We start from the raw sequence: 263588 nt of genomic DNA on the forward strand, positions 1-263588 counted from the left end.
GTGAGCCAAATATTATCAGCTTTAAATATTTTAAAATATCTATGTTTTATTATCTAGTAAGGAAAGTTTCTATGTATGCTCTTAATTTTTCTTTTTTCTTAGCTATGCTTTCTTGTTTATTTTATAAGATAAACCCCAGGATCATTTTGTTTGGATACATACTCTCTTTTTGTAGGGATCTTGATTGGAATTTGTGTTGAACCAGTAATTAGTATGGCAAGAACTGGCACTCTAGTATTCATTCTTCCCATCCAGGATGTGGTCAGTATCTCCACTCCCTCCGCTCTCCTTACAGCGCCCAGCCCGCACCTGCCTGTCTGCTGAGTAACGCTGTGCGGACTGAATCAGCAGCAACAGGAGGAAAATAAGAGCAACACGGTGACTTTCCATAAAACAAAATTAATTCTTCTTAAATAACTGTATTTCCCTCTTTCCCTACTCTTCTTTGGGGGTTGAATTGGCCTTTTTATTATAAAAAGGCTGTTACTGGAATTTTTTCTTTTTGTTTTCTAAATGCGTAAGTTCGCAAAATACATTGTAGAAATTTTACTGATGTGTGGAATCTTGAAGTCTGGATTCATTTTCAATAGGTCTTTATTACGCAGGCCATCTCCATTTTGGTAGGGATTTTTGGATGGGGGTTGGTTTTTGAATGGAGTCTTTTTTCCTAGTATATCTAATTATACAGTTCCCAGATATAGAGACTTAAGTGTTATTCAGCAACCATCTATTGAACTCCTTGAACAAGGACTTGTCACTGTATTTGGAGGCCCAGAATCTAGCCAAGGAGGTAGGAACAGCTGATGATCACAACACTGTAATGAGAAGCAGTTATGGGACAAAGAGAAGGGCTCTCAGTGTAGCCCATGGGAGAAAGCATTTCCAAGAGGTGTTGATGCTGGAGTTCACTGAAAACAAGGACTCCAGTAAATGTTTGCTGGATGAATGAATGAATGCTGAAAACTCAAAAAGACTCAGTGTTTTAATGAAAGTAAAATTATTTTGGTCTCCTGTAGAATCCTAGATGTGAGTATAGTAGGTGGCGGTGCTGTTTCGCTTAAGGCATCCGCCACCTAATTCCCTCCTGCCTTCCCCATCTGCAAATCACCAAATTGGTGAGGGAGCATCCCTTGCCATCAACTTCTCATCCTACTTTGACTTTGGGCCAGACTCAGAGAGCTCTCTGGGGTTAAGGCATGTCTTTATGAAGTTTTTAAATGTACAAAATCAGGGTGCATTCCCAAAAGTAGAATAAAAGAAAGGAGGAAACTAAGAACAGGAGCTCGTCTCCTTTCTGGTGCATTTTCTGCCTAGACACTTCTCTGCTACACATGCTCTCTGGGCCAGGTCGTCCCCAGCCTCAGGTACCTCCTATACATTCAAGACTCCACAATCCAATTTTCAACTCCTCAGTGGACGTAACCTCCTGGACAAACTTCTTGGTCATTTTTCAGGACCCAACTCCTCAGTCACTGACCCTGCCAGTCACTGGTCCACACCCGGGGACACTGTGCTCACTGGTTACATGGCTGTTTCCCTAACTAAATTGTGAGCTCACGTAGGGGAGAGGCCAAGCTTTCTTCTTCTTTTTCTTCTTTTGCATCTGCAATTCCTGGCAAAGGGCTTGGCACAATTATAATCAACTGAAAATGCTTCTCTGAACAAATGAATAAATCAGCTGAGGTTAGCTCTGTTGACATTTTCTTTCTTTAAACATATTTAAGTTGGGCAATGCTCTCTGAACTTCTGACCAGGAAAGGGCCCTATTAAGATTCCAGTGACTTCCTCTTTTCATATGGAGGAAGTGGCCCTTATGGGGGAAGTTCTGAACTCTGTAACATCACAGGCTTAATTTTCTTTAGCTTGTCTGTCAAGCATAAACACATAAATTTTCTTTAGCTTGTCTCTAAAAAATATCTGCAGTATGAACTTTTGGGGATAATATAAAAAGGATAAAGGTAATTTGGCCCAATTTAGGTAAAATGTATGAAGCTTCTTTGGAAACTTTAAATATGCATACATACATGTATGTAATGTATGTATATATGTACATACATACATGGTATAAATGGATTTTTAGAAGGTACTTTAAAAAAAAGCCAAATCTATTAAAATTACAATTCCACATTAATATGAAATTTCCACTTATGATAAACTAGTACTTTTAAAAGAACAAAATGTGCGAGATTCAAACCAACAGGGACTGTGTTGCTGTAGTATGGCTTAATATTTATAGAAACATAATCAACATTGCAAAAGGGCTTCTTTTAAATTGGCAGCTAGAAGGGTCTTAAGTGCAAATCACTTCAGTACAAAGACTGAGTCTCTAATGGACAGGCCTGGTGGATTACTCGGGGCAACTGCCCATGAGAGTTTGGATACAGCTGTGCCAGAGGCTATTCTGACATGCGGTATGCAGTGTAAGTTTTACTGCTAGAAACCAAGGGCGAACTAGGGGTGAGGGTAAGCGTCACAGATGCTGGCCACCAACTAGGGCATGGAGGGTGGGGGATGGGCGGCTTTCTGGGAAAAGAGGAACACTGTGATGATGCTACCTCTTTGCTGCAGGTTAAGTTTTTACTATTCTTCTAGTGCCTTTCGGCTCCCCCCAGCCCACCATGGGGATCAACTTTTCTGGCCAGACAGTTCAAAATTGCCAGGCCACCCTGAGACTGTCCCAGAAAAAACTGCAGGCAAGACATGGGTACAGGGGCCCGGAAATGATGTGTGATGATGTCCATGTTCTTGAGCAGCTTACTGTCCAGGGATGGAGCCATGTGATCCATAGAGTCATTACCCCAAAGGCATCCCTACTTTGACTATGATGCTTTAGGCTGGAGGGAAAAGACAGTACAGCTGACTCTTGAACAAGGTGGCATATAATTTACAGTCGGACCTCTCTGCATCCACTGTTCCTTTTCATCCCTGAATTCAACCAACCGTGGACCATGGCAGTTCAAACTCCATTGTTCAAAGGTCAACTGTACTTGAATTTTCAGTTCTCTACTCCAATGGTCTCATTTAAGCCTGGGTGCCCAGGAAACTCGCCTGAACCTTTAAACTTTCTCTCTCTCTCTCTCTCTCTCTCTCTCTCTCTCTCACACACACACACACACACACACACACTCTCCCTCTCCCTCCCTCCCCCCCAGGACCTTCATCCCCAGAGAGTGCACACACTCTACCTTGGAGGTTTGGGAGGGCGCAGGGGCTATCAAGTGCTCCAGATGAGGTTCCTCTGCTTTCTCAGTCTTCGAGTAAACAGACAACCACTTGCCTCAGAGCTGCAGGTGTTGGCTTCATGGTCTTTTTAGCCCTTTGTCTAATACCAGACACTTGCCCTCGTAAGGATCAGCTCTGTTCTGCCCACCAGGTCTAGGCAGCCTTCCTTCTCCATCTCAGGGTAGCCTACAAAATGGGGTAAACAAAATCGTAGAACTCACAGCAGCAGAGCCAGGGAAAGTGTCGGACAGTGTTTACACACGCTGTGTCAGGGAAGGTTCTATAGGGGAGAGCTGAGAGGCTGGAGAGAACTGTGGGATCCTAACACATGCCCTCTGGTCTTGCGGGGTGTGCTGGCATTTCTGACTGCTCATTTTAAAAGAACTCAAGTCAGCCTAACCCAAAGAAGCGAGTCACCTCTCAGCTTCGCAGGCCCTAAAAAAGCATTTATGGGGTTCAGGACACATGATCTTAAAACGTGGTACCTTGAGGGACTTGAGAAAATGGCAGAAGCAGGAAGGTTTCCCCAACTGTCCCCCTGCCCTCTTCTCCTGAAATAGGTCATAAAACCTTTATGTGAGAGGCACCCTCCCTAGCCCCAGAGGACAGGAACACCCTTATCCCTGAAGACAAGACAGAGGGACTCCGAGAACTGGAACAGGCCTTGCTAGGTTTCCCCCACTTTGCTGCTCTCACCTCTCAGTCTCTGACCTAAGGTATTTCTACACGGATACCCACTCTTTATCAAACCTAGGACAGAAATACTCAGGTTTAATTGTTCCTGTGGGTCTTCATCTCTTTATGAAGGCTCCTGTGTCATGTAAAATTTATACTAAATAAATTCGTATGCTTTTCTCCTGTTAATCTATCTTTGTCAGTTTAATTTTCAACTGACCCAGCCAGAGACCCTCAGGGACTCAAAGAAAGCTTTTTTCTCCCCTACATACTTCATCAAAGTTATTTTACTTTTAGTTTTGAGAGGTTCTGGAAATAGAAAGGTCTTTCCCATGGCGGGGGGTGGTTTGAGAACCCAAGACATCCTTAAAAGAAAGGAAATGGCCTTAATGTTTCAAAAGATCAAGGAGGAGTTGAGGAAGTGAGAAAATAGAGCTGTTGCATGTGAAGAAATTAAATAACTCCCCACATCTTAGAGCCGATTGAATTTACAGTTTACTTAAAAAAGGGGGAGGAATACATACACAGGGAGGAAAAAATGGGATGGGAACAACAATGATCTGAAATGGATTTCTACAATTCTCCCCTACAATGGTGGATTTTGTCTGTAGGGCAGTATTCCTCCTGCTGGCATACAACTGCTTACAATATTAACAAGGCTGTAGACAAGGGAACTGCCAAAGTTTGGGCCCAAATGGAAAAGAGAGGAAGTTATCATATACAATGTAAGTTTACAATACACAGCATTTTCTTTAAAGGATGTAACGCAGTCGCAGGAAGTTAACAATACTAACATGAGAATAATCAAATTTTTGTTTGTTATCCATGTACAGCAACTAACTGCTTTACAAAAAAGCAAAATAATACAATATATCATCACATGTATTTACAGTGTAGTAAATATACTTTTCTGTCAAATTTTACACAAACTATTTACAGGTGAATATACTGCATTAAAAAAAATTGTGTGGCTGACACTAATAGTGAATTTTTGTATAAGTCCATTGCATAACATTGAGTAAGACATGCCTCATTATGCCTGGGTTGGGGGTGGGATGTAAAAACAAACCCAAAAAACAAACAAACCCTAAAACCCACTAAGCAGGGAGGGCTGACGGCTTACATTGTCTCCCCCAGGACATCCATTCTTGGGGGTGGAAGCTGACTGTTCTCTGTGGTGTCCTCAGGACCTGCACGGGGCTGCATTCAGTAATGAACAGGTGCTGAGTGGATGAAGGACAGAGCACTCGCCACTTCTCCCAAAGCCAGAGAACTGCATCTCAGTGCTGGCAAACAAGGGCGTACCCCTGGGACAGGGCGGTGATAAAACAGGGAGATCAGGCATGCAAAATAACGTGATGAATTCATGTTTTCCTTTTTAAAAAGTCAGGGGAAATATCCACAAACCTAAAACAAATGACTTTACACAACTTATATCAGATTATGCAAAATGGACAACCTGCTCTGGACTCTAGAGTGTCTTGTGTCGGTTACAGGTATGAGGCCTAAAGAGAGTTTCATTTCTCAGGGAAAGCATGTTGGTGAGAGATTTATCTCATGTTCATTTTAGTTACTGGAAAGCTAGATTTTCCTCAAGAGTTGGAAATTCTTTAAACAAGGTAAATTTTAAACCTTAATAAGTTTTCAAATTCTCAGGATGTACTGATCAAAAGTATTTCCGCCAAAGAAGGCTCAATTTTGACTTGTGCAATGCAGATCATTTCATGAGGTACTTCAAGTGAATTCACGCCATTCATTACACTAAAGGGAAATAATGACTAAATTTAAGAAATAGCATACCTTGGAAGCCTCATTTATGGAAAGATCAGTATTTTCTAATAGTAAATTTTTGAAGTTCCTGTTATGATGGAAAAAGCAAAATAGCATAAAACTACCCACTGTCATTGCACCAAACCAACCAAAGAGGGGAAAACATGGAACCAAAATGATTAAAGGCTCATATCTGTCTTTTACTCCTGGAGCCAGGAAGTTGTGATACCCACTCCAGAAGCACTGGGTTGTGGGGGAACTGGGACCTTACTGGCAGCTTGGCATCCTTGGCACTGGGGCTGTTAATGATCTGTTTCTAAACTAAGCTCTAGTCTTAGCTTCTTTATCGTCTCAGTTGCTCTGATATTATAAACATTCAATTCTAATTCAGCCTCTACAAAAGTTAAAAACAAAAGTTTAGTTATTTGCACCTGTCTTCAATATTTTCCAACAATTTAATGTCAAAATAACTATTAATACTAAGGTTTTTTTCTTTTTATTTTGGCAAATGGTTCTTTTCCCAGGACTGTAAACAAATTAAAAGAATTAAATTCCTGTTATTTCTGAATATCAAAAGCAATTTTATTTACATTAACATATTACATTGTTACTGTGTTGGATAAATGTGAAATATGTTATATTATTAAAATCAGAACACTTAAATGTACCATTATTTATTGATTTAGCTGTGGAACTTAATTTACTGAAATCCACTCATGAGATAGCACTACAGGAAATCCCCCTCCCCTAGGTTTCTTCTCCCCTCCCAAAGCCATTACATCTTAACATAGAAAGGCAACCTGGGGATAGGAGGATAATATCTTCTTGTAATAAATATGGTTTAGTCCTAAATTGGAACATCCAGATACTAATATACTCACTGAAGTCAAATTATTTTGCACACTGCAGGTACCACAAAGAAATTCGATCTGCATTACTATGGAAATTCCAATGCCAAGATAATCCATACCATTCAGTATAGCAGCAACTCTTAAGGTCCCCCTATTGTCACACTAATGCAGGCTGACCAGTCATTTCACAGTGATTAAATGCAATTCTATCATATAGAATTCAAATGTTTTGCTAAAGAAATTCCTGATTTTTTTGGAGGGGAGGGGAAAGATTACAAGACATTTAAAATATATCTTATTGAAAAATTTTGATAATATACACCATACTCTCTGTTTCTGGGAAAATCATTAAACAAAATAAAAGCATCAGCTATTCTAATAGTCACGTACCATTCCATTTTGCTATGGAGCTAATGCAACCATCTACGAAAATTACGTTCGAGGAACAATTTTCAACACTTTGTTCACTGATTACCCTGATCAGAATTATTTAGGAAAGAAGAGGAGGAGGGGGAAAATGTATAATTACTATACTTAGTATAGTTTTGGCTTACAAAAACAAAAAACAAATTTTAGCATATTTAAAGATTATAAGATAATCAACTGGAGAAAAATATAAACTAGTTTGGATGACTGAGTTTGGATAAGGCCTCAGAACTCATCGCTTTTAATTCGGTAATGTTAAGATATATGTGGTTACATTTATTTTCCTGTAATTATTGCTAATACTCAAGTGTTAGTATTTCTTAAGAACCCACTACAAAATACTAAATACCTCCAACCCCCCCGCCCCCCCCCCCGCCCTCAAAGTACCTTGCCTGCGGCTTTATGGTGTGAAGTCACTGAGGCTTGACCTCTATGGTTCCTTCAGTTTTGTTAAGGTAAAAAAAAAAAAAAAAAACGTCCACAGCTAAAAGTCAGATTAAACATACTGGGGTTATAATATTATTTCTCCCATAGACTTCTATCTTGAAAAGTGTGTAAATAAGACTAACACTTTACTTTGTATGATGAAGAAGGGGAAAACATAGAAGGCAGAGCTCTGTGCAAATGGCTTTCATAGCTGGCACTGCAGTAGTAGCAGTATTCAAGAATTCATCCTCTCTCACAATTGGGATGTTCTCAGTTCAAGTGTCCTGACCTCCCAATTTCTCTGCAGTTGTTCTGAACACTTGCTTAAATCAGACACACCAAAAGTAGAAGGAAAAAAAAGTTAAAGAAAAAAAGCAGCATTAAATTTAGGCAATGCTTCCAAGAGTTGAGCATCTGGTGACACGGCAGACTGGACGGGCTGGTTATAAAGCATGGAGTGCGGCATCACAGCACGGTGGTGAGGGGTCACTAGTGAGGAGCCCGTATAAGTTAAGTCTGTTTGAAAAAGGAAAGAAAGAAAGCTTCACACGATCTTCTTAATGCTATTACGTTTGAAACTGCCAGCGCTTCTTTGCTTCTGCACCTGGCTTGCGGATCCATGGCGAGTTCGTCCACTGTTACAGTGGCCAGTGGTGGGGGAGAGTTCAACGTTCTCCTTGTCGATTCCTGGAAAAAAAACAGAGCAGCCAGTCATCCCTCCTCCTCTGGTGTTAAGCTCCAGGATTGAATCTCATGATTTGTATTAGAGAGACAACCTGGTATATTGTTTTTGCATTATTTCATTTCAATAGTCAATTGCTAGAATGTTTACAAACACTGTGTCACGCAGAAAACCTCACACTTTGTTAAGCAAAATTTGCTATCACAGCAGAAAAACAGCATAAGGAGAAAAAACAAAAACAAAAAAAAAACAAACAGAAGTTGCAAGGAAAAGCTAGAGGCAGGCAGGCTTGAGCTGAATGAAAGGCTAGCAGCCACTAAGGAAGACGGCTTCCTTCAAATCATACCAGAAACTTCCAGCAGAGGTCAGCTTCTAGCCACATATCCTTACTGGTGTTTCTACACCGAGTATATTCTGTAGTTGCAGAAGGTACAGAAATTCGTCATTTCAAAGAAAGGTAGATGCTTTTTATTTTTTAAAATAATAGTGCCTATCCCAAAGGAACTCAAGTATTTACTGAGAAAATAATACATCACCAAGGTCATTATAGTATCTTTCCTTTGACCTTCTTTTCAACTCTGGCAAGTCATTTTTTTTGTTGTTCTGCACCTTAAATAGATGCCATTTATTTCTCTCATAGAGGAGACTAAACCTCCCCCAACTGGGCCCTACAATGTATTTTATAAATAATCTAATCAGTATCTTCATTAAAGAAACCAGAAGCAAACACAAGATATTTTTTACTCATCAGATTAGTAAAGATGACAAATTAGACAGGTAACAGAACAGTGGTTACCTCTAGGGAAGCAGTGACTGGAAAAGGGTACAAAGATAGTTTCTTGGGGTGTTGGTAATGTTCTGTTTCTTGACCTGGAGGCTGGATTTTTAAGTATGTTTTCTTCTTAAAAGTTCAATAGGTTGTAAACTTATGATCCGTGTGTTTTTCTGTCTGTTACACTTCAATAAAACTTACTAAAATAATCAGACCGATTATACCCACCTTTGGCATAACTATTGTTAGGAAAGCAAAAAGCATTTTAGAAATTTGTGTCAAAATGTTAAGTACTGGTTGATAGTCACTGATACAGAAAGATGATAATTTTGGAGTAAGGGGGGAAAAAATCCACATACAGGAAAAAAAAAAAAAAGCCTGGGAAAACATTTGCCAAAATATGTTATCTCTGGATGGTGCGATTTCAGGTAATTTTTACTCTGTTCTTATCTGAACCATTTGAATTTTAAAATACACATTACATTGGAGAATGGAAAAATTTCTATTTTTGGACAACAATAATACTTCAAGTCAAAAAGTACTTATGTTATTGAAAATGTACATAGACCCATGCATCTATTTGTTGGTTCATGGAAAGGAAATGGATTTGTGATGACCTCTTCCTAGGGGCCACACATCCTTCATTTGGATTCAGCCTTAAATTCAGTTCAGAGTATGAGACATCCACAGGCACACAGCCTGATGTACACAGGTTCCGTAGAGGTTCCTCTTAATTTATCAAAGGACCATGGGCATATGAAAAAGTGCACTGGGCTGAGGCTGCGAGTGCAGGGCTACAAAGGTCAGCAGTTACCTCCCCAGGGGCCAAGCAGAGGCAACCTGCATCCCGAATCTGTTCTAATCGCATCCTATGGGTAGAAAGATGAACAAAAGAAAACACACGGCCATGTTCACAGAACTTTTCTCTGGGTAACAGATTCCTGGATGATTTTTATTCTGTTCTGCGTATTTATTTGTATCTTCACCAGAGCTCTTTAAAAAAGAAACAAAAAAACTGAAAGACTGCTCATCATCGCTTGAATGCGACTTGAAGCCTGTGATGTGTTTTTATGCAGCTCTTTCAATTGCCTCACGTATCTCCACAAAATGCAACCCATGTTTTTTTCATCTCTATTCCCTTCGTGATGCATTCTTCTGTCTCCTGCCGGAACTACTTTCTCCCTCCCTTCTTTCTCCCTGCTTCGATATGGCATTTCTATTTTGCCTATACTATCAAAACTTGTGTATACATATTTTCTCTACTAGAATAAAAGCACCTAAAAGAGCAAAGATCATTTATTATTCATTTTTGTTTTCCTATAAGATCTAGTTGATGTCTTTTTAAACAAATATTGGTTGAACCGAATGCTTCCTTTTTTAAATGTAATTCGGAACCAAAAAGCATGCACTGCTGATCTGAAGTGGGGTGGCGAAGTATTTTTACCGGAAAAGACAAAAAAAAATTTTATCTTCTTCTGTCTGAAATCATCATGAACTTATCAGTGTATTTAGGACATTCCATTTCCTTAAATTTGCATGTGGCCTACAAGTTCAAGTCCAGTAGTTCCTTATCTGGGGTCATTTCCTTAATAGGAAATAAGACTCAGGCAAAACTAGGACTTTAAAGATAAGGGTTTGAAATAAGCAGGAGATGGGCACCAGGAAGGACACAGAGTGGGTGACACTGGAGGGAGGGACAGCGGCCCTCTGCCAGCAGTCTGCCACCCTGGGGCTCTTTCTTGTGTGCCCACCTTTGGTGCAGCCTTGCTACTGCTAGACTGTGCTCACTGAGGGGGAAGCAGTTAACACACTGCAAGGTGGCAATGCAGCTGAGGACAAGGGTCTGTCCAGCTTAAGTCTTATGAATTTAAATTATATAAATTATAATCACATAGAGTAAGTCACTAGCGTGAAAGTTTCTTCGAAGAAATACTAAGAATATTCCATTTTCTGTTTTGTTAATAAGCAAATCACCTTCAGACCTCTAAATAGACATTTAAAAGCCTTATTTATCACTTATTAAATGTGAAAGGTAAAAGCAAGCAGTAAAGTTTTACACATACTACGACCTCAACTACATAAAGAAACTGGAAAGGAGATACATTAAAATGCTAATAAACAGTGTGAGTCTCCAGAGGGATTATGGGCAAGAATTTTTTCTTTTATTTTTCTGAATTTTCTAATTTTTTCCCTAACAAGCATGCATTCCTTTTAATTAAAAATTAAATTAAGTATCACTGACCTAGGACTGCCACTCATAACCCAAAGCTTCAATGCTATGTGAGAGGCTAATGTCCCAGTTTTACTCTCAAATTCAATCTTCATCTCAATTCATTTCGTGTGTGTGTGTTCTTCCTACGTAGTGACCCAACCTGTAAGTGTTGATTCCTAAGCTCAACTGCACAGCAAAGATGTTTTACCTTAAGGATGTAAGGAGAAGCTGACATTAAAATCTTGAAGGTTTTTTAAAAAATCAGTGTTAAAAAGCATTAAGATCAAAATATAGCACCTTGAAAAAGTCAAATTAGTATCAAACAAAACGATCCCAGTATCCTGGCTTTTAAGCAGAATTCTCACTTTTGAGAATTTTGGCAGCATTCTTCTTTTTAACCCTCTGAAATTAAATCAAAACCTCTCTGGAAGCTGGTGAAGGATTTGGTCTCAACAGTCTATAGGAAAAACTCTCAGATCACCAGCCAGACTGCCCAAATGGAGACAGATCCATCCTGCTTTGGTACATACGACATCTAAATTAGTGAGCAGACCTTGCTATTGCACTCCTGTTCATCAAGGCCCCTCGGAGGCTGTGCATCCTGGTCTCTCCTATGCCCCTAAGCACTGGTTTTCCCCTCTGACTTTCAGTGGGCACAAAAGCAAAAATCCATGTGGTGATAGAAACCCAAAGGGCACCACCCAAATGAAATAAAGGTAAAAACCACTGTGGTCCTGACTTGCTAGTTTAAATTCCCTTAAAATCCTAGTTAAGGATGCGGCCAATTACTAACATGCAGGCCAGAAGAAGCTGGAAATTCTCCATAGCAGTGTATTAACAAGCTCTGTGCTTCAATGAATTGTGGTGGTTCCAGATAAAGATAAAATTCTAAATAAAAAGGTGTTATTGGCCAAAATTCAGTGAATTGACTAAGTGGAAAAAAAGTGATCAGATTACATTATAGTTAGGAAACTTAAAACATGTATCAGTTATATGTCTATCTCCTTTGCTCAAACATGAGTTCCTTGAAGGCAGGTATCAAGGTTTATTTTGACAACTCAGGATATAGTTCCAGCCTGACAAATAATAAAATACTTAAAATACTTAATCTTAAAAAAAAAAAGTCACCTATTTTTTAAACACCAAAATGATTTCCCAAACTGGAACCTAATATTTTCATGAAATAACAAAAGGATCAAATCCCTTTTAGTTCTTGAGAAGCTGAGGAAAAACAGGTTAGGTGATTTGTGAGAAGTTATACAACAAAAATGAAAGACTAATAATAACCCAAGTCTCTCACCACCCGCACAGGGCGCTCGCAGGTTCCCTGCGCTGGTCAGTTTATCATGTATAGAACATGGCAAACCTCTCAGAAAATTCTCATTGCGTCTATAGGAGGCAAAGCTGAAGGCTCATTTGTTACACGTGTAATGAGGCCCGTCAGAAGACCCAGGTTCAAGTCTGGTTGGATCAGAACTCTTATTTGGTTTCAGTTCTTAATCTGGCAATTAAAAATCATGTGCCTATTTTGAAAGACTATTAGAAGAATCAGACAAGCTATGCGAAGACATTTTGCAGATAGATAAGATAATTACTACACAAACGAAGATGCTCCTAATATCTGAAAAAAAAAAGAGCAAGTGAAGCACTGAAAGGAGTTTTAGAACAAACGCACAGGACTTGAATTTTATACTAGAATTTATAAAATCACTGATGTTAATGTAAATAAACACAAAATACAACAAGTTTTCTTAGGAGAAAAAATAACCATAGCTTGCTTGTATGCTAATGTAAATACACTGATGGAGATGTGTTAAATATATACTTAGAAATATTTGTATTTTGAACTAGATATACAAAAGAGTATAAGAATTTTTAAAATATTTGTAACAGATTTTCATCAATTGCTAACACTTCTTTTTCTCTACAGGTTGACAGCCAGCTTTAATTTCTAAGGAAACACCACGGTTGGCTTTGTATTTGGGGAAAATAAATATTTTCTAAGCTAAACACTCTTCCTCAACCACGTACCCTCCTTTCTCAATTAACTCTCCTCGGAGTTTCTTGTTAACCTGCCTGTGTTAGTCCAGGGCCAGGACTGCACATTCAGTTTTCACGGGGAGCAAAAGCAGCTCTTTCACTGCGACAAGACTCAGCCCTGCAGTGCCCGTAAACAACCAGACCTTAGAGTAGTGGCCTTACAAGTTCTTCAGGTGCCTGAGGCAGACTGTGCTTACAGGGGCTGGTGAATGAAGTCTCATGCCATGTGCCCAGGATGAGCGCGGGGTAAGCAGTATTTCGTGCAAAGATGACAAAAGTAAAGAGTACCTTGATGAGGGAACAGCTGCATGAAAACTGCTGATTTAGAGCAAGGTAGAGAAGCTTCACAGACACAGAATGGAAGGAAAAACAAAAGTGAGTGATGTCCATAAGACTTTTTAAGGGTGTAATACGGTTAGATACTGGATAATTATTATTTTCCTTCGTTTTCAGGAGGCTTCCGGCTTTCATTATTAAACTCTGATCATTAATCTCCTAAATATTACAATCTGTAAATAAATGGTAGAACTTACCATTTTACAGATAGATGGATTTTTACCACCTTTATTAGAATTAAGAATTTTAGTTTAAATCAAGAATTAAACTAAAAAATGAGATGGAAAAATAGCAGAAATTACACCAAGCAATTTCTCAGTTTAAAATTATTTTTCTCCCTAAAATATAGGGTAATAACAAAGAAAAAGAAGAAAAAATAAATCAGGAATATACCAAATAAAGGTCTGGGATACCATGAGCAGTCACCTAAAATATTAAAATTGTTTCTGAGATTGCAAGTCGTCTCAAAATAGAGGCCTCTAAGTTTCTTCTAAGAGGGAGACATTCTAAACCTGGTAAACACAGCAGGAGTGTGATTATCCCCTTTGGAGAAATGACTTTGACGAACCAGCCCTTTCTGCACACAGCTGTCAGCACTATTGTTTTAGGAATTCTTATAATTTCTAGCTGATCCTCCCAGCTTCCTGGGAGAGAGGTCTGCAATACAGAAGCAAAGTGACTGAATAACTGACAGGCCTGGACAGAACCACAAAATAAAGCAGAAGAAGTGAATTTAAAGTTCAACTTGACAGGTCTTTGCTTTAAAAAAATTCATGCTCTAAGAGTAAGTAAAATAATTTGATCAAAAAAATTAAAGTGTTTTTTTCTCATGAAAAAACATTTAAAATAGGTCAAAGTCTTGTTTTTGTTAAAAAAATCATAACACACACCTCATGTATTTTTGAGATAAAAAATATATTGTAAAACTTTTGCCATCACTATCACCTGATTTTTCCAAACAGATGTCCCTTTGAACTATCAGAATACTTTATAGTACAAGGTACAACGTAAGTACAAAAGAGGTCCAAAGAGTTGCCTGTGAATACTTTGCCACTGTTACTGTTCTCAAATCTCTCTGAGGGCAGGTCTCATGTCCCACTAGCCCCGTGTTCCTTTGGGTCTACAGAGTCCCTTAGATATAGTAAACAATGAAAATCTGGGATAATTTGGGATAAAATCTGGTATTTTGGTTACCTTCTACAACTGTAGTATTAATCTTGTACTTAAAAATCAAAGAATCTGTGTACACATAGAATTTTTTAAACAACACAACTCAGAAACGACTTTAGTTGAAATGCAATACTGAGATCCATAGACAAAAACTGTCAAGTCTCTGGTGACCAGGGTCTCTCTCATCTTTAAATGCTCCAGAGTGCCTAGTGTACACCTACAAAATAGGTATTTGAATGTTTACTGAATTAAATTACAGTGTAAGACATATGAGAAGGTCTGGGTAGAGTATAAATTAAATTTTAATACATTGGAAATGAACCTGTTTAATTTTTTTTAATGAGTACTAAGTCCATATAATTCCAACCGAATTTTTATTTATAGTATACTTGCTCTTTAATATCTAAAGAGGATGCAGGAAGACTGCATTTGAAATGCATACTTGAAATGGTTATAAAGCATTCACATGGTTTTTTAACAAGGCTTTTTTGCTCACCTTGTAAGAGAACCACTCATGGCTTGGCCTTAAGCAAGAGAAAGTCCCATATATAGCATTTTTAGTAGATGGGTTTTATTTTCTACTTCTAATCCAGGTTCTTCAATTCACGTCCAGCTCAGCTACACTGGGCCTAAGAATGGATTGCAATATCAAATCTGAAATAGTCTTATATATCACAGAATAAATGTTATGGGTTTTCTTCAAGGTTCTCATAGTGGCATTTGGGAAAATCTGAAGAGGTAAAGTTTTATGTCTATTTGGCTAAAAGGGCCACAACACACTTTCATACGCAATGAACTCTTGAGTACAGTCCACTGGTTCCACTGATACCAAGTTCAAGTTCTGTTAGGAGTGGAGACAGAAGACAGTCATTTAGGTATTTTTTAAATGTGGACTTACAAAGCAATCCTCCTTGCACTAAGGGGACAGGTAAGTGGGCTATGGTCATCTGTCAAGAAGGACGCATTTTCAGAAACAATTATTTTATGTAAATGACCACCACTTTCTCAAAAGCTGGTGACTGATGAATTATCACCAAAATTTACTTAAGTAATGTTTAATGCTTGATGGGGACAGGGAGGGAGTTCGTGAATTCCTTATCTAGCTAATCTGACAGCAGAGACTATTGGAGATCAAACAGAAGATCCAGCTTAGTGGCCAATCCCGCTTAGCACCAAAGATCTAGAAAACAAAGACTTACACTGACAGGGAAAGTTTGCAGCAAAGGGTTGAGCTGTGTGCAAGTCAGGAACTTTTGCTCTCTCACATAAAGCAACAGAGCTTTCACCTGCTTAAAATTCAGTAGACTGGCAAAGGTGGATGTTGGGGAATTTGATGGCCACACTTACACTCCATTTCAGGGAGTGACATAGGGCTTCTTTAAATACTTCTGCTTAGGACTTGGCTGATGGGAGTGGAGGCAGGGAAATATTCTGGTTTCTATACAACTAAACAGCCAAGTTGAAATGCTGGAGTGAGTTAGGAATCTGGATAAGATTCATCATTTCTTTTAACCCTTTGATATCAGCAAACTCAGCTCCATAAAGAATTGAGGAGATAAGGATGTAAGATTACAAGGTGCTTAAGATACAAAGGAGCGTATCTAGTCACAAAGTATTAACTCTTATGAGATGTATTCTGTAAGAGCAAATGACAAAAACACAATAATTAGGTAGCTAGATAAATCAGGATCCTTTCATGGAGATGAGCCCGCAATTTAAGGATACAAATGAGCTTCATGGGAGAGTAAAGTTACTATTGAAAAGACAAACCCTTTCTCTAATAACATGTACTAAAATAATCTGGCAAACCAAAGACACAGTTTACAATTTAGAGACAGGAAATGCTGAACATCATTATTCTACTTAATTTTATTACGTTTGAGAATAGTCAGAGGTTTACAGTGTGTTAATAATCTATTCATGTAGCCATCTCTGGAGAACTACTGGAGGTGGCAACATTGGTTTAAAACTGCAACCAAAACCATACATGCTATTCTTTGATTTTTATAAACAATTCTAAATAAGAGGTTGCAGAGCAGGACTGTTTTTCTAAGCAAATGATATGGCTAATTTCCAACCAACACAGTACATAAGCAGTTAATCCACTAGCAGAAGAACTTGTAGTGGTGCATTTAGTCTTAACTGGGTTATTTTATTGTCTCCATCGGTGGGCAAAGATGAGCAGAAATCCCCCTGACAATTAGTCTGGGTAAAAAAGAAAGAGTCAATTTAAGAACAACTAACCATTCTGACAGGTTTAACATCATTTTAGTAACCCAAAAGGCAAAAGGTTGGTCAAAATGAATCAAACATTAAAAACAAGAGGATCAATATAGATAGAGTCCACGAATTTTCTAACTGTGATCAACTTTCATGGCTGACTAACCAAGACAACAGAGAGCTACAGAAGAAAAGGAGTGGTGGACTTAAGGTAAGGGAGATGGAGGCAATGAGACAGAACTAAATAAACAAATCAATGGGAGAAAAAGGGAAAAGCAGGGGAAGGGAAGGAAGAAAGACGATAGATACTGATGGCAATGAAATTGGTAGAGAGAGCATTGGCCTTGGTTCCAGGTAAGAACTGTGTAATAAAGCAATTAACTTAGCTCTTCTAAACCAGAGTCTCCCCGCTTCACACAGAACATTGTGAACCTAGAACTAAATTACCTCTATTGTTCCCTCAAACTCCAAAAAGCTAAGATTTTATGGTGGGGTTGGTGGTGAAGAGGGAAAGAATTCAGTGGTTGCAATATTCAGAAGAAAGTAAACTTAAAGTCTGCCTTGGCTTTAACAGCCGAAATGCCGATAATGAGGTAAGATCACAGGCGCACTTCAGTGCAGCGCTGCTCAACTCCAGTGTGCGTGAGAATCACCTGGGTGTCTATTAAAACACAAATTGCTGGCTGGGCCTCACTCTTGGAGCTTCTTGGGCAGGAGGTCTGTGGTGGGGCACCAACATTTGCACTTCTAACAAGCTCCCAAGTGATGCTGCTGCTGCTAGGCTGGGACTACACTTGGAGAAACACTCTTCTGGGGAATAAGTGACAGAGGGCAAATAAACATGGCTATATGTGGAAAAAAGGTTGGCCAGATATCTCTTATTTCTTAGGGAGAAAAAGAACCTGACTGGGTGCAGTAAGGTGACTGATAAATAAATGCTGGATCAAGAAATTTGTTTCCTCTGCTGATCAAAGCTTTGTTGTTGGCCAACGCTTAACAGACAAATATAGTTACTTAATAGTTTATAATATAAATTGCGTATTACATTTGCCAAGTTCTTCAGAAACTTCAAAATTATGTATGTTTAAATATTCATGCAAAATCAGGATTATAAACTGGGAATTCTATTTATGAATCCTGAACATCACAAAATAGTTATAATACATCATTTAACTTTTTAAAAGAAAATCCATGTTAACACTTAATTACATTTAGTAACTTTTCCATAATAGAATCAGGTGTTTTATAAGTTAACTCTTCAGATAATGGAACTTTAAACACAAACCTTTTAAAATCATTTTAGAAGATATCTTTCTGAATAGAAAACGTGACCACAACTGAAGCTTTCCTTCATTACTAACATCATATAACACACACAATGGCATCAGTTCTGTAATGAACTGAGTACCACCTCCTGGGCTGACGAGAGTTATGTGAAGCCAGCTGCTTTGACACTGAATGAGCCCAGTGTTCTGTAGGTTTGCCATTTCTGCCATCTTGTTTATCTCGGCCACACCTGAGCTATTAGCTATTATTTCTCAGAGTACCCACCTGTTAGCTGCAGGTTGAATTGGTATACCTTCCCCACTTGGACCTAAGAGTGACTCCAGAGTAAGGAATATGCTTATGGGCTTTAAGATGTTATATTCTTGAGGTGGCTTTTTTTGTCTGTTGGTTTATTTACTCTTAGATTTTCAGGCTGTTGCTGGCAGCAGGGAAGTGGGGCACTACTATACTTTGTGCATTTTTTTGGATAAAGTTTGCTGTATCAGAGACACAGAAGAACTAGGGCAAAGTTAGTGCATCTAGTAAGGGAATTATATTCTGTTCACTTACAGGGTAACAATGTACCTTAGGTTACTTTTATCAACCTTGGAACACTATGTGTATATGTTCTAAACATTTCACTATCTTCTGTATAACTATTTGAAAGTAGAAAGCTTTACAGAAACCAAAATTCAAGTCATCTACAAGGTAAAGAAGAAATAAGATGAATCTCATGATAAAAAAGGAGCAAAATCTGGTATAAATTGATAACAAGGGAATTCCTAATGTTGGTATAGTAATATTATTGCTCAAATTCATATAAAGATTACATTTACTGACCTGGGGAATGCTGGGAAGTTGCAAGTGAGGTCATGGAATTAGAAAGGTTAAGGTTAGCAGTAATACTAAGCTGGCTCTGCACTGCAGGAGGATAAGGAGATGTGGGTGTCAGGAGGGACTCCTCACTGGTTTCTTCATCAATTCCAGGCAAATACGTGTCAATCAAGGCATCAAGAAACTTAACAATAAGCTCAGCATAGTCAGGGATTTGTGTTTGCTGTAATGGAAAATAGGAAATTATTTTAGCTCCATTCTTTTTTTTTTTTTTTTTTTTCTTTTTTTAAAATCCCCTTTGAAGCCAACAAAGATTAATTCAATTGTAGCTTTGGGCTTAATTTACTATTTTTCTTCCTTTGTACTAAAGATCATTTAAAAAGGGGTGGAATAATATTTACAGACTACTATGGGACTTACAACTGGGAATTTTATTCAGCTTACACTTACAGCTTCCAGATGAACCTGCAATTACTGAAAGCCATACACAGACAAAGAGAATTAATCCTGAGACAATCCAATCATCAGGAATGATGTCTAGTCAATTTTCCAAAACAGAGAAAACGAGCAGAGCATCATTCCAGGTGCCATTTATAGAGACTCAACTATCTAAACACTGAAGGGCTCAGAGGGCTACCGGCAATCAAACTACAAAAATTCTTACATGATACACTTATTTCTGTGACTTCAGGCCCATTTTTTTTTAAATGACAGCCTTTGCATATCAAGAGACATTCAGTAATAATTAAACAAATCAAAATACTCAATTATTAAAATTAGAACAAAGTTAACACAATTCATATTGATTTAGCACCCGTGTATCTACAACACTGCACTAGGGGGAAGAAATAGAAGTCCTGCCTTCAAGGAACCTCAATCAATTTGGAGAGAGACCATATACAGAGGGAATAATTAAATACACATTTATGTAGCACTACATCAACTAATGCCAATCCAAAAGCAAGCTGAACAGAGCAAATGAGGATATATTCAGGGAAGAATGGATCTAATACAACAGGTTGAAAGGAAAAATGTTTCCATGAGTTAATTTTTTTAATTATGTAATTTTTAAAAATTGACACTTAAAGAGATATACAACATTATATTAATTTCAGGTCATGAGGGAGATTTTAACCATACAAAATGCTCCTTCCTAATCACAAGATACCTAAAAGTGTGTCATTAAGATCATCAATTACATGAGGGACTGAGGGCAGAAAAGTTTACAGAGGTTTATCAAACCTTTCCGAAAAGTCAAGCATAAATTGAGTTGAATTTTTTTTAAACTTTTTTTTTATTGAGTTATAGTTATTTTACAATGTTGCGTCAAATTCCAGTATAGGGCACAATTTGAATTTTTTTTTTTGTAAAAACTAATATATAAACATATTAAAGGTGCTGCCTCTTGGAAAGAATCTTGTGGTAGAAAACTTTTAATAAAAATAACTTATGTGTTTATTGTGAATCATTCTGGTTTCCAGGATATTGTGTGTTCTTACAGCAGGCAAACTAATACAAATAAAAACTTTCATTTTGTCAATAGAGAAAAATATATTTTCTTACCTTTGAAAAGGGTCCTGCAAATCGCCACAGGCCATTAAAACCAAAACCTGCAACAAATCAAATGTTACTCTTAAAACAAGCATGACACTCTTCTAATCTTAACAGAAATTAAATAAGTTATATAGTTGATGATATACAAAACCTACATGTACAGTGAAAACATTTTTGTTAAGAATGAGTGTCAAAGTAGACTAAAACTCACTGAAAACATACTCAGTATAAAAGCATATTTTAGTTAAAAAGTTGTCAATCAGTTATTGTGCTGAACACATATTTAAAAGAGTCAGAAAACGGCATGGATAGAGAGAGGTATGAACAAGCCTATTCCTTGTAAGGAATTCTTCAGCTGTGCATTCTTTAACAGCACACATGTTTCAAGTTCATCAGCCATCCTCCTCCCGGTACACTTATTTACTTTGCAGGTAAGATGTCTGGTATTGTGGTGGGGATTCTTCATGGTACACCACACTCTGCACAATCCCATGGATCGGATTTAACAAATTCGGATCTTGGCACAATGACAACAGGGTGTTGATCTTAGAGTCCAACAAATTGTGCCTAAAAAATAAAAGTCAACAGAGAAACATTTTAAAGGAAAATTAAATGAATATATTTACTGGAAAACACACTATATATTCCATAGAACAATGTGATAAAAATGAAGGGAGATGAGTGCTTTTTCAAATTTTCTCTAATGAATGTGTGTGTGTTTGCTTTTTTGATTTGTCTTTTGTTTTGTGTACAGTCATCAGGGAAAATATGGTAAAAACCACCACCTAGCACTGTCCTATACTCATGTTTAACTATACATGGTGACTGTTTGCTCAAGACCAGGTTGGCTTCTGTCTGCCACTCAGCATGCTTTAGGACCATCTCTTTCTGCTGATTATTGATATGTACCCAGGAGTTAAAACTAAATTTAATATTAATCAGTGTTTAATAAATGCTAAATCAGATTGAATCAGCAAGTTTAGATCAAGAGAAAAACTAGTTTGGAGCGGGTGGAATATATGATCCAATTCAAACATGAGGAAATTAGCTACTTCCAACTCAGCTATACTCTACTAATAAAAATAACTATCAGCCAACTATATAAAATTCTGAAATTTTTAAGTGAGATTAAACAAAAATAAGGAAATAATGATAATACACAGAAGGCCTAGATCAGGAATAGAATTTCCCAAGTTTCTTTAGGTTATTTAGATTTGAACATTCTGAGGCCGGTATTATTTCGGCCCTTAAGAAAGAGTAAAATTCACCTCCCAAAGAAGAGATCAATTTTGTTTTCACTCAGCTGTGGGTAAAAACAAAACCTCTACTGAAAAAGAAACCAGAACAGGTATGCTGATTTAAATATGGCAGTCTTAACAGTTTTCTCCTAAGTGAGGAAATGAAAAATACTACAACGAACAACATAAGAAAATCACAAGATAAAAAATGTTTTTTTTTGTATTCAAGAGGCCAAAACTAGTCTTAGATCCCATTAAACCCACTGTCTCTAAGCTAAAACCAGTATCACACTACCCCACAGTCCCCTCTCCACAACCAGCGAGCACTAGTGGGTGGTATTTTTCCTTAGCTTTCATAAAGCATTTGACTTCAAGACAGACACAAAAGTTAAACACAAGTGGAGACACTTACACAACAGGAAAAACTTTTGGGAAAACAACACTGGCTTCTGCTAAGTATTCATAAAGAATTCGCTGATCAAACTCATCTGTGGTATATTTCACCAGTGTAGCCTGCAAAAAAGTAAACAAAAACCATTTTATTTTGTGACTGAATTGCTATCTGTTTTGGCGAAAAGCAGACGATGGCCTTCCTTTCATATTTTTAATATTTAGGGGCCTTTTAAGAGTAGATTGGACCAAAAAAAAAAAATCCTACAAAAAGTGGAAAGCCTTACCAGAACAGTAAGAAGAAGTGCTTGGATTTTTGGATCAGTAAGTACTTCTTCGTCTAAGAGAACATTTGATTCAGACACTGAAACTTTACGTAAATGTGGGTGTTGTTGTGATGAGGAAATCCTTTGAGTTTCTGCAGTAAGATATGGATTAACACAATCAGCTGTATTAATTGAATTTAACACACTAGATACTACTTCACCTAACATATTTTAATGTCACTTTTAAAAATGCAACAGCTTTTTAAAGCCACTTAAAATAGCAACATAAACATCATACAAATTACTATGCACCTATACAAACGTCCTGGCTAGCTGTCTACAATGGCGTATATCACATGTATGATTTTTCTACACAGGTTTCAGGATACCTGTCATTGTAAGGACTGCATAGCTTATCTTTTGAAAAAGAGCAAATGTTTCTGTATTTCATCCTAATGATTCTAAAAAATGACTGGAAAGCAAATATGGCTTCAATGTACTCCCCAATCTTACTTTCAATGATCTAGATTAATTATTAACTTTGTTTCTCACCCATTTCATAATCAGTTTCTGCTACTCTCCTCATTTTGGGGGGTGTTGTGATCCCTGATTCCATTTCTTGCCTTTTAGGAGCCTTTGTGTCTGATATCAAGTGATCAAAACTTTTCCTTGTTCCTATAAACAAAAGTTACAGAATATGGAAGTTCATTAACCACAGTGTCTGTGAATAGTAATATACTAAAAAGAAAATGTTTGGGCATAAAGTGTTTAAGTTTTCACTTAAGGACCCAAAGAAAGCTCAGACATATCCCTAGGGCAGAGTTCCTGTCCTCTCCCTTTTTCTTCATCTTCTCAAGGCATTTTGGTCACACAGCTGTTCTGCTGGATGGGCTTACAGGTCCAAATTAAATTGAGATTACATTCACTACACTGGAGGTAAACCAAACTCCACCAACAAGTACAATATTTGATAATAAATACAGAGATATGTGCTGTTCAGGAGCAAAGATCAATTAGTCTGAACAGCCTTTTTTCAATTTAAGGCATTCTGCTGGTGCCAAGACTGAGTTATTAACATAAGGAGAATTTCCAAAAGTAGGTAAAATCAGAGTTTCATTTTAATTCTTCAGGCTTTGAAGAAAGGATTTGCATGCCTGAAAGTACTAAATAATAGATATACTGGGAGATGCTTCAAAAATAGCGAGCAGTACCATCTCCCATTTGGCTCTGAGTTTCTCCAATCATGTGTTACACTAATGTTAAATATCTTTCTCTTGTTTAAAGTAAAAGTATTGAAATTGGGTTATTTGGAACTTAGATATTTCTGTTATTTGTATTCCAAGGGCTTCTCTCATTCTTCTTGGTACAGCTCTAGGAACAAATCTGGAGTACTTTTGACAGTACCATTTTTTTTAGAAGCCAGAACTGAAACCAATTACATCTGACAGTTGAACACTTGAGAAATTTAATGTTCTATTAACCTCAAGTTTTAAAACTAATAAATATTCACAATAGTCATACATATCAAGGTCAGATAATTTAACAGCCCAAAAGGATCTAGCCAAAGCTCTTCATTTCATGTACCTGTAAACTGAGGAAGCCATGAGCAGTTACGTGATTAGCCTGAAGTTGCATGGCTGGGGATCCAGATAAAATAGATAAAATAAAAATAAAACCAGACTTAAAATACCAAATTTCCTAATAACCAATTTGTGCTTTCCATCCTGTGTGAGATCAGGATAGCACTCTCTACATTTAGCTTTTCTACCTTTTTCACTCTTCCTTTCTGCTTTACTCTCTGCACTCTTCCTGGGACACCTCCTTCCACTCCCATAGCTTCTATGAGCTCATCAATTCGCAATGTGCCACTTGTCCACTTCTCTCTTCCCGAACTCCAAAATGTATGTTTTCATTTATCTCTTAAATATATACTCCTAGAATCCTGAAGGGAATCTCAAATATAATATCAACCAACCTACATTTATCTTGTGTTACATATATATCACATGCATATTACATAATATATGTATTAGTCCTGAACTCGGGGAATGGAGTCACTACCCATCCAGTGTTTGAAGCTAGAAACTTTTGACATCCTTCACAGTCTTGTCCCTCCCAACCTGGCCCAACAGTCCAGCACTAAGTCCCAAACTTGATTCCTTTTCTCCATTCTCCCATTGCTCTTGCCTTAGTGCAGGCCTACACCACTTTTCACTTGGACTGCTGTATCAATCTCTTAAACAGTTCCCCTGCCAAAAAGCTATTCCTATTTCTACACATAGTAGCGAAAAACCTTTCCTAAAAATAAAATTTTGTAATGTCCCTCTCCTACTTAAAGATCCCTTCTGGATACATGATAAGGCTAAATCTCTTTACATGGAGCAAAGTCTCTCATAATCTAGTTCCAATCCTTCTCTAGCTTCATTTCCTACCCAATTATTTTTCCTGACTTTTCTTTATTCGTGCTATTCCTTCTCTTGAATGCATGCCTTCCTTACTCTATGTCTACCTGGCAAGTATGTATTAAATCTTTAAGACCCAGTTCAAATGTTACCTCCTCTCTGTAGCTTTTCCTAATTTTCCCAGATTCTCAGTTTCCCCTCATCAAGACATATGACTTAAATGGCACCTGGGGATGCTGTTGCAATTGTCTGATTATAAGTCTTAGCCACCAAACTCAGCTCCTTCAGGGCAAAGACTGTAACTTTTTCATCTAGCACATGGGTTGAATGAATCCAACGTTGCATTTTCTCTGAAGTTAGTTTTTCATTTATAACTTCCTTGGCATGAAAATTCAGAATTACAAAACATAAAGTAACCAGGAAACTCCTAGAAGATTATTTACGGCAAAGTATAAAAAGAAAAGAACTCAAACAAAAGGTTAACAGTCCTGTGTGACCAGTAACAGTGATTAACATTTGCGGTTTCAACTTCTCTCATGGTCTACTGCAGGTTATTTTATACTTCATTGTTTGTTCACTGATTTCCTTATGAACACAAAAATTTTCCCAGTATCTAAAGACACTTAAAAATATACTTCCCAGGATAATTGAAACCTACTGAGCCATTCATAGTGTTGGTCACTGATATTTGCATTCCAGTATCAATGCAAACTTTAGCCAGTTGTGTAAGAGCACCTTTGCATTCAGTCTGTGGTGAGGTGGGATCAGTAGGCTCTCTCATTATCTACTTTCAGTTTTTGAAAACAGAAAGCATCTCACAGCATTTTAGGTGTATTTCTCTTTGACAAATGTTGACATAACTGAACAATTTTAACTTCCAAGAATCATATTTTTTATAGTAAAAAAATATAGTAATTTAAAAACCTTACCTTTTTGTCTTTTTAAAGGAAAGATGGCAAATAGTATTATTACAACTTCATAGTATATTGATGTACTGTGCTCTCAGATTTTGGGAAATATACCGTTAAAGGCCCTGCATCTGAATGGTGCAAGACCCTTCCTTTCTTGTATCTAGTATCTCTCTTACTCCCTGCTGCCTGGCCAAGGCAGAATAAAACAAGGAGAGCCACTATATTGAGTCTAAGAATCCCCAAAACACTGTTTCAACTTCCCATGCTCATTCCTCTATCTTAACTGATCTATCAAACTCTCTAATATTTGGCATAAAAAACTTTGCTGTATCAGAAATAAGAAATTTTGATAATCTCGAACAGCTTCAAATAATTTTCCAAGAGTGAAAGCATCTTACCATTTTAAAAAATAATTCTAAAAAATTCTACATAATTTAGATAAACTAACCAAGCAACTTCTTCGTGTTGGCTTGAGAAGGCTGCCCCATGTCCAAGCTCATGGATTTCCGGGCTCGGGGACTGGTCTGGCCTGCCGTTGGATAGGCGGCGGCAAGGTACCCTTCAGAACCTTTGGGAGAGGACCATGGCTGATTCTCCTTTAGTGTCCTGAGAGATTGAAACAATTGAGAAGAATTAATAAACATGATGACAGATACAACCACTGTTTTCCCTTCCAACTGGCTGTAGTATTTCCCAGTAACAGCAATCATTTAATTTTAAAACTGCACTCGAAAGCACTTTAGGGAACAAACTGCTAATTTATCCCCAGGAAGTATCCACTTTTCTTCCATGACATCTTATACGTAGTAGGTACTCAACAGAATTGTACTGCACTGATTTTTTAATCAGGCAAAATCAAGTCTAAATAGGCGATTGTATTCTCAGTTTAAAAACCAAGAGGAACATAGACAAACTCACTTTCTCCTTTCCATAAGAAAAGGGCATATCTCAAAGAAATATAATCAGAGGAATGACTGAAGAATAAGGAAACTAAAAACCAAGTATGCTGGAAAGCTTTTGCACACACTGTTAATATCTCAGTTGGAAACTGTTGAGGGCTTTTTAATCACGAAGTGGGATATTGATAAACTGATACAAGATTATTTTCCTATGTTCAATACTGTACCTAAAACTTAAAGATACCTTTGTTTAATTGAAAAAACAAAAACACTCCAAATGATGCCATTTTCCTGAAATTTCTCCACGTTATATTGAAAAGTATATTACCCAAAGCCATGTACAACAGTGGATATAATTTGATTATCTTGTCTAAATCCGTACTATGGAAACTTTTTAATAACTTAAGTGTGATATGAGTAAATACAATAAATATGTTGGTATGCATATCTTTTTTTTCTTTACAAAGCAAACTGCCTTTATTTATTTATTTATATTTCAATTAATTTTTTTTTATTGAGTTATAGTCAGTTTACAATGTTGTGTCCATTTCTGGTGGATGGTATATATATCTTTTTACAAACCTGTATAGTTTAGTTTTCTGTCATTAAGCCTGTAATGTTTATATTTCATGTTAGGTTTCCCTAGGCCTTTTCCTGCAACCTGATACTTTCACAATCAGCTCTCCATTATTCAACTGATTTGAGCTTAAAAAGAGATAAACTAATGTTAACTAATTAGCACAATTAGATTAGAAGAAGAGCTCTCCTACTACTAACCCATATAAAATACTGTATGTTTATAAAATGAGCTTTGCTCTACAGTCTTCCTAGATTATCCCTAGGTTCCCCTCTACATTACCTCCTGGATTCCTCTGATTCTTGCCTCTATTAGCACAGAAAATTGAAACCTCATTGTAATTATGTAATTGTGGGGGGAGAAGCCCGCTCACCTATAGCTAGGGTCGCCATGGTGAATGGGATATGTATCCATAGGAACATTTTCCATTGAAATATCAGTAAGAAGAAGAGACTTTCTATGTTTTAGGCTACAGCGACTTCGAACCTCCTCAGACACTGTGAGTAAAGCTAAAAAAAGAAAAAGAAGGAAGATCAAAACATTTAATAAATCATAAGTGTGACTTAAAAGAGGATACACTTCTCACAAGCTCCTAAAGAGAATAACAGCTGTTAAACGTGCGTGTAAAGAGCCTCGGAAGAGAATGAAGTTTAAGGATATAAAACACTTAGGACAGACTTGTTTATCGTATTAGGCTCACAGTCTGTTTTGAAAGATTGTATGTAAACATGAAAGGTACAAAGAGATTTAAACAGTATGTTCTATTTGTCAAGTGCTTTAATGTACATTTGAACCCAACAAACACTAAAGGTAGGCAGAGCAGGACTATGAGGCCCATTTCTTGGATAAGGAAAAATACTCTGAAATATTAAATGACTTGCCCAAGGTTAAATGATTCAAACAAAAAAGTTGCCACAAACTAAAGTCTGCTAAACTGGGAGTCAGCACTTTCCATCAACGACTATGTTTACAAACTGTGTTATATGAGTAAGTGCTAAGTGTTGCTGAGTAGAGAAACACAGGTACCGGCAAAAACAAATAGAGACGGTATAATGGAATGATGGGGATAGGCAGACAGTCTAGGTAAAACAAATGACATCAAGAATGAATATTAAAGAGGCAGAAAGGCACTTCTAGGAGATGGCAAATGAATTAGCTTAAAATAGCCCATCCATTTGGAGAGCTAATAAAAAATGAGGCCTATGAAATTTAGAGAAAGAGGACAGAATCAGGAGGGCTGCTTAACAGCCCAGAGTGCTAGGCTGAGACGTTCAGATTTTGACAGACAGTAGGGAACTACATAGTGTCTTGAACCAAAGGTGACTAATATATTTCATATTTAAATGCAAATTCTTTTATAAGGAAAAATGTTTTGGCAGAACTTTCCAAATTTTAACTAATACCATAGGACTGGACTGTGAACTCTCTATCCTACCAAGCAGCCAGCTACAGGACCCAAAGGTGTTTGTACCTTTTTGGTGGTCTTTAGATATAGATGTGGTAAGATTAATTTTGTCTATTTTGTATTTTTACCTGCCAAGTAAGCCACGCTCTGTGTATTCACCTCAAATTTGTCACAATTTCTATGTTTATTAACCAGAGTTAGTAGTGTATGCAAAATTCTGACTGTTCTTGCAACAATGGCAGGTGAAGGATGCCTGTATCCTACAAAAGATGAAAACAAACAAGAAGTTAATTCATTCTTTCAGCAAGTATTTGCTGAATTCTTATTCTGTGACTAGCAACTCTAAGGAAATGAAGTACATAAGGAGTAACTCCTGCCTTCTAAGAATAGCCATTTTGGAAGGTAAAATATATACATGTGAATAGTTAATTAATTACATATGATTAAGCACCAAAAATGTGTAGAATAGAATAATGTTCCCTGTAACTCTAAGAGGGAAATTAGGAGAGATGATGGTGTTTCTGATCTTCTATTCCCTAAGCAGCACAGTGATTTTTTAAAAAGCCTATGTATTGTAGTTCACCTTAAGATATCCTTTGAAAATAGGGTTCTATCACCTAAATTTCTTTTAATTAAAAGAAAAAGCCTAATGATATGGGGAGTATATGCTCTCAGAGCGCAAAGAATCGAGTTGATTAGAGGGTAAGCTTGTTCTTTAGACAGCTTTTAATCACTTATGCTACTCCATTTAAAACAAGGGATTTATACACTGAAAATATCTGGTATTCTTTTAGAAATACAGAATAAGCAAGCACTTTATCAGCCCAGCTGCAATCCCTCCTCTTGGTATCCTGCAGTAAGTGCAGTATCTTTGAGCAATCCCTATTCACTATCGTGATTAAAACTGTCAATATTTTTTTGCAAAAATTTCATAAGGTGGTGAAATCAAATGTATATATTCACAGTAGTGGGCGTATATATACATATCAGGTAAAAACTGGGGGAACCTCCATGATCCCTCAAGCCTAACAATCATTTAAATTGATACAAAACTGTAGATTCAAGTTCTAGCTTGAGTCTCTGACTTTGACCAAATCCAGTGCTGCTTAAAACCACTGATTCATGCCCGCTCCTTATCCCAGGCCTTAGTTTACACTGCTTTTGCTTCTGACTCACCCCTATATGCCGCTCCTGTTAAATGCAGTCTTGTGCCATGACTGCCCCATGTTAATAAACAAAAGCTTACACATAGTGAGGTCAGCAGTAGGGAGTAAAGTTGGTCAGAGTGAACAAGCTGGCTCTGAGCAATAGCTGGAGACGACTGCTCTAAGTAATATAGAAATGTGGATGGGGGAGGATGGGGTACCAGGAAGGGGGGGTCTATGGTATGTAATTAATATGACTGATCAACAATTAAATTAGTATACAAGTTAAGAAAATCTGTCACCAAATCTCTAATATAACATCTTCGACTTGAGTTACTCAAATAACATTTATTGACTTGTAGTATGTCTTATTTTGATAACTAAAAAGATACTTAAGTAGCATTAACTAATAAACCAGCTATTAGAAAGTTCAGTCCTTAAACATTTTTATAAGAATCAACAGCTCTTTTGCTCTTTAAAAGAAATCTGATATTTGATGTGGAAACTAGGCTCTATTAAAATACATACTGAATGAAACATAACTCAGTAAGAGATCAGTTTGCAATTAAAGTAAGATATATGAGCCAAATTATTTCAAGCAAGCAATTGTTTTAGTTACTTCTGGCTTCTTGATACCATTTCATAAAACTATTCTGACACAAGGCCTCTACCTTTTAAGAGGTGTCCAACCAGTGCGAAGTTAAAGTTAGAGTTGAAATTGAGTCCAACAAAATGATCCATTTGCTTGCAGTGCCATTCTAGAGGATTCCGGATTGCCATAAATACTTCCTCTGGACTCTATTAAAAATAATCATGAGATGGTTGACGGGGTTCACACAGGAACTTTCCTTAAAGGATCACTCGTTGGTTTTTGATTGTGTTCAACAGCTATGACAAGTTTAAGTAATCCTTTCAGGTTGAGAGAAATTATTTTCAGATGACTACAGAAAACCATAGAACATTTAAGGTACTACAAATAAACTAGTGCAAGACATTCAAGCATAAAATATGAAGATGATGGAAGATAAAACAGCTTAAATGTCAAATAATGCAAAATAAATGTCAATTGAAATCCCAGTGACTTTTTCAAAAATTACAACTATTCTTGTTTTAAACAAAACCATCCACTGAATTGTAGCTGGCACTTTATGTACTATGGTGACTACAAATTCAAGAGAATGAAGAGAATTCATACTTACCAAGTGCCTGCTATATACAACAACATTAGATGCGTTATTGTATTGAAATCTTAAAGCAATTCTATGCAGCAGGTGATAGCTCCATTCTACAGATTGATTCATTCACTTACTCATCCTTTTACTTTCCAAATACTTATAGTGTTTGATGTGTCAGGCGTGGTTCTAGGCTCTGAAAATATGTCAGTGAACTAAACAGACAAAAAGTACTTGCCCTGATGGATTTTAAATTATAGTGTGGGAAAACAAGGAAATTGAAACTCAAAAATGCTATGTTACTTGCCCACTAAATTAAGATTTTTAACAGTGTTCCCTCAAGTGTGGTTCCAGGAATATCTGCTTTAAAGTCACTGATGATGCTTGTTTAAAGTGGAAAGTACTAGGTTCCATCTCAGAATCATGGGAGGTGTGTAAGGCCCAGGAATTTGCATTTTTTGAAAAAAGAATCCCAGTGATTTCCTTATGAACAGAAAGTTTTTAAAGCAAAAGCTGAAGGTACTAGGGTCATGTTCAGGTCTGTCTAGATTTCTATCTCAAAGAAAGAAAAGCATGAGTATATAAAATAAATGGAGAGAGATGTTTAGATCAGCATTGTTTATAATAGGAAAGATGACAAACAAATCAAATGTTCATTAATGGGCAAATGGTTGAATAAATTGTGGTTCATACATACTTTAAAATACTCTGCAGCCATGAGAAAGAATTATACACACATATATTTATGTGGGTGTGTATGTATGTGTATATACATATATATACACACATACACACACACATACATATATATATGCTTAGAAAGATGTTCACTTTATATTAAATAAAACAAGTTGCTGCATATTATATAAATATTATATAAAATATTAACCTACTATATGTTTAATTTATATATATTTTTCAGCATTACTGAAGTATAATTCACAAATAAAATCGTAAGATATTTAAAGCTTACAATGTGATGATTTGATACACATACACACTGTGAAAGGATTCCCCAATAAGTTAATAAACACATCCATCACCTCACATGTTTACACCCCCTTGCTCTTTCTTGGTGAGAACATTTAAGTTCTACTCTCAGCAAATTTCACTTATACACCACAGCATTATCAACTATAGTCATCAGATTATAACACAGATTCTCAGACCTTATTCATCTTTCATCCTGGTGACTTTTTAACAAGCTTTATTAGCTCTGATTCCTAGTATCCTGGGGCACTGGAGTCAACATTAGCTTCTGCTAATGGGCTACTCTGGCAATGAAAATGCCAAGGCAGATAGCCCTAGATAAACACTTCATTTACAAATATTCTTATAGTCACACAAATGGCCAAAGCCAGCTATCTGACCACCACTGCCCTAAGACAGCCTCAGAAAAGGGCAATGGGGATTAGGAAAGAGAAGGTCTAGTCCCAAACACGAACAAGTTACTTTATTTCTTTGTTCTTTCCTATCTTATAAAATGGAGGTCTGACTGATAAACTTCAAGGTAGCTTCTACCTCTAGAATTTTGTTTCCACAGTTCCCAGAGCCCCAGCTGTTCTGGGTATACGCTGTCTCTGGCAGACTGAACAAACAATGCTTAGACAGGTATCTTCACGCTCAAAACCACACTCTGGTTCTGTTTCTTTCTACTCATAAGCTGTTAATTTCACTTGAAATCTCTTGTTATACACACATGCCTATTTTAAAGTCCTCTCTTTTCTCCTAGACTCTTCCCATTTGTTTCTCCAAAGACAAAAGGAATACAATTTCTTACTGCTACATTCCCTCCACTATACTCTGTGAAACAAAATCCAACCTCAATCAAGGCTGAAAAGTGTTAAGAGGAGTGGTGATAGTATCTTTTAAAGTAGGATTAAGCTTGGGGCAGGGCATAGCTCAGTGATAGAGCACATCCTTAGAATGCACAAGGTCCTGGGTTCCATCCCCAGTACCTTCATTAAAAAATTTTTTTAAATAAATAAATAAACCTAACTACCCACCCAAAATAAAAATAAAAATAAAAATAAAGTGGGATTAAGCAAACAAAAAACTTGTATAATTAAGTATCCAGAAGTTTCCTTTAGACCCTCCAACCTCCTTATCAACTTCTAATTATACCTACTTTTCATTAAGTGCCAAAATCTAAAAATAAGCTGACTTTTATTGAATTATTTCTTCATATATGAAGTGAAATGGAGGGTGGAGAATGTTAACCTTTACCTTTGGGTTATGAATTTACAAATAACAAACATACAGTACATAGTACAGCACAGGGCCTCACATGATAGCTGTTACTACCACTCAGTATTTTTATCCTTATTCTGTTTACTAATACTGGGTAAATACTGTTTTATTGCTATTTTTTAATGGAAAATATGCCAAGTTTAAACAATTTTTATGAGCTGGTAAGGAACTATACTCACAATAAGTTGCATTACAGAAATTCATATTTAAGTTATGGACCTCTTCTGATTTTAAAGGACAACAACAATAAAAGAAGGAGGAGTTCAAATCTGTATAACTTTAGAAATACCAACTGAAAGCTTGTCTACCTTGTCATTGAATATCCGGAGACTGTCCAAGGTGTGCAGGTTTTGTTCCAGAAGTGCGGTGCCTGCTGAATACAAGTTGACCTCATCGAGCTGCAGCACGGCCACAGCTACCCAAAAGAGGGCTTTGTGCAGAGGGGAGTCCTGGCAAGGGAGACACACGCCAGGTTAGAATGATGAACCACAAACAGTCTTGTCAAAACACACTGCAGTATAAAACAAATCATGTTATCCCCCAAATTATGTGTGTTCTCTCTCTCGGAGAAGGTAAATACATAGGTAAGCTCTTCCTCTATTCCATATGTGTAACTAAAGACACTGTTAGCCAGGTTTAGAACCTTGTCATCTCCTTTGATTGCTCCCTATTTTTTGATTCTAAAATCTGGTCACTAAGTTTTATTGATTCTTCCAAAGTAGGTTCTTTTGCATCTGCTTATTGCTAATGACACTATGCTGTGCCAACCTTCTTTATTCTAAATGTGGACACTTCCTACCTCCAGTTTCTCTCTCCTCCAATCCTCCTGTGTACACCACCCCCACAATGATCCTTCTAAGTCCTACTTTTGCCAAGATTACTCATCTGCTTGAAAACATACAGGTACATTTCCAAACTCCCTTTGTGAAGAATGTTGGAATGTTAGATTAGTTCTATCCAGTCTTTACAATCTTCTGAAGAATGTTGAGTGTTAGATTAATTCTATCCAGTCTTTACAATCTTCCCTCTCACTATTCTGAAAAATTTCACTACCAGGAACATACAGGTACTTACTTCTCCATAATCTCTCTCAAGTCTGGCCTGTCTCTGTGCTCAGTTCACACAGTACAACCTTAGAGTAGAAGATAACAGTACACCACCACACAGTCTATTTTACTCCTTTTATCAACGTGATATCCAGGCATGTTAAATGACCTGCTTGAGGTCACAAAGCTGACATGAGCTCAGACCATCCTAAAACAGTGGCTGTATCATTGTATTCCTTTTAGTTTAGCACCCAAACTCTTTTGATTATCAGGGATACTTTACTCAGCTTTTCATTTCTCCACAGTAATAGTCACGAACTGACATACCATGAATTTTCCTCACTTCGTTTATTATCTAGCCACTCCCCAACTCCCACATTCACCCCAGAATGAAAGCTCCATGAGGGCAGTAATACATCTCTAGCACCTAGAACAGTATTTGGCACATAGCAGATACTCAATTAGTACTTACTGGATAAAAGAATTAGGAATATACACCTGTCTTTCCATTAGCACTGATGACAAAACACAAGCATTTGAGAATATACTCTCCATACCCAATCTTCCTCTAAAGTAAATACTTCAAACAACTAACTTTTAAAGCAAGAAGTTCTACTTTAGCTGTAGTTTTTTCTTTATAACTTCTCAATCCATCTTATTTTCTTACTATTTGAAAGAAAATAACATTTAACACTGATACCCAAAACAAATGCACTCATTTTCTAGTAATTACCTTATTAAGAAGTGGTTGTAATTTGGTTAGTGCTATTACTGTAGCTTCTATCAGAACTTGACTGTTGTAAGTATCAGGTCCTTTTAAGCAACTCTCAAGCGCCTTTTAGGGAAAGAGAATTCTTTATTTTACTTTCATTGAAATAAAACATTAACTCCTAAACTGAGTCTCAGAATTAGTCCAGGGACAATTCTGTATTTGATAAGTGTGAGGATTATTTCTAATGCTGTGGTGATTTTGGTAGTTAGCTCAATGCACATTTGGGTTCTTATTTTTAAATATTTCTATACTATATCCTAATATAGTATCAGGCATTATTATTATAGTAACTGCAAGTTATGTAATACTGTGTAAGGCTAGTCTTACCATCTAGTTTTATAATAAAATATTAAGAGTACCTTCTACCAAAAGAAATATTCATTTTCTTTTTAAGGTATCTTCTCTAGAGAGGTTTCCTCACTTCAAAGAATTATAATAAAGAAAACAAAACAAAAAAAGAACTCTAATAAAGAAAATAACCAAAACCTATTTTTTAAAGGTTCAATAAGCAACACACAAAACATTTTATTAAATTTAAATTTAAATGTCCCTTAGAAAATTCAAGATATGCTTTAGGGAACCACAAATATTTGGGAGGAGATGGGGGAGGTACCTTGCTAAGAATTCGGATAATCTGCTTTATCTGCCCATGAGACACTCGTTTGCTAATACAGCCAAAGACAACTAGAGCTCTTGGTTGCAGGGATGGATTATACTGGAATGCAAATCTGCGATTAAAAGATCCAAAGTGCTTATGAAAATCTTTGTTTATATATATGTAGATTAAAAAAATTAAAATATTGATTATGCAGTAATAGCTACCTTTTCAACAATACCATACTTTTACAACTTGATTTTATTTGGGACATACCTTTGAGCTAGTTCTGTCCACTGGTCCAGCCACTTGCATGTTGGAATATCTCTCATACATGCCTAAAAAAAGGATACTCCGAATATATTTATGTATATAAGTGTTTACAGAAACATTTTAAAATGTTTATTACAATGGCATTAAATACATGACATATATAGTACCAATAAACACATTCCATGGGAGTGTCTTTATTTAAGTATTAAATGCAAAACAGCTGAAAAATCAGTATTTCTTCTATACAGTTCCAGGAGATTTTTAAAAATGACCTTAGTGTCTTATCATTTTCCCGTCTGTACCTCCATGATCTCCAGCAAAGCTTCAGTGACTGTTTCCAAGGATGTCAAAGCAAAAGTCTCCCTCTCATAGGAGCCAGGAGAGAATGACCTGTCCCGGTAACTGGAGCGAAAGGCAATGACAGCAGCTGACTTGACTTTGCTAATGCCAAACAGCAGGTAAAATTTGGGTAATGAGAACTCTGTCAGACTGAGTCTCAAAACTTGCTTGGTTTCTTCTGTAACAGAAAAAAGGAACAGGGAAAGACTTTAACGATACTAATTTTAAAATTCCAAAGTGCCATATTTCACTTCGAATTTAGAAAATTTGAATATCATACCAAAATTACATAACAATGCTCCCTAAATCAACCCTCTGGATACATTAGCTTAATGCTCACTGCTTTCGCTCCTTTTATCTACAAATCTGTGCTAGAACGCAACACTGTCAACTGGTGCTGCGTCTTTAGCTTGCGTGGTAGCTACTAGAGTCTACGTGACAAACATGCACGGAACATCTTTTGCTATGGCTCGAGACAGAATGGAAGTAACTCATTCTTTTTCTTTTTGATAATAGTTCATGTCACTACCATAGGCTTGGTGTTATGGCACCATAATAAATAATACGGTAATCTATGTCAATCAGGTGGTGTAAAACGGAGAAAGGAGCTGGTGAACCACAAACTGCTTTCCTGGAACTTACCACTAAAATGAAGCTGTGAACAAGTACACAGAGAGTGAATGATATTAATGACCAATCCATGCGTGGAAGCTCTAAGGGAGAGTGGCCCTGTGGCTACTAAGAAAGTAACAACGTGGAAGAGGTAGGGGAGGTGAGCTGCTACATCGAGGGAGTTGTTGAAGGACAGCATCAGCATGTAGCGTGCTAGAATGGCGATATCGTCCCACATGAGATGCTGTTCTAAAGTTGGCGTTGGAGATAAGCACGTCTTGTCAATTATTTTGCACATCCTTCCAATAACCTGTAAAGAAGCAGAATTTTTTAAAATGTGGGAGCTAAAAAAGAGTTTTACCACACAAAAAAATTCAGTTTAACTTTAAAATGACTTGTTACAAAACTAAAAACCCCGGATAATAAAAACAGATACCTCAAGCCAGTCCAGAAGGCAAAAGAAAAGTGATTACCTTGCTTGAAACCAGTTTCACATTTCCAGAAGCCAAAGCTACAGCAGTATCTGCCATCACCTCAGCTTTTATGGATCCCAAGCCACCTGTTGCACTGGTTTTGATGAAACTGTCCAGTACAACATCAAGGAGGTCCGTAATCTAGTAGAAGAGGGAAAAATAACTTACGTTTTAGCCATTCTACCAACTTAATTTTTAACTTCAAGGAGCAGCCCAATCAACACGAAAATTCTATTTTACCTGCGGCCTCCATAATACTAGGCTTTGTTTAGAGATTTGTCAGTAGATACAATTTATCATAAAACATCCAGAAAAGGGTGAAAATAGTCACTGAATTCCTTCAGAGATTAAGAGACTGGAATTCAAAAATTTTAAATCTCTACATATATTATTTTCACTCACTTTTAAAGCACCCCTGTTCTCTTCTTAGACGGTAATGTATGAGCAATATAAAGCACAATTATTTTAAATTATAGGAAGTGACATCAAGTACTGAGATGTTTTGTAGAGCTATAGAACTGGCTCCAAGGTCATTTAAAATTATTTGGAGGATTTGCAGCACTGTTTGAATAAGGATATTGCTTCCTTAAGTGATTACCTTGAAAAAATAATTCTTGTCAGATAAAAAATAAATTGCTACATTAACTATTTTAATATTGGCGTTCTTGTGCTAGAACAGGTGTCCCAAATAACATCATTAACATTTACTGACACCTATGGTATATAAAGTACTAGAATATACCAACCATAACACACTATTTACTAGAAAAAAAAATCAGATTCTTACAGTTAAATTCTACATGCAGCTGCCCCTTGGTATCCTTGCAGGTTAGTTCCAGGATCCCCATGGATACTAAATTCTGCAGATACTCAAGTCCCTTACATAAAAAATGGCCTAGTACAGTTGGCCGACAGCACCTGTGGGTCTGCACATAAAGAAGTCTGGGACAACCATAATTATGCATGCCATAGAGAAGAGTGATAAAATAATTAGTTTTCCTCTGGTTCTGAGACATGCATCACACATCTACAATTTTGAACCAGATCAAGAATTCGGTGGGTGACTGCATGCTTTCAGAAAGAGGGGACTGTCTTTTCTATAGCTATATCCCTAGCACAGTGCTTTGCACAAACTGGGCATCAGATAAATACCTGCACCAAGGCTGTACTAGATAAAGATCTGAGCAAACTCAATACCTGCCCAAGGCTCCCCCATATTTTTGCTTGAATAGATGGATACATCTGTTTCTCGTTTATGGTCATTGTTATCAGTTTATCAAGAATCGCGGTAACCCTCTGTCGTTTGGCATCATCATTGTGCTTACAAAAGCGTACTAGATTGGACAGCCATGGAGTCATGTATTCCAAACAAAGATGTTTCAATTCAATACCTGAGGGGGGAAATACACTATTAGCATAGATGGTAACAATAATTTCTCTCCTAGTTAAAATTTTTCTTGTTTTATTCTTATTGTAAAAGGAGTATGTAAAATATATATATATATATTTTAGCATGACCCGCATGTTACTGTTGATCCATTTTTCTTACTAATCTGTTAAGAACTCTTCATGATTAAAGATATCATTCTTTTTGCAAGCATATTTCTTAGGTTTTTATTTATCTTTTAGTTTTTTTTTTTTTAAAGTAGAGATGTTTGAAGTTTTATGTGGTCAAATCTGTTTACCATTTCCTCTGTTTGTATCACTTTTCTGCTTCAAAAGCCCTTAGTAACCAAAAAAGCAATTAGGTATTAGTCTTCTTCTTCCTCTTTTTTTTTAAAAATGGTTCCAGTTTTTATATTCAATTCTTAAATACAGTGAGGACTTATTTTGGCATCTCGTGGTTAACAACTTAATTCATTTCCCAGCCTCATTTCTTAAATGATTTAATTTTCCCCCCATTAGTTTGTGATACTTCTTTATCAATCTATTTTTCTTAAAGAGATCTGATTGCTGACTTTTGAACACCTGTTTTAATCATTGTACTGTTGTGTGTTCAGATGTCTGATAAATCTAGTCCCTTAGTTTTTTTTTTCTTTCAATATTTTCTTAGCTATTGTATTTTCAAGTGAAATGGATAATCATTTAAAGTTTTACTTCACTCTTAATCCTCAAATCTCACAGCTTTTTTGAAGGGACTGCATTGAATTTATAATAATCTGAGAAGAACTGCTCATCCAGGGACACGATATGCTTGTTCATTCACTCGAATCTTTTTTTATTAATATTTCTCAATACAACTATACTTTTCTTATTTTGTCAGTCTTACATATTTTCTTTTTAGGGTTTTATTCCTACATTTCTTACTGTGAAAATATACAGTAATCTAATCTCAATAAATTGTCAAAGCTTTCAATTACTTAATACAGAAAAATCAAGAAATGTGTTTGCAGAAAAAGGAAGTCTAATGTATTATGGAAAGAGAGGGAAGGGAAGAAAACGTCAGGAAATAAGTTGGAAGAAGAGCAACTTTATACTATTATAGGGTCTGACTGATGGTGGACAGATGTAAAGAGTGGATATTAAATTTATGAGACTTACTAAAGCCAAGTCAGGAGTTGACTCTGGACCCTGTATCATGTACCACTCATTATCCATGAACTGTACATGAACAATAAAATCACAGTTCAAAGTTAACCTGAGGAAGAGAAAATGACGATTTCCCTAAAATTGAGGAGACAACGTGGATACTTTACTCATTTGGAATAACCTGCTAAGAAGAGATATGTTGAAACTAATTAATATGAAACATAGTATAAAAAAATGCTTTGTAAGTGGTCCACAGACATGGAAGGTATCAAAACCTTGCCACCTTGCTTTTATTGCCAGAATTTTGGTGGATTTCTCAATGTGGTCTACCAGGAAGTTTCTTCAGACAGATGAAAAAAGAAAAGAGGTTAAAAAGTAGAACTATATTAAAAATTTCACTGGCAAATTCTGAAATGAAAGGGTCATCTTTGAATCTTCTTAGCATCATTGTTAGTAAATAAAGAAAATTGCCATTACTTACTGGATTTGCTAAACCCAGAAATACACTCTTCCAAAAATTCTAAGGTGAGGTGTGGCTCATTGGCTGCCAGCGTCTTACTAATAGAGACAATAAAGAGGGTGTTGTTGGCAGGGATACATAAACCTGATGTCTCTAGTAACTGGCCCTCGATTTTTAAATTAAAGGTACAAGTTAAGGCACACAGAAGATTATAGGCAGCTGACCTAGGAGAAAACACAAATAAAGTTGTCTTAAAACATTTTTCTTAAAATTCCAAAACTTCTTCATAACATATAACTTATGATTCTATCACCAAGCATAATCAACTATTTTTAAATTTTATGATCAATTAGAGATAAGATGTTGTGATTCTATGGTAAGCCCAAAATACCCCTTGATCATTTAGGATTTTTTTTTTTAAAGGAAATTCCTGACACAACCAGAAGAGAACTGAGAGGCTCCTAAGACAGGTGAATATAAGGCCTTTCTAAAGACATTTCACTGGGATATAAAATATGAGAAGTTTATGGTCCTAAGATGAATCAATATAAAGGAAGTCAGAATAAGGCATATCATATTTTCAGTGAAGCCACAACTTAAATTGTGGCTCCCCCACCACCACTAGATGCAGTTATAACAGGGGTCACAAGAAATGAGACAGCCCTCATCGAATCAGAATGTTAAAGTCTTTCATCAACATTTAATGAATTTCTTTTTCAGTGTCCTACAAGTTATACTACAAACTAGAGGTCAAACAATTTTTTAAATGTAATTAAGTGCCCCCTCCACCACGTTTTTCCTTCTATGACCTTCTATTGTACATAAGCATTGAGTTAAAAAAAAATCCATAATATATCTAGGTTCCATTAGAACTCCAAACTCCCTTATAAATGTCTAAAAAATATGCTTAACAATTTAGGAGACAGTTAAAAAAACTCAGACTTTAGATTTTGATTTTTTTTTCCTATCCAGCAAAAGAAATGGTTTGCAGTAAATTTCAGGTTTTCAGTACCTCTGAGTTTTCATCATGCTAATGTTTTTATGCAACAATACAAGAGGGAAAAGCTACTGAAATATAAGTCTGCCTCAAGGTTTTTTCTTTGGGATGACATGCTTCAGCAAAAAAGCGGAAGCTATTAGCTGGCTTTATTTCGTAAGAGAAGAATATAGGTTCATTCAAGTTAATAATTACTAGAAGATTGCTAGCATTCTTCTATGAGGAATTTTGCATTAGAAATTAAAGGCAGACGTATAGATCCATTTTCCTAAAATGAAAATGTTAATATTACTGTTTCTAAATTTATATATCTCTCACTAACTCTTAGGAATTCTGAGTGATACTATTTTGACACTGACTTTCACTCTGTATAGTTCAACAGCTATAAAGAACTGGGATCCCACAAACTGGGAGTAGGTATCACAGACTCCTCTGAGATAATGAAAGCTAAGCATACACAAAATTTTGCATCATATAGTTTCTGGGAGTTCATGGACCCCATGAGGCCAATTCAGGTAAAAAATCTTGTTTTTCCCCCCTTTTAAATAAGTAAGAATTTGGAATCCTAAAAAGCCTACTTATAAAACCTGGGCTATAACTTTACCCTGGGGAAGATTTTCTGAAGCCAAAAATTTGTTATCTGTAAAAATCTTGACAGTCCTAAGGTACCTGGGACAAGAAAATTATCTTAACATGAAAAAGAGAGCTGGGGGAAGAGGGAAGTGGTGCAAAGAGACGCTGGCAGAGAGAGGAAACGGTGGGGGGAGCTGGGAGGAAGTAGTATTTGCTAAGCAGAAGCTACCTGCTGGGTGCTATGCTACACTACCACACATATTACTTATTCAACCTCTGTAGGTGTATAAGGAAAGCACTGTTACCTTTATTTTAAAAATGAGGAAACTGGAGCTCAAAGAACTTCAGTACCTTGCCCAAAGTCATACAGAGAAGAGGATCTAGATTTAACCCAAATATACTGACTTCATAGGTCCTGCTCTTTCCTCATTTATGTTCAGATTAATAAGTCTAAACAGAACCAATTATACTCTGTTCAAATGATATCTATATTTGTCTTAAGAATTCTTTCAGTTACACAGGTGGAAACTATGCAACGTTATTGAGTTACTGAACATTAAGCCCTCCTTTTCAATGATAACCTGATTTGACTATGAGGAAACTTAATAGTGATGTAATTTTGAACATGGGAAAAATTATTTAGAGAACTCAGAGGAAGAGAAACTTAATTTAGAAGTAGAGTTTTTTAAAGAAGACTTTCTGGGAAAAATACCAAAAAAACAAAACAAAACAAAACAAAACCCAAAACAAAAACAAAAATCATCCTGAAAAAACAAAAAAACTCCACCAAAACTGCTGTGTTGTATGCTTCAGATGCAAGTTTCCTGGAGAAAGAACATGTATTGGTTTAGTGTGAATCACCATATTCAGAATTCCACAGTTCATGTGAACCTGATGAGGTCATGCTGGTTAACTAACATAGAATACCTTCTAATTTACAGCATTAAGGGAGAGGCTGCTTTAAAAGCTTATTAAGTGGTTTCATGGTAAAACCAACAAATACTGAACAAAATTGAAACAAGCTTTTTAAAAACCTACCGCAAACTAGGGTCTGAACTGCCTAAATTAAGTAATGCAATATTGAGTAGGGTCCCAGGGACATCTTTTGGCCGAATCTTGGTATGCTGGGGGATGGAGTCAGGTTGTGACAGCTCCCAGCGTGTCCGGATGTGAATGATAGACTGAACAATGGCTTCGCACTCCTGGTGCATGAAGGTGAGTGGTGTGCCCTGGTTTGCAATAGTTAAGGTGAACTGGTTCTCATCCACTAGGCAGATCTCTTCAATTTCTGAAGCATAATAGATATCATTTAGAAAGACTGATTGCCCCAGGACTTTTGTTCGCTCAGCTGAGGTTACTTGAACAGCGGTAGAACCAACCTGGAAAATGGTGGTGAGATGAAGAGTGAAGAAGAATTAAATTTCATTATGCAGAATTCTAAGAGACTTCAAAAACTAACCAACCAACCAAACAAAATACTATGTTTGACATTTAAAGAAGAGTTACCACCATTATATATTCAAATGGGTTCAATAATTATTTAGATAAATACTCTCAAAGAGACTGAAAACATCAGAAAAAATTTTTATTTTTTAAAAGGTTGAGAGTCCTATGGAGAATTACTGATTTTATCCTGAAGCTTCACGTTCCCCACTCTGCAAAAAGCATGTAATAATCAGAAGAACTCTCAATAGGTAATTTCCACTCCCCACATATTCCTGCCATTTGACTGGTACATAGTAAATGCCCATTCTACAACACTCTCTTGCCTCCAATCCAACCAGGAATATCATTAAGTGTACACCTCTCCAATCTTCTGCAGGACCTCCATGAAGATAGAAAGCTTGGTTTTCCTCCATCTGAACTTTACATTTGATATACTACTACAGGGACACCTAGGGAGTCTGGTACATAGTCTAGTTAGTCAAGAAAGGCAATAAATCACTTACCAAACAGGGAGTGAAACTTACTTTAATAGAAACTTTGGTGTCTTTGTGAGCTAGCTTGAGAGCATTGTGGAATACCTTCAGATCCTCTTCTAAAGCCAACGTGGCAGCAGGTAGTTTCTGTTGTTCATGCTCAATGTGCTCAGCCAGTTTCCCAGGACAGTCTATGAAAATGAGCCTTTTGCTGCCTTTGAGGCCAGTCAGCAGCCGCTCATGGTACTTGGTATACTCCCTGACCCAGGAGTTACAGTTATAGATGTAAACTGCACAGACATTGTCATAAGCAAAGCCAGGAAAAACAACAAACCACTTGGAGAGAAAGTCTGTTTTAAAGCGATTGCTAGGCCCAGTATGGGTAAGGTCCACTACAATTTCATATGGCTTTGCATAATATGGCTTTAAAGTCAGCAAGACATGGTATATCAGCAAATCGCCATTGATTTGACCAGTTTTGAACCTAAGAAAGACGACAAAAAAGGACATTGTTAACAGAGTTCTGAATGAATTACAGACGCTGCTAATCTATTTTATTCTTCTATTTTCTGGTTAGTTTTCTAGAGAAAGCCAACTACAATATAAAACAATTATACAAAGTCTGCAGCCATTTTTTAAATCACTTGTTCTTAAGACATTGAGAAGTAAGGCTGAAGTAAAGCGGAAGAGACAAATCTCCAGTTCAAAAACTTCTGAGCAACCACAATAAACTTGCCCGCCATAGAGAAGCAAAGAGGAAGGAAATGGACATTGGTTGGTTGCCTCCAGGCCCACCAAAGTTCCCGTGTGAACAGAATGGATGGGAATGACCTACCTGGAGCCCTGGAATAAACTGAATGAACGGCTTTAGTTCATTCATTTAGCCCACCTTGACCAGAGAATGGTTTAGCCATGATCACATGACTCAGATCAGGACAACCAAGGCCAAAGAGGTCAAATGCAGAGACTTCAGCTTAAACTGTTGGGAATTGAGAACTTTTCTTTCCTCATGTTTATAAACATAGGAACACATACCCCTGAGAGTTGTTAACTTGGGTCTTGAGATATGAAGGAAGACCCTCCCTAAAAATTGAAGAAATGAAGCGGAGAAATGATGAGAGAAACAGGGCCCTGACCATTTCATTTGAGTTCTAGATAAAGACTCCCGAGATCAAATTAATTCAGTTGTGTGAGCCAATAAATTCCATTTTTTGATTAAGCTATATTAGGTCATATGTTGCTTACACTCAAAAGAATGCTAACCAATCTGAGTAGTCAAGATAAGGACCATCAGAAAGCCCTGAAGAACACAGTATCAGAATTAAAAATCAAAACAACCTGTATTAACTTTGGCCCAGTGTTCTATACTTGATGACTCCGGTGTACTACATATTAAGCTAAGATAAATATCCTTACCTCAGAGTTTTTAATCTTACTGGGAGAAAATAAGATAAAAATATGACAAGTTAAATGATTTTAAAATAAAAGAAAAACATTTCAAGACCAAAGAAAAGATATGAAGTAGTATGTAATCACCTGTCAAAGAAACCGTAGCAAAAAATACTTTTGTTAAGCTCAGATGAGGGAGAAATCAACAGAAACTGGAAAATCAGTGAAAACTACTGGCTGAAGTGGGCAGGAGGAATTTCAAACTCAACAAGAGGATGGAAAGAGGGCAAGAGGGAAAGAAATAGGTAACTAGAAGTGTTGAGGTGAGAGTCAGCTAGTTTAGCCGGAATGGAGGATTCATGGAGAGAAGCTTTAAGAGCTAAAGCTAGAAAAATAGAGAATAGCTAACTTGTGAAGGGACCAAAATTGTTCAACCAAGGGGCTCAGGCTTTCTCCAAGGAGCTTGGTACTTCTCAGAGTGTGCTCTGTAGAGCACCAGCATCAGAATCAACTGTGGACCTCAATAAAAATGCAGTTTCCCAGTCCTGGTCTCAGCCCAGACCTACTACATATGAATCTGTGTGATGGGGCCTGGAAATTTTCATTGTTTTAAACAACCTTATCATCTGATATTTATGTGCACTAACATTTCTGAATCACTGCTGTAGGTGTTATGGAGTTATTCAATCTTTTTTTTTTTTTAAAGAAAGGGGTGATATGATCACAAAAAGTGATGTATACAAGGTATGTGAAAGAGTTGGGGCTAGTGAAAAAGGTATTATGGTAGTCTAGGTATGGTCTAACAAGGATCTAAAATACTAGGGTAACAGTGAAAGTAAGTGACAGTGAAAGAAGAAACTAATTCAAGAATATGAAGAAAGGACCAACATGACCAAGGTCTGAAAGGACAGACTCTAATTAAAAGGACTTGCCATATGCCAAGGCTCTCTGAGACTACAAAGAATGTTGCTGTCATGAACGAAAACAGAGAGATCATGAGAGGCAGCCAATTTGGGGGAGAAATGAACTCCATTTTAGACAGACTGAATATGAGGTGATGACAGGACATTTGAAGGGAGAGTGTGTGGGTATACACATGAAACCACACGAAAGTATTTTCTGTCCCATAATGTTTACTAGATATTTTCTCAAGCCACTGTTGCAATTCTACACTTTGAGATGTTGGTTATATACAACCCTGTTACTACTATCTGATCAATACCCCAGATCTCCAAACTCATGTTGTCAAGTCAGTCTGCAGTACACATATAAAATTTTTAGAGAAGATTTTAATGTTCAATCTCAGGGAAAATGTCATTTTATCTTCTTTTGAATGATGCTAATATATCATTCAAAAGTACAGCAGGCATACAGAACAGACATAAGGTCAAAAGGCATTAAGCAGAAAACCCTCCCTGCCCTGGAGGCGGGGATTTGTTCTACAAAGCCTCCTGTTATGCCAGTGGCCAACTAGACAAGTTGGAGTTTTTGTTTTTTTTTCCCCTGTGACATGTGCTTTAGTTGCAGTGGAAAGGAAATGTGTCATCTGTGGTTAGTGGAAAGCTAGCTGTACATATCCTTTTTTTTTACTGCAGATTTACTTTTAAGTTCATACTCTCCAAGTCTATCCTGCTTTAAATTACTTGGAAGCTGTGCTTCAAGACAAGAAAAGAAGTGGCTTATTAAAATCAGGTTATAATAAGATTTTGAACAACCATTTTGTAAGGTAGGTCACATATATGTATGGCTTTTCTTCTGCTTTTTCACTTAACTTTGTACAGATTAGTGTTTGAGGAAGTGCTTTCAAACAGTACTTAAGAATCTTACTAACAAAGTAGCACTAGTAATTGAAATTGTATGCTGTTTTTTTCCATCTTAGTAAGTAAAACTCAGGAAGGAAACGGAAAGATTTTAACACTGTTTTAAATTAGGATTAAGAACGATTTGAGTTTAGATTGTACAGTGAATTGTAAAGTTTCATTTGTTATTTTAAAAAGTTTAAAAAATAAATTTCTCATTACCAATGCTTAAGCATTACAATTTTATTGAAAATGACCAGAGATAAAGAAAACTTTTGATAACATAACCTGGCCTCCATGGCATAAATTAGGGATGTAGAGACAGCTCTCTATTTTTAGGCATTTGTAAGGGTAAGAGAAAGTCTCATTTTGTTAACAGTTTGTTTATTTGGGGATGACAGTACATCTGGCTGAAGACAATCAACAGCGGGCCTATTATCTATCCCGTGGTAAGCACTGTTAAAATGTGTACGAACACTGTGATGCGTACCACATTGTTAATGAACTAATGTGACAAGAATAACCCGCTTTAAATTGTTTTAGCATCTAATGCAGAAGTCCAGTCTAGTATAAAAGGATCGAAATTACTTGCTAACCCAATTTAAAGTATTTCTCTTTGTGAAAGAATCATAAAGTATCCAAAGGTTTATGTCATTCAACTTAAAAATTGAAGCTAGACACTATTACGTAGACGTCAGTGTACAGTCTTTTTAACTATCATTAAAGGTCATAATCTAAAAAATAATCTTTAAAAAAGTAATCCTATTTCTCAAACACAAAATAAAGGTCTTTTTCCTCCCTGTTATCAATATGAAATATTACTTCACAGGTTTGTTTCCAGTTAGCATTGTTTATTATATGCTACTTTTATTTGTATAACAACATACCACATTTGTTATTCTCAATTTCAGTATACCAATAGTATACAAATATTATCCAATGACAATATAACAACTATTTCTTAAAAAAAACCTTGAAACTCAAAGAAACATGACTAGCAGTAGCATCTGTGTCACCTGGGAGTGGGTTAGAAATGCAGAATCTCAAATCCCTCCTAGACCTACAGAATCAAACTCTGCATTAAAAAAAAAAAGGCCCCACATTCAACTCTGAGAAGAACTTTCTGTGACATAAATAAAGTTCTTAAATAGGCAGTTTTATTCAGAAACTCTCAGGAGAATAATCTAGCTTCTGTTTCTACTTCCTTATTCAAATAAATGCTAACAATAAAATACTCTTACAAAAGTAGCACAAACTGGAATATTACAAGAGAGAATCCTGTAACGGTGATAAAACTTTCTTGCTGGTCTACCAGTACCTGGAACAGATATACCCATTGTATTTAAACTAAATCTTCAATCATACGGTGGGTAATGAAAATCAGGAACAGGCTTGTTTCCTTTGTGGACTGGCTTCTAGGGACCTCAGAGCCAACACTGAAATTCAATTCCTTCATTTATATACTGAGACTTGAGATCTGCTTTGAAGTCCCATTTTAGCCTAAATCCCCATGATCCTGATGCTGTTTTTCTTTCTATCTGATTGCATAATTTATTTTTAAAAATTATGTCAAAATATTCATAGAAAATAATGATGAAAAAAGTCAATCATTCTTTTTGTTTGGTTCTTTTGGGGGGGGGGGTGTTATTTATTTATTTATTTGATAGATACCACTGAGCCATACCTTCCCCTCGAAAAGTAAATCACTTTTGTTGGACTTTTGAGGTTATTCAAAAGAAATCTGCCTCTTTTTCCTTGTCATGACAGACATTTAGGTTGAGAAAAGTGGCATGCTTTTGCTTGCAGAAAACCACAGTAAGTCAGGGAATAGAGAGGTGAAAAGAGAGACCCACAACCATAAAACAGCTTTCACAATATTGAGAATATATTTCTAAGTACCAGCTTTATTCTAAGCTTCAAGATAAACACCAAAGAAGAAAAAAGAACACCTTGAATTCCTATCTGAAGTCTGTTTTCTTTTGGTGCTACCATACTTCCCCTTTCCTGACTATCCCTCCAAAAATTTTTTTTTTGCATTTTCTTTTCATACATGAAGCAAAATGTCACATTTCTTCGTTACTATAACGATTGGTGACACATTTGTTAGAGGGTGGGGAGTTTCTGCAAAGAGTTTCCTTAAATGGTCAGGAACTAAAAAAGGAGGAATCAAAGTAAAAGCAGAAGCATCTGACTCAAAACTAAAGTCCAGAACGCTCAAGGGGAAGAAAACCATAAAGCCATGGTATTCAGTTTACAATGATTAGTAGTTATTTGTAATGCTATCTTTTAGCATTTAAAAGAATAATATAAGTTAAATTGTTTCTTTATAATGTAGCTTAATAGAAAAAAAAATCGGTTCAGAAGGAACTCAAGCAGGATAGCAAATGTCAGGCATGAGTTTGTAGCTTATTTGTAACATATCAGCTGTCTATCTTTTACTACAATTACCCAAACTAGGAACCATTGTTCTCTCACAAGTTAACAAATTATATTGCTATCCCAACAGATTACCAGTACACTCAAGGACATGGAACACACAGGAAATTACCTGCACCTTGCCTTTCTGATGACAACAGTTTTTTCTTTGTCTCCCGGAACAAAAGCAAACTACACACATCTGTGGACTAATAATACTGTTGTCTGGGATCCAGATATTCAAAATAAGACAGGCAGAAGCCAAAATGAAAACATTAACACAAACCCTACAACTTCTGAAGTAGATAAAAAAGGTAATTCTACAAACATGCCTGAAATAGCAACATCATCTCACATGATGTCTTTAACTCCTAAAACTGAACTGGAGCTTTATATATCTTCTGTTGTCAGGAAGAGTTCTCCAACAGCCCAGAGCATTGAAAACACAAGCAAAAATCACAGTAAAATTTTCAAAAAAGATGCTTGTGAGGAAAACAACAACAAAATGGCCATGCTAGTTTGCTTAATTATAATCGCAGTGCTTTTTCTTATCTGTACCATTTTATTTTTATCAACTGTGGTTCTGGCAAACAAAGTCTCATCTCTCCGACGTTCAAAACAAGTAGGCAAGCGTCAGCCTAGAAGCAATGGCGATTTCCTGGCAAGCAGCGGTCTATGGTCTGCTGAATCAGACACTTGGAAAAGAGCAAAACAGCTCACAGGGCCCAACCTAATGATGCAATCTACTGGCGTGCTCACAGCTACAAGGGCAAGAAAAGATGGAGAAGGAACTGAACAACTCACCAACTAACGGATGCTTTAATGAAGAAAAATGCAAAGTGGCAATGAGAAAGTTTCGGGAGTCAAAATGAAGTCAGTTTGATACTTAAAGCCAGTGTGTTGCTCTGATGGTCTAAAACTTGACATGGCAGGCCTTGCAATTTAGAATCAAGCAGGTGAGAAGGGGAGAAGTATGCCTGATTACTCAGTTACTTAAACTGCACTTTTGTTCTGACACTGACTATTTTAAAAAGCTAAAAAATAAAACAAGCATTTGAGGAAAGTTTTAAAGATGAGGTGAAGGAATTAATAGAGGTAGAAAGGAACAATTAAATAAAGATTTCCTGTCCAGCAACAGTAGTTAGATGATCTTTGTCTAAATGTAATTAAATTTTGAAGAGTTTCAGTGTGCCATGAGAGGCAAATATATGCTTTAACATCTAATAGAAGTCACCTTCCTAATGCGTAGAGTTGAACTGTATAGTTAAATGGTACTTTCTTTGCTGAATGTGACAGAATCCATGCCAGCTCATATATCAGCACAGCTAATTGTTATGCTAGATGTTTTCATCTTTACATACGGTACACATAAGAAAGTGTTGTTCTACTATAAATATTTAATTACAACCTTTGATTTTGTATAATAAATTAAGACTCATTAGAATAAAAATTACTACGTATATTTGCATTCACTTTATTACCTTAGGGCTCACACTACAAAGATCAGAAAGAAATACAGCACAACTGAAACGGATGAGATTTACAGTCACAAGAGAAGGCCAGTGTAAATGTAAAGCATATCTAAGTGTAACATCACTCTGTAAGTATTGCTTATTGGATTATTTATCGCAAATATCCAAAGGTTGATCAACTTCTCGACTTCAAGAATGCCAAGTGGCCTAATAAATGACCAGTTTTATTTTTTTACTATCAATATGACATAAGCAAAGATGTGTGTGTGTTTGTTCTAATTTCAGGTTAATTGTTTAACCCTTAAAGAAACTGGGTTCAAGAAAAACAATGACTTACATTTAAGTCCAGACTTAAATCTTCAATATATTACAAAAATTGGTTTGAGAGACTTTCCAACTGTCCACTGAAACTGACACAGGGCACACTTAAAGATCAGGCCACATTAAACAAAACAAAACAAAACTCATCCCTTATTGGGGCATTTATTTGGGGCAAAATGCTAGCCATTTAAGAAAAGATTTTATATATATTTTCCAAGTATGACCACAACCTTATCCTCTCTTCTAGGTGAGTGACTCTCGTCCTGTGAATCAGATTTACCCGAAGAGTTTAAATCCACCAATGCCTAATTCACACCCCTCCTAATTTAATTAGAATGGGGTGAGCTACAGGCATTGATAATTTTTGCATAATTTCCTAGGTCATACTACTCTTGGATACCAAATTCAATTCTTAAAAGCTCCATGGCTCCAAAGATCTAGGTTACATTTTTTTTTAAGGTTGCATCTTAAAATGATGATAGGGGAGAAAAAAAAAAGCATCAATCTTATTATCAATTTATTACCAATTTATAAAAAATCCATTTTCTAAGCAATAAATCATAAACATACTATTCCAGACAACGGTAAATATCAACAAAGAAAAAAAGAAAGCAAGAGAGTACTCATGCCAGTCGTGGTGACATCTTTTGAGGGATAAAAAGGACCACACTTGAAATTAAACTGGGCAGAGCTCCCATTCTGTGCAAATTAAAAATCTGGGATTGTGTACTAGAATAAATAGTGATAACACATAGGAGTCCTTGAACCAAGTGTCATATATAAATACTGGTCAGAGGAAACAAATTAGTGTCTTTTTTTTTAAATAAGAAATTAACTAGGCAACTACTTCCTATTCAACATACAGGTAAAAGATTTTCTCACAAAACAGAAAGCTCCTACTGCAGGAATACTTAAAATTCATCACTATCTGAGCTATTAAACACACAACCTCAGAATGACAACATCCAATAGTAGCTCATGAATAAACAGAAGTGGTTCCTTTCCAGACTTGACCAGTGTTTAAAGATGACAGGTTAAGATATGTTTTGAATTCAAATTTTAAGTTATTTTTGAACAAAGACACTTTTGTTTTCTACTCTTGGGTGACATGGTTCGCATGATTAATTCAGGGATTTAAAAACAGTGAATCAAAAAATTATACCATATTGATTATATTCTGCTTTAGAGCAGAAGTCACCTAAAAAAGAAAAAAAAAATCTATTCTTTTTGTACCAAATCATAAGTACCTTGAAGTTAAGAACTAGGTCTTAATAATCTGTGTTCCTCTGCAGTGACCGGGGGGAAGCAGAGCATGGTTTAATAATTACTGTAGCCACTATAACAGGTGTCATGTTAGGCACTTTACATTTATTTAATCCCATAATACATTTATAAATTAAGAATTATGATCTCCATTTTTCAGATGAGGAAAGAGGCCAGAAGGTGACTTGCCCAAAGAAGTTTGTATTCAGACTGACCCATACTCTTCTCAAAACATACTTTGCTTAGTTAACTTATTTAAAAGATGATTCCCATTTTGCTTTTGACCTGAGAGTTAACTGTTCTGTGAGTAGTCAAAGAGCTGTGGACTTAAAACTCAAAAATCATTTGGTAAAGTATTTGGTGAAAAATTAATTATACTTATACCTGGGCTTAGCCTAAATTATGTATGAAGAAACAAAATTAACATTTACTGGCTATCTACTGTGTGTAAGGCATTTATACATGTTATTCTACTTAATCCTCACAAAACTTAGTAATAAAAATATTCCTCCAGAATATTTGACTCAGAAGTGCAACGCTTGCCTAAGGTCATACAAGTAAACAAGACACATCATTTACCTCTTATGAAAAGAAATCTCACTATGGGTAATAACAGAACTGGCAGTTTTTCCTTATAACATACAATTTTCTCTCCAAGGTTCTATTTTAAACACTTAAACTATACAATCACATTACTAGAGAGTCTCAAATGTTTACCTATAAGTGCTAATTAAAAGTACTCAAATCATGTAGCTCCAAACTGTGTTTCAAAATAAGTTCTGTTAAAGTAGTACATTTCTTAGTCATTTTGTGGCTTATTGCACTTCCGGAACCAACTACAGATAAACTTCCTCTTTTTCTACAGAAACCATCTCGGTTTGCTAGAGGACCATTTATAATCTGAATTAAACCACTCCTTTTGCTTTCTTAGCCAAATCACCAAAATGTCCAGTTAGAGCAAGAATTTAGCATTCTGCAAAAGAAGTTAAAGCTGAGGTAAGAAACTTTTCACATAGGCAATCTGGTTTAATCTTTGCTTTATGTAAAATTTATTTTTAAAACCAAAATGTCGTTATTATTTGAGACTTGAAGTATGACAGTCTACAGATGTGTATAGCAGGTATTGTGGTTTTATCACATGGAATTTTAAAAATTCAGTGTTGAGTTTGCCTTGGAGAAAAATTTTCACTTAGGTTAATATAATAAGCCCTTTAAAGTTTATTTAATCATTATGTTTGTTAACCTTTGTTCTGTAACCAAAAGAAATAAACTATAGCCATGGCAGATGAAGCTTTATTTCTAAGGCTTGGAAATAAAACTAGAATCCATGGGATATGGCTGCATTTACAACCCCAAAACACTGATTATTAAAAATTCTGATTTGCTTTCTATAAAATTTTCCTGTATATAGCATAATCCATAGATTTACATTATTTTCATTTTTAAATTTTCTTTAGTTTCCATAGTAAGAATGGTCACTTTCACTTAATTAAAATAAGAAAAAAGGAAATCAAAGGTGATTGGATGAGATACTCATTATCATTATATATGCTTTATTTTTTACAAATAGAAATTTAAATTTAAGTAATAATGACATGAAAATATTATCCAACATTCTAAAGCTAAGACAAAACTACTATGATAAAATATGTGTACATATACTTATACCATCCATATATTTGTCACGTATTTGAGCCTTTAGTAAACAGTTTGGGAAAAGAACACCCACAGAATAGAAAGTTGTTAATATGGAGAAAAGATGGTTATTCTGTGAGTAAACTGGGCAACTATAAAGTGAATATCCTCCAAAATAAACGATGACAAAGAATTTACATAGATATGTAATATCACAGAATAATAAATTCATAATGGGTGACAGCCTACTTCAATATTTCATTAAGTACTTATGACTCTCCCTTACAGCAGTCTACTTTGGATTTCTTCTAAGTAACTATTACAGAAGTTAAAAGATAAAGATTCTTATCCTTTTATTGGACAAGATGTATCTATATATTTTTAAAGGGTCAGCCCCAAATGTAGAGTTTAACAGTGCTTGTGTTTTTCAACTAACTCCTATGTAATTCTACTTTGAAGGAAATTATGAATTCTGAATAAGTCTGAATTTGTTAAATATAAATTTGATGCCTCTCAGTGTCCAATCTTTAAATATCACCTCAAATATGACAGCTTATAGACTAACCATTGAAAACTTCCATAACCGTTTTCAGTCACAGGACTAAAATGGTTTTCTGGTAGTTCTTTTCCAAACTTTTATACAAGACTACCTCCAAAAGTTACCTACGTATCTGTGCCCAGAGAGTTCACATCTCCCCTCCTCTTTAAGCATTATTTTTTTTTTCCTCCTTTCTCAGTTTTATTAGATAGAATTATTATAGTTCGACTGCACATACACATTATATTGCATGCAAATACATATATACAGTATACTGCACTTTTCTTTAGTTTACATATATGTACTAATTCTTGTTTCTAAGAACAGATTAGATATTTAGCTTTTTAAACTTACATAGTTATCAAAGGAATAAAGCCAACTACAAAATAAGAATCAACAGAATTCGGTAATCCAATCATAAAGGACAGTCAAATGTGCTTACACATATGCAAGAAATCAAAATAATAATTAGTTCATTTGTATTCTTATTTCATAATTTTACTATGAATGTAATAGAAGGAAAAAGCTCCGATACAAGATTGACTGGTTTCTGTGTCAGTGCACTATTCAGATCTGTGATACTCTGGCAAGTTACCCTATTTCTCTGTGCCTCAGTTTTATTTGTAAGATGATGATAACATCACCCTGCTCATTAAAACGGGTAGTGCCTAGCATTGGTGTGTACTTGGTAAATGGTAGCTATTATTATCAAAAAAAGATGGTCATCAAATAATTCCTATCATAGTTCAAAGTTAATTTCCTTTTCTGCTCTTCCTCAAGATACGGAATTGCTGTTTTCTTCCTTTCCTAGTTTCATAACTTTATTAGCTGGAGATGCAGTACCACTAAATTTTAATCTACCGTATCTGTATTGTAACAGTATATCAAAGTAACTGAAATTCAGATGCTACTTTTGATACTGCTACCTACACTTGCCTTGTCGAGGATATGCTCTCCAAATCTCCTTGATTCCCTTTAAAAGACAATGACATCTTATCATATCCAACTTAACAGCGTTACTAAATGCTAAACTTTTTACGTACTTACGAATTATGTCTATGAGAACATGTCTAATACATGGGCACTCCTGCTTCACTATAACTGCCTTTAAAATGTCTAGTTAAAACAGCTGATATTTTTCTTCTTCTCTTTAAAAATTCTTCAATATTCAGGAAAAACAGAGGACCAAAATCACAGACTTAAATCTCAAAGTCCCAACCTAAAATAAGGAGCAAAATACTGTTGTACAAAGGTAGACAAATTCAGAGTTTGCCTGAGCAGCAGACTAAGGGATTTCTAGAAAAACACTGCATAGATTGTGCATAGATTCTTTAGAGTAATTAACAAGTACGCTGCTGGATAGTGCCAGGAACAGAGAGAGAGAGAGAGAGAATGAGAATGAATATGAATCTTAAAGATACTTATAGCAGATACGAGAGCCTGAAATGAAAGATAAGTGACTTTGACAAGATGGGTGATTTAAGTCCTCCATTTTGGGAAGATCTCTCCTCTTTGCTGGCTCCCCACATCCACAAAGACAGAGAATACCATTTTGTGGCTCCTTCTTTCATCTACTTCTGCCTTCTCCCCCAACTTCTAATTGCGTCCACTTTAATCTTTTACCCTAACTTCTTGCTAAATATAATCACTATTTGTTCTTCAGTTTTTTAACTTTTCTTCTTTTCCTTCTCTAATCAGTTTACATTCCACTTTTCCATGTATTTGCTGCTTACTATAAGTTTTGCTTTATTTTTTCTTCTGTGTTTTTTTTCTCCCTTTGCATTCCCTTTTCATTTCATCTTATCTGACATCTTCTCCTCCTTTTTACTTACTCCACTGCCCCGTATGGTTCTTTCTACCTTCTTTTCCTGCAGAAATAATATTGGCACTTCAGGTACACATGGTTTTTATATACTTAAAGTACATGTTAAATAGCTTTCTGCACTGGTAATAACACTGGCCTCACTGTCTCTGAACTAGAAAAAAATTCAGATTCTTCATTATTATACCCCCTATTTATTCTTTTAAATCTGGTTCCTTTTTTGTGGACTATTCTGAATTGCTGTAGAAGAATTCTAAGACAAAGTCTAGTATTTTGATGTAACAGACACTAAGAGGGTAGACAGCTAACTGAGGAGTTGGAGAAAGGAGTGGGATAGGTAAAAAATAGAATTCGGTTTTAATACTGCTGCAACCCTTAAATGACAAGTGGAAAATCTTACACAGTGAAGGTCCTGTGATGTTCCTATTAACAAAAGAAGCTATGAACCTATCAAAATTGATCTTACAAACTAAACTGGGTTTATAATTATGTTCCTGTTTGGGCTCTTTCCTTCTCTAATGCCTTTTTCAGCTAACTGAAAAAAGGAACCGTGTGGGTTTTTTAAAAAAAATTAAGCAAACTCACAAAAGAAGAAACATTTTTTGCTGAAGACAATTCATGGCCTATATTTTCTGTTGCTATGGATGACATTTTTAAAAACTAAAATGAAACTCTGAAGAATAACACTTTCTAATGAGGCTTTTTTGTGGGGGGGAGTAAGAATAGTAGGGAGGAACTGCATAGATGATAACTATCTAGCGATGATTCAAGTCCCCGTATTTATGTCAAAAGTTTCAAATTTTTCCCCACTAAACCTTTTGGAAAATGGATATAAAGCGTAATTTAGTAACTTAGATTTCATCTTCTCCGTTTACATTCTGGTGAAAGTATTAAAAAGTACTAAAAAGGCGAAATGGTAAAGAACCTAGAAGTCCAATACAGGTTAAATGTTTACTGAGCTCCTAACACATACAGCACTCTGCTGTAAAGGAATCAAAATATAAAAACACGAGGCAGCTGAAAATAAGAAAGAGCGTATGCTTTGGAATCAGATGGCCTTGGGTATAAATTCCCAATCTGTCACTAACAGGGATACAACATTTGGCATATTGCTTAATGTATTTGAATTTGTCTCTTTATCTGTAAATCAAGGATTCCTCCATCTTCTTCATAGAATCATTTAAAGGCTAAATAAAATGAAGTATGTAAAACACCTGAGATGGTATAGTACATAGTATGTTCAAGATAAGGATTTTTCCTTTTTCCTTCACATTTCTTTGTAATCTTATTTGAGGGGGTGGGGATAATAAAAAGAAAGTGTGAAAAGTTAAGTAATAAAAAATAAACACAATTATTTAAGAGAAAAGAAATGTGAGGAACATACATGAAGAATTCTCTAAGAAACCATAAAGACAACAAGAACGAGGCGGATCCAGGGAATGGCCGAGCTCGTTCAGCTGTGATCAGTCACAGAGAATCTGGTTTCAGAAGGGAAATCTGAGCTGAGGTCTGACAGATGAGGACAGGTTAAATTAGGCAGCCAGAAGGTGAAAGAGGCTGGGTTTGGATAAAAGAGAACACACTGTGAGATGGCGAAAAATAGCATAATTAAAAGTGTCTGTTTAGGGGGAAAAAAGTGTGTGTTTAGGAAGTATGTAAGATGGGGAAGAGGCTGAATAAGAAGTTTCAGTCATGAGACATGCGTCTAGACTGGTAAACTCAAGACAGAAGGAAGAAAACTCAGTTTGGAATTTTTATCTTGACAGCAATGGGGAACCCTAGAGGAAAGGGAACAGTAATCTGATCATACATGGTTGTAAGAAGATTAATTCATCAGCAGTGTGCAGGAAAGTTTAAAGCAGAAATATTTTAAAATTTAGGCTTGAAGTATTAGAAAACAAAGAGGAAGAGACTGTACAGGAAAAAAAATCACATGTCTTTTCTCCTACTAAAATAAGGTAATCTGTCATCACTGTGTACCAAATGGTAGAGAAATGAGCAGTGAGAATTACTCAAATATGCTGAAAAGTCTATTTATTTGCAAAACTTGAAGGAATTCCTCTTCTCCATTTATTGTACCTTGCAAAGACCATCAAATCTCTCTCAGATTGGCCTAAAAATCACACAAAAACTATAGTTTTGAATCATATATTCCAGGATGTAACACCTTGAGATTTTCCTTTCCTTAATGTTAACAAATAACTAAATAGTTAACATTGTGTTTAATGATGTACAAAACAAGTAGTATACACAGAGCTGAAAACTGTCTTCACTTAAGAGATAAGGCATTTGACAATAGGAGAAATTAAGTGACTAGTTCTCAGGTTAGCTAGGTAGTTAGGTGGCAGAAATATAACTGGAACTTAAAACCCTTCAAGTTTTAGCATCTGCCCCATCCCACAAAACACTCCACCCACCAAACTTACACCCATACCTTCTTTTCCTATGTCCATTTGTTGTTCCCCTGGCTGAAAAATTTCATTTGCTTAATTCCTACAAACCTTTCAAGATTCAGTTCAAGTTTTACTTCTCTGAGAAAACTTCCCTGAAGCCCTCCCACACTAGGTTAGTTCCTCTGTGCATCTCCTGCATAGCTTTGTGATAAAACTTAGCAAATTATTGTATTTACTTATTTTCTGTTTGCTTCTATCACTAGAAATGAAAAAAAAAATTTTTTTTGGTATCTTCTAAACCAGAACAGGACCTGATACAAAGATGTTGTTTATAATAAATAAATAAACAAAAGCAGCAGCAGGACTACTTACTAACTGGATAGGACTGACTCAACCAGAGTCAAAGACCGCTTCAGGATTCTGAGCCTAGGACTATAAGTTGAACTGAATCCTTTAAAAATATGAGATCCTAATATAAAGACACTGTTCTAGACACTGATGCCGCTGCAAAGATTACTTAATACAATGGACTCTGTGCATGAGAAACTCACAAAGGTAGTATCATTAACAAAAATAGAGGAGTTGGGAAAGGAGTCATTTTGAGATGAAGATAAATTATGTTTTAAGTATGTTGAATTTTGCTAATAGTGGGATATATACATGGAAATATCCACAAAGAAGTCATACAAATGGAACAAGAATTAAGGAAATTAAGGCTGGATACACAAGTTTGGGAGCTGTAGTGTAAAGGTGAGCGCTAAAACCTCACAGATTCAGGATTAAGAAAAGTAGTTAAGAGTGAGGACTGAGTACGTATCAAGTACCATATTTAGAAGGCAAGAGAAAAACAGGAGCTAGTGAGATTAACATGAAGGAAGATGATCAAGAGAGGAAAAAAAAAAAAAAAGAAGAAAAGACCACTTGATTAGGTAACAGATAGTTACTGGTATCCTTCAAGGCAGCAGGATCAAAGTATTTCTAGCAATAGAAGGAGGGTAAAGTAGAGCACATGAGGTACCAGCATACAGAGCCTATGCATTTGAGAAGCACGGCTGTGAGATGAAGACCTGTAATGTAATAAAGCTACAAGGGCAGCAGGGCCAAGTACTGACCTTATGAAAGAATTAAGAGAGATCACTGCCTATGTGGTCCAAATGTTACATAATAAGTTAGAGTATATTTAAAAGTTGCTCACATTAGCCTATAGTAGATCAAGCCTAACTAAAGTAGGAATGATATATACTTATCAAGTAACTACCTCCTTTATGCTAAACACTAAATGATACCTTATTGTCTTTCTTTTTTTTTTATTGTAAAACCACTGGTAAAGAGGAAACATTCTGAAATGGATGCCAAATATTTCATCTTAATTTTGTTTTGTGGACACCTGAACAATGTATTTTTCTCGGAGACAGAGGCGAATACAACAGAGAAGGAACAACAGTCTACTTTATTTAGATCATCAATGCCATATGTCTCCACTAATTCTCAAGGTACAACAGAGAATCCTTTGGGTCAACGAACGCAATTCAACAACCTTTCCTCTGGACAACCAATATCAACTGCTAAAGCTGCTGCTGGACAACCAACGCCAGCTGCCTATGCCTCTTCTGAGAAACCAGCAGCATCCACTTCTGCTGGACAACCGCTTGCCCATAATGTCACCAGAAAACCAATACCAATGGCCAACGCCTCCTTCCCAGGAACAGCCATACCTGTGTTCACCTCTGCCAGACAACTATCATCATCTGACCATACTTCTACCAGACAACCACCACCATTTGACTATACTCCCCCTCAACAACCATCATCTATGCACACTTCTAGAAAATTAACACCAACGACTGCTCATAATCTAGCCACAAAACCAAAACGAGCTATCAGAAGTACACCAGGATTCATCCTAGAAACTATCAGTAACAAAATTACCCCAAAGAGTACCAATTCTAATTCAATAGCTGCCATATTAATTGGTGTAATTATGACTTCTATGTTGGTAGCTATAATCATGATTGTATTATGGAAATGCTTGCGAAAACCAGTGTCAAACGACCAAAATTGGGCAGGTAGGTCTCCATTTGCTGATGGTGAAACCCCTGATATGTGTTTGGATGACATCAGAGAAAATGAAGTATCTACAAAACGTACATCAATTATTTCACTTATGGCCTGGAAACCAAGCAAAAGCACGCTTTTAGCAGATGATTTAGAAATTAAGTTGTTTGAATCAAGTGAGAACATTGACGATTCCAAAAACCCCAAAACAGAGAAAATAAAAGATCAAGCAAATGGTACATCAGAGGATAGTGCTGATGGATCAACAGATGGCACTGCAGTTTCTTCTTCAGATGATGTAGATCTGCCTCCACCGCCTCCTCCCCTTCCTGATTTGGAAGGGCAGGAGAGTAACCAATCTGACAATCTCACAATGACAACTGTATCTCCTCTTCCAAGTGATTCTACCAATTTCCCACCACCTCTGGACTGTCTCCATCAAGTCTGTGAAGATCATAACTCTGAGGTCAAACAGTCATTTCCACCTCCCCCTGACTCACCTAACTTGCCCCTGCCATCAGCAGATTTTGTGAAAAACCAGGAAGATTCCAACGAGATCCAGTGTCAGGAGTTTCCTACTCCTCCTGACTCTGATCAGGATCTCAATGAATCCCTGCCACCTCCATCTGCAGAACTGTTATAAATATTACAACTTTCTTTTCAGCTGATTTTCCATTCTTCTCCAAGGACTTTATCTTTTGTTTTTCTTCACGTGATGAACTATATTAAATGGCACCTGGTAGCCAATTTTGATTTTTATTCAGGAACTACCTGAAATCTGCTCAAAGCCCATATGCGTAAGCAGAATTTTTAAAAATTATGTAACAGTGATCTATTGACTGGCTATAGGACCTAACTTTTAAGTATAGTACATTTACATATGTGGATGGTATGTGTATCAATATGGTATGTATTATCAATAACTAAACCATTTTGGAAATAAGCAATCTACATATACTTATTATTACCCAAAAGATTTTTTTTCCCTGAAAAGCTGTGAATAAATAAAATTTTATTTTTCCACTTCAAAGTTTGAGGGGGGAGGTGAGAATTTAAATACACACTTCAAGTTCTAAACAAAACTCTTAAGTTTTAAATTAATATCTCAGATATTAAATATTCCAAGTTTGTGGGGGTGAGAGGTTAAAATGCCTGTTTGAGAACAGAGAAATTTCCTTTTAGCTCTCACTGGAAACAATTAGGGTAAAACAAACATATTAAAACAACAAATTGAGGGGGTTGGAGATATTTACTCTGAAAAAAATATGACCATGCACCATAAAATGCAGACATTTTCCTATCTTGTTGGAGGAGCACACATTTTAAAACTAGCCTCTTTAAAAAGTTTCTTTTCTATATGTCTCAAGCTCCCAAACAAAATGAAATCTTACGAAAGTTTTAAAAAAAATACACCTGTATGGCTTCATTCCAACTTCTGATGACTTTTTCAGAAAAAAACAATTATATCAACATACAGATGGCTCTCAACTTTCACTAAACTCATGCTTTCTCATATATAAAAACTCTTAAACTACCGTTCTTATGCAGAATTTCATCTTTTATTCATTACCTGACAAATGATAAATCTGAGTAATCAGAGCAGGGGTGGACCCAATCATTGACAAAGTTAACATGGAGAGAGCTCATTGGCTCACACGGGTGGAGATGCCAGCCTGTGCCTACAGAAGGACTTCTTTGCCCTCCTTACCCCTTCCCAAACTCCTGGGGGAAACAGTCCCTTAGAATGAAACGTGGTGGCCTTAGTGGTAACCTATCCTTGAAGAACCTCTCACAGTTTTGGTTTTGTCAGAATAAAATTCAGTATTTATCTGCAGCACTGGTATTCAAGAAACTAACAAAGCTCCATCTTAATAAAAACTAGCAGACTTTTGGACATTAAAATTTTTATATATAATGTTTCTCTTTAAATCTTTAAAGAAATCCCTTACTGACTATTAAAACTTATCTGCAGAAACACTTCCTTGAGCTTATTTTTCCTGAATAAGCATGATGTTTGTCAAACTATGTTGGTTTTCTTCTGTCTTCCACATTAAAATGTTTTTTCATATGTTTTTCAAATTTAGCACTTTTAAGGTTAATTTATCCAACAACAATTAGTAATTTAAGAATTTCCTATTTTTTTTTAATTTTAAGTATTGTAATTAGGGTAAGTAAGATATAAAGTTTTTATATTTGGTCAAGACTTAGACATGCCTTCAATCATAACTTTTCTTTTTTCACATGTAAGATTGTTACCTAGCAGGCTCTTTTCACACTTTCACTCCTCTTTTCCATCACTTTCTTTCTTGACCTCTTGAAGGAGGAATATTAGGAAATACAGGGAAATACCAATCCTCATAGATAAATAAGGAGCTGTGACCTGGTCATAGTCTTGTCTGATTTCTTCGAACACTACACAGGCAGTTTTCTGCCTTCTGTTCTTTGTGCCACAGAAGAACAGGCTACTGTCAACAGCTGGTTTTTGTTTTTAAGAAATTCTCTGCCAGGGGGAAAATAATTCCTATTTACTTCATGTAATTTTTCCTCACTGAGGTCAGTGGGAGTTGAGTAGCCAAACAGTGGCAATCCTTGCCTAATCAGCAGAAAGAAATGCAAGCTAATAAAAGAAACACAGGAGAAAAGAAAATGCTGGAACAAAGAAAAACCTACAGAAAAGATTAAGGAAGCAGGATTCAGAAGACCAAGTATTTTTCAGAATATGGCAAAAGGACAAGGCACAGGGGAATAAAAAGTAGACTGGACTACATACCAGCGGTGCTTTTACCAGATAAGTATTAACCAGATTCAGAAACAACACTCAAGACCATCTAGTTCAACTTCTTTTATTTGTTAATTGCTGAGAAAACAGGCCCAGAGAGAGTAAATGACTTGCTTAGAAGTGGTTCGGAAAGCCGAGTTTGTTCCCTGACTCTTGGTTCAGCATTCTTTACTAACATAGGACCAAAGAGCACCTACTTTATGTACTGCAACAGACATGTATCACATATATATTCCATTTGGTGTTGGTGGTGGGCAACACAAAGAGCCAGATGAGGGTGACTCTAATTGTTGTTATTCTGAACAAAAAGTAAAGCAGCAAAATATATGGGCACCTATATATAAGTAAAACACTGTGATACTAACGCATGGCTAGACAAACAGATCAATGGAACAGAATGAAAAGTCCAGAAATAAACTAAAATCCCAAATCAGCAGAAAAGTACAGGGACAACTGACAGATATTTGGAAAAAGATAAAATTGGATCCATACTTTATAGTACATAAGAATAAACACCAAATAGATCAGAGACCTAAATATAAAATATGAAATTATACAAATAATAGAAGAAAGATAAGTGAATTCTTTTATAATCCAGAAGCAATTTTTTTTTTTAAAAAAAAGGAAAATCCAATTAGGTAAACTTTTTAAATGTTTAAAAAAAAAACACCTTTGTCTAAAGACAAAAGGCAAACTAGGGGAAAAATGTACAACTTAAATTAAGACAAAGGGCTTATATATTTAAAATTAAAAAAACCTAAACGTGGATGGGGGATACCCACAACACAACAAATATGCAGAACATATAAAAGACAGTCACAGAAGAGAAAATTCAAATAGTCCTTAAAAACATATAAAAGTATATAACTTTCCTCATAATAAGAAAGATACATTTTAAATTACACTGGAATACCAATCCCTATCAGATGGGTATAAATCCAAAAGTTTAGCAACAAAGCCTATAGTGAGGCTTCACAGAACTAGACACCCTGATATACTGCTGGTAGGACTGCAAAACAGTGCAACCTATAGAGAGAAATTTGGTAATATCCAGAAAAATTCCAAATGCACTTACCCTTTTACTCAGCAATCCTACTTACAGGGACTTTTTCCAAGATTCATTGGACAAAATATAAAATTACTTAGACACAAGAGTATTCACTGTGGCATCATCTATAACAGCAAAAGTCCGGAAACAACCTAGACGCCTATCAACAGGGCACTGATTAAATAAACCATGGTATACTTCCAAATGGAGTACTATGCATCATGAAATGAATGTGAAAGATCCCTATGTACTGACATGGAGTGACTTTCAAGACATATTATTAAGAATAAAAGAATAAGATGTGTAGCGGTCTATTTAGTATGTAACCTTTTATATAAGAAGGGATGGACAGGAACATATGATTTACACATACATATTTTTGTTTGTTTTCAAAAAGAAAGACTGTTAAGATACAACCAAAAGCTAATAAAAATAGTCACCAATAAGAAGAGGAAAGGAACAGACTGGAGGGGACAGAGAAGCAAGATTTCCCGGAAGATACCTTGTTATACAGTTTGGACTTAAGCTGTCCCTAAAAACTAGTAATTAACTAAAATAAATAAAACTAACTTTATGTAAAGTTGGTGATATTAAAAATGGAGAAAACAATTACTTCCAGTTTCATCAGAATACAGAATTGACTATACATCCTTAGTGAAATATATTCTAAGAACAAATAGAGCTGCAAAGAAATCTTAAATTTTATTCAGTAGTCTGTAATCTGATTATCTGTAGCAATACTGGTATTATTTTGAAACTACTGTAGGATGATACAAATAAGCAATTATGTTAATGCTGTTAGAAACCATTTATAGGAAATATGGCGGATAGAGGAACAAATTAAATCTTCACAAGGAAGCAAACAGATAAATCCAGATGAGAGACATTCTAAGGAACAAATGACTGAGTTTTGGCAAAAATCCAGTGGCATGGGGGTGGAAAAAAAGGTAGTGAAGTGGGAGAAGGGAATGATTCATTTGAATTTTGACCTGATAATTTCTGTCTTGTCAGTTTTTCCATGCTTCTCAAATTCTTTATTCAGTACTCTCTGCTGTTTTCAGCAGTAAATTCAGTCTGAATAGCCAACTATATATTACCAAAAATAGAGAATATAATGCTTTTATTCTCAAATAAGCACAACAAATTTTATACAGTTAAGTAACAAAGATAAACTGATTGGATTTCCAAACTGTTGATTAACATGGGATAGTTGTTCTCTGGTAATTTGTTATACCTTTCACAATGTTGGAGTAATATATCCTAGGACAGTGTGTTTCACCAAAGAATATGTAAATTAATTTACTGCTTAGTCTAGAATATAATAGTTGCCTAAACAGCTGTAATTACTTACTTCACAGACTTACCTAAGATGTAATGTGTCTGAATAACATCTAAAGTAAGTTGTAACAAACACTTAAGCCTATAAAAATTCTTCTTTTGAGTTACAGTAATATACTATTATTTTACTTCACAAGAATTTCTTAAATCATAAGGACAGATGGTTACAATTCAAATATGTTAAAATGTAGTCGCCTTTTTCTCCCATCTAAGTACTAACTAGGCCCGACCCCACTTTCTGAGATTAGACGATAAATCTGGTTCATTTAGGGTGGTATGGCTGTAGACAACACCCTCAACATTTTCTTTTGGAGAATTTTATAATAATCTTTGAATAATAGGAGCAATTTGGTATGTCCCCAAACTTGAAATAGGAAACATTGCCACTACTATTATTTTGAAATTTTCTATTATATGCTGCAAAATCTGATCCTGATGCAGCCAAATTCATAATGAAATAACATGTTCCTTCTTTCAAACAAAAATACCAGTAAGTATAATGGAACTGGGTAACTCTACTTTTGGAAGTAATGAAACTTCCAAAAATTAAAAGGAGAGATCTGTTTGCTAAACTGATCCCCAGTCACATCCCCTGAAGCGTAAAACATACCGAAGCTGAAATAGAAGAAACGTAAATGTCAAAAGAATCATTCCTTATTTCCACAACAATATTGCTGAACGTAGTATTTTGAACACATTATTTTTAAGCACTAAGACTGATGACTGGTTTCTGAAATCCACAGAAAGAGTCTTATTAAAGAGTCCAAGGCCGAACCCTCAAAGTAAAGTGGGAATAAGGTACCTAATCAATAATAAATTTCTAACACTGCAGACTTCTAAAATGTAGGTACTTTTCGAGGAACATTAATCTCATAAAAAAGATGACTCCTAGAGTATAGTTTATTTTCTAAGAAAATAAACTTTCTTATTTCTAAGAAAATAAACTTCAATTTTTTAATACAACAAATTCTACTTAGGGTAAAATTAGGAGTAAAATAATGGCAAATGTAATTAAGAGGAAAAATAAGATTTAGTAACTAGGCATAAACAGATTTTCTTTACATGTAATGTGCTAATAATTGCTGGTTTTTAAATGGTAACAATCTGATAAATAAAATGCCATGACTTTGTTTTCTAAGGTAAATTGGTTATTCTAGAAATTAGATTCGAGTTTTAACAGTATTTACACAATCAGTCCACTAAAAAGTGGAGCAGAAACTATCATAAATCTGGTCGTATTTTATAAAGCTCATAATGAAAGTTTTCCTTTTACATTATTTCATGTAATTTAAAAACTATTAGTTGTTTCCTCAGTAAAATAAAATGTGAAAATTTATGCTGTTTTTTTAACATTAAATCAAATAAATGGTCATATAGTACCAAAGATGTCTCTAGAGAAACAATATTTATATCCACTCACCAAAGTAATTTCATGAAGAAAAAAATCTTTAACCCAAAAGACATAAAACACATGTACATTACCACATGAACTGATAATTAAAAACATAAGATGCTCATTAAAAAAATGTAGCCTTGTTTGTATGTAGCCTGGGTCAAATAATCCTTTGTATCATAAAGATAAAGACAAAAATAATCATATTTAAGTACTTTAGTGCTTCTCCAAAAGATGAACAGTTAAGTGGTTGATAAATTTGAAAAGCTGATTTTACATAATAATCACTATGTTGGGGGGAGGTATATAAAAATCAAACAGACTGTATTATGTTATTTTTAAAAGTGACACGACAATGGTACAATTTTAGGGAAAAAAAAACATGAAAAGGCAGAGTTAAAAATAGTTAAACTAGTATCTTAGAAAACCATCCACAAGGAAGGTCAAACTCATTTTCAACATTTGTCAACATATAAAATGAATGAAGAGCAGAGGCATTAAGAAGAACCAAAAATTCTTCATGAGGCAAATGTTAAAATGTGGAACTTAAGCCCAGGCAAATACAGAGAAATGAGTAAGGGCCAGGTCTAATGTGCAGGAGGTTCTCCATTCTACAGCAAATCTGAGATATATGGGTACACTCAATGCTGTAAATTAAAAAAAAAATGTTTTTTGGTCCATTTTGTTGCGTGTGCACCTCTTGCAATAAATTTGAGTCAGCACCAATGACAGCTCTGCAGTCCTCCTGTGTGGTGCTGATCAGGTGGTTGCAGAGCTTCGGCTCACAGCAACACAATGCAGCTGAGCAGGCAAGCACAGCCCGCAGCCAGAAGCGGTTCCCACTTTCCAGAACGAGGCGACCTTTAAGCTTAAGTTTCCCGGAGAAAATGAGATGCTGATGTTGAAGACGACACTATGGTAAGCTGTTATTTAAATCAGTAAAAAATCGACTTCGGAATTTTTGTCTTTTTCCTTTTTATAAGAGAAAGTCAACATTAGGAATGGATATATATTCAATAGCAAGTGCATGCACCAGAAATTTGCTGCAGTGTCAGTTGAGGGATTTCTTTTTAATATGCATTCACTTTGTAAATATACATATTGTTTTCCTTTAGAATCGGCACTGAAACATACAGAAAAGAAATCACTTTATAAAATGTGAGTTTTAAAGGTACGGTGTTGATCTGATTTTTCAAGTGCCTTGAAATGTTTTGCAAGGATATATTTATCCTAAAAAGACAAAGATGAATTTCAAAGTATTGTTTGACTATCTAAATAAAATCTCATCCTACACACACATTGACTATTTCATTACCGCAGAGATCTTAAAAAAAAAAAAAAACAAACAAAAAACCAAAACAGACACGACAGCCATTTTTCCCCATCTGAGTAAGAAAAAAAATTATAAAAAATAGTAATAGCTTAAGATTCTGACTCTTTATTTGCTGAGAATGTCATTTTATAATATCAAGGCTCTGGGAAGATAAATAAGAAAGACTATGGCAAAAGAAAGGAGAAAAAAAGGAGAAAATGCAGGAGAGAGTAGGGAGAGAGAGTCTCTCTCTACCACATAGCCTCAATTGAAGGATTAGGCATTTGGACTATAAATGAAGGGGAGCTTTGTTAGTTTAATCACTGGAACAATTATAAAAGGACTCAACAACGAGGTTTATTGAAAATTTTGCCTAATGCTAACTGACCCATGCAGATGCCTAATTGTATTTGCATATTAAAAGAAGGGTGTATCTGTTTGTTTCCAGGCTTTGATGGAATATCAGATATTGAAAATGTCTCCCAGCCTGTTCATCCTTCTGTTTCTCACACCTGGTATTTTATGCATTTGTCCTCTCCAATGTATATGCACCGAGAGGCACAGGCATGTGGACTGTTCAGGTAGAAACTTGACTATATTACCATCTGGACTGCAAGAGAATATTATCCACTTAAATCTGTCTTATAACCATTTTACTGATCTGCATAACCAGTTAACCCAGTATACCAATCTGAGGACCCTGGACATTTCAAACAACAGGCTAGAAAGCCTGCCTGCTCAATTACCTCGGTCCCTCTGGAACATGTCTGCTGCTAACAACAACATTAAACTGCTTGAAAAATCTGATACTGCTTATCAGTGGAACCTTAAATATCTGGATGTTTCTAAGAATATGCTGGAAAAGGTTGTCCTCATTAAAAATACACTAAGAAGTCTTGAGGTTCTCAACCTCAGTAGTAACAAACTCTGGACAGTTCCAACCAACATGCCCTCCAAACTACATATCGTGGACTTGTCTAACAATTCCTTGACACAAATCCTTCCAGGAACATTAATAAATCTGACATATCTCACACATCTTTACCTGCACAACAATAAGTTCACATTCATTCCAGATCAAGCTTTTGACCAACTCTTTCAGTTGCAAGAGATAACCCTTTACAATAACAGGTGGTCATGTGACCACAAACAAAATATTACTTACTTACTTAAATGGATGATGGAAACAAAAGCCCATGTGATAGGGACTCCCTGTTCTAGCCAAATATCATCTTTGAAGGAACATAACATATACCCTACACCTTCTGGATTTACCTCAAGCTTGTTCACTCTAAGTGGGATGCAGACAGTGGACACCATTAACTCTCTGAGTATGGTAACTCAATCCAAAGTGACCAAAATACCCAAACAATATCGAACAAAGGAAACAACGCTTGGTGCCACTCTAAGCAAAGATACCACCTTTACTAGCACCGACAAGGCTTTTGTGCCCTATCCAGAAGATACATCCACAGAAATGATACATCCACATGAAGCAGCAGCTGCAACTCTAACTATTCATCTCCAAGATGGAATGGTTACAAACACAAGCCTCACTAGCTCAACAAAATCATCCCCAACACCCATGACCCTAAGTATTACTAGTGGCATGCCAAACAATTTCTCTGAAATGCCTCAACAAAGCACAACCCTTAACTTACGGAGGGAAGAGACAACCACAAATGTAAAGACTCGCTTACCTTCTTCTGTGGCAAGTTCTTGGAAAGTAAATGCTTCATTTCTCTTAATGCTCAATGCTGTGGTCATGCTGGCTGTCTGAGGGTCCGCATTTTCTGAAACTAATGAAAGAACTCCTTCCTGATGTATAGTTGGGAAAATACGCCCCTATCTAACCAGTGACTCAAGCTATATTAAATATTCAAGAAAGCCAGTCTTATATTTCTGACACTGATGTAAATGAAGTAACTTGTCTTAAATAAAAGAAGTGCACAATGTCTTGGTACTTGCTGCTATTCTACTGTCTTAATGAAGTAAAACGAATGAGTTTCTTTTTTTTTAAATGAAATGTTTTCTTTTTAAAGCTTCAACTTACTGCATAAAATATAAAGCATCTAAACTTTAATATGTATTTTATGTATGTTTACACTGTCAAACACCTTGGAAAAAATAAAAGGTCTATGCTCATAACTGTGTCATTTGGCTTTCTAGTCATACAAGAATCTACTTAGTAGAATAAAAATGACTAAACCTTTTTTGTTCCAGGGTACCTTGGTACAGTCTTTATGGCAAATGAAATGTTGGAGGTATCCACGAGTTCTGCCACAAAAGTAAAACTGTGGTTGCCACCCCATGAATGGTTATGCCACATCGTTATTTTACACACAAGCCATAATTGTTTTAAATCTAAATGATGTCCTGCTTCTGAGGAACTCTTGGCTACTTTACAGATTATATAATGGACAAAAAGCTCTTCAAAAAGCTAGAAGACACTAGGCTTTGCATTTTAATAAGGAAAGTTCAATGTCTTCGTTTTTTGCATTTAATAAAAGTATTAAAAATACAATAAAAAGTTTAGGCTTAAAGACATGTAAAGGAACAGGTTTAGTGCATATCTAACAGACTGCTTATTAATGGAAAATTAAAACATTTACAAAATTAAAAGCCTTCTTTGTGCAGGAGAGGGAAATTTATCTTTTGCACATCAGAAGTTAGAATATGACTTACCTAAATTAAAAAAAAAGGTGAGTTTCAGGCTAAAATCATGGGGTCTAACCAACTTGGACAGTACTACGGGAGGGGGAGGACAAGGAAAGGAGAAAGGGATTCATTTGGTGCTACAACCAGGTGAGGAACCCAATAAAACAGACAACAGGACTAGAGCCAGGCATGGATGGGTCAGATCTCAACACTCCAAATCAAATTGCACTTGGACTTCAACTAGAAGAAAATTGAGAATTTTCTACAAATATAAAAGTAAGCCACCTTTTAAATTAGAGATAAACATAAGTAATAGCCAAGAGTCAGAAAAAGAAGCTCTGAAACAAGGATAGATTGAAATGTAAGACAGCATAATTGAAATGGGTGAGCCACAAATGAGGAACTTAATTTGTGAGACATAAGGGAGAATCTATTTCAAGCATTCCTAGAGTTGGGAAAAGAGTACAGAAAAATTTTTGTGCTCCTTCCTAAGAAATTTAAAAATTAAGACAGACTTCTTTCCAGGTTTGGAAACATTTCTATTCAGAGACAGAGAAAAGTAACAACCTTCTAATGTGCTTTTCTTTTCCCCCCTTTTTAAGGGGCAGGCTTATGGAAAAATTACTTTTAAGCTTCAATGAAGCAATTCCTCTCCTATACTAACTTAGTACAGTGTTTCTTAGTACAGTTTTCTGCCCTGGCAAATCTAATTGGCTATTCAGGGAATTTCAGCAAGAAGAAAAAGAGTTATTTGAAATAGTCCCCTAAATGATTGTAAAATGGGCAAGCTATTTCCACTCCTTTCCAATCACTGATCTAGTACCTTCACCATCAGTGACAGAGGCTAACTGCTTGGCTATTTCCTACTATTCTACATACTTGCATCTTGTTTTAAAAAATGCACACAATGAATTTCACAGAAAGTAGGTTTCTTAGAGGTAACTGTCTTTCACCCTGAGGGTACCAAAAATTCAATGTTGTCTTAGAAATCCTATGAGGAAAAGTTGACAAAAAAGTGAAATTATGGAATTATAAATTATGAAATTATAGCATTAGCAGCACCTATGCATTATGCCAATTGTATGATTGATGTGTCTGCAAAATGCAGAGAAAAAAAGCAGTAAATTTACAAGTACAACACATGTCAACTACACAGATTCTAAGTCCTCAGAAAGATTATCCAGACTTACAGTAATCAGATACTTCCTTCTCAGGAAACTGTGCTCTGACCGTTACTAATGGAGAAAGAATCATTATCTGTCACTAAGACAAGAACTACTGCATTACTGGGCACCATAAACATTTCAAAATGCATTAGTCCTCAGCATCTACTTCTCAAGCTCATAAGTTATATATGCATCCATCCATACCTCAGGTGTGACTTTATTTTACAAGTAACTCTGGTTTCTCACCAGTTAAGAGAATCCAAATAAAAGCACACACATAGTTTTTCCTGGGTAGCACATCTAGTCCTAAGAACCATTAAATTCAAAGAATTACGTACAAGGATGATTTAAAGTAGAAACATGAGGGGATAGATAAATATATTTATACTACACCTAAATACCTGAATTTAAGTGAGCTTTTTTAAGGGCTGGTGCATCCTCTCCCAACATGGTTATCACAAATGATGGACATTTGAGTAGTTTCTCAAATACCTGCCAAGGAAACTGAGGATAGATTTTTGGGATTTTATCCTACACTTAGACTTTCAGAGGTTTTTGTCCACCAAGAACTGTTAACTCATTAGAAAATAACTTGTTTTTCTATTTACTAATCGGGTCTACCTATACCTGCCATACAACAGCATAAATGTTTAGTGAGATATTGAATTTTAACCCACTTGAGACAGGTAGATGGTAATGTGTGATCACTTCAAATTTTCTGAAATGTTGAAAATGACCTCCATGCCACCTCTGCCATCATGGAAATCTTGGGAAGTCTTGTTTCTGAGATTCTAACCCAGCTTCTCCCACCCCTTTCCCTCCTGGTTCAGGGGTCTTCTCTGGAATAGCCCAGCCAGAAGGTCATCCAGTTTGAAAACGTCATCAGCTTTGAGTACTGTATTATAGATTTGTCTACACAAAACCTCAAATTTCTTCATGCTAGAAACAACAAGCCTGATAAAAATTTTTAAAGAGAAACCATGAAGGAGTTTGTTAACCAAATGCTCATAAATTTGATAAGTACTGAGATTTCCCAATGCTAAGTGGGCAAAGGATACAAACAGGGTGTTTGAAAGAAAAATAAAAGATAGGAAGCATGGGGATTGGTAAGTATATGAGAATATGGCAAACCACATAATAATCGAGACATAAAAATGTGATACCATGCTCATTACTAAATCAGCAAGCAATTTTTAAAAAAGCAATAAAAATCAATGCTGGGGAAGACATAATGAAACAGCCATCTGCACATATCGGTACAGCTCTTTTGAACAGCAACTGTGATGAGAAAACAGCTACTCTGAGTTGCTGCCTAAGCATTTTACAGTATGACAACCCTGCTCACACACAGTCTGGACATTTGATAAAGACTCGGATTAGAATACCTACCACAAATTCCCACTTTGCTTTTCCTGGGGCACCTTTTCCTGAGGCAACATAGAATTTAGCTTGTGAAAAGTAAGTGACTGCCATCCCAATCACCTTATAAGAGGCACTTGCTACCCTGTGCTCTATCTCCTGCTTGCTCTTGACCTGGGGCAGAGGACTGCTGTTCCCCCAGTTCACTGTGTACCCTCACCATGCCCTACCCTTCAAGTTCTGGGATCTCTATGTAATAAACCTTGTGACTTTACATCCTTTGTGTGAGTGTACTGAAACTGAGCTGTTAATCAAAAGGACCCCAAGAGTTTTCACTTCCTGAGGAAGCTGGGTGAGTTATTGGCTAACCCTGTGTGGGTGGCTTGTGCCTCATCATTCAACAAGCCATAATCTGCATATTTTAACTTAATATATCAATTATGAAGGGGAGCAACACAGCAATGATCAAAAAACGAAAATATTTTAATCTTTAACCTAGTGGATTCCAGGTAAATACTAGCATTCTTTCTAAAAGCAAGAAAAATAAAATGCTAAATATCTACCACTGGGAAACTGGTTAAGTAAATGATGACCCACTGGCCAGAAATTACACATCCAATACAAATGTTTATGTAGAGTATTTTTTAAGTTTGAAATGTGGAGAATGCAAATACTAGAATGATAAGCAAAAATAACAGGATATATAAACATGCATGTTAAAAAACTATGTATAAAAAACAACAGAAAAAGATAAATATACCAAAATGTTAACATGTATACCAAGTATGTTTTAGTACACTCTTTGCTTTTGTCTTTGAAAATGCAAGAGATCTAAGAAAACTGTTCGAACAGCTGTCCAAGGGCTCTAGCTTGAGTAAGAAAATGAGAAGATGCAAAATGAACTATGAAAAGGTAAGGGTAGTCAAGAAACTAGAGGGTATCATGAAGTAAAGATCAGAGACAGAGAAACACTACCAAGACTTCTTGGAAGCATTTACATATTACATTAGCTTATATTAGCTCTACATGGTTAATTGCTGTCAGAATTGTTCCCAACAAATCTAACCAGACAAACTCTTTTCTCTCCTAAAAGCAAAGCAAATGAACCAAACCAAACCAAACTTCAGTAATTTCCCACATCTGAGAATAAAATCTAAATTCCAAATATGGCTTACTATATGATCATGCCCTTGCTTCCCTTTCCAGTATCATCTTAAAAGTTTCTAGCTCCCTCACACTGTACAGTTCAAACAAAACTTCTTTCTGTCTCTGTGATTCACCATGCTCTCTCTTGCCGCCAGGCTCTCAGAGATTCTGCATGTCCTCATCAGTACACTCTTTTCCCTCTTCTTCCCCGGCAAACCCTTATTCATCCTTTTTATTTCAGTTTAGACATTACTTCTTGCTAGGAGGGGTTTTTCTTTTGGCCATCTTGATCTGAATTTATTAAATAAAAGAATGAATTAGTACAGATCAAAGATGGACTGGTAGACTAACCATAATCTACGTAAGATAGACCAAGTCAAACCTCCAAGTCTTATTCTAGAGCCTAAGTTTCTTCCAACAGGTTAAAGTAATAGCTTCATAGTCTACAAAAAGAAAGATTGAAGAAAAGTTATGAATGAAGGAGGATTTGGTTGGGCTGTTACTTGTCATGTAAGAAATTAGTTCTGGGCAGTGGGGAGCTACCTTTGGAACAATTTCAGAGAGATGTTAATTCTGATATCTGTGAACAATTTAGTACAAGTAGATTGCTCAAGAGAAATCAAGGAAACAGAGAAAAAGCCACCTCAGCGTATTAACGTGTTAAACAAATTAGTTTGCTTCACACTTTAAAAACTGTGATACAAGTGAGGTTTTTAAGAAGCTTGTTTTTAAAGAAGCATCATTTTAGTTCAACAACCCCAACTCTGTTAAACACGTTCAGGAATGCTGAGATATACACTCAATACACCCATTTATCTTTTCTATAAACCATGGCCTGATATTCTGGATTTGTTAGAAGTTACTGATGATATCGAAGTTCAGAAATTAAACACACACACACAAAACATACAATAAAAACAGCAAAACTGGATAGTTCTTTTCTGATCAAAAGAATTATAAGAGCATTTAAAGTACATTGTGGTTTAACAGAAAGAGCATAAGGTAAGACTTTGTCACCAACAGCCTGTATTGTTATCTTGGGCAAGTGATAAAGTGTGTTCTCTGGTAAAAATCCAGTTCAGAACATGGTTCCATACAGGTATTTTTAAGAAGAGGTTAAATCACATATATCAAAGCACTTGGTAGATGCTACACAGATATTTTAAACATTACTGCTGTGCCTTGTATAAGAGATTCTTGGTAATCAAAACAATCAGAAACAGAAATGACTGGAACCCATAGTCCATGTATCTGTCTTCTTTAGTTACACTTCAAATAACTAATTTTCAAGATTATTTATTTATTTCATGGTAAATATGATTTATAAATAAAAAATCAGACATCTGAATATTTCAAATGAGTATCTCAAGGCCAAGTATCAAATACATGTGATGAAATACCCAATACCAGGAAATGTAGTGTTGTACTTTGTGCTATTTTGTTGCCCATAGTCACAGTTCAAACAAACAAAGTGAACTCTTCTGGAAGGCTGAGGGAGTTCAAATGTCAGTCAAATGCTTGCCTCAAGAGAAAATAAACTCATATTTAATGGCTTTTCATCGAGAAAGAACAAAACAAAACACCACTAAGGGAAAACAAGGATGCCATACACCACAATAACCACTGGGAAGGCCCTTGCTTGCCATCCAAAGCCTCAGTGACCACTAGGGCATCTGAGACATTGTGTAGTGTAAGAGTCACTGGCACACAGCCACATCCATTTACCAGTTCTATTACTGAGACATCAGATACTCAGCTGTATTTCCTCATACTGATGACAAATAATTAAAGAAAGTCAATAAATATTTTAAAGTAATTCCATCTATTTATAGGCTCTAGTATTTCTTCATGGTATAGCTTTTCTACAGTGATTATATGGAATCTTTCTTGCTTAACAAAGTATGAAGTGTTATGTGTCTCCTGCCCTGACACTACATTTAAAAATAAAAGCTGCGGGATATTAAATATGAACTTAGAGACACACAGTAAAGGCTAAAGTGTCTTTAAAACATAGTAAAATTAAAGGATGAAGGAAAAACCTAAAAGTGGTAAAACATCTTCACTTATTAACTATGAGTTGACTATAAACTGATTTTAACTTTAAACATAAATGTTACGTATCTAAATTTCTTTACATTTTTCATCAAAGCAGTCTTGTTTGAGTCATTAAACTCTTATTCCAATGAGGCTGTCATTAGTGAAAACATCTTTGGGGCCCCTCCTTTCAAATATTACTAAGAGCCAGCTTGTAAGTCATACAAGAAAAAAACTCATTTTAAACAAAAAATAATATTACTAGATGACATTTTGCCTTATTAAGAAGTTTCAAGATTTTCCTACCACATTTAAAAAGAACATGCTTCAGACTTCGACAGCACTTCCAAAAATGTATTTCCCTAAAAATGTGTGCTCAAAGGCACAGGTTTTGAAGTAAGTATAGCACCTCCAACAGTGACTCTTCTGACAGGAGTAAGATTCACTTGGATGTATTTATTCTTAGATGCTTGTTCTAGAATTTTTCCATGTTGTTTTATAAAATCAAACCTCATAAATTTATCTCAGGATTACTTCCTTTCAAGGATTGCATACACTACAAGATGTGAACAACAGCTGATTAAAAAAACAACTGTTTTCATAGCAATAGATGGAATGCAGCCACTGTTTTTTTTTTTAAAGTATATGTTAAGTCATAACCACCAGATTATTCACTATGTATCAATCACTAAGTCATCTTTGATGAGTAAACCAAAGCCTTGTTTCACTAACACCCAAGGCCATTATCCTTCTATAAACCAAGAATCACAGAAAACAAAACCACTCAATCAATCTTTTGGCTCAATTCAGGACTCCAACTCCAATCACTTTATTAAACTAATTCTTCTTTCTTAAACTACAGTCATGTGTGTCCATAATTAAAACTGGTGATTAGTCTTAACACTATCACTTAATGATTATATATATATTATACCTAAAAGCTAAGTTCATCTATTAAGTGTTCTTTGAAAATGCTACATACTCTGCTAGGTTTTCTGTGTATCCAGAAGAAGACATCTAAGACTAAAAGTCCAATAGATGAACAGGAAAATTATATTCTAAGTACCCCTATGTTTATTGCAGTATTATTTAAAATAGTCAAGATCTGGAAGCAACCTAAGTGTCCATCAGTGGACAAATGGATAAAGAAAATGTGAAAAGAAGAATACACATACACACACACACACAAAATGGCTGAGAGGGACTAAAGGGGTTAGGGCAAGGGAGAATGTGGAGTGTCTGCTAATGAATACAGAGTTTATTTCGGGGGTGATTAAATGTTTAAAATTAGATAGTGGTGATGATTGCCCAACTGTGTGAATATACTAAAAACCTCTAAACTGAACAGTTTTACGAGGATAAATTTCATGTGATTATATCTCCATAAAGCTGTTATTATTTTTTAAAAACTTGCCTAGAGGAGTGAGAGTCAGGTTACTGAGATGGGTCTTGAATCAAAAGTAGGAGTTTGTCCTATGTTATAGGCATCCGAAGCCAATGGTAAGCCTATGCAAAATCACACAGGCATGCCAGGATGCCAGGGCATGGCAGAGTAGGGCAATGGTGAGATGGTCAGTGTTGCTGAAGCAGAAGTGAGACATACAAAGTCTAGAGCTTCTTTCTACAGATGTTACTACACACTGTAATGACTGGTCTTTTATTATTAAACTTAAATGACCAATTGAGAAAAATGGCTTTAAGACTTTTTCGACCAATACAGTAGAGGTTATGTGTAGAATGCGCGTTTGGCATCCTGAGTTTTCTAGGCAGACTCTGTGGCTTTCCCAGCTCCTAAAGTCTTCAAGACAAGTACCCTTAAAGATACTCGCAGCTATGTGTCATGAACACACTTTCCTGATAGCAACCCAGAAAGCACACAAGGCTTACCTGGAACCATATCAATGATGATAGCATCATGAGGGTTCCAGAATAAGGCCAGCATCTCTAGTCTCTTACCAAAATGACTTTCAACCTTCTGCTTTAGTTTAGCAATCTTGCAACTACTGTGAACAGTATAAAAGATTATGAAGAGACTTGTACAAGATGCTAAGGAAACAAGCTTTATCTTATAACCAGGGGTTTTCTGAAGAGTGGTACTTATATGATGGGGTGGTATATGAAATAGTCATTTAATAATTCTATATTTCTTTTTTACTATTATCTTTTATTTACTGGTTTTCTAGTTATGGCAATCAATACTGATTTTCTGTTTATGGTATAATATAAAATTCCCTTTAAGAAAAAAGTCAATAAAAATACTGAAGAAATAATAATATAGATCTTATGAAGAAATGACAAAAACCCCAAAGGTGGTATACGGATGCCTGAAGTATAAAAACTTAGTGAACAGGAGCACATAAAGGGTTTTATCTTAAAGTCACATGGTCATATTCTAGAGAGATCATTCTGGAAGTAATGCGGAAGATAAAGGGGATGGGTAAATTACTGGTGGAAAAAAAAATCCAATCAGAAAATTATTGCAACAGCCTAGACCAGAGGTCAGCAAATTATGATCCACTGGCAATATGCCCACATGCTACTTGTGGTCTGTTTTTGTATGACCTACAAGCTAAGAATGGTTCTTATATCTTTAAAGAGTGGTAAAAACCAAAAAACAGGACAAAAACAAGAAAAAAAGAAAAACAATGTGGCTTGTAAAGCCTAAAATATTTACCACCTGTCCTTTGACGAGCAAATTTGCTGATCCCAGTTTAGATAACTGATGAAGCTACAAACTGAGTCTGTAATATAAGGATAAAGCACAAAAATTTTTGTGAAGCAGAATCAACAAGACTTAATGACTAATCAGATGTATGTGGTTAAGAGCAGGTAGAAATGAAGATTGATGTTTAGCCTTTTTTTTTTTTTTTTTTTTTTTTGGTGGGTCAGGAAAGTAATTACGTCTATTTATTTAATGGAGGTACTGGGGATTGAACCCAGGACCTCATGCATGCTAAGCATGCACTCTACCACTTGAGCTATACCCTCCCCCAGCCTCCTATTTAAAACTCAAGATGGATGGAGAGACCATTGTCCAGGAGAAGAAAACAGAAAGAAAGGTTTTTTTGTTTTTTTAATTAAATCACTTTTTTTCCTTGATAATGAAAAATAAGAATAAATGACAACCCAAAATTAGACAACAGGTTTACAGTATTATACCACTAGGAAGACAAACTTGTTCAAAGATGGACATTTCTTCTCAGAACATGTATTCTGCAACTAAGGGGAAAGGTGTTCTCTTTCCTGTATTAGATCCCTACATTGAAGTGGCTGAAATTTTACTGTAGAAGTTCTAATGGGCAATTTTAAAAGGTACTCACACTTAAGTAACAACAACGTAACAGAAACAACAGCCTGTTTTTACACACTTGCATAGCCACTTTCTCAGGAAGCTTCCAAACAGATTTCTGAAAAGTAACTGCACTGAAAAGCCACTTGCTACTACTTGCTATTGAAAAAAGAGAAATGACAAGCCCAAAATGGAGTCACTTATGTTAATACCAAGACTTAATACCTGACCTAACTGCAGTTACAGTCTTCTCCAAGAATGTAATCCTAACCAGTCAGTGTGGAATTTTCTGGTCAGCACCAATGAGGTAATCATTTCCATCCCCAAAAGGCAAATGAGGTAATCTGCCACACAGACAGACCCCTTCCATTCCCAATGGTAGGTTTCTTAAGCCAGACGTAATCTTCCTTGTTTATGACTTCCTTGTCTTGACTTTAAAAACCTTTCCATTTTCATAATCCTTCGGAGCTCCTCTCTACTTGTTACATGGAATGCTGTCTGATTCACGAATTGTTCAATAAAGCCAATTAGATCTTTTTAAAAAATTTACTGTCAAATTTTTGTTATTTAATTGATTGCTATGGCACTCAAATCTGGGTGACAGTTGTGTTTCCCCAGGGGCACCTGATCCACAGCAGGTGATCCTGCATTAACAAAGGAAAGCAATAATGAATACACATACAATCCACATCATACAAATAAAGAAGCCCTCTCAAAACAACAGACAGAACGTAGATATGGGATTTAAATTCAGGCCTGTGAGTTGCACATTTATGCTTATGATGCAGGGAAAACTGCAAATGACCACATGTCTCTTAGTATTCTAGACATTACTAACAGCATCAGCCCTCAGACATGAAGAAACAAAGAGGAGATATCTCAATAAGTTCTGTTTGTTTTACCCTATTCTGTACAAGTACTCACTGTGCTAGCAGGTAGAAGAAATACAAAGAATAAGAGGTAGTACCTGACCACAAGAAAGCCGGAACATGGTGGAAGAAAGATTTAGGACACATCTACAGTAAAAAATAGTTTCTGATAAGCACTGTAGAAGTATGAAGTTCTAAAATGACTGATTCTGAAGTATAGAATTAAGGAAGGCTCACATAAAACATGCTGCCATCAGAGTTAGACCTTGAAGGAAGAATGGAAAATTCTGAATGAGGAAGAAATACTTTGGGCAGATGTGGGAGGCTGAACAAAGATAAAGAAGTGGAAAGTATTTAAAGGCCTGAATAATGGTAAGTGATTTTTTTGTTGTTGTTGTAAGGGGTAGCATTTGAGTGCTGGAGAGTTCAGAATTTTTAATTTTACTTAATTATCGTTGAGAAGCCTGGGCAGCTTAAGATCAGTAAGAAGATAATAAGAAATCCAAGGCTGAAGAACCATTTGGCTAGGCAATGATGCAGTTAACAGAGAAAGAGATTATGAGAAAAATATATCTGGGCATAAGAATAGGAAGGGGAAAATGGTGAATTTAAAATTTTAACTATGTTGAGACTGAGATGTCTGAACCACCAATAAAAAGTTATCTGTGCATTACCTTAGTATGCTGATTTTTAATATCTATCTGGTTGCTAAGAGGCTTTTTACTTCTTAGGTCTGACCACACTAATCTCCAGATAAGTGAGGTTCTATATTATGTGTACCATATAAATGAGATTTAGCAAGAACTGGTTCTAGTCATTCAAGAAGGAGGAAAAAAAAAACCTTCATAGCAAAGTAAAACAAATCAGAAACGTGTACTGATTTGTACTTCTGCCATTTATATAGCAGTTTCCTTGTATGTCAACACCACTGCTCACAGCCCTGCAATTTTGAAAGAGAGCTCACTAATGTGATGAAAACATTAGCACAATACAACCCAACTTCCCTGTATGTCATCTGTCAAGGAAAAGGAGTGACCAAAAGATGAAATTACTTTAAAGAATTTACTTAATGCTCTTCAATGTGGATGGTTTAATGTATTAAAAAAAATCTTTGCAAACTCAATATGAAAAGTATCACTTTCATATACAATCTTTTCTTTTTTTGTATATGTATTTTTAATTGAAGTATAGTTAGTTTACAATGTATCAATTTCTGCTGTATAGCATGTTTCCATTACATATGAACATATATATTTATTTTCATATTCTTTTTCACCATAAGTTACTACAAGATATTGACTATAGTTCCCTGTGCTACACAGTATAAATTGTTGTTATGCAATTCTTTTCTTACTTAGGTTTTTTTTTTTGGTAAACTGAAGTCTAGTTGATTTACAAAGTGTTAATTTCTGGTGGACAGCATGGCTTATTTAGTTTTATATTAATAAAGTTTAATTTCTTTTCTAACAGAATAAATAATTATTTCCTAGAAATTAAATTCCTGGAATGCTAAACTCCTGAATTATTTTTAAAACTTCAAAATAATAATAGCCTCAAACTACCCTATAAAGATAAATATAAGATGCTTTCAGAAAAAAAAAAAAGACCTCTATCTCTAATATACTTATTTGACTTTAAGTCAAGACAATCACAGCAAGCCAACAGTATATTCCTCTAGTTGGAATCAATCCAGGGAAGACGTTCACTAATGTACACATAGATAAGGGGGATAACAAAGTGGTAGTCCACAGGGTTTTTTAAATAAGTGACTAGATTTTAGAAAGACTTGATTTGAATTACTTGATCTCTGCCATAATCCAACTGTTTGCATCAGTTAGGAAAGCACCCAACAGGTTATTTTCAAAGAGCAAATAGCAGGTCAAGTTTATAACACGTGACTTACTAATTATATTTAAATAGCACAGAGTGAGTAAGAAATTAGATTCCCCATAGGACACCGGAGAAAGCCTGAAGTCTTAACAGTCATAGAAAAAACATCAAAAGGTAATATTCATTTGACGTTTTCTCAATTACATATTAGAACCAAATGTCAATTTCAGCATATGTTAGATTTCTAAAATTAAAGTTTTGAGCTCTAAGTTAAAAAAGAAAGTTAACTATGTTCAATATGGGCTAGCTACTTTATCTCAAATGTGGCAAGCTAATTTTAGATTTGAATATAGGATTTAAAAAAATTAGCTTTCTTTTAAAATGGCTTACTACTAAACTTGGTATATGTCTATACTATGCCTTCTTAGTCTCCATCTACTAAATGACACTAGACTAAGATTCACTCCAGTTCTAGGTGTGGTCATTTTTAGATATGTATCCTCAGGCAAGTTAAGCCCTTTGAGCCCATTTATAAAATGGAGTTGATATTAATCACTTCTGCATTTCCTTCTATCTTGCAAACTATGAAATTTATTAAACCAAGGATGGCATTTCCCAAGTGCTGAGATAGGTCTCCTTCATCCTTCTACCCCTACTTTAAAAAATGCTAGTTCTTAGATCTGTTTGTGATTCAAGTGTTAGATTAATTTTCTGTAATTATTTTGAAACAGGAAAATGATGTTGAAGCTATTACTCAGTCTGTTCCTACTGACTGTTAACACTTTGGGACAAACTTCAAAACCAACGACCTCATATTCTATGACAACCTCTAAGCAGATCAGTCCAAATTCAAAGACAATTCCAAATTCCAAGACAACCCTGGATTCCAAGAGAACCCTGGACTCCAAGACAACCTTGAATTCCAAGAGAACCCTGGACTCCAACACAACCCTGAATTCCAAGAGAACCCTGGACTCCAACACAACCCTGAATTCCAAGAGAACCCTGGACTCCAAGACAACCCTGAATTCCAAGAGAACCCTGGACCCCAAGACAACCCTGAATTCCAAGAGAACCCTGGACTCCAACACAACCCTGAATTCCAAGAGAACCCTGGACTCCAAGACAACCCTGGACTCCAAGACAACCCTGGATTCCAAGACAACCCTGGATTCCAAGAGAACCCTGGACTCCAAGACAACCCTGAATTCCAAGAGAACCCTGGACTCCAAGACAACCCTGAATTCCAAGAGAACCCTGGACTCCAACACAACCCTGAATTCCAAGAGAACCCTGGACTCCAACACAACCCTAATTCCAAGAGAACCCTAGATTCTAAGACAATCCTGAATTCCAAGACAACTTGGAATTCCAAAGATCCAAACAACCCCAGATCCTAAGACGACTTCAAATCCCAAGCCAATTATGAAAACAAAAATGACCCCAAAGACAGCCACAACCATGAATACGGTGACTACAAAAAGTCGTGGCACCACACTGAATCCAACAGACAGCATTCACTTTCTTTTCTATGTAATATTTTTGCTGTTTTGTGTGCACGCAGGCTGAAGCAGACTTGGACTGTCTGCACTGCTATCTCAGTTCATTGTTATCTGACAAATGACAACAAGCACACTATGAAAACCAAATTTATTTCAACTTACTTCTGAGGAAATTATCATTATCCTCGCTTAATTTGGTTGTTTGAAATTTTAATTGTGTAAGCTGAATTATTACCTTAATATGATGGTTTCCTTCCTCATAAATGCTAAAAAAAAAAAGGGCAAAATACCACATATGTGCCTTTTAAATGTTTGCAAAATTGAACTGAAACTCGGATTTTTCATTAAAAATATAAGAGAAGAAATTATGTTGGCAACATTTAACCAAAGTATGCCTCTGTGTATGTGTGTGTGTGTGTGTGTGTGAGAGAGAGAGAGAGAGAAGGATTGGGGATGGGGGATGAGGAGTGACGTGTATTGTTCTTGTGGTATTTTATTTTTTATTAAATAGACAAAGGTATCACCATATTCCATGAATGTGTAATAGTAATATGTTGTTACAGTGAAAAAAAGGCTCCAATTCTGCTAACCTTTGGAATGCAGAATACAGCTGCTCCAATGACAAAGTTATCTTACTCTGGGTAAATCTTTGTCTTTCATTTCAAAAGGGCATTTGCAAATCTGATGCCGAGAATTCAGAACTCTTCCCTACAGAAGCATGTCCCGTAACTATTGGTAAGAGTTTCATGCTGGTCTGCAAAGACTGATTTAACCTAAAAACCTAGTATATAATTTTAACAGTGATATTAACTATATTATTAACAGTGCAGTTGTTAAGGTTTGAAACTCAACTCTGATTCTTACTAGTTGTGCTACCATGAGTAATAAATACATGACTCAGTGAGACTCCCAAACAAACCGGTAATAAACTGACTACAAATGAATCACTTGGGGTCTCTTTCAGATATTTAGATTAGGCTCTGCCTTGAGATTTTGATTTGGCAGCCCAGGTAGGGCCTGGGGATGTATGTTTGTTTGTTTTAATTTTCCTGGTCATTCTGTTAGCTAGATTTGCAAATGACTAACAATTTCTCTAAATTTCAGTTTACACACAAGTCAATCACTGGTAGTCATAACACTTCAGCAGATTATTTTACGGGTTAAAAGAAAAAGCATATAATATGTACAGTTTGCCTCATGCAAAGAAAGCACTCAGTAAATGTTCACTATTAACATTATTACTACTGACACCCAAAAAGCAGGTATTACAACATTGCCACGTATCACAACATTCCTAAGAGAAAAACTCTTCATTGTACTTTAAGTTTTATATTTTTAATTATTCTTACAAAAATAACGTGCTCCTGGCAACAAGTCAAACAGTACAAAGATATACATATTACAGAAATACTATAATTGGTCCTCACCTACTCCAATCATACTTCCCCCTGAGATAAGCAATGTGAACTAGTTTACTGTGCATACTTTTACTCACTTCTCAGTCTATACATACTATATACATGTGCACATACACACCCATATTCCTTTGCACACTGCATGTTAAGTGTCAGAGTAAGTCGTCTGGATCTTTTTAAAGCTACATTAGAGGATTTCTGTTACTTTTTCTGCTCAGAATCCATTTTTCCTGATTTTTTTCCCTCTGAAATCATTCTTTTTAATTTTTTTTTTATTGAGTACAGTGAGTTACAATATGTCAATTTCTGGTGTACAGCACAATGTCCCAGTCATGCATATACATACATACATTTGTTTTCATATTCTTTTTCATTAAAGGTTATTACAAGATATTGAATATAGTTCTCTGTGCTATACAGAAGAAACTTGTTTTTTTTAAATCTATTTTTATATATAGTGGCTAACATTTGCAAATCTCAAAGAAGTTGTAGTATATTTATACAATCAAATACTACTCAGCCATAAAAAAAGAATAAAATAATGCCATTTGCAGCAACATGGACCAAGAGATCATTATTCTAAGCGAAGTAAGCCAGAAAGAGAAAGAAAAATACCATATATCACTCCTATGTGGAATCTAAAAAGAAAAGAAAAGAAAAGAAAAGAAAAGAAAAGAAAAGAAAAGAAAAGAAAAGAAAAGAAAAACTCATCTACAAAACAGAAACAGACTCACAGACATAGTAAATAATCTTACAGTTACGAGGGAAAGGGGATGGGAAGGGATAAATTTGGGAGTTTGACATTTTTCCTGATTCTGATATCGGCAATCCAATTTCCCTTTGGGAAACCCTGTCCCCAAGCTCCCCCCAACTTTCAGTTCATGCAACTCAAGTAGGGCTGGCTCACCCCTGAGCTCCAGGGATGGGCACATGATTCAGGCCTAGACAACTAAGAAATTCCATCCTCCTTGCCACAGTGACTGCCTCAGGAACTGGCAGGTGACTCAGGCCAATAAGCCCAGGACTTTCGCTATAACTACTAGGAAAGAGGTGTTTTTCCACTGGGTTGTTAAGCTGGGAGAAACACAAACCATCACCGGCTATTGCTTACGAAGAGCTGCCAGGGAATAAAATCAACACAAAGTAGAGTCAAGAGACGGAGAAGACAGATGTTCTCCAGATGACACTGTTCAAAGATCTGCATATAGTCATGTAAGAAGCCAGTCCATCTCTTGATCTCCTTAGGTACATGTGCCAATTGATATCCCATTTGGTTTACACAAGTTTAAATTTTGTTTCTGCCACTATTATAACAAGCAAAAGAAACTTAACACATTACATATTATTACATAATACAGATGTATCATCATTTATTCAACAATTTCCTTTTGATATATAGTTACTTTTTTTTTTTTTGCCACTATAAACAATGCTGCAACACTGTCCTTGCATTTGTTACTTTACCTGTTACAGCGCAGGAGCAAAAGTATATGGGAGGGAATAGCAGGAAAAGATTAGAAACCAATTTAGGTCAAAATTAGGGAGCACCCAGCACACCCAACTACAGAGCCTAGATTTTATATGGGGACTCAATGGTGCTATTTAACACATAAAGACAAGATTAGGTGTGCACTGGAAACTGCCTCCAGAAGCAATGTTAAGATGACATGGAAGTAGGTATGTAGGGTTTAGGGAGTAGAACAATAATGCTGCATTAGTACAGTTTAAAGCTAGTAAGAGAATCTCAGTAATGGCAGTGGGGGAAATGGAATCAAAAGACACTTCCAAGGTACCTAAAAGAAGTGTTAAACCATTAAGATCCAATTTAAAAAATTAAAACACATACCTAAGGACAGCCCCTGATAAAGGAATAGCACTAGGAAGTCATTCTGAACCACATGACTGCTGGGTAAGAAGCAAGAACTTGACTTAGAAGCAGGCATAAATCTACTGGCTGGCCAACACACAGAGTTAAAGGTTTTGCCAAACTGGTACTTTTTGTCTGAACGTTCTCCTTCTGGAATTTGAAGTGTGCAGTATTAAGGTAATGAAGGATTTATTAGTTGAGGTTAAAGCTGAAAAGATACAGAAAGAGGAAAATCATGAGGTACAACTGAATGTGAAGACAAGAGAGAGTCAGGGAGCACAAGCTGGTTCCAGAACTGACAGCCATCTAAACTCTGTCTACATCTGGGCAGTCTCTGCTCTGATTCACGTTTAGGCCTATCTTCTTCAGAAAGTAAGAATGACTTATTTGCAATAACAAAGGCTTGACTAAAACAACTTAATTGACTTGCCTAGATCACACAACAAAAATCAAGACTTGGTGATTGATCTAAGGAGGATAAAAGAGGGAAGAATATAAAATGATTACGGTTTCTGGAGTGAGAAGGGATGGTGCTGCTATTGAGAAAGAGAATATGGTGTGAAAAAGGAGTTTATTTGAATATACACTGAATTTTGGACACTTGAAGCTTGAAATGTCTGTGGACTATCTGTAAAGGAGATTAGAATCTACAGCTCAAAAGACATAAACTAATACACGGAAGTCTAAGCCACAGAAACACAGGAATGTCAGAAAGTCAAGCCTAGTTGTTCTCTGACAAAGTTGGCTGGATAGAGACAAGGCCTTTACTATCTTCTTCTGCTTTTGTATACAGTGGATGAACTGAGCCTCTCTCTGTTCTGAGCTATTAAGTGCTCATCTATCCTGAACCTGAGGCTTCACACCAGGTGACAATGAAGACCAGGAGGTGCTCTCATAAGTCTAAATAAGAAGCTGAAATGATTGAAAGTCTTGAAATTGGCAGTTATATTCAAAAGCAAAAACAACAACAACAAAAGAAAACCTCAAACATACTCTGTACAGAACTTCATATGTCACAAAATACTTTATGGGAGAGGTAGACAGGATAGTTTTTATATGCATTTCCCCCTCTTTTCTTCAAAATATTATTATTATTCTTTAACATTTCTAAAAACTAACTTGTCTAAGGTTACGCAGAAACAGCAAGCTGGAATCCTTAGCTCTCTCAAGTCACCATGTTATATAGGTTTCCTGGAAATCTCGCTGACTTAGTCCCACAGAGGGTGTTTGCATCAGACCCGTGCTACTTTCCTTTGGCCTTGTATGGTACAGACCACTGTAAAGAAGGAACACAATCTTACAGTCTGATCCTGAAGAAAAAACCCAGCTTTGAGGTTTTCCAGAAATCTCTGCCATTTATAAACTAACAAGAATTTAAACGGGGAGGAGGACACACATCTCTCTCTCTCTCCCATCAATGTGAGAAGTAATAGGGGAAGTCAAAATACACTGGTGGTATTAAAGGTTGGGATTAGAATACAAACATGGTTCATCTCATTGCAAAAGAAAATCAAAGTCATCTTAGGCAATTTAGAAACAGCACCTGAAATCAAAGCTGGAGAGAAGACTTTCAGGTGAAGTTGAAGAGATATTACTCAGAGCTGCTGAAGAGGAGGGCTAAGGATAAGTGAAAGTTCCTATGCCCTCTTGGTTCCCTAACACCCCAGGTCTTCGGACTTATTGGTTTTAATGCTATCTGAATTATCTGATTAAATGAGTTTCCCAACTTCCACCTTCCTTCCTTCACTCCTCTGTCACTATTTCTCAACCTCCATTTGTTTCCAATACACTGCCAACTTTTTGCCACCCATGACCACTAAGTCTACTGAAATAATTCCTCAATTTATATTAAATTCAGTAAATTCAGAAAGATGAACTCCTACAGCCTAGTGAATAGCAGAACTAAAAGTAAACACTGTCTCTGAGATTCCAAAGCCAGTGTTCTATCTATTATATCACACTGTTCCTAAGGTTCAATTACCATGAGTTTATGTCACACTAAATGGGAAGAAGTAAAACTGGCCAAATAACATCATAGACGCGTTCTCGAAAGGAAGGCAGAATGAGGCAAGAAAGAAAAGACAATGGCCGGGAAAACAATGCAAGCATCACACCTATTTTGAAGGAGGAGCTCACAGCATTTGCAGAAAGACTTTCTAGGAATTAGCCTTTACTGAAGACAGCATAAGCAAACAATCAATTTTCCAGGCTGCCACCTGTGCTATCTTTATAGAAATTTCCCACACCATCTCTGAATTATCTGTTAAATCACTCTGAGGTTGTCTTACACACATATTGCTAAAAGTTCTCAGAAACAGACTCTTGAAGTTTTATTTCCATTTTTAAAAAGTTTCTGATTATCATGTTGTGGATGTTATTTAATCAGAATATACCTGAAAACAAAAGATTGTGATTTTTTTTACTCTTTGTAATTCACTGTAGGTGGTATTTTTAAAAAATTATGTAACAAAAAGAAGCCAATATGAAATAGGTAGTCTGAAAAGCAATTTCTAATATACTGAGCATCATTTCGGAATGAGATGGCGGTTTACCCAGCTTCATTCTCCCAGAAAAGCTTGTCTTCAATTCTGATAAAGTCAAATGGCAAAAAGCCAAACTTGTTGTCTGTCTCTCTACATTTGCCATCATTTAAAAAACTCTGGTGAGAGAAACTAAAACATAGTGTTACTCATAGGCAAAACATCCTCTGATATAAATCATAGCAATGTTCTCCTAGGGCAGTCTACCAAGGCAATAGAAATAAAAGCAAAAATAAACAAATGGGGCCTAATTAAACTTATAAGCTTTTGCACAACAAAGGAAACTATAAACAAAATGAAAAGACAACCTGCATAATGGGAGAAAATATTTGCAAACGATGAGACTGACAAGCGCTTAATTTCCAGAATATACAAACATCTCATACAACTCAATAACAAAAAAACAAACAACCCAATCAAAAAATGGGCAGAATACCTAAACAAACTTTTCTTCAATGAAGACATACAAATAGCCAACAGGCACATGAAAAATGCTCAATATCACTAATTATTAAAGAAACGTAAATCAAAATTACAATGAGGTATCACCTCACACCAGTCAGAATGGCCATCATTAAAAAGTCCACAAATGGTAAATGCTGGAGAGGGTGGGGAGAAAAGGGAACACTTCTACACTGTTGGTGGGAATGTAGTTTATAGAAAACAGTATGGAGGTTCCTTAAAAAACTAAAAATAGACTTACCATATGATCCAGCAATCCCACTCCTGGGAATATATCCAGACGAAACTCTAATTCAAAAAGATACATGCACCCCAATATTCACAGCAGCACGGTTTACAATAGCCAAGACATGGAAACAGCCTAAATGTCCATCAACAGATGACTGGATAAAGAAGTTGTGGGGGTGTGTGTGTGTGTGTGTGTGTGTGTGTGTGTGTGTGTACACACATAAATGGAATACTACTCAGCCATAAAAAGGAATAAAATAATGCCATTTGCAGCAACATGGATAGAAAGACCTGGAGATAATCATTCTAAGTGAAGTAAGCCAGAAAGGGAATGAAAAATACCATATATCATTTATAGGTGGAATCTTAAAAAAATGACACAAATGAACTTATTTACAAAACAGAAACATACTCACAGGCATAAAAAATAAACTTATAGTTACCAGGTGGGGAAAGGAGGTGGGGAGGGATAATTGAGAGTTTGGGATTTGCAAATACTAACTACTATATATAAAACAGATAAACAACAAGGTCCTATTGTATAGCACAGGGAACTATACTCAATACCTTATAGTCACCTAAAATGAAAAGGAATGTGTGTATGTGTATGTGTGTGTGTGTGTGTGTGTGTGTGTGTATACACAACTGAATCACTGTGCTATACACTAGAAATTAACACAGCATGACCATACTTCAATTAAAACAAAACAAAACAAAACAAAAAAACATAGTGTTTCTTACCTCCGTGCAACATAATAAAATATAGGATTCCCAGCTTTGGAAGTCCCAGCTTGGTAGAAAATACTTAATGTTTTCAAAGCCTTGAATTCTTCTTTTTCATGTACTTGATGCCTGAAAAAAAAATAAAAGAGCAACTCATAGGCTTTATAATGTCCACTGAGTATCTACAAAAATCCACAATTGGATCAATGATAAAATATACAAAATGACAAAGTATCTAAAAGCAACATGCTTTCTGAAGGGCAATGTGGCCACATGTACCAAAAATTTCAAGGTGTTATTCTTTGAACCACAAAGAATGGTTCATAAGATAATGCTAAGAAAACTCCTGGACAGGGATATTAGCCATAGAATAGTTTTTAATCATTGTTTTTCCTAGACAGAAGTTCTTCCATTTTTATTTATTTGTTCTTTAAGAGTTCAGTTTATCAACCTTTTCTTTTCTGGCTTATTGATTTTGATATGAGTGAGAAAGGCCCAAGTTTTCTTCTTCATGGGAGTTTATCCTCACAAATAATATAAGCATCTTTTTCCAGATGGTTATTTACTGGTACAGTTGTGCCAACACCAACATTAGCATCCATTTTAATCTCCCTGATTCTGAATATCACTTTTATAATTATATTCCTATATATATTTTTAAACATTTCTTTAAAAGTATGGTTTAATTTTCATATATTCTGCTCAACACTCAGTGTGTGTCTTTAATCTGAGGATTTATGTCATTCACCAACTCTGGAAAATTCTCATCTGTTGTCTCTTTAAATATGACCTCTTCACTGTTCTCTGTAAGCTCTCTTTCTGAAACACTTACTAGACACGTTGGATCTTCCCATTCTGTTATATGCATCTCTTAAACTCTTTCATATTTTACATTTCTTTGTCTCTCTGTACTGCCTTTCAGCTAATTTGCTGTGAACTTCTTTTCCAAATACGCATTTAAAAATACTTTTGGGGGGGCAGGGGGGAGGTAATTAAGTTTTATTATTTATTTTTATAGGAGCTGCTGGGGACTGAACTCAGGACCTTGTGCATGTTAAGCATGCACTCTATCACTTGAGCTATACCCTCCCCACTAAAAATACTTTATTTTTAAAACATATTTTATTTTACCTAGTATTTTCATGTGTCCTGGGGGTGGGAGAAGAGGTTGTATTATCTCAGTTCATCCTGTTGCTGGTACCAGGTCAGCATTTGTTTAATATTAATGGAAACAATCTAGACATCCTTTGACAAGGGAAACAGGTTCACATGTGTATAGCTGAATGATTGGGAAGCTATTGGCCAAATGCTAACTGAATTATCTCTAAGAAGTGAAATAACTGAAAAAATTTTTACATTCTCTTAGATTTCTATGTTTTGAATAATTTAACAATTTTTATTTTTAGAGTTAACATTATAAAGCTACTTCCCATTTTTTAAAAGAAAAATGGGTCTCAGACAGCATCAGTGGGAACTTAAAAACATCACCTAAAGTTTATTAAACACTTTATATATACAACAGACACTAGTTCTAAGTATTTTACACAAGTTAGATCATTTAGTCTTCAAAAGCACAGAAGATTGTTTTGTAAGGAAGGCAGGGTCTTAGGTCAAGATAAAAGGACTAATAAAGAGGTTTTCTTAGAAAAATGGAAAAATAGCAAGGATGTCCTTGGTAATGTTGAATAAAAAAGTTTTACATTTTTGTACTACACTTTTCAACTAGGTAACATGAAATTTTTATATAGAAGATACTTCCTTAGTTACACAGGAATAAGCATTTGTTACACAGAAAAATATAACAGAGCTAAAGATATCAAAAATTTGGAGTAATGTGTACAAAACTATGATCTATACATAATATGATTAATAACAGTCACTTAAACAAGGCAAGGCACATGATATACAAATCAGTAATGTGAATTAACTTCAGAATGTCATATTCTGCTTTTTCCTCTCTGCCTCTGGCATACACTATGAACAAAAACACTTAACCCACACTCACTATATGAAGCACTAAGTGACTAAGTGTAAAGGATTATGAAAGGTACTTTAAATACCAAAGAATTCAGCAAACTACCTTCACTGTAACATCACAGAGGTGAACAACATTTAACAATGAGGATCATGTGGCTTGCAAACTAAATTTCTCTAAATGAGATTCAGAACAAATGTCCACATTAAAAAAAAATGTCCACAGAAGTTTTTTTGCAATATTAAAGTATACTATATTTTCTGAGTCTCAATCTAAAAGAAGTTAGTACCATTAACTTTTAGGAGGGTTCTGAAAAATGTTACAGTGTGGTAGAAAGAGTTCATCACTTAGAACCAAAGGACCTATGAAAGAGGTGTGGAATCTTAGGCAAATTAATTATTCACTTTGAGCTTTATTTTCCCTAACTATAATATGAAAATAATGTTATCTACCCTCCCTTTTAAGTATTAAATGCAAAAACACCTCAAAAAAACATACAAAGTACTATTCAATAAGACACTATTTTTATACTAAAATCAACCACAAAACAAAGCATATTTCAACAATACATAGAATAAGAGAGAAGTGGAATCCTAAACATAACAATGCAGTTACTGAGTACATCTTTCTTGATAATCCTCTATCAAATATACAAGCACATCTAACAAGTGGCCTGGTGGCAAACTTTGCACCTCAACCAAAAAGAAGCAATCATCATTTCAACGTGGTACTTTACCTAGTCATAAATTCCTCAAACTTTGAACTGGTAAGGTTAAGGCTGGACCAGTGTGTATCTGCCACAGGTTTGTGCTCTGGAGGACCCAGGTATGCGAGAAGTGTTGCCATCTTATCAAAAGGTCGTCTTCCAACAGCTTTGTGATCCCTAGATATAGCAAACTACTTAGGAAAAAGTTGCAGTTCACATTTAGCAGTACACATTTCTTTAGACTGTCATTGGTTGCTTTTCTTTTTACTGTCACCTGGTGGTTCCTGCTGATTTCTAAACTGCACCAAAAAGACCTCAGGGGTTGTTAAATTTACACTGAGACATCTTAGACATATGACCACTCCTCAAACTACAAAATTTACGTAAAAATTCTTTCTGTTCCAGTATTCTAAATCCATTCCCATTAAACAGACAATCAGTAAGTAAAAATAACATTTTGATCCACTGTCTCTTAGAATGAAAAGAATCCATCCTGAGAAACCACTATTTAGGAAATAGACATACTGTCCCTGATACCAGATTTCTGCTTAATAAGGGTAAACATGAAGTTTCAATAATTATTAAACATTTAAAACCATATAAAAATAAGACACTATTTCATAAACATCAAATTGGCAAAAAATTATGAAGTTTGCTAATGCCACCTTTGGTGAGGATGTGTATAAAGAGGTACACGGTGCTGGTCAAAGTGTATATCAGCACGTACACTGAAAAGCAATGTGGCAATATCTAGTCAGGCTGAGGTTCTGCATACCCCGGAACCCAGCAATTATGCATTTAGGTAATACACAGGGAGACAAATATGAAGAATATTTATTACATCACTATTAAAAATAATGAAAAACAGAAAACCCTAAATACCGATCAATTAGGAAATATGAAACTAGTGTTACAGTCATTCAACGAAATACTAAGTTAAATAAATGATAAATCTCAGAGTATTGTATGAAGAGACTACATTGAGTACATCATTTCTGTAAAAGTTTAAAACATACAAAACTATGTTATACATACCTATCCTATACCTATAATTTTTCTTTTTTGTGAATTACACTCTTCTTTCCCCAAGAAATAAAACGTTTTAAAGATCTGAAGTAATACAGTAAAATAATGTTAAAGCTAGGGAGTAGACATGTGTCTCTCTTATACTATGGTCTATACTTTTTTGTATGTTTGAAATGTGTATTTTTTAAAAAACCAAGTGGAAAAAAATTCTCTAGTATTAAACTACATGAATACATATGTGAATTATTGTAAGATAAATGAATTTTTGCATTTAAAAGTTCCACAGTTTGAGTGCCACACAGATAAAGCATTTTCATATTTCTGTCTTAGACACATTATCAGTCATGCCCATGTCTACTCCAAGCCATTAACAATTCATAAAAGATTAAAATGTTCTATATTTTAAACTCCCATTTCTTAATCAGTTAGCCTTAGCTTCATGGTCTTATATCTTTTCCATGAATGAGCAAACCATTTTCATTGGCATTTAAAAATAATCTGGACTCATTCTACCTTTTTAAGAGAGCTCCTCAGATAGAGGGCCCTTTATAAACATAAATAATTAGAAAGGACAGGAAATGACCCAGGCTACAAGAGACTAGCTAACGTAAAATTCTGAAATTAATTAATTATCTATATAAAACTTTATTTGCATATACATAAGAGTATCACAAATGGGATTACTATAGGCTTACAATAGAATCGCAATGTTTTCATTATAAAATTCCTAAAAATTAAGCTGTTCTTCAGATTCAGATGCCAATACTCATTTGATCTTCAGTAAATTTAAACATCTCTATGTCTTGTTGCACACTAATGTTTGCAAACCAGAAAAAACCTAAAAACCTAATTTCTGATTTCTTAGTTTAACATAAAAAAAAGTCTGTAGCACCTATGTAAGCTTGTTACCACTTAATATGGCAAGTTTTTGCCTATGTATTTTTAAAGAGAGTCTACATTTCTCTTTCCAAATCATAATTCTTATTTTAAGAAGACACAAAATAAAAAGTATTATTCATGACCAATAATTTTATTAATATAAAATTAAACTGAGAGTTTCCAATATCCCCGTGATTGGAAAGTCTTACCTGTTGCTGGAAAGATACTGGCCAATTTTCTCTTGATTGTTCCAGAGTAGACGATGTAAAGCAAGCACATTGCCATCACTGATGAAGGAAAGACTGTGATTTACTGCATCACTTGTAGGGCAATCAGATGCTATATCAAGAAAAAACCTTCAAAAATGCAAAGTTATCAGAATTTCAAAAGTCAGATATACTCATATCTATGTCTGAATTAAATTTATATGAAGTAACTGTGAAATAACTGAGATTACAAATATGGAGGTTTAACCCACACATGTGACTATCATTAAACAAAACAAGAAGAGACAAGGAGAAAGTTGGTTTTCCATTTCTGATGCCTAGCTTCAGTTTCAGGGTAGGCTCTCAAGTCAGACAATAGATTTAGATGGATGAGACTTTGTAGAGAAGCCAGTACTTTACAGGTAAGGAAACGGAGGCCCAGACAAGACAAAAGACCTTCTCCAAAGTTATACAACTTGCCAGGGTGAAGCCAGGATCAAAACCTTTGTTCTTTTAACTTTCTGTGGGTAGTCAATCTACTTAGAATATAAATCCTAGGCTGACATTCACTTTCTTTCCACTATGGTTTGCAACCCAACAATGTATCTTTTAAACTCCAATTAGAAGTTGGTACAAACTATAATGAAAAATTGGAAGAGAGTTGTACAAGTACAGCTTAGACTGTGAGTCAGATCAATTAGACTTACGAATCTACTACTACATGAAAAGTAGAATTCTTGATGTTAACTTACATTTACAAAGAACTTTCTCATAATTTATCTCATTCGTTTCTCTAAAATCAACTCACAGGCAAACACGGTATTACACCTACTTTATAAATAAACCAGCAACTCAAGACAGATAAAGAGAAGCAACTAGTTAGTTTTGGGAACCTATCGAGCAGAACTCAAGTTCTCTAAAATCATAAAACTTGAACAGTTTTCCAGTTACTCTTGAACAAAATCATATGCATTTGTATTACTTGGTTTAAAGAGTAAACTTTTAGTTTACGTACACTTTCAAATTAAAGTATCAAAAATATCCTAGTGTCACAAAACTTGTGATTATACACTATTATGCATTATCTGTACCATTTCAGTTTTAGTTTTTACTGAAAGAAGGCTTTTTCCTTCTTCCTCTCCTCCATATTGTAGCAAACTCAAATCCTTTATTTTAGTAGCTATGTCAAAAATCCCTCCTGGTTTTTAAATATGGAAATCACTACCAAATCACAAAGAATATGGATTTACTTCATTAATGTTTTTTATAGTAAAATAAAGTAAGATTAATTATGTTCTTGTCCTAGAGATTAAAGAGAAAAAACCTAATAAGCAGGAGCTTCATGTAGACCAAGTACATGGACTTGAGTGGAAGTGAAAATATCTGACTCAAACAGAGCAACTGGCTAAGTGGCAGGCTGCTTACCTTCGTGCTGCATCAAAGTTGCTTTTCACAAAATCATTAAAAGGCCGCATATGCTCTTCTTTTGTGAAAAGAACATGATTGGCAATACTCTGAAGTATCTAAACAATAAAACAAGGTTATAAAGGATCAGATTATAAAATCTACACCCACACATATTCTTTTCAAAATATTAATTTTTTCACTGATATAATTTCTACTGGCAATGATTGCTCAGTCTATAAATACTAGGTGTTATTTCTATTCTTTTCCAAATATTAGTATTATTATTATATACACACACATATAGTTATACACATAAAATACACATTATTTAATACATTTTTAATTTAAAAAATCATAAAATATACATTTTGGTTTCCACTTCAGAATTTCCAGAATGATTACACAGAAAACTATCTTCTGAAGACATTTGCTAAAATATTTTCAAGTGATAATAAGGCCCATCAGGTATCAGTCTAATGAATTCCTTTGTAATATAAACAAATAAAAATAAAACAAGGCATGTAAGTGAAAACCAGAGGGCATTCCAAAAATAAATTCAAGAGTAAGTAAGTACAGTGAATATGAAAAACTGAAAATTTATTGAAGAGAAATTTAAAATAGTTATATTATCAAAATAATTCTTCACCTTTGACATTAACTTCAAGCCCCTTTCGATTCTAGGTGGTGGCTTTTTATCTAAAATCCCTGCTTCATATGGTGAGACAATGGCAGGATTGATAAATCTGAGGAACATGGCACTTCCTACTGCACCGATGCTGTTCTGAGGGAAACGCTGGCTAACCACCTAAAAACAAGGAGTTGAGAATTGAGTATACGGTTTGAATTAAAACATGGAAATGGGAAGAAAAGAGCTTGAAGGTCAAACTTTGCACAAAGACCCTGAACAGACCAATCCTTGAGAACAATACATTTTTACTTTTTCCTACTCCCAAAACATCAGCAAATAAAGCTTATCCTCAATTCTTGCCCTCCAACCTTTAAAAGCATGATAAATGTATCTAAGAAAAAAGACGTCTCATAGATGAGTTGTGTAGAAGAGATCTGAAAAAAGGTCTTAATTTTATCATCATTGATTATACCTACATTTCAAAGATATGAGGGAAAAATGAGAAAACAGGACGTATGTGCAGAATTTCACACAGCTCTAGTTTTCTTCACAATGCCTCAATAAAGTAATATTTCCTCTCGTGAATTCACATGGCTCACTGACTCCATACTAACTCTGGAAAGAATAAGAATTATTTCATTCTATTTCCTCTAGTGCTTCATGTGGTATGCATTATAAATGTGTTCTTATTCACTGCCTAAAATCTCAAAATAATTTTCTATCATATCCGACAGGAAGTTAGTAAAAAAACTACTTTAATAGAGGATGATTTTTTAAGCAGAAAAAATCTTTGTAAAAGTGGTAATGGGGGTGAGTTATGACTAATACATTCTCACCTTTGTTTATACTATGCAGCTGAGGAAGCTTGGTGGTACAGTACTTTGAGTGCTACTGCACGAAGAGCAACCTTACAATTCAGTAAGAGGAAACTGGTGAAGGTGGCTACATACAGCAGCCTTAGTAGAATGTGTTAAAATCTAAATACTGTTTTAGAGTTATTTTTAGCCAAAATACAGTTTTAGAAATAGAATTAAGAAAACTCAAGTGCTTTTACTATCTAGTATAGTGTTTAACCTTTTGGGGAGTAGGAACAGAAAAAAGAATGTTTACTGTTGCACAGACAAAATTCTTCATACAATTTTAGAATGTTCACAGACCACCATTGTGACTGTTTCTTTTAGAACTCACAAATTTTAATCTTAAAACATAAGAAACATTATCAACAAACCTATAAAATTTTAAAGCCCTTAAGGAGTGAGTTAGCAAGAAGGAAGGAGGTTAAAAATTGCTTTATATTTAATTGCAAATAGGTTGTTTTAAAGGAATAGCACATATTCAGTTTAATCCATTAATATCTTAAAGTGGTTTTGAAAGAGGTAAAAGTCAGAGTCTGGTTAAAGAACTGGTTAATTTATAAAATACTAACCTGCTGTCAAAGTATCTCAAAAAATGAATTACTCATGTAAACTTGGAGAACTCTTAAAATGCATTTTTGAAGGCAGCTATTTATTGGTTTTCTTTAGGACAAAAAAGTTTTAAAGTGACTCACATTAATACCTGATTTATACTCAGTACTACTCAGTCTCAGAATTTAAGGAACATGAGTGAATTATTTCTCAAAGGGAGAATACTATAAAACTTATGACAAGTACTACACCTTCACTATCTTCCACATTTTCAAAAACAATTCATGTCAAAACAAAATATCCACACTGCAGGAACATACATTGTTCCAAGTATCATATAATCACTGACAACAGTTTCAGTATATTCTTGGAACTAAAACCTGATAAAATTATCAATATCCATAAAAATGCTTTATAACAAGTTTTATGAGTCAATATATAAAAATACTACTTTTTCTTTCACCACTAATTAACATCAGTGTGATTTTACTTCATAATATACATACTCAAGTTGTTTTTTTCCTTTTTAACCTGTAAAAATCTAATTTGGATCCAAAAGACATTCTGCATAAAAGATCAAATTAGGGCCAGTCTGTATGTGGAAACCAGGTATCAGTCAAATGTCTCCTTCACTACCGACACCCCACTAAAAGCTGTATGTTACAAATAAATACATACATTGTGCATCAGCAAGAGGATCACAACCCATATATCCTTAATTACCTAAGTTAGGCTGACAATTAACTTCTCAAAGGAGATCTAATTATACAGTATATATTTGAGTGTAATAAACAGAATTATCGTAATACAACTACATAGCTATATACCAGAAGCCAGAACCTTCTCTATATATTTTACATATTACAACTCATGGTACATACACCCCAAAAGAAAGTTAACTTGCTTTTAAAAGATCATTAGATTCTGTTACCCCAACAGCTCCATAAACCAATATTTTAAATTTATAATGGCTATACTGCCATCATACTTTGGAATGCATTCTAAAATATCTCAAATTACCAATTAGATTCCCTCCGTTTCCATGAGGACCTCATATGACTTGTGCTGAGAAATACATTCCACAACTTCATGTTACCTAGAAACATTTTTTAAATCTGAAAATAACACTAGTAGAAAAAAATTTTTCAAGAAACAATTTTAGACACAATCTTAATAAATAAAGCAATGTTATTAGGAAGGCTAGAAAACATGCTCTAGAGAAACACAGAAAGCCTGAATTTTAATTTATGTGATACACTACACAACAGCATTAGTGAAACACTGAACAAGAATGTTAGAAACAGTAAATTAATTTCAACAGTGATGGTGTATATTATGTTATATCCACATATGCTGAGAATTAGAAGGCTGAAGCATTAGAAAGAAATGTTTTTATTAAGCAAGATGGCCATCCAATCCAATCCATTTGCTGACAGCTGACCAAATTTACTTAACATACCCAAAAAAGAATCTCCTAAATTGATATAAAAGCATATGTCTATAAATTTTAATTTAGTTTTGAATTTACAATCAAAATTTGTTATATGTGAAGCTCAGACAAGGAATGAAAGATGAAACCAGATGAATACTATATTCTAAATTTTACCTTTTAAAGTAAACTACCTACATGACTCCTAAAGGTTTTCTTTACATCCTTCTCTAAATTCATTTGGATTATATGTACAAAGGCTGTACTCAGCCTGATTCAAGATCAGTCATACTGAAAGATAATGGCAAATTTTAAATGAATGCATGTTAATATTTTGGACAAATTTCACTCACAGGAAAAAAATTATTATGACTACCATAATTTTCTTCCTTTTAAATTAGGGCAAGGTCATAAAAGTAAGGGGTATATTCATACCATGTTTACAAATAAGGTATTTCTCTATAAATATAGACTCACTGTTTTCCTTTATTTCAAAAGTACTATGTTCTCAGTCCCAATAGTTTAATGATGATTTTTTCTAAGGTAAAAGTGGTTTTGTTTCACCATTAGAATTTCACAAATATCTAAATTCTGGAGGAAACTGTCTAGATGAAAATATAAGAAGTAAAAAATTAAATTTAGCTACTTTTAAGTAAGATTTAGAACGTGACACTTTCCTTCCATGTACTTCTAACAATTAAGAAAAACTTTCATCTCTAGGAAAAGAAATCACTCACATTACCTGCAAACAAGAAGCAAGAATGAAGAGAGTCAGCATTTCCTAAGGCCTTGAAATTAAGTTTCTTTTGCATTCATTTATAATTTTCAAAATAACAATAATAAAATTAAACCAGGGATATCCAATGCAACAAATGCCCCCAAAATGCCTTTGGGATAAATCAAACCAAAGGAACACAGAGAATGTTTCAATGTAACTTAATTCCAGGGTTAATTGAAATGAAAGCTATTTTGTGCCAGAATTAGTAGAATGATTTTACAGTGAAGGTCAAATAGGCTACAGTGAAGATGTTCTTAACAAACAGCAAAAGATTTTTGTTTTGCTTCGAAAGAAACAGCTAAAAAAAAGTTCTCCAAACTTACTGATTTTTTGTTTTCCTTTTTTTCTTTTACTGTAGCTTTATTCAGTAGGGAGTGGCAAGTTGCCTACAGGAACAGAGATGAGCACAAACAAGTCACAGCACCAACTACATACAGCAACAAAAACAATGTTGGCTTGTACATAAAATTACACGATCAAAATGTAACACAAATGGAATCAACAAAAAATTAGAAATCAACTGAATTTTGAGGGATGAATTTTATCTCTGGATTTTCATTTTTACTACATGTTTAAGCCAAAGCACTAAATAAATAGCAAGAAATGTTGAGACAATCATATCTACTATTTCTGGCTATAAATCACAGAAAAGTTCTCAAGAGTATCTGAGGATATTTAATATTTACATTTTAGTTAATTCCTAGCTTTTGATAAATTTTATATAAAATGTTCATTATAAGTAGATGACACACTAAAAACACTGCTATATGTCTCCACAATTTTTTCTTGATATATAGGTTTATGTACACTTCTCTGTGTATCCTTCAATTGACTTAAAAGTTCTTTTTTTCATAGCTGGAATTTAATTCAGATCCTACTGATTAAAAAATGAACATTAAATGGCTAAATATAATAGAAAAATACACTCTAGAGATTCTGAATTAAAAATTTCACTCTCTCTCTTTAAGAAAGATTACTCTTAAAATTTCACTTATCTTTCTGTTTGCAGGCTATTTCCTGAAAAGGTTCTAATCAGAGGAGGTTAAAAAGCTCTGCAACATTTGGGGAAAGAATGTTATCAGCTCAACTAGAAACAAGCATTAATTAATATTAAAGTGAAGAAACTGCGGAGAAAATTATACAATAAAACTGTAAGCCTGCTTAAAATCTTTCACAGATTTGACCATTTATCCGAATGTCTCAAAAAAAAAAAAAAATCCCCCCCTAAAGCTCACAGAGACGTACTGGTTTCATCTCACAGAGCTCCTCCTAGGCCAAAGAGCTCTGTTAAAATTAAAAGACTTCTGACTGAACTAGACTAGGAACAACAATTATTTTTAAAATATTTTTAGAACAAACTAAAATTCTTAATCCACCATATATGGCATTTCATTCTAGGAGTTCTGTGCATCCAACACCATAGCCCATAACAATTTGGGACAGTTAGTTTGATATCTGTTCATCCATCCGTCCATTCATCCACCTAAGTAGTTAACATGCATCTACATGCTAGATACCATTCTAGGCATTGGAAAACAGCAGTCAAACAGTAAGACACAGTTCCTTTTTCAAGGAGCTTTGATTCAAATTTTAGACTATATACAAAAGCACTCGTAACCCAATTTATCACAAAAATGCCATTTTATACACTTTTTTTCAATTATGGTATAAAACTATTATTTATAGCCTTAACATTTCTGTGTAAACTAATTTTGTTTGGAGGAGAAGATTTGCTGAGAAAAGATGACATTTATTTAGAGTCATAATATTTAGCTCTTTTCATAACTCTCTCACCACAGCTTAGGAGAATATCCATTCTGGGAATTATTTGCTCATTATTCCAAAACTATCGGGAGGAAAAGTGGAAACAAATTCTTGACAAAATGCCTTAGTTATAAATCTAATACATGTTCACTGTAATTGAACTATACAGGAATAGTTGGCTATTCCTATATAACTTTAATCCAGTCCACTAAGTAAGGAGGCATATAAAACAAAAGAGCCGGTTAAAGCACAATCTTAAAAAGGCTTAAGAGTCAAAATATTACTCAAGTAAAAAGAGCCAAAGTTCAGAGAAATCCATTAGCTAGCAACCTACTCACTTAGCTTTCAAATTTTCCCCAGTAGGTCCCAAAGCAGGAGCCATGTTTGCTAGAGGGGAAAAAAACAATCAACTACCCTGCCAGCAGAACTTGAAAGTACAAAGGTCCCATTATGTTTCTGCCAAAGTCAAAAGGGCAAGGAAGAGCCAGAAGACGGAATATGAACAAAAATAAAAGAACAAACTAAGGGGAAAACATTTGGAAGGGGACTTAATGAAAGACTATCTTGAGATCGAAGTTTTTTTTTTCCCTTTCTTTTTAATTTAGTAAATGTAAAATTCCCCATTATCAGTCACCTATTAAAAAACAAACCCTTATTTATAAATAACATTGGATACCTTTGCTCCATAGTATTCTACATTCCAATAATAAGTTTACCCAATACTCCAAAAAATGCACTAACATTTCAATAATATTCTTAAAGAGAATAATTGTATGTGAAATTTTAATATGATAATTCAGGTCTGTTGTAATATGGGATACTGTATTATGGAGTGTTTAAAAAAGCACAACACTTGGTGTTTAATAAGCTCTGTTTTCTGATTTATTTTCACTACTTCCCTCCCTTTCTAACTATGAAAGCGGGTAAGAATCTTGTTTACATGGGTAGGAGGAATAGGGTAATTTATTCCTTCATTAAATATTTCCGAAGTACTTACTAAGTGCCAAGCCCTGTTCCTTTTTCCTTATCAAATGGGACTCCAAGTTTGCTGATACAATTTTTCCTTTTAGGGTGACAACACATGAAGAGTTTCTACTAAAATCTACTAGACTATGCATGTAATCAGGTAGTCAGTACCCATTCACTTTTAACCAGTTAAAGTCAAAGCCACTGCCGCTTTAGAAATCCATTTGCTCTCTGAAAACAGGTACTATCAGGCCACCCAAGAAGTTGACCCAGACTATTTCTAATATGTGTTCACCATTTCTTGTCTACTTAGTTTTATAAACAGAAAGACTGAGTTAGATTTAAAGAGCTACCTGAATAATGCCCAAACTTAAGAGAAGATATTATTTACTGTTTTATATTTTATATTATAACTAAACCACCCTCTAGTCTCAGATTTAACCAGCTGGAAAAATTATGTGGTGCTCTCCTAAGCTCCCTTGAGCTATTTTGAAAAGGCAGGAAAAGTCACGATAAATTAAGAGAGTTTTATTGCTAAGTACACTTTATACGTATGTGAAGAAAAGTTTTTTTATAGATACAGCAGATACATCTTTATAAATAGCAATGGGGGAAAAATTCACACAGAGCGGCCTGAAACAGCATTTTAATGATGATTTCACTGATCTTGCTAACGTCTCTAAGCAACTGAAGCCCTGTGCTAAAAAACAAATGGCTGGGGATGACTCTGCAAAGAAAAAGACACAAAAGGCATTGGTTTTGGTAAATACATAAATTCTCTCCCCTATACCTACCCCTGTCCCAAACTCCAGACCAACTAATGTTTCCTCCAGAATCATAGTTTAAACAGGCTAATGTGGATTTGCTTGGAATGATTCAATCATTTCTGAAACTGCATAAGCAATTTAAATACACAGTGGAAGCCATAAAAGAACACAGACCTAATTTCCTCACCAAGTAGGGGATGACTGTGGACATCTGAACTCAGAAGCATTACTTGCAGTGCTAGTGTTAGAAAGTCTAATAATTTGATGTGAATGATGATGCAATATATTTTATAAATAGCATCCTACATAAAATAAACATCAGTCTGTCCTGGGAAAACCTGACACAAACACATTATAGCTTAAAGAAGAAATCAGAATTATAGACCAAGCATTTCACAATGCAAAAAACAAAGAATAGACCTGCCTCATATGTGAAAGACTCTATGAGTAATTTAGGTAAAAACAACCACAAAAATTCCATAGTATATCTCACTTCAGCCACATCTATTATAACTAGTAGATTTGGTGCATTTTAAACTTGTTCCCAATGCAGGAAAAACTTACTATTTTTAAAGTACCCCTTAAAATACTTCAAACTGTCTTCTAAGCAATATTACTCAGTATTATCAACCACCCACTATCAGCAGCTAAATCCCTCTTCGGTAAAGCATTCTTTTAAATTTAGCTTTGGATTAATAAAGGTAGCCTCTAAACTTAAGCATACCTGGTACAAACAGTGGCAAACGCTTCGTAGCTGAGGGGGGAATTCGGAGGAGGAACTGATGATGGCATGGAAGAACTTTTCGGTCATCTGAAGGAGGTTTCGCTGGTTTTCCTCTAGGCTCTCTGACTGTTCCAACCTACCAAAGGGGGTAAAAGAAAAGTAAAATCAATTAAACAAACAAACAGAGTCTTCAAAAGAGACTCTTTAAGAGATATTCAGCCAAATGCAATGTTTGGACTTTGCAGTGTTGGGATCCTGATTTGAACAAATCAACTGCAAAAAAAGGCAATTCTGGGAACTGTGTATAAAAATTCTTATCCCTCTATATTCTTACAATTTTAGTATACAATTTTTAACTTTTTGTCCATCTAGCAGGTAGGAAAGGGCATCTCACATTTTTAACTTTTATTTCCATGACTCTGGTAAAGTTAGACATGCTTTCAATATTTTGTGGCCATTGAGATTCCCCCTATTTCGAACTGCCTCTCATATCCAGTCCAATTTCTCTAACTGCTATGTGTCCCTCCTGCAAGTACCTAAAACTTGGTTTGTCTAAAATTAACTGAGTTTTCCTCCTACTCTTATGTCTTAGCCTGTGTTCCCCATGTTGTCAATGGCACCATCAGTGCTTTAATCACGTCACTCAGGTGCCTCTGATGTCATCTGTGCCTGCAGTACTCCATTACTCTCCATATCCCGTTAGTGTTGCTAATTCTTCTGTATGACCTCTACAGTCTTGGTGCTGCAATTAAAGGCAGATATTTGGAAGGCAGACTTACCAAGTTTAAGTTTCAGCTCTACCACTATTGACCATTATGACCTTGGTCAAGATACTTAACTTCTCTGGGCATCAATTTGTTTCATCAATAATACAGGAATAATGATAATGCCAACTTTATGGGGTTTAAATTTTACCCATGGCTATCAAAATCCACAAAGCTTTACTAGAGCTTCCCAACTGCCATAATCAACTCTCAAAACACATCCACTATGAAAGTCACCACTTAACTACTTGTTATATGTCTTATCTCCCCTACTAAACTGTAAGCTCCTTGAGGGATGTACTCATCTTTGTCCCCTTAAAAACTAGCACAGTACCTTACCAAAACAGTTACTGAGTAAATACTCTCAATTTTTTAACTAGTCATTTTTTATTTCTATACTAATTTATATATTATGTAAAAGTTTGGGACACTCAAGCCATCACTCCAGATTCCATGCAGCTCATCACGTGGTACCGCATATGGATACAGTAAGAGTTTGGAAATCAATGTAGACTATAGGCAGGAGAGATTTCATGGAATAGGTGAGTTTGAAGAGTGGGATAGAATTTCCATAGGCAAACAGAAGAGTATTTCAGAAGGATGAAGGCAGGATAAGTACTTAACTCAATCAAATAGACATTTAATCATGCATCTACTATTTGCCATCTTAATGCCAGGTGCTGAGGATTCAACAATTGGCCTTTGAACTTCTCAGAGAGGGGAAAAAAACATGTACACACTATGTAATGAGTACAATAATTCAAAGATATAAAAGACAAAATAGCAAACCAGAGAGAGACATGATTAATTCACATGCCTACTGGTTGCCAGGAAGCCAGAGGCAGAAAATGAACTTGGAATAAGTGAAATACTAAAAAGAGATTGGTCTAAATATAGGGACTTTCTGCAGGGATATCACTTAAGAAGCTGTAACGGTAATTCAGATCTGAGATATGGAGGGCATAGAGCTTTGTGGTATGAAAGAAAAGATTAACAATTTATTTAACAGGGCTAGAGGAGATTCCTAGAAACCATGACAGTTCTTTGGGAACTTTTTCTTAATGGGTTAACATAGCAGCAGGTATGTTGCAGTCTATTTCAGGTGTCCCTCTAACATAGCCAGGTCTTAGGTTTTTTGAAATGGTAATAAACAAAATCGAAAAATCTCTGGCCAGGCTCACCAAGAAGAAAAGAGAGAGGACCCAAATAAACAAAGTAAGAAATAAAAGAGGAGAAATAACAACCGATACCACAGAAAAACAAAAAACTGTAAGAGAATACTATGAACAATTATATGCCAACAAATCAACCTAGAAGAAATGGACAGGTTTCTAGAAACATAGAGCCCACCAAAACTGAATCAAGAAGAAATAAATAATTTGAACAGACCAATCACTAGAAGTGAAATAGAATCCATAATAATAATAATAATAAAATCCTCCTTAGAAACAAAAGTCCAGGACCAGAAGGCTTCACAGGGGAACTCTACCAAACACACCCAAGAAGAACTTACACAAATCCTCCAAAACTCTTCAAAAAGATTGAGGAGAAGGGAATACTCCCAAAGTCATTCTATGAAGCCACCATCACCCTGATACCAAAACCAGACAAAGACACTACCAAAAAAGAAAATTACAAGCCAATGTCTTTGATGAAGATAGATGTAAATATTCTCAACAAAATATTAGCAAACCAAATCAAATCCAATAACACATAAAAAAGATCATATACCATGATCAAGTTGGATTCATTCCAGGGTCACAAGGATTGTTCAATATACACAAATCAATCAATGTGATAACACCACATCGACAAAAGAAACAACAAAAACGATATGATCATTTCAATAGATGCAGAAAAAGCATCTGATAAAATTCAATATCCATTCATGATAAAAAAACTCTTACCAAAGTGGGGGTCGAGGGCACATATCTCAACATAATAAAAGCTATTTATGACAAATCCACATCCAACATAGTAGTCAATGGGGAAGAGTCAAAAGCCCTCCTGCTAAAATCTGAAACAAGACAATGATGCCCACTCCCACCACTTCTATTCAACATAGTATTGGAAGTCCTAGCCACAGCAATCAGACAAAAAAAAAAGAAGAAGAAAAAGAAAAACAAATAAAAGGTATCCAAATTGGAAGGGAAGAGGTAAAATTATTATATGCAGATCACATGATACTATATATAGAAATCCCTAAAGACTCCACATAAGAACTACTAGAACTGATCAACGAATTCAGCAAGGTAGCAGGAAACAAGACTAACATACAGAAATCTGTTGAATTTCTTTACACTAACAATGAAATATCAGAAAGGGAAACTAAAAAACAATCCTTTTTAAAATCACATCAAAAAAAAAAAACCAAAACTTAGGAATAAACCTGACCAAGGAGGTAAAAGACCTGTATGCTGAGAACCATAAAACATTGATAAAGGAAACTGAAGATGATTTAAAGAAATGGAAAGATAGCCCATGTTCTTGGATTAGAAGAATTAATATTGTTAAAATGGACATACTACCCAAAGCCATCTACAGATTTAATGTGATCCCTATCCAATTACTCATGACATTTTTCACAAAACTAGAACAATAATCCTGAAATTTACACGGAACCATAAAAGACCCAGAGTGGCCAAAGCAATCCTGAGGAATAAGAGCAAAGCTGGAGGCATAACCTTCCCAGATTTCAGACAATACTATAAAGCTACAGTAATCAAAACATTGTGGGTATTAGCACAAAAGCAAACATATGGATCAAAGCAACACAACAGAGAGCCAGAAATAAACCCACACACCTACGGTCAATTAATCTCTGACAAAGGAGGCAAGGATATACAACAGAGAAAAGACAGTCTCTTCAGGAAGTAGTGTTAGGAAAGCTGGACAGTCACATGTAAATCAATGAAATTAGAATACTCCCTCAAACTCTACACAAAAATAAACTCAAAATAGCTTAGAGAGTTACATATAAGACACGACACCATAAAACTCTTAGAAGAGAACACAGGCAAAACATTTTCTGACATATATTGTAACATTTTCTTAAGTCAGTCCCCCAAGGCAACAGAAATAAAAGCAAAAATAAACAAGTGGGAACTAATTAAACTTATAAGCTTTTGCACAGCAAAGGAAACTATAAACATATATATATATATATATCTCACATATCCATTGTGTGGATACTATTAAGCCATAAAAAAGAATGAAATAATGCCATCTGCAGCAACATGGATGGACCTATAGATTATTGTACTAAATGAAGTAAGTCAGACAGAGAAAGACAAGTATCATATGATATAACTTATTTGCAGAGGTTAAAATATGATATAAATGAACTTATTTCAAAACAGAAACAGACTCACAGACATAGAAAACAATCTTATGGTTACCAAAGGGAAAGGGGGTGAGGGAGGGAAATATTAGAAGTTTGGGATTAGCAGATACAAACTACTACATATAAAATAAGTAACAAGGTCCTAGTGTGTAATACAGGAACTACATTCAATATCTTGTATTAAATCACAATGGAAAATAATATGAAAAAGAATTTTCTGTATACCAGAAACTAACATGACCTTATAAATCAATTATACTTCAATAAAAAAATTAAAATGAAAAAACCATAAAACATCTAACTCTCTAGCTTCCCACATGCCAATGACAACTTGTTGGCCATTCCACTAATGCTGATCTATTATGAAGCTTTGTGTTCAACTATTTAAGTGTCTGTGTATATAAAATGTTTCCCTCTGATTTTCAAAGAATCAGTTTTTGTTTTTTAATCATATTATCCTCTTGTTTTTCACTTCATTGATTTCTAATCTAATTTTTATTTCCTTCCTTCTGCTAGCTTTAGGTTTATACTGAACTTTCCCTAGTTTTCTAAGGTAAAAGCTTAGGCCATTCATTTTAGATCTTTCTTCTTTTCTAACATATGCATTTAATGCTGTAAGCACTGCATTTCACTACATTCCACACATTTTGATAAGATGTATTTTCATTTGCACTTAGTTTTTCTTTTCTTTTTCTTTGTATTTCAGTTTTGGAAATTTCTATCTTCAAGCTTATTAATTCTTTACTCAGTTGTGTCCAGTCTACTGACACAAGCTCATCCGAAGACATTTTTCCTTTCTGTTACAATGTTTTTGATTTCTAGCATTCCCTTCTGATTCTTTGAGTTTCCATGTCTCTGTTTAAACTATCCACCTGTTCTTGCATGTTGTCCACTTTTTTTCCATTAGAACCCTTAATATACTAATGAAAGTTATTTTAAGTTCCTAGTCTGAAATCTCTCATACCTAAGTCTAGTTCTGGTGCTTGCTTTGTCTCTTTAGACTGTGATTTTTCTTGCTCTTCAGCATGCTTTGTAATTTTTTGTTAATAGACCCAAGATATATTGGGTATCAGGAACAGAAATAAACCAATCTTTAGTGTAAGGTTTTATGTTAACCTGGCTAGGACTGAAGTTGTGTTTAATGCTTGCTGTAGTTGTAGGTGTCAATTTCCTCCAGTGTCCTTGTTTTTGTCTACCTAATTGTCTGGGTTTCCCTAGCAATTTCCTCTTAAATAAAGTCACTGTGTTGAAGCTCTCTATTGTAACCCACTGTTAATACACTGGAGTCCTGCTGGTGTGTAAGTAGCAAGGTACTGGGGAAGGGAAGCAGTCTATAATCTTACACTTACATCTCTATTGTTTTATTGGGCCAGAATCCCTGGGCTGTGACCTTCAGAAGAATTTCTTAGCCTTCTTTCTCCCCTTATGTGAGTCAAGAAAGCTAGATAAGGCTGAAGTTGGGTAACTGCCCACCCTCCAGGTCGGATAAGGCTCTGGTAGCTTCCCTTGACAGCAGGCCTTTGTAAGGGAGAAAAGAACACTATGGGCATATTCCAAAATGGTTACTTTTCCCCTTCCCCTGCCCAGAGCACAAGGGGATTTTTTTCTCCCATATTCACCATGAGAACCTGGTAGGGGTTCTAGAATTCAAACTGACAAAAGTGTGGGGGTCCCTCTGACACAAGGTCCTCAAAAGTTTTAATTCTCAAGCTAATCCATACTCAACTTCTAGCAATTCATCAATTACAGTTTAAGTGTTCCTACCAGTTACTGACTCCAACAGCAGCTTCTCCCAGTAAGCTGGGATTCTCTGCATTTGCCTGTGTCTCCAGTTTTCTCTTTTTTGGGGGAGGGAGGGCAGGAGGTAGTGGGGGGGGTTGCCCTTCAATTCTCTGATGAATCTAAGACAAACTGCTGATTTTCTGTTTTAAGCTTTTCTTGTGAATGTGGGAGTGTTAACTTTCAAGCTCTTTACGTATAAGAGAAGACCTGTTTGATTTCAAGTAACCTAAATATAGGATGTTTGTCACCTAGTTCTCCCCTGTGCATCAGAGCCCTTAGTGCAGTAGATTTCTTACAGGCAGTTAATTCACACTCTCACTAAGTAATTTTTTTACCTTTAGAAAATGAAATTGCTTAATGGTGACATAAAACAAGATGGCATTAAAAGAATATTGCTTTTAAGTTTTAAACTGCAACTATTTATTTTAATAGTAATTAGTTAATTTAGTGCCAGAGTTCTGATTAGATGTTACAGTTGATACTTCAGCATAAGCAGAGCCCAAAATATCAACTGATATGAAGCTGCCAAATAAAATTATTTAGGAAGAGCAACCATCAAGAAGTTCTGAACTTGAAAATAAAAAATAAGACAATGTTAAAGTCCTAACTGAAAGACAAGAGACGTGGCTTGGAAAAAACAAGCATAACATAATTGTTTAAAATTTCATTCGACAAATATTTATGAAATGATAACTATATTGCAGATACCATTCTAAATACTCACAGAAGGATATAAAGATGTATAAAATGTAAAAGAGCCAACAGTCTAGAGGGGGAGATAAATTCATAAACTACAGCATCACAATTAAACATTACAGTGATGGTGTAGAGCACAGAATATTTCTTTGCTCATGTGTAGTATGTGTATATGGATGGAATCAGGGCTGGGCAGAAAGTTTCATGGAGATGGTGGTTTTTAAACTGCACCTTGCATCACACCTAGGCCTCTTTCTCTTCCAAGTCACTCCTCATTATAGGAGAAAGAGTGAAATAGATTTTTAAAAAACAGATTCAAGCATGCTCAGTTCAGTGCCATCCTCCTCATTCTAGATACGTCTACCTGTAGAAAAGACACATTCTGATCTGCTCTCCACTTCTGTGAGGAAAGGCTTGGCAGCCCCCGTGACAGAAGCCTGTAGTTATCTAGCCACGCAAGGGGTGGGGTAGATGATTATAATTTAAGGTGAAATATTAGCAAGTCTATATGCCCACAGGATCTAAAGCCCACTGTCTCTAATCATTTTGATCAGAAATAAAGGTGATAGTTGATTCCTGGGTACTTCCTTCCCATCTCTCCTCCCTCTGCCCTTTTGGTTTTGAACTTGGGCAGGGAAAAGGAATTACTTATTAGGCAACTCCAATCCAAACAAATCCCATGTGTCAAGCCACTTTAAAAATGTATAACATGTGCATATTTCACTGGAGCTAAAGTACAGCGATCACATGAAAGAATGACAAGAGGTGATGGTGGATTACAGTCAGATGACACTGTATTTTTTCTTGTAGTCAATGGGGAACAACTGATGGTTTCTAAGAAAGAAAGTAACAAAAAGGCCTAGGTTTCAGAATAATTCCTACTGCAAGTGACCTGCAAATAACAAGATAATGCTGGGACAATAATTAGAAAGTTACTGGAAAAGTCAATGGGATTGATATGGTATTGGCTACATAAATTATGACATTGCCAAACCATGAAATATAATGCAGCAGTTAAAAAGAATGAGATTCATCTTTCTATACTGACAAAGAAAGGTCTAAGACACAGGGTTATGTCAAAAAAATCAAGTTGCAAAACCAAGTATGCAATATGTTACCATTTATATTAAGTGCCCACATTATAATATACACTAGAAATATGTATATGCAAATGCATTGAAAAAGGACAGAACAGCCCAACTAGTAACAGCACCATGTCTCTAGACGTGACAGTCAAAGACATCTTTTATGTTATTTGTAATTTCCTTTACAAAAAATGTATTTGTGTGTAACTTTTATAATTAAAGACTAATTTTAAGAATCAAGGAGAGAAATTATGAGGGCCTTGCCTCATGCACTGATAGTGAAAAAATGGACAGCAGTTGCAGATGACAGGATGACAAACCTGGTAGGATCCACTTCAAAGCTAACATGTTGCCAATCAGAAGATGTGATCACAATTCGTAATAAAGGATCCAGGAGTTTTTGTAGGTAGGTAGCACCATATACCTACAGAAATACACAAGTAGGAATTTATTATGCCTGCCCCAAATATCCTGCACTAAAGAAGATATTTTATTGTACATTCTGTACACAGTCACTGTTTGGCATACCTCCATGCACAAAAAATGATAAATGATACAAACCTTGAAACAGAAGGTCATTATTTTACTGGCTAAGCTGTTGCCTCGGAAAAGAGTCTGCATAGAGTCTGCCAATTCTACTTCCTTAGAAAACATGTTCCAGAGCAGTTGGTAGAGTAAATGCCGAGAGTCAAACAGAGTCACTAGAACTCGAGCTAGTTCATCCTGAGAACAAAACAAGATTGTTAGTGTGAACATCCCCATTTTTCCTTAAGCTGGAAACTGAAAGGCAAATCCAAAGGCAAATCTGCAGAATCAAGGTATGTGGTAACTGATTAAGTTTACCCCTGGGATTTATCTGTATACACTTGTCTACGATAGATGACTATTTCTGTGTATCTATAGTAGCTACTAATTCTGAGGATTAAATGAAAAAAAGTAACAGAGGCCAAGGTGTTACCAGAAGACAGAAAAAAAAATTGAGGATTCAGCTCAAATTATGTGACAAAATGAAAGAAAGAAGAAATAGAAGATGATGGCAAAGAATTTGATACGCACAAATAATTTTCTTAGAAATTCAGTGAGATGGAATAAGACTCTGGTGACCATAACAGCTCTACTCTCTTCTCATAAGGTCAGGGAAACTTGGCAAACACTGAACATGGGCTAGGCAAGAAACAGCAAAAATGGAAAAACTACAGGATTTGCAGGAAGTCAGGAAAAAAGACCCGAGTTGTGCATTTACAACCAAGGGATCAGCAAGATGAACGTACAAAGTGGGGGTGGGTGGCTAATTACCATCTAGTACCTAAATGACAACCCTCATAATTCCCCACAAGAAAGTATTTTTTGGTACACTCAAGAAAAATGAATGTGAGAGTAAATCATTATTTAACCACACATGTTGGGAAGAGGTTTAGTGAGAACGGGGGTAGCCATAAAAAGATGCCCTGAACCTCAATCAGGGACAACAAAGTCAGGGTCAGGCCCACAGCTCCTCTAGTTCTTGCCTGGTTCCAGGATGATTATAATCTGTTACTTAAGTAAAGGAAAAAATTTAACAATCCTAACCACAGATACTCTAGAAACCAAAGATCCAAAATTCTGCTGCATTCCTTATAGTTATATATAATACATAATTGACTAGATATAAAAAGTCTATCCTCTATTTTAAAACCAAGTATAATTACAAGAGATAATTCAGATACAAAATAAAACTATTTTTAGACTGCTGTGCTAAATGTTTTTTTCCACTCTAATCCCTTCCCTGCAAAATTCAGAAAACTTAAAGCACCAGAATTTTAAACTTATAAAATAGAACTAAAATGTTTTAAAGTTATCTTGTATTTTGTTCTCCTTCAGATGTAGCTCTAATGGATGTAGCCTAATGTAAAACTCTTTCTCAAAGAAAGTCATTTAATATGAAACTCATAAGAAATGATTTACTGAAAGAAAAAAATGATGGAAGTTTCTTGAACTAAATTGATTCTTTATTAAAAAATACTGATAATTTTTAGTGCTGACTAATTACAGGCAGGTGCTAAAAGGTAATTCACAATATCCATTTTCAAAACATAGGAAGATTTATGAACCAACGTTAAGCTTTAACAATAATTTCCTTTTTCTAATTCCTTTGCTACAAGCAAGATTCCATCTTCATTAATTAAGCAGTTGTTTCCTGAGTCCTTGTTATATGCCAGGCTCCACTCCAGGACCTGGAACCACAGCAGTAAACAAGACAAACACAGCCTCTGCTCTCACGCAGCTCACAATGTGGTGGAAGGAGAACAGCAATTAAATGAACATGACAATTTCACACAGTAGATAAATGCTACAAAAATACAATAAGGAATGTGACAGAATGACCTGGGGGCACGGTTTTGACTGTGTGGACAGAGAAGATCTCACTAAGAAAGTGACTTCTGACCTGAAACTTGAATAACAAGAGATCAGGGAAGAAGCATTCCAGGCAGCAGCAGCAGCAAAAAGCGTAGAAATAAGCCTAACGTGTTTGATGGCTAGTGTGGTTTAAGTTTGGTGAACAAGAAAGAAAATGGCATAAGATGATGTCAGAGATAAGGCAGGGCCCAGGGTGGGTAAAGCCATGTAGACCAGGATAGAGAGCTTGAGTCTCACTTTAAGTATGAGGAATAAGAGCCACAGCTTTTAAGCAGAAGCATATCTACAGGAAACAACTAGATTACCTTATCAGATACAATTTACTAAACTGAAATCACTTTGGGTACAGTATAAAATCAACAGCTTTTATTTTATTTTAAAACATGGAAAAGGACAGCCCTTGTCAAATGTTCAGCATATGTTGTCAAGAATGATATGGTCTTAGGAAATTTTTTTATTAAGGGATGCCAAAAAGCCATTATTATGTCTTCGGTATTTAAAATAAGCAGTGTTATAATTTCAAGTTCAAATAGGAGTAAGTAAAATTTTTGTAATTGTACAATTCACTACAGGAAAAAAAGAGTTGTGAACTACAGGTAGTGAACAGGCACAAGCCCTGAATTCTAGTTTTATCATTACTAACAACTAATTATGAGATTTAACCCTAATTATCTCACTTAAAATATGAAGACATCAGACCAGATCAGTGGTTTTAATTTTCTTTTGATGAGTGTTCAAGTGGAATTTTTCAGTGGGGCAGGTAAGGAGTTTGACTTTTAAATATGAGAAATAAGATCCTCATACTTAAGAAATCTGGTGAGGGCTAGAAGCGCCAATCACTTTCCATAGCTGAAAACCACTCATATTATCTGAAGTTCCTTCCAGCTATAAAAGTTTTAACAATTAATTCAATAAACATTCAATGAACGAATGAATTTTGAAGCATCTGCTATGTGCCAGGCACTGTTCTTCTCTTACTCAATGAACTTACCCACTGAGAACAAGGGACCACATTGGCTAGAGCCATAGCTATAGGGAGCTCTCCCTGATCACCCATCATCGTGACCAACTCCACCAGTCTCTCAAAACGATCTGCCAACACCGTCTCTGCAAGTGTGTCAAATTCTGTGCCTTGTTGGAGGATTTTTGTCAGAACTTCCATAAACGTAGCTCTTGTCTGCAGATCTTTGTGATAACCTAAACCTGATACGGACAGATAGATGCAAATTTACTAACACAATCTTGAAGTAATTTCACTTGTCTTACATGCCAATTCTCCAGGTTCTAAATTTCTTCTATATGAAGCTTTCATTTTATCTCACCTATGGAGTGCATGAGGCCACTGTCCACGTTAGCATTGAGCAAGTTTGACATTGCCAGGACTGTACAGTGCCTCAGTGATGCCAGCCTCCGAGACATGCCACGTTTCCTGCCACCTGTTTGTGCGTTTTCATCTTCAACTTCACTACAGTCATTCAAAAGGTTCATAAACAATGTGAAATACCTGAAAAATAAAAAGACTAACCCTTATCCAGTAAAAGCTACACCAACCAAAAAGCTAATAAGACATTCTGAAATCATCACATACGCATCACATGAGTGGCCCTGGGTATCTGCTTCTCTCCAGTCTTTGGGTAATCAGCCAGTGTGGCTCATTGTGAGGTGTCCTATGTTGAGTATGATTTTATCCTGACAAAGCCCAGTACATACTTCATAACATAAGAACAAATAGATGCAATGATTTCCTGGTAAATGCATCACTTTTAATGTTTAGAATATAAAATTAGTGGTCCAAATAGTTTAGACAATGCAATTTTAAGTGACCTAATGAGGTGATCTGGGTTAACTGCCAATAAAAATTCACTGATCAAATGATTTTCTTTAAAAACTACAAAACACAGTTGTTTTCCTGTACCAACCTTACCATAGGGAACACTGCTTCATGCATGTGCTATATTTTGTGAGGCAGCAGCTGATGGCCACAGTAGCAACAAAGCAGTGAGGTCCATTTTCTAAATATTATCATTTGCCACTTGAGTTACACTTTGTTTTGTTGTATGTGAGGCTTTGGTTTTTGCTTTCTTTTTGGTGACTGAAACTTACTTAAGAAATAACTGTGATTTGGCTTCCATCAATTCCACACCATCTCCTTCCTCAGGCTGCAGTGGAAGACCAGCCAGGAGTGAAACTACTGCTTCCATGCTTGCCTGGTCCAAATCTCTGAAGAAAATAAAATATAAAGTCCACAAGTCTTTCAAGTTCTTCAATTCCACCTTCCCCTCAAATAAACTTCTTCCTAACAGACACAAAGTTTAAGAACCACCTATTTCATTAAACAAAGTACTATGACAATCTAAATAATTTGTGTTAATATGCAGAGCCCAGAATGCAAAGACATTTCAAGTTGGGGAGAGGGAAATAATAACTTTCTACACAGTAATCTTGGCAAAATGACTACCTTAAATTAAAAGCATGTACTATGGAAGCAAGCCTGGTCAAAGAAATATATGTGAATGGTTATTATGTAATTTATAATGTTTAAATATTTCTGGTATGTGACAATAAGTATTTATCATTAGAGCAAATTTAAGCAATTACTTTTTAGAAAGACTCAAAACAATTAAGTTCCTCAAATAATATCTATCTACCCAATCAAAAAATAAATACAATCTAAGGCTTTATATACCTTATTTTCCAGCAATCTTTCCTAAACAGATGCACAAACTTTCTAAACATAACACTCTTTCATATTTGTTTTTACTGAAAGTCTTTTAGTTAAAAAGAAGATTAGTATCTTTATATAATTCAAATGCAAAAGCTTGAGATCCCCCCAAAATTTCAGTCACATAAAATACATATGTAAAAACTATAATGAAGCAGTACTAATGTCTAGAGTAAATCTGCTAATACCTAAAGGTCTCTTTTTTTTTTTTTTTTTTTTTTTTACCTCGTAAGACATTTCACATCATCATCTGCCGCTTGGTTTGATGTTCCCATAACCCAGTCTGTCAGGTATTCTACCATCTTATTCCTACAGAATGGCAGAGAAAAGGAAAACAGCAAACAATTTTTTTAAAATCACACATTTTAGTCAAATAAGAATTTTTAAAAGTGCAAGTAATTTGCCAAATCACCCAGGCAACATGACAATTTCATAAAAGAGATACTGCTATCACAAAGCTAACAGTGAGAAGGGCACAAACTTGGGCACAAAGAAGGGCAACTTGATATGGATCGACCACATTAGCCCTTAGCGATGGTATCCATTTGGAAACAGAGTCAAATTCTTTGCTCAAGTGTAGTATAACCTGAGGAAAAGGGGTAACACTATCATGGGCACAAAGCTTTGGGAAAGTTGAAAAGACATGAAGACAAAAGCATATAAAATGCTCCTTTTCCACCTTCCCCGCTTCCCATGATAACCATGTGCCTACTATTTTTCTGCCCTTCACTAAATAAGATTTACAAGGCCCTACTTTGCTCTTTTGAGAACTCACCTAAATTTCATCTCTTGACAAAATGAGAGGTCGTCTCTCCTTGCCATCATTACCTCAACTAACTGACACAGTTTTGTTTTTATTTGAATTGCATGGACCATATTCCCAAGCACACGAACATACCTATTTAGACACAGAAACATTAAAAAAAATTACCAGATATAAACAAAAGAGAAGGTTTTCTAAATGCTTTAATCTCTAAGTAAAATGATGAAATGTAACCATAAAAGCTATAAGATTTCCATTTGCTTATATGAGAAATTACATAACTTCTAGTTACCCTACTGTCACACCCTAATTTGGGTGCAACAACAAAAAAAAGGATGGCAAATTATCTCACTAACTACCAATTATCAATGTGTGCCTGCTACACTTCAGTAGAATGCTTACCTGACCAGATTTAACATCATTGTTTCAATGCTAGCTTGCCCCAGATGTTCAGAGCTGCCTTCAGTATGATTATCTAGTAAGTTCTTCATTATAGCTATGGTTTGCTCCACAAATTGAGTATTGGTGTCAGTCAATAAAACCTATACAGACGACAAAACACATCTGGGGAATCAATACACAGCAGACAGACCACAGAGAGATGAAGCTGTCTGATCTAAACGTCATACACTTGCAGAAATGCACCCACAGGCATATATCCAAACAGGTACAAAGAATCACACAGACTCTCATACCCATACTCAAAACACTGATAACCCCAGACACATCTATGCCCTAGAGTCCCTAAAAAGCAAACTGATTCCTACATTAGATGATTCTTCTTTCTGCAATTTTTGTCCTGTTTTTTTTAAATTGTAAGTGAAAGTTCATGCCAGTATCTAAATTAAATAATCTAAAAGAAAAAAAGCTTCATTATTTCAAATGAGTCACTCTATTCATAGGGAAAGGTGAAAAATAAAGCAGAGAACACTTTACCTGTCCTTGGGAGTCAAAAAACTTGCTGATGGTATTCTTCAACTTATTGAAGAGCATTGGATAAAGAGCAGGACTCAGTTCTAGACCCACCAGATCCTTAACATTAGTCCGTATCTGAAGTCCCACTTTCTCATGGTTACAGACCATTAAGGATAGCAGCCGATCCATAAATTTGCTGACAGGTGTATCTGCGTTTCCCTCTGAGGACATCACTGAAATCATGGAACCCTTGCGTTCACTGACTGGGCCCATGGGTGGGCTATAGGTTGCCAGGCCAGAATTGCTTCTCTGCTGCAGGCACACTCCCCCAAGGGCACAAAGGAAGCCAGTCATGTTGATCCATTCTTGCAGGGAGTCTGTGTCAGACAAATCTATGGATCCTCCTCCACTCACATGAGACATTCGCCTCTTAACAATGGTCTTGTGAAGGCTTTCAGCAGCCTAAACACAAAAGTTTTATGGAAAGCATGAATTCAATCTAAATTGGTTGAGAGATCTGACAAATTACATTTTATACAACATTACTACCATGACAAAAAAAACATTTTTTACATTTAAAAAATCCAAGTCTTCACTTTGCCATTTCTAGTCACATCAAGGTTGTCATACTGCTTGAGTATGGTAAGTCTTAACGTACAGAAATGAGGGTAGTGATAAACACAGATCCAGTATCAGATATAGAAGGTGGTGATGGACTGCGGCTCAGAAAGGAACATACTCTCAGAATATTTGCTTATATTGATTCCTGGACACAGAGGTAATATCTATGCTGCTTTAAGGACTATAAGCATTTGGAGATTTTAACCAAGTAGTGTGTGAACTTATTAACTTAGTGCCTGCCCAAGGTCACATGCTCCAGGATCAGTTTTGTAAACATTGTACTACTATTAACATAGATTCCACATGGCAAGATGAGACTAACTAAACAGAAGAACCACTGAATGTAGAAGAGTGGAATGAAGGAGTTCAGACAGACAAAACTCAATAGGAAAAAAAAACTCATACTCCACAAAAATCTGTAATCTGACAGAGGAGGAATCTTCTAGGAGTTCTGATCCTTTTAAGTTTATGGAATAGAGATGAGAAAGAAAAACTCATACTATGTGTGGCAAAAAATTTTTTTAATCCAATTTCTGTTACATACTGCTTATAAGCATAATACTCATCTTACTACAGAGGATGTTAACCTAAGAAAGCAACATATTAGGGACATTCTGTGATATGAATGATGTAGAAGTACCACTGCATTTGCTTCATTATGTATGTTTTGTGGGAAAAATGGCCTGTCATGGATTGCTTTGAATATGGAACTCCTAAAACTCTGCCATTTATAGCACATGGATTTACTGTAGCTTTATCTAATATTAGAATATGGCTATATCTCTGCCATCATGCAGCACATCAGCCCTTTCAGGACTTATATTATCAGATATTTATGCAAGTTCTCTGATTAGAACTTAAGACAGAGTACGGCTGACGACACAGATAATGTGAGCACAGTGAGAGAACCACTGGATACATTACACTTTGATACATAAACCTAGATCTTGCATTTAAGTCCTTCATGTGACCTACTTTGATGAAGAGGTTAGTTGGGGGCTAAGTCAGATAATGAATCAACTTCACACCTTCAACAATGTATGCAATAATGAATCACTGGTATCAAACACAGAAACTTCATTGCAGGATGACTTGCAGACTGGCTTAGAAGCAGCAATATAGTAGAGCATATATATGGACCAAAATTTCTCACTGAGATTATCAAACATTTGTCAAGTGATTCTGAATTTTTTAGCAGTGGAAGGATGACTGAGTACTTAGCACATTACTACATTTGGGCTGCAGCACAGCTGAAACACTGTAGTTGGGTCTATACATTACTTACTTTCTTTATGCATTAAGAATTTGGATCCAGTACCACACAGACATCTCCTTAACCTGGTTTCAGCTCTTGAGCCAAGTGTTCAAACTGAACAGACATTGTACAAGGCATTGATGTTAATTAAAGCATTATGGAATAATGTACTAGTGCAAAGGCTCAGCTATCTAAACAGAGTTCTTCCGCATCTTTATTAAATACTTCCCATTGAAAATAAGAGGAGGAAGAGCTCAGAAGACCCACTTCATCACCTTGGTCACCTGCCGTTAGTCCTCAAAGCAGCGTTAACAGTAAAACCCACCAAACTGGAGGCAGTGGTGTTGAAATGGATGAGCAAATTATACACAGAACCAAACATATGCAACAGCAACTTTCAGACACAAAGAAATTCATGCAAGGAAGTTCTAACAAAACTGCCAACAGTAGTGAAGATGCAAGCAGTCATCCTGGTAGCAAGAGTGGGCATAGTGACAGATCTAGCAATGAGGTGAATTCTAGTAATGTAAGCCCGTCAGCTGGGAGCCCTGGCAGTGAGGTACAGTCAGAAGACATTGCAGATTGGAAGCCCTTAAAGAAGATGAAAGTGATGATGGTCATAATCCTCCTACAACTAGCTGTGGTACAGATATTCAGAATAGAAAGTTAGAAAGTCAAGCAGGCATTTGCTTAGAGGATTCCCAAGGCCTATCAGCAAGCAACGGAACAGGAAAGGACATGGTTTTCAACACGGAGTCAATGCTATCAGTAGATAATCGAATACAAATGTTAGATGCCTGTTCACACTCTGAAGACACAGAACATATGTGAGAGGAAATGAATGCTGCTCATATAAACACAAATACCTCAGAAATCTTGTAGTACTACATGCACTGGGGACTTTCTTGGGACTACTGGAAATGAATTATTTGCTTGTCGGCTATTTAGCATCATTACATTCAGCACCACTAACATCACCATCACAACAGGGATATGACTGACGGTAAGCATAGTGCAGAAGATGTCAGCTGTAGTAGCTCCCAGGTCAGTGCAAAATCAGGAGAAAAAAAAAAGGCTGATTTTGATAGTGAAGAAGCTGGGTGTGATGAGGATCTAGGCCAGATTAATTCATATGGAGAGCTAACATCTCATCTCTAACAACATCTTGCCAATTTAGCATCTGTTTACCATGAACATCTTAGTCAAGGACCTATAATTCATAAACATCAACTCAACAGTAATTCTGTGAAAGACATTTAACTTGGATACTGTTTGGAAGAAAGGAAAAATCTTGTTGTGGGATATAGTCCAAGATGATGATGCAGTTATCTTTTTGAAGGATTAATAAATGAAGCAGAGAAATTTCTCTGTTCCTTAACATGTTGGTTTACAGGGATAGACCTGAATGAGACTCACTGAAAGATGACTTGAAAATTTAGGAAACAACAGGCAAATAGGAATTTAAAAAAATTTTATGCAGTAGTCAAAGTTCATTTTGTATATTCTTATCAACTAGGTATGGTAAATTCATAGCATTTAATATACCATTACCAATCTATTTTTTAATAATTATGATTTTCATATTAGGTTTAAAGACTTTTCCCTAACAGGGTTCATATTTTATCACTGTCTTGCTTTTTTCAGCACTTCCCTTGATTAGATCCCTTCCAACAGAAACAAAGGAATGATAATAATCCTTATTTTCCTCTTGACCCTGGTAACATAGTGGTGATTATTCTGTTTTCAAATTACAATTCAATGTTCTTAAACTGTGTCATATTATATATAAAAGAAGCTAAATAAACGAAGTTAAACTGAACCTGAAATATAAACATCATGATAATGACATTGTTCTTCCACCTAGGGGATCTTTTGTTTCTTGACTTACATAGTGCATGCAGAATTAGGTTAGTGTTTTTTCTTCAGTTTGAATTCTGCTGTATATTTATATACTTCTTACTAGGGCTCAAATGATTACTACAAGTTGCATGATTTTCAGTTCTATTCCACTGGTACAATTTCAGGTTTCCTTTGTCTTATTCTGCTTTGATAATATTGTTCCATTCTCTGACATAGTGAATTCAGTTATTAATTGAATATACTACATTATATTACATTATATTATATGTTTTCAGTTTACCTCTGTCCAGGCCTGATATAAATGTTTAATTTTATTGAATATTTAAGTACTTCAAAATATTTTTCATCTAACTGAATTAGAAAAGTATGTATAATATTTTATTTCTTACTTTTAGTCTTTAAAGGGCTATAATTTGAACAATCACAATAGCAAAATTGCTTGTTCATGCAGGTATAAGAAACCACTAACAGACCCCTGTTAGTGGATTAACTGCCTCATTTGGTATGTATTCTTTAAAAAGAATGCTTTTAATGGTTGGATAATATTTCACCATTTATATGGGTATTATAGCAGTTCATATAAAAATGTTAGTTGTCTTTTAAAAGTCTTTGTGAAACTACTGAACAGTTTTTTTATGTGATTGTATCCACTTATATTCCCCTATATGTGTATCTGCATACCCTGTGACCCAGTAATTCTAATTCAATGCTAACTGCGTGCCTTACAGAAATACATCCAGAAGGTCAGCAAAAGACACAGGCAAGAATACCCATAGCAGCAATAACTAAATAGCCTTTGTATAGCCATCCAATGCGAAAAAAGAAGAGAAAGGAAAATTAAATTGTGGACTGTTAAAGGAAATAATACATTGCAGTAACAGTGGATGAACTATAACTACAAGCAATACTGTGGCTGAACCCCACAAACATTATATTGAGTGAGAGAAGTCAGATATTACAGTGTATTTCTATTACTCCACTTACATAAGTTTATAAACAGGAAAATAACTGTATTTAGTTAGCATAATGGTTACTCTTGGTCATTAGTGACTGGAAGGGGCACAATGACGGGTTCTGGGATGCTGGTAATGATTTCTTTCTTTTCTTTTTTTTTTTTTTTAATCTAAGACCTTTATTAATAAGTGCTTGCAGTTTGTTGACCTTTTTTTTTTTTTAAATCAAGCTGTAAACTTTTATTACAAATTAAAAATGAGGTTTTTAAAAATCTTAAGTTGACCAGATATGAAACAATTTAAAAATCTTTAAAGGTGTATTGAGAAAAAACAGGCTTTTTTTTTTCTTGATGTAGGTGCTGGTTGCAGGTATGTTCACCTCCTAATATTCTGCACTATCACTTCGATTTACACATATTTTTGTATAAATGTTATGCTTCAATTTAAAAAAATGAGAAAAATGCAAAAATCAGTTTAAAGTAATAAATCCAAACATAAGATTATCATATACATTTTTAAAGAGCCACTAACTTATTTTTGTCATAGACTACTATAATCAATCCAGAATATCAAGTTTTTTTAAAAAAGCTTTGTTTCACATAAATGAACTTTGCAAACATTATGCTAAGTGAAAGGAACCAGTCACTAAAGATCATATATTGCATGATTCCATTTATGTGAAATGTCCAGAACAGGCAAGTCTACTGAGACAGAAAGTAGATTAGTGGTTGCCGAGGGCTGGGGGCAGGGGATAGGGGAAAGGGGGAAGGTTAGGGAATGATAGCTAAAGGGTATAGGTTTTTATTAAATTGTGGTGATGGTTGCACAATTCTGTGAATATACTAAAAACCACTGAATCATACATTTTAAACAGATGAATTGTAGAGTATGTGAATATATCTCAATAAAAGTTACCAAAAAGAAGGTTTCATTCTAAAGACACATGTTCCCTCCAAATAGTGATACTGGGTACAAATTTTTGCTTCACAAAAACATAACATTTTTTTCTTGTTCTAATTTAAGCATGACAAGAAAATAACAATGGGGGACTAATGAGTTTTTCTAAAACATCTAATAATAAGAGCAAAATGGCCATTACAAATCAAATGTACACAAAGATCAACTAACTTAAATTTTGAGGGTAACAGATGATAATAGTTGATGAATGAAATGTCCAAACTTAAAAATTTCATTTAACCTATGGGTTCAATCTTCTGGAATTAGAATACCTAGTAAAATAGTAAAATTGTATTGTTTCAATTTTAATTTATTTTTCTCTACCTTTGTTATCCCTTTCCTGAAAATTCTGTGAAATACTCTGATGGAGAAAGAGAAAGAAAAGAGGCGAAAGGAATGGTCTCTACCATAAATCATCTCTAGCTCAGTGCTATCCAGTATTTCCACAACGATGGAAACATTTTATATCAGTGCTGTCCAAGATAGTATTCAATTTCCATGTGTGGCTATTGTATGATAGAGAAACTGAATTTTTAATCATATTTAATTTTAATTTAAGTTAAATTTTAATTTAACTAATGGCTAGTGGCTACCATATTAGACAGTGCAGGTTTAGGTGAACCACACCTAAGTATCAGTCTTAAGACAACTACACACTTACTATACTAAGAGTGACTCACAAAAGACTACTAAAGTGAAGTACATATGTTTAGCAGATCAATTAACAAGACAAAGTCAACTTTACGAACTCACCTGGCCATCTTCCATTTTGGCTTTTGGGTAGTTGAGGATTAGTTTTGTAGCTTGTTCCCACTTTGCATGTGTATCTTCCCAAGCCTAAAATGAAGGAAATTACCACTTGAAAGCAACTTTAAACCCAGAGCTAAAAATCAATCAGTAATAGACAGGTCTCAAATTTGGTATGTATAATATTCCTCTTGTAATACGCACATATCTTAGATTTGCTTCAAAAGATATTCCTGGTCACATATACTTATCATGAGGCTTCTAAAACTGAGGGTCGGGGGCCCAGAAAGGATATTCTGTTGCTAAGGGCATACCTCAGTGTTTCCCGCAGTGGGATGCTCAATTCGCCGTAGTAGTGCCATCACTCTTTTCTGAAGTGCTGCTCTTCCTAAGCAAGGACAACAGAAAATCAACTTACTTCACTTAGAGCCCTGCTTGTCAATGGGGAACCTGGCAAGCCCAACTCCAAAGGCTGAGTAGGAGGAGTGGAATGATTCATTCATTCACTTCAAATGACAAAGCTGAATACTTCCTTTTACCAGCCTCACAGGAAAGGGGTATTTAACTTGGATTCCACAATGTCCACAGCCTAAAATAGCTTTCCCCACCTATAATTACTCAAAACATGTATCAGTGTGTTTGAAACTCCACTATATACAGTTCAGAGTAAATTACATAATCTATAACTGAAAGCAATCTATACTGCCAGCTTTTGAACAAATATATAGCATATTAGAAACTCAGTGAGAAATTAACAACTTATTTCAAATGCTATTCAGTTTCACCTTACCTTGTGCAGAAAAGGATTTCAGGTAGGCTATTTGAATTAGCCCTGTAAACTTACAAAGTAGTGATCTTAAATATATTCCTACATTCCTAAAGCAATCAGATGTCATGTGATTAAAGACAGACTGAGTGAAAAAACATTATCCACATTTACCTGTTGACATCATATTGCTGACAGAGGCAAATTCCATGAATGTGTTATAGTTGGGCAAGAAGTTGTGCACTGATACTTCATCCACTCCACACCGGATATCCGCTTCCTCACAGAGGTGACGAAAACAGGACATGGCAACCAGAACAGCTTCAGTGTCAGGGCTCCACAGAAACATGTACAGGGCCACCTCTAGTTTGGTCTGGGCTTGTCGGCATATTGGTGGGGTTCCACTGCACCCTGCTGCACTATCCTGGAAGTCAGGAGTGGGAGGCAACTTTGCAACTTACATAATTTTATCTACAAAACCCAATAATGAAACAAACTATGTGCCCTATATGTCTGCATACAATAACTCACAAGACCTTTCCCCTTTAACCATGATAGAATTTTCAAACTCCAAAATACCTCATCTGAATGAGAAATCAGATTATTTAGACCAGCCTAATACTACTATCTGTCCAATTTCAAACATAATAGGTGTTATCCTATTCTACATTCCAGAAATGAAGAAGATTAAGTTTCATATGAACACAAATAAAACATGTGTAACATAAATCAGCTCAATGAAAAAAATGTAACACACTTATTAGTCAATTATAAATGACACAGGATGAGGAAGTAACATGAAATTCTATTCACTCAGGGGGAAGAAATAAAATAATTATACAGCAATACTGACTAAAAATAAGGACACAAATAAAAACTAAACATTGCTTAGAAGATATACTTGGTTCTGGATAACATATTCCCAAAACACAAAATACAGAAATCCTCTTTTGCAAAATGAATGCAAATTCCATATGTAAGGTAGACAATAGTAAGTACCACACTGCTTAGTAGTTGTTTTTTTCCTCGAGAAGATTATATTTTAAAATAGGGACAAAAAAAGCTTTGGTCTGGAATAGAAACTCTTCTGTACTGATTTGATATTTTCACCTGCATTATGACATTTTTAAAGAGAATTGAGCACACACAAATCATTAAAACACTTATGTATAACATCAAGCAAAATGCTTTTTCTCCCAGTAAATCTGTACTTTTTTTAATTGATAGAACTTTTAAACTTCTGGGAGTATGAGTGATCTTTCTCATGGGATAGAGATTTATAATAACCATAGCTTCCGTTATAGCTTTTAAGTGTCAAACAGTCAACTGCTGTTTACACATAATCTCATTTAATCCTCACAATCCTGGGGCAGAAATGATTATTATTCCCACTTTAAAGCTGAGGAACTGAATCAAAGATATTAGGAACTTGCCTGAGGTTCCACAAAGAGCAGTGATAGAACTAAAAGCTAAGCAGATCTTTGCTAAGCTGCTATTACTGAAGTTCATTCCGAAAAAAACACAGAGCACAGATGATGATACAAGAAAACTACAAAAGCAGCTCCTTACCATGGATGAGTTTCCTTTCCCTTTCCGGAGAGAGGTTCCAGGAGTACAAGTACGTAGTAACTCTTCATGATCCATGGACATCTGACTGGTATTTCCACTTGAAGGAACATCACATCCTACTCCATAAAGGAAGAGAAAGTGACAGGAACTTCTATCTGCCTGCTAGAAAGAAGAAGTAAGTAAGCCTTTTCAAAGCACTGGTAACCAAGAGAAATAAATTCTTAATATGAGTTGTCTTTCTGTTTGAGACTATCCTGGAAAACCTCTCCTTCCAACTCCTACTACCCTCATTTTGAGGAACACTCACTAGAAATCCAATAGTACAAGTAATACTTGCTCAGTGTCTTTGAAATTCCTCTAAGCTTTCCACTCTTCAAATCATCAGAATCAACAGATTCTAGATATACAAATTAACATGGACACAAATAAAACATCAACAACATAAATCTATCATATGAAAAGTATAATGTAACTCTCAGTCGATTATAAATGACAAAGATTTCCTCCCATAAGATTTATATCCTGTGTTATGTCAGGATAATTGGAAGCTGACTCTACAGGGATTAAGTTCCTCTGGACCAGTAATTGACACTGGTATATATGCCAAGTATGTTATAAGAGTGACTTCACTGACCAGAGGACAACAGATTCATTAATGGATTACTAATGCTTATATTCTGGAGAATTATACCATAGGCAAGGGCATGAAACTCTTAAGTCTAATCTTGTTCCTTACCTTAGGAGTAATGCTAAATTCCACTATATTAACACACTAAGATAAGCCAGAAGTGAATAAATCCAACCAACCATTAGCCCACTTCTACACAAAAAAAATTTAATAAGCCGCATGATACACTGAAAAGCATATGCATTTGATACATTTAAGATTTCTCATAGATTCTACCCATTCTAGAAATAGATAAAAATTCATTGAATCAAATAGTACTAAAACTATGCCATAATAAAAGAATTTTTTAATTAACTAACTATAGAAACTGTATGTTAAAAGAAATTTAAGGCTCTACTCTCTCCCCTAAAATTCTGTCACCATCAGGGAGATATACACAAAATGTTATGGTAGCTCACAGAGAAAAAAATGTGACAATGAGTGTGTATATGTCCATGTATGACTGAAAAATTGTGCTGAACACTGGAATTTGACACATTGTAAAATGATTATAAATCAATAAAAAATGTTAAAATCCTGTCACCATGCTTCAGTAGGTCAGAATCAAAACTTTTTACTCAACCCTAAGGAAAAAGACTCCTGATATTTGCAAGAGGTGAAAGCTCTCAGGCAGGAAAAAACAAAAAAACAAAAAAAAACCCTAGATTGAGGACCCTCAACCTCTTCCCTTCAGCTTCTTTATAAATATAGATAACATTCTCTGGACCACCCTAGCTACAAGATTCAAGTCTATTTTGGGGGGTGGGGAGGTAATTAGATTTATTTATTATTATTTTTTAACTGGAGGCACCAGGGATTGAACCCAGGACCTTGTGCACACAAAGCATGCGCTCTACCACTTGAGCTATGCCCCCCCTGCCAAGATTCAAGTCTTATGTATAAATCTGAGGGGAGAGATAGAATATGTTCCTCAATCTTCCTTTATTATATATAGTAGCCCCCATTCCTCCTAGGACTCTCCCAGAGTCCTGCTTAACTCAACTAGAATTTATCAGGATTGTGGCTTTAAGGTTAGAGCCTTAGAATAATTTTTAATGTGTTGATACATCAGCCGTTGTCTTCTGCACATGTATTTCCCTTGAAGACTTTGTAGGAGGGAGGAGCTGAATCAGGACTTAATTTGTCTAATAAACACTCTCCTAATCTTGTCTCATTATATTATTACAAATATTCTTCCTTTTGAAAGATGTTATACGCTTACCTTATTTTTAAGAAGAAATTTATTCCTGCAGATCAAGATTTCCCGCAACCATTTGAGAATTTCTGTGCTACTAAGCATTTGATGGCTAGTTAATTTCTTGCAGATGTAAAAAAGCATTTGTGAGCTGCAGAAACATAAAGGTCATTGTTACCAGCATTGTCAACAAACAACTTAATGCAGATACAATCAGTACATAAAGAATGGCATTCTCATAATGGACAAAGTTTAGAGAAGGCTATTTTCCTTTCAAGCACTTATTTTAGAGAAATATTATCAAAATGTTAAAGTTATGATAATCATAGGAAGTAAGAATACAGATTATGTTTTTCTAAAAAAGGAAGTATTTCTAGGCCTCCTACTCTCCCAGCTCCCCATTGTTTCATCCATGCATCTCATCCTTGCAGAGGACTCAAGAAGAAATGACAGATTAGGTGCACAACACAGACTGTATGCAAACCTAGTGGCTCTAGAGCAGACGTCTGCAAACTGCCTACAGGCCAAACCCAGTCCATCATTTGCTTTTGCAAATAAAGTTTTACTGGAACATGGCCACACCCCACTCTTTTATTTACATATTGTCCATAGCTACCTTCATATGCCAACAGAATTAAATAGTTATAAAAGAGACAACCTGGCCCTTTAGATAAAAACTATGTGCTTATTTCTACTCTACAGCTGCACTCTCCAACACAGGAGCCACTAGCCAGCCACATGTGGCTACTGAGCATTTGAAATGTGGTTCTCTAGTGTGAAGCATACCAAGTTTTTAAAAATTTATGAAAAAAAGAATGTAAAATACCTTTTAGTTTTCATATTGATAATATGTTGAAATAATATTCTAGATATATATAGAGTTAAAAATATATTAAATTAATTTTACCTATTTCTTTTTGCTTTTTAATGTGACAGCTAGAAAATTTTTATTTACGTATGTAATTCACATTACATCACTATCAAAGAACACAGCTCTAGAATCTAGATTTTAACTCAGCTGCCAAGTGACTTAGTGTACCCACTTCTATGATAATGACAAAACCTGAGGCTTACATACTTACATTTTTCCCAATGTGTTACCTTTGTGCTCACTGAAAGGTAGTAATTTAAATAAATCAAGGAAATAAATTATAAAATTCTGTATTTTTTTTGCCTTCTAAGAAGATATTCACTATAAATTCACCCAACAAAAACACTAGTATTGTGAAAAATGTTTGACAGATCATAGTTTAAAAAATAAACTATTAATGTTGTAAAGTTTTAAAACTCTAAGGTTATAACTGTAAAAATCAATTTAAAACACAGCTGTGACCACATAAAAATCTGAAAGAGAAGAGAATATACCAAATAATAGTACTTATGGTTGGGTAATAAAATTTAGCACAACTTTTAAAAATTTATTTTATAAACTGCTGTGACAATGTTCTTATAGTTAAAGCAAGAAATAATCTAATAATTTCAAGTCAAATAAAATAAAGAATCATAAAACCTCTGGAGGTGTAACTGAATAAAGTCTTACAATAAACCAAGTACTACAGAGTTAATATGTGAAGACAAAAAATACAAAATACAATTTCAAATTGAATTTAAAAAATAAGAGTGCAGATACCTAATTTCCCAAAATGTTTCTACAGGAGCATCAGGATTCCACAAATCAATGCTATCTAACTGATGAAGAACCAGCAGAGCCTGAATTTTAATAAAAAAAGAAACAGGGAGAGAGAAGACTTGCTCAAAAAAACTTTGGTAAATCCAAAACTTGAATATTTGTTTTACAAATGCTAACAAGTCAAGCTATTTAATTGTAGTCTCATCATGCAGTATAAGGCAAAAGAGAAAAACTCTGAAGAACCTACATCTCGAGGGAATTTTATATATACATAAAATATACATATATATACACATATAGAATGAAATCATTTTATTCCTATCGTTCTTACTTTAAATGGCAAATATGCATAAAGTCAAATGACTAATGAATTCAGAATAGCAATATATATGTAAAAACTGCTTTAAGACACAAATGAAATAATTTCCTTTTTTATTGAAGTTTATAGTCAGTTTACAACGCTGTGTTAATTTCTGGTGTACAGCATACACATACATATATTCACTTTCATATGCTTTTTCATTATAGGTTACTACAAGATACTGAATACAGTTCCCTGTGCTATACAGAAGAAACCTTTTGTATATTCATTTTATATATAGTAATTAGTATCTGCAAATCTTGAACTCCCAATTTATCCCTTCCCACCCCCTTTCACCACCTGGTAACCGTAAGTTTATTTTCTATGTCTATGCAGCTGTGTCTGTTTTGTAAATAAGTCCATTTGTGTCTTTTTTTAAGATTCCACATATGAGTGATATTATATGGCATTTTTCTTTCTCTTTCTGGCTTACTTCACTTAGAATGACGATCTCCAGGTCCATCCATGTTGCTGCAAATGGAATTATTTTATTCTTTGTTATGGCTAAGTAGTATTCCACTGTACAAATATACTGCAACTACTTTATCCAGTCACCTGTCAATGGACATTTAGGTTGTTTTCATGTCTTGGCTATTGTAAATAGTGCTGCTATGAATAGTGGGGTGCATGCACCTTTTTGAATTAAGGTTTCCTCTGATATATGTCCAGGAGTGTGATTGCTGGATCATATGGTAAGTCTATTTTTAGTTTTTTAAGGAATCTTGTTTTCCATTGCACCAAACTACATTCCCACCAACAGTGTAGAAGGGTTCCCTTTTCTCCGCACCCTTTCCAGCATTTATCATTTGTGGACTTTTGAATGATGGCCATTCTGACTGGTGTGAGGTGATATCTCATTGTAGTTTTGATTTGCATTTCTCTAATTAGCGATATTGTGCATTTTTTTCATGTGCCTATTGACCAGCCAAATAATTTCAATAAGCATCAAAGAACTCTACAGGAAATAAAATTAACTCCCAAGTAAGGAGAGCTCTCTAAAACTAATACATACAACAATATTTTATGTCTAGGCCACAACATAAAGTAGAAGTTATCTTGTTTGCCACAAATTCCTTTGGAACAGAAAGGATAAATTATTTTTCAAAAATGAGAGAAGGGGATGAAAACAGACTTTGCATTTCATAGAGGATTATTCATCCTAAAACATTTAAATTGACCACAGAATTGAAACTGGAATTTGGCTTATAGAACACAAACAAGAATAAACAACTAACATACAATAACATTACTATTAAATGTAAACTAAAGCAATCAAAAGTATAAAGAATAAAACTAGGCTCTTCCTTCAAACTAGCCCTATCCTAACTTCAGTTCTACAATCCTTCCCCAAGACACACACTGTTGAGCTCTGTATAGTCCTCTATGTCCTTGGTCAGCATATTTGTAGGTTTTTTACTCCTCTTTAAAGTCTTTTATTAAAACTCCAATGAAACACTGTTTGGAACACATAATGAGAACTGATTTCTTCTCTTTTAGTCACATGCTTAAATTGCAAGTATAGCTGCAATGATAACCTGTCTCACATGAGGAAAAGATATGAAAATGTCTAACGTGGACACCCTTATAACTCCAAAAGTTGTAAGTTATACGAAGAGCCTATTTTTATTATCTCATTTCAAGTATTTTCACTGTAATTACTTAGAGATACTTAGTGAAAACTGAAATTCACTGTGAGAATCTCCAAAAAATTACATAGTTTATACCTCTCATATTAAGGAAAAACAACACAAATGAACAATTTTGCCACTACTGTATACAAACTTAGTACAATTTACTGACACTTTAAGTGGGAATCCTCTATTTAATATTTTTGTTTGACAAAACATTTTTTGAAATATGAAAACATGTTAATCTTTTTACTGCCTGAATATGATTGTTTTCCTTTCCATTTCTAAATTTTCCATATATGTTTTAACAAAGTTGTAAACACAGTATACTCACGTAACATATCATAAATATTTTTTCACACTGCTGTGTGATCTGCATGGTTCAAAGGACGTTTAACAGTTCACCAAGTTGAAATATCACTCTCTTGTTACTGAATATTAACCCATTCTCTTACTAGTGAATATTTTAAATTCTCTTAATGTTCTATTACAAATAAGAGTAATAAGTATATATGTGTGCAGCTTTTTCCTTTAGAACTGGATTCACAGGATTAAAAAAAATTATAGGAATGGAATTCTTTGGACAAAAAATAATAGACATTTGCACACCTCCTGCCACATACTGTTAAATAGGCTTCCGAAAAGAATGCAAAGAATCTATTATTTTATAGGATCAAGAGCACAAATACAAGCAATGAGTGTAACAATGAGTGTTGAAACATTTTAGGTAAAATGAAGAATAAACAACAAAGCAGCAAGTCTTAAATACATAAGTCAATGAATTTTCACAAATGTATATGCCTCATATAACCATTACCCAGATCAACATTATCAACACCCAGAAGCTTTTTTCACATTCTCTTCTAGTCATTACCTCTTGACAAAAGTAGCTGCTTTCTGACTTCTATAGCCACAGATACTTCTGCCCATTATGAACTTTATGTAAAGGGAATTATACAGCATGTTTTCTTTTGTGTTTTGCTGTTTTCACTCAATATGTCTGTGAGATTCATCCATGCTTTGCACTCAGCAGTAGCTTGTTCTTTTTACATTGTAATCAATGGAATGCATAAATCCAAAACCACTTACCTATTCTACTGTTGATACATTTGAGTTGTTTGCAGCTTTCTGGATTATCACAAATTATACTACTATTAATATTTCTGTATGTCTCTTTTGGTAAATATACATATGCATTTCTGTTGGATACACACTGAGCAGTGGAGGCTAAGTCATATGCTTAGCTTTTGCAGATACTGCAAAACAATTTTTAATAATGGCTGTACTAATTTACATTCCTACTAGCAGAATATGAATGAAAACAAAGTACAGTTGACCCCTGAACAATGTTAGGGGCACTGACCCCTCATGCAGTAGAAAATCCACATATAACTTTCTACTCTCTAAAAACTTAACTACTAATAGCCTACTGTTACCTGGAAGCCTTACCAATAACTGAAACAGTTGATTAACACATATTTTGTATGTCATATGTATTACATACTATATTCTTACAATAAAGTAAGCTAGTAAAAAGTAAATGTTATTAAGAAATCATAAAGAAAATACATTTACAGTACTGTACTGATCAATACTGTAAGTTTACATCCTATTTACAAGATGAATCATCCATCTGTTAGTATCTACAATATTGTCTTCTATGACATAAAACACTGTAGATGTTATTACTAACACCTGAGGTAAAAGTTAAAAGAGAATATGAAAAATTCATATTTATTTACTAGTATAAAAATTCATGCATTGATAATTAAGCAGCAATAACATGATAGCTTTATGATAGCCTAGTGTAACTGACATGATTACATTTCATTAGCTTAGCCTATACACTGAAGAATCAATAATTATAAAAATTTTATGGCATACAGTATTATAGTCATATTCATAATACAGTATTGGAAGCATTGTTACATTTTTAAAAACCACTTATCTGTGATGATAGGCTGATATAGTTTCTCCAATCATGAGAGAGACAGAGAGGCATACTCATACAGTTCTTGCTGTACAATTAATAGATTTTTACATGAAGACATACACACAACAGATAAGTTTATTAACAGTATGGCGTGATGATTTACTATTCATTAAGTGGAACTAGATTATTATAAAGGTCTTAATCCTCATCTCTTCATGTTGAGTAGGCTGAGGAGGAGGGGGACAGAAGAGGTGTCGATCTTGCTGTCTCAGGGGTGGCAGAGTAGGAAGAGATGGAAGGGGAAGCAGGAGAGGTGGAAAAACTCGGTGTAACTCTATGGAAATACATCACAATTTACGCCAAACTTTGTTTTCATTTCTTTAAAAATGTTTCTCTATGGTACCAGTCCTTCCACCTTCTGAAACTGTTTTAGTTTCAGAGCCCATACATAGAAGGGTCCATGTCATAAAAGAAGACAAAAGCAGTCTTGAATAATTGAAACCATTCTGCCAGATCATCTAATAGCCACTTGTTTTCTTGCACTGCTTCTACTACATCTTCTTCCTCATCCTCTGGCACTGGTTTGAAAGCACTCACATCTACCAAGTCATCCTCTGTTAACTCCTCTGGTGTGATGTCTGTTAGCTTTTGAATTGCTCCAAGATCTGTATCTTCAAAACCCTCCCCCCAACCCCCTTTTTTGCCATACCCACAATCTCTTCCATGATTTCCTTGACTGGCTCTTTCATTGATACTATAAAGTCATGCAGAACACATGGACATAATTTTCTCCAGTAAGAATTTATTGTTTGGGCTTGATGGTTCCACAGCACAATGATGGCATCTTTGACAGTGTAATTCCTTCAGACTTTCATGATGTTCTCTCTATTGGGGTTCTCTTCCATAGCGTGGACAATCCTTGCTACAGAGTACTATGCTTACCGAGCCTTAAAGGTCCTTATAAACCACTGATCTAGAGGCTGAATTCAAAACATGTTTGGGGCAAGCAGACCACCTTCAGTGTTAAACTCATGGGGTCTGGGTGTCCAGGGGAATTACCCAATATCACAAATGTAAAAATGTAACAACTGTAAACATACATGCACCCAACATAGGAGCACCTCAATATATAAGGCAACTGTTAACAGACATAAAAGGAGAAATCAACAGTAACATAATAGTAGTGGGAGAGTTTAATTTCCCACTTACATCAATGGACATATCATCCAGACAGAAAATCAATAAGGAAATACAGGCCTTAAATGACACATTAGGCCTGATGGACTTAACTGGTATTTATAGAGCATTCCATTCAAAAGAAGCAGAATACACATTCTTCTCAAGTGCACATGGAACATTCTCCAGGATAGATTACCTGCTGTCCCACAAAGCAAGTAAATTTAAGAAAACTGGAATCATATCAAGCATCTTTTCTGACCACAATGCTATGAGATTAGAAATCAACTCCAAGAAAAAACCTGCAAAAACCACAATCAGGTGGAAGCTAAACACTATGCTACTAAACAACCAGTGGATCACTGAAGAAATCAAAGAGGAAAGAAAAAAATAATTAGAAACAAATGAAAATGAAAACATGACAATCCAAAACCTCTGGGACGCAGCAAAAGCAGTTCTAAGAGGGAAGTTTATAGCGATCCAAGCTTACCTCAGGAAACAAGAACACCCTCAAATAAACAACCTAACCTCACACCTAAAGCAACTAGAGAAAGAAGAGCAAATAAAGTTAATAGAAGGAAAGAAATCATAAAGATTAGAGCAGAAATAAATGAAATAGAGACTAAAAAAAAAACAGAAAAGATCAATGAAACTAAAACCTCGTTCCCTGAAAAGATAAACAAAACTGATAAACCTTTTGCTGGGAAAAAAAGGGAGAGGGCCTAAAATATAAAATCAGAAAAAGAAAAAGAAAAAGAAAATGTTCCTACTGACACCACAGAAATACAAAGGATCATAGACGTTACTATAAACAATTATATCCAATAAAATAAACAACTCAGAAAAAATTGGACAAATTCCTAGAAATGTATAATCTCCAAGACTGAATCAAGGAGAAATAGGAAATATGAACAGATCATAACCAGTAATGAAATTGAATCAATAGTAAAAAAAATTCTCAACAAACAAAAATCCAGGACCAGATGGCTTCACAGGTGAATTCCACCATTTAGAGAAGATTAATACACCAAATATTTTGAGAAGGGTTAACAATTATCCTTCTCAAACTAGTCTAAAAAACTGGAGAGGAAGGAATGCTTACAAACTCATTCTATGAGGCTACTATCACCCTGATACCAAAACCAGACAAATCAAAAAAGAGATCACATACACGCACAAATTACTGACTAATACCATTGATGAACATAAATGCAAAAATTCCCCCCAAAATACGGGCAAACTGAATTCAACAATACATTAAAAGGATCAAACATACACTATGATCAAGTAGGATTTATCCCAGGGATGCAAGGATTTTTCAATATCCGCATATCAACGTAGTACATCATTTTAACAAACTAAACAATAAAAACCATATGATGATCTCCGTAAATGCAGAAAAAGTTTTTGACAATATCAACATCCATGTATGATAAAAAACTCTCCAGAAAGCAGCCATGGAGGGAAAACACCCCAACATAATAAAGGCCATATATGACAAACCCACAGTTAACATCACACTCAACAATGAGGAGCTGAAAGCATTTTCTCTCAGATTAGGAACAAGACAAGGATGCCCACTCTTGCCACTTCCATTAAGCAGAGTTTAGAAGTTCTCATCACAGCAATCAGAAAAGAAAAAGAAATAAAAGGAATCCAAATTGGAAAGGAGGAAGTAAAACTGTCACTGTCTGCAGATGACATGATACTTTACATAGAAAATCCTAAAGATTCTACCAAAAAAACTACTTTCTAGAGCTCATCAATTAATCTGATAAAGTTGCAGGATACAAAATTAATCTACAGAAATCTGTTGCATTTCCATACACTAACAACAAAGGATCAGAAAAAAGAAATTAAGGAAAAAATTCCATTTACCATTGCTTAAACAAGAATAAAATACCTAGGAGTAAATCTACCTAAGCAGGCAAAATACCTGTAATCCAAAAACTGTAAGACACTGATGAAAGAAATTGAAGATGGCACAAGCAGACGGAAAGACAGACTATGTTATTGAATTGGAAGAATCAATATTATTAAAATGACTATACTACCCAAGGCAATTTACACATTTTATGCAATCCGTATTAAAATACCAATGACATTTTTCACAGAACTAGAACAAAAACTTGTATGGAAACACAAAAGACCCTGAATAGTCGAAACAATCTTGAAAAAGAAGAATGGAGCTCGAGGAATCATACTTCCTCGCTTCAGGCTATATTACAAAGCTATAGTAATCAAAACAGTATGGTATTGGCACTAAAAGAGATACATAGATCAGTGGAACAGGATACAGAGCTCAGAAATAAACACATACACTTATGGTCAATTAAACTATGACAAAGGAGACAAGAATATATAATGGAGAAAAGACAGTCTCTTCAACAACTGGTGCTGGGAAAACTGGACAGCTATACGTAAAAGAATGAAATTAGAACATTCTCCAACACCATATACAAAAATAAACTCAAAATGGATTAAAGACCTAAATGTAAGACCAGAAACCATAAAACTCCTAGGGGAAAACATAAGCAGAACACTCTTTAACATAAATGGTAGCAATATTTTTTTAGCTCTGCCTTCTAAGGCAAATGAAATGAAAGCAAAAATAAACATATGTGACCTAATTAAACTTAAAAAAGCTTTTGCACAGCAAAGGAAACCATCAACAAAATGAAAAGACAACCTACTAAACAAGAGAAAATGTTTGCAAATGGTATGACCAATAAGGGACTAATGTTCAAAATATATAAACAGCTCTACAACTCAACATCAAAAAAACAAACAATTTGATTGAAAAATGGGCAGAACTGAATAGATATTTTTCCAAAGAAGAACTACAAGTGGTCAACAGGCACAAGAAAAGATGCTCACCATCGCTAATCATCAGGGAAATGTAAATCAAAGCCATAATGAGATATCACCTCACACCTGTCAGAATAGCTATCATCAAAAAGAACACAAATAACAAATGCTGGCAAGGATATGGAGAAAAGGGAACCCTTGTACACTGTTGGTGGGAATGTAAATTGGCACAGCCACTATGGAAAACAGTACGGAGGTTTTGCAAAAACTAAAAACAGAACTACCATATGACCCAGCAATTCCATTCCTGGGTATATATCCAAAAAAATGAAAACACTAATCTGAAAAGATACATACACCCCAATGTTCACAGCAGCATTATTTACAATTGCCAAGATCTGAAAAACCTTTAAGTGTCCATCAACAGATGAACAGAAAAAGAAGATGTGATGTGTACATATATATGTATGCATATATATACACATACATACACATGATGGAATACTATACAGCCATAAAAAGAATAAAAATTTTGCCATTTGTAGTAACATGGATGGACCTAGAGGCCATTATGCTAAGTGAAATAAGTTACACAGAAAAAGACAAATATGTATGATATCAATTACATGTGGAATTTAAAAAATATAACAAACTAGTGATGATAACAGAAAGAAACAGACTCATGAAATAGAGAACAAACTAATGGTTACCAATGGGGGCGGGAAGCAACACAGGGGTGGAAGAATGGGAGGCACAAACTACTGGGTGTAAGATAGGCTCTACTATACAACATGGGGAATACAGACAATATTTTATAATAAATGTAAATGGAAAGTAATTCTTAAAAATTAAACTAAAAAAATTTTAATAAAACAAAAATTAAAGAAAAATTTTTAAAGGAATGGATAGAAAAAACAATTTAAAAAGAAAAGAATGTTCACAGTTACAACCTTACCTTCCAGAGCCTAGAATTCATTTTCCCCTTACCTCCATTGCTTCCTGAGCAATCTCTGGCATATGTGACTGAGGGACTAGTTGCACAAGCCCTGTAATTAATTCTGCAGTACTGCCTTGGGTTTCAGGCCCCTGTTTTCTTGGATTCTGCAAAAAAAGAAGCAAATTTCAATCTAAAAAAATCATTGGGCAGGGACTGAAAGGTGGAGGGAATGGAGACTGATTACTAATGGGTTTTAGGTTTATTTTTGAGGTGATGAAAATGTTCTAGAACCAGATAGTGGTGATGACTGCACATCAAAAAATATAACAAAAACCAGTGAACTGTATACTAAAATGGTACATTTTATAGTATGTAAATTACATCTCAATAAAAATAATTGTGGAAATTTTTTTAAAAAAATCAAAACTACTTTTGTTAAGAATTCTCTAAATCTACTTCTATACTTGTTCGTTAATGTGAATAATATCCAAAGAAATTCTAATTAAAAGAAAACAAAAACTAGGTATTAGCTTTCCAATTAAGAAATTACATCAATTTCATCAATCAATAGCAGTATATAATTTTTTTTCAGCAACACTACAGGGCTAAATAAGATACTTCTGATTTGGAACTTACAGTTTTAGATCTTAAAATTATTGTGATAAAAGGCAAAGAACATGCATGCTTGATGAGGACTACCCAATTATCCATGAAGCCCTCTTGTCTAGCACAAAGGATCTACCCAAATACAGGTCTCCGGATACCCACACTTCAGCCTTTTTCATTGTGGAAATACATTGTATCCAAAGCAAAACAGTATCTATAAATGTGAATGCCCACTACTTAAAGAGACTAAAAAGCCTGTGTCTTGGAAGAATCTATTTACACTTCAAGCATATATGGTTCATTTAAGTGAGGCCAATGCAACTAGCGCCTGTATATTATTTTGTTGGCTACAGACTCTTTCCCATTACAATGATTAAGGTAAGCTCTTACCCCAGTATATCTATAATCCAAAACTGTTAGCCTATTTTCTGACATTTACATTCATTCATTAATAACCCAATAACATTTATCAAACACCAAAGACACAGGAAATAAAAACGATGTGTTTCCTACCCTCTTGGAGCTTGTAATCTGGCAGGAAAGACAAACAGCAATAAAATAATCAGATCAACAAGTTTAAATTTCAAATGAGATAAGAACTATAAAGTTATATGCTACTATGAGCAACTGTAGCAGGGAAATGTGTTATAGTCAGGAAGGCTTCTTTAGGGCAGTGATAACAGCTCAGAATTCACAGGGATTACTTTGTGAAGAGGAGAGGGAAGCACACTCCAGGCAGAGGGAACTGCAAGTGCATGGACAGGTATGAATGAATGTGGTAACAGAGAGCGAAAGAGAGTCATCAAGACTAGAGTAAAGAAGACAAACATAATGCTAGATGGTGCAGAAGCAGTAGGTGGGCATCAAATTTTGCATGACCTCAACTATTTGGAGTTTGGTCTTTATCCCAAGAGCAATTTCAACTAAAAGGTTTTAAACTGGGCAGGAAGCATAAGATTCACTTTTTGAAGAGATCATCATAACTTTAGTGCAGAGAAATGATTAAAGTGAGGTAGGAGATGATGTAAGCTAAGCAATCAGAAGTCTTGAAAAATTGAGAGTAATGTGGATTAGGATAAATATGGAAGATAATAAAATCACATTACTTTAAAATACCATGACTTAGATAATTTAATAGTTATCCCTATGTTTCTCCTATTTACTAAGATACAGTTTTTTTTAGCTAAAATACAAAATAATCAAGTGTTTACAATGAATCTTTCACTATTTTAACTCACCTTCAGTTACTCTGAGAAAAGTTGTTTAACCACTAGATGGCAGCAAAGAAAATAATTTTAATTTTAAATGATCTTTTTCTGCTTGCTAAATTTCAAATTCGGAAAATAACATGCCTTTGATTAAATTCTTGGTCCTTGGCAATAAAATATTTAACACAGAAGGCACTGATCTCTTTGATGCATTTGTTCCTGAACCACAGACATGCAAACAGTGGTGCTAATACATGACATGCATGATGAATTAACAGAAGTAACTTGAGCTACATAACCAAAAAAATGAGAAAAAAGGTATTTCATTCCTTTCATGGAGTCCTACTGATAGATTTTAGGAATTTTTCCACACCAAAATTTTAACAATTCACTCTATTAGACTCCCAAAGTTGGATGGGCTTTTCAACGAGTTCAAAACAACACAGGTCTTCTTTTGGGAAGTCACTAACCCTTTAGGGAATTGTCTCTCTTCTCTCTCCCCAGAAAAAAATACACACATATTTACATGTTTTTAAATTCAGGGGGTTCATAAAAGTCTTGAAACTGCAGACATCTAGTTATGAACTCTTACAGTACAGCAATTTGAAAAACATACCATCAAAATTAAAAGTACCCTTAGCACTTAAAAGCCTGTTGCTAAACAACAGGAAATCTCTCTGGATGCTGCTCCCCAAGGACTGGAGAAAATCCACAGATGTTAAATATGTTATCCTATGAATTTCACAATATATATCTCATGTTTGGGGCATTAACTGTATTTCATTAATAGTAATAATAACTAACATTTACTTAGTGCTTTTTATGCATTTATTATGCACTGTTCCTAAAAGCATGACTTGTAACATCTCAGCCTGCTTTACAATCTCTCTCAGGAACTATTTACTATCATCACAATATTTCAGATAAGAAAAATAAAGCTAGAGCGATTAAGTCACCCAAATCACACAGCTAATCTGTCTCCACAGCTCGTGTCTTTAATCATTTCATATAATTATCACCCACATTTGTTAGTTCCTAATTATCTTGTGTACTACAGTGATGCTCTCAGGAATCTAATACCACCTCAGGCTGTAACAGCAGAGTTACCACAATAACTGAGTGCTAACCATACCCATTTTTATCTTCTTCTCCTTCCAACATACAGTGTATGGAGGCAAAGTCAGCGATAAAAGGTTGATGACAGGAGGAAAGAGGGACAGAAAGCTGCTGAAAATAAACTGGTTGAAATAGCAGTTGGAGTTTTGTTTTGTTTTGTTTTTTTAGCAACTGGAGATTTAAAAAACCAGCTGTGTAGATATAGGAAACACTCGATTTATGGTTGCTTCATTATCTCCACCCCCAACCCCGGATTACACCTGAATATATAATCTGGTAGCAGGGAATGGACAGAAGACTTCACCAAAGTATGTTAGTTTAATGATAAGTAAAATTAAGACAAAAGGTTAAGAAAGCTGATCTAATTATATTAGTATTACCCATAAGTTCATTTTTTTAGGGATGCCTTGGGTTCCACATATCATCAGAAAGGATCAGTATGTGTTCTTGAGCTAACAATCACCTCCAAGATCTTTAAATTTCAGTTAAACCGAACTAAGTTAGTGTAGTAATTTCAAGCCATTTCATAAAAAAATACTTACACAAAGCAAGAGCTTCGGATCTGCATGAATTAGTTTCACCATGGACAAGAGAAGATACTTATAGCTTCTTGTCTCTAGGTCTGTAGGTTTTTCTTTAAATTTAAGGCTTGTCACTTTTTCTTTAAATGTAAGACTCTAAAAAACAAAAACAAAAACAAAAATATGACATCTCCTTGTAAGAATCAGAGAATCAGGATAATAGCTATTAAACTTTTAAAAACAAATCTATTATTAAAAAAATTTTGCATCAGCAAAATGGAGTGTATGTTCTTTTCACAGTAATATATGCCTTTTATAACTTCATTACTTTATTGTAAATGAGTAAAAAAAATCTTACTTAAAAAAAAACTGAAAAAATAAAGGGACATATTTTATATCACCAAATGTGTGGTACTAGCAGAAACATTCAATAGGAAGTGTAAGATTAAAATAATTAAGCTCAAAAAGCAAATAAAAATTATTTTTCAACAGTTAAATTATTCTTATATAATCTAATAAAGTTTAACTGAAAATCTACTAAAAGCTTTACTATAAGGCTAACTACTATGTTAAAAACAGCATTCCAAATGTGAAAACATTAAGGATAAAATATTTAGTCTATAGCTCTCACAAATACATACAGTGAGCAACTCATTTAACACAACATCCCACATACATATACACTCAATATTTCATAGAATCAGTGACATTATCAATTGTAAGATGCATCATTACTTTATGTACCACAAGGAATGTAAACTCACTGTCAACTATAAGACAACATACAAATAAGATGCACCCCCAATTTCAGAAAAGTTAAAAACTAAAAATAAGTTCTTAGAATAGATGAATTATGCTATATAGGCAATCTCTGTATTTAACAGTTTAATTTTAAGTTTTTCTTTTTCCTTTAATGGCATTCCATCTCTTTTAAGTTATAGAATGCAAGTATTACGCCTGAAGAACACTAATAAAACAGAGAAAGAAGTCTGTGAGAAAATTTCAATCATGGAAAATGTGTTTCAGTTACAGAGATACTATGGTATATGTCATGTTGACACTATAATTATGGATGACATTCAACCAAAAATCCAACAATTATATTCTGGATCCAATACCACCTTTCTCTCTATTCTTAGAAAACACTACCCCTTTTACCTTCAAAGGAAACAAAAATATCTGGGTTTGACATGTATGCCTTCATATGCACATATACGCAAATAACAGATAGGAGAATATCCAGCAGCTATGCATTCATAATAAAAATGTCCAAGTAAACAGGCTGTCTTTCAAAGATAAAAGGTAGAGATGTCTATCTAGAACACGTGGCAATTATTCTCAGTGTATAAGTTTGAGAAATGCATTTGTTATTATGCCCAAGAACATGAAGGTTTGCGTCCTCAGCGGGGAAGAACAGCTATCTAATGTACTACAAGAAAGTCACTACAGGAAAAAAAATATAGCGAAACTTACAAATACTGTTCGTTTTTATATTTAAAATTTCACAACAAATATCTTATCAAATGTATTTAATAAATGCTGTTTTTACTGTATGCTCCCATTAAACTTTTTTTTTCTATTCTAAGTTGAGGTTAATATCTTAGACCAAGGTAAAACATTCATTAAACAAATTTATTTACTAACATGTAACTAAATTTGACTGTTCTTCCCTGATGCAGCCTTTACATAGAAGCATAGATCAGAGAATAATTAGCAGATATAAAAATTATCTATTTATTAATCATTTCCAAAAAGTAAATAACAGCTTAACTATGTCATATCTTAATCTCAGGTATCAGCATGTAAATTTTGTTCCAGCATGGCTGCCTAATATAAAATGTAAGACTTGAGAAATCCTACACCACTCACAATAATTAACTTGAAATGGATTAAAGACTTAAACGTTAAGACTGAAAACCACAAAGCTTCCAGAAGAAAACAGTGAAAAAGTTCCTTGACGTGGGTCTCAGCAATGATTTTTTTGTATATGACACCTAAATCACAAATAACAAAATAACAAGCGGGATGTTTTTTAAACTAAAAAGCTTCTGCACAGCAAAAGAAATGACTGACAAAATGAAAAGACAACCTAGGGAATGGGAAAAAAAATTCACAAAACATAAATTGAAAAGAGGTTAATAGCCAAGATACATAAAGAATTCATACATCTCAATAGCAAGAACCAAAGTCCAATTTAAAAAGGGGCAAAGGACATGAATAAACATTTTTCCAAAGAACATATACAAATGGCCAACAGGTACATGAAAAAGTGTTCACATCACTAATCATCAGGGAAATGAAAATCAAAACCACAATGAGATATCACCTCACACCTGTCAGAATGGCTATCGTCAAAAAGACAAGATAAATGCTGGTGAGGATGTAAAGACAAGGGAACTCCTGTGCACTACTGGTGGGATTTAATTGGTGCAGCCACTATGGAAAACAGTATGGACGTTCCTCAAAAAATTAAAGATAGAATTACCATATGATCCAGCAATTCCACCTTGGGGTATTTATCCGAAGAAAATGAAAACACTGTGTCAAAGATGTATCTGCACCCCTATGGTCACTGAAGCATTATTTACAATAGCCACGGCATGGAAACCACTTAAGCGGGTTGTGAAATTGTGGGGTATACACGTGCGCGCGCACACACACACAGAGGAATATTATTTAACCATTGAAAAAAAGGAAATCCCGCCATTTGGGACAACATAGGTGGACTTTGAAGGCATTATGCTAGGTGAAATAAGTCAGAGAAAGACAAATACTATATGGTCTCGCTTATTTGTGGAATTAAAAAAAAAAAACAGAAAAACTCACAGAAAAAGAGATCCAATTTGTGGTTAGCAAAGGCAGGGAGTGAAGGTTGGGAGATTTGAATGAAAGTGGTCAAAAGGCATAAATTTTCAGTTAAATAAATACTGGGGATGTACAATATGATGACTATAATTAACATTTCTGTATAGAAAGTTGTTAAGAAAGTAGATCCTGAGTTCTCATTATAAGGAAAAAACCTTTTTTTTGTATGTATATGTGATGATGAATGTGAACTAAACTTACTGTGGTAATCATTTCACAACATATGTAAGTTACTATGCTGTACTAAATTTATACAGTGCTGTGGGTTAATTACATCTCAATAAAACTAGGGAGAAAGACCTGAAAAATGTAAATAAATGTTTCAATTCAAATACCTTTTAATTAGTGACCAGTAGTGGGTTACATAAAGTTAGAAATAACATGCTAAAGAAGAAATATACTTTTTAGCTAGAAATGTAAGAAAAATAACCCATTCGTTAATTATTAACTGATCTTCCACACTGAAAATGTCAGTAGGAATTCAAACAGGGATATGTGCATTGGCCAAAGAAAAGAGGCAGTCATGCCCAGGGAAAAATTCATAAATCAGAGTATCCAGGTGTCTGTGGAGGATCTAAACCATTTCTTAAATTAAGTTACAGGCCATGACCATGACTGAATTACATGTGAGAAGCATGTGCAGAGCCAGGACCTTCTTTAAGAAGGAAAACGTGCAGAATTTACACATATTATTAACAGGCTATTTTACTTTTTACAATAGTAAATGATCAGTGCTGAGATAAATATCTCAAACGTTAAAAAATACTACAAAAGTACAAAATGGAGACACTATGGCTCAATGTTCATATGAAAAAAGGCTAAAGAGTCTAAATGACTAAAAGCTTAATCTAAGATACTGTTAGACTGTATTAGCAGAAATATCATATGCAGACACAGCAGGATAAGAGCTTGCATCAATTACTATGCCACATCTGGAACACTAAACTCAGCTCTTAGTGTCATTTTCATTGAAAAAAAGAAATCAAGATTCTTTCCAGAAGAGAAGCGTACCAGATGGAAGAGAGTTTTGAAAGCAGGTCAAGTAAGAAATTCAACAAATACGTAGTAGATGCCTACGATGTGTTCCAGATACTGTTCTAGGGACCAGGAACTCAGCGCTGGATAAGCCAGACAAGGCTCATGTATTCAGCAAGCTAACACACTGGAAGGGAAGACATCTGAAGAACTGGAAAGACACTGGACTGAATGTTGACTATTTACTAACCATGTGATGATTTGTCATTTATTTAAAATTACTTGTGCCTCAGTTTCCTCAGCCAGAAAGACAGAGGAAACAAAGTGTGCAAACACACACTTTTAAAGAAAGCTGAAATAATAAAATCCCTTCCAATGCTAAAATGATGTACAAATAAAAAGAACCCTTAGGAATACAGTATAACTTTATTCAAATATCTGCAGTGATATCTTATGGAAGAATCATATGTGTCCTATAGAGCTCCAGAAAGAGAGAGAGGATCATGATGGCTGGGAGTGATAGGGATATGAGTCAATCTTGTTTGGAGAAAATTTTTCAAATAGGTGGCTCTCTCCAGAAAGAAATTTATCCATATCCAAAATACAGGGTAGTTATAAAGCCTAGAAACACAGATATTATTTTACCTTTTACACACCGAACTCCTTGATTGCTACTTTTGCAGCAAGCTGAAAGCTCAGGTTTATCAGAGCCATAAATTATCTGAGGCAATGCAAATAAGGACAACCCACTGACCATACCAGGTAATAAAGTGGTTCTCAACTGGAGGCAATTTCATTTCTCAGGGGATACCTGAAAATGTCTCGAGACATTTTTGGTTTTCATGACCATCTCTGGGGCAGGGGATGTTAGTGACATCTAGTGTATAGAGGCTAGAGATGCTGTTAAACATTCCACAATGCACAGCAGTCCCCTACAACAAAGAGTTATCTATTCCAAAATGTCAACAGTGCCAAGGTTGAGAAATTCTGACGTAAAGGATCATCTCTAAACCATTTATGTATATCTGACCATTTCCAGACTTTATGGTCACGATGGTAGACTCTTCATTAGAAGTTTTCAAACAAAAGTTACAAGATGGGCATCTCTGTGTCTGTTTAGTTCATCATGCTTTCCTGGCATTAACACTGTACTTGGCAGCTAGTGGGAGTTCAATATTTCCTATATTTGTTGTCTGACTGTTCACTCACCAGGCTTAAGAGGGGTGAGGTTCGCCTTAAGGATCATCCAAATTCTAACATTTTCTTATTCTAAAAAATTATTTCATGTTAAATTTGTTGATTATTTTCTTGGATAGGAGTATCAGACAGAAAGCTGTCCTTTAGCCATTATGTAAAATATATATACATAAAAATTTCATGTATATATAAATACATGGATATAAACAGCTTAAAAATGATTTTTGAAAATCAAATGTCTACTGATACTTTCAGAGAATAATTAGAAATAAAAATTAAATTCTTATCACAGGTGTTCTTGGACCAAAAGAAGAAGTCCATTTATGGCTTTTATGAAATAATTATCATAAATAGTATGTATAAGGATGCAGCTCCTAGAATCAGCTAATAACAAGGGCTAAAAAATAAAATAACTTCTAAATGTGGGGAAAATTTTCAGACTATCAATAAAATTTTGATTTTGTTCAAAAGAATAATTTAGTTTCATTTTCTTTTAATCCTCATGCACAGAAAATTACAGGCAGCTGGTAAACTGGATACTGAAGTCAAATTGGAAGTGAATATCAACTTTCCACAAACTCCTATTATTGGAGGCCACTGGAAGAGGTAGAAAACTTAAAAAGTCAAAGTTCTAACTTCCCAGAAGATATCTGGACTGAATAAAGAGGTCAGTAAATAATTTTTAAAGTTTATTTCAAGTCATTTTCTAAAACTTTTAAAATGTCTAGTTATTAACATTTATGTAGCTATAAATTTACATTTATTTCCAATTAATTTATACTTGAATTGAAATATTCATTTCTTTAAAAAATTAAGTACTTGGCAATACAAAAAGCATACTATAAATAACTTTGTATTTTATTTAATTAAATATCATTGCAATGCTCTTTTGGCCATAATTTTTTAGGCAAAACAATTTCAAAATAAAGGGTGTAGAAAACTTCTCTATTTGAACATCTAAGATAAACAATCCTTAGAAACAATTTCTGACAACTGTATAAGAGTGAACTAGAACTGTATAAAACCAAAATACTTTACTAAGAGAACTCGGAAAAAGAGATGCATGTTAGGAAGGAAGCTGTTTAAATTATCTTATTAAGCGAGAAATGGCTAATTTACTAATAAAACCAATAGGTAAAAACATCCTGCAATTTCATTTGAAATGACATGATGTGACTATAATGGTAACTATACACAGAAAAGTCAAAGAAACCAAAGACTTTTCTGAGGTAGTTACAATGGTCATACTTACAGCCACAGAAGCCCACTGCCATGCAAAACAGTGACTGGTTGGCATCTGATCATGTGAGCGACAGCAGCCAATAAGAACAGAAAATAAGAAGCAGAAGACAGCACCACCAATCAATGTCAAGAGTTGCCATGTATAATACTCCTGCTATACATAAATACCAAGAAATTACTTCTGCCATCCTACAACTGTCTGTTTAAATTGGTTCCATTTGAGTATTTAAATTCCAAATTAAGAGTATTAATCTGTCAGAATATGTGATGAAAACAGTCTGTTTTTATTAAGTTTAAACACAAACTTTAATATCAAAGTGCCTATCATTTTAAACACTCAAAGCATGTTAAACGAAATATAAAATATTTTTAAGTATGAATTTTAAATTTTATTTCTGATTTCCTGTGAGCAATATTCAGCATCCACTGGGCAAAACTGCATTAGTAGGAACACTCACTCTAACCCAGGAGTCAGTTTCCCTTACTCATCCCCAAGAGATAAGAAGCTAATCAAAATATTTTGATCCATAAGGAAAAGTTAAATGAAAAGGTAACTAAAAAAAAAAAAAAAAAAAAAAAAAAAAGAATGAAAAAGTAACATTAAGATTTTAACAGCATTGTTAGAAAATATCTCTGAGAAGGAAGTTAAACTCACTGAAATACTGAAAAATATACACCATTAACCAGTATTGCAACAGTACTGCAGTATACAACATATCACATAACTTACTGAAAAGTAAGGACTCATTTGATTTTCTAAAATAAAACAGCAACAATGGGATAAAAACACTGAAAATGCAGTCACAAAAAGGTGGAATTCAAAATTCATGATTAATCTTACCGGTGCCATTCGTATCGCTGGGTGTGCTCCACAACCCTGGACTGCTTTATGAAGTGTTTCACCGAACATATTCCGAAGTTCAACTGAGTGACAATATACAGCATCAATCTTAGGCCACCAATCCAGTGCAGACTGGAGAAAAACAGGGACCATAAGAAAGGAAAAGTTCAAATTTGCATGAGTTACATGAACTGGTTATCACTGTAGTTTTATGGTTTATCATTTTGTGAGAAACATTTCTAAGACCATGCAAACACACACCATGATTTCCAAAGTCTTCAAGTAATTACTTTAATTCAAACCACAAACCATACATCTACTTTACAATATCATAATGAACATGAGACAAATCGCTCATTGCATGAGCATGAGCATATGAGACACTTTTTTCTCACTGATAAGCTAGTGAATCTGAAAAACAGAGTTTTAAAATAATTCTGTAGCCAATCTTTTTCTTTTTTAAATAAGTTTAATGTTTTACACATTTCAGAAACAATTACAACATGAAATTGGTAAATGAGATAAAGCTATTAGTAAACCTATAATCTTAAACTGATATGCAATGATGGCATAATACATGAGAAGACTAATGAGTACCACAAAGACAAAATGATAAGGTTAATTATTTTATGTACATATTTTTCTAAGCTAAATATTTTTTAAAGGTTAATTATTTTAAGTAAATATTTTTGTTTCAGTTTAACCTGTTGAGATTTGATTCTAGTTTTTAGTACCTATTTTATTTGAAAGCATATCTTTTACTTAAAATGAATTAATTACTACATTATGAAAAATGACAATTATGAAAATCACTAAAATGATAAAGTTTATCTACCAGATTAATATAAAAACAACTGGATGAATTTTCACTACATATGGAGACTAGGCAAGGAATAGGAATAAAATAGAGGCTTCCAATTTATAATACTCCTGCTAAAACTAACACCTGAAAAAACAAATGAAGTAGTAGATAAAGGGGATTAATAGCTTTACATACTATTTCCAGGCTCCTTCTAATTTAAAAGTAAACTAATTAAATTCTCAACATTTAATTTCTTTAGCCATAACTCTCAGAATATTTTCAGTAGCATCAGGTTATATTACCCAGACCTCAAATTTTGGACTGTGAACTCTACTTACTAGCTAGTATATTAAAAAACCAATTTACAAAATACAATCTGAATACTGAACTCCACTTAGGAAGAGACTATAAAGCTGTGAAAGAAGAAATACTTTTATTTGGATAGTATGGTTGTTTCTGCTTTCCTCTCAACTCTTACTTTAATTCCTAACAAATGATCAAGTTTTATTAGTTTGGTTATATAATGGATTCCTTAAACTTTGGTCAATTTGGCCATCTGACTTGCCCAGAGCAATCAACACAGCTTGATTTCCATGTATCTATTCATTTACACAGCTTGTGCTAATCAGCTTATAGTAACAAAGGCTGAATAATCACAAAATGCATTGAGAGAATGGTCCTCCTCACTCTACTGACCCCATAATGTCTTATGAGAAGCTGATTAACTGAAGACATATGCATCCCATGTAATATTCCATCCAAATTATTATGCCATTTTGATAGCTGGTGAAATTGTATCATGGTACCAAGTGCACCCTACTAAATAACTTGATTTTAACTTAAGATTTAGTGATTTTCATAATTGCTATTTTTATAAATTTACATAAAATTTATGTAAAATTTATATACAATTATTCATTTTAAAGTAAAAGTTAAAGATACACTTTCAAATAAAGCAGGCAGTAAAAATTAGACATCATGTAATTGGTAAAAATTTTAGTGTTCTTAAATGTGTCCTTTCTAAAACTAGTCAATTACAGTAGACATTCTTTTTTGTCCTTGGAAATTCTAAGTTTATTGCCAAACAAATGGCAATACTTTTACAATATGAATAACCCTTCTGATAATTCTTCAAGATTATTTAAATTAAGTTCACATGCATTCCAAGTAATTTCTTCAACCAAAACCTCTCAATAGAAAGAGATCATCGCATTCTCAATATGTGAACTAACCATAAGCAAACTACAATAAACTGCAATAAGGCAAAAACAATACTAAGACCTACACCAGCTATATAGCATGTCCCACTGATGGGTAAGGTATTTGGTTCATATATGTGTATGTTACTACTTTAATTTCCCAATTATTACAACATATCTAATTTAACCTACAGGAAGACTATAAAGATTAACTCTATATAACACAGATCTTATATCTATAATTCATCTCTTATGGCACTCCATAATAAAAAGAAAAGGTACAGTAATATGAGTACCATTTTAGAAACTGATTAAAGCTTTAATTATAATCAAATTCAAACAGTAGTTAGACTTTCAGATTTAAGAAGAACAGTGGAAGTGGACTATTGTAGATCTAAACACAGTACTTACAAACTGAGTATGTTTCACAAAAGCAGAACAAAACTGCAAACATCATTACTACTTCTACATAAACCCTCAAAACCACATCAGTAAAACTTTTATCTTATTTGAGAATCTGGGATTTTTTTAAAAATCTGTGAACTGGCTAAAGAACCACGGAAGAGGAGAACCTATGAGGTATATTGAACCAAGAATCATTTAAAAGGAAATCTATTACAAATGAATTTAAGATTAGGAGTCCAAATATCTAAGAAAAATTTTATGTGATTTCCAGACAAAATACTTTCAGCACAACTGTCTTCAGTGAAATTCTGTAATAGTCAACTTCATAAATTTGCATATTTACTTTATAAATAGTCCTTTTCAGTCAGAAATTACTTTAGATTCAGTATCTATTAGCCTCAAACCAAAAGAAAGAAAAACCCTAACAAGAAGCAACTTATCAAACAATTTATTATGATGAAGTATCATTATCTAAGACACAACTTTAAAAAATACTTCATAGACGCAAACTTATGCTCCTTTCCAAGCTATTCATTAAAAAACTTCTGATGCTTAATATTTTAAAAATTAGTCAATATAGGTTTTTCTTTATAAAAATAGATTTCATACTGACGTGGCCTCTGATACAGACACACTCCACCTTCACACATGCAGTACTCATTAGAGTGTAGGAGGATGCACAATCACTTCACCATATACACTGAGGCATGCATGAAGTGACACTCCAGGCATGCTTCAAACCCACAAAAGAGCAGCTCAGCCACTTACAGCAGTGCCAAGTCCATGCTTGAAAGTGCTCTATATATTCAATTGTAGACAAAAATATTTCACAATTAAAGTAACTAGCCACAAAGTATCAAAAAAAAGTATATATTTGTGTTTATTAAACACAAGTTTAAGCATTTATGTAAATCTATCCACTCCAATAAATGGAATGTTTTCAGTATTATAAGCCAAAGGAGAAAAAAGTAATAATATTTTATTTCTGAATTACACATAAACCTGAGAGGGTAAAATCTTTTTTTTTAATTGGCCTTGAAAGTAAATGTTAAGTAAAAATTTTTAAAGTTTTTAATACAAACATACTTTATCTGCAATCATATTCATTAAACTTTCCCTTTTAGAACAAAGAGTAATGTTACTTCTGCCTGTAACTGACACTCAGCTAAAGGAGGTATCATTCTCTCAGGCATTTTTAGTTATTCATAATGTCTAAGGGTAGGGGTAGGAGAGGAGGGAAGTGGCACAAATGGTATTTAATGAAATGAGGACCAGGAATGCTCAATGTCCTGCAATGTATGAGGTAGTCCTAACATAACAGACTGTCCTGACCAAAAAGGCTACTAACACCCCACTGAGAAAAACTAAATGTGTCACTGAATAGCTTTATTAATAGTTATTATTCCCCTGCAGAAATGGATAAAAGGAAATGTGGCAAAATTTCATATAATTCAACACATTCAAGGCAAATGAAGGTGGGAAGGTATTTTTAACTCACTAGAGACACACTCTTAAAATGAAATTTGATTATGAAGAGGATAAATATACCTAAGTTATCAATGATTAAAGCCCTTCTTAAGAAAGGAAAACAGGAAAAAGCTGAACAACTTAACACATATGTGTGAGTATCTAAAAACAGATAAGATGGAGCTACAGTAAATAACACTTGAGAACCTTCAAAATATGATCAGAGGAACAGGATTTTTTAAATCCATGATCCAAACTGGTAAGGTTTCACTCTGCTTAATGTACTCACATCAGAGTTGATGGTTTCACAAGTAGCTTTTAATCAGTTTGCTTATTTAGTCTGGTATGCTTTTATATCATGTAAACACTTCTATTTAAGTGTTAGTATTTCATTTGTTGAAGGAAGAGTAAAGTACACTCACATGTGGTCTCACCATTTTTTTAATGTACATATGAGCTAGAACATAAATACTGCTACTTTTAAATAGTAAGGTAACAAGTCAGAATGTATCAAATACTGGGAAAGGGCTGAGTATTAAAATAATATGTGAAGAGTTTGGGGATGAAAATATTAAATATTTTCAATGACACTGTTCTCAAGGGCTTTTGAGCCTAACACAATGTTTTACGTTTAATCTTTCCAAAGGATCCTATTATCAACCTTCCTCAATAAGGGCCCTCAGGTGAAGATTAAATATGGAAAATATAAGTGTGTTATCATTATTGGGTGTAATGACATGTGAGAAATCTTCCTATATCATACATCTAAATCCAAAAACTTTTGTAAACCAAAAACATCTTTCTTAAAAAGAAATTAAAAAGGAGTAAAGAAAAAAAAAAGAAAGAAGTTTTAAGTAATTTAGCAATACCTTTTGGACTTACATTGGTGATGATTCGATGGAGTGAATTTACCAGCACATAGTGAAATGTAGAAGGGGAATTCTGAGCCAGACAGATCTACAGAGTAAAGGAAAAAATAGCAGATTATGTCTATGAGAAAAATACACAGGAACATAAATGAGGACAAAAGGAACAACAAAAAGAAAGTTTTTAAAAAACAGAATAAAGTTCATTTCAAGACCTTAAAAATTTAACATATAATAATGAGAAATATTAATAAAAGTGTAACCTATTCACCTTTCTAGTCTTTTCACATTTATAAAGGATCAACAGCATCCATAAACATAACTGGATCAAAACCTATGCTCTCACCTTGAAGTGTTGGTTGTTGTGAGGGCTTATACGAAAGCAAGAAACAAGGCAGTCAATCATGAGATCCACATCTGCAGGCTGACTGCCTCTTGAGAATGGTTTACTTGGATTAAAAAGCAGGTTCTATGAAAATCCCAAAAGAAAACAAAAGCCTTTAAACAGTCAGGTAGTGTTTTTTCTACTAGCATTTAATAATAACACATCATCCACATAAATGGCACTAACATTTAATTGACAGAAGAAACATAAAACACTAATATTGTGCTTCATCAGTCTGATAAAATTCTTAACTATACCACATACGGTTCCTTTCAGGCCCAAATTTCTAAATTATTTTAAACCCAACTCTGAATATTTATGTTAATTTAAGAAAACAGGTTGATTCTGTGTTTTCTTCACATTCTAAGCCACTTTATTTAGCCTGAGGAACAGTATCAAGAGCAAGTCCTATTACTACTGAAGAGTACTCGAACTTAAGTGTTAGCAATGATCTTCGATAATGATCTAGTATAATATTTATAGTAGAAGTCTATTTTTCATTTAATTTTTTTAAAGTTTGTAGAAGAGAAATAATGAGCATGTTACCTTAAGATCAACCACCATGGACTGAACTAGTAGGAAAATAACAGAATTATCTTCCCAATTGATGTAAGTACTCGCTTTACACAGTTTGACACAGGCGATGGCAGCACTTTCAGTCAGCTGCCTGCTTCCTCCATGGCCAGCGAGTGCTTTTCGTAGACTGTCCAGAAACAACTTCTACAAAATTCAAATACAGCAGTAAGATGATATATGATGTTTTTTAGATTTCAGACTTATCTAATAAAGTAGCAATATGTAAAGATCACTTATAATTCAAAAACAACAAAAAACACTGTGAATGTACTCAACACCACTGAACTGTACACTTAATGGTTAAAAGGGTAAATTTTATGCTACTTTACCACAATATAAATAAGTAAATACAATTTTAAAGGCTAAACTCATATTTCCTCCGAACCAGCTCCTATTTTTGACTTTCATCAGCCAAAAACACTACTTTACATATCTTACCTCTAACACTAATCTCTAGACTTTTCCTAATTGTCTAAAGAATAAAGTTTAAACTCAAACTGGATCACAGTGTCTTCCAGATTAATCACATCTGCTTCTTCATCTTCATTTCTTGTAACTGCCTACATGAACCTTCCACACTCTAGCTAATTTTTCTGAATATACATTCAACATTTTTACATCCATTTTGTTGATTACCCTGGCTTGAACAATGTTCACTCTCTTTCTCTTTTCTAAACTCCATTCTTATTTCAAGCTCAACTAAAGTTCCACACCTCTTCCATAAAACTTTCTTAACTATCCAAGCTCTACCTCAATTCTTACAGTACCTGTAAACAGGTACTCTTGATATATTAACTTTTTATCCATAAATAAATTACTGGGAATTCTAGGGAGACAGCAGTCTAAGCCATCCTTGACTCCCTAGCTCTCCCCTAGTTCCTCTATTCCTTGGTTCCCATGTTCAGCTCTTCTTCCTGGAGATAGAGCCGTTTTTCTCTCTTGCAGTTAAATGTGGCTATATGACTGAGTTCAACCAATGGAATGTGAATGAAAGTGATGCCTGGCCCATAAAAATCCTCAGCATGCTTTTCCATGCCATCTTTTTCCCTTCTAACTGGCAGAATGGAAACAACTCCCACAGATGCCATGTATTGAAAATGGCAGAGTCTTTGCTGGCCAAGGATCCACAAAACCACAAACAGGAGGACTGTCCTGCAGAGCTATTCAGTTCAGCTGCTCAGTACTATTTCATTAAGTATAATAAAGCTCTGTTGTGTTGAGCTGTTATAGTATCTACCCTAATACAATAAAAGAATAATAATACAATTAAAAGTAATAATAAAATTTAGAAACTGAAAAAGAGAACTACTTTTCATATATAGTCTGCAGTCTAGGATGGTATAAATGAAAGCCTGATCTGATCTGTTTAGGGTTCTACTTGTTCATTGTTTGTTTTCTTGCTTGTTTTATAATAAAGAGTTAAGCATGATTACCCAAGCCTGGGAGGAGTCCTGCCACACTATCAAAGTCTTTTAGCTACCTGAGGGAGCCCAGCCAGATAAACCAAGCATTTCCCACAAAGGGATTATCTCAAGCCACCTATATGGTAGTTCTAAGAGTGGTTTCAAAGATTTACATTAAATTCTGTGCCCTACTAAAATAATAAACATTCTACTCTGACAACTGTGAAACAATTTTTTAAAAAATTACGTACCACCATTTTCTAACCACAATTAAAGTTTTTGTTTTAAATCACCCAAAAAACCCCAACACTTTGGGAACTATAAAACATTCCTTTAAGTCAAATATTGTATCATTAAGTAAGAAAATTAGAGACTGGAAATTAATAAAATTGAGAACACTTCATCTGAAAACCATAACTGTTGCTAAAAAAGTAAAATTCAAAGCCTTACAGATAACTCTACAATTTTATAACAACTGTAAATAGATAAATTAAACCATTACCCCAAGAAATAAAAATATAAATAAAATGAAAGCTAAAATTAATGAAGTAGAAAATTTTTAAATGCTAGAAAATATAAAGTCAAAAGGCCAAGTTTTCATTATTAAACTTTTGTATAGTAATGTTAAGAAAAAATAAAAGGCCAGGTTTTAAAGACCGGTAGAATAGATATACCCTAGTAAACATGAATGAGGGAAAATTAGAAATATAAGCGATGAGGAAGAGTTATAAATGTGGATACTGAAGAAAATAATTAGAAGAGAATATAGAAATACTGTAAATAAATATATTTCATCTACATATTTCTATACTATAAATAGAATACATAGGTATGTAATTCCTTGCAGATAAAAATTGAAAAATATATTTCCTAACAAAGAATAAACTGTCAAAAATAACCTTAAAAGAGACAAAAATTCCCCCAAAAGTTAAAAACAGAATTTATGTACAATCCAGCCATACCACTTCTGGGTATATATACAAAAGAACTGAAAGTAGGGTCTCAAAGAGATACCTGTATACCCATGTTCACTGCAGCATTATTCATAATAGTTAAAAGGTGGAAGCAACCCAAATGTCCAGTGGCAGATGAAACTGGATAAACAAAATGTGGTATATACATTCAATGGAATATTACTCAGCCTTAAAGGAAGGAAATTCTAACACATGCTACAAGGTGGATGAACCTTGAAGACATTATCCTAAGTGAAATAACCCTGCCAGAAAAAGACAAACACTAGATGATTCCACTTTTATGAGTTATCTAGAGAAGTCAAATTCATAGGGACAGAAAGAATGGTGGTTGCTAGGGGCTGGAGGGAGGGGAAAATGAACCAGATGAACTAAGTGAACAATGGTTCTCAAATGTTAGTGTGCCCCAGAATGGCTTGGAGGGTTTGATGAAAACAGGTTGCTAGCTCTGTCCCACCCCTAAAGCTGCTGATTCAGCAGGCCTAGAATGGAGATCTAATAATTTGCATTTCTAACAAGTTCCCAGGTGATGCTGACACTGCTGGTCTTAAGACCACACTCTGAAAAGCACTGAACTAGATCTTGATCTCAATCTCCCTGTCTCATAAAAATTTTAAAAAGTAGACTAGAAGAATGTACACCAACCATTGTCAGTGGCTTTTCCCAGGGAAGAGGGAAAGAAAATGGAATTAGTGGAATCAAAGAGGACTTGAGCTTTATCTGGAATTAAAGAGAATTTATGCAAATATAATTTGCTCTATTTTTAAACTATATATAAATAGAAAAAAGATAAGCAATATATCAAAATGTTAATAGGAGTATGGGTGGTTATTATATTAATTTTATATTCAAATGTTTCTGCTAAAAAAGATACTATAGAAAAAAAAGTGAAAAATACTTACAACCAACTGAAAATAAAAGATTACTGCTCCTAATAGACAAAAAGGCCCGTAAGTTAAAAAGAGACTGGCAAACAAAATAGAAAAATAGATAATGGAAATCAATAGACACTTTACACAAAAGAAAACATGCAAATAGCCAAGAAACACAAATTGATCCTGCACCTCACTAACCATGAGGAGTAAAATGAGATACTATTTTTCTCCTCATTTGTCTGACAAAAATTTAAAAGAATGAAAAACTTGTAGTCCTGATGAGAATGCAAGGAAACAGGCATTCTAATTCAGTGTTCATGAAAATGTGACATGCTACAAATAAATACTGGGGAATGTAAATCTAGGAATTGTCTATTAAAAATTTAAAATGCAAATGCCCTTGACACAGAAATACCAGTTTTGGAATTCTGGTCTACAGAATTAAAAGCATCAGCTAACAAGGATATATGAACAACAACAACAACAAAAAAAGAATCTATGAACAAAGATAATTACTTAAGGACTAAATACAAAGGCAAAAAACAAAAAACAGCGAAATGGCAGAGTAAATGAGGTTCATTAGTGTCACAGAGTATTAACCACAATTACTTAAATGAATGTGTTAGATCTCTATCAGCTATTCTGAGAAACAGACAAGTAAATAAAACAAGATGCAGAGTAATATGTATAAAATGATTTCATTTTAAAGTATAACAACCAGCACCTTAATGTGTGTATTTTCATTTAAATGTTTGTATGAGCAAGTAGATATGAATGGAAGGATATATATCAAACATTAACACTGGTTAGCACATAAGGAATATGACTAGAAATGAATGAGAATACATTAAAAATATTTTTAAAATCCAGAAAGATTTAAAGATTGAAATTCTTTAACCTAGAAAAAGTGCTAGAGAAAATATAAAAGCCTATTTCAAAAATCTTGGGAAGTGCCAGATACGAACATCACATACTGTATAATTCCATTTATGCAAAATGTCCAGAACAGGCAAATATATAGGGACAGAAAGTAGATTAGTGGTTGCCAGGGGTTGGGGTGAGAGAGGAATAAGGAGTGACTGCTAACAGGTATAGGGTTTCTTTTGGGGACAATGAAAATATTCTGGAACTAGACAGTGATAATGATTGCACAACTTTGAGAGTATACTAAAAATCACTTAACTGTACACTTTAAAAGGGTGAATTTTATAGTATGTGAATTGTATCTCAATAAAATGAATAAATAAAATCTTGGGGGAGAGAGGTCTGATGCAAAAAACTAGGAAACAAAAAGAACAAGAGTGAGTTGACTTCATACAAATTTTACATACATAAATAGCAAAAACAAAAACCCATAAACAACGTTTAAAAAGAGAGACCAAGTAAAAAATGTACACACACACTCTACAAATCAACAAAAGACAAATTAATAGAAAAATGAGCAATTCACAAAACATATACAAATGACCAATGAACATTTGGAAAGATGTAGTTATGATTATTAAAATACAAATTCACTTAGGAGTATTACTGAATGTAGAGCAGCTTTGTACTTATGTGCATTTTCCCAATAAAGAGAAGCAATAAAATACATACTATTTTGAAGGACTCCAAAATAACTAAGCATGAAAATAGATGTCCTCATAATGGACAAGCTGGGATATAAACCTAAGTGGAGTACCACAGAATCACAGACTCCCAAGGATTATCTAGTTCATATATTTACCAATCAATGCAAAAACTCCCTATTCAGCATTTCTACAAAGTATTAAATCATTTCAGCTAATTTTGAACATCTCCATCCACAGGCAAGTCATGCAGGAGCCCATTTCATGTTTATTCAGCTAAGAGTATTTCTTCCAAAGGGGCAAAAATATATAAATTTTTTAATATTTATATTATAAAAATGTATTATCAAAACAAACCACATACAGAAATTCAAATAAAATAATGAGATTAAATACCCCGCTCTTATCTTTAAAAACTTGTTAAGTACCCCTTAGAATTATCAGTTGTTACAGTGCCAGTTTCACTAGAGATGGCATATGTGGTACCCTGCTTTCCTAATAAAATTCTATGAAAACTATTCTAAAATACCTAAAATGAGTCACTAGACAATTTCATTAGTACCAAGTGGACACAAACCTAAGTACATGCAAAAACACCACAAAAATGATGAATTTTAGTAGGGTAATGCTTGCATTGATTATTAGAGGAAAAAATTATGTTTAATACTGACAGAAGTATTGTTTAGTCTTCTGTGGTAAAAGAATGCAACTAAGGGAATGTTTTAAATCTTTCATCAGTGAGTGTTATCACTGACATACTTTTCCTCCAACTAATTTTATGTCCAAGTGTGTCTCTGCTAAGGCCAGCAAACAAAAAAACCTACAATGATAACCAGAAATGGTCCCCTGAAATGACGTGCTTACTAAGCTTAAAGTAATATACATCTTGAGTAAAATAAATTGCATCCCATCTGGACATAGTGGAAATAACTTTGCCCTCCTCACCTTATTCATGTTGTTTTCATCAACCACATCCTTGGATATATCCTGGATTATTTCTGGACACAAGATAAGGAGAATGATCTGTAGTGGCCAAACTGCTGCTTTACGTTTGGTGCTTTCAGCAAAACCATCTACCAAGTCAAACAGTTTTTCTGCACACTCTATGTGAAAAATATAAATATTAAATGATATTATTAAATGAGAAGAAATCTCTGGCGTTAAATTAAAAGTTGGCACTACCCCAAAAGCTAAAGGCTACATTTTCAAGATAAACTTGGAAGTTCACTTAACTCAACAAATTTATTCAGGTAAACTGGCAAGCAATGGGTTTTTTTGCTGTTGTTTTTTTTTAACACTTTTATTGTAGTATGGTTCCGGTACAGTAAACTACACATATTTTAGATATACAATTTGATGAATTTTGATAGCTGCATATACCCGTGAAACCACTACCATAATCAAGAGAGCTAACGTTTCCATCACTCCCCAAGAGGTGCAGCTTTCAAATTCCCAACTGATTCCTTCCCACCTTCTTTAACCCCTGGTAATCATAAGTTTGTTCTCTGTATCTGTGAGTCTGTTTCTGTTTTGTAGATAAGTTCATTTGTGTCCTTACGACAAGCAATGTTATATTGCCTATGTATTGGAAGAGCTATCTTGATCCATTCTAGAAAAGTTCACATTTTAGAACAGCCAGACTTGTGTTTAGTCTCAATGTGCAGGGCCTTATGCAAAGTGTAATGTGACCAAGAAGTAAGACTGAACAGCTTCCAAAAGGGAATCACCAGAGCTCTCCAGGAGTCTCTATTCTCTGCCTTGCAGTTGTGTCTTGAGAATTCCAAGTGAGGATATGCCTACTTTAAACACACCTCTCTAAATACAAAATAAAGCCTCAGAGCACAAAAAGTGCTTCTCTATAACAAAGAGCCATCAATATCCAACCCACAAGTCTAATTAAAGATCAGAGCTTCATTTCAAACTTTATTTGTTCAAAGGAAAGGAAAAAGGCTTAGGGGTAATTCAGAAATATAGGAGGAAAATACTATTTCCTATTTTGTTGTTCAACATATGTTGAAATGATTAAAAGCACCATTATAACAAAAGTAACTAGGAAATGATAGGTTTTTATCTCATAAGTAAGAATTTAAAAAACAAAAACAAAAACAAAAACAAAACCATCTTATCCTTACCAGCCATATCAGTCTGTGGAATCTGGTATAGCTTTGTAAATTCATCTGGATAATTTTCTACCCAGTTCCAAAATGCCTACAAATAACAAAACAGATGTTTTTATGTGCTATTTTCTTAATATACTAATAAAATGTCATATGGCTCCAATTATATCACAAACTACTAACTTCCTTCACAAGAATATCGCAATGCATTTTTCCTAAAAATTAATGTGAAATTATCACTCAAGTCATAACTTTTTGATTCAAAACACGAGAGACAGCAACATTTATAACCAAAAATAAATGAAACTTTAATACCATAGAAGTTATAACTTACTTTTTCCAGGCTATTTATAACTGCTAACTGTGCAACCTTCTTTAGGGCTTTAAATTTAAATGCTGTTTCTGGGGAAAAAAAGTTTCATAATTAATTCTAGATTTATTTGTATTAACACAAATACAATTCAGAGCTACTAGTAAAAATAAATTTACTTTTACATACAAACTTTTGTTCCAGTATTATTTGTAAGCAATGTAAAGATAATTAATATAAACCAAAAACTCACTGGTTACGTCTACTCAAGACAAAACTCAATAAGAAGCCCTGATTTTCAAAGGCTGTTGTGAGTTTTTTTCTTTGTTTTGCTTCTAGTAACAACTGTATTTTTTTTAAATGTACAAATATAAAATACATGGTTGTTGTAGAAAACCTTAAAAATACACAACAATCTCAGGGAAATTTAAAACATTATCCAGGATTCTACCATTCAGGGACAATCACAGTTAACAGTTCGGTGAATTTTCTTCCTTCCCTTTTCATATCATGTATAAGGCAAACATATTTACCATAACTGACATTAGACAGACTATATTAAACCTGTTATTTTAATTTCACATTGTCTTCTCAATTTCTTCCATGTCAGTAAAAATTCTCATACATATATTTGATGGCTTTATATTTAATAGTAACTATTACTTGAACAATTACAACATGCCAGGTATTTTCAATCCTATAAATTTAATTCTTTCAAAATCTTAATGCATTCAGATATTACAAATGAACCAACTGTGTTTATGAGATTACAGATCTAATAAATGACTGAATTGGGCTTTATGCTTTGATGTCTCTCAGAATATTTAAGTCACTGGTTATTTAAACATTTCCAATCGTACATTTAAGACATTTCCAATATTTCACCATTATAAATAACACTAATAAATACTTTTCATATCCAAATCTTTCCACATTACTGATTGTTTAAAGTACATAAATATCTGGAAACAGAATTATCCAGTCCAAGAGACGATTTTTTAATGTTCTTGATAAATTCTGCCAAGCTAGTTTTCAGAAGGGTTGGGCCAAAGGCTACAACCACCAAGCAGTATATGAATGTGCCCTTATCACATCCTTGCCACCATTAAATGTGTTCATTTCTTTTATTCTAATTTGACTGCTCAAAATAGTAGACTGCATTTTTTAAACAAGATTAAACATTTCTCCAGATATATTAGATATTTTAACTTCCTCTTCTATAAATTTACTGTCTACATCTACAAAAAGGTTTATATATGGAAAAGATGCTCCTTTTATAAACTATTTTGGCAGAGAGCTTGCCCTATGGACTTTTAATGAAAGGATACAGGTACTTACTACATTTATATAAATATCTTTCTAAGATAAAGTCTTCAAGCTATAAAATTGTCTAAATAATCTTTTAAAAGTCAATTTTTTCTGGACTTGCAAATGAGTACCTTGCTCTTCAAGTCAGTTTTAAAATATATCTTCCAACCTTCTTTGCTCTAACCCTTCTTTGATTTCCAAATAATAGCATTACACTTCACAGTGCTCTCAATCCTTTTGCCTTCCTGTATTCATCTACTTTACCTTTATGACATCTTAAATGTGTTATACACAGTAATTTATTCTCAATTCCAATACATAAACATTTTATTACGCCAGTTCTATATGTTTCTGCTTGGATATCCTACTGATACCTAAAACTCAATAGATCTAGAACTGAATTTATTTTCCTGGCCGCTCTCTTTTCCCCTATCAACCCTTCCTTTCCCGCTTTCAGCAGCTTGCTCTGTAATACTAGGTGATACTTCCCTTTAACCTCACATACCTAAATCAATCACCAAAAACTATGCAATGTATTCTACTCAAAGGCCATGTATTCTACTTCCTAAATACCATATCAAATTACCACATTCTATACAGACTTCTACTACCCTTATTTCTCACTCACATTACTAAACAACTAGGTTCCAGAAGTTCATGTAACTTTCTATCAAATCATCCTGCAAATTTCAAGTAAAGTGGTACATCCAAAGTAAAATACTGATCAAGGTAATTCCCACCCAAAAGCCTTTGCATCACTTCCCACGGCCACTAATTAAAGCCTTACAGCCCATAAGCAAAACAGGGTAGCAGTAAAGTACTCTGGCTCTAGAAATGGGCAGATGTGAACTGAATCTTCGTCCTGCCACTCCCTAGTGATATGACCTTGGAAATGTTACTTAAGCCTCAGTTTCCTTATCTATACAGGGGATGGTAATAATAATTATCTGTTTCACAGAATTATTTTGAGGACGAAAAGAAAAAGCATGTAAACTGCATAGCATAATGTTGGGCACATACTGAAAGTGCCACAAACATTACTATGTTTTTATTAATATGACCTGACCTACTCTTGTACCTCCATATCTTGCTCTTTTCCTTTTAACATCTCCCACCCCCAAACACATACATACATACTTCTCTCACTTTATTCTACTCTGTCTGTCTCTGTCACATTGCTTTGCAAATAATCTGATAATAATACACTTGCCATAAACTACTCCATATGCTCCATAGGGAGAGATTCAATATTTTATTAACCTTTGTAAGCCTAGCACTTAGCATGGTTTCTTGAATAGTTTCTCAACAAATGCTGCTGAACTCAATTTAAAACACATTACTACTTTTACTATTCCTATTACAGGAAGTTTCCATTCCTTTCACCATAGAAAACCAAACAAGGTACTTTGAAAATTACACTGCAGAACTATTGAGGTTTTCAAAGTTAATACAACTAAATTTCCTCTTAGGTCAGACATTAAAAAACATTATTGACAATTCTTTAATCAATATACAAAGTAAAAAAAAGTGAAAATCATTTACTATAAGGTTTCACATTTAAATTAGCTAGAATCCAACATTACATAAAACTAAAACAATTTTTGTGAAATGAATTTAGGTATTTATACTCAGCTTATTAATAATACTTACTGATACTTAATTTATATTAATACATTACTGCTTATCACAAAAGTTCTCTCAGTTTCTTCTGATAGTTTATTTCAATGAACATAATCATGTAAAGCACTTTCCAAAGCCTTAAAATCACACATTATAATATCCTCATGTGTGACTACTATTGACATGTTCTACAAAGAAGCAAAACTAGTCACTGAAAGAGTAAAAGACTTTGTAATGCTGTAAAGTCAGTCAGTCAGTAACAGATCCGAACACAGAATGTCAGAAATGAGATGCCTAACTCAGTTTCTCCTTTCATTGTAAGAGCACAGTCTTCTGGCTCCATTCTGTAATGAAACTTTTATATCTTGCTAAACCATCTACTTTTAGCACTGCAACAGCAAAACAAACACCTTCTGTAACTTACAGCTATCCTTAAGAGATGGAATTCTAGAAAAATTAAATAACAGCATTCTTAGATTGTCTTTATTAAAAGCAAAAATTGTAGCTGAGCAAAACTTTCCATTGCCAGGATTTAAGATACTCATTTTCTCTCTTCTGTATTGTTTTCAAAGGTTCAAAAATTACTGAACCATAAAGTATCACTGCCCATTTCACAAAAACATTTGCATTATAAAATCCATTTTGATGTCCTAGCTCAACACAATATAATTAATAAATTCAAAATTCTGGTTTTTCACCCACATTGATTAATTTCAGATATATCATACATTTGAACGTACCCTTCAGGAGTCGTTTTAATTTTGCACAATCCACATTGATATACTGTAACAATTCTATATCATGAACATCAACATTGTCTTCTGAACAAACAGTTAATTCCTGTAACCTAAAAAGTAAAAACCAAAAATAATTTATCAACTGAAATCATAGGATAGTCCAAAATTCTGAATTCAACAGATTCTTCTCACTGTAAAGATGAGTTTTTAAGAGAAAATACACATATAAAAGTAAGAGAATAAATTTTTCTTATGAAGATATAATGGAACATAACTGATACAGGGGGTATGATGAAAGAAACCATGATAACCTAGTAAACTTCACAATGTATGTCAAATCATCATATTGTACACCTTAAATACACAGTTATTCAATAAAAAAAAAAAAAAAGAATCAGCATGCTGATAACTGCCAAAGCACAGTAAGAGATGTATGGGTATCTGAAATACTTTCTCCCTGCTACGTGTATTTTTAAAATTTTTCTATAACATAATTATATTTCAAATTGTAAGTTAAAGACAAATTTCATTAACTTCTATTCACATCAATTAGTCTTCAGAAACACGAATGCTATTTTATCTACATTCACAGGCTATACTTACTTTGTATTAAAAAAGAGTAAGCCCTTCTTCACGGCACTTTTCACAGTCTGTACATGTGTTTATGTGATTATTTGATTAATATCCCTCCTCTCACAGTAGAATTTAAGCTTGTAATGACAAGAATCTTTCTAAACCCCAAATTTCCCTCTTATTAAATATGAAGTTACCAAAAATGTAGAAAAATTTAACACAACAAAAATACAGAAGTTTTTAAACTGACAAATTTACTGAAGTCTAAATAAAGAGGTTAAAGTTTTCTTCCATTTTTCATTAACCACCAGAGGTTAGCTTTTCAAAAATTGGTACTGCTAATTTACCAAAGTGTGTTTCCTAATGAGGCATGATTATTTCAATTAATAGATATTAAGAAAATGTAAGCAACAGAATGGAATTACTAATTTTCACAAATGCAGAGGGAGAGGTGGTGAAGAAGCACAAACTACATGACCTTATTTGTAATATTAGCTCAAACTGTAACAATTTTAATATATTAAAAATTGACATTAATCATCACACTAAACCTTCAGTTACTAAATAATGAAATCAATGCTATTTCTTCCTTCTCAAATTCCTCTTTCACTCACTTTAGCCTACAGATGTACAGCTAACATTAAAACTATCCTAAGCACTTACACTAATGTTCTTATCATCAGGGTGAGAAAAGCTTAGCAGTTCACACTGGAAATGAGAAGGTCCTAAAAACTGATTTACATGCTAAAAATTCCACAACTGCTGCAAAGAGCCTAAAAATATGGAATATGACTCCTTAGGAAACAACTTAGTAAATCAGCAACACTAACTTTTGAAAAGCTAACTCTTGTGATTGTGAAAAAAATGGAAGAAAAGTCTATTTCTCTTTATAGTCTAGTTCATAGGGAAGGGGCATTTTGTGAAGCTTAAATGTCATTTATAAAGCAGAGAAATCAAATAAATGGGTTGTTTGGGCAAAAGAAATGAAGCGGAAAACCTACCACTAAAATATCTAGAAAGACTAGGTAAACTGAACAACAAAAAGATATTTAAAATGTACAAAAATAAAGTGAAACAAATACTGTCTACCCATCCAAGTCTAGAAATGTAAAGGAAACGGAAAACCAGAGATAGTTTTGAAGGCATGATCTGGCCAACAAAGGAAGAGTGAGTGTTGGTTAACTTTTTTTTCTCTCCTTAACCTAGGGGTTTGGGGTTAACATCTACATGGGACTGGATACAAAGCTTTATACTTTAATAATTCAGGAAGCAGAACCAGGGCCCCTGCATAAAACATGGCTAAAAAAACTTCCCAAAAAAGAAAGAGACACAGAGAGACAGAGGAAAGAGAGGGAGGAAAAAAAAAAAAACTACCAGCATAAGAAGTCTCTCTGCTCTGCCTAAGCTTTGGTACAGGAAAAAGTCACCCAGGGCTGACACTTCATAAGGGTTTGAGGCCCACATTTGTATTACCCATACAATCTAGGGCTGGGAAATTAACAAAAATATAGGTCTACAACTGGACACTTTGCAAAAGCAAATGCAAACCATCACGAGACTACTCCCACAGCCCCAGGCTACATGAGATTCCCAAAGAAAATACAGACTGCACTAAAAGATAAATCTGCAATCAAAGTTTACAAAACAGAAACAATTTACTATGAATGAGAGTTGGCACATACAAACATATGAAATCATTTAACAATCTTAAAGAGAATATAAAATAAGTATGTTTTAAATAATTAGACATATAGGAAGAAATTTTAAACTATTAAAAAGAATAAGAAACCATTAAAAAAAAAAAACAAACCCTAGCAGATGTGTAAAAGAATCAAATAGAACTTTCAAAGGCACTGAGTCTTCTGCTTCTGGTGATATGTCAAATTAGATATTCCTAAGGATCCTCCCACTACAAAACAATTAGATCCACTGCCTTGTATAGTAATTCTGTGGAGAAAGAAGCTAATCTTCTACATAAAAGAGTAATATGAGCCACAGAACATGGTATACTTCAGCAGAATAAAAAAGTTATCTTAAGATCTGTAACTCGTATTATTCCCTTAAAGAAGAACAAAGGACAGAAATATCTTAAGCTAATGGTAATCCTAAAAGAGAAATATCTGTGGACAGGTAGAACAGTCAAGCACAACAAATTTTCATGACATTGACTTATCTATTACATACTACGTATAAAATCAATCTTCAGAAAGAACTTCCATTCTGGTCTCTTGCATATTTTAAGTCACCTAATACTCTGACAGTAGTGTCATAAGATAATCCCCTCTACATTAAGCCATCATAATGGTCTTTTAGATGAGTGGCCCTCTAATAAGATCAGCTCCTATTTCTAGCACAAGCTAAAGGAAAGAGCAAATGCACTTGTCTAAAACATGAATTTCATAGATCTCATTTCTGAGCAGTCTGTCCCCTGAAAGCTACAGAAACTGGCTTATTCTGGAGATACTTAACTTCTATTCTGGAAACAGTGAACTAGATTCAGGAAATACACAAAAGTTGTCTATTTTTACACGTGCTAATGCTGCAAAATAAAACCTTTGGTGACTAGAAGAATTTTAGAGTTTTCAGAGGTGGCACATTTGCTGTGCTTTATTAAAGCAATTCATGCTTGGATAAACTAAAAAATCATTTTATTCATTTGATCATTTTCTACCTTCAATGTAAGATTTCTAACAATAAGACTAGCAGTCACTTAAACAAAGAAGGAGGTGTTTTTTGTTTTTTGTTTTTTTATAATTTTCACGCCTCCTGCTACACCTAGGTGTTTGTCACCTTGCTATATCAACCAGTGTGTTATTACTCAGAATATGAAATGTTATCACTCAAAAGATTTCATGAAGACATTATTTTACTGTATAAACATTACCCAACATTATCAATCATATTATGCCATTAAATAAAATTTTAATTTTCTTTGTATCAGGAATTCTAATGAAAGCTTGTCAAAGAATGTTGCTGCCTAGCATCATCATGATTACAGAAATGTCATTTTTTTATTAAAAAGATTGCAGGATTTTATAGTCAGCCAATTCCCCCCGAACACCATAGCACAAATTCTCAAATTATGATGTACGTTCTCATTCACATCTGTCACATTAAGAATGAACTGAACTGACTAATGGAAGTCCACTGTTCACACAACACAGACAAACCAAAAGATGCAGGTAACCAATAAGCAAAGAAAATTGGTTTTCTATATTCTGTATTAGTCTTGATCCACTGAATCACTAGGTGATTTATAATTCCCAGTCATAATTAAGGACCCATTTGACTCTACCTGCATGAGAAAGGCAAATCATTTGCATAAAATTAGGTTCCAGAGTTACTTGCTACCATCCTATTCCATATAGCACTATGGACACCAATTTCTCCATCTGTAGCATATCACAACAAATGATCATGTGATGATTTCTAATCATCAGTATAAGCTTAAATTATATAATTTTAAAGCACAGGAGTGCATATTATAAAAAGGATTTCATCAAAATATGGCTAAAATAGAAGTATAGGGAAGCAGCCTGGTATAATGAAACAGACTCTGAAGCCAGTCTGACTTAGAAAGTTTGGGTTCTCCACTATCTGGCATATTACTTTGATTACTTCTTTGAGTATTAGTTTGCTTACCTGTAAAATGGGGAAAGTATCACCTACATTTCAGAGATACTCAGAGGATAAAACCACATAGCATATGTTGTACATGCTCAACAAATGGGAGCTTTTACAATTCATACACTTAAAACACAATCTACTTTCTAGAAAATTCTACTTTGCAATTAATCACTTCCTTGTGCTTCCAGATTGCTGGTGCTTTTGTTTTTGTAACTGAGAATCTTGTGATAAGAATCAGAACTGAAAGATCATTAGAATTCTGACTACTCATCAATTATTCTATCTGATAGGCTAATTTAATTAAAGGAATAATATGTTAAAAAGGCAAACCAAAAATTCATACCTAGTGTTTAAAAAAAAAAAAAGACTGGTTAGGTGATATTTTTTCCTAAAATTTAGGCTTTCAAGTTTATAACAGTACTTATTTAATTGTGCCCACCAATATCACAATATTACGTAATAAAAATTTCAAAGAAATCAATGCATAAAATTCCAACAAAAGCCCAGGTTAAACTCATTTCTGTCAAATTTTTATTTTTATGTAGGTAACATTTCTATTACTTACAATAGTCCTATGCAGATTTATACACTAACCTGGTAGAAATGCGACTGAAGACTGCATTGAAGTTGTTACAACTGAGAGAAAATAAAACCCCAGAGGCAGAATTCCGAAGTTCAGCTGCATGTTGGTTTCCTTCACGACAGGTGTGAAGAAAATGGCAGATTTCTGGCAGCAACTGTTTGACCAGCATTGTTTCATCTAACCTCATTGTGTCCTTTGGTTGCTAAAATGGAAATAATCACATAACTCTAAAACTTTCTTAAATTTAAATGTAAATATTTTCTATTATGAAAAATTTCAAACACACATATGAATTGAATAGAATAATGAACACCCATATACTCACCACCTATATTCCACAATTGTTAATATTTCATCCCGTTTGCCGTATTTACCTATGGTTAGTCTAATAAAGAGGATGGTTCCATTTTTTACCTCTTAATCACAATAAAAGCCCAGGCCTCCACATTCATCCTCTTCAGCTCCCCTATTTCTGTTTGCTCCCCCATTAATTAAATTCCTACATAAGCCCTCCCTCTCCTGGGAATATCTAGTTTATTTTGAGTCCCAAATAAACTTTACTTATATTCACTGAGAGCATTGTGTCATCTGTCTCAACATCCAAATTAATTCCTAGACAGGCAATTATACCCACCTTTAGGCAGACTGACCAAAACAGATAGCTATTACTCATTACAAGTCATTTTGTTTCGGTTGAACATCATAACTCCGCCTCTACATACTTCAGCATTTCTTACAAATAAGGACATTCTCCAACTTCAATACAATCATCACACCAAGAAAAAATAAACAATTCCCTCATACCAGCTAACACCCAATTTGTATTCAAATTTCCACAACTGCCCCTGTCTTTCATAGCTTGTTTTACTCAACCAGGCCCCAAAAATGGCTCATAGATTACAGCATGATTATTACATTACTTTAGTCTCTTTATTCTAAAACTATTTCCCCTTCACACTCCATATACATCATTTCTATTTCCCATAACATTGTTTTTTTTAAAGAAAATGGCCAGTTGCCTTACAAAATGTTCCATATTGTTGATCTGATTATGTCTTAGTGAGGTAAATTGCTCTAGTTACTATATTTTTCTGTTAAGCTGGAACCTAAACCTAATGGTCTGATTAGATTCAGGTTAAACACGTTAGGTAAGTCACTAAAGTTACATCACATCAGGAGTACATAATGCCAGGAGGTCCCACTGTTAATGACACCAAGTTTCATAACTTTGGTGTAACACTGAGAACTCTACTTCGTAGAGTAAATCACTACAATTAACAAATGGGTAAAACTACCCTGCAGATACACTGTCCCACATCAATATTTCACCTAACAGTTTTAGTATCCTTGTATGAATGACAGTTTTGATAATACCAAGCATGATAACATAGAACAAATTTTCCTAAAAGGGTGTATGTACTATGCTCAACTCTATAACCACAATCCTGGGGGAGGGTATAGCTCAAGCGGTAGAGTGCTTGCTTAGTATGCACAAGGTCCTAGGTTCAATCCCCAGTACCTCCTCTAAAAATAAATAAATGAATAAACCTAGTTACCTCTCCCCTCAAAAAACAAACAAAAGATGCCTATCTATAACTGCAATCCAAGGGCTTTCAGGTGCAAATACACTGAAATGTATGGACAGTAAATAAACAAACTACCTGCAAAATCTGAGTTACAATGCTTTCGTATTTATGGGCTAATCAAATAATACAGATATTGAAACTAATTCCAATTAATAAACAAATAAAAATTATAGAAGTGTTCAATATACAAGAACAAAAATATTTAAGATTCCTCAAATTCTACCCACAAAATTTTTGTTTTATTCATCATACTCGTATTTGTTCACTTTCATTTAGCTATTTCAACTACTTATATAATAAACATGTACTTGTAGGCTCAGTTCTTCTTAAACTGCCTCAATATACTTTGATCTAAAAATGAAAATCAAGAGAAAGCCACAAAATAACTGGAGACAATTTTAGAAAACACAATTGTTCAATAATAGGAATAGTATTATTTAATTATAAACTTAATGGAAACCATTTACACATTTTCAGTAGTAGAGCAGAGCAAGATAATATATATTTTATGCATTATACAAGTCATATCATGACCACTTAGTAGAGTTTCAATAAGGCTATGTCCAAAGAGCATCAAACTAAACATGAGCCAATAATACCAGCAATTATTCTCCTAAATACCTCTCCTTACCTTTCAATTACAAACGCTAATGGAGAAAAGCTGTAAAACTGAAGAGGCAATAAACCATCCTATCCTCCTTCAAACATGGGTGTCACTGGTATATTAGTATTTACAATCACAGTAGTAAGACCACTACAAAGAACTGATTCAAGAGAAATTGAAAAAATTGTCCACCTTCAAAATTCCATCATCCTTAATATTAAACAGTTCTTTTGTTCCTTCACTCCATTTTACAAAAGGCAACAGCACATCACAAATTAATAGATAACACAAAGCTAGAACAGAAGTAGCTCACCCTCAGTCTGAAGAGAAAATTTATAAGCACTGTCTCACAATTCTGGAATATGGACAAGGGTCAATAAAAGGGTTTAAAACATTATGCTTAGGTTTTGTGGCCTACATATTAAATATTTGTCTTCCCTAAGGATACATCATTTGTGAATGTAATTATTCTTCCCGACTCCCTGCCGTATTCCTGCCTTTAACACTTCTGACCATTCTCTCTTTTCTCAACCAGTCAGTCTTCATGTATCAAAGTCCCTTCCCATCTAGGTTGATTATAGAAAAAAACTGTAATACATGGAAGAGAGAGGCAATTCTGAATAAAAGCAAAAGATGTGTCAAAGGGAGAGAGATTGTAAGAAATAAGTTAACCCCAGTACATACTGAATAGACAAATCTTTAATATGGAGGTATTAAATTTATTATTTACATAAACTCCTACCTAATTCCAGGGAGAATTAAAGCTGGTAAAGTACAGAAACATTATGCTTTATACAACAGAAATATTTTTTAAAAAATTCTAATTAAGTCATGGTTGAAAACTCTGAGATAACTATTTAGAGGAAATGTGAGAAAGAACTGTTTTGTATCCAATTACTCCTCCACATATCTATTTTACATGTTCGTATTTACATAATAAGTGTTCTTAAGGTAGGATTTATCAGTAATAGTTGCAGCTTTAATTTTCTAAGTTCTATTTTATATAGATTGGAAAAGTAAAATATTAAAATCAGATTCATATGGGGGAAACAAGATTACTCTTGGTCTTTCACATCATATTCTTTGACAGCAAAGCAATGCCACAGGCCTAACCAACTAGAGAAATTAATTAATTCAAAAAGTAACTTTTCCATAAAATCTTTTCTAAAGAAACTGAAAGGTATGTGACTCAAGCTTAACACTTTATAGTAAACTTAATATTTATTTAATTTACAAAAGATGAGAAAATAATTTTTTCTTGAAAACCTGTCTATGCCACCCAGCCAACTGTTACTAAAATTCATATTCATATGTCTTAGGCAAAAAAATCCATGACTGTCCTGGTCCATACCTATGCTTCAGTATATCAGATCATTCTCAAAACCAAATTCACAAAACCTGCCTATTTAAGAACAGATTTACTTACCCCAGCAAGACATTTTTCCAGTGTATCCAATATAATCAACTGAGAGAGATACAAATTTTTTTCAGCAGCTTCTCCAAATATTCTCTAAAAGAAAAGATATTCAGAACACTAAAAGTTGGTTATCACTCTCCACTACAAATGAGCACATCTGAAAAGTGAGGGACTAAGGATCAAGAAAGTCAATAGTCTTTCATTTTCATCTCCCAGATTATACTAGATTTAAATCTATTATTTTTGATTTTATCCTAATGCTCACACAAAATAAAGACAAACAAAAATGCTGGCATTTACTACAGTGTGCCATTAGTCTTATGACAGTAAAAGATATTCTGGTTTATACTTTAAAAATATCCAGCATTTAGACACACATATAGATCTTTAGCAGAATCTTGAACATTTAACAACACTTTAATGGACAGAATAATCAAAGTCTAAATTCTTATAGCAACAAAATACTGTAATACCAATTACAGTGAATTTTAAGCATTCACTATCCTTAAATCAAATACTATACTATTTATTGACAAGAGACTATGGTTTCCACAATTCAGTTTACTCAATAAGCACTAAATGAATGCCAATACTGTTTTTGTTTTTTCAAAGAAGATTCCAAATATTAAAACATTTTCAGTCTGACTGGGAACATGGCCACTTATTTATATAAACAAAATCCTACTGCTATGCCCCACACACTGCAACAGAAGAGCTCCAGAAAATGTTCAGTGTATTTCTGTAAATCACTTTTACATGTTTATAAAAGGTTCTGCTTTTTTCAAAAAGTCAATTTTTTTCCATAAAGAGAAAATATCTTTGTAAGGCAAATGATTGCCCATACTTCCAGTTTACCAATTTGGTAAGTCTGGGGTATTTTCCAATCAACTTTTTGAAAAGAAAACACTCTGAAGATGATATGACTATGAAAATGGTACTGATTTTTACAATTCACAAACAGAACTCAGTTTCATAGCTCAATATAAACAACACAAATTGTCATTATAAGTGCTCAAAACACGCAGAGCAAGAAATATCCAGATCAGCTGTTTTCAACTGAGTATGAAGGAGATTTTACAAAGGAATTGACATAAAGGAAGGAAATACCTGAGAAAGATAGAAGAAATAATATGTTCAAAGGTACAAAGAGAAAATAAGCTGGAGTACCCTGAAGTCTAAGTAATGTAAACAGACTTTATAAAACAGGGGGAAAAAGAAGCAATTATAAGCTTCAGACAGTGAAATTACTTGATCAAATTGATATTTGAGGAATACTTTCAATGTGGGTTCTCTAACTACTATAGAATCTGTCACAGGTTATAGGTGGAAGGAAGTAAAACAGTATCTTCACAAAAGCAATCTCATATATTAGGACTACAAAGTCATATTTCATTTATCATCTACTTAGAACTAGGACAATCTGATAATATTCAAATGAGAAGCTAAGGGAAATATTTTAACAGACTACTATGGTCAACTCATATTTGACAAAATCTGTATGAAATCCTAATTCCAGAAAAATGGAAAAGTAGATAGGGTTACAAACAAGAGAAGTATCCAAGGGAAAGAATCAAAAACTCAAACCAAAGTTAAAAGGTTACCTGTGCTCATCCACAAATTAAGATGAATGTTTATATCCACAGTCCACAGAAAATGACTGTACTTCAAAATATGCTGCTCCAAATTTTTCAATCAATAAACAAACCAAAATAAATTCCCCCATAAAACAGTAATGCAAATACTCACCATATTGTTAACATTCTTTAAGATAGTGGTGAGGCCGCTTATAACCAAAGAAAACTTATATTTGGAAATATTGATAAGACATTCCTTGTTGTGTTCGGTACTGACTTTGGTATGTGTGTTCTGTTGTCCTGTTTTTATCGGGAGCTGAGGGGAAAAAAAATGTCAGCTTACACTTTAAAAATGACTAAAAAGAACTCTATCTCTCATTGAAAATCATGAGATTTTAGGAAAATTTTATCAACCACAGTTACCTATATTTTTATCTCAAGCTCCAAATTTCAATATATATACTAGAAATTATAGCAAATCTAAAATTCTTTACAATTTCACTTTTTGCAGCTTTCTAAAAGTCATAAATCTCTATCTAAAAAATTAAACCTCTACCCAGCACTATATAACACAGAATGATGACTCACAGAAATAGAGCTACTTCCTTGTATCTAAAAATTACTTCAGAGACTGTCTGCAATGAAATGTACACAATCCCTTCCCTTATACATTAAACTCAAGCATTAAAAGAACAATAGACCAAGAAAACCTATGCCTCAGACCTTTAGTCAATAACTGCAAATAACTGCAGATTGTTCAGAAATGAGAACCAACTGTATAGCCTGGAATAAACACAGTATAAGACTGACTCAGGTATGATAATCACTCTCAGGTACATAGCTAATGGAGTAAAGAATAACAAACAGATAAATCTCAAGGGAAAAAATATCCTTTAGGGGCCAAACTTTTTTAATCTGAGAATGAATTAAGTTGCACTACTAATAATTTCATCTCTACTCTTATTTAAGAGCAGGATTCTGTATTGAAAAGATCATGAATAAGTTTACTGTTTAAATATTAGATACTACTAATATGAACAGATAACACTGATGAGGTTCCTCTGTGAAAAAACAAACCTGAGTCCAGTTTCCTCATTTTTAAAATGGTTCAACTAAAGGTGGAACGAAACCAAATAGCATGACCAAGTTTGTTCTGCCAGCTAATAATGTGACTAATTTGACAGTGAAGAAATACTAAATGAAAGAAGGGAAGCATTTTTAGGTTTTAGAGGAGGGGAAAAAACAGAAGCTACAGAATTACATAAAGTTAATTACAAAGATTATGGAGAGAAAAGAATCTGAAAGACAAAAAAGGGGGGATTTTAGAAGATGGCAGTGCTTGCAGTGTAGCTTGTGAATCTCCCCCAAATCTCTCTGCGAGGGTTCTGTATGTGTCAAGTACATTGGATCAGAGAGTGCACAGATATTTGGCTAAACATTATTTCTGGGTGTGTCTGAGGGTGTTTCCAGACAAAATTAGCATTCAAATAAGTGGACTCCAAAAGGCAGTTTGCACTCCCTCCAACGTGGGTGGGCATATCACCCAATCCATTGAAGGCCTGCAGAGAATAAAAAAGGCAGAAGGAAGAATTCCTGCCTTTCGCCTGACTGAACTGGGACACTGTTCTGCCCTCAGCGCTCCTGGCCCTCAGGCCTTCAGATCTTTCTTTCTCCCCTCTGTTGGTTCTGTTTCTTTACAGAACCCTGACTAATATACTCCCCCCATGAAATAGCAAAGAATAGCAAAACCCATTCACAACATCCACAACAAAATTAGAGGACAAGGCACCCCACAAAGACCAAAATACAAGCAAACAGGAACAAACCACTTATAACTACAAAACTAGTGTGGCATAAGCATCTATGCCAGAGAGAGAAGAAGGAAGCACAACGTCTGATGGACTTAACAGGACAAAAATTCCAAAACTGTATTACATCCTCAATGAAAGGCATAGCAGGCCAAGTTTAGAAGCTTAGGTGAAATACAGGGATTTTTCTGCACATGGCAATTGGCACGTGAGTGCAAAGAGTCTACAATAAAGTCTGAAAAGAAGTGAGCACACTTTAAACCATCATTGTCTAACAGAACTTTCTGTCATGATGATGACGTTATATTATATCAACAGTGCTCATTATAGTAGCCACTAGCCACGTACGACTATTAAGCACTTGCTACATGACTAATGCAAAGGAGGAATCAAATGTTTAATTTTACTTAAATTTAATTTACTTAAATTTAACATTAAGTAGCCACTGGAACCCCCTGGACAGCACAGTTCTAAACTAATCAGCTAAAGAAACACCCTCCTTCCAAGATGAAGACCACAGTGAGAAAAAATTGCTGAGATTCATTGCAAATTGACAACAACAAGAATGAAGGGGCAAAGGAAAAAGATCCAGATAAAAGTGGAAAAGAGGAAGAAGGACAAGAGCGCTCACAAAGAATGAGATAACATATTTGTTTAATTTCATGAAAGTAACAGAAAAGCTCTAGAGCCATGACAAAAAGCTATCCTGGCCCATACTTCCCTCCTACCAATTAAAGAAAACTAATTTCATATAAAAATGAGCAACAGAAAAGACTGTAATCAGATCACATGTGAAGTTATTTTGAGGAAAAAAAGAGTAAGAGACAGAATAACATTGCAACAGAAAATGAAAACATACCCAAAAGATATGTTCACCAACAGATGAAAATATAAATTACTAATGCAAAATGACTGAGAGAAATTTTTTAAATGATTAAACATATGAAATAATCAATGAGAATTAGAAATAAGGTGACAGAATTCAGGAAAGAATTAGAAAAAAAGAAAAATCATTTCAGAAGTGAAAACTAACTAGAAGATATTAAAGAGTAGATAAAACAAAGTATAATGCTTTAAGACTAAAAGCAGGTAAATAGGATGAAAACTGTAATAACCAAAAAAGTGAAAAATAAGATGAGGATTTACAATAAAGCGAGAGAAAAGATAGGCAAACAAGATTCAACAAATGTTTATACAGGAGTCCTCAAAGGAAATCACATCAATGGAGTAGAATAAATACTAGAAACTAGAATTCAAGAAACTTTGCTGAAATTTTTTCAAAATACATGAAACTATGTATTTAAAGGGCATACTGTATACCTAGAAAAACTGACCCAGAATGGTCAATACCAGGACATATTTTAGTAAAACTACCGGTCTTCTGTAAACAAAGAAAAAAAAATCTTTTGAACATTTAGGCAGAAAGAGAAAGCCACTTAACACAAAAAACAAAAATTAGACTGTTATCAGACTTTGACAATACTTTCTGCTGACAATGGAATAACATTTTAAGATTCTCAAAGGAAAACAAAGTAAACCAAGGATTTTATATGCAAGCAAACTGACTCCCAAGTATAATGGTGACAATCAAACTGTTCTGAACTACAAGAAACCAAGAAATACTGTTCCCTTGAGCCTTTCCTGAGGAATCTACTAGAGAATATGTTTCAGGAGACACATCCACATTAAGAAGTACCATTAAAGATATATTTACTAAAAGAACTGAGAATAAATGATAATAAGGGAGAAAACATACTATGTAATTGCTATATGTAATGACAGTATAGATACAGTACAATTATCAAAGATGGGGAGAGGGCAGTGAGAGTACACAAAAAGTAGGATGTTTCCTGATTGTGTTATGGTACAAAGAGTAAAAGTGTAATATTTTAAACTGAATGCTAGGTGAGATGGAGTTGAGAATAGGTTATAGCTAATTTCAGTATTACTTACAAAAGAAAACCACTATGTAACAACTCCCTCCCCCCAAAAAGGAAGGAAATTGGAACTATAAAGCAGTGCTAAGAAGGAAGTTTATAGCTATAAATGGTTACATTAAAAAATGAGAAAGATTTCAAATCCACAACCTAACTTTACAACTTAAGGAACTAGAAAAAGAACAAATGAAACTCAAATCTAGGAGAAGGAAAGAAAAAATAAAGATGAGAGCAGAGATACACAAAATAGTAGAAAACTAACAGAGAAAAATCAATGAATCAAGAGTTGGTTCTTCAAAACTATCAACAAAATTGACAAACCTTTAGCTCAATGGACTAAGAAAAAAGAAGACTCAAAGTACTAAAATCAGAAATCAAGGTGAGAACATTACTATCAATTACACAGAATCAAAAACGATTTAAAGAGGGAACTATGAACAACTGTATGCCAAAAAAAATGGAATAACCTAGATGAAATAGACAAATTCCTAGAAACAGAAAACTTACCAAGACTAAATCACAATGAAATAGAAAATCTGAATAGACATAACTAGTGAGGAGATTGAATCAGTAATCAAAAATCCCCCCCAGAAAGAAAAGCCTTGTACCTGATCACTGCACTAGTGAAATCTACCAAGCATTTAAAGAAAAACTAATATCAATCCTTCTAAAATTTTTCCCCAAAACTGAAAAGAACACTTCCTAACTCATTCTATGAGGGAAACACTACCCTGATACCAAAGCCAGACAAAGACACTACAAGAAAAGAAAATTATAGACCAATATTCCTAGTATGCACTGATGCAAAAATCCTCAACAAAATATTAACAAACAGAATTCTAGAGCATATTAAAAGGATTATACATCATGACCAAGTAGGATTTGTTCCTGGAATGCAAGAATGGTTCAACATATGAAAACTGCGCAATGTTACACACTACATCAACAAAATAAAGGGAAGGAACTCCACATGATTTTCTCAGCTGATGCAGAAAAAGCATTTAACAAAATTCAAAACTCTCTCATGATAAAAACACTCAACAAATAGGAATAGAAGGAAACTACCTCAACATAGTAAAAGCCATATATGAAAAACTCACAGCAAACATCATACTCAATGGTGAAAGACTGAAAGGTTTTTCCCTAAGAACAGGAACCAGGCAAGGATGATGCTTGCTTTCACCACTTCTACTCAACACAGTACTTGAAGTTCTAGCCAGAGCAATTAAGCAAGAAAAAGAAATAAAAGGAATCCAAATTGGAAAGGAAGAAGTAAAATTATCTTTGTTCCCAGACAGCATGATCTTACATGTAGAAAACCCTAAAGATCCCACCAAAAAAAAGCTGTTAGGACTAATAAATGAATTTATCAGTGTCAGGATACAAAGTCAACACACAAGTCAGCTGCATTTCTATATATATGAACAATGAAAAATCTGCAAAGGAAATTACAAAAACAATTCCATTTGCAGTAGTATCAAAAAGAATAAACTATTTAGGAATTAAATTAACTAAGGCAGTGAAAGACTTGTACAATGAAAACTACATCACTGAAACACATTAAAGAAGACACAGATAAGTGGAAACACACCCCATGTTCATGGATTAGAAAACTTAATATTGTTAAAATGTCATTATCCAAAATGATCTACAGAGTCAACATAGTCCCAAAATCTAATGACATATTTGCAAAAATACAAAAACCCATTCTAAAATTCATATGGATCTCAAAGGATTCTGCATAGCCACCAACAATCTTGAAAAAGATGAACAATCTTACTAAGATTCACATTTCTTGATTTCAAAACCTATTACAAAGTTACAGTAATCAAAACAGTGTAGTGTTGCCTTAAAGAGAGACATGTAGATCAATGTAATAGAATAGATGGCCCAGAAATAAAACCACTCACATATGGTCAAATTTTTGATAAGGGTGTCAAGACCAATCAAAGGAGAAAGGCAGTCTTTTCACCAAATGGTGCTGGGGAAACTGGGTATCCACATGCAAAGAAGTGAAGATAGACCCCTACCTAACATCATATACAAAAAAGTAACTCAAAGTGGATCAAGGTGGGGAGGGTGTAGCTCAAGTGGTAGAGCACATGCTTAGCATGCACGAGGTTCTGGGTTCAATCCCTGGCATCTCCTCCAAACAAATAAGTAAACTTAATTACCTCCCCCTACCAAAAAAAAAAATTAAAAAGTGGATCAAGGACTTAAATGTTAGACCTAAAACAATAAAACTCTTAGGAGAAAACATAAGACAAAAGCTTCCTGACACTAGATTTGGTAATGATTTCTCGGATATGACAGCAAAGGTACAGGTTACAAAAGAAAAAATAAACAAACTGGACGGCAAGAAAGTTTTTAAATTTTGTGCATCAAAAGACACTATCCACAGAGCATAAAGCCAAAACACAGAACGGGAGGAAATTTTTGCAAATCATGCATCTCATAAAGGATTAATATCCACACTATATACAGAACTCCTAAAACTCAACAACAAAAACAACCTGATTTAAAAAAGGGTAAAGAACTTGAATAGTCATTTCTCCAAAAAAGATACACGAATGGCCAATAAGTACATGAAAAAATGCTCAATATCACTAATCATTAGGGAAATGCAAATCAAAACTACAATGAGACAACAACTCACAATGGTTAATATCAAAAATCAAAATGAAACAAAATAGAAAACCAGTAAGTGTTGGTGATGTAGAGAAACTGGAACCCCTTGTGCACTGCTAGCTGGAATATAAAACAGGACAGCCACTGTGCAAAACAGCATGAAATTCCCTTTAAAAAATTAAAAACAGAATACCATATGATCCAGCAATTCCACTTCTGGGTAAATATACAAATCAAGTGAAAGCAGGATTCAAAGAGATGTGTGTATACTTATGTTCACAAAAGTATTATTCATTATAGCTGAAACATGGATGCAATCCAAGTGTCCACTGACAGATGAAAGGATAAGCAAAATGTGGTATATACACACGATGGAATATTATTCAGCCTTTAAAAGGAAAGGAATTCTCCACTATGCTACAACATGAGTGAACTCTGAAGACATCATGCTGAAAAAAAAGTCACAAAAAGACAAATACTGTATGATTCCATTTAAATGAGGTACTTAGCGTGGTCAAAATCGAAAGACATAAAGTATAATGGTGGTTGCTAGGAGCTGAAGAGAGGGGAGAATGGGGAATTACTGTTTGATAGGTATGTTTACAAGAAGACAAGTTATGGGAATGGATGGTAGCGATGGCTGCTCAACCATATGAATGAATTTAATACCACTGAACTTTTACATTTAAAAATGATTTTTTCCTACTGCACTCCTGATTTTTGCTACAGATTGTATAAGAATCTTCCTCTCTGTCAACATGCCAAGAGTTGATCAAGGGACTAACCCTGCAGAAGGTATTAACCAATGCTGCCTGGGACTAGGTGGGTAAGTCTACCTAATTCTAAGATTTAGATAGCAAGTCCACTGGGTCTCCAACTTCACATTGATCGGTTTAAAAAATACATGTTTTATATATATATACATATATATGCACACACACATATATATGCACACACATATATACACATACACATATATATTTATGTTTATGTATTTCATATATATCTTTTGCCTCCATCTTTACTCTTCTATTTCTCAACTTGTTCAGAAGCCAATTAGGGAGAAAAGTGTAATCAAGCCCCTGCACCCCCCCACCCCTTAGCTTCTATAAAAAGCACTAAAATCTATGTAGAAGAAAAAGAAAGACTAGGGTAGTGAGTGACCAAGATTCTACCAGCTAAGATGGTCACGGAAAGCTGTCTGGAGATGTGACATTTGAGCAGAGACCTAAATGAAGAGAATGAGAAGACCTATGCAAAGATCTGAAGAAGAGCATTCAAGGCAGCAGAAGCAGGTCAAATGGATCTGATGCTGGAATGAGTGTGGCATATTCAAAGTCTAGCAAAGAGGCCATTGTGGCTAAACCAAAGGGAACAAAAAAAGAAACTATACAGGATGAGGTCAGAGAGAGAAGCAGGGATGGGTCAGATCATAAAAAGCCTTGTAGGCCATTTTAAAAGCTTTAAATTTGAGTTCGATGATGTGGCAGTTTTTTATTTTCCAATTTTGGTCACCGTATCTCTCAAACCACATGCTCTCCTGCAATGAGACCCTGCCATTCCCACATCAAAAAAGTGTAATTTACTTTTCCATTTTCTTGTATCTAGGCAACTTTTGTGACTATTCTGACCAATAAAATATGGCAGAAGGGACACTGTGCCAGTTCTAGGCACAGCTCTTAATTGGTCTGACAGTTTTTCTTTCCCTCCTTCTGGAAGCCAGCTGCCATGTAAAAAGTGTGGTTATTCTGAGACGACCATGCTGTGAAAAGCCCAGGCCACATGGAGAGATTCTGAAGAATGAGATGCCATGTGGAGAAAGATGCCAAGAAGCACTGAGGTACCAGACATGTGACTGAAGAAGTCATATTGAGGGATTCTCCAGCACCAACAACCCCAGCCAACACTTTGTGGAATAGAGCTGAACCTGCCATGAATTCCTGACTCCCAAAACTGCAAGCAAAATAAACAGGCTGTTTTAAGCAATAAAGCTTTGGAGTACTTTGTTACGCAGCAATAGATAATGAAAAAGGAAGGGAAGAAGATATTGAAGGGATATAAAAGGGGGTCAACATGATCTGATTTATGTTTTAAGAGTCTTCTTGCTGCTGTATGTTAGAAGACAGTCTAGGCAAGAGAAAAATGATAGCTTAAATTAGGCTAACAGAAGTAGAGGTGAAGTAATGAGAAGATATTATAATAGATCTGGAAAAGGGGGACTTATTTAAGATGGCAAGCTGATTCTGAAGTTCACTTGAAACAGCAAATTTGTGAACACTACATAAATTTCTGAAAAAACAAGAAGAGGAGACTTGCATTACCAGGTATTTAAACATACCATTAAGCTCTTACAACAAAATCAGTATCAGCATAAACTAACTACAGTCATAGAGCAGATATCAGTACAGATATAGAAAGTTAATATGATAAAGGTAATATTTCAAATCAGTGGTAAAAGAATGGATTTGTTAACAGAACATTACCAGACCAACCAGCTATCCATCTGAGAAAAATAACTTACAACAAATCTTAAAATATATGCACATGCATGTGTGTGTGTGAGAGAGAGAGAAGAGAGAAAGAGCCTAATTTTAAGAAAACATAAAATTATTAAGAAAAATACTAAAAATTAATTTCATAACATTGGGGTGGGGCAGATTTTCCTGAACAAGACAAAATCCAGAAGCCAATATGAAAAAAACACCAATATATTTGCCTACATAAAAATGTTGAAATCCTGCTCCAAAAAAAAAAGGACACTACTCACACACACACACACACACACACACACACAAAAGGACAAGTAACGGAGTAACAGACAGGAAGTAAAAGACTGTGCAACAACAAGTTGCCAAAAGGTTTACATAACTATTAATAGCACCAGTTTGTATTATATATTAATACATTAAAACTTTAATGGAAAAACTGAAGAAATATGGAGCAATTCATAGAAGACAAGTGGTCAATAAATATATGAAAATGTGCTCATTTCACTAATAATTTTTAAAGTGCAAAATAAAATGAGACCATTTTTGTGACTCTCTACATTTTTCCAAAATAAAGTTAAATCCTATTGGAACATGTAACAGAGAAATAACTATGCCTGGTGTGAGTATATTTTAAAAAAAAAAAAAACTTGAACAAAAGTTTTAAAAGATAAATTCTATTTGAGAGGTAAGAATGAGTTAATTTTTTCCTTTCTTTTATTTTTATGAGTTTCTCTTATTTTCAATCAGCATGTACTACTTTCTCAATTGGGAAAAAAGTATATTAAACTCTTTTTTGAACATTTCATGCTACCTTATATAAATCTTTGACTATTATTGCAGAAATGTAGACGTTCTAAACTACATGAAGAAAAATAATTACCTTTTAATTATGATCTGCATTAAACTATTAGCAACTGAAGATAGATGACTTCAGTAAATAAGAGGATTTAGCAAGAGAAGGCATAACATTAAGCAAAGCACTGTGAACAATGGATAATTTGTTCCTAGCTGCACTCAGAAAATTCTTCAGAAGGTCACAGGCTAAAATCTGCCTCTGCGTACATTTTAATCAGTTTCTAAAAGGCCTCTCAAACCATGATGGGGTGGGGATGACATCAAAATTCACTTAATAATAAAAAGGGTAAAAAGCAAAGGAAAACTCATACTAGAGGGGAAAAGAACCTGGAAAAAAATAATGCTACCAAAAAACAAACAAACAAACAACTCAAAAACCCTCAGTTCTAGATACCAAATAACAAGCTTAAGTCAAGAAAATGTATCAATATTTACACGGGTTATATTAATAGTAGACTCTGCTCTATTGGGATGTAACATGACTTCATATAGCACCTAATCAACTTTAATTTTTTTAAGTTTTACATTTATTTTACATGTAATATTAAAAATATAATTAGCACATCAAACCTATGATTACAAAGATACTATTCCTTTGACAAGTCTAAATCAAAAAGGTAAGCCAACTTAAATTTGTTCAGCTAAGTAGAGGACACAGGATATGGCTAAACGGATAGTACATGAATGATTAAAGTTAGGAAAACACTGTAATAATATTCTGAAATTTATACTGAGCTCATAAAACAGATTATTAAATAACTAACTTTTTTAAAATATGGACACTATAAGACATTTAGGGGCACACAACCAAACCAGTTTCACAAAGAAGTGAATTCCAACATCATCCTTCCCTAAACACTTCTTGCTTTTAGTTTCTTCCTTCCTACTATTCTGAACAGACAGACTACCCAAGTTTTTCCATATACAGAAGCCCCTGATTCAAAAATAAAGAACCTATTTATATCAGTAGTTCAAACTGCTAATGAAGGTCCAAAAGCAAATTCCCAAATGCCCTTTCCAGATTCTCCAGGTATCTACTACCAAGGCAGGGGAAGATCTGTTTGTCAAACATAAACTTGGATCACGTTGTTTCCACAAAAAAAAAATGCTGGCTCTTCCTTTTCCCTTTCTCTCCCTTCCTTTCAGTAAATAATTCAGTACAAAAGCCATTAGGAGGGGTAGAGCAAGGTAGGCATCTGTGTGTATTTGGGGGAGGAGATACTGAAGTCAGAGCAGGATGAGTAAGACATTCGTATAGAGGAAACGGAGCATGAGCAGGGTGAAGAGGGTGTCCACATGTGGAAGGCAGCCCAGCAAAGGGTGTTAGAGTATAAACGGAGTAAGGAAAGACTGCCATGGAGAGGGCAGCAAGGCACAGGATATTAGAATCTAGGCAGGGTGAGAAGGGTATCTACATGGGAGAGCAGGCCACCTAGGGTGTCAGAGCCCAAATAGAATAAGGAGAGTGTCCATAAAGAGGGCAGCCCAAAGTTGGGTTTCAAAGCCTAAGTGTGACTAAGGGACAAGAGAGAAGGGCCCAGCAAGAAGTGCTGGACTGTACTGGGCTTCTACACAATTGCAAGTGGATGGTGTTCTAGCACAGAGCCTGAGCAGGGTAAGGATGTCCATGTAGGGAAGGGAGCAGCACAGAGCAGGGAATATGAGCTTGAGCAAGGTAAGGAAGGCATACACATAAGGTGAAGGTGGGGATTCAAAAATAAGGAGTGCTAGAGCCCAAGAAGAGTGAGGAAGGCATCTGTGCTTGGGAGCAAGTGGTGGTAGGGAATGACAGTGATGGGAGATTGGTTACATAAAAGGGCTGAATGATCAAAGTAGTAAATACATTAAGAATAATGAGAGCCAGATTTCTCAATGTCAGAGAAACAAGTTACAAATAAAGAGGGAGAAAACTACAAACAACTCTCTGGTGTTAAACTAAAACTAGAGGAAATATAAACAGAGCTTTCAATATATAGAGATATGGAAATAAACATTGATATAAATATGTATACACATACACACAAGTGGACAGGAATACGTCTATTCTCTAGTTCTGTCCACTGAGAAGACTTAGAAACAATGACAACTCAGTAGTAATGGGTGTACTTAGCCCCCTTATCTTGGTTTCTAAATACCATTCTCCTCTGAAAGGAACCAGGGCTCCTTAGAAAAATAGCTGATTTCAGCCCTGAAACACACAGAAGGTCCAGAGAAGCCTGGAACATTTTGTTATGTTTATATTTGTTATGTCAAAGAATGATGGAGACATGTCAAAAGGACAAAGAAGCTAGACTGAGGGGGTTCTCACTGGCCAAGTGTGGAATAATCTGAGCATAAACAATGATAAAACATATTATAATCCACTGAATAAGAAAAATAATTCGTATGTACTCATAGGAATACTTGGATAAACTAAAAGCTTGATGAAGAATGTGATACTTACATAGTTTCTAAGCACCTCCATACAACGTGTCTGTGTGTTTATAAGGGTAAAGAGTAACTTTACAGTGAAGCTTGGCTCATCATTTTAAGTGATCAAAGTTAGCGTCATCAGTAACTGTACAATCTAAATTGTGTCACCTGATAGGATAGAATAAGAACACAGCATCTGAGATATTCCCATCAAATATGTATAACAAAAACCTAATCATGAGGAAATGTTAACAAACCCAAATTGTGGGACAGTCTACAAAACAACCAGATGATATAGTCTTCAAAAGTGTCAAAGTCATTAAAGTCAAGGAAACACTATTCTAGAATGAAAGAGACCAAAAAAAGGCATGACAAAAAAATGTAACATGATTCTGGACTGGATCCTTTTGATATAAAGGACATTATTGGGACAAACGGTAAAACTTGAATGGGGCCTAAGAATTAGAGGTAGTAAGAAGGTATCAACATTAATTTCCTGATTTTGATAGGTGTATTGTGGGTAATGTAGTAATACATTTTAATTGTAGGAAAGGCAGTGAAGTATTCAGGGGTGACGGCATCATATCAGCAACTCAAATGGTTCAGGATAAAAATTCTTTGTGCTTTACTCATAACTTTTCTGCAAGGTTATGACTGCTTCAAGGTTTTTTAAAAAGGATTAAAAATTCTGATTGAGTTCTGAGTTCTGATTAAATACAGGTTAAACTTCAGGTTTTGGAGGGGTAGGAGGAGAATCTAATACCATTTACAATGGTATTTCCACAGGGAACAAGTACCTGGAATTCCACATAACTTATAAGTGAAGTATCAGCATATAACCTATTCACATATATAAGGGCTGTACTGCCCTTAGTAATAATTCAGCTTTCCAAAATCTCATGCTTAAACTCAGGATTTACAAAGGAAAAGTACTTCTGAAAGCTACAAAATAATCTGTTCCTAAAAACTCAAACAAAAATCTCTTGGCTCTTAATTTATGAGAAGGCCCGTGTTCTTTACCCATAAGTGCTAAGGCCAAGCAATCATTTATTTTTTAATACAACATATAACTAATTATCACATACAAGTAAAATCAAATATGCCTATAAATAATACATTTTATTTACTTTACTCACTTTTCCTTTAAGACTTAAACACTGAGAGTATCACAAATTTAGCATTATTATTATATATATGATGAGAAAAATCATAAATTTCTCAACAGCAGGACAACCCAACTGAATCAGAATTGATTCACACATAACATGCCCCAACATGCCCCCATTCGTGATGGGGCTTTCCCAGGGGACAATGTGCATCTGCATTATACATTAACCAGACCTCCACAAGGTAGGAGGAGATAATCATCCTTTGAGTAAAATGATCCCTTTCTTCTGACACCAGCATTGTGATTTTAAGATTAATATTTCTTTCTCCTCCTGTACAGAGGGTCACACTGACCTAAAAGCCCACTCTTTACATGCATACCTGACCGAACATCTCTGGTGAACTTTGTGTGTAATGTTAATCTATCATTATGACCCATAATTCTTTATCTCAAAAATGTACAAACTGCACCCTTCGCTCCTAACCAGTAGAACAGTCCTCAGAGCTTCTGAGAATCTGTCTCCTGGGTTATAATTCCCAGTTTAGAGTGAATAAAATTCTCTTTTTTTCATTCTTAGCTTGACTATTGATTGAATTTTTATATACATACATTATTATAAAAGACTGAGATTTATAATCTAGCAGAATCTACAATCTATAAGTATCTAACCCAATATTCTCTAGTACCCCCAAGTTGAAGTTGAAAGTACTGTCTCATGAAAATACTGAGCTATTATTTTCTGACTAAATCTTAGAAATATAAAAAGGGCAAGGAAGGGAATGTGAATAAAGCAAAAAGAATAGAGCAGCAAAAATGCCAAACCAACAAGCCCAGAAATGTGTGAAATCTCAATTTACAACAGAAATGTACAAGTATTAACCAAGTACTAGTTTAATTAACCTAAATATATTTGATACACTTGGCTAGAAGAAACTGATCCCACTGATTGAGTGTGAGGCAGTCAGTATCTGAGAGGGCTCCCAGTGAGCCATACCTCCTGATATTCACACCTCCCACATTGTAGGGTGGGTCATTCTAACCACTTGAATACAGCAGAAGTGATGATGTCTCTCTTCCAAGATTAGATTATCAGAGACAGAGGATTTCATCTTCAACTGGCTTGTTTTCTCCACCACCTCTTCTCCCTCCTCCTCATCACTTGCTCTAGAGGAAGCCAAGACCATGTCATGAGGACACTCAGGTGGCCTGTGGAGAGGTCCACATGGCAAAGAACTAAGGCCTCCTGCCAACAATCAGGGGAGTGAACTTAGAAACATATCCTCTTGCCAGTCAAGCTATCAGATGCCTGAAATCCCAGCCAACAGCTTCACTGCAACCTCAAGAGAGACGCTGAACCAGAGGCATCCAGCTAAGCCACTGTCCTATTCCTGACCCACAGAAACTGCGAGATAATAAATGTCTGTTTTTAAGCTGCTAAGTTTTGAGGTAATTTGTTTGCAGCAATACAAAACTAATACATTGTAGATCTAAGTGCTGGCATCTAAAGAGCACCAATCACAAGATCCCCCCAAGAGAAGAAAAGTAAGAAAAAGTGTGTGAAAAGGATAATATTTAAATTCTAATCAAAAGGTCATTTATAATTTCATTGAAGGACCACCACCAAACAAAAGCCTTAGCAAAGGGGAAAAACGTAGAGTTTTTCTTATTTCTGAAATCACATATTCTTCCTAGTCTCTAGGTTACCTGGAATTTCTCACTTAAGATTTTTTTTTTCCCCAAGATTAAGCACTTTCTATGTGGCAGACATTATACTGGGTGCTGGAGATACAACTGTTAAGAAGTTAAGCACCATTTCTGCCCTAGCAATACTTTTCAAACACCAAAAATTTCTACATTACAAGAGATTCTTTTAGTAATAAATGATATACTGTTTTATTATACTGTTGATACAAAACTTATTTTTATAAATGCTAGAGGTCTTCTAAAATGATCATCCAATATAATAATATTTCTACAAATCATATAATTACTAGTAAACATTTATTAAGCACAAGTACCAGGCACTAAACACATTGTACACCTCATTTAATCTCACAATTATCATTATTCTGATTAATACCTTTAGTCTCATCCTCTGCCACTCTCTTATTCTCCCACCATTTTCCTAATTCATACTTTCAGAGATGCCATCCTTTACTCCAGAGCAGGTCTCCCATATATATATGTTCTGTGAGCCTCCAACAACTATAAATAACCAGATTATAAACTGTTTAACATCCATCCGTATGAAAGATTGCAAGTCTCATGGGAGTAAGGAAGGTATCTTCCTTGTAACCTACTTTATCCCCTTGGGTTAGAAATTTTAAAACGCAATTAATAAATGCTTGCTGAATAAAAGAATGAACTAATGTGTTACACCGAGTTTCCTATCTCCCTTAACAACCTCTTTATTATGTGGTGTGCCTCAAACTATGGCCCAAGGACAACAGGTGGTCTCTGCTAGTCCATCATCCAGTCTATAGTTAGGTAGCTTCAGAGGAAAAATTTCAATTAACCATTTCCTTCATCTATATTTTACAAATCTGAACCATAAAACAATAGTTCCACAAGAATCCTATTACTTCCTAGCTGAATGAAAGCCTACATACCATAAACCACCACTCCCTGCTTCCCTCCATCAGGCTCTTAGAATCCTAGAACCAGACATGTGTCTTTCCAGGTAAGCAACTAGGCAGTATTTTCCTGGAGAAACTGAATGTGCCCAAAGAAAAGCCTTCCTTGCATTTGGAGGACTTCCAACAGTGAGGCTAGCTTGCCATCAACTCACCCTCCAGTATAGGCCAGGTGCATGAGCTTCCAATTCTCTCGCATTTAAGAGTAAATATTTAAAGTGAGAACAGACAGCCTCGAATCACCAGGCACAAAGAAGGCCTGTTATCATTAAAGTAAGGGAACCAAGTAAATACACACAAATAAATTCTGAGAAAAAAGACAATGCAGGAATGAGAATAAAACTTCTTGCACAAAAAAAGTTAATTACTAACATCCTAAAAGACATTAGGAAAAACTTTAAAGGATGCTATTTTTTAAAAGAAAAAGACAGCATGGGAGAATAAAGAAAACTGGGAAAGTTAAATAGGACAATGTGTGATGAGTCCCCGAGACCACCCCCAGGTTCTGTGGTATGCTAGAATGATACATAGGACCTGACTAGGACCTGTCGTACAGTCACATTCACAGCTATGATTTATTCCAGCAACAGGACACAAGGCAAACTCAGCGAAAGGAAAAGGTTCAAGGTCCAGAGGAAACCAAATGCAAGTTTCCAAGAATCTTCTCCCAATGGAGTCAGACAGGCATGCTGAATTCCGCCAGCAATGGGTTGTGACAACACATGGGAAATATTATCTACCACGTAAGTTCATTAGAGACCCAGCACTCAGGGTTTTTATTGAGGACACCTTCTGCCTAGTACATACCAAAGTTCCAAGCACCCAGATGGAAAGCAGGTGTTCAGCATAAATCATGTTTGCACAGTTTAAGGACAGTGAACCATTCTTATTGAGGAATGGTGGAAACCCTTCCAAAATCTAACTTAACAGACACCAGCCAAGGGTCAAACTTACAAGCAGATCTTTCTAAGAATAACAGCCTTAGGCCTGCTATGCTAACTCTGCACAAACAGATAAAATAAAAAGTTAAAGAGTCTGAAGATAAAGTCAAGGCCCTCTCTAAGAAAAAGAACAAAAGGAAACACTACGAGAGGAAAAAAAGCCTTAAAAATCACATGATCGATCAATTTCAACATGTGAATAAAGGGGCAGGAAAAAAGAACACAGAAGGAAGAAATTATCAAAGAAATAATACAAGAAGCATCTCAGATCTGAAGAACTTGAGTCCCCAAATTGAAAAAAAAACCATGAGGTATTCAAGTATGTTATTACTAAACTTCAGAATAGCAAGGACAAAGGAAAAAAATTTCAAGGACATCTAAAAAAGAAAAAAGAAAAAAAAATTGCTCACAACATTATAGGAACCAGAATGTCATTATATGTAGCAATAATCTCAGTGACAAACTAGAAGACAATGAAGAAAAGCTTTCAAAATTCTGAGAAAAATTTATTTTCATTCTAGAACCTAACACACAAATTATCAAATCAAATATCAAGTTTAAAAGTATTCTAATAAATATAATAAAATAATAACAAAGATATTCTCAGGCATGCAGGGTCTCAAAATTTATCTCTTCTGTACCTTTTTTTTTAGCAAGCTGTGGAGGATGTGCTACAAAGTAATGGGATCCACAAAACAGGGAAATCAACACAGGACAAGAGCAATAGGAATTTCCAAAACAACAATGAAAGGAGAACCCCAGGCTGACAGCTGCACACCTGGCCTAATAAGCAGCCAACCTTAAACAGGAAGTCCTCAGGGAAAACAGTTTCAACGGATAGACTAATAGGTTTGACCCTGTGTGAAAAGCAGTACTGAGAGCATGTTAATAATATGAAGAATTACACAACACTGTAAAATGACTATAAAAATAAAAAATGTTAAAAAAAAATACAAAGAATCAACAACAGGTACATCAAAAACAAAGCAAATGGGGAAAAAATGAAGTAGTTACCAACTTTAGGAGGCACAAAACATTGTATAAGAAAGTATACTTAATCACAGTACACTACTTGGCTCGGCCTCAAATAATATTATATACAACTAACTGTAGTCCCCAAAGGAGATTAATAGAGATAAGAGGGAAGAGGCAATAATGGAAAAGGTAATGACTTACACCATATGATCCAGCAATCATGCTCCCTTGGTATTTACCCAAAGGAGATAAAAACATATGCCTACACAAAAATGTGCACATGGATGTTTACAGCAGCTATACTCCTAACTGCCAATACTTGGAAGCAACCAATATGTCCTTTACTAGGGTAATGGATAAATAAACTATGGTTACATCCAGACAATAAAACATAAATCAGCACTAAAAAGAAATGAACTATCAAGCCATGAAAAGACAAGGAAACTTAAATGCATGATACTAAGTGAAAGATGCTAAACTGAAAAGGCTACATACTGTATGATTTCAACTATATGATGTTCTGAAAAAAGCAAAACTATGAGACTGATCTTTTTAATCAGTGGTTGCCAGGGTGGGACTGGGAGAACTGGCAGAGCAGAGGATTTTTAGGTCAAGGAAAATACTCTGTATGATCTTGTAATAATGGAGATGTCACTATTCATCCATCCAAACCCATAAAATGTACAATACCAAGGGCAAACTCTAAGGTAAAGTTTAGACTTTGGGTGATTATGCTGTATCAATGTACGTACATCACTGGTAAAAAAAAAAAATGTACTAATCTAGTGAGTGGTGTTGATAATGGGGGAGATTAGGCACATATGGGGAAAAGAGGTATATGGGAAACCTCTGTATCTTTCTCTAAATTTTGTTCTAAACCTAAAACTGCTCTAAAAAAAAGATAAAGAGCAAGGTCAACTGTAAGGAAAAGAAGGTAATGGCTTATATTTTTTAGAACTTTCAGACAGTGACAATCCTCAGCTCCAGAAAGGCCAAAAATCCAAAGCATAATAAATAAAAAGAAATCCACACACCTACAAACATTTCAGTGAAACTGCAGTGCAACAAAGAACAAAGAGCTAAAAACAGCCAGAGAGAAAATATTACCCATAAGATAATAATTACTGCTAAATTCTCAACAGCAATGGTAGAACTCAAAAAGATAATTAAATGATATCTTTAACATATTGAGAAAAAAAACAACTGCCTAAAATTCTATATATCCAGCAAAACTATCATTCAAGAATAAGGTGGGGGTGGGGGGGTGGATAAAGACACTTTCAATAAAAGGAAAATAAGAACAATTACCAAAACAGACACTCATCAAAGGAAATTTGAAGAATGTGCTTCAAGCAGAATAAAAATGAATCCAAAAAGAAAGTTTGAGATTCAAGGGAGAAAAAAATGAAAAAGTTGGACAAATATAAAAGGCACATAAAATGACAAATGTAAATGCAAATATATAGGTAATCACAATGAATATCAATGGGCCAAACTCTTCACTTAGAAGGAAGAAAAACTCAGACTGGTTACATATGGGCTGTTTGTAAGAGATGGACTAACACTGGGGCATAGAAAGACTGGTGGTCAAAGAACGGAAAAAGATCTATCAAGCAAATATAAAACAAAAGAAAACTATAGCAAACTAAGGCAAAAAGCACAAGAAATATAGAGGATCACTACAGAATGATACAAGACTCATATCACCTGAAAATATCATTTTTAAACCTCTATGTATCTAATAACTAACACACACATACACTAAAAATTGACACATCAACAAGAAAGCTATAAATCTACCAATACATGAGAAGATTTTTTAATACAGATCTGTCATTAATAAGATCTAGCAGACAAAAAAAAAATCAGAATTGAGAAGAGTTGATCTGGTTAATTAACTTGATCAAAATGACCTGTAAAAATCATATGCAAGAACAAGAGACTATAAATTCTTTTCAAAAACACATAAAATACTTATAAAAATGGGACTTATGCATGCATAATCAGACTTCAAGGTGGTCCCCAACGACCCCTCAATTCTGCTATCCATGCCCTTGTTTAACCTTCTCCCAAATCATGTATCAGCATTCTTCATGACACAAATAGTATGGCAGAAGTGAAGGTATGTCACTTCTGGGGGACAAAAAAATGGCTGTGGTTTCTGCTTTTCTCAGATCACTAACTCTAGAGGATGCCAGTCTCCTCGGCACAAGCAGCCCAATGGAAAGGCCCATGTGGAAAGCAATAGAGACCTTCTGCAAATAGCAAAGAACTGAGACTTCCAGCCCAACAGCTGTGTAAATGATCAGGTTGGAAGTAAATCCTCCAGACCCAGTCAAGCTTTCAGATGACTGCAGCCCAGGCAAGAGCTTGACTGCAACTTCATGAGAGACTATGAGCCAGAAATATCTAGCTAAGCTGCAACTGGAATTCTAACACACAGAAATGTTATGAGATAATAAATATTTGCTGTCCAAAACTGCTACATTTGGGGGAATTTGTTATATAGCAATAAATAACCAATACAATGCTCACACTCATAAAGCTAACTTCAAATTTGAAAGTACTGTTATCACACAAACCATATTCATAGGCAATAGTAAAATTAATATAGGAAAATAATAACCAGAAGAAAACTAGGAAAACGTATGAAAATCAAGAAACACTCTGGGTGAAAGAAGAAATCACAACAGAAAAGAAAAAATATCTAGAATTGAAAAACAATGGAAAGCTAATTATCAAAACTTGGGAGTTACAACTAAAACAGCATTTAATAAATGTATAGCTTTGGATATTCACATTCAGAAAGAAACATTCAAACTTAATAAACTTAAATCCAACTTAAAAGGTCGGAAAACCACCTCAAAACCATTAGGATGGCTACTATCAAAAAAAACCCAAAAAACAAAAACAGAAAATAACAAATGTTGGGGAGGGTATGGAGAAATTGGAACTTCTGTGCACTCTTCATGGGAATGTAAAATGGTGCAGCTGCTATGGAAAAATCATACAGTGGTTCCTCAAAAAGTTAAAAATAGAACTATGATTTAGTAGTTCCACTAATGGACATACACCAAAAACAATTAAAACCAAGATCTTGAAGAGATATTTGCACACCCATGTTCATAGTAGCATTATTCACAACAGCCAAAAGGTAAAAGCAACTTAGTATATAAAACAAAGAGATAAACAAAAAAAAATGTGGTATACACATACAACGTAGTATTATTCAACCTTAAAAAGTAAGGAAATTGTGACAAATGTTACAGCATGGATGAACCTTGAGGACATTATGTTAAGTGAAATAAATCAGTCACAAAACAACAAATACTGTATTATTCCACCTACATAAAGTACCTTGAATAGTCAAATTTAGAGACACAGGAAGTAGAATGCTAGCTGCCAGTGTTGGGGGAATGGCAGAATGAGGAGTAGTTGTTTAATGGGCACAGAGTTTCAGTTTTGCAAGATGAAAAGAGGTCTGGAGATTGATTGTACAACAGTGTGTATGTACTTAACACTACTAAACTGTACACTTAAAGACAGTTAAGATGGTAAATTTTATGTTATTTTACTGTAATTAAAAATAAAATTTTAAAGTCAGGAAAAAGAACAAAAGAATAAATCCAAGGAAGGAAAACTAAGAGCAAAATTAACAAAACAGAAAACAGACAATACAATTTACAAAGCTGAGAACTGTGTCTTTGAAAATACAAATGAAACACAAAAACAGGGGAAAAATTAATCAAGAAAAAAATAAACATTAGGAGTGAAAAACAGAACATAACTTCAGTTCCAACAGAGATTAAATAGATCGTAAAAAAGTATCATGCAAGACAGATTCATGAAAATGTCTAGCCAGAGACGGACAGATTTGCTGTGACAATAATGGATATTTCATGTTACTTTTTTTTTTAAATAAACACTTAAATGAGGAAAAAAAAGGTATCATGAACAACTTTTGAGTTGAAATGCACGTTCTTAGAAAAATACGATTTATCAAAACTCATTTAAGAAAAGAATCAGAATACTATGACAACAACTCAAAAAACAAAATCAGTAATTAAAAATCTCCCCAGTAGGGGGGTTTGGGGGTTATAGCTCATATATGAGCATATGCTTAGCATGCTCGAGGCCCTGGGTTCAATCCCCAATACCTCCATTAAAAATAAAAATAAAATAAAATAAAAATCTTCCCTAAAAGAAAGGACTAAGCCCAGATGGTTTTATTGGAGATTTCTGCCAAATTTTGAGTCAACATATAATTCCAATGTTATATAAACATGCAAAAAACATAAAAAGGTAAGCTCCCCAGTTTATTTCATACAGCTAGAATAATCTTGATATGGAAACCAGACAAGGGCTATATATAAGAAAGGAAAATTATAAATCTTACTCATAAACACAGATGAAAACATCCTAAACAAAATACCAGCAAATTTAATCCAGCAATCAATTTTTTTAACATTTTTTATTGATTTATAATCATTTTACAATGTTGTGTCAAATTCTAGTGTTCAGCACAATTTTTCAGTTATTCATGGACATATACACACTCATTGTCACATTTTTTTCTCTGTGAGTTATCATAACATTTTGTGTATATTTCCCTGTGCTATACACTGTAGTCTATTCTACCATTTTGAAATCCCAGTCTATCCCTTCCCACCCTCCACCCCCCTGGTAACCACAAGTCTGTATTCTCTGTCTGTGAGTCTATTTCTGTCCTTTATTTACGCTTTGTTTTTGTTTGTCTGTTTGTTTTTGCTTTTGTTTTTTAGATTCCACATACGAGCGATCTCATATGGTATTTTTCTTTCTCTTTCTGGCTTACTTCACTTAGAATGACATTCTCCAGGAGCATCCATGTTGCTGCAAATGGCATTATGTTGTCGGTTTTTATGGCTGAGTAGTATTCCATTGTATAAATATACCACCTCTTCTTTATCCAGTCACCTGCTGATGGACATTTAGGCTGTTCCCATGTTTTGGCTATTGTAAATAGTGCTGCTATGAACATTGGGGTGCAGGTGTCATCCTGAAGTAGATTTCCTTCTGGATACAAGCCCAGGAGTGGGATTCCTGGGTCATATGGTAAGTCTATTCCTAGTCTTTTGAGGAATCTCCACACTGTTTTCCATAGTGGCTGCACCAAACTGCATTCCCACTAGCAGTGTAGGAGGGTTCCCCTTTCTCCACAGCCTCTCCAGCATTTGTCATTTGTGGATTTTTGAATGACGGCCATTCTGACTGGTGGGAGGTGATACCTCATTGTAGTTTTGATTTGCATTTCTCTGATAATTAGTGATATTGAGCATTTCTTCATGTGCTTTTTGATCATTTGTATGTCTTCCTTGGAGAATTGCTTGTTTAGGTCTTCTGCCCATTTTTGGATTGGGTTGTTTATTTTTTTCTTATTGAGTCGTATGAGCTGCTTATATATTCTGGAGATCAAGCCTTTGTCGGTTTCACTTGCAAAAATTTTCTCCCATTCCGTAGGTTTTCCTCTTGTTTTATTTCTGGTTTCCTTTGCTGTGCAGAAGCTTGTAAGTTTCATTAGGTCCCATTTGTTTATTCTTGCTTTTATTTCTTCTGGAGAAAATTTTTTAAATGTATGTCAGATAGTGTTTTGCCTATGTTTTCCTCTAGGAGGTTTATTGTATCTTGTCTTATGTTTAAGTCTTTAATCCATTTTGAGTTGATTTTTGTATATGGTGTAAGGGAGTGTTCTAGCTTCATTGTTTTACATGCTGCTGTCCAGGTTTCCCAACACCATTTGCTGAAGAGACTGTCTTTATTCCATTGTATATTCTTGCCTCCTTTGTCAAAGATGAGTTGACCAAAAGTTTGTGGGTTCATTTCTGGGCTCTCTATTCTGTTCCATTGGTCTATATGTCTGTTTTGGTACCAATACCATGCTGTCTTGATGACTGTAGCTCTATAGTATTGTCTGAAGTCTGGGAGAGTTATTCCTCCAGCCTCTTTCTTTCTCTTCAGTAATGCTTTGGCAATTCTAGGTCTTTGATGGTTCCATATGAATTTTATTATGATTTTTTCTAGTTCTGTGAAATATGTCCTGGGTAATTGGATAGGGATTGCATTAAATCTGTAGATTGCCTTGGGCAGTGTGACCATTTTAACAATATTGATTCTTCCAATCCAAGAGCATGGAATATCTTTCCATTTTTTAAAGTCTTCTTTAATTTCCCTCATCAATGGTTTATAGTTTTCTGTGTATAATTCTTTCACCTCCTTGGTTAGATTTATTCCCAGATATTTTATTACTTTGGGTGCTATTTTAAAGGGGATTGTTTCTTTACTTTCTTCTTCTGTTGATTTATCATTAGTGTAAAGAAATGCAACTGATTTTTGAACGTTAATTTTGTAACCTGCTACCTTGCTGAATTCTTCAATCAGCTCTAGTAGCTTTTGTGTGGACCTTTTAGGGTTTTCTATATATAGTAACATGTCATCAGCATATAATGACACTTTTACCTCTTCTTTTCCAATTTGGGTCCCTTTTATTTCTTTCTCTTGCCTGACTGCTGTGGCTAGGACTTCCAGGACTATGTTGAATAGGAGTGGTGATAGTGGGCATCCTTGTCTTGTCCCAGATTTTAGTGGGAAGCTTTTGAGTTTTTCACCGTTGAGTACTATGCTGGCTGTAGGTTTGTCATATATAGCTTTTATTATGTTGAGATATGTTCCCTCTATACCCACTTTGGCGAGAGTTTTTATCATAAATGGGTGTTGAATTTTATCAAATGCTTTTTCTGCATCGATTGAGATGATCATGTGGTTTTTGTCCTTTCTCTTGTTGATGTGATGTATTACATTGATTGATTTGCATATGTTGAACCAGCCTTGTGTCCCTGGGATGAACCCCACTTGGTCATGATGTATAATCTTTTTTATGTGTTGTTGGATTCTATTTGCTAAAATTTTGGTGAGGATTTTGGCGTCTATGTTCATCAGTGATATTGGCCTATAATTCTCTTTTTTTGTAGTGTCTTTGCCTGGTTTTGGTATCAGGGTGATGGTGGCTTCATAGAATGAGTTTGGGAGTATTCCCTCCTTTTCAATCGTCTGGAAGAGTTTGAGAAGGACTGGTATGAGTTCTTCTTTGTATGTTTGGTAGAATTCCCCAGTGAAGCCGTCCGGTCCTGGACTTTTATTTGTAGGGAGGTTTTTAATTGCTATTTCTATTTCCTTTCTAGTGATCGGATTGTTCAAGTGTTCAGATTCTTCTTGATTCAGTTTTGGTGGACAGTATGTTTCCAGAAACTTGTCCATCTCCTCTAGGCTATCCAGTTTGGTTCCATATAGTTTTTCATAATATTCTCGTATGATATTCTGTATTTCTATTTTGTTTGTTGTAATTTCTCCATTTTCCTTTCTTATTTTGCTAATTTGTGCTCTCTCTTTTTTCTTCTTTGTGAGTTTGGCCAGAGGTTTGTCGATTTTATTTACTTTTTCAAAAAACCAGCTTTTGGTTTGGTTGATTTTTTCTATGGTCTTGTTAATCTCTATTGTATTTAATTCCTCTCTGATCTTTATTATTTCCTTCCTTCTGCTGCTTTTTGGGGCTTTTTGTTCTTCTTTTTCTAATTCATTCAGGTGGTGGGTTAAATTGTTTATTTGAGATTGTTCTTCTTTTTTGAGGAAGGCCTGTATCGCTATAAACTTCCCTCTTAGCACTGCCTTTGCTGTGTCCCATAGGTTTTGAGTGGTTGTGCTTTCATTATCATTTGTCTCAAGGTATTTTTTAATTTCAGCTTTGATTTCCTCATTGATCCATTGTTTTTTCAATAACATATTGTTTAATCTCCATGCTTTCCTTTTTTTCTCCTTTGTTTCTCTGTTGTTGATTTCCAGTTTCATGGCATTGTGGTCAGTAAAGATGCTTGAGATAATTTCTATCTTCTTAAAATTGTTGAGGTTTCTTTTGTGCCCAAGTACATGATCGATCCTGGAAAATGTTCCATGTGCACTTGAAAAGAACGTATATCCTATTTTTGGGGGTGTAATGCTCTGAAAATATCCACCAAATCTAGTTTTTCTATTGTAGTATTTAATTTCTCTGTTGCCTTGTTTATTTTCTGTCTGGAAGATCTGTCTAGTGATGTTAATGCAGTGTTAAAATCTCCAACTATGATTGTATTCCCATCAATATCCCCCTTTATCTCTGTTAGTAATTCTTGTACGTACTTAGGTGCTCCTATATTGGGTGCATATATATTAACGAGTGTAATATCCTCATCTTGTATCACTCCTTTAATCATTATAAAATGTCCTTCTTTATCTTTCTTTATGGCCTTTGTTTCAATTTTTTTAATTATACATTTCAACCAAGAACGCTCCAGGAATATAAGGTTAATATAATTATTAGAAATCAGAAAATAATGATAAACAGACTAAACAAAGTAAAGGAAGAAAAATGATACAATCACCTCAATGGAAGCTCAGTAAGCATTAGTTAATACTCAACATCCACTCAAAATTTTTTAAATTTAGCAATCTAGAAGAAAACTTCCTTAATTTAATATGAGCAATTTTTTTAAAACTTATAAACACTATATTTAATAGTGAAATAACAAAAAATTCCATTTTAAGATTAAAAAATAAGATATAGATGCCTACTACCACAACTTCTGCTCAACAGTGAAAAACCTCAGTGGGTTCACAGAGAAAAAGAAAAAAGAATTACAAAGATTAAAAATGAAGAAACAAAACCACAACTATTTACAGATAATTTATGGTCTATAGGAAAATCCAAAAGAATCTACAGATAAATCAATAAAAGTGAAGGGTTGCTAGATATAGAAACAAAAGTTACTTTCTACACACAATAAGAAGATGCAGTTTTTAAAATACCACCTACAAAAAGCAACAAAAAAATCTAGGAAAAATTCTAGCATTTGACATACAAGTTCCTTAAAGAAGAAGAAAAATTATAAAATGTAACTGAAATAAATTTTAAAGTATATGATAGAAAGATATATTACAACCTTAAATAGGAAGCCTCAATATCATAATGATGTCAATTAATTCTCTTCAACCTGATCCAAAGACTCAATGCAATACAATTCAAAATCTCACCACCATTTTTCATAAAAATCAATAAGCTGACCAATATGGAAAAGCACCGCCATGACTTTTCTTGAAGAAAAAGGTTGAAGGATTTGCTATATTTGATATTAAGACTTATTAAAAGCCATAGTAATTAGGATCAATAATCAAATTGCTTACTGGGACCAAGACATATAGCAGAATGGAGAGCCCAGAAACTAAGCCCATGTATATACAGAAACAATTTTCAACTGAGTAAGCATTGCAGATCACAGGGGAAGTGGACTACTCAATAAACAGGCCAGAACAAGCAGTAATTTGTTATCATTACAGAAAAAAACAAAAATAAAAGTGGATCCTTATACAAAAGTAACTCCATGTGTATTAGACTTTAGTGTGAAAGTAAAAATTTTAAATAATAAAAAAAATATAGGAGAATATCTTAATGATGTAAGAGAAGAAAAGGAATGACACACACCAAGAGTAAAAAAATAAAATAAAATAAAAAACACACATCATAAAAGACTTAACTCAGCAATATTAAAATTAAGAATTCCAATCATTAAAAGATACATGAAGAGGATAAAAGAATCCAATCATAAACTGGAACAGGTATTTCCAACACAGTAAATATCAAGAATTAGATATAAACCATATAAAAATTACTATGAATCAATCAGGAAAAATCAAACAACCCCAACAGAAAAATAAGCAAATATATACAGATATTTCACAGAATAAGAAACAAACAGTCCATGAACATCTGAAAAGAAGCTGAACTTAATTGGTAGTCAAGGAAATACAGACTCACATTACAATGATATACCATTTCTTACCCATCAGATAGATAAAAATTAAAAAGACAGACAATACCAAGTGTTGGCCAGGACACAGATAACAGAAACACTTATAAACTGCTAGTGGGAGTGTCAACCAGACTGATCACCTTAGAAAATAATTTGGCATTACTTAGTAAAGTCAAAGAAGCTCATATCCAGATTCTCCTCCCACATATATACTCTAAATTCCTGCACATACACAAGATAAATGTATAAGAATGTTCATAAGCAGCACTATAATAGCAAAAAACTAGAAACAATCTAAATGTTCATCATTGATAGCATGGACAAACAAACCATGGTATACTCAAATAATGAAATACTGTGTAACAGTAAAACTGAATGAACTACATAGAATACCATGGATGACACCAAAGAAAATAATGCTTAGAAAAGAAATCAAAATATATTTAGACTATCATTTCATTATATAAAGATCAAAAGCAGGCAAACAAAGCAACAGATATTTAGGGAGACATAATAATAAAAAAAAAAGCAATGGAAACTTTTTAATCCAAATCAGGATAGCAGAGGAGACTGAGGTGGGAATGATAAGGAATGTGATTTGGATCACACAGGTGTTTCCAAGGTATTGATAATGCTGAAGTTCTTAATCTGAATTTGGATTGACAAGTGTTCATAGTATTACTTTTAAAACTATAAACTGTACAAACATGTTTTGTATACTCTTGCATGTGTAAGTTTCACAATACATTTTAAGTCACAGATACAAACTGCTAGAGAATATATGCAGATACAACCTTCTTGAAGCATTATTTGTAATAGCTTAAAACAAAAGCCTTGAACTTGGAAAAATAGATAAACTGATATTCGTATGATAGAATATTATACATGCAGCTAAACTGAATCAACTAAATGTACATGTATAAACAGGGATAATCTAAAAATGTAATAGATCTAAAAACAAGTGTAGAGCATATTTACAGTATATTTTTTATGTACAAACGTTAAATTGTAATTATTGTTTTATGGACACATATATAATAAAAATACAAAAATAGGGACAGAAAGAACACAAATCAACTTCAGCAAAGCAGTACACACTAGAGGGAAGAACTGGATAGGGGAGGAATGCAAAGAGAGCTTCAACTACATCTTCAATCTTTTGAAAATTTAAAAAGATTTTTAAAAAAAGAAATACCCCACAAAAGAAAAATACAGAAATATTCTTCTTCCTTCCCTCTTCCTCTTTCCCCCTGACTCTATCACACACACACATACGTACATACATACATATACGCACAGAGAGAAACAAATCATGGAAGCAAAAAAAAAAACAAAAAAAACTTCCAGAACAAGTACAACCCAACAGTAAAATAAGAAGCTATCTGCCACTATCTCCCAAGATGGTACATTCAATATTCCATCTCTTGCTTTAACTGTACATTAACTTAGCATCTGACAAAGCATTAAAAGTGGTTGTCAGTACAAAAAAAAGAAACCTCTCCATAATTTTTCAATTCATATTCAATACAAATATCAACAGCTATTAAACAGGGCCAAACACTTGTTGCTACTCCTGACAACCAATAATCACAAGTTATGATTTTCTAACTTAACAAAAATAAAAAGAAAGAAAAAACTAGCTATAGTAGTTGATCTACACTAAACTCAAGGTATTTATCGAGCTAGACAGAGATACTTTAATGAAATATTGCATATAGTGTCATTTCTCTCACTAATATGAACATAACTATGTTTAGTTTTTATTTTTAAATTGTGATGATACTCCCTAAAATTATTGCTCAAGGATACTGGGAGATAAATTATTTCTTTGATGTCTCATGCTTTATCTTAAAAAAGAGATGCAAATTCTGCATTCTATTCCATAATAGCCCTATTTGTTTAAATTAATTTTCCCCTACAGGACCAGATGGCTTCACAGGTAATTCTAGTTCTCTAAATGTTTGGTAGAATTTAACACCTATCTTTCTCAAATTATTCCCAAAAACTGCAGAGGAAAGAACACTTCTGAACACATTCTATGGGGCCAACATTACCCTGATACCAAAACCAGACAAAAATATCACAAAAAAAGAAAATTACAGGCCAATATCACTGATGAACATAGATGCAAAAATCCTCAATGAAATACTAGCAAACCAAATCCAACAATACATTAAAAGGATCCTACACCACGATCAAGTGGGATTTATCCCAAAGATGCAAAGATTTTTCAATATTCATAAATCAATGTAATACATTAACAAACTGAAGAATAAAAACCATGTGATCATCTCAGTAGATGCAGAAAAAGCTTTTCATAAAATTCAACACCTATTTATGATTTTAAGCCTGTTTAGAAAGTGGGCATAGAGGGAACATATTTCAACATAATAAAGACCATACATGACAAACCCACAGTTAACATCATACTCAGTGGTGAAAAGCTGAAAGCATTTCCTCTAAGATCAGGAAAAAGACAAGGATGCCCACTTTCACCACTTTTATTCAACATAGTTTTGGAAGTCCTAGCTACAGCAATCAGAGAAAAAAAAGAAATAAAAGGAACTCAAACTGGAAAGGAAGAAGTACAACCGTCACTGTTCACAGATGACATTCTATATATATAAAATCCTGAAAACACCACCAGAAAACTACTAGAGCTCATTAATGAATTCAGTAAAGTTGCAGGATACAAAATTAATACACAGAAATTAGCATTTCTATACACTAACAACAAAGGATCAGAAAGAGAAATTAAGGAAAAAATTCCATTCACCATCACATAAAAAAGAATAAAATACCTTGGAATAAATCTACCTAAGGAGGCAAAAGATCTGTATTCCAAAAACTGTAATACATTGAAGAACTGAAGACAGTAAGAACAGATGGAAAGATGAACCATGTTCTTGGATAGGGATACTGTTAAAATGACCATACTGCCCAAGGCAATCTACAGAGTCAATGCAATCCCTATCAAAATACCAATGGCATTTTTCACAGAAATAGAACAAATAATTTCAAAAATTGTAATGGAAACACAAAAGACCCCAAATAGTTAAAACAATCTTTAGAAAGAAGAATGGAGCTCGAGGAATCACACTCCCTGGATTCAGACTATACTACAAAGCTATAGTAATCAAAACAGTATGGTACTGGCACCCAAAAAGATACATAGATCAATGGAACAGGATAAAGAGCTGAGAAATAAACCCATGAACTTATTGTCAATTAATCTATGACAAGGTAGGCAAGAACATAAAATGGAAAAAAGATAGCCTCTTCAATAAGTGGTGCTGGGAAAACTAGACAGCTACATGTAAAAGAATGACCTTAGAACATTCTCCAACACTATATACAAAAAATAAACTCAAAATGGATTAAAGACCTAAATGTAAGACGGAATACTATAAAACCCCTAGAGGAAAACATAAGCAGAACACTCTTTGACATAAATCACAGCAGTATTTTTTTGGATCCATCTCCTAAAGTAAAGGAAATAAAAGCAAAAATAAACAAATGGGATCTACCTAATTAAACTTAAAAGTTTTTCCACAGCAAAGGACACCACTGACAAAAGAAAAAGACAACCTGCTGAATAGGAGAAAATGTTTGCAAATGATATGACTGATAAGGGATTAATATCCAACATACATAAACAGCTCATACAACTCAACACCCCCCCAAAAAAAAAAAAAAAAAACCCAAATGAAAAATGGGCAGAAGAACTGTACAGACAGTTTTCCAAAGAGGAACTGCAGGTAGCCAACAGGCACATGAAAAGATGCTCAACATCTCTAATCATCAGAGAAATGCAAATCAAAACCACAATGACATATCACCTCACACCTGTCAGAATGACTATCATCAAAAAGAAAATAAATACCAAATATTGGTGAGGATGTGGAGAAAAGGGAACCCTTGTACACTGTTGGTGGGAATGTAAATTGGTGCAGCCACTGTGAAAAACAGTATAGAGGTTTCTCAAAAAACTAAAAATAGAACTACCATTTGACCCAGCAATTCCACTCCTAGGTATATATCTAAAAATAAATAAAAACACTAATTCAAAAAAAAATACATGTACCCCAATGTTCATAGCAGCATTATTTACAATTCCCAAGATATGGAAGCAACCTAAGTGTCCATCAACAGATGAATGGATAAAGAAGATGTGGTGTGTATATATACACAATGGAATACTACTCAGCCATAAAAAAGAACAAAAGTTTGCTATCTGCAGCAACATGGATGGAATTGGAGGGCATTATGTGAAGTAAAATAAGTCAGAGAAAGACAAATACGCTATCATTTATATGTGGAATCTAAAAAACACAACAAGCTGGTGAATATAACAAAAAAGAAGCAGACTCACATATAGAGAACAAACCAGGGGTTATCAGTGGGGAGCAGGAAGGGGCAATTTAGGGCTGTAGAGTGAGAGGTACAAACTATTGGGTGTAAAATAGGCCACAAAGATGTATTATACAATACAGAGAATATAGCCAATATTTTGTAATAACTATAAATGGAGTATAACCTTTAAAAATTGTATAAAAAATAAAAATAAATAAAAATAAAATGTTTAAAAAAATTTAGGTAAAACCATGTTCCCAAAAGACTGCCCAAAATATGCTTAAGAGTTGAAGCCTAGCAAACTCACTCAGATTTAGGTTACAAATACCTAATAATAAGAAACATGGTGTGCAATTTATAGTTTACAGTATTGAATATTAATTCTCACATCTGAAACCCAAATATGAAAGAAGAAAAAAAATACCACTTCAGAACTCACTATTAAAACAAAATGCAGGAAATTGGTCAAAACAGGTTTTTTTTAAGTATGTGAATTATTTGGGAAATTGCTACTGACAAACTTTGGTATGGACCATTATTAAAGAGAACAGTATTGTTATCAACGTTAAATTTCTTGACTTCAATAACTGCACTGTAGTTAAAGAGAGGTCCTTCCTTATTCTTATATACATACACATACACACATGCACAAATACATATGGACAGAGAGAAAGAGAATAAATAATAAAACAAAAAACAAAGACACTAAAATATAAACAGCTAGTAAATCTGGGTAAAGAATATAAGGGACTTTTTATACTACTGCTGCAACTTTTCTGTAAGTTTTAAATTATTCAAAATTCTAAAGGTACGTATGCAGCAGTGGCAGCCCCAGGACTCCAATGTAGTGTTTACCTACCAAAACAATCTAACTCTGGGTCACCATTTTATAACTAATATTTAAATTACATTCAATTGTGAAAATTATTTTCCTAGTACAATTTTTTAAAAAGTCATCAACCACATTTCTGAATCATCCCATTTTCCAGTTATGTGAAGAAATAATGAATGATATTAAAAATGAAGAGAGTCCAAATAGGCACAGCTAAATGTTTATGATTTTACCTCTGGGATTCAAATTTTACAGAACAAAATAAAATATTCTCACATAATTCACAAATTCTAAATTTTAAATAAATTTAAAATTTCAGAAGAATATTCAGTGAAGATTTCATTCCAGGCTTCACCTCTTTCCTGAGGCTGAGAAGAGAATCTTTGAATGACAAAGATTAAATGTAACATGACATTTAAAACCATCCTACTCATTCCAGGGAAGGAAGAGGCTTTTTCAAGTAACAGAGTTCAAGAACGTGCCACTGTGTCCAGCTAACTTAGTTCAAGCCAGAAGCCTGAGCTATTTAGTCATGTACTAGTAGTCATTTATTTCTATCAGGCTAAATGAAGGGGAATTTCATTCACAAAAAAAGAAAGATACAGATCAAAATAAACTTGGAATCATCATGAAGAGGCAAAGAAGAGGGTCATTCATTTGTAATTCATCTGAGTTACCTAGGAGATACAGGGCTACTACAAATAAGGACAGGGAGGACTCTGGAACCCTGAAGATTCCCTAAAATATCACTTATATGTGTGTAATAGTAAAAGGTAATGGAAAATACACACACACACAAAGCAAGACCATTGAGAATACACATTCTTCACTAATGAAGGTTTGGGTTATGCCACCAGCTGAGGTCCTGAATGAGGACAAAGTAAACACAGAATGAGCAGCAGAAGAAAGTAGTAATTAAAGGTGAATTCACACTCTCTCAACTAGTTAACAAAAGTAAAATCTACAGCAGTTTTATATATATATATATTTTCATCTTTGCTTACTATAGAAGATTTGGCATGGATGTATAAACAAATTTCTTCTCTCTCAATATGTTACAAATTTTATTAGTAAAGATTAACTACAATTTAGTCTTTAGGTAGCAGGATATTTAGATGAGACTATGAATTTCAGATATAAGTAACATAGCCTTAAAATGGATAGTGTGAATGTCATCCAGAGATGGATAAAACGAATACTGGGACTTTGCTTCCCATTTGGTGAACAGAGTAAGAACATTTTCCTTTTTATAAAGAAGATTTCCATCTTCTTAGGCAAAAGCATAGAGTTTCTTCTGTACACAAGATCAAATACCTGTATAAAGGCATATATGGCTGTGGGTAGTCAAAGGGTTGGACTGTGCCAATTGCTAAGTTGCCTCCTTTCATCTTTACACCTATTCTTCTGTACTTTGCTTTCTGATAACCAGGCTACTATGCAAACTGCATGTCTCCTTTGCCAGCTTGCTCCTCGTTAAGGCTCTGCCAAGGGGACCCTAAAGAAATCCTGTAAGACCTAGAAGAGGGACAAAGGACTTGATTTTTCCTCTTTGCTTCTTGTTCTTGTCAGCATCACCCTAGCTAAATTTTTCATTGCAATCTAATAACAGAAACACCCCTTACATTTATTACAATTTCTAGACATCAAGCAGAGATTGTCAAATATGTTAAGCTGGCTTTTGTGAGATACAATCAAAACTCTTCTTTAAAAAAGAAAAACAACTATGGCCTCAATAAACAAAAGTAAGATCAATAAGCAAAAATACATGTATTTCTATAAATTAGCAACAATTAGAAATTAAAATTAAAAATTAATACCTGTTAAAACGACCATCTTCCCAAAACTGATCTACAGATTCAACACAACCCCTAACAAAATATGCTTTATAGAAATGGGCAAACTGATCCTAAACTGTAGATGAACATGCAAAGTATCTACACTAACTAAAATAATCCTAAGAAAGAAGAACAAAGTTGGAGGAGTTACAATACTTGATTTCAAATTTTATAATAAAGCTACAGTAATCAAGACTGTGGATTGGCAAGCCAACAGGCATACAAAATCACACTAAGTACAAAAATTAACTAAAAACAAGTCATAGACCTAAGTGTAAAAGCTAAAATAATAAGATTTCTAGAAGAAAACATAGGAGAAAGATCTTTGTGACCTTACATTAGAAAAGGTTTCCTAGATACATCATCAATAACAAATCTTTTATTTTTAGAAAAACTGATAATTTGGACTTCAGCAAAATTAAGAACATCTGCTTTCAAGATTTTGAGAAGAAAAAAGCCAGAAACTGGAAGAAAATATTTGCAAATCACATATCTCATAAAGGACTTGTATTCAGCATATATTACAAATTTTCAAAACTCAATAATAAAAAACTTAATTTTTTATAAATGGGCAAAAGATTCAAATATACACTTCATCAAAGAAAATATTTAGATGGTAAATAAATGCATGAAAAGATGCTCATTAGTCATTAGGGAAATGCAAATCAAAACCATAATGATATACTACTTCACACCCACTGGATGGTTACAATTAAAATTTTTTAAAAAGAAAATAAGTGTTGGAAAGGATGTAGAACAACTGGAACTCTCATATACTGCAATAAAACTTTATAATCAGTTTGGAAAACAATGATTGGCAACATCTTAAAAAGTTAAACATACACCCACCATATGACCTAGCCATTCTTTGTATTTACTCAAGAGAAATGAATGTATACATCCACACAAAATCATGTACATGAATCTTCAAGACAGCTTTATTTGTAACAGCTGAAAACTGGAGCAACTGAAATATTCACCAACAGGTGAATGAATACACGTTTTTTTGACATATCCATTGAGCAAAACAGCTGAGTAGTTGCCCTGAAATGGGACAGAGATAGCAAATGGATTATGGAGGTTGAAGGAAACTTTTGCAGGTAATATATACATTCACTATCTTGATTTTGGTGATGTTATCATAGGCTTATACGTATAGCAGAAGCCATCAAATTGTACATTTTAAATATATGGTACTTATTTATTGTATAGCAAGTTTACCTTAATAAAGCCATAGAATTTCTATTAGTCTACAATAATAAAAAATAAAATTCCTAAAATAAAGCTCCTAAAAAGTTACCAAGAACAGGGGGGAAAAGAGGCAGTATTTTTCTATTTTTATTCATATTGGGTGTATATTTACTAATTTTACACCCAATTGAGTGCTCTTCATTATCTTCTGTAGCTTTATCCTTCCTCTTGAGGTATTTCCCTTCTGCCTAAAGAACTTCCTTTAGTAAGTCTTACAGAACAAGTCAGCTGGTGATTAATTCTCTCTGCTTTTGTTTGTCTAAAAATGTTTTCATTTCATCTTCATTTCTGAAGGATATCTCTGCTGAAGATAGAATTCTAACTTGGTGGTTTTTTCATTCAACACTTAAAAACTGTCTTTCCATCATTTCCCAGTTTCCATTGTTGTGTTCAAAGTTCAGCTGTCAGTTACATTAGTTTCTTTGAAAGTAACATGTCTTATTTTTTTTTCCATCTAGCTGCTTTTAAGAGTTTTTCTTTTGTCTCTAGTTTTCAACAGTTCAGTTAAGATATGCCCGAGTGTACACGTTATACAACTCTTTACTAGTTTCATATATCTCTTCAATTCTATTCCACTTTTTCCACTGATTTTCCTTCCTGTGCTTCAAACTGGGTATTTCCTATTGACTTGTATACAAGTTCTTTACTCTTGTCTTTTGTTTTGTATAGTCTGCTATCAAACCCACCCAATGAATAATTAATTTCAGATACTATGGGCTTCTTGTTGTGTGTTTTTGATGTTTCAAGCACTGTACTAAGCCCTGGGAATCCATCAGTGAAAAGACACAGTCCCTGCTCTCATGGAACTTATATTGTATATATTTAATTGACCTGTTTTCTCTCTCTCTCTCTCTCTCTCTCTTTTTTTAGAGAAATGAAGAGTAGGGCAAAGAGTAGAGTGAGGTCCCAGAGTCCGGCACCAAAGTTTTTAAATTAACACATAAATGACAGGCCTGAAGCAGCTGACGTTGTGTTTTTGATTCCTAGGAAATCCATTTAATTCCTTTCTATGGATTCCAGTTCTCAAGAGAAATTCTCTACCTTTTCATTCATTTTGTCCTCCTTTTCCTATATTTTCTTTAACATATTATAGTTATTTTAAAGTCCTTGTCTGATCATTTCAATTACCTGTGGGTCTATTTCTGTCATTTATTTTTCTTCTTGATTATGGATCACAGTTTTCCACCTTTTTAAATTTTTAGAAATTTTTCATTGTATGCTTGATATTGCAAATGAAAGAGCCTCAGAAACCCGGGAATATTTCTTCCCAGTGAGCATTCTCAATTTACTCTATTAGGGAAAAGGGATAAGAGAGGATGCTCACTTCAGTCCATTCAGGAATTGAACTGTGCCAGGGCTATGCTACAGTTTCAGTGAGACTCAATTCACCTGTGGTTCATTCTTTTCTTCAGTCTGTGTCCAGAATCAGTAAATGTCAGCAAGCCCCTTCTCACCTACAAAGGGCTCTTCTGTATCTGGAATTTTAATTTATCTAGTCATTTTTACTTCCACAGGCCTCCAATATTTCTTAAAATACGATTTTAAAAGTTCAGTTTTTTTCTACTTGTTGCAGTGGTATAGATAACTGTCCTATGACCTACTAAATAATACCCAGAAGCTGAGTTCTCCTTGCATATACAATGATTCACAAACAAGCTTTACATCAAAATGACCTGGGGAGATTTTTTTAAACTACAACTCATTGTCCATATCTCTAGAACTTAACAGATGTTCAGTGGGGCCAGGAAATCTGTACATTTAACAAGAGTCTTAAGTGACGGGGTAAAGTTGACATTTCTAAAGAAACTAATGTGCCTGCACTGATTGTTCCTCCTCTCTCCCACCTCCCCCTACCCCAGCTCAGTACTGCTAAGGACACTTATGAAAGAACACTGCGTACAAAAGACAAACTGATACATGAATATAAAAACAATTAAAAGTTCAGAATCACTAAAAACTTTTAAAATGTTAAAATAAATATTTAAAGGCTTCAAAAAATATATTAAGTTCAAGAAGAGGAGGAAGGATGGCCAGGAACCAATACATGGTATAATACCAATAGGAGAGTGAAAGCAGAACTATTCAGTATCACTTCTAATTGTTCCAGCAGAAAACAAAATGATCTTCAACCTTGAAAAAGTGCACTGATGAGATCCATTAGAACACTTAGATAAAGCATAAAGACCCCACCCACCTGTTTTATCTGAATTCAAGTCTACCTGAAGCAATCCAAGGGTACAGATGAAAATTTTTAAATGCAACAAGGGAAATGCTGTCAGTTTACTTTGAGAATTCACAAAATACAGAAATGCACCAGACTCGAAATGATAAATGTTGCCCCAAAATGCAGGAGTGGGTAAAGGTGAAAAGGTCGTATCAGAACTATGGACTTAATTTAATGTCAATATCCGGATAATTCTAAGACTATTACACAGATGACTTTTATGCACTTATAGAAGGAAGCAGCATTTACTAACAATAATAAAATCTTACCTGTGTAAAGGAAGTTTACAAACTTCCTTCACATACGTTACCTCCTATCTTTGATTTGCAGAACCCTTGAAAAAGGGCAGGTAGCATTATGTCTCCTCCCCAACCCACACACACACACTCTTCAAAATATTAGGAATCTAGGGCTCAGACATATTGACTTGCCCAGGTTAACTCATTCCTCAGAAGATAATTAGGACTCAAGCTCGTTTAAGTCTTCTGACTCCCAAGTGAGTACTGTTTTTACATCGCACAGCTCTTGAAGTCGGTACAAGTTAAGAATAAGTCATGCAGAAATAATATAACTGGGACTGCTTCAAAATAATGAAGAGGTGCTGAGCAGGAAATGGGTAGGAGTATGGATGAAATAAAACTAAGAAGAAACTAGGTAATGTGTACATGAGGGTTCATTTATAATCATCTATTTTGCATATGTTTAAAATTTTTCATAATAAAACTTCAGGAAAAAAACACATGGCAATTAACATTCTTTGATAGGTAAACTATTGGTAATCAGATGAATACCAAAACTATAGAATACCTGAAGTTCAGTATTTTTTAAGCCATTTTTTAAAGTCTCACATAACACCCTCATATACAAAAATACTGAAAGGATGAAAAATGGTATGCCTGAAAATTGGACCACCACCATACCAAGAGGGTAAACCAGGATAGCAAAATTTCTTCAAAATACATCCTGTAAGAAATGATTGAATGAATAATATATTTCCCGGGGGGTGAGGAGTAAGAAACCTGAGGAGTACTTAAGAATTGCCTTCAAATAATTTTAAAGTAAAAAGACCTTCTAAAGAGTTACAGAGAACAGAATTAGGAACAATGAATAGAAGACTCAAGGAGGCCAAATTCCAAACTTTTCTACTCTTTCCACTCTTCCTGAGGTTCATGACTCATGCGCTACTCACCAAGAAACCTCGTCACAGTCACCTCCCAATTTTCTCAATATTTTCTCCCATCATCAAAAAAATCTGGCTCCTAGCTCAGTTTCTCCTCTACCTCACATCCACCATCTGGGTATCATCTAGGTTAGTGTTGCCTAATAATACAGGATCCCCAGTTAAATTTGAATTTCAGATAAACATGAGTAGTATTTTTAGTATAAGTATATCCTATGCAGTAATGGGGAAATACTGATACTAAACACCTATTCATTGTTTATCTGAAATTCACATTTAACTAGGCATCCTATATTTCTATTTGCTATATCTGGCAACCCTAATCTAGATGATTTCAACATCAAGGAGGAGCACCTATCCAACAGCTAGTCCTCAACATTTTTGGATATCCTCAATTTTAGTGACTATGGCCATAACAAAGATATTGTCTCCAAATTCAGCTGAGTCCTTAAACACTGCCCAGTACTGCTAAATGTCCTTAAACTGCACTCTCTCGTTTACTCCAACAGCTATTACACATCAAACCCATTCTTTCCTTCTCTACCATCTTAGTCTCTATCTAATTCCACCACCTGAATTTAGATCCTTCCCTTCTTCTATGGTACTTCATTCCATCATTTCCCTTTATTATATTCTTCAACTTCTCCCACTAAAGCATAAACCATTAGGTGAAATTATATTTTCACAAAGTCTTCAAAAGAGAGTTTAAACATTTTCGTATAGCATACAAGATCCTACAAGATTCACAACTCAGCTCAGACTTCACTTTTTCTGTCAAGCTCTCCACGACTGTCCAGGCTAAATTAAGTGCTCCTCTCAAATACTCCCATTGTAGTCTATGCATCCATCATAATATGCACCATAATTTTCTTATCATCATTCTCCCTTACCAGATTTTAGGTTCCTTGAGACAAAGAGCCATGTCTTGTTTTATTTCTCCAGCATTTATCACAATGCTCAGCACTATCACAAATAGTAGGCACCTAAACGTTTACTGATCAAGTAAGACAGATGGGGCTTAAATTAAGGGAGAGTTTCTAACAATGACAATTCTACTAATAGAATGTTTACCTTGAGATGCAATATCCCTGGTCACCCAAAGGGCAAAATAAAATTGCATATCATAGTACTATTTATAACAGACAAGGGAAAAAAGGATTTAACCTATTGTCTTTAGAGGAACTGGTTAAATTTTGTGTGGTACAATCATACAACCATCTTTAAAAACTCTAAAATCAATAGGACCTGTCAAGGAGACTTCTCTTTTGGGCAGGTCATGATCCCCTCTTATCTGGACAGCTGAAGGCACTGTAACAAGCTCTTGTACTTTAATTACCATATTTTAGTCACTTCCTTCCTACTCTGTTAACCTTACCCTGCCAGAAATTGAGATTATAATTTTTACATTAATACATTCTGGTTACATTTTATAAAGTAACATTTACTTGCTTTGTTACTGATTGTTTTGGGGGTTATAAAAAATATATTCAGTGTAGAAAATTCAAAATTTATTTGTTAAATATTAAAAAGTAAGTTACATATAATACCTTACATTTTTTAAACAATGTGATAGAAAATGTAATCATATGGGCAAATGCTCATATCATACTGTTATGTTTAAACAGCAGATTATAAAAACAGTGTATCTCATTCAATCAATAAGAGTAGCTAACATTTACTGAGGTCCTTCTATGTGCCAGAAACTATGCCATGTGCTTTATGTGTATTTCCTAATTTAAATCTCACAACTACCTCTGTGAAGTAAATACTATTACTGACCCCTTTTTACAAATGAAGAAACTAAAGCTTGAAGAAGTAATGCAGCCAAGGACTAGAAAGTAGTGGCAGAGGCCAAGTCCAAGAATTCAAACCCAAGCAGTCTGATTTCATAATTCTAACTGTGGTTCTCCTGAGTTGTGGTATTATAAACGACTTTTATCTATTTTTTATGATCCTGTTGCATTTCTGTATTTTTACCATGAACATGATTACCACTGCATTTTCTTAAAATAAATGTCCAAGCAGAGGTTGAACAATCATCTTTTAGGGCGATTGCAGAAGTAAATTTAAACAATCTCAGATTCCTTCTAACTAAGGATCTGTGACTAATCAATTAGTGACTGGAATTATTTTTCTCAGTCAGAGGACTGGCGCCAAAAAAAAAAAAATGAAACAAAAATCAATTCATTTTAAGAATTATAAAAGTTTTGGACTGTCAGATTACATTTTTCCTGTTCTTCAGATAATGAAAGAGCTCAGAATTGAGATTTACATAACATAGCAAAAGGTAGTTCCCATCAGGGCAGAAACCAGAGCACAGGTCTCCACTGATCTTTGCTGCCAACATTTGATGAAAACAAAACCTTCTGTCTCTCCCATTCCCTACTGCAAACTCAAGTTATCAGAGGCCAAAAACTGAAAGAAAAAAAAAAAAAAGGAAATACAAATGCTTCTTCCCCAACACACCCCCAACTTAGTCCATTACCCAAAAGGAAGAAGACTTGCGTAGAGCATGAAGGCAAAACATTTTCGCAGCCCCCAGGTGAGACAGAAGTGAAAGGCACTAGTAAAGACAGGAGATTTGGAAAGATACTCCAACAGACAAGATGAATGATTTGAAAGTTGTGGGAGGAGGGGTAGCCTAAAAAAGTAGGGGAAGGAAGGAAGGAAGGAAGGAAGGAAGGAAGGAAGGAAGGCAGGCAGGCAGGCAGGCAGGCAGGCAGGCAGGCAGGCACAGAGACAAAAAAGACAAAGACCCAGAAATCCAACAGAACAAGATACTCAAATACTACCAAAGTTTAAAAGGTTGCCTCAAATTTAATCAAATCCAAAATGGAATGTTTGAAAACCAACTTTACAAAACTTGACTGTGAAATGCCAGATAAAAGAATGATCAAAAAACATAATCTCATATTTATAATTGTATATTCCTGTTGGTATTCTCACAAATTCTACTCTCTCACCTTCAGAATTCAACCCTCCTCACCTAAAAATCTGTAGTGAGTTATAAACTGTAATAGAACTAAATAAAAGGGGAACAATGTTACAACTTCTACTAACAGCTAGAGAAGTTTTGATCAAGTGAAAAGAAGAATGATATATAATGATATCAAGAATATAATGTTTAAAACTTATGTCTATTTCTAACACATGACCAACCAAAAAAGATTTCCAGATATTATCTTATGTGAACATAAAAGGCAAAATGTAACATGTCATTTCTGAGTGAAGAAGCAATAATACTTTCCTAACTATACATATGTGTGCTATCTGTTCATAAAATTTAGACTTTTTTGTAAAGCTCTATTTATTAAAAAGTTACTGTTCTAAGGATTAAGACAGCCACACTCTAGTTGAAACTCAATTAATTACATGTCATATGATTGTGAACAAGTTGTTCTGCCTCCCTAGGTTTTTGTTTTGTTTTGTTTATGCAGAGTAGAAATAATAATCATCACCAAACTATAGTTTGAGAGAGAAAGAAAAAATAAAGAGGAGATAGAAAAAAATACTGCATAGGATAATAATCATGGTAATACATTTCTATGATTATTTACAGCTTCCTTCATATAAAAGATTCACACCTAAGACACGATACAAGCCCATGATGTGAGTAAGGCAGGTATTATCCCCATTTTATAAATCAAAACAGAAAACTAAAGTTCAGAGAGGTTAAGTGACTTGCCCAAGGCCACACTGAAAACCACACAGTAAAAAGCTCCTTCTCTTACATATAGTATACTGCCATCACAAATTTGAGGCAGTAAGAATGGTTTTCTCATGCTAAAATTACTACGAGCACTATACAAAAAAAATGTCAACAATTAAACAGAAAGAGGTCACTTGATATTGTTATGAGCTGTAATTACCCACAAGGCCATTATCTGGATATAAAACTATGATTAAAAATAAGTTAAATAAAATTCCTTTAAAATAAATGTCTAAAAGTCTTGGTATTTACTAAATCAACTTTGTGTCTCTTCCCCCCTGCTTGGGCTATATGAAATGGAGGGGGTAAGGATTTCATCAGAAAAAGTTAAGTTAAGTTCTCTATAATTCAACAGGATAAGACACTCAAAAGTATAAACTATGAATAGGGGCAGGCAACAGCTTGTAGACTGTAGTAGCAACCCTAAGCCAAACCAAAAGATTGCCAGGCTGTGCTTTAAAGAAAATATGCGATCTGGAAATTTGCACCTCAAGTTATTGCTACTGCAGAGTAATTAGTACCATTTATAGCAAAAACATGTAAAGTTTAGAGGATAATTCCAATTCTTCATTGTAATAGGATGGGATTCCTTATTAGCTTGGGGCTTTCTTAACAGAAGCCCTTTTGATGATATAGTCAATGGCTCAAAAGCCACTCTCAGAGAGCCAAAGAATATAACTATATATCAAGAGCATATAACGTTTGAAGTGGTCAAATGTGCCATCTATGGCAGGCACCTGAAGAGAGTTTACCGGAGGCACTATCAATGCCAGTTATTTATATTCTACAATGTTAAAATTTTCTTCAGCAAAACCCTGAGAGTGCTCTGTGTACTGAAGGCTGTATCACATAGTATGATACAAAAATTTACAAATTACTGAAACCTTAAACTTAATTCAGTCACCACGAAGAAAACACCTTAACTTTTCTATTCTTCAAGGTCAAAATAAACTTCGTCTCATGTTTCCTTCTCCACTCTCAAGAAAATGAGGTATTCTAAAAGATGTCAGACGAAATAAGCCAATGCTTTTTATAAATACAAGTCAATTCTCAGCAAAAGAGCTTAAGATGCCCATACTCTACTTCAGTATTGATTCTAAGCCTTTTAACAGTTTAAGCTGACCACAAACCTCCCTCTTCTACTACTTCTATAGAACATTCTCCTCCTTAACCTTCCTTTAAAAAAATAAGCTTCCTATAACTCCTGTCCCTTCTCTCACATACACACAGACACACACAAAACCCCCAATGAAGAATAGATTGAAGCCAAGGGAACATATGTGCAAAACACACGTTTTTAATTAATACACTGCTTACCCTTAAAAGCATGTTGCTATAATGCAACAACAGTCTATATGGAATCCCATAACACCAAATTTGAAAATAAAACAAAAATGCCCCACAGCCATCTGAGTAATTTAAAGAACAACAATGCAAAAATAAGATATGCTTACCACTGTATTATATCTCTAACCTTTCCTTTAAGGACAAAATTCTCCATGCTAAATATATCCAAAAAAAAAAAAAAAGTCAGCAGATTTAAGATTCTAATTTCCTATTGACCAAAAAAGTCAAATAAAAAGAAGTGTAGCAATATTTAAAATCAAATGTAACAACATCATTGGCCCAGTTCACACAATACGTTATGACACTTTCCTATTACACTTCCCAAACTTGAAAAGCCACATAACATGTATGCTACAAATTAGATGATAAAGCAAGAAAACAGATCAATTACAGACATTCAAGATATGTTACATAAGGACACTCTTAGTACCATAAGTATTTGTCAGTGAATGCTAAACTAAGGTATATATTGGCCAAGATACACACAGGGGAATATCCAGAGACTAATCAATCTCTCTTAGTGAAAATACAATAATCAGTAAGCTACAAAGAAAATTTATAAATCTGTAAATTAAAAATTTTATAAATTTGTAAAAAAAAAGTTTATAAAAATGTATAAACTTTACATTTGAATAATTTTAGACTTTTCAAAGTGTTTCACATTCATTATCCTATCAGACCATTGCAAAAAAGTACCAATAAAACTAAGTGACAAATTCAAGATCACAAAGGTAGTTAATCGGATCTGAAACTTGATTCAAAAATGTTAGTTCTGTTGGAGGAAATATAAATACATACAAGTTCCTCCTTAAAAGTCTCTTCTTAAAAAATTATTCCTATTAAAAATAACACTTAACTTATAAGACCTAGGCTATTATAAGCACTAAATTAAAGTTCAATTATTTATGTTTAAAACAAAGCCAAAATTACCACTCCTCTAAGCCAGTCTATCTTTCAACCAGGAATCAAATGAAAAACATTCTATCAGTGATGCACTGTGTGCTTATAACTGTGCTGGGCACTGGGGTGACTAAATTCTAAGAGGCTTCTTGTTTTTCAGAAAGTTTACGCTCTATTTTATAAAAAAAAAATAAGAGGAAAAAAAAAAAACCAATGCTAAGCTATGCTCAACCAACTCTTCTGAAGGGAGAAATCCTACGGGGTTGTTCTGTAGAACCCCAGGTGACAAGCACACCAAAAAGTGAGGTCGCAGTGAGTTTAGCGTAAAGTCATAGGAAAAAACGAAGCTTGAGTTGCACATTTAAGTGTGGACAGGAATTAGAAAAACATAAAGAAGGAATTAAGGCATTTAGGCAGGGGATGGTGTAAACAAAAGATTTACTGAGAAGCAGGAATAAGCTTGACACATACAAAAGACACTGAGCCAGCCTGCCTGGAACACAGGTGCAGGCTGAGGCATAATGAGAAAATGATAGGTAAACTAAGTGGGGTCAACTCCTAATAGACTGTGACACAGGGAGATGCTGTTAAAATATTTAAATAATCCAGTATTTAAACTAGAAAGAGAACCCTACTGATTTTCTAGTCAATTCCAACAGACGAGGAAATCTAGGACCCATAGGGATCTAAGGGCAAGCATAAGGACAAAGACTGTAACTAGCAGAACAAAAACCAGACCCTCATTTATGAACCCCAATTCAATGATGGGGAGCTTAGTATGACAGAGAAAGCATATCTGTCCATGAACTGATGAGAACATCAACATACAATGATCTGCAAGTGCACACACAAGACAGTACTATGTCTTGGGAATTAGATGAGACTGGTTTCCAGGGGCAATGGCATATCACGGTGGCATTACAGTTGAGCAAAACCCACTATTTTGCTAGAAGGAATAACTTTCAAGAAAGCAGCAATCCAGAAGGAAAGTAGAAGCAGAAGCTTGTTTTCAGAGTTATAAAGGAAATGGGTGAATAACAGTAGAGGCAGCAGATTACCTGGCAACAAAAGGAAGAAAAAGAATGATCTATACAGGACCAAGTAAATGTTTAAGGAAAAAGAAATCTTAGTAAGTTTGAAAGCAAAAAGGAAGGAGCTCACATAATGAAAGACTAAACTAGATGCTAGGTAAGGTGAAAAAGTGAGGGAGCACAGAGAACTAACTGAGGACCACTTAGAAAAAAATTTTTAAAAGATGAGTCCCATAATGAGGAATAAGTATTTTTCTCAATCACCATAGTATACCCTTGGTAAAAGAATATTCATTTTCAACTATTTATAAGGCCTTACAAAGATGGCAGACCAAGTTTTAAGAACAAGGCTAAGGAGATATTTTTTCCTTAATCCAAAGGATTTACAATCTATTTATCTGGCTAATTAACATGTGGCTTGTAACTTCAAAGACACTTGCCAATAATTTCATAATGTGAGTTTTACACCACATATTCAAAGGACATTTTGATTAGCATTCAATTTACAATAATCAATGTTATTAAAAATCAAAAATCAGATTTTATTCTCTAATATGTTCTTTAAAATGTCATTTTTTGGCTTTTTACATACCATTTTTACTTGACCAGATATGGAAAAAAGTGCTTAAATGAATATATTTACAACAAATCATGTGAGGATATCTTTTCTCAATTTCTTGAAACAAAACAAAAACCTTCAAATAACCAGTTTTCCTATACTCCCTTTCAGGAACAAAGTCCTACAGAGACTGGTGGGGAATACAGAACTAGGTGGGGCATGTAAGAAGATTCTAATTTAAGTAACCTGGCTAATGAGCCACAAATTAAAGCTACACACCTAAAATTTGCCAATTTCAATTTAGAAACTTACAATTCAGCACCACAAAGGCAGGTTAAAGGAGCAGCAGAAGATTTATCAGCTTTCTGACTGTCTACCTTTGCAACTGCCATTTCCCTAATCAAGGAAGTAATTTTTTTTTTAATTGTTAAGAATTATTCAACTTAGGCCATAAACATTAGTTTCAAGTACAATACTACTAGCAGGTTAGAGGATTTTATTTTATCCACTTAGAAACAAGGGCTTGAGCTCAAAATGTTAAGATGGAACACTACTACTTTTTGAACTGGGTCTGCTGCACCAAGTTGCTGAGCAATACCAGAGTATAATACATAATCAGCTGTGGCTAGTAATGCATTTCTGCTTTAATCACCACAAATATTAGAAGTCCAACCAAAACATCAATTCAATCGTAAACAGAGTTGCCATCTTTAGACATGCACATGTTCTCTGGCTCAACACATGTCTTAGCTGTAACAAAAAGAAGCAGCTTGACTCCCTCTGGACCCAGTGAAACAAAGTACAGACAATATATCCAAAATTTAAAACTGTTAGAAATAGTCGCAATGATTAAGGCTCTTAAGGCTCTAATATCTCTCACTACATGCAAGGCTTTTTTTTCTCCCTTCAATAAAAATGTGAACTCTTCTAACTATACTTAATGGATTACTAAAACAAATCCTATGGGATACTCATCACAAAAAGTACTCCTGATCCTTCAGCATTCAATGCTTCTCATACTAAGGTTATTATTAGGTGGCCTTGGAAAGTCATTTAACCTCTCTGTGCCTCAGTTTTCTCACTTTCCAAACTCATGGTGAGCTCTAATTTGAATTAAACATATATTACTTATATAATAAATTAACAATAAGGTAGCTATATACAATAAACACCAAAACCTTTATACTTTTGCATCTCAAAGTCAGTGGACTTTAACCCTGCAAGAGAAAGCTGTGAGGAATAATTTGTCCTATAGATCTTTCTCTTAATTACAACAGAAGGAATATATTTTTTAAATGCTTCTGTTTAAAACTCTTACGTCCTTAATTTTTAGTAGATGGTGGTGAGTTTGATTCCACAATATTCATAACAAAAACAAACAACAAAGCCTAAAGTCTTTTAACACTGGGGACAAAAAGAAGGAAACATTTACTTGCATTACTGGGTATATAATCAAATTCACTTGTCTTTTAAAATTTAGAAAACTATATTTTTCATATGTGGCAGGCAAGCCTAGAAATCAACAGGTATGAAGTGAAGAAATAAAGTTTAAAGATTAGCTGGAAAAAATTTTTAATTAAAAAAATTGATAACAATAATTGTAGTGTGAATCCTTCAAATTCCTGCATCCAGATTATACTGCCCACACAGTTCAGCATTGGAGTTCTTTGGCATGCATTTTAAGTCCTTCTTTTTAAAATTATGCAAAGAAAATCTTTTCTATCAAGTTTTAAATCTAAGACTTTATCAATAATACAATCCAGTATACACAGGAACATTTTACTTCCTCAAACAGATCAGTAGTACAATGTTTTAGATACTTTTTGGTCTGGAAGCAGAAGAATGGATGAAAAGAACTCCTTCAAGTCTCTGACAGCCTCATAATTCTATTTTATCTAAGCAGTTTCCTCTCAAATTTCTTCTCAATGCCTCTGCCTATTCTCAAAAACCTTTCAGGTAGGTCAGAAACACTGAGTCCTGCAAAACAATATTTAGGGATCAAATAAAAGTGGAGCCCTCCTCTCCCCTCCATTCTGCTCCCAAAATCAGTTTTATGATCATATCCAGTAAACAAAATAGATTCCCTCATCACGGGAAGCCCGTGATATAACTGCAGCTGCAGAAAGCATCCCTTTAAACCAGCCCCAACTACATACAGCAACACAAAGTTACACTAAATCCTACTGCCAAAAGGCTATGGGTGCTTTCATTCTGATCAGTGCCAGGATTTAGAGTGTGAAGCTCAGAGAATAAAAAGGCACCTCCCCAAGCTATGAAACTTTCTTTTTCCCATCTCAAATATTCTCAATGAAAGTTCTCTTGTCAACCAAAAGATGAGAGTTAATAATAACAGAACACTAGCAGAATTATCGGCTCCAGGACCACATCCCAGCTGTCTCTGCTCTCTGTTGTCAGTGGCTCAGATGCAGTTTCCCACTTTCCTTTCACCCTTCTCCCCTTACTCCCCAAGATTCCCACTCCAGAAAGCAATATTCACATTCTCAGACCACAGACAAAAATAAAGGCAGAAACGGCAACTACCAAGGAAGGGAAAAAAGGAAAAATATTTCAGAATCAGGAGGGAACCAGAACTATGGTTTCCACTGCAAACGGCAATGTAAAAGCCAGTCTTGTCTCATCAGGATATAGGGGGGCGGGGGGGAACACCCTTGTTGGGCATTAAAAAGATGTGCAGTGTGTGTGCACTTGGAGCTCTCGGGGCAGGCTGAAACGGTGGAGCAGAAAGTAAGAAAACCTGTGCTTTCCCTGCTTTCTTCTACTCTTCCCCCTCCAAGAGAGGAAGCTGAAGAAACTGGGGGAGGGGCGGGATGTTATCGTTCTACTGGGGGTACACAAGATGGGCCTCGGGGTTCCTTCGGTTATTCACCCCAATTAGGTGGTACACTGAGGTAGGGGGAAACCCCTAAATGTTACCCACTTCTGTACCAAAAAAGAAAAAAAAAACCGGTAAGGGGGGATGATTAAATCCAGATGGAGAGCCCAAGAAAGCGCCCCCAAGTCACTCATCCCTATTAGCAAGGGGAAGGGCTGGGATAAAGGGGATGGAGGATCGGAGGGGTGGTCAGGGGAAAGGCCCCACCCCCCGACTTAGGAGGGAAGGGGAGCCCGGGCCACCAGCCGACCCCTCCTTCCCCGCACCTTCTCCCTAGGCCACCCCCACTTATCCCCCAGGCCTTTCCTCCAGAGCCCCAGGCAGCCGCGGGGGAGGCGGCCGCTCCTTCCTCCCCTCACCCACTCCGTCCCCACCCCCACTCCGCTCCCACCTCCCGCCCGCCACGGGCCCGTTACCTGCTCGTCGAAGCGGCTGACCACGGCCTGGACCCATTCCACCGGCCTGTGCGCGGCCATGTCCTCCCCGCGGCCGGGGGGCGGCGGAGGGACCGGGCGGCCGGCGCCCAGGGCCGGGAAGAGGGCGGAGAGCGGGGGCTGAGGTGAGGGAATAGGCGAGGAGAGGGTCTGAGGAGTGCAGGCTCCCAACGTTCCCACGGGGGTGGGGATGGAGGCCCAGCGCCCGGCCGGGAGGGGGAGAGGGGAAGGGGGCGTTGGCGAGGAGGCAGGGGGAAGGGGGGCGGGGGAGGGGGACCCGGGGAGGGGAGGGGGCCTCTTGGTCGCTCTCCCCACTAGCGCCGTCTCCCCACAGCCATCACAGTCCGAGACGCCGCCATGACACCCCACCGGAAGTGGGATCCTTTCCACGGCCCGGGGAGAGGGAGAGCGAGCGAGCTCGAGATTGAGAGCGCGGCTGGGAAAGGGGAGGGGGAAGCGAGAGGGAAGGGGGCCTGCCGCGCATGCGTCCGCGCCGGCCGGTTTCATTAATGAAAAAGCGAGTCCTCCTGGAGGTGACGTCACCTAACTCCTCTGGGTCCGGAGGCGCGCGTCCCTTCTCGCCGCCGGGCTCACCTCGACTCGGGCTCTGGTTGCGGTCGGCGAGAGTCCGAGCTGACCCGGGAGTATCCGCTCGCATCCCACCGCCACCTCAGGCTCCCCCTCCCCCGCCGGCCTCCGGGTTTGGATTGCTCCCCGGGTTGGAAGTTAGGGCGCCCTGGGGCTAGCATTTCTTCCTGCACGCAGGTCTCTGCCGCTGATTTCTGAGGAGGCTGGGCTCTGCCTGAAGCTCTCTCAAAAAAATAAGGCATACAACCTTAGGTTTCCAGGTCCTTCGTAGCTACTATAGCCTGCTGACAAACAGGAAAAAGTAAGGCCGAGGAAGATTCGGTGAATCTTTTTTTTTAAACATTCTCTTAAATCCCAATGCTATACTCATAGGCAGTAAAAGTACTCAGACTCCGGAATCCCAGTCCAGACTTCCTCTGCCGAACTGACAGGCACCCAAGTTAATAAAACTTTTGCGCAGTTGATAATAGAAAGATTGAAGTTTCACCATCCTCAAAAACCCTTCAAGGGCTTCGCATACATTAATTCAAACATTCATCATCTCATTTAAATCGTTCAACATGCTTTTTCAGTAGGTATTATTAACCTCATCTAACTGATCACAAGAGTTTCCATGATTTGCCTGAAGTCACAGAGTTGGTAGATGGCAGAGTCAGGATGCAAACTCAGGTGGTTTGACCCCAAGGACAATAGAGACAGATTTCGGCTCTCCGGAAACAAAGGCGTACCCTGTGCCCGCAATACCAGAGTTGAAATGATTTTCATGTGAAATTGGGTCATGACAGTTTTCCAGGAAGATGATTACATCCAAAACAATGGATGATCTTCTACATCTGACAGGAACTTTGGAATGAGTTATTTTTAAGTTCATCTTCCTCAATACACTTTACTTAGGCTAATGTTAAAAAGTGAGTTTACACATTCTGAGCACACACTAATTAAGAGTCAGTTAGGACGCATAGCAGGATACTAACTGGCTGACAAAGCAGAGCGAAACCAGAATTTTAATTTTACCACAGAAAATCTACAAAGCCAATAGTACATATACAGAGAAGTTTCCAATCTCTGCTGGCTGGTGATTGTCCAAAATACATATTAAGTTAATTAGTATTTCATTTCCAAAAGAAAAGGAGGACAGAGTCTGGGTGGTTCTTTTGTCCATTCTTTAAGGATGCAACATGAATACTGACTAATTTCTTTTAGGTGATGTCAGAATGATAATGACAATGTTAAAGAAAAGAATGAATATTAAATGAATGTACATCTGTGCCTTCCCCAACTAGGACCCCCGGAAAAGCTCTCATTCATATGCCTAGAAAGTATCCCAGTGCCTCTACTTCAGTGCTAAACTTCCTGACCCACAATCTATCTTTCCTTTTCTCATACTTCCGCTGAAAGTCCCTAATTACTTTCCTGTTGGCATGCTTTTTGCCTGTCCATTCCTCTCATCTTTGCTAGACTGGATGCAACTGACCAAACTCTTGGCTCCCTTGCCTCCAGTGACATCCCACTGCCAAGGTCTCTCTGTGCTTCCCTTTCCTCTCCTTCTCTGGTTCCCCCAATTCCCACTCCTCTCTAACTCTACAGTAAGACACCCAAACTTCAGGCCTTTGCTCTCTTCTCATCTTGCTTTACACAGGTTCCAGTCAGCATGTCATTAATTCATTCTAATCAGCACCTGTCCTGTTACCTGCCCTGAGTGCCAAGCCACTCATTACACTTGGAGGTCTAGACTTCACTCCAACTTCCTCTCCAATTAAATTCATTCAATTTCGCTGAACCAATATTAAGTGACCAGATGCCTATTATATATATCATGCATAGTATAGCAGGAATTCTAAACAACAATGCCAAAGAAGGTCATACATAGAGACTATGGTGAACTATAGAGCACTGACCACCCCCCACCCTACACCCTACCTCATTTAAAGGAGCAGCTGTCACTCAATTCCAGTCAATCCCTGCCATGCAGGAACGTTGACACAGCGTTGCTGCTAGATCTTCCAGTTACTCAAGAGAAGCTTGAAATCTGAACTTACATACTAACTCTTCCAATTTTTACACAGTGGCAGCTAAGTCACATTTTTTTTTAAACACTGTGCAACCAAATATAATATGTCTGCTATCTGAATTTAGCCCATGGAGCACCAGTTTGACTAGCTCTGGTCTAGTGGAAAGACATGGGCTTCAGAGTAGAATAGAATTAGATTCGTGTCCTAACATCCCCCCTTCTGCACTGTCCAATACAGCACAGTTTAGGGGAAGTACTAGTGTTTGGTATAGTTTTAAATGCATCTCTTTTCATTCATCTTCTGTTTTTCGGTCAGGCAAAAATCTGCCAATTTTTTTCTTCAACCATCTAGTTCCAGGAGCATTCCCTCCCTTCCGTCCCCTCCCTCCACCTCCAGCATGCCAAGGAGCAAGCAATTTCTTAAGATCGAGGTGCCCATTTCCCCAGCTGCTGGGAGCATTAGTGGCCAACAGCTCTCAATGGAATCCCTTTCCAGGAACTGCCCTCAGCATGAGACCTACCTGGAGCCAGGTCACACCATGCCCAGGAGAGTCTGCACAAATGACCAGTAGATGCAGGTCTCAGAGTGGGACCACCCTGAAGGGCTCTTCCCACTCCAGAGCCCCTTAAAGGTTCAGCTCCCAAGGAATCAGCTGAGGCCTCAGCTGTGACTGCACTTAGTCCAACTTCTTTTTCTGCTGAATCCTGCCCCTTCACTCCTGCCCAGTGCTGAGCCCAAGGGTATTACCTAATAAGTGTCTTGCTTGCAAATCTCCATCTCAGACTTGGTTTTCCAGAGAATCTGAACTAAACCAATTAGTCCCCTGAGTGTGGTCTGATCCAGTGGAGCTGAATTACCCGCTGGCCAGTTAGCAGTGGGGCCCCCAGGTGAAGCCCCAATAGGCCCTGGTACAAATGTTAAAACTTTCAGCAGCTGTGATGGGATGGGTGAATGGAATGTAATACTGGGGCAAGAATGCATTGATAGATGCAATCTCTCAGGCATCCTGAAAATATGGGGAAAATAGCAATTGAAGACCTATGGGATTGGCTAGCTATTGATGGAGTAAATCTATGCTTTGGGAAAAGACAATGCAAATCTGAGGGTGATTAATCACCAATTAAAGGCTAAGGATGAAAGCTTGAGTGCCTCCTTAGCAGCATATAAATAAGGTGGGGAAGGGGAAGGAGGCAGAAAAAGCTGAGGATCAGGCCCAGGACTTAATTATAAGAGTAAGTAGAACTCCCAAAATGTTGAATTCTCAGCTCTGGCAAGTCTGCTGTGCCAAAGTCAGGGCTGCAGTGGGAAAGAAGTGGGATCCTGACGCTTCAAATGGGGCATCTGGGTCAATGCACTTTAAAAACTTTAAAGCCCCACATCACCCTGAACATGGGTGGGGGTGCAGTTTGTAGAAGTGCCCCAACCCTCCCTCTTGCTTGAAAATGAAGAAGGATCTACCTAGCAAGGTAATACATTCCCTCCTCAGGATTGATCTGTACTTCGCATCCTGTCCACCAGACCAATTACTAAGGTCAAGTCACAAAATAACCCCATTGAGGAAATGCTGGACCTGCCATAGGAGGAGATGTACTATATATCCCATAAGAGCTAAGGGACTTAGCTAACCTATATACACTTGCAGAAGTTGGGAGAGTATGTATGGGATCAGGTCCCTAGGGGCTGAATGGGGGAGGGAGGAGAAGAGCATAATGCCAGACAAAGCCGAGTTTGCTGATAAGAGCATATTCTTGTACTACAGTATTTACATCATGGCAAGGACCCCACTGCTAACAGGTTGGTAGAATGGCTCTAGGGAGCTTGGAGAAAGCACCGGTCTGTACCAGGCAGAATAGAAAGGCCAGAGCTGTCATGGCAGGCAACAGCAGATGGGAGCAAAAGACTGAGAAGTGGGCATGCTAGAGGGGATATACTATGCACATCCCACCAACTGACTACCATCTGCCATTTATCACAAGCAACAAGGAATGCAGTAGGAAAGGGACGTCAGCATCACTGTTACACTATTCTCTGTAGGCCAGGGCTTTTGGTAGAAGATTCTGTTACAGAGTGAGGCTCCCTGATAGCAATAGGCCTGATAGGATCTTGACAAAATAGAGAACAGGTGGCAGCACTTAACCAGCAGAAGCAAAATTAAGTGATGTTGTTAAGAGTGGTGAGATTAGAGTGGCAACTAAGGAGACATGACCCACAGAGAGCTATGGAGATAGCTAATGGAACACTGTGTACTTAGAGGAAACTGAGATGGGCAGCCAACCATGGTTCATTGAGTATACCTTTTTTTTTTTTTTTTTGAAGTATAGTTGATTTACAATAATGTGTTAGTGATTCAGTTATATTCCGATTATTCATATTATTTTCCATTATAGGTTATTATAAGATATTGAATATTATTCCCTGTGTTATATTAAGTAAATCCTTAATACTTATCTATTTTACATATAATAGTGTATATCTGCTAATCACGTACTCCTAATTTATCCCTCCTCCAGCTCTTTCCCCTTTGGTAACCATAAGTTTCATTTGTATTATTTTTTAGATTCCACAAGTAAGTGAAACATAATATCTGTCTTTCTCTGTCTGACTTACTTCACTTAGTATGGTATTCTCTAGGTCTATCCATGTTGCTGCAAATGGCATTATTTCATTCTTTTATATGGATGAGTAATATTCCACTGTATATATATACCACATCTTTATCCATTCATCTGTTGATGGACACTTAGGTTGCTTCCAAGTCTTGGCTATTGTAAATAGTGCTGCTATGAACACTGGGGTGCCTGTGTCCTTTTGAATTAGAGTTTTCATCTTTTCCAGATATATGCCCAGGAGTGGAATTGCTGAATCATATGGTAGCTCAATTTTAAGTTTTTTAAGGAACTTGCATACTGTTTTCCATAGTGGCTGCACCAATTTTGTGTACACCTTTTAAAACTCAAGGATGGATGAAGAGGAGGCTAAGGGAAGCTGCCTCAATAAAAAGTCACAGTCCTCTGTCTGTTGCGGGACCTCAGCCAATGTTCAGACCCAGAACCTAATAACCAAAGAAGACTAGGTTTCTAGCAAGTACATATGATAATGAGTCCTCTGGTCCTCCCTGAATGCATAGTTAGAATAGACATACTTGGTAGTTGGCAGAAACCCCACGTTAGTTCCTTAGCCTATGGGATGAGTTGTTACAGTGCGAAAGGCCAAGTGGAAGCTTCTGAAATTGCCCCCCACCAACCTAGCCAAGATTCTAAATTTTTTTTAAACCAGCATCCCCTAGGGGAGTGGCAGGGATTGGAGCGCATTTAGAGTAACCACGGTGGCAGAGGTGGAGACCATGCATGGGCCCAAGAGCATGGGCTCCTGCTCACCAAGGCTAATCTAGCTACTGATGCCACCAAGTGCCCAACCCGCCAGCAACAGAAACCAAAACTGAGTTCCCAACATGGCACCTTACCTTGAAAGAAACCAACCAGCCAACTGATGGCAAACTGACTTCCTCCATCCTAGAAAGAACAGTGATTCATCTTGATTAGATTAGATACACATTCTGAGTATGGGTTTGCTTTTCCTGCCCACAGGTTGGTTGGTTTGTTTCTTACTTTATTTTTCAGCCAGTACCACTGTCTAAGGATCTATAAAATATTTGATCCACTGACACAGGATCCTATATACCATACCACTGGACCAAAGAATCCTCCTAACAATAAAAGAGGTATGTGCAGCAATGGACACATGACCATATATCTATTGGTCCTGTAACATACCATGCTAGCTGAATAAGGTAATGGAATGGCCATTTGAAGCCGCAATGGAGGCCCTGAGAGGATGGGGTACCATCCTTCACAACAAATAATGCACCCTAATCAAAGACCATTATGTAGTGCTATGTCCCCAATAGGCAGAATTCATGGATCAGACAGCTGGGGCGGTGGGGGGTGGGGGGAGAAGGAGTGACCCTGCTTAACATCAACCCCAGTGGTCCATCTGGGGAGTTTAGGTTTCCCATCCCACAACTCTGGGCTCTGTAAGTCTAGAAATCCTTGTTCCCAAAGCGGGAACAGTTCCTCAAATGGTGATACCAGCCCTGAACTGCCTACCCCTGGAGTTCTGGTTACATAAGGAATATGAAACGTTCATTGAGTTACACAGGTGTGGGCAGGTTTTAGTTACATGCAGCTGAATGCAACCCCGACTGCCACCAGTGGCTATTAAGAAACGGAAAGAGAGAGAGCCTTAGCAGCTGCTGAATGGAGACCTAGGGGAGTGGAAGGAAGGTGACTTTCTGAAATGTCAGGGTGAGTTGTAAACTGAAGAATATACCCACGAGTTACCTTTCACTTTTGGTTGCTGGGTTCTTTTTCTGAATGCTATACTACCCCAAAACTGGGCCACATGAGGCCTAGAACTTATTTGAGTTATTCATCAATAAGTATGTATGTCATCAGGAGGAACAGTAGTATCATTAGAGGTATTTAAACACTGACAGGAATGGGGGGAGGAGGTGGCCACAAAGGGAAATGAGAAATAGAAATTGACTCCACTTTGCCTTCACTCTTTTCATCTGGGCCTGAAATAATTATTCTTCTGTCTACCCTTTAAAACCCACCATAGCCAGACTGAGAAAGACAAATACTCTATGGTCTCACTTATATACAGAATCTAAAAAAAAAAAAAAAAAAAAGTCAAACTCATAGAAACAGAGTATAATGGTGGTTGCCAGGGGCTGGGAGGGGGGGAAATGGGGAGATGTTGGTCAAAGGGTATAAACTTCCAGTTATAAGGTTATAAGATAATATATGTTCAGTTATAAGATAAATAAGTTCTGAGGATCTAATGTACAGCATGGTGACTGACTTAATAATACAATATTGTATAGTTGAAATTTGCTAGGAGAGCAGATTTGAAGCATTCTCATCAAAAAAAAAAAAGTAACTGTGAGGTGATGGATGACTTAATTAACTTGATTGTGGTAATCATTTCACAATGTATATGTATATCAAGTCATCACATTGTATGCTTTAAATATATTACAATTTTATTGTCAATTATACCTCAATAATTCTGGGGTGGGGGAGGGGGAGGGCCCTGACATGGCTGAACTTTCCCTGGCCGTTCCACTCCACTCCGTACTCCCTTGACCTTTAAAGTCAGAGTCATCTTGTCTTCATCTCAGGTATGCTGGGCTTCCAGCTCCCAGCAGTACCAAACCACAGGAGAAGCATAATAAATTTGTTTCGAACGGTTAATCAAAGGAGAGCAGCTGGAAACAATTAATTACTGGCAATTGTTATCAACTGTCTAGGTAATGGAAGCTACATCGAAGACATCCTGTGTGAGTGTTCTGGTTTAGTCCATAAAAGATGAGTTATAAACAACAGAGAAAGAAATGTTTTTCCTTCAGTCCTTGGTGCTATAGTTAGTCTCCCAAACTTTTGTTTCAGAGAAGTCTATCATTCACTCATTCATGAATGTCTATAGCAGCTAAGTTAGATAGGACTTACAACAGACGATTCTATCCTTGCCCTGAAGAAGTGTGGTTATGAAAGATGAGACAACTCTCTGAACAGTTACCCTAACATTCTATGATCACAGAAGAATAGAAGCTTCCTTTCAAGATGTGCTTACAAGATGTCAGGCACTATGCATTTATATCCAAAACTACGCACTTATATACAATATCGTTTTTAAAGTTCATACAAGCATATGAAGTGGCTATTCCCAGCCTCATTTTATAGGTAAGGAAATAGAATTCAAAAAGATTTTGTAGTATGTTTGGATCACCCAGTTAGTATGTGATGAGGCTGGTAGTTGAATCCAGCCCTGTCTGACCACAGGTCCCCTTTCTTAACCCTCACACATCATTGTCCAAAGAAGGTTTTTTTGAAACACTTCTCTCTCCGTATGTTCCATGGCCAGAGGGGTCTGAGAAATGCTAGGCACTATAGCTCTTTTGTCAATTCACAGTGTCATTTTGCTTCATAATGTAATAGTTCAGGCCAGTGGTACTCAAACTTTTTTAAAGGCATGTTCCTATCAGTTAAAAGAGGGTAGGTTATAACTCAGTGGTAGAGTGCAGGCTCAGCATGCATAAGGTCCTGGGTTCAATCCCCAGGACCTCCACCCAAAAATAAACAAATAAACCAAATTACCTACCCCCCCAAAATTAAAAAAAAAATTTAAGCACCCATGCCCAGTACAGGTTTATTTATTTACTTAAACATTCTAAACTATTCTTTATTTTATTTAATAATATATTACTTTTTTGTTCTCACTAAAATGTCTAATATTAGCAAAATTATTAGTGATATTTAATATATTTTATTATAATATATTATACAACATATAAAACATTATTATTGTTGTTTATAAGGATAATTTTACCAAGAGCATTGTGATTGGACCCGTTTCATTATTTTTCAGCATCTTGTTTTAGCCATCTTTCTAAAGTTCTGGTTCCAAGGGTCAGTTTTTTTTGTTACTTCTTTAATGGCTACCATAACTGAAACGTTTCCTCTAAAAGATGTGTGCGTGTGTGTGTATACACACATATATATGTAAAAAAATTAACTGATACATATTTATACATATATATATACATATACACACACACACACACACAAATGGATGAACTTGTCATTGGCTGTGCTTGCTATGTAATAGTACTAGTTTTTCAGCCCTATTAACTAACTGCACGGATGCTGCTGCTCTTGTAATGCAGTTAGTGTATTTCCATTTTCTCTGAGGTCAATCAGTTGTTTTTCTGAGCTAACAAATGGATTCAAAATCCACCAAAACATGTCTTTCTCACCGTAATCATGTTAGAAGTTTTGACTTCTAAGTTTTCAAAGTGTGCAGCTATGAGAAATTTTGCAGGTGCACACTTACGTTTTTTAGCAACAAGCCATGTAACTATGAAATATTTGAAGATCTGTTTTCAAAAATGCCTTCTCTATATAACTTGCTTTTTTAGGAAAGGAGTTAGTCACTCTTTCCATCATTGTCAAATAACACCTTTATCTTGTGTGAGAGTGAGTATGTCTGTATGTCTATGGGTTTTGTTTTGTTTTTTTTAAGATTTAGAGTGCTACTAACAGCTGCTGGCCTTCACAGGGAAGCTCAGCATGTTTAGTTTATTTGAATCTAGATAATATCATCTATTATATTAGGCATAATATAATGGATCTATAGATCTGCTTAATTAGGCACAGGTAAACTGCCTAATAAAGCATCAAAAGCAGGTAAATCAACAAGGGCATTACTGACAACGCCTCTATGCTGTGGATCCCACGCCTGGAGAAGTGAGAGCAGCACAACCAGGCATAACAAAGAACTGGCTAACTCCCCTTCTTGCTCTGACCATATTCTCCCTCTAACTAAGTTGTTAACAAGGGAACAGCCAACCAGGAGCTCCTCCTGGGGTGAAAAAAAGAACAACCATGATTAAAAGATAACTCACAGTACCGGAATAAGGACAGACATATAGAGCAATGGGAGTCCAAAAATAAACCTTCACATTATAGGCAACTGACTGTTGACAAGGATGCCAAGACAACCCCATGGGGGAAGAACAATCCTTTCAATAAATAGTGCCTGGACAACTCATATACAAATGAGTGAAGTTGGACCCCTATCTCACACCATATACAAAAATTAACTCAAAATGGATGAAAGATTTAAATGTAAAAGCTAAAATTCCAGAACTCCTAAAATGAAATAAAGGAATACATCTCCATGACCTTGGACTAGACAATGGTTTCTTAGATATGACACCAAACCAAAGCAATTAAAGAAAAGAATAGATAAATTGGACTTCACCAAAATTTGAAAAAAACTTTTGTGTTTCCAAAGACACCATCAAGAAAGTAAAAAGACAATTCACAGAATGAGAGAAAATATTTGCAAATCATATATCTGATAAGAGATGTGTATCTAGACTATATAAAAACTCTTACAACTCAACAACAACAACAAAATAAACAACCCAATTAAAAAATGGGCAAAGGATCTAGACATTTCTCCAAAGATACACAAACGTCCAGTAAGCACTAGAAAAGATGCTCAACATTGTTCAAGCCAACAGAGAAATGCAAATGAAGACCACAATGAGGTATCACTTCAGACCTACTAGGATGGCTGTAATACAAAAGACAAAATAAAAATGTTAGCAAGGATGTGGAGAAATGGGAACTTTTACACATTACTTGTGGGCATGTAAAATAGTGCTGCCACTTGGGAAAACATTTTGACAGTTCTTTGAAAGAATAAACATAGAACTATCATATAGTCCACAATTCCACTCCTAGGTATATATCCAATAGAAGCGAAAAAATATGTGTGCACAAGATTTGCATATGAATGTTTATACAGCATTATACATAATAATTAAAAAGTGGAAATAACCCAAAGATCTATAAACCGATGAATGGATAAACAAAATGTGGTCTATCCACACAATGCAATATTATTTAGCCATAAAATGAAATGAAGTACTAACACATGACACAACGTGGATGAACTTTGAAAGTATTATGCTAAGTGAAAGGAGCCAGTCACAAAATACCACATATTGTATTATTCCATTTATATGAAATGGCTACAAAAGGCAAATTCATAGAGACATCAAGTAGATTTAGAGGTTGCCTATGGCTGGGAGACTGGATAAGAAATGAGGAGTGACTGACAATGGGTGTGGGGTTTCATGTTCTAAACTTGATTGTGGCGATGGTTGCACAACTCTGCCGATATACTAAAAACCATTGAATTGTACACTTTAAATGGGGGAATTGTATGGTACAGAAACTAGATCTCAATAAAATGTTATTTTTTCAAAGTAACTCTCCATTGTTCTGAAAGACAAAATGAGAAAGGGACCGAACCCTAAGGGATTAGCCAGCCAAAAGGCAGTTCGATGCAGATGACCCACACTCATCCTCAGGCCCTGGGGAGCCAGAGTCCCTCCCCAACTCCTCCTACCTCTGTCAAGTCTGCAGGATGTGGTTGTCCAAGCATGGCTGACAGTCCTGCTAAGCCTCCTGGTCTGATTGAGGAATTACCTGGAGAGAGAAAGGTTCACTTCCCAGTGGTTTCCAGTGAAGAGATTTTCCCCAAGAGTCTTGTATTAGAAGATGCTTCAGAGAGTGGGACACTCAGGGCTGGGACCTCAGGAGAACCCCCATTGCCACCCTCTGAGGGCCTAACCCTATGCTACTTTCCCTCACGACTCTGAGAGAATCAAATTAAAGAGCTTCAATCTGTCCTCTACTAAATTTCAGTTCCCTTTCCAGTGGTCCCATCCTGCCAGTAAAGCAAGTTGTTTCTGTCTGTACAGTCTGCAGTGTTTGTGGTGAAAGAGAAGGAGACCTGCCCCTTCCCCTGCTCCCCAGTGAGGCCTATGAAGAAAGGACCAGAAAGTTGACCTCTGGAGGGCAGGTAAATTTGAAGTGGAAAATGCAAAACATGGCTACAGAGCAGCCAGGGGCCAGGTTCATCTAGGAGACTAGAGGAAAACAGGGCTGTGCACGAGGCCATTCTGGTCAAAGCCCTGGAGGCCTGGCTGAGAAACAGGAACTCATTGCTTACAGCCCCAATGTACAAAAGATGGCCATTACCCAAGTACAAAGACTCACCTATGTCCTTAGCCTTGGAACTCAGTAAAGAAAACATCCTTTAACGTCTGTTGAAGTCCAAGACAAAGGTTTATCTTCAGCTCCAACTGTAGAATTTCAAATGTAGGAATAATTTTGTATTTGTCAGACTCTTGGTTGCACGCGTCAGAAGCCACCTGCAGTTTACCTGAACAGAAGAATATTGGTGGGTCACAGAATGGGGGGGGAGGTGGGGTGACTGCCCCCAGGAAACAGGCAGGAACCAATGGAGGTGAGTCAGCAGGAAACCCAGCCCAAGATGTGATATAGGAACATCACTTGTGGGCGCAGGCACTGCTGTGATGCTCTCTGAGAGCTCCTGTGTCTCTCCATCATCATCCCTCCAACACCTTCATTACTGGCTGCAGCATCCCACTGGCTGAGCCAGGAAGCAGGACAGGGAATATCTGGCCTCTTTTAGCTCCCACAGGCAGGGAACCCCCCCTCCCCAATTAAGACCTTCCAAAAATGGAATTCCAACTAAATAGGAATGAGATCCAGGTGCTGCACAGCACGCCACCTTCCACCAAAAAAATCACATTTTGGAACTATCTTTTTAAAAAAAGGACTACTCTTCGATCTTCTTCCAGTTTTAATTCAAAGACATGGTAGGTTTTTAAAGGATATATTTGAGATCCAGGCAATTTGTCTTATACAGTACTTTGGAGGGCAGTATAGGAGAGTCGGTTAAGTATATGTGGCTTGAACTCAGACCAGACCTGGGTTTGAAAGCCAGATCTGCCGTTTCCCAGCTATGTGGCCATGAGCAAGCGAATCAGCCTCTCTGAGCCTATGCTCATCTGTAACATGGGGTCATTATAGTACCTGCCTTACAGCTTTGGACTTTTGAGGTTTAAGTGAGATAATGCTTGCAAAGATTTTACCAGTGCTTGGCACCTGGGAAACATTCAGTAAGTATCAGCTATGATCACTTAGGTACGAAAAATTAACATGGTTGCTTTGGGCCACACACCTTGGATTTTAAGTCCAGGCATGTGGAGCCACACAGGGGTGGAGGGAGACCCAGACATTCACTTACATTTACTCCTATTTCCCCACATTCCTTTTATTGTTTAAGGCCATGGGCTTTGGTCCCAGAGATTTTTATTTGAATCCAGACCTGCCATATAGTTGCTGGTCACCTCAAGTGAGCTGTTTAACTTTCTGTAACCCTCCATTTTTTCATCGCAACATGGGAATAATAATGCTATCACATAGCAGCACCGTGCAAAGTATTTGAGATGACTTACATGGGGTACTTAGCACAGCCGCCTTGTAGCTGAGAGGAGTCCTCATTATTATTCATTTGTCCTTATGGGCTGGGAGAGAAGTAACACCTCCCAAGAGGCTTCATTTCCTTCTGTAACACTCACCATATGTAAGTTTCCCTCTCTGATGTTAAAGTCATCTGGCAGGGATTCTTTGAACTTCTACAAAAAAGTATTCTTTAATCATCTTTCCCCTCCCTGAAGTTTTATTGTGATATAACTGACACACAGCTCTGTATAGGTGTAAGGTATACACCACATAATGATTTGACATATTGTACATATATATATTGTAAAAGGACCACGGTCATTCTTCCTTGTGATGAGAACGTTTAGGTTTTTAAAGTTCATCTTGACAGTAGGAAGTCACTCTTGTAGGAAATGCTATATGTCATGTCATATGGAGCATATACAATTCTCTGCCATAGCAGTAGGCACGTGGGAGGGGCTCAGTCATTGAACTGAGGTGCATTTCTTAGGCAGGTCAGTCTCAATATTTATTTTACCCTCCTCAATTTACTTGCCTGTCCTACTTAAATAGATCCTCTGTGTATAGGGCATGAAACTTCTGTATCATTAACTCACTAAATAATTATCAAACACTCCATCTATAAGAGTGATTATGAGTGATTTTGACCAAAATACTAAAAATGTGAGTATTGAAATAAATGCTTAGAATGACAGCAGCAAAGGTGTGAGTCATATGGAGAGGAAACAGTTTTACAAGAGAAGGGCAAATAAGAAGTGAGAAATTCTCACCACCATCAATACCATCAACGTCATCATCCCACTTAATATGTGCAGCCAAGCACCAAGCTGAGTAGTTTACAGGCAATATGGCAACAAGCCTGTGAGTTAATTATTTTATAGGTCAGAAGAGTGAGATATATAGATAGAAAAGGTCACAGTAGTAAGTTAGAACCAAGATCTGAACCCAACCTCTCTAACCATAAAGCCTGTGCATTTAAATATTGTGCCAAAATTTTATAAGATAATATTTTCTCATATAAATAGTGCAGTAATTGGAAGTCATGTTCTTAACTCAGGACTATGAAGCTAATACATTTTTGACACGAGCAGCAAGGCATCAGAAAAACAGAAAGCAGCTATAAACTCTATCTTTTAAGATGTACAATTATGCTCCACAACATAAATATACACTCAAGGGCTGTCAAAGTATTTCAAAATGTACACGCAACATAGTAATAAATATAGCTGTGTTCAGAATCTTCTGTATCATAAATTTGACCTAACATTAATATCTTGGCTGTAATAAACATTTAATTAAAGGTAATTTTGTATGTACCCTGAGACTTTAGAAAAACTTTTTGGATGACTGAACAGGCCAGTTGGGTTTTAAAAGCTGCCCAAAGAAATTTTATAATTTGCCTTCTTTTTTTTCTCAGTGCCTTCTATTTTTCTCATATTTAAAATTATGTCATTTGGTGCAGAGGCATACTTGACACCCTATTGACAGCCGTCACAGTCCTTCGTACTCTGCTGGGAAGGTATACAAGCCGAGAGAAGCATCAGGAGATTCCTCAGAGAACTGCTGAGGCTGGCAGACAGGCAGAAGAGTGTACGAGGTCTGTGTACACACGTGCATGAGCCCTGAGTATATGCATTTGTGTTTGTAGGTGCAGGTGCATGCATGGAAGCGCATGATTGGTGCACACATATGTGAGTATGTTCATGTATGTGTGTGTCATGTGCAGATGTGCGTGTGCTGGGGGACAAAGAATGACTTGAGATACTGCTTCCTGAATCCTGAGATACTTGTGGTGGGGGTTGGGGGCAACACAAATTCTTAACCCCTGTTTAAAGCAGTCCTTACCAGGGAGTCCCTAGGGAGAGGAAGAATTGCAGAAACCTCTCAAAGAAATAAAAGAGCAGCATACCAAACGGGCACTATTAACTCTTACAAAGATGAATGAAAATGTAAATAAAGAGCTAAACTCAGCATTAAACCCACCAGGATGCTCAGAAGGAACAAGCCTGGCTCTACATTACAGAAACCAGGGACAACTATTTCTTTTAATCTTTAAGGTGTGTTTCTTTTTTGAAAGTCTTTTTCTAGGTTGGGTTTTCCAGAGCAGAAGCCTGAGGTGAGGAACTGTGTGCACATGATTTATTAAGGAAGGGCCCCCAAGAGAAATCAGGAAAGGAGTGGGCAAAGGGGGAAAGGGAAGAAACTAGCAAGACTGCCATTTGACAAGATGCTGCAGGGAACTCTGGAATGACAGTCACACCGGCATCTCTTCCATCCAAAGGCAAGGGAGTCGCACGCCCCACTGGTGGTCATACGTTAAGGACCACTCCAGGAGGATGAAAACTAGGCACCTCCAGAGTCACAGGTGCAGGCCGTTGTAAACAAAGGCATAACTGAAGCTGGGGAGAAATGACAAAATGATTAAAAAAAAAAAATCTGGGAGGATCTGGGCAGAGCACCAGTAACCCACCATCTCTAGTGATAGTTTATGAGACCCCAGCCCTGCGGGGTATGCAGCAGGCACTACAATGAAGACGGAACCAACAGCCCAGCAGCCCAAACCGTGAAGGAATGTTGTAAGAGGAATTTGAAACTCATGAAGTATCATAAAGAATTAAGATGACTGCCAGCTTCTGACCTTCTCTTGTTACTTTTTGTTAAGCCCATTCTGTTGGGAAGCATCAGCACATGGTAGGTAAGGGACTGATGATGGGGGCTACCCAGCCCTGGTTTTGAATATAAGATCCATCATGTATTCGTTAAGAGACCCTTTGGCAAGTTTCCTAACCTCTCTGGGCCTCAGCTTCCTCATCTGTAAATGGTACATACTTCATAGGGCTGTTCTAAGGAATCGACAAGTTATTGTAGAACATTTAGAGTGGTGTTTGGTAATAAGGTAAGCACTCAATTAGTGATTGTTAAGACAAATTGATGCTGATCATGTCCCCTCCATAGTTACTTGTAGAAAAAAAAAAAACTTTGGAAATCTCCCAGGGGGTTCTCTTCTTCAGAGGCGGTAGAATGGGGGTGGGGTGGAGAGAGAGGAGAAGACTGTGTCCTGATCAGTCACAGGGCTGTGGAAAGGGAAACGAGGGGAGGGCAGGAGCAGGGATGTAACTGTGGGTTGGACAGTAGGCAGGCCCAGCACTGGGGTGTGGGAGGAAAAAGATGAACCGAGGACCTAGCCTGAGAACCCAAAGTGTTTTCAGAACATGAAGAACTCCATCACAAGTGGCCGGTGAAGCCCCCACACAGGGGAGCCCTCACGACAAAGACTGTACTGTGAAACAGAAATCACCCATGGTTTGGCCAAGAGTCGCATGCTTGGACCATGGCTTCCAAATGACTAGCTGATGGGTAGAGTCTTTGAAAACTGGTTCATGAAGGCTGGGTAACTGGAAATGTGCAGAGCAGCTGTATGTGAAATTGAGATAAGGGAGATGACTTGTGTGGATGTCCTGCTGGAGCTCTCCAACCCCCCAGGACACTGGCTTTCAGACTAGGACACCTTGCTTTCCCCTCCTGTAGTGTAAACAGCAACACAAGTCCAGAGTTTGGTGTCAGGCTGCCTGGGTTATATCCTGACCGCCCACAAACTGGGTGACCTAAGCCAAGCGTGTAACCTCCCTGAGCCTCTGTGTTCTCACCTATAAAATGGAGTGAATTATACAATCTACCTCACAGTGGTGGTTTGGTTTTGGTTTCAGTTTTATTTTTTCAAGATCCTTTGGGATCTACAGCACAGTGCCTGGTATACAGCATGTGATCAAAACGTCTCATCTGTTATTATTTGACCAAAATTCCTGATACAAGCCTCACTCTTGTTGAGCTTATTTAAATGCCGTTAGCTTTTTGGTTAGTTATGGTTTATCAAAGCAAAATATAAAAATATTATGTTTTCAAGCGGAAGAGAACATTTTCAGACCTTCTTTGTTTTCATCAGTAAAACCCTGTTTTCGAACCAATGTCTATTAGAAGCCTGATATGTAAAACCAATGAAAGCTGCTCTGGCTGAATCTGTGGGGGAGCTGGAGCCTGGACAATTGGCCTCATCCTTCCTCAGCCAGTACCTCAGATACCCTGGGGAGCCCTGGGCTCCTGGAATAAAAATACCTGCCATTTCCTACCTTTACCCTAGTGTCTCCTTTTACAATCTGAACTTCACCAGGGGAAGTGACTCATTCAAGATCTCCCCAGCTGGACAATAACAGTTCCCTTTGACAGTTTCCCACACTTCCATCATCTGAACAATTGTTGTTTTTACTGACTAAAAGCAGCATTGGATTGGTTTATTTAACAACTATTTGGTTAATATACATAGTTCATTGTAGAGGAACTCTTAGCCGTGTTATAAGTAATTATATCCATGAATCTCATATTTGATATTACATATTTTTAATATACATTAAAAAGAAAAAGTATGAAAATTTAAAACAAAATTTGTTCATACACCATTTAAAGTTCACTTGTGCACATACACCCTGATCTCTTCAGAGATTTCAGTGATTTCTGTATTACATTGTGGAAAATACTGCTCTGTGTGCAAAAGAGAAAATACCTTAGCTTTTTTTTTTCCACTTTTTTTTTTGGGAGGGGGTGGGGAGGAGGTAATTACGTTTATTTATTTATTTTCTTTTGGGGAAAAAAATTGTTTTAACGGAGGTATTGGGGATTGAACCAAGGACCTCGTGCATGCTAAGCATACACTTTACCATGGAGATGTACCCTTCCCTCAAAATAGCTTAACTCTAAGGAAGTCAGTTTAGGGGAGGAACTGTGTCTTTACCAGAGACCACAAGGTCCAGGGATTTGATAGGCCCTGTTCCCTGTGGGCCTCAGTTCAACAGGATGACACAAGTTTAGAATGAGATTAAAGGATGATTCCAGTGAAGCTGGTTTGAGCCTTAGTTTATTGTTTTGTTTTGTTTTAGCTTAGAAACAAGAGGTGGGAAGGCACTGAACCCCAGGCTCTTTAGAAACTGTCTCCTGTTCTGTAATTAAATGGGTTCTACGCACTGTGCCATGTTTGGATTTCTAACTTTTGAGAGCTTTTCTGTATATCTTTCCTGTGGATACTTTGTATTAGGAAAGCTGCATTCACCCAGCCTTTGTCATCACAGTGAGAGGCTTCAGGGCTTCGTGTGTGAGGAAATCATTCACACCTTGGAATGTTAATTGCACTTGCTCCTCAGCCTGGAGGCTCAAAATGCAGGAGGATCCTTGTGCAACAGTATCCGCCCTGTCTTGTCTGGCTGGCTCTGGCTTTAGCAATGAAGAAAGAGGAAGAAAATCATTTCAGTTTTGCCTAGAGTTAAGGTTAGCCTTTTTGAGGTTCCCCCTCACTTCAAATAAAGCAACCTACACAGTCTGTACCAGATTTAGAAATATAATGCTTTTTCCATCCTCTTCAAAGGTCAATTTGTTTAGCTGACTTTTTCCGTTTGGTGCATCTCCTATCATTGGCTGGTCACCTGAGATCTGACACAAAGGTAATATAACCCAAGACAGGTCAGGTGTACCCCACCTTTGGATTTCACATTCAGAAGATCTAATATTTTTTCCAATTACACAGTATCAGAGCCCCACTGTTTACAAAAATCTTCAAGAAACTTGGGAAACACAGACTAGCTAATCAACCTGGCCCTCGCTGATGATAAAAAGATGACAAAGAATAAAGAATCATCAATACACCAGCTGAAATCACAAACTTTCATTTTAGACAGAACTGAGTTTGAATCCTCACTCTAGTGATCATGAGACTTGGGGCAAGTTCACTAACCTTCTGTGCTTCAGTGCCTTCACTTACAATGCAAGGGTACAAATAGTACCTACATCACAGGTTTTCTTTGAGGAGTAAATGAAATAATATACATGAAATAGCACAAATGACCTGAAGTAGACATGGTCGTTGTGACAGATTCCATTCCACACAACATCCACTCCAACCCTTTCTAAAACTCACAGCAACTAGACTCTTTTGTAACTAGGGTTCTGCTTATGACCCAGGATCTGCTAAGCACCTGCTCCAGGAAGGTGATAGTGATTCAAATCAAGTGGCAGTTGCACTTGGGTGGAGCCATCTTTTTGCAAGAATGATGGTGGAGAAGCTTTGGTAAAGCTTCCAGTGTCCAGCCCCTTGTATCATAGGTATTGAGGGGTGAGCAGCCACAATCAGGTTTTCATGAGAACAGTCCTGTTTATGGTTGGGCATTTCTCCTGGGACTGTTCTGGCTGTGTGGCATGCTGGCCCGTTTCCCTGGCACCGCTGGAAATTCTCTACCCTGCTCTAATCCTGTTCTGTTAAAACTAGCTACAGTGGATTCCGTTGCCTGCAACTATAGACACAGTAATTATCAAAATGATCAATACAGTAGTTATCAGAAAATCCTAATTACCACAGTCAAAAAGTTTTCTTTATTAAGTATATTCAGATAAAGAACAGCATGTATGAAAACCTTGTCCCTGCCTTCAAAATGCATTCATCCTAAAAGATAACCACATGAAAGGAAACTGGTTTTGTTTCATTTTTGATGTCGTTTTTAAGCCTTAATTTTCTTCGGCAGCAGAAAGCGTTTTGTGAGCAACTAGCAGGAGGAACTGATTAAACCTGAAGCTTCCAGAAGAGAATTCTCATTTGGGTCTTTATGGAGGATGACAGGTGAGCCTACCTGGCAGAATGTTCTCTATAAATTATAATGGGAAAGTTGAAAGGTGTCCCAGAAAGCTAGTTAATGTGTATACGTGCTGGGCTCAGTATGCTGTATATGGTCATTAGCGTCCTCCCATCCAGGATGGGAGCACACCCAGGAGTGTGCTCAATTACAATGGTGAGGATGCCTTCAAAGACGCGTAATTAACAGGAGCATTGAGATCTATCTCCAGATTTTGAATTAATGAAAAGTGATGGTGAGATGGGTACAAACCTGGGTGAAGCATGGTGTCAGTTTTACCAGGCTCCTTATCAGTCTTTGTTCTTATCGTTTTAAAACCATAAGGTAAAAATTTTTTTCTCCCTACACAAACTGCTCTGATGCCATCTTCTCTGAGTGACTGTGGCCACATTGCTGACCCTCTTGTCATTTTACCTAATTTCCCATTTTTTCACTTTATAGCCTTCTGGCAAAATGAAATGGCCTGTTTAAAACAGATCAGGGAATTTCCTACAAGACTAAACTAACACACAGAATTGTCAGGTGCTTAAGTTACCTGTTTTCTGTCTTCTTTCCAAAACACAAACACACACACACACACAAAGGCTGGACCCCTGACTTAGTCAGTCAGGTGGCATATTTGTTTCCTATTGCTGATGTAATAAATTGTCACAAACTTAATGACTTGAAACAACAGAAATTTATATCTTATAGCTCTGGACGTCAGAAGTGTGAAATCAGTTTTACTGGGATTTAGCCAAGTGTCCTCAATAACTGGTTCCTTCTGGAAGTTTCAGGGGAGAATCCATTTCCTTGCTTTTTTCAGCTTTTCCAGGCTGCCTGCATTCCTTGCCTCCTGGCCCCTTCCTCACATCACTTCACCCTGTTGTTTCCAAGGTCACAACCCCCACTCCTGACTCTGACCCTCCTTTCTCCTTCTTACAAGGACCCTTGGGATTACATTGAGCCCAACTGAATAATCCAGGACAGTTTGTCCATCTCAAAATCTGTAATTTTATCACACATCCAAAGTCCCTTTTGTTCTATAAAGTGACATTCACAGGTTCTGGTGATTAGGATATGGACACAGGGGGTGGGTGTAAGAAACGGAGTTCTAATCATGTTTCCTCAGTCAGTGGGGGCTTACTACAAGGTTACTGTGGAGAAGTGAGAGAGAGAAAACAGGAAATCAAGAAAACAAACTGGCATTTGGGACATGACACAGATACCTGGTTATCTTGCTGGCCTCTCAGCAGCAGGTGTCTTTTGCTTGAGACTTCAGACTTCCGCCTATATCACGACTGTTTCTACTTCCTCTTTTTTCAGACCAATTACCTCAGCATCTCTCACAGTCCAACTGAGTCAGCCAGACACCATCCCTCAGAAGGTCCTCCTTTTCTGCCTAACTTTTGTATCAGGACATCTCACTGGCTGCTGTCCTACAGAGGATCGCTTTAGAAGCAGGTGCTAATCCTTGGTCTAATCAGCTTTGGCCAGGGAAGCGCAGCCACGGGACCCAAAACACAGCCCCCTAAACACATCCCCCAGTGCATGGGAACCACAAACATTTTTCTCCGAAAGGGGCTGAGAGGTGGCAAGCTTTCAGAGATTGTTAGACTTCTCTCTAAAAATGATGTCAGTGATCTCAGAGTTTGTGCGACAATTTTTTGCCTTCTGATTTTTAAAAGCTGGTATGTTTATAGGTGTGTTACACATGGGTTTTAGTTACCATTTGCAAAGTATTCTTTTAGTTGCCATTTACAAAGTATTCTTAAGAGAAAAGAAATTGTAACATGTCCAAAAATAAGTAAAAAAGGAATTCTTCCGGAAGTTACAGGCTTGTCCTGATAGCCGGTAGTCTAATCATTAGCAAGGATATGCAAATCACTAAAAGGAAGTCTTCAAGGTCAAAGGCCTTTCTGGTACTTCAGATTATATAAAGCAACACACTGGAATTCCCAGGCCTTGAGCCATCTATGAAAAATAGCCCTTAGAGCTTCCAGGACACTGAATTTAACTCAGAAACCTTTTGATAAACATTTACTCTCTTTCTCAGAAGAGATCTAGGAAAGGAGCGAAGTCATCCATAAAGTAGCACAGACACAAACTGACTCCTCTTTAATGGGAGGCAAAGAGCCTGTTACACTTATATTCTTGGATTATGTCAGATAATCATAGGTTCAGCCACTGGATTCGTCATACCAGGAATTTCATAATCACTGTGTAATTGACACAGACCTTTAAACAGTCCTTTCTCCCTGGAAGCTAGTTTATTGTTGGAATTAAATGAACTGTCACTCTCTGGGGAAAATGGAACCAACTTTTCACTTGGCTCTCCTTGGCTGTGAATAGGAAAGCTTTCCAGGAGTTGGTGCTCTTCTTCACCAAGCTGTCCAAGGGGAAACAAGCAGACTGTCTTTAAGGATGCAAATATTCTCTAAGTGGGAGCCCAGTGCAAAGGCAAAGGAGGAAGTATTTAACACCCAGACTGTTGGAAGTCATTAACTGATTTTGCTGTGTGTATTTCCACTACATAAACACCAGCATTTAATGAAGCCTCCATGCAGTCCAGTCACACCTACTCTAGCTTGGACTCTGGAGCCAAAGGGTGGTTCAGATCCTAGCTTGGCCACTTGACAGCCATCTGACCTTTGGCAGATGGGACCAACAGAGGTACATGTTCCACAGGACTTTGGTGATGATTAAAAGCAGGTAAAATGCACATCAACTCTGGGTGAGCAGAAGCCCTTGACAAGCCATTTACTTTTGTTATCCATCATCTATTCTCACCACTCCAGATCTCTAAGTCCTGTCTAGTGTGATGTCACACTCCTCAAACTACCATGCTCTTTCTCCCTTCTTTACTACTCAGTCATCTGGGCTCTCCAGCCTCCCAGGAACACTTTCAAACACCTAAACATAGTCTAGGTGCTGCCTGCAAACACTCCATTTGCTTTTGATGGCTTCTTCTCCTTCCCTATGTTCTGAGCAACTTTCTGTCACTTAAGAGCCTCCTCTCTTTCCCTATAGTTGTTGTTGTTGTTGTTGTTGTTGTTGTTTTCTAATTGAAGTATAGTCAGTTACAATGTGTCCATTTCTGGTGTACAGCCTAATGTCCCAGTCATGCATGTATATTTACATATATTCATTTTCATATTATTTTTCATTAAAGGTTATTACAAGATATTGAGTATAGTTCCTTGTGCTATACAGAAGAAATTTGTATTTTTATCTATTTTTATATATAGTGGTTAACATTTGTCTCCCCCTAGTTCTTCATTCCAGGTCTTCTCTTTCCCTAATCTTGTCCCTCTAAAGGCCAAAGTCTAAATTGGACAGGAAATTTCCACCAAGTTTTGAAAATGTGAAATGTGCTCAGGTTGGGAGAAGAAGGAAGGGAGGGAAATGTGCCTGTGGCTGGCACACAGGACGTGCTCAGCAAACACTTGGGTTGTGCATGTGTCTGCACAGAATAGGTCTCCCAGGCTTCTGCTTTTTTTTGTTGCTGTTGTTGTCTGTTTTGTCTTTTTTAGGGGGGTGGGGAGGTAATTAAGTTTATTTATTTATTTTGATAGAGGTACTGGAGATCAAACCCAGGACCTCATGCATGCTAAGCATGCAGCTCTACCCCTGAGCTATACCCTCCTCCTTGTCTGCTTCTTGGTGGGGTCAGATATCAGTGTTGGATCTGTTTTTCATCTTTGCAAGTTTAGAAACTTAATTTTTCATGGAAGTGTAGAATCTGGGAAATGATTCACAATAACCGCACTTACAGGATATCTACTTCCTGGCCTTAAAGTCCCTGGGAAAGTAAACTAGTTCATATTGAAAAGTGCATTATTTGAAAGAGGATGGTTTTGAGAGGAATGTACTTCTTCTAGGCTGGAAAATTAACCTTGCTGTCTTAAAGACTGTGTGTTTTTTGAAAAAGACTCTTAGACATAGAAGACAAACTTATGTTTACCAGGGAGAATTGGGGGAGGAAGGGATAAATTGGGAGTTTGGGATTGGTTGATACAAACTACTAGGTACAGAATAAATAAACAACAAGGTCCTATTGTATAGCACAGAGAACCATATTCAATGGCTTGTGTGTACATCTTTGTGCCAGTAGTTCTCACACTTGAGCATGTACCAGAATTACCTGGAGGACTTATTACAACAGACTGCCTGGCCACAGCCCGGAGTTTCAGATTTGGTAGATCTGAGGTAGGAAACCAGGAGTTGTTATGATGTCCCAGGTGGCACCAATGTTGCTGGTCAGAGTCTCACTTGTGACCCCCTCTGCCCTATGTAATAAAAGGGTTCACATCTTCCTTCCTTTCCCAGGTCTGACGTGAGGCTCGCCTGCTGCCCGTTGGCCACCCCTGGGGAAATACCAGGAGAAAGAAACACAACACAGGAGGGGGTGAAATGATATTGTTAATTTGAAATTTATTCATTTGAAATTCTGCATTTCAAGCTAAGTTGAAATTTTATTGTGCCATTACCCCTAGTTTCTCATGGATCTGGAGCAAGGACAGGCAGCAGTTAAGATGGGCGGGGAGGCACTGAAAGTAGGATTGTGTTAGTTTCAGGGCAAGGGAGGGGCCTCCGTTCTCCCTTCCCCAACACGTGGCAATCAGCCTCCTCCAGCTGGCCTTCAATCTACTCTATTATTATAAAAGTCTGGCTTGTATAGGATTTTGTAAAACCTCTTATCATGAAAAGTATCAAATGTATTGAAAAATTGGAAGAATAGTACAATGTATACCCATATATCCACCACCAAAGTGAAATCGTGTTTACATTCTGTTTCATTTATATATGTAAAATATGTACCTTTTGCTGAAGCCATCTTCAAGACATAAGGACATCTACATAACTCCAATGTCATTATCACCTAAAAAGTAACCATCCTCCCCAGTATCGTCTTAAACCATTCTTTTAGTTTATTCCACAAAAGGTCATTTGTAGATGCTGGTTTTTCTGAATCAGGATCCAATCAAGGGGCATATGTGCTCTTAATCTTAAGCAGGGCAGGGACTAGAGTAAGGTGATTTAAAGGGCACTGAAAAACTCAGTACTCAAGGGAAATAATATTTCAACACAATATTTCAAAAAATCAATTTGGCACATTACAGACTGCAGGCCAGCTGCCTGTTTGTGTAAAGTTTCTGTTGTTGCCATCATTGTCGTTGTCCGAGATTTACTGAAAATATGCGGTCATTTGCAGACAGCACAGCAGAAAGATTCAAACGCCTCCACGTGGTGTTTTGAAATCTGTCCCAGCCGTGGGCTGAGTGACCTGGAGGTTGGACAGGCTGCCAAAGTCTGAGAGCTGCAGCGTTTCCTGGTGTCAGGATCTACTTTAGTGATTTCCTGATCCTGGGCAGAGGAGACCCCAGCAGTGTAATCATCTCTCCTTGCTCTCTCCTGCTCCTGCAGCTTGATGGAGACACCTCACATGACCTCTCTGTGTCCTTTTCATCAGATGTGTGACATTGCCTGCTGTCTTCCTGCAGAGCTTTGCTGGGAATGACAGCCTTCTTCTTGCACACCTGCTGGTGAGCGTAGAGGTAGTCGCCCAGGTGCGTGTAGTACTTCTTGGAGATAAGTTGGGGTTGCGTTCTTCATAGTCTTGGTGTGAATGTGGCCCATGCTGACGAGTCCCTGGTGAAAAAGCTGTAAATAAAATTTGAGGGCAAGGGGCTGGGATTAGGGTGAGGTGAATGAGAGACAAGACTGTGAAAATTCAGTCTTTATTTAAACTTCTGATATTTTATTCATTGTGGGGTTTTTTTCATTAATTTTGGTTTTTAAAAATATTGCATTAAAATATAATTTCTCTTGATCATTGAATCTTTTTTGTTTGTTTTTACTGTCTAAACATTTTTTTTAAAAAAAATTGGAGTAGAGTTGATTTACAATGTCATAATAGTTTCTCATGTTCAGCATAGTGATTCAGTTATACATATATATTTTTTCATTTTTTTTAGCTTTTGTGTGTGTGTGTGGAGGAGGGAGTGATTAGGTTTATTTATTTATATATTTATTTTAGAGGAGGTACTGAGGATTGAACCCAGGACCTCATGCATGATAATCATGTGCTCTACCACTGAACTATACCCTCCCCCCTTCTTTTTCACATTCTTTTTCATTACAGGTGACTGCAAGCCATTGAATATAGTGCCCTGTGCTATACGGTAGGACCTTTCTGATCACTGGGTCTTTTGGCATCTTCTTAAATGTTGCACTTAAGGCAAAGGCCTCACTCACAACACCCTAATCCCAGCCTTGCTCTTAACTCTCTTTGAGTACAGAACAGCCCTCCTTGACTTGTTTATAACCTTAACTTTGTTTACTCTTTCATTAAACATTCATGGAGTACACAGGGAGAGAAACAGACAAAACTCTCTGCAGAGAAAATTAAAACCCATGATAGAAGGAAGAAACATTCTAACGTTGGCCATGGCAACGTACTGTGCAGAAGCACCACACAACAGAACCAGAACAAGGGAAGACCGAGGACATTTCCCTCCCCCACAGCCACCTGAGGATCTTCCTCATCCCCCAGCTAAGAAAAGACTAGAAATTGAGATGAGGAAAAAAAGCCCTCCCATGACTCCTTCTAGCTCCTACTTCCTCATTTTTCTGCCCCTCTTCACGGTCAAACGTCTCCAACTTTGACTTTTCTGAGGAGGTCATGCCTGGTGTTTTCTAGAATGCCTCAGGTTCTGGATTTTGGCTTCTTTCTTTGTGGTGTCATAGAGCTTGTTCCTCTGTCTCCTGCATTCCCCCTAGATTGGACCTACAGGCTTAACTAAATTCAGGTTAATCATTTGGGTAAGAGTCCTTCAGATGTGAAGCAGTGTGTGTCGTATTGCATCACTTTGGGAGGCACAGGATGTCGGATTGCTCCATGTTTCAGGATATTTTTTAATTCATTGATTCTGAGTCAATATGTAGATTGGATCTGAGAGGGACCGTTCAACACAATCTGCACAATCCAGGCAGATGGATCTAGAGACTCAGAATGTGATGGGAGCATGACCGAACTGTGGAATTCCACTTAGTAGGTCATATAGTTCTCATTCGTTTTATGAAACAATATGGGTGTCTTGCACAAAATTAGTTTATGCGTTGGGAACCTCATGAATTGAATGGTATTTCTAACAATGTTTATAATTTTATTTTCTATCTAAACAAAAGTTTAATTTGGAATAATTTTGGATTTACAGAAAAGTTGCAAAGATTTGCCGTGTATTCTTCACCCAGTCTCCCTTAATGTTAAAATCTTATACAACTATGATAGATTTGTCAAAACGAAGACACTAACTTGATACAACAATATTAACTAAAGTGCAGACTCTATTCAGAGCTCACAAGTTTTCCCATTATTGTCCTTCCTCTGTTCCAGAAGGCCACGTTGCCTTTAGTAAGTCCCTTCCTTCCTCCGTCTTTCTTTCTTGAGATTGAAGCGATTTTTAAATTGTGGTAAAATATATACAACATAGCATTTGCCATGTTCACCATTTTTAAGTGTACAGTTCAGTGGCATAAAGTACATTCACATTGTTGTGCAATCATCATCACTAACCATCTCTGGAACTTTTTCATCATCCTAAACTGAAATTCTGTACCCATTAGACAAGTAAGTTTCTCTTAAAGGTATTCATTTTCAAACTGCCAATGCATCAAATTTAGGAGAGAGGGTACAGCTCAATGGTAGAGTGCCTACTTAGCCTGCATGAGGTCCTGGGTTCAAGCCCCAATGCCGTTACACTAAATAAATAAGCCTAATTATCCTCTCAAAAAATAAATAAAATAAAGAAATACATTAAAATTAAATAATGTCCAAAACAAATAACCCAATTAAAAAATGGGCAGAAGACCTAAATAGACATTTCTTCAAAGAAGACATCCAAGAGGCACATGAAAAGTGCTCAATATCACTAATTATTAGAGAAATGCAAATCCAAACTGCAATGAAATATCACCTCACATCAGTCAGAATGGCCATCATCAAAAAGACCACAAATAATAAATGCTGGAGAGGGTGCGGAGAAAAAGGAACCCTGTGGATTCCCACCCTACACTGTTGGTGGGAATGTAAGTTGATGCAGCCACTATGGAGGACACTATGGCGGTTTCTTTAAAAACTAAAAATAGATTTACCATATAATCCAGCAATCTCATTCCTGGGCACATATCCAGAGAAAACTATAATTCAAAAAGACACATGCACCCCAATGTTCACAGCAGCACTATTTACAATAGCCAAGATACAGAAGGAATCTAAATGTCCATCGACAGATGAATGGATAAAGCAAATGTGGTCTATATTATACAATGGAATATCACTCAGCCATAACAAAGAATAAAATAATGCCATTTGCAACAACATGGATGGACATAGAGATTACCATATTAAGTGAAGTAAGTTAGACAGAGAAAGACAAATATCATATGATATAACATATGTGGAATCTTAAAAAAAGATACAAATTCTATTTACAAATCAAAAACAGACTCATGGATATGAAAAAAAACTATGGTCACCAAAGGGGAAAGGGGGGAGGATGGATAATTTAGGGGCTGGGGATTAACAGACACACATTACTATATATATAATAGATAACAAGGACCTAGTATATAGTGCAGGTATCTATATTCAATTTCCTGTAATAACATATAATGGAAAAGAATCTGAAAAAAAAAAAGCATATGTATAACTGAGTCACTTTGCTATACATCCAAAACTAACATTGTAAATCAACTACCCTTCAATAAAAAAAAAAAAAAAAAAAGGAATGGGCTCCAGAATCAGAGAAATCTAAGTGTACATCTCACTTCTGCTATTTATTATCAGTAAAACTGAGAGCAAATGGACCCTTCTAAACCTCACTTTCCTCATTTGTAAAGCTGGAATAATTACGGTAGCAACCTCTTAGTGGTATTGTGAGGATTAAAACAAAATAATATATATGCAAAGATTTTAACACAGTATGTGGCACCGAGAAGATGCTTAATAAAAGCTATGATAATAATTCTTATTCTCTAGGGCTAACTTTAACTCTACTTTCAAGATCAACCTATATGTCTCCTCTCCTGGAAAACTTTTATAATTCCTTTCAAGCTGGGTCAAATGCCTCTTTTATGTGCTCCCACCTCCCCTGTGTTGCTTCTAATACCGCTGAGATCCCTCCCAGCACTGTGACCTTTTGATGCCAGGGACTCTGTCTTTCCCATTAGGAGCCCCAGCACCTAGAACAATGCCTGGCCCATTGTAGGAACTCAATAAACAAACACTAGTTGAATGAGAGAATGACTAAATGCTGTCTTTGATGGGACCAAAGGGGAAGCTTGCTCTTCTTATTTGCTGTTAGAAGCTGGTGACTGGGGGGAAAGAGGCTGAGAAATGGAAAAGGAGAACGTGGACTGGACACTTGCCAAAGGCAGGTCAGCCCCTTCCTGTGGTTGCTTTTTGGGTAGAAGAAAAACCAAGTGAAAACCTTGTACCAAACTGGGCCTAAGAAGATAAACAAGCCAAGCCTTCCACCTAGACAATGGCCCAATTCTCCCTGACCGGGGAAGGTGGGAGCCGTGGGGAACCAGACAAACATCCCCTTCCAATTTCCTTCCGTCTGCGCTCCGCTCCTGCAAAGCATCACAGCCCACACCCCCATCATGGCCTCTCCCTCATAGAAGGCATCTCCAAATCCGAGACAGCCTCTTATCCGGTGAGATCTTTGAAGGCTGGTTGAAACTGCAGTGAGTCTGAATCACCGCTAACCACAATGGCCTTAGAATGACAGAGGGTTTCTGTTTCCAGGGCGTGTTCCAAAGTGAGTTTCTGTGGCCCAGTTTGCTTCCACGTGGCCTCTGCCAACCGGGAGGTGAGAAGAGCAGTTTGTGTAGATCAAATGATCAAACTTCAAAATACCCATGAAAAATTGTGAAAACAAAACAACAGCAGAAGTACAAAGCCGGGGGAGATGTGGTTTAAGAGGAGCACGTGTGAAAAGTGACTGAGCAGTCCAGACGCCCGTAGGCCCAGCATGAGTCAGTCAGAGGATGTGGGTGCCAAGAAAACCTCAGACAGGCCTGGACCCAGTGGAACTTCCAGAAAAAGAAAGGGGATGGCTGACTCTACTCCATGCTGGTCAGACCACCCTGGAGGAGGTTTGGCTCTGTCTGGATGCTCCACCGTGTGAGAGGAAAGGGCATGTCCTGAGTGGAGTTACCAAGATTGGGAGTGGGGGTGGGGTAGTGGAGGGACTCAAAACAGTGCCAAAAGTTTGACAAGAGGAGGAGATGAGTGACCTGGAGGAGAAAGCGCTCAGGTTGGGGGGTGAAGGTGGACTTCCCCTTCTGTCTGCCTCGTAAACTCCTATTCATCCCTTAGGCTTCAGCAACTGCCACTTCTTCTGAGAAGCCTTCCCTCACCTCTCTAAGTAGAACCAGTTATGCTTCTCTTGGGACCTCCTTCTCCTCCATCTGGGAGTCATGTCCCTTCATTACAACACCTCCCCCATGGAGGGACGTTGGCTGAGCAGAGTTCCTGTCCTACTTATCTTTGCAACCCCAGTGCCTGGCACAGTGAGTGTCCTTCAGCTAAGGCCTGATTAATTAAATTGTTGGCATGAAAACAGCCCCTGAGCATTTTGACCACGAGGAAGAATGATTATATTCTTTCTCTGTGGCTTGAAGAAAATGGAACTGGAAGAGAGGGTGGAAATTGTGAGAAGGTGGATTTCAGCTCAAAATTAGGAAGTGCCTTATAATAATAATGATGATAGATTTATTGGGCGTTTGGTCATCTATTGCTGCATAACAAGTTACTCCAAAATGTAGTGGCCTAAAACAATAATAAACCTTTATTATCTCATGTAATTTATGTAAGTCAGGAATTTAGGAGTGGCTTAGAAGAGTGGTCCTGGCATGGGATCTGTCATGAAGTTATGGTCAAGATCCCAGTGGGGCTGCAGTCATCTGAAGGCTTGACTGGGGCTGGAGGATCTGGTTCAAGCTGGCTCACTAGCATGGCTGCTGGCAAGAGGCCTCGGTTCCACCACTGTGAGTCTCTCCAAGGAGTATCTGAGTTTTGACCTCACAGTGTAGTAGCTGTCTTCCACCACAGCAAGGGATTTGAGACCTTTTCTGACCTAGCCTCTGAAGTCACAGTCTGTCATTTCTATAATCCTCACTGTGGGAAGAGACTACACAGAGGCATGAATACTAGGTGGTGAGAATCCTTGAGGTCATCTTCAAGGTTGGCTACCACATTCAGCACCAGCGTGTATCAGGCATTGTTCTGCAAGTGTTTTGCATTCGTTCTCTCCGGTAACCCTCACAACCACTTTCAGAGGGTGGCGTTTTTATTATCTCCATTTTATTTTATTTATTTATTTAAAAAAATTTTTGGCTTTCAAGTTACTTTAATCTTCATCACAGAAACAATATAAGTATTAATATATAGACTGTAAATTGTGTAAGCAATTTCCTACATATTTGAAAATTTACTTAATGGAAGTCTGGATGTCCATGTGTATTCTGCAGTTTGATCTGATGGTGTATTTTCAAATTCTCATTTTATAGACATGGAAACTGAAGCACAGAGATGTTCATTGGTCCATGATCACATTCCTGGAAAGTCTCTGAGCTTTGGTTTGAACCTGAAAACCCAAAGTCATCACATTTTGTACTGTATACCACTGTACTCTGATGACTTGGATACACACTAGTCAGGGTGCTGGAGTAGTGATGCTCAGTCCTGATTGCACATAAACTCATCTGGGAAGCTTTTACACATTCCTTATGCCTGAGCCAACCTCCAGGTATTCTGATCTAATTGGGGTTTGATTCTATTATGCAAGGCTAAGAAATGGTCAGCATTGGTTAGAGGTCAGATCATGCCTTCTCTGAGGTCCCTTCCAAATATTACATGTTATCACCTGGGTGAAATGAAACATATTTTTATTACCAAGCAGGTACACTCAAATATAATGTGTAGATGAGTTCCTAATTGTTACCATAGGCCCCATGGGGGTAACATCTGCACTGTATCTTGAAAGGCAAGTGGATGTTGAATAGACTGAGAAAGAGGTGTCATCCAGCTAGAGGGAAACACTCACGAGACACCTAATGCCAGGGTAGTTTCAGGAATATAAATGATTAACAAGAGAGTTTTTACAGAATCCCTCCCTAAGACTCTGACTGCCAGCCTTATTTCTCACCTCCCTTGTCCACGTCCCCAGCTCCTACTCACTGTCCACTTTGGTCAGGGATACCTTTCTTGATGCAGATACAGAGAATAAGCAGAAAAGGACCAGAGAGGAAAGAGTTGCTGGAATGATAAATCCCTATGGAGAAAGGAAAGAGAGGGAGAAAACATCCTTTAAATTAATTCTTGGCTATTGTCCTCTGCTTTTTGAACATGATATTGCCCTGAAGTTGAACCATGGGGATATGCTTTCAGTTGGTCATTACAAGCACTGGAAGGCTAGCTGAGGCTTCTGTGTGGCTTTCTTGTCAAATCACATAACACCTGTCTACCTTGTTCCCCAGTGTTAGCCCACAGCTGCCAATAACACTGATCCCATAGGCAGAATGGTGTAAGAGTCATTCACCCAGCAAATGCTGACTGACAGACTGGGCCGGGCACTGATCTAGGCATTAAACATGAAGCCATGAACAAAACAAAGATCTTGTTTTTATGGAGCTCTCCAGAGAGAAAAGCAGATAATCTCTAATGGGACAAGAAGTAGGCTGACATCAGAATCCTCAGTAGGAGGCAAGAAGACACTAGAGAGATGTTTTCAAAGTGTTGAAAGAAAGGAATTTTGACCCTAGAATTTTATATCCAGCTAAGCTATCTTTGAAGTGAGGGAATAATTTGAAGATGGTGTCAGGTATTCTAGGAGACCCTCAGAAGATTTCCCACACAAAGACCCCATTTTGGAGATATTGTTGAGGGGAGTTGTCCAGCAAGGAGAAAAAATAAAGCCAGAGAATGTTTTGAGATATATGGCATGGAAATAAATTAGTCAAGTTTTTTGCTATCGGAATAAATTATGAGAAAAACAGAAAAAGAAAAAGTATAATAAGCCATAACCCAACTCTAGATAATACCAAGAGCAAAAAGAGAAAAGACCAGAGCTAGTGAAGTGTACCCGGTACATGTTTCTTTGGGAGAAAACAAATAGTTTAAGAAGTTAAATGGAGGGAAGTATACATATTAATGCGTGAGAGAGAAGCCCCAGAAGAATAAAAATGTAATGTACAACCCTTTCAAACAGCAGAACAAAATGTTTTCTATCCAATGAAAAGTGGAAAAGCATAAAAAAGAAACAAGATGAAAGTATGACTTAGAAAATATGAAACTAGTAGAAATAGACCTAGTATGCTGCTGATTAAAATTTATGTAAATGGGTTGAATGCACCAATAAAAACATTCTCAAATTGGATTTTTAAAATAATCCAACATTATATTTTCTACAAGACAGACACTTAAAGAAAAAAGATTTGAAAGGTTAAAAGAAAGAGAGATGAAAAAGATACACTAGGCAAGTAAGGACCAAAAGGAAGCCAGGGAAGCAAGTGCAATGGCTGCCAAGATAGATGAAAGCATCCCAAGAGACAAAGAGAAGTAGTAAAAGGAACAGAGTGAACATGAATAACACATGAACATGAGAATGCACCCAACAATATAGCATCAAACAGTAACTGAGAAATCTTTGCCTAATGAGAGATCGCAAATATTTTTTCTATGGTTTCTCCTAGAAATTTTAGTTTTTTAAGTTTTATATTAGGTCTATGATACATTTGTGTTATTTTTGGTATATGTTGTGAGATATGAATCAAAATTCACTCTTTTGCTTATGGATACCTAGTTGTTCTAGCACTATTTGTTGAAAGGACCATCCTTTTCCCGCTGAGTTATCTTTGTAGTTTTATTTTAAAAAAAATCAGTTGTCTGTGTAGGTGCAGGTCTGTTTCTGAACTCCATTTTTTCCATTGATCTGTTTGTCTTATACCAATGTTCTTGGCCTCCACTTTAAGAGTCTAGAAAAAGAAGAATAAATTAAACCCAAAGTAATCAGAAGAAAGGAAATAATAAAAACTAGAATAAAAAAAAAGAAAC

The 263588-nt window shown here is 35.6% G+C and overlaps 4 protein-coding genes, 1 non-coding gene and 1 pseudogene across 14 annotated transcripts; 3 read left to right on the forward strand and 3 right to left on the reverse strand.

The window, feature by feature from the left end:
- Nucleotides 1-4374: 4374 nt before the first annotated feature.
- On the reverse strand, nt 4375-229722 carry NF1 (neurofibromin 1). Of its 10 annotated transcripts, none has more exons than XM_074343083.1 (60): nt 229286-229721; nt 179267-179410; nt 177530-177613; nt 173925-174115; nt 169134-169240; nt 165490-165557; nt 165171-165246; nt 163984-164141; nt 158192-158365; nt 157607-157729; nt 157277-157351; nt 155696-155725; nt 152522-152653; nt 145423-145557; nt 142001-142114; nt 133108-133187; nt 131505-131628; nt 129616-129774; nt 128221-128470; nt 127595-127668; nt 127287-127370; nt 120909-121349; nt 120375-120514; nt 119985-120107; nt 119435-119518; nt 118591-118707; nt 117810-117991; nt 117479-117690; nt 114652-114813; nt 114411-114514; nt 106421-106556; nt 102523-102585; nt 98605-98763; nt 97977-98074; nt 96555-96701; nt 94471-94617; nt 91778-91888; nt 43751-44183; nt 42819-43159; nt 40232-40434; nt 38419-38612; nt 37222-37362; nt 36779-37058; nt 36100-36314; nt 35801-35862; nt 35543-35657; nt 34891-34992; nt 33420-33560; nt 30361-30487; nt 28673-28804; nt 27513-27648; nt 26112-26269; nt 22903-23025; nt 22372-22502; nt 22107-22207; nt 20881-21023; nt 20466-20512; nt 18909-19125; nt 8399-8466; nt 4375-8057 (listed from the first exon to the last, which is right to left on the reverse strand). In XM_074343083.1, the coding sequence occupies exons 1-60, from the start codon at nt 229343-229345 to the stop codon at nt 7881-7883; spliced, it is 8655 nt and encodes a 2884-aa protein (XP_074199184.1). In that variant the 5' UTR covers nt 229346-229721; the 3' UTR covers nt 4375-7880. The 10 variants fall into 10 exon arrangements, 9 of the variants coding, with proteins under 9 accessions (XP_074199184.1, XP_074199183.1, XP_074199189.1 ...); XM_074343082.1 differs by having other exon boundaries at nt 129616-129777; nt 229286-229720; XR_012499533.1 differs by lacking the exon at nt 8399-8466 and adding an exon at nt 15079-15211 and having other exon boundaries at nt 7924-8057; nt 129616-129777.
- Nucleotides 46577-50764, forward strand: EVI2A (ecotropic viral integration site 2A). Its single transcript, XM_074343091.1, has 2 exons — nt 46577-46814; nt 49394-50764. Exon 2 carries the CDS (start codon nt 49415-49417, stop codon nt 50111-50113), a length of 699 nt encoding a protein of 232 aa, XP_074199192.1. The 5' UTR covers nt 46577-46814; nt 49394-49414; the 3' UTR covers nt 50114-50764.
- EVI2B (ecotropic viral integration site 2B) lies at nt 51478-61824 on the forward strand. Its single transcript, XM_010958304.3, has 2 exons — nt 51478-53354; nt 60077-61824. Exon 2 carries the CDS (start codon nt 60092-60094, stop codon nt 61442-61444), a length of 1353 nt encoding a protein of 450 aa, XP_010956606.1. The 5' UTR covers nt 51478-53354; nt 60077-60091; the 3' UTR covers nt 61445-61824.
- On the forward strand, nt 66460-71318 carry OMG (oligodendrocyte myelin glycoprotein). Its single transcript, XM_010958305.3, has 2 exons — nt 66460-68277; nt 69120-71318. Exons 1-2 carry the CDS (start codon nt 68275-68277, stop codon nt 70449-70451), a joined length of 1335 nt encoding a protein of 444 aa, XP_010956607.1. The 5' UTR covers nt 66460-68274; the 3' UTR covers nt 70452-71318.
- Nucleotides 131085-131157, reverse strand: TRNAT-UGU (transfer RNA threonine (anticodon UGU)). The gene has a single exon. It is a non-coding gene; the product is annotated as a tRNA-Thr (tRNA).
- Nucleotides 229723-253873: 24151 nt separating the features above from the next.
- On the reverse strand, nt 253874-262735 carry LOC141573625 (small ribosomal subunit protein eS17-like; annotated as a pseudogene).
- Between the last annotated feature and the right edge of the window lie 853 nt (nt 262736-263588).

This window comes from Camelus bactrianus, chromosome 16 (assembly GCF_048773025.1).
Source record: "Camelus bactrianus isolate YW-2024 breed Bactrian camel chromosome 16, ASM4877302v1, whole genome shotgun sequence".
Classification (NCBI taxonomy): domain Eukaryota; kingdom Metazoa; phylum Chordata; class Mammalia; order Artiodactyla; family Camelidae; genus Camelus; species Camelus bactrianus.

Bases quoted from the DNA above. Each gene is read 5' to 3' on its own strand.
- EVI2B (XM_010958304.3), top strand. From the start codon at position 60,092: ATGGATGCCAAATATTTCATCTTAATTTTGTTTTGTGGACACCTGAAC.
- NF1 (XM_074343082.1), bottom strand. From the start codon at position 229,345: ATGGCCGCGCACAGGCCGGTGGAATGGGTCCAGGCCGTGGTCAGCCGC. The intron at 165,558-169,133 runs GTACGTTCAAAT...TTTTTTCCCCAG, and splicing joins ATTAAAACGACTCCTGAAGG to AAACAGCATTTAAATTTAAA. The intron at 43,160-43,750 runs GTAAGTTTCACT...ACCATTTTCCAG, and splicing joins ACACCAAAGTTTCTATTAAA to GTTGGTTCTACCGCTGTTCA.
- EVI2A (XM_074343091.1), top strand. From the start codon at position 49,415: ATGGAACACACAGGAAATTACCTGCACCTTGCCTTTCTGATGACAACA.